Source organism: Ceratotherium simum, chromosome 13, assembly GCF_057802395.1.
Source record: "Ceratotherium simum simum isolate JZ-2026a chromosome 13, ASM5780239v1, whole genome shotgun sequence".
In the NCBI taxonomy this organism is placed as follows: domain Eukaryota; kingdom Metazoa; phylum Chordata; class Mammalia; order Perissodactyla; family Rhinocerotidae; genus Ceratotherium; species Ceratotherium simum.
The window spans coordinates 11,705,405-11,993,762 of NC_141912.1; the positions used below are offsets into that span (position 1 = coordinate 11,705,405).

Sequence of the window (288,358 nt, forward strand, 5' to 3'; positions counted from 1 at the left end):
TTACCTCCACAAGAGTAGATTCTTGTCCTTCTACCAAAGGTTAAACAAAAACCAGTTTGCACAAGAAAAAGGTCTTTAAATTGCAGATCTTCCAACCCTAGAGTTTGTCCACTGAGTGCCCTCTTCCGTGGAGAAAGGAAAGGTTAGGGATCTGGCCTCTCTTTACACAATGACCAAAAAATCTTCTTCATGACTACTGTGACTTCATCACTGCCCAACTCCACTCTGTTTTATTTTATTTTTTTTAATTTAATTAACTGTTCTTTTTTCTAACTTCTTAAGGTGGATGGTTAGCCCACTGATTTCAGCCTTTTTTATTTCTAATTAATGTATTTAAAGCTATAAAGATCTTCCTAAATATAGCACTAACTGCATCCCACAAGTTTGATACATAGTATTTTATTTTCATTTTCTAATTTTCATTGTGACGTCTTCTTTGATCCATGTATTATATAGATTTGTGCTTCTTAATTTCTTAGTTTCCAAACACATGAGTTTTTTCCAATTCATCTTTTTGGGTTGTATTACCATTTAATTGCACCTGAGTCAGAGAAAATTCACTGTATGCTTTCAATCCAAATATCTCAAGTCTTATTTTTAGTCCACTATATTGTCAAGTTCTGCAAATGTTCCACATATATTTTAAATGAATGTGTGTTCTACAGTCATTTGATCTATTGTTTCATATGTGTTCATCAGATCAAGTTTTTCAGTTATATTGTTCAAATTTTCTATATTCTTGCTGACTCTTTGTCTGCTTGTTCTATCAGATATTGAGAAACATGTTAAAATCTCCGAGTAGGATGGAAGATGTGCCTGCTCTTCCTTACAGTTGTGCCAGTTTTGCTTTACATACTTGGGGGCAATAGTGTATATATATATGTTTAAATTTTTTATATCCTCCCTGTTAGTTGAACTTTTATCATTAAAGTGTACCACTTTAGTAAAGAGATTAGATTTTGCCTTAGAGTCTCATTTGACTGATATCTAGGGACACTAGCTTTTTGGGTTGACAGTTTATATGGTATATCTTTTTCTGTCATCTTATCTTCAACCATTATATACCCTTATGTTTTAGATGTGTTTCATCTAAGCAGCTGAGTGGTACATTTTTGTTCAATCTAATATCTTTATCTTTTAATTCGATCATATAGTCCATCTCCATTTAATGTACTTACTAATACATTCTTTTAAATCTACCATCTTATTAAGTGCTTTATTAGTTGTCCCATCTACTTTATGTTCCTTTCTACCCTCAATTTTATACTTCTCTTGGACTGATTATTTTTATTCTTTGATTTCTCCTCTATTAATTTGGAAGCAATACACTCATTGATTATTCTTTTAGTGATTAGCCTAGAAATTAGAGCAGGCATTCCTGATTTATCAAAGTCTGGCACTAATTTATAACTTCTATTCTCTTTCAGGAAAGTGCAAGAACACTAGAGCACTTTCATTTTATTTGCCTTATTCTCAGAATTTTCCCGTCTTATTACTATGTGCTCTTATTTTAATAGATGTAATGAACTCTCAGATCATATTGAGAATACAGATCAGAGATATTTAAAGTAGCCTTTTGTTTCTTCCAATGAAAAAAGAAGTTGCTGAGGAAGAGGGATTTATTTTGTCTCAAATTTGTCCCCTTTTCTGAACCACCAAGTCTTTTCATATGTCTGGTGATTTGTTATGTTTCTTGCTAGCTCTTCCCTATGGAAGAATATCTTTATTTGTCCAACATTGGTAGTCTACATGGGTTTTGTTAGAAGCTCTGTGGATTGCTTTGGTAGATTGTATAAAAACTGGAAGCAATTATTTCTCTCATTGAATGCATAGCTCTTTGCTGCATGACTTTGCAACTTCTCCTATCAAGATTTGAAGTCTATTTCCCTACTCCTCAATCTGGGCTGGCCTTGTGACTTGCTTTAATAAGCAAAATATAGCAGAGTCATGTTCCATTTCCAACCCAAGGCCTCAAGAGGTCTTGTGCATTTTGGTTCTTTCTCTTGAATTCAGCAGAGCCACCAAATAAAGATCAGCCTAGCCCACTAGAGAATGAGAGACCATGTGAAGAGATGTGGCATCCCAGCTGAGGCCATCCTAGATCAACCAGCCCCTGGCCAAGAAGCTGCCCGTACACACAAGGGAACCCAGCCAAGACCAGAAGAACCACCCAGATAGGTCACCCAAACTGCCAACCTGCAGAATTGTGGACTAAATAAATTCTGTTATTTTAAGCTACTATGTTTTGGGGTGGTTTGTTATGCAACAAAAGCTAACTGACACAAGTTCCTATTTAAAACTTTTAGACTCAGAAGAAAGGAGAAAGAAAAAGTTCAGATTTTCTCATGTTTTAGTTTGGTGGCTTAGAGGTCTAGCAATCTATGGGGTAGGGAGCAATCATGTGAATAGGGAGTTTCACCAATCTACTAGGGCTGCACAGTGCTAGCTGATCAATAACCTTGATGGGCCTTATTCTCAACTAGTAATAATAAAGTGTTAATTGGAAGAAAGTCAGTGAGCCAGAGGATAGTATTTATAGCATGTGGCCTCTGCTCCAAGATCAGAGAAAGCTCATGCCCTTCCACGTAAACACATCCATGGCATGAAATCACTGGCAGGTAGGGAGATAAAACTGAACCCAGGAACTAGTAGCCCATTCCACAGAGGCTACACCTCCGCAGTGACCCATAAGATCAAATGAGAGGAGAGAGTGTTCAAGAGTTAGTTCAAGCCAGCAATAAGAGAGATGTCTAGTACTGAATCTTGTTTGGACAGTAGGTGGCCAAGAGAAGAAGGGAAAAACTTACTATTGATAAAGACGTTACACACAGTTCTGTATAATCATTATCATTTCAAATTTTCTAATCGAAAATAATGCATTTGTTTGATTTGATCTATTGTGCTAGGAAGATTAAGCACATGTAAGAACACAAGACCTCCAAAAAAGAACAAAAAAGTAGAAGAAACTTTCAGATGGAGACTCTACTGCAAGCACCTTAACCCTGAGATATCCCTACCATGCAATCCAGTAGAAAAGTCTGACAACGGTTTGGAGCCACTCATTTAACAAGCTTTATTGAATGCCTAATATTTGTGAGTAGTTTTAAGAGATATAAAAATAATCATAATAAATCAGACTGAGGGGCTTTCCTCGAGTGAGGCAAGTATTTTAATGATGGTAATACAGCCTCAAAAGTGATAGGTACCATTGGAAAGTGTGAATTCCATAGGAATTCAGTGGAAAGTAGGGTCAGTCAATGCTTCATCAAAGGGGTATCATCTAATCTTGAAGGAATAAGAAATGATTCCAATGAGAGCCAGCCTTGATGGCCTAGTGGTTAAAGTTCAGTGCTCTCATCACTTTGGTGGCCCAGGTTCGTTTCCTGGTTGCAGAACCACACCACCCATCTGTCAGCTGCCATGCTGTGGCAGCAGCTCACATAGAAGAACTAGAGGGACTTACAACTAGGTTATACAACCATGCACTGGGGCTTTGGGGAGGAAAAAAAAGAGGAAGATTGGCAATAGATGTTAGCTCAGGGCAACTCTTCAGGAAAAAAAAAAAAAAGATTATCTTTACCTACTTAAAAAAAAAAAAAAGAGATGATTCCAATGAGAGGTGGGAGGACATGAAGCCTGTTTCAGTGTTGAGACATCGGCCCAGACACTGAAAAAGGGAAACTTAAGTCAGAGTCAAAAGCTCTTGTATTTAGGTGGCAACTTGAAGGTTGACAGAACACCAAGTAGGACGTGGAGAACCAGCTGTGTCACCCAAGAAAGTCGCTAGATTTTGGTCTCCGTTTCCTCACTTGTGAAATCCAGGTGTTCGAGTCGAAGATCTCGAAGCTTCCTGCCAGTTCAAAAGTTCTGGAGAACTTGGAACAAAATGCTGTAGTATTTAAATCATTAAAGAGAGTTGTAGTCACAGTTTCATTTTTACAGCCTATTGTTGGTCATATCCTTGATTTATGTAACGTCAAGTCCTTGTCTGGGAATGCAATATCTAATTACAACACTAAAACTACAGGAAAATATGATTTGCCTCGCAACAATGTATTTTGATAGGAACTCTAGGAAGGCCTTGTGGTAAACAAAACAGAAACATTGTGCATTTCTAATGTGTACAGTAGAAGTTTGCAAAATATGCTAGGGGGAAATGAATTGTTAGATATAGCTATAAAATACAGGTTAAAGGCTCTAGGAAGCTGTGCTTATACACAACAGAAAAAAATATGGATTTAAAAAATAAAATGATGCTTAAGTGTAAAAATGAGAGAGATTACAGAAAGAGGAATGAGAGAAAGAAATGAAATTTTTGTTGAAATTTGATTATGCTAAAAAAGGAAGCTTCAGAGCTTGTTAATCACTTTTAGTTTTGCCCGAATAAGAATAAAATCAGAAAGAAGTGAAACTTTGAAGTGACACTGAATAAGAACCAAGGCCCACTTGCATGCAAAATGATTTAATAGTCTACCCTGACTGCAGTAGTCTATAAAATTGTAAACATATATTCAATCATTATTTTCAGTACACATAATTTTAAATCTTTAAAAAGTATTTTAATGGTATTTCTACTACCTCTAAAGATGTAATTTGTCTACATTTAAATTCAAGTGCAAGACTTCTATGGTTTAGCTAAAGCAGTGATCATCATCAAGACGGTATTTAGAGACCATCTCTAGGTATAAAAAATATTACTAAGTCCACATGAACATTAAAATAAAGTGTGATATAATTTTACACATTCTCTATCTCCTTCCTGAACCCTAACCTTCTTTCAATAGACTGGGAAGTCTATTACTAAAGAATCTCAAGTTAAAATGTTGTCCTTTTACATTAAAATGTAGGTTACTGATTTTTCTTCTGTCTTCACTCATTGTACTGACCCATATCCTGTAAGAGAGAAGAGCTCTGACCTTAGATGGAGGGTAATAGGAAATCTCTAATGTTTGGAAATTCTGTGCTGAAGAAACGGGTTGATCAACATGTACTAGGTTAGAGGATAAATTTCTACATAGAATAACCTAGCATTTTATTTAGACACAAGTAAAACATTACACAAAGGAGCTAGACTTATTTTTTTAAAAATTAGACATAGTTTTTCTATCCTAAAGCGTATTTGTGTCTGCTGGCAGACAAGTACAGGTAATTGCCTCCAGGTGTTTGCCTGCAGGAAGTTATTGAAATTCAGTGCTAGTAATAGCAGTTTCCTCAGCAGCAAACTCACCTGCAGGAACCTTGTAGGCACAGGTACATTTTATTTATTTTTTTTTTTTTAAAGATTTTATTTATTTATTTTTTTCCCCCCAAAGCCCCAGTAGATAGTTGTGTGTCATAGTTGCACATCCCTCTAGTTGCCGTATGTGGGACGCGGCCTCAGCATGGCCAGAGAAGCAGCGCGTCGGTGCGAGCCCGGTATCCGAACCCGGGTCGCCAGCAGTGGAGCGCGCTCACTTAACCACCAAGCCACGGGGCCGGCCCACAGGTACATTTTAGAATAGCAATGCCAGTCAGCTGAAAGGCCATAGACCCAGAATGCTCAGTTTAACAGGGAACAGATTAACTAAAACAAGAATCAGGACATATTTTTACACTATTAACAAAAATTTAAGATTTAAAACATTTGTCCTTGGTTTTTAAAAAAGTTTTAAAAATTGTTTGTTTTTCTTGAATTTTTACTTGTTTACGGTAACTGCCTAGCAGATTTTTTTTCCCAGAGGAAATATGAATTTCAAGAATAACTACACATTTCTTTAAATTCTGTTTTTATGGGAGCTCATGTTCAAAAATAATTCATTACTTAAAAATAATTTGGATCCTTTTCCACTAGTGAATAGATACCCTAGGGCATTTTATTAAAGATGGCAGATTAACCACTAGCATTTACTTCATTTCTTCACTCAAATGACAATAATATTTTTTTGAAAGGCACAAACCTACAAACACAAAATAAACAAGGATGGAGACAACAGCAACAAAAATTTGGAAGTTTGGGGCAGATCTGAAGAAGCTAAATTCTCAGCCAGCTGTGGGGAAAGCTAAGTAGTGTGATATTTTGGGAAAATTTTAAAATAAAGATTCTGGAACAGGCATCATCAGGTACATCTAGAAGTTCTGTTGCAAACGGGATTGTTTAAGAAGGAGCTGGACCTCCAGATCCCACCTATTCCATGCAACAGGTCAACTACACACTCCAGCAGATATCTGGAGAAAGTTATTTCCTAGAGAAAGGCACACAGAGGATACAATACTAAACACAGGGGGATTGAGTTTACACATTGAGTGCTTAGGATTTCTAGTATTTCATGCTCTTTTCTGATCAGGAACACTGGTAGACACACACACACACACACACACACACATCCAGCCAGGTGATTGGAAGTCTTCTCTAGGGAATTTGACCAGCCTAAGAGAAAAGATCTGAAAATACTGACACCGAGGACTTCACGAGGAAGAGCAAAGCCAGGTCATCATACAGTGAAGTCCCTGGTTAATAAAAACTAGCCAAACACTCATCTTGTCATCTGTTAGCATGCATTCCTAGTGGGAGTAGCCAGACAAGGATGACCAGGATCTGATTCTAATATGAGAGAGACTGAAATAAATAATCAGGAGAAAAGCAATGGGAGAAAACAAAGACTGTCGGGGAGAATAAAACTTAAAACTATTTTTAATACTCTCAGAGATAAGCTATTGCATGTATAAGAAAAGGATGCTGTTTTAGAAAAAGAATGTTTTTTGGGGAAAGAGCCCTTTAATTTCTAACTAAAAATAGAATTATGGAAATGAAAAATTCAATAGAAAAATTGGAAGATAAATTAGAGGAAATCTTCCAAAAGTGGAGCAAAAATGGAAAATAGAGGATAAAAGAAAAAGAAAATAGAGGACGTGTCCAGGAGGTCCAACACCTGTATGATAGGAGTTCCACAAAAAGAGAACTGAGGAAATAGAGAAGAGAAAATCACCAATGAAATAACTCAATACTTCCCCAGACACAAGGACATGAGTTTTTAGATCAAAATAAACCCAGCAACAGGGATAATAATAAACCTACACTAAGATACATCACTGCGAAATTTCAGAATTCTGGAGATAAAAGGAATATACTATGAGCATCTAGAAAGAAGAGATTTCATAAGAAGAATCAAGATTCAGAATGGCACGAAATTTCTCAATAGTAATGCCGGAAGCTAGAAGACAATGAATTAATGCCTCCAAAATTCTAAGGAAAAGTTATTTCCATCCTAGAAGTCTCATCCAGACAAACTATAAATTAAATGTGAAAGTAGAATAAATGCATTCTCAGATGTTCCCAGTCTCAAAAATTTTTGTTAGCCATGAATCCTTTCTCAGTAAGCACCTGGAGGATAACTAAGAATAAGCTAAGAGGAAGGCAAGGGATCCAGGAAATGGTGTCCCACTTGAGAAACAGGAGAAGGCAATCCCCAGGATGATGGTAATGGGGATCCCTATGAAAACAGTGATATGTCAGGCCTAGGGAGTGACTCTTCAGAACACAAGTCAAATAGCTCTAGGAGACAACTTTTCAATAAGACCAAATTAACACTATAATGAGTGAGTTTGAATGTATTAAGATGGCATTTACCCATCGTAGATTGAATTAATAAATACATAGAAAGGCAAGTAAATATACAAATGAGGCAACTATTTTCACCAGGAAAATGAAGAAAAAGAAAAAGCATTATAGTATATTATATGGTTTGGTTGTGAATAGTGTTCATAATAACACACGTGGTCATGGTGACAATGTACCTGTAAACACTGTTGGTCCAAGTAAAAGTATAATCTAAATGGGGCGCATAGGGGGATAGGCATTGTAACTGTGCTGCAGGATAGAGGGAGTGGTGATGAAAGAGAGATAAAGCCTCATGTGAAGTCAGTGGATAATGTCTAATCTGAAAATTCAAAAATTAGCAACATGCTTATGTTATTTATAGTTACAAATGTAAATAATAAAGAATTGGCTTAAAGAATTGAAAATATTTGTGTCTAAGGCACAAAATATTGTGTCTAAGAGAAAAGATGAGAATGGAGATGGTAGGTTCAGCTTTTTTTGACAATATGCATTATAAGAATCTGACTCTTTAAACTTTAAACTTCAATGAAAATTGTACATTAATTACATAAAAAAGAAAAAAGGTCAAGTTAAAAAATATACATCTAAAATCTTTGAGCAAACCATTTCAGGAGACTAAAGTGGCTAAGGTGGATCACTTATCTGACAAAGATCACACCTCTCTACTTCTTATTTCATTCATATAGTCATGCTGTGAGGTAACATTTGTTAAATGTCTACTTTGTACAAGGTACCATGCAAGATACCATGGAAAACATAGATAGAAAGGAATACAACGTGATTTCCTTCCTTATATTGCTTGCAAACAAATAGGAAAGATATATGAAACATGTTTTTACATGTTTATATGAGTAAATGAAAAAAGGACTAGCATGGAGGTAAAAGAACTACATATGACAGTAGAAAAGAAACAGGATGGGGACGTTTTCCTGTTGGATGTGGCAATTTGAATTGAGCACTGAAAGAAGAGGTAGACCAGATAGTTCTAACATGAACAAAATCATAAAGAAAGGAAATGTTTCAGCAAGTTTGGATGTTGCAAATTATTCAATATAACAGAGGACAAGGAATGACAACGTCAACTCCAGGAGAGCAGGGATCTTGTGTGTCTTATTCATCATTGTGTTCCCAATGTCTAGAACATTGCCTGGCACATAATAGATACTCAGTAAACATTTGCCCAATGCATGGCTTGATAAGATTGGAAACTGGTAACAGAAAGCCTTGATGCCATGTTAAGAAATTTAGAATTTAGACTGTAAGTAACAAGAAAATATTTGAGGAGAGGATTGTCATGGTTCCAATTTTGATGGCTGAATTCAGGATAAATTGGAAACATGAGAAATGTCAGGTTAGTTAGGAGGAAATGAAAAATAAAGGACTGAATTATATTCATTAGCCACTAAAGTAGAAAGGAAGAAACACAGAGCAGTTATTGTAGAAGCTGGCCATGATTTTATGGAAATGTACTAAGTTTAGGGTCAGAAAATTTGAGTTTAAATCCTGTCTCTGTCATTTAATGTGTGTGAAAATCCTGACATGTCATCAAAACTTTTTTATAAATATCAGTTTCTTATAAGCAAAATCAGGATTTTTTTTTTTTTTTTAAATCCTTCACCTGTTGTCTAAAGGGTATCAGGTAACTTTCAAGGGTATGTAAATACATTAAGGCACTATAAATTGAGATGGGGACATAAGAGTGGGGACATAAAACATAGCTAGGAATGAAGCTAAAAATCCACCATGATACACAAAATTATATGAAAGCATGTTGTAAACTATGAACAGCTATACAAATAATAGGTGTAGTTAACCTACACCATTTCTGGTTTAGCAGAAGCTTAAAAGATGTTGCCACTGGCTAAGTGGAAAGGACATTATGTGTATGCAGAGGCAATGAGTGTAGATTAAGCTTTTAAGTTCAGAGGTCAAGAGAAAACTAGAAACAGGATATTCAATGGGTTGAGAAACTGAGTCTAAGAAAAGCTCTTTTGAATCTAAGAGGTATTTGAGCAGATCTGTAGCAGGAGAAAGAGTCTATGGAGTAGGAGAGATATACAATAAAGAGAAGGGGAAACTGATAGGCTAAGACTGGGAAGAGATCAAAGGAAGCACAGTAAGTGAGGAAGCGAATTGGCCTTAAGTGGAGTATAGATTCCACCTCCTCAAGAGGAGGAGAGCAGAAGAACAGAAGAAGGGGGAGTAACAAAGACATTGTGGCGTATCAGGGGTTAAGGGAACTCTCATTCTAATTGTCTTAACTTTCTCCACAAACTGGTCTAGGGTTTCTGCTAAAAGCAAGATAAGTGGGTAGGTCAGGGTTGGAGTTAGGAGTGTGAGCGTCATCAGAGGGCAGGGATATAGAGCCTACTATGAGAAGGACGTCAAGTTTAAATTTAACCAAGCTTGTTGGGACCAAAGAAACACATTGATATACTGAAGTTATAGTTTATAGAACATATTGAGCTTTTTGAACACTTTTTTTTTTAAAACAAATTATCTCACTAGTCTTCATATGCTATCACTATATTACAAAATAAGGCAATGGAAGCTGAGAGAGAAATAACTTGCTCAAAAAGACAAGGCAACTAGGTTCTCGTCTCACAATATAAGAATTTTTAAGAATCATATTTGGTCATTAGCGGGAGGAAATCATTCTATTTAAGTTATGAAATAGGTATTCTTTCTTGGATAGTTCCTTGGACAGCAAGAAAGTTGAAAGCTTCACAGGGCCGAGATCAAGTCAAGGTTGCCCAATATATTGTTTGGGTTAGTATTATACAAGGTAGGTGTTTGCAATGAACGAACACAGACTTCTAACAATTGGATAAAGAAAACCTTTTTGAAAGAGACCATACTAACACCAACTGGGTATTAAATATATTTAGAATTTCATGTTTGCACAGAATTCGTATTGTCATCTTTTCTACTTTCCAGGGCTTCCTTGGTTAATCATACCTTGAAGAAAAGAGATGTTGAAAGTGTTTAATGTTAACTTACCCGTAATTGAGACATCATAGTTAAATTGGAGTACAGGGAGGTGCGTTTACAGTAAAATGCTTAAGTTTAGAAAGATTTGAAAAAAATAAAGGATTTTCCTTGGAGAACTTTTCTGGATCTCAGTTGAGAGTAAAAAGTGAAAAACTGGATAAATTAACAAGACAGAGAAAAGTAATGTGCTTTATCTTTAAAGACATTAGGGGATAAACTGCATTGAGAAGGCAACAGTTTTATACACGGTATATACAACATTAATTAGACAGATTTTTAAAAAAATTAATAGAGTGTATTTTTAGAGCAGTTTTAGGCTTACCAAACAGAGTGCTCCTTCTCCTCCCACTCTCATTTCCACTATTATTAACATTTTGCATTGGTGTGGTACATTTGTTACAATTGAAGGGCCAATATTGATACATTCTTATTAATTCAAGTCCATAGTTGACATGAGAGTTCACTTCTGTGTTGTACATTCTATGGAATCCATAGCTTTTTAATCTACTGTTTTTAATTATATCACTTAGAAAATAGTTTTGATTTATTATTATTTGAGTTGAGGAAAACTTTCAAAGGATTAAGTGAACATTTAGATTTTGGATTTGTACACTGTTTCTAGGCAGGTGATTTCTAGCCAGGATTTCAAAGTAATCATAGAAAGGAACAATTTTGTATTTCTGTACTACTGTATGAAAAGTTTCGAATCGGTTGTCACTAATCATATCTCAATATTCCCTGAGAAAAGTAACATAAAAAGATATTTTTAAATTTAAATTTTAACTGAAATGCAGTAAAGTTTGGGGAAATTATCATATAATTTTTGTAGGAGTAATAAAATTATATGGTACAGACGAACAGGTCAAAATGCACAGATTAATTTTGTTTTCAAATCAATATTTTATAGTGAACGCAATTACATCTAACATGTTATCTCACATTGAGAAGAGCCTAGAATATACAATCTAAATATTGTAACTGAAAATTGTCAAAGATTGTCAACTATATATTGAAATAATATGTGGTTTTGACAATGCCATCTCAAGTAGGTCATGATGAAAAAGAATGAAGGAGTCCATAGTAAGAGAATGGATTAAAGAAAGTCTAAAAAGGTGAGGTCCATGATTAAAGTTTATATTATCATGAAGAACCTGATTAGAATTAGAAAATTCACCAATCTTTGATGTAGAACAAACAAAACCAGAATCCTTACCCTAGGATGGACTTTAGTGAGCTAGTCCAGCACAGTCACTTTACAGATAAAAACTAAAACTCAGTGAGGTGTCAATGTTAGCGATAAAAGGTATCGCTTACCTATGTTTCTCACACACACAAAAAGTACTGGCTACAACAAGTAATAGTCTATGGATCTCATTTCCCTAAAAGGATAGTTCATAGATAACATCCAGAGTTGATTATTAATTAATTAATAAAGAAGATTAATGTGAGGGCTATATGGAATAATAAGATGGAGTTATCGGTTCTAAACAATTTAGACTAGAAGATAGAAACCTAGAAAAAGTAAAACAACAATAGCACTTAAAGTTACTGGTGTGATTAACTAAAGAATTGAGAGTATGCCAATTTTACACAAGCCGGTTGGACCACATCATGGAGTGATCACAGAAAAGGGACAATCTAGCTGGATCTTAGAGAATAGGTAGGGTTCGGATGAGCAAAGAGGAGGAAGGCAGGCATTCTGTACAATGACAATGAGTGGAAATATGGAGGAAGAGAGGCAACAAACTTATTGGAGGATACGGACTTCATCTTATAGTTAGAAGAAAGCTACTTGGTTTCTTCAGTAAGGCAGTTACATGTCAAAGCATTATTTTTAGGAGATAATGAGGATGGTGTGCCTGATTGAGAGAGGCGAGGAATGTTTGGACGCTGGCCCTATCTTTTCCAAGTTGATGTCATGGTGGAAACCTGTGCTCTCTCCCCAGACACCCTCCAATATTAATGTTGGCAACACTGGAGTACCACTGAATTAATCAACCATTGAGCAGCTTTTTATTAAATGTAATAGAGAGTGTATTTGCTTCTCATCTTTAGCAATCTTTTGAAGAAGAGTGAGGAAGAAAATTTAAAAATGTATCATGTTGGACCTCTATATCTTAGGGTAATAATGAAATCCCAGATCTTCTAAATGTGGGAGAAAAAAGCAGAGAATTAGTATTGAGAAAACAGGCAGGAGGATGTTGGTTAAGAGAAAATTGAGGGAATTAGAAAAATGTGGTTGGAAATAATGTCAAAATTGTGGGGTAGGGATGTTTGTAAAGAGATAATTTTGATTTTAATGAGTCAGAGAATCTATACTCAAGAAGCCAGATGTCAGGGCAATACACACTAGAAGAAAAAGAGAGATTCTGTAGTATTTTTCAATCCAAAGAATTCAATGACTTGTAAATATTAATAGAAGAAGTAATTGTAATTGAATTTAAGAGGGCAGATGTCCAACTCACAGACTTCACAGAATCTAAAAATAATATTGTCCTGAGTTTAAGAGTAAGTTATTCACTTCAAATTCAGAAGCTTTTTTGCTCTCTTTTTTGAGAAACAAAATAAAGCAGTAGAATGGCAAGTAGTAACAAGTATGGAAATAAATGCTGACTTAAGAAGAAATCTAATTGCTATGTAAGTTAAGAAAGAAAGGAGGATGTAATGAAGAAACTTGGCAGAGTAACATAAAGGAGACATTACACATCATGGAAGGATAAAAGGAAGGAGCTATTTAGTTAGATACTTTTATAGAAGTAGATACACCTAGGTTACTTAATAAGCACTCATTGCTCTTTTGTAAAGCCTCCCTAGAAAGTAGGTTATGATTATCATCTCGTTTTACAGATGAGGATACAGTAAAATGTCCCTTAGTACATTAATCTTAGATTGCTAATTAGCAATGTATCTGAGTTGTAATTTGGCCATAATAAGAAACATTAATATTACTTTCTTTTTTCCTAGACCTTGAGTTTAACCTAAGGAATGATTCCTTTGACCTATCTGCTACACAACTGGTCAGTATTCCATAGTGACATCTCAATACTCCCACATATTTTAGATTACCAGAAAAGTCAAGCAAGCTTCAGGGAAATCTTAGTAGAAAGAAATGCATACTATTAAATCATCTGTTACTATTTCTGCAGCATCCCAGAATTTCTCATTGCCCAGCTTTAGTCTGGCTCTCCTTGAATTTGTGAGAATAGACACTAATAATTTTTTATTATTAGTGATTTATGGAAGAATGTCAGCTTGGCCTTTTGCGACTATGAATCACAGACAACTATCATAAAATAACTTATGTTTGGAAACTTTTTTGAGACGACTTTTTTTTTCTAAATAAGAAAATAAAAGATTTCTTAATAAGAAATCTCATTAGAGGTTTGAGTGAAAAAAATTGTGCGCGTTTGTTTTAACGGTAACAAAATGGATAAAAGATCATCAGTTGCTCAGAACAGATACTTAAAAGAATAGTTATTGAGACCGTAGAAAAATATCTTTGAAGAAAATTCAGAAGCTAACCACCATCCTTCCCCAATCAAACTTTAGGTACTGGAAAACTACGCTTTTAGAATAAGACAAGTAGGAGAAAATCGACGTTAGAGAAATGTCTGATTTACCTTTCTGGAAATCATTTAATTTGGTTCCAGAGGGGTGGACTATGGAACTTTCTGAGAGAACATGGTTACAAAACTGTTGTGTGCTCAGAGCTCAGGAGGGAGGGACTGTTTTGACTCTCTTGTTACTATGTGAGGGATGGAATTTTGCAACCAGAAGGTTCCACAACAGTTGGGAGCGACAGTTGTATGAGTCGCAAGCAGAAGACAAATGTGTGTGTCCTGTTACTCCTGCTCTGAGCACCACATACCACGACTGTGCCAAGATTTCCTGCTTGCATCAATATTTTTTATAATTACCAAACCTCATGTGCATAATCCATTAATAGCAAAAAATCTTACACATAATATCTACACTGTCTTTAGGTTAGACAGCCATCTGGCTAGTTGATATTCACTATACATACACACACACATATATAGCCTTATTTAGAAGCCTTATTATAACCCTTGTTCCATGTCCAATCATCTGCTATAAATCAAGCTCCACCTCCTCTCGCAGAAATTAAAATAGCTGAAATTTAGAAAGCACAAAAAACATGTTAAATTTTACCACGTGCTATTAATGTCCTGTTGTTAGTGGCTTACTCCTGTCTTTCATTCTCTTGCTTATCTCTCTTACTTGTGTATTAACGTTACTTTCATTTTCCTTTGCCTCTATAAAATCCATTCTGTCTACTACTCTTTCTCCAATTTTTCCCAATTTGGACTTTGACTGTAGATTTTTGGGTTCCTTTATGTCGATACCATAGACATTTTGGCATAATGGGAACTACCATGAAAAGAAGACCAACAAACTCAAAATCATAAATTAAACCATAGGCTTTTACAAACAAAATTAAACAAAATAATAGAGAACAGTACAGCATTGAGTTTAGGGAAGGAAAAAAATGATGGGTTTAAGAGTTGTTTCCAGAAACAACTCAGTTGCAAAATTTCATTCAATGATCAGGCATCTAGAGGACACTTCTTAGAGCCCAACAACATATTTAAAAAGCTGTAAGTTGGTGAGTCTGGGACCTGGTAAGGTCTGGGGTAACAGAGACGTTAGTGTAGGAGGTAGACACTGGGAGTTGAGACGTGTTTGCAAAAAGAGAGCACTTGTGCAGCCGCTGGAGGTGGAGCTGTGGGGTTGGCAGTTATTTACAGGAAGGAAAGGTTCCTTACAACCAATGATTTAGAAGGGAAACTTGAAATGCTTTAATGTTGTATTGAATCCTGTCCTGTAGCCTGGTCCACACACCTTGTGTACCCCTGTGCTGATGCTGAAATTTCAAAATTATAGCTATAACCCCCATTAAAATGAAAATATTCCGGGGGGGTGGAATATGTATATATACACACACGTGTGTGTGTATGTGGATAGATAGATAATTTTAAACCTGAAATATAAAAAATACATATACATATATATATTTAAACCTGAAATCAGGTTCTACTAGATAGGCCATCGAGGTAGGAATTAAATCTTAAAGAGTAGAAAGGGAACTTGAAGAAAAACACTCTCTGCTTCATAACAGTGTTTAGGCCCCACCTGCTCGCCCAGGTCCCAGACTGCAGGTGAGAGTGGGAAGGAAAGCTCAGACTCACCAGGAGGCAGGGTGGTCTAGGGGTTCAGGATGTGGTCTCCCCTGCAGACGGTGAGGCCATGTGTGGTTGTACCTTGGACATGTTACTTAACCTCTCTAAGCTGTGTTCCTTTATCAGGAACACGTGGATAACAACAGCACCTGTAGCAGTAGGTTATTTTTTTTAAATAAGCTTTATTTTGAAATATTTTAGATTTATAGAAAATTTGTAAAGTTTGTCCGGAGAGCTCCTGTATACACTCACCCAGTTTCCTTTATTGTTAGTGTCTTACGTTACCGTGATCCATTTGTGAAAAATAAGATACTGCCCTTGGCACATTACTACTAACCATACTCCAGACTTGATTTGGATGTTACCAAGTTTTTCCATTTATGTGCTCTCTCTATTCCAGGATCCCATCCACGGCACCATGTTACATTTAGTTATCAGGTCTCCCCAGTCTCCAGAGACTTATTTCAGTATTTAAAAGGTAATAAATGTGACATCACAATTAGAAGAGTGCTGGATACGCAATGAGGAATTAGTAAGCACTTATAACTATGTGACAGGCACTGCTCCAAGCACTTTAGAAATACCAGCTCATCTAATCCTCATAATAACTCTATGAAGACTCCAATTACATCACTTTACAGATGAGGAAACTGAAGCACAGGAAGTCAAATAAATTGCCGAACATTATGCATCTGGCAGAGCTGGGACTCAATTCAGGCTTGCCGGCTTCCAAGCCCATGCTTGTAATCACTAGGTCGACTTTCTCCATAAATGCTTAATGTGTGCTGCTTATTAGTAGTAGATTCTGGAAATGGTGAATTTTCTCCAGGGTACTAGAGGTGTTACTAAGTAGTAGTTCCCCCCCACCCCCCCGATTCCTCACTAAGAATATGCCTGATTTTTAACCCTCTTTAATTCAATAATTATAGCAACCTAGAAAGAAAGGTATGGAATGTGGACTGAATTAGCCAGGAGCACTCAATAAATAACTTTTCCTATAAATCACTTTCTTAACCCTTGCTCTGCCATATTTTTATTTTATACACATACACATCTACCTTTCTCTCTCTTCTTCCTTCCCTCCCTCCCTTCCTTTTTCTCTTCCTTCCTTCCATCCTTCCTTCCTTCCAACATAAAATGCTTAAGCCGTGAAACCCTCAATCAAAACTGTGGCTTTTCGAGAAACATTTTCTTTCTTTTTCAATCCGGGAATGAAAATTAAGAGCAAGCAAAAGGCAATGGGGGTGCTGGTGGGTGAGAACCAGGGGAGGGTATAAAAGGAAAAGGATTGGGAGCGGGAAGAAGGGGAGGAGGATTGACTGGGAGTTCTGAAGCTCTGCCAGCAGGCAGTAAGTGACAACACACACGACCACTTCACATTTCAGCTTCCGGGCCTATAAAACGAGCAGATCTGCTTTAACCATGTTATATAACATTGAGCCCAGAAATTAAAACATTCCAGGTTATTTAAAGGAAAATGCGAAATTACGAAATCAGTAAAGTTGGCATGAAAGCCTTAGTAACTAAACTGAAAGATGAGCAGGACTCAGACTACGACAAAGCTGTTAGTTTGGGGCCATCTTGACAGCAGGTCCCTGCCATCAAAAAAGCAGGATCTGAAAGTAACTAGCAGGATCGCACTCAGTTGGAAAGGAGTTATGGCTTTCTCATTCATTTGTTCAATAAACATTTACTGTGACACTGTTCCAGGTGTTGGGGATTCAGTGGGGAACAAATCAAGCCCCCTTTACTCATGGCCCTCATATGCTACTTGAGGACTGAGAGATAATAAAGTAAGTCAATACGATAACTCCAGAATGTTAGATGTTATGAAGGAAATGAATGGAGAGATGAGACAGAGGTATGGGGTAGAGGAAAGGATATCCAGATTTTAGATAGGATAGATAGACAATGCCTAATTTACATATGTTTAGATTGTCAATACAATGGGGAGAAAGAGACCCTTAAATTCTCTGGCAATCCATAAAATGGTTTTATTTATAATCAGTAAATGTGTATACCAAAACAGCTTTCCACAGGAAGTTTGAGAGTTGTTTTACTAGAATGTTAAAAAGTAGAGTACACAACGTTTTAAGAGTTATTTAGGAGTAATTCCTCCTGGAAATAGAAGAGATTAGCATGAAGTCCTTTTGGACTCTGAGGCTATGATAAAACCAAGCTAAGCATGCCCCAGCAGTGTTTCTCCTTGGATGGGGGGTTGCAGTCTAATGTAGAGCTTTCCCATCTCCAACTTTCTTATGTAGCCACATTAGTAAAATAGTAATGATAGTTATGAGTACCTAGGATTCATTGAGTACTCAATCGGTTCCAGGCATTTACATCTAGTATTTCAGTCAATTCTCTTTCGCTTCACTCCTAGGAGAAAGGTACTGAGACTTAAAGAGATGGAGGGGACCTTTCCTACTGTCAACCAGTGTACTCTCTGACTGGAACCCCAAAGCTTTGACCCCAAAGCTCATGTTACTTATTACATCTTCAAGCACCTGATATGCCCCTTTCCTAGGTGGTTATTAATTCACTCTGCAATTCTATGTAAAAATACTCTTGGTGTCGTCTATGGACTGAATTGCATCTCTGCCCCCCATCCCCAAATTCATATGTTGAAGCCCTACCCTCGATGTGACTGTAGTTAGAAAGAGAGTCTTTGGAGGGAATTAAGTTAAAAGAAGTCATAAGGGTGGGGCCCTGAGCCCATTATAAGATTAGTGTCCTTATAAGAAGAGATGCCAGAGAGCTCACTTGCTCTATCTGCATGCACAGATAGAAAATACCACATGGGGACATAGTGAGGAGGTGGCTGGCCAGCTGCAAGCCAGGAAGAGAGCTCTCACCAGAAACTGAATCAGCCAAACTTTGATCTTGGACTTCCAGCCTCCAGATCTGTGAGGAAACAAATTTCTATTGTTTGAGTTACCCATTCATGGTACTTTGTTATGGCAGCCCAAGCCAACTAATAATGTCTTAGATTTTTGCACTTGTTTGTTTCCACAGCATAGATCATGGATAGAGGTTGGATTATCTAGATCATGGATAAGGCTGGATTGTTTTAATTGAACACTGTTGCCTCTTTCTAGTGTTCCCCAGTACGCTACTTGTGGACATTGCTTATGAAGAATTCTTTTAGGAACTGCAAGTATTGCTTCTAACAATCCCTTGTGGCCTTCTTTCACCCCTTTAACAGAAAATATACCAAATAATACTCATTAAGCTCTCTTATTACTTGGCATCGAACTAGGTGCTTTTAAGTGAAGTTAGAGACAAAGTACCTTCCATTAGCATGTCCTGAAGGTTAACAGTATCAACACTGGCATAAATGTGAGTTACATCATCCTTCTTAAAACTAGACATGGTTAAAATTAAAGAGATTTTCTCTTCTCCTCCTCAAGCATCACACTATTCCTACTTCCCCATTTTCATCACACAATCTACCAAGTTCTCAAAACTTGAAACTGGACTTTTTTCATTCCTTTTTTTCTTTGCTCCACAGATGTTGAACATTATAGTTATTGTAATGTTTTTCACAAAATATAATCTTTAAACAGTAAGCATCTGAATATTCTCTGGATTCCAATCACGGATTTACCATTTACTAGCTCCGTAGCTGCAGGCAGACTATTTAGCATTTCTAAGCCTCTCTTTCTTTATCTGTAGTATGGGTTTATGGTTCGGACTAAATGAGTTCATATAGGAAAGCCTGGCAAGTCGTCAAGTCTCAATAACTGTCAATTACTACCACCACCACTACTGCTACTATTAACCACTTCTGCCTATACAAGTACTACGATGATGGATCCTAAATCCATTAGTGACAATAATTTTCCTTAAAAAGATCATTCTCAGTCCAGATGTCTCCCAATGACTACTAACTGTTTGCAGTATCACTTCTTAATTCTCCTTCCTATTGATGCTTTTCTCTGGCCATCTGTTGCCTGCCCATTCTGTCTTCATAGCTCATTACTAGAGTACCCAGCTTTCTCTTTTGCCCAGGACAGTCCAGGTGTATGTCTTTCATCTGGACATAGGTATTAATAACGTCTCTTTCCCTCTCAAAGGGTCCTGGTTTGGATGCTAGATGTATATGGCCATCCTACTTGTTTCACATTTGCTTCAACTCTCTGCTCTAGCCAGAAAAACCATCACACGCAGCTCACTTGCTCTCAACTTCAACCTATTTCCCTTGCCTAGAATGCTGTTCCCATACCATTGCAAAATCGTGAACTTTCTCTCCTTCAAAATCCTACTCAGAACTCACCCTCAGGATGGAACTTTCTCTGATAATCCTCCTCTCCACGCAATCCAGAAAGCTCTCAGCAATCATGTAAATAACTCTGTATAACTTTAATTGGCTCTGTTTATAACCTTCTTCTTGTATCTTTTTTCCCTCTAGGTATTTTTCCATGTGTTTATCCTGTCTCCATTAATTTGTAAACTCCCAGAGGGCAAGGCCCAAATACAGGCTGGTGTTGGCATAAAGTGGATGAACAGTTAGGGCTGCAAGGCAGACAGTACACTCCTTCTTGATTACTAATCTATAAAAAAGCATTCTTTGTTAGTGCTTGGTTTGTGATGGTCCTGAGACTGCTAATCCAATGTAAAAATATATCCAGTTTCTGCTAGTGTCCAGTTAACTAAGATAAAATCAGCATTTACAAGCTTCCCTAATGTGAGGGAGAGGGTGCGCGGAAATTCTGACCTATAAGGATAGTATACGAAAGCCATGTTACTGTGGAGTTTATTTTCTTCAGACCAGACTATTCTGGTCTCTTCGAGGCTACAGTTCTATCTTAGAAGGGAAATAATATCTGCTTTCAAAATTAGGATCTAAAAGGCAAACAAAGCCTCAGAAAACATACAGTACCACCTCGTTGTAAGTTTGTGCAAGGAGTGGAGGGAAAATGAATCTAATTTAGAAGGCCTCCTTTTTTGTGTTTAACAGAAAATACCCCACGGTCCAGCTCTCCAGGATTACTAGATAGGTGGGTTGTTCATTTCAGCCCAGGTAACAAAGGGAAGGAAGCCAGTGCAAATGCTCCCTTTTCACTGCGGGGGTAAGAAGTGGGAATCCTTCACCGTGACCACCTGCTCCCCTCTCTTCACACCAGCATATAAAGTGCCAACTATCTGTACTTCGTTCTCGGCGCAGAGCCCACGGTATAAACCAGCGTAGGCGGTGCAGGAGATAACATCAAAGCCCCAGGCAGGGGCCAGAAAAGGGGGGGCAAGAGCGGCCGAGGGAATGAAGCGCCTCCCCCCTAGCATTTCCTCTCACGCCCACTTCCAACCTAGGAGGCTTTTGGTTTCTGCTTTTGTTGTTTTTAAAATTAAAAGTTAAACCCAGGAAGCTTCGGATCCGACTTTGCGTGGCAGTTCGGGTAAGTTTTCTCCGGGTTCTTTTGTCTGGCGCCTGGCTTGGGAAGAGCCTGGGCGTGGGGCAGAGTTGGCAGAGCGTGCGGGGAAGGTTTTGTCGCCGGGTCGCCCCGAGGAGGAGGGGATTCGGCCGGTGGACGGGAAAGCCCGGCGCGCGGAGGGCGGAGGGCGGAGGGCGGAGGGGAGGGCCGGGCGGCGGCGTGACCCGGCAGCCGGCGGGGAGGAACCTCTGGGATCTCCGCGTGGCGGTGGCGCTGCCGGGCCGCGCGCAGGGCGGAGGGCCCGGGCCGCGGGGCCGCGCCAGGGGGGAGCCCGAGCCGGGCCGGGCCGGGCGGCCGCGTGGGAACCGGGGCTGGGGACGCGCGGGCAGCGGTGGTGGCGCGGAGCTCGGGGGACGTGGCGGGACGGCGAGGTCCCGCGACGAAGCCCCGGCTGGACTTGTGTTCTCCCAGAACTGCTCAGCGAGGAAAATGTGTGTCGAGCCTCGCGGTGACACTGCCCTCGCTTGCACCCCACTCCCCGAGGGGGCTCCGAAAGCGTTCATGCGGCCAGTGGGGAGGCAGCCAGAGAGAAACGGGCCCCTAGGAGCCCCTCTCTCTTTTTTTTCCTTCAGAGCACAGTCACCTCTCCCATTGTTCCAGGATATTTGACAGTTCAAACTGCTGTTTACCATTCACATCTATCTTCTGGTTCAAAAGAGATTTTTTTCCCCACGTTCCGTTTATAAGATACAATTTGAAAAACTGTATTTATTTTGCCACAAAATAAACCGAAACTAGCTACACTATAGTTTAGCTGGATTTCCCTGCATTCTGATAACGAGGAAGTTGGAATAGTAAACAGAAATAGGAATAGAAAATTCGAAAATGGAAAATAGGAAACTCTTTGGTATTGTATATATTTCAAAGAAAAGTTTAACATTGAGTTGCTGCTCAAGAAAGTTAAACTGTGAGTAGTCTATTTAAGGAGTTCTTCAACGAATTGAAATGACAAAATTAATCTATGATAACTCCAAATTGAATGTTTAATTTGTTACAAAGTTCACAGCAATGCCAAATCACATATAAACACTGTTTTCACAATATGTATTTATGTTCAACAACTATTGGGTTAAAAATATATTCATTCAGTTAGCTTTTTTAACTTAGCATGTGACACAAAGTGGAATTAATAATTGTCAAACTACCTTAATCTTTATTCTCTGACAGATTAGGTATAGTTTCACATTTAAATGAATGTTTACTTTTTTTATTCAAAAACCCAGTTGGGAATCTACATTACATACTTTGTGTGCAATCCATTAGATATTATTTCATCTCATAAAAGATGATTTTATCACATCGAAAATTTAAAAAATTGCGTTATTTCATTGCAAAGTTGAAAGCATAGTATGCTAAACATCATTCAAATTTAGGCAGTTGTTGGATGATCTTTGCTCTTATGACCAAATTTAGTTTTTAATAGGCATATTCCCCCCTTTACATGACATTGTTTTTGGTTACAAGCTCGCCCTTATTGGGTATTCCATTTTTAATCATTCCCATTCTGGTGCGTTAAGCTTTTCTTAGCTCAACTGAGCTAGAGGTAGGATTTCCTCAGGGGAATTTTCCGGGTCAACCCTAGCAGGAAAAACCTAGATGTCTTTATGGAAGCCCCAGGGAACAAAGCAATTCAAGTTTGCACAGATGGCCAGCGTAGTGGGTGTACGGTCGTTTAGCATTTTTATTCCTTAAAAGGGGAAAGTAGTTTGGTTTAATCTGAGAAATTTTTCTTCCTCAAAATTTTTGTTTTACCTTATTCCTCCCAAGTTCAGCGTGGCTCCGTAAACCAGTCACTTTTGCCTGCTTCTTTAGGTGTACATGTGGAATTTCTGAGCCCCAAACTTCTAACATTCTTTAGGTCTAACTCCGAAAACCTTCGTTACCCTGGTCCAACCCCTCCTGATTTCTTTTCCATAGATTTCCACTCCTTGCTTCCTCTATTGCTTTCTAGCAGCCAGGGTCAAACTCTGGTTTACGGTAACCACTCCCTCTTCTCCCTTTCTCGCCTCCCTTGCATCCCTGGTGCCGGGTCAGCTGCCCGGCCCCGCAGCCCCCTTTCTTGACCCCAGAGACCCCTCCCCTCTGTGCCCCAAGCTGTCAGGCAGACAGGAAAGGGTTAACTGCGCTCGAAGCTCCGGCTCTGGGAACCACCACCGGGCTTTGGAGCGGCCTCTGGAATAACCTTGGCTTTCCTCAATCTTTTAATAGAACATCCGCCACCAAAAAGTGGTTTCAGTTCAGGGTTAATAATATGTCCCCTTCCACCCTCCAAACCGACACCCCGCCCCCCTCCCGGTTTTTTTTAAGTTGTTTTTCAAAGTTAATGAGTTTCAAGTTTCACAATGACTTTCCCCTTCCCTCAACGCGTTGCTGAGGAAACCCCCTTGGGGTCCCCCTCCCTTCTCCCTTCCCCTCCTCCGTGCGGCCGGGGCGAGGGGCGGGGCTGGGAGACCCCATGACGTCACCAGGCCGGCCCACATCCTGCTTTAGAAAGTAGAGACGGTAAAAAGAAACTACCGCCCCGCCCGTCCCCGCCCCTCTTCCCGGACCAACCGCCCCCAACTGCGCGACCCGGCCAGACCTACCCGGGGCCGCGTGACCAGCCGGGCCCGCCCCTCCGCCTCCGCCGGGCGCCAGTCCCCGAGCCGGCGCGACCCCGGGCTCCCGCCCCTCGCGTCCCTAACTCCGCCCCTCCCCCTCGGGCCTCGCCGCCGCCTCCTTCCGCCCCCCGCTCTGGTCCCTGTGGTGGCCGGGCGGGCGGAGCCGCGGGCGGGCGGCGGGGGGAGGCGCGGTCCGGGGCCCGCCCCTCCGGGGAGACCCGGGGCTCCGGGCTGCATGCGAGCCCTGAGCCGGGGCACCCACCCCGCCCCACCCCTACCCCAGGGCAGGCAGGGAGGCGGCGGCGCCCGTCCCGCTGGGCTTCCGCGCCCGGGATGACCCCTGCCCCTCCCCCGCAAAGCCCTCGCCTTAGTCCCCGCCGGGGGACGCCCCTCCCCCGCCCGCGCGTCGCAGCCGGCGGCCTCCCCGCCTCCCGCCCCCGGGGATCCCCTGCCGCCCCGCCCACCCGCGGGAAAGCCTCCGACCTTCGCTCTCCCTCCCCCGCGCCGCCCGGCCCGCGCTCCTCCCGGCGCCCCTAAAGACGCTAAACGTGCCCTACTCTGCCCCGGGGAGAGGTAAAGCCCGCGCCCGCCCTCCTCGGCCCCTGCCCCACGGCCCCCCGGGCCGCCTGCCCAGCCTCGCCGCGGTGCGCGCCCCCGGCCTCGCCGCCCGGCCCCCAGAGCGCCCCCTCCCCGGCGGCGGCGACCATGCCGCGGCCCGGGGCGCCGGCGAGCGCTGCCGCCTTCCCCGCCTGGCGCCTGCGGCCCCCGCCCGCGCGCCCCGCTCTCCCCGCCCGCCCCCCGGCCGGCTCCCCTGTTTAATATTTCAGCGCCGGGTGGTGTGAGTGCCAGTCGCCGGCCTTTAGTGTGGCTGCTGCTGGGGCGGCGGCGGCGGGGAGGAGGGACGGAGCCGGGGGAGCGGGAGCAGCAGCAGGAGGTTATGTTTGTGTTTGGGGTTGTCAAGTGAAGGAGGGATCCCAGGCGCCGCCGCCGCCGCCGCCGCCGCCGCCGCCGCGCGGGGGTCGCGGAGATTCCGAGCTGCGGCCGCCGCCATCAGCAGCGCAGCTCCAGGGCCGGCTGCAGCGGCAGCGGCTCCGCCGGGCGTCCTGGCAGCAGGTTCGGCGCGGGCTCCGCGGTGGGGGCGCTGCAGCTGGGAGGGCGGCGGGGGAGCGGTGGGGGCGGGGGCAGGACCACATCCCCCTCCGCGGGCGGGGGGCGTGCGGGCGCGCGTGTGTGTGTCTGCGTGTGTGTGTGCAACCGCCGACCTTGCAGAGGGGATGGCTGCGTGCGGGAGACACTTGCCACTTCTGGGCGCCCTCGCCGCGCGCGAGCGGCCCGAGCTGCGGTCCTGCGAGCCGAGCAGGTACGGAGGGACCCAGCCTCCCCACCCACGTTCCAGCCGCAGACGCATTTTGCAAGAGGGTGGGGGGTGAGGGAGACCAGGCCTCGGCTTCCCAACCTCCCGGCTTTGTGGCTTTCTTTTCCTTTCGTTCTTTGCTCTAAGTGCCTGTTTACTCCCAGCCACCTGGGTAGTTTCTTTCCGGGTTGGGAGTACGCGCCTGCAGCAGTTAGGAAGAGGGCGGTGGGTTTGGGCGCGGGTGGGCTCAGGCTCGCCTTGGAGTCGGGCTGGGGAAGGAGTTGCTGCTGGAGAGGGGAGGGGGCGGTGGCGGAGCTGGCGGCGAGGAGGAGTCTCAGGGCTGCCGCGCTCGCCTCATCTCGTCCTCCTCCTCCTGCACTCCGCATCCACTCCGGGCTCCTTCCTGAGCTGGCACTTCCATTCCCCCCTCCTCCTGGCATGCGAAGCGCTTTGTTCAGTGCAGCGTTGCAGAGGGGTTTTCCCAGGCTCCGCCCTCCACATTCATTCATGTTTTTTCTCCTTGCAACTGTCTTTACGCTTTTTGATCGTGTCAGGTTTTTGCTCCAATGTAGTGTTGATTTCTTTCCTGTAAAGGAACGGATTATCACTCGTCCTAGTCGCTGCAGTGCTGCTGTCTTTGAAAATACTCACTTCCCTCCCACGAGGGTTTAAACATGGGGTGGACAGCTAGGGACAGTGGGTAGGCAGTGAACGGGGTAGCAGAAAGCTGTTACTGATTGGGAATTTGCATATACATTTATGCTCCTGATTTTATGGGATCACGTGATTGATTACATTCGGAGTTCACGCTTTAAAAACTTCCAAATGTCGCGACCATTTAAAAGCTTTAAGTTTAACCAAGAATGTAGTTAAGCATTCATACAATTTATTTGGCTCTAAACGTCTAAATTCTCTATTGAATCAGAAGCTTCGTGAATCGGATGGTGGATGTCTTTAATGCAGGGATTTGAGGAACCATCTCTTTTATAGATCTTTTTAGCACAGTGCTAGATGAAGTGCATAGTGTTGGGCCATCATATTTTATTTTCTTACCCGTGCAGTTAAAAAATTGCAAATATTTTTGTGCAATGTCCACATATAGCCGTACCAGGGATAAAATACTGAAGGCAATTTGTAGCCTTTTTTCCTTCTGTTTCTTCTTTGTTATAATGAAACCATACATTTCTAAAATCTTATATTAGATATAATCTTTGTCATATAGGCTTTCTTAAGAATTAGCATTTAAGTATTTTTGTGCTCCAGGCAGTGGGCAAAGAGAGCATCTACTTTGTTTGGTTTAGTTCTTACGACAACTCTATGAGGTGGACCCTAGTTTTACAGTTGGGAAATCTGATCTTCAGAGAGGTTAAGTACCTTGAACAATACCACACAGTAAGGGGAAAGCCTGGCTTGGAACCCAGTCTGGTTTGACACCAAAATATATAGTCATGACTTGTGCTATACAGCTTCTTAAATAAAACTCCTCCAGTAGGTATTATCTCCACTGAGGACACAAGCACTGAGAGTGACTGAATCACATGGTGGCCACGTTCCTTAGTTGTTGACCTCGGCAAGTTAGTTAACCTCTCCCTGTCTTAATTCTCTTATGTATAAAATAGATAAATGTTAACTACCTTACCGGTTATTATTAGAATTAAATTAGGTAACATGTAGAAAGTACATAGGCACGCAGTAGGTTCTCAGTATTGTTTTCTTTCTGCTTCAATACTGGATATAACAAAAGTTTTAAGCAAAGCATTCCTATTCCATTCTTGTGTCTGCTTAGTGGTTAAACATAATTTCATGTTTAACACCATCATAATGGGCTTTGCTTATCAGCTTTATTGCTGGAAGTTAAAACTAAAATTTTACCTCTAGGATCCTTGATCTTGTGGAACAGGAGACTAAGGTACCTGATTTGGGGAGAGAGATGATTAGGTTTTGGATTATTACTGTCTTGGCATATTATATTTCAGTTTACTGTTTTTAAAATGTGTAAGTCAGGACAGACCAGGTTATGCTGCAGTAACAAATAGCTCCCAGACCTCAGTGATTTAAAACAACAAACGTCTCTTTCTTGTTTATGCTCCATGATCATGTTCGGTTGGCAGGAGCTCAACTCTGTGTTGTCAGACTCACTTTCTAGAATAGTGCCTGTCCCATGGCAGAGGGAAAAGAGAGCTCTGGAGGCTCTTGCTTTGTAACTAAACACTCCAGCCTGGAAGCGATGCATGTCTCCTCCACTTGCAGGTCATTAGCCAGCACTGGTCACACATTCTGGCTAAACACAGGCAGGCAGAAAGTGCCATCCTCCCATGAGCCAGGAGGGAGAACTGGAATAATTGAGGGAGCAGCCACAATAGCCACCACATATATTAACTGCATTCACTCAGTAAGAAAGATGAATGAGACACAGTCCCTGTCCCCAAAGAGCTTATGAATGGGCAGACATGTACTCTATACAGCGTGACCCTTTTACAGCCTGATGTTATACTTTAATTGTACCTGATAATGAAACTTTAAAACAGTTCAATGAATTTTTTTCACTCTTGTCTGATAAAGGTACAGTGATTTTTTTTTTTTCCCGTTTTCTTAATGAGAAAGCCCAGATATTGGCAAAATAACCTGTTTAATTAAAAGTTAGTAAGTAATCTTTGGCAGCGGTCTCCAGCTTGGTTCCCTTTGTTGAGTTTAGGTTGGTGCTGTACAAAACCATAACTTTGGAAGTGTCTTTTTCCTTTGAAGGTAGTAAAATGGGATATTTTTTTTTTCTTTTTCAGCACATGGATTAATTGATGGATCTTGAGTTTATGGAGTTACCTTTTTGTGACCTACTCTTCCTACAGTTTCTAAGAAGAAAAAGGGGCCCCTGAATCAAAGAAGATGCCTCGAACTAAACAGATTCATCCCAGAAATCTAAGAGGTAAGGCTCTGCAAATTAATCTTATGATAAAGTGTCTCTTTGGTGACAGGCATGGCAACTTGTTGGTTGTTGACCCTGCCCCATGGTGAGCTGGTTCCATTTCTCTTGTTCACTTCCATTTGCCCTGCCCAATTCCTGTCTCTCAGGAAATGCTTAATAAATATTTGTTGAATGAATTAATTGAATTTGAGAAAATTCCACTGCCTTCCCAACCATTAGATGTGAGTATCAAAGTCTGAGATTTACTATCTCTTAACAGGAGCCGTATTTGGATAGAGGAATCTGAAATGAATGGTTGGATATTCTTTGCCAACTGGATCACCATGAATTATTTTTTTCATCCCTCCTCCATACTTCTTTTGAGATTTATTTTTGTACTAAACTATACATTAGATTAACAAGAAGTGAAGAGAGATGTAGTTGACATTGACTGAGACCATTATTTATAGACCTTAGAGGCAAACTGACCTACTTTCCAAGAGGCAGCGATTGGTCAAAAATATGAATATAATATTATTTTCATACAATGAAGAAAATGAGTGTTTTCCCTTAACTGTGAAGAGATTTTTTAATATTAGAAAAGTAAGCTTGTTTTACTTATTGTTTTAAAAGATTTATATTGTTTGAAGGTCTTTTATCAACTGGGAATAGCAATTATCTTTCATATTTAACTTTAGTAGATAAGAGTGTAGCAGTGTTAAGCAATGAACTGTTAAAGCAGATAATTCCAAACTGGATAAAGTATCTTATGAAATATTTACAGTTACAGGAAAAAAATTCTCAGGCACATGCGAGGTAAGAAATGACTTGAAAAATCAAACAGATTAATTGAAAATGTTCCTTGGTGAAATAAATTTGGCCAGTCACCGTAAAGTGATATTTGAAAATGTGATTAATTTTGTGGCCTACTTGAATCTGAAAACAGTGTCTGTTTCCTGCTTAAAAGAGGTCTAGAACTCTCTGCTGGCGTAGGTGGATGCCTCGGCCCAAGTTCAAATTGATGATTCTCGTAGCAGTGTTTAATGAGGTGAGGATTTAGATGGGGAGCATTAAGTGTTGTGTATCAGAGTCTGATTTTTCAGAGTCACATAGGAAATGTTGACAATTGACCGTATATTTGCCTGTCTCCCTCACCGGAATCTGAGCTCCCGAAAGTAGGGAGCTCTTTCTCACTTACTGCTGTTTATATGCTTTCCTCCACACCCAGGGGTGACAGCTGAGGTGGGCATGTGGCATCCTGGGCCCAGCTTTTCTAATTCATCTGTCCAGAGAGGGCACCCTGCTTCGGTATGCACAAAGGCAGCCTAGGAGTGAGCAGGTGCCCTAGCCCAGCTCAGTTCCTGGCAGCTAATAGGAGCCCAGCTATTTGTTGAAGGAATGAATACATGATTGATCTGAAAGTATGATGCATTAGGTCATAAATATTAAACATTTTTCACATTTAATATATTTACTTTATAATATTTTAGATAACATGGCTGTGCAGAGAAATGCCGACTTTTAGGCCATAGACTCTTTTCCTTTCTGTATCAGATATACAACTCAACAGATATTTGTTGAATGCCTCCATGTGCCACTGTTCTGGGTGGCAGGGGTAAAATGATAATCAAACTTGGTCCCTGAGATGAGCATGGAGTTGAAGAGGGGAGACAGTCAGGTAGGCATGGAACTGTGCTGCTGCAGGAGGGTCAAGCAGAGGTCTGGAGACTGCACAGAGGTAGAGGATCATGTTCTGTTCCGATTGTGGGGGGTGGTTTGGAGTGGGGCAGGGTGGGAAGGAAAGGGAAGAAAAGGTAACATCTGAGTTGGATTCTTAGGGCTGAGAAATTATCAAGAAGCTCACGAGGGAGGGTGAGTGCATTTTATCCTGGGATAGAAGCCTGTGAAGTAACTTGGAAAATCCAAGCTTCTCTGTTATTCTGTTACTAGAGCTTCAGAAGTTCTCTTTAGTGGGGAAGGGAGGGAGGGAGAGAGGGAGGGAGAGAGGTAGGAGATTGGAGTGGGAGAATGAAGAGGAATCAGATCATGAAGGTCCATCAAGTCTGAGTCTAAATTTAGTATGTAGAGTTAAAAGTTTTAATAGGAAAACTTGCTTATTTTCTGAAATTAAGATTTATTATTATTATTTTTTTTGGTGAGGAAGATTAGCCCTGTGCTAACATTGGTTGCCAATGCTCCTCTTTTTGCTGAGGAAGATTGGCCCTGGGCTAACATCTGTGCCCATCTTCCTCTACTTTATATGTGGAACACAGCATGGCTTGATAAGCAGTATGTAGGTCCGCGCCCTTCCGGGATCCGAACCTGTGAATCCCAGGCCGCCGAAGCTGAGTGGGCAAACTTAACTATTATGCCACCGGGCTGGCCCAAGTTGCTTTTAAAGTTTTCTAAGAGAACTTGAAATACAGTGAGTTCTGGCTTATCAGTGGGAATCTTGAGAGTTGCTTAACTAAGGCAGTTATGCACTTTCAGCCACTGAAGGAAAGATCAAAGTGGATTAGCACAAGACAGCCTACTAAAGCCGTGTCCATGGGCCCTGCAGACTTGCCAGGCCCAGGGGAGGGGACTCTTTGGGGGGTGGAGGGGAGATTCATGGAAGGGGTGCTATCTGAGCCAATTAGCTCACTCAGCGGGAAGGATGAGGGCGAAGCTGTCTGGTTGGGAAAACCCGAGTCAGCAAAGGCAGGAAGGCACAAAGACAAGAAAGTGCTGAGGTGGAACACTTTTAACATTTCTGCTTTCCTTCTAAACATGTGTTTGAGGACTCTATCCCGAGGCACGATTTGGGGGTTAAAGTAAGCGGGTAAAGATTAGCTATGAAAATAAATTTTTTTGGCATTTATTTTGTATCTCACTGTGACAGTGGAATATCATGTTTGTTTCGCTTACCTGTTACCCCTGCTTTGGTTACAGAAGACCTGTCTCATAAAGTTAACTGTGAAGTGGGAGAGAGGAAGACAGGAGACCAGAAAGGGAGTCACAGCCTGTGCTGTGATGAGCACGTCGTTCATACTACTTATGCTGTCACGTTACAGGTTTTCATTAAGCACATCACCTCTTTTTAGGTTTCCCTGGAAAATAGTCTGCGAAGTATTTGTCTAGTGTTTGGTAATGAAGTCAATAATAAAAGATTTATACTGTATTTAAAAAAAATCTCAAACTACATGTTTATTATGCTTCCATGGCAGTTTTAACTCTTAAAATATAATTTTTCTGTGGTTTATCCTTGGCTCTTCAGCTGGGGTTGGTATAGTCCTATGGATATGCAAAGCCTCAGGATAAACATAGTGTAACTTTCTGGAATATGTATTTTACTTGGGGGAAAATATGTATGCACACGTGTGTGTAGTCACATATTAAAGTAGTATACAAGTATAAAAAGTACAATACAGGGCTCTATCATGGAGGAGAATACAAAATTTACATGAGTTTAAACTAGCATGCACAGGCTATGCTCCCGTGAGGAGAAGGAGTTTACGCTTCTCTGATGTTAGAGGTTCTTTAGTGGAAAAGTGTGAGAAGACCTGATATGTTTAGGACGGGACATGAATTTGGGGCATAACTGAGACAGAGTTAGAGCTGATGGGTGATCTGTACAGCTTGTAGCAGTGGGTTTATTGAATCTAGTCTTACCCTTGGCCATGTGAACCAGACAGAACTTTGACTTTGGTGCCTATTTGCACGATTCAGGTGGGTAGAGTTTCACGCTGACATAGCCTTTGTGAGGTTGAATAAGAATTTCTGAAGAGCGTGAGAGAAGCACTTGGTGTTCAGAAGAAAGGCTGTGTATGTTGTCCTAGGTTCCCTGGAGAAGGGCTCTTAGCCACTGTGTGGCAGTCCCCAGGGCCAGAGCTTCCGTGTGTGGTCTTGATGAACGTGACAGCAGAGCCTCGCCGCCTTCCCCAGCAATCTTTCCTTATCAATCCCTGTCTCCACCCCCTTCCAGATCTTTGCTTGGACTTAGGTAACACAGAATGGAGGAACTGGGGACTTGCAGGGGTTCCATGTCAGTCCTCTTAAAATAAAGGGCTATTTTTGTGCTATGCCAGTCATCATTGTGAATATGTGTTTCAGTGCTTTGGAAAAAGAGAAAATAGATGTTACCTATTTTAACTGAATTTGGGCCCAGGGTTTCAAAGACTCATCTACTTTAAGACTGCAAGTCAGTGTGGAAAATACTAAATATTAACCTTTTGCAAAAAGGTTGATTTTCTAACCTTTTCCAAAACATATTTTGAGAATTTGGTGGAGCTGGTTTTCATTTTTATTGTTTGAGTGCATTTGCCTCTGAACACACTGTAAAAAACAAGAGCTTTTACCCCTCTGAGAGCCAGCTTTATCATAATGTGAGAAGTGGCACTTCGGAGGGCGATCAGGTCATAGCCTAGATCCACACAAGGGGTCTATGGATGCCCATCACCTTATAGGATGAGGTCCAAGTCCTGAGTTTGGCCAGGACAAACTTTCCACAGTGAGGCCTTCTTGTTCTGCTGTGTATCTGGGGAATAGTTGTTTGCCATTTCAGAAGCTCAGCATGCAAATCCAGCATTTCTGTGCTTGCTCTTCTCTCTGGAAAGTATCTCTTCCCCTTCCCCATTTCCACTCTGTTTTCTTATTCTGCGTGGGAGGTGTCTCTACCAAGAAGATTTCACTTCTTTTGAGTTTTTTGCCCTTTGATCCTCTCTTCTCCCCCAGTCACCTCCCAGCCCCCTCCATTGCTTGTGCAACAAGGTGCCTTCCTGTACTTTTGATATTGCAGCGTAATTATTCTTCTGCAGATCTGTCATCTTAGCTGGATATAAATTATATGTCGAAAGACTGCTTTAGTCATCTGTCTCTGCTCAACGAAAGAATATTTGCGTTAGTTTTTTAGCAAACTAGAAGGTGAAAGATGATTTGTACTCGTGAAATTTGTTTGCTTTGTTGAGCCTTGATTAGCAAATGCTTCTTGTGATATTTGGTAGCCTCTGATTAAGAAACCTGTTATAATATGAAATTTTAATTGGCTGAACAGATAAACCCAGTAGTTATTATTAACTTTTGTTTGACCTCAGTTTTTGCCATAGGACTCCTAGAGTTTATCCCTTCAATACATTTAGTTAATGTAATGATAAAGAGTTCGGCCTCATGCTATCATGGACTAGCTATGTGGCCTTGGGCTAGCTGCGAGTGTTGGTTTCCTCATCTGTAAAACAGAGATAATGTGTGAAGATTAGATGATATGGTGAGTGTAAGCATTTGGCACAATGCCTGACACCGGGTAAACACTCAGTACGGAGAGTTGTTCCTTTCTATGGAACTGGTTTATGTCAGACTCTTGGGTTGCATGTGCTTTGCCAACAGAGGAAACTGAGGAATACCTAAATGAAACTTTTAAGTGCATTTTGATGCTGCTTAAAGGAGGCTGCATCTCTGCTCAGCGTTGATTACTGGTATGTCTTCTCCTTGTCCTGACTACTCAGGGCTTGGGATTTGGAAGAGAGAGGTCAGTGCAGAAAAGAATTTGGGAAATTCTTACCCACCATGCTGCCTCCTCAGTTTGTACACCTGAACTCATTCAAACCGTGCTGCTGCTGTTGCTTCTTCTTCTTCTTCTTTTTTTTTTTTTGGTGTGGAAGATTGGCCCTGAGCTAGCATCTGTTGCCAATCCTCCTCTTTTTGCTTGAGGAAGTTTGTCCCTGAGCTAACATCTGTGCCAGTCTTCCTCTATTTTGTGTGTGGGACGCTGCCACAGCATGGCTTGATGAGTGGTGTGTAGGCCCACGCCTGGGATCCAAACCCGTGAACCCTGGGCCGCTGAAGCAGAGCGCATGAACTTAACCACTGCGCCACTGGGCCGGCCCCCCTTGCCTCATTTTTTGACAAAATTGAATGAAGTTAAACATAATATTTGTTCTGTCTGCATCTAGCTCTCAGGAAATCGATTGTGAGGTCTTCTATTTTATAACTGAGCTGTTTTTGAAAGTGTTGAGGGCACGATCATGTGGGATTGAAGTGAAGTGCTCTAGTCGTCACTTGGATTTGGGTTCTGAGATGTTCTGAGATGGTACCATCTCTCCATCCCCTGCTCCCTGGTGTGAGACCACAGAAGCCTGACTGGGTTTTCAGGAGTAATCTGATTAATATGAATATTTTCATTTGCTATCAATGTGTGGGCCCACTCCGGTGATTGTTTTATAAAATTATCTACCCTGAATAAAATCTTATGTTTTCTTGTTATGTGGGATTATCTTGTTGATCTTATAAATAGAATAGTTTTAATTTTGATGATTTTCAGGTGGAATTCCAGCTGTTTATGCATTGTTTTTCACATTTGAATGTTAGGTCAACAGTTCTATGCTGACAGTCTTACAATTTGAGAAGTCAGAAATCTTGTAGGGAAACGACCGCATGGCTTATTAAAAAAAATTCTGTATGTGACTGTAGTAGAAAGGAAATAAGTAATAACTTAAAATTTAGTTTTTGATGTTAAAGGTGAAAAAGCAATTTAAGTTATTTAGGAGCTATCATGTAAGTAGCTGATATTATTTAGTTTGGCTAGGATAGAAATAGGAGAATAGATTTAATATAGCAAGCCTCCCACTTTTTTTCAGATAATTATTTTTCAGCTCATGTTGAGAGCTTATTTGATGCTTTTTGAATGCTTAACATTAACCAAATGCTTTTTCCCTTTAAAAACAAATACAAAATGTGATAATATGATTAATCAGAGTAATGATTTTATTTTAGAACATCTTTGCACAAAATATGTTCTGATGAGGTATAATTTTTTCTTACCATAGAATAGAAAAATACATAATGTGCATAAAATCTCCTATCGTATACATACATTTTTAAGATCTACATTTAGAATGCAATGTAATTTGAACAATTCTGGGCTAAAGTTGATTCTTGTGTTATCGGAAAAAACATTTTATGAATAAATTAAATGCCTTATTTTTTCATTCACATATTTAACTCTTTTAAAACATTTTATCATTACTCTTGCATATTAATAACGTGCCAATTACAAATGATGCTCAGATATCCTTATAAAGCACTTGATGTTTGTAATAGTAGCTGTTATTCACTGTAGCATAAAAATTTATAGCCAGATAGGGGTCTTTTTTCTCAATACTCAAGTCATTTTTAGAAGGAAATTCTTTTTGACTATTAGGCTTAAGTCTTATATTTGGTGCAGCCATTGTATTAATTTGGACTTTTTTAAAAAATAAATTTAAAATGAAAAGTTTTCAGAAAGTTCTTAGAAATTTTCTATGATGAATTTTGTTCTAAAAAATATTCTAAGCCTATACTGCCATGCAAAAGTATTAAAAAAATATATAGTGATTACAAAATAGTTGACTAGTGGAATTAGCTAGAATAGCAGTCTCTAAGTATGAAATGGAACCATAGGAGTCTGAGTCGTACCTCCTTAGTTGATACAGAGCTTGCTTTTTATGGTATTTATGTGCATGTAGTATTTCTGTGTGCCTGAATGATTAGCGTAGGAATTTACTCAAACATCCTTATTGGTTTGCATTTTGAAGTGTGCTGATATGTGCTTATCTTCCAGCTCTTTCAGATTCAACAGTGGAGAAAAAGATCAGCATATAACTGCTTAACATTACAGTATCCATATGGAAGTAGATTAAACATGCAATTTGAAGCAATGTTTGATAGTTTAAAACTAAGTAAAAATGAGCTGAGCTGATACACAGGGACCTGGAATGTGGTTAAACGGTGCTGGGAATGTGTCAGGCACTTCTCTCTTATGTTGCTGGTTTCTCATATGCCTCTCCAAGAGAATCATACAAGTTTTACAGCTGGAAGGGACAGACCTTGGAGGTCATTTAGTTCATCTGCCTCATTTTACAGTTGAGAAAGTTGGCCAGGGAAGTTTAAGTGAACTGACTTTGAGCCATTTATGTGTGTCTTGTTTGAGATGGTATTTGTGGAGTGGTCTTTAGAATTTTTTTTTAATCATATTGCTTCTCATAGTTATGGTTTGTCATGGGCTGGTGACAAGAGGGAGATTGTGTTATATAGTTTTCATGATGATAAAAAGAGCTAACCTGTCCACAGCTCTGTGTATTAGGCTCTATTTTACGTGCTTTTTACATTTTTGCATTTAATCCTTAATCCTTACAACCCTGTGAGATAGGTGCTGTTATTGCCCTCATTTTATAGCGGTGGGAATTAGGTGCAGAGAGGTTGCTAGTTGCCCAGGGTCCCACAGCTAGGAGTCTGTAGTACCTTTGCTCTTAACTGTCATGCTTATACTTGTTACTGTTGATAGTAGAAAGAGCTTTCCTGATTAGTAAGAGCTTGGAAATGCTCTCCATCCCAGTTACGAAATAAAGCTCATCAAGCATAGCGCTTAAAGCCGAGGTTACTCAAGAGGTCAGAATTCGGAGGACTTTCTTTTTATTTTTCCAAGTCTTTAATTGTTGGCAATCTGTTTCAGAGATGTGTACATATACTTTACTCCAAGTTGGATTTGCTATCAAACACTATTTGCAAACAATTGGAAATTTCCAAGCTCTTCAAGAGAGAAAGAAGAGTTGTCACATCAAAGATGTTCGCGTACCTGATTTGCTTAGTCATGTATAGTTGACAGCAGAGACGTCTTGCCTGAAGTGGAGAATGGCAGTATTTAAATGGGGGTCTCAGCATCACAGTTGAAATGTCAGACAGAAAGGCTTAGTAACTATGTCTGGGAAAACTAAGGTGAAGACATTAAAATTCTAAGTAAAAAATAGAAGAAAGCATTTTATAGTTTTTCCTCACGCAGTAAGTACAGAATATAGACAAAGTGTATTATTTTAGATATATGTGGACTCTTCAAGCTTGCAGATGTAGGTAAAGGATAATGAGGAACCATTTTTTAGGGATCAGGGTTGGGAAATTTTATTATTCTTCCATTTTAATTCTATGAACAGTGAACCTACTAGTATACTATGCTTAGAAATAAAGCCCCATACTTGCCTAAAATTTTTCTAGTATTTTTAATATACTATGTCCCCAAACACATGAAAAAGATCTAAGGGCATTAGAAAGCCACAAACACATAATTTCAGATTAATGTGGTACATGCAGATTGGAATTCTCAAAGGAAAATGGAGCAAAAAAAATCTGGATGCCATAAAAGCAGTGGGAAAATGTTGCTTGGAGGAGTTAAACTTTTTTCTCAGTGAAAACTTGAATGAAGTGGAGTTTTGAGATGGGTTTTTAAAGAAAGGAAGGGTAGATTGGCAGAGAAATTTAGTTGTTCTGAGACTTTGGCGCAAGAGGGAATGGGGGGAAACTCATGTAGAAGTGGTTGTTGTCTGGTTTGCTTGTTGGGAGTGGATTTCTCAATGAGCTTGAAACTTTAAGTAAGAAGAGGAAAGGAAGCTGTTAGATGTGATATGTGTAGTTCCTATTTATGAAAATTATAAAATTACTCAGTTGAGTTCTTTTATACTAAGTTGAGTATTGACAGAAGATATGTCATAGGCTGCGGGACTATCTTATATTACTTTGAAATTAAAAAAAAAAACCTCGCCGCAGAGGATTTTTAGAGCAGTGAAACTACACTGTAGGATACTACAGTGGTGGATTTGTGTCGTTATACGTTTGTCCAAACAAAATGTGCAACACAAAGAGTGAACCTTAATAGACATTAACTAACTATGGACTGTGGGTGATAATGATGTGTCATTGTAGGTTTGTCAGTTGTAACAAATGTGTCACTCTGGTGGGAGACGTTGATAGTCGGGGGGCTAATATATGTGTGGGGGGAGGAGGTATATGAGAAATCTCTGTACATCCGCTCAATTTTGCTGTGAACCTAAAACTGCTCTAAAAGGTAAAGTGTACTTTTTAAAAAAACCAAAAACACCTCCACCTAGGGTCAGTATGATTCATTGACATCCAGGAAATAGGATGGTAGGTTAAAAAGAACAAGGCAGTCTCTCTCTCTCTTTTTTTATTTCAGAAAATCATCTTCATGCATATGAACAAACCGGCAAAAGAGTAATATATGACCTTGAGCAAATAACTTGAATTTAGTTTCTTTATTGAGAATAAGGCATAGGAGTGGGCAGGGGTTAAAGGTGGGGTGAAGTTGATCTATAATTTCCTTTTTATCATTAAATAGCTGTTATTCTAGGGAAGGGGTCAGCAAACTACAGTCTAGTGGTCAAATCCAGTCTTCCACCTGTTTTTATAAAAGCAGTTTTATTGGAACACAGCCGTGCCTGTTCATTTGCATATTGTCCATGACTGCTTTCCTCTACAGCAGCGGAGTCCGGTAGTTGCACATGGCCCGCAAAGCCTAGAGTATTTGCTGTCTACCCCTTTACATAAAAAATTTGCTGACCCTTAGGAAGTGGAGGAGAATTGGATTATTTATGTATAAATCCCTTTATGTTGGGAAATAAGTAAGAATGCTCCATTTTTCTATAGGGGAATGGATTATAGGGGAACCTAGAGCACTGCTTTAGCGTGTGAGGGTCTGCTGCCTGCCAAGCATGATAAGGGAATTCACATTTGTTTGGAAAGAAGTCTGTTTGCTTTTGGTTCTAAGATGAAGGGAGAGCCTTAGAGGTTGAGTTGATCTTTCCAGAAAAATTCAGTTGTTCTTGATGTTCTGATGCCAAGATCTTGGGTCTCCACCCAAAAGGCCTAGGTTGAAGGGAGCCAGCTGTTGTGTCAGATAGAGTACTGTCCTTTTTCTAATGGTGGTGTCTCCATAGTCACCTTTATATTTAATAAACTCACAGTGATAGAAAAATATGGCAAGCAATAATTTCCAATGCTGTACCCCAAACATCTTGTGAAAGATTGTTCTTCAGAAAAATAGAGCTGCTTTGAGAGGAGTGCTTTCTGAGAAATGGACTCTAAGAGGCAGTCCTGCCACTTGTAAGTGGTGTGCTGAGAAGGGGACCTGGGGAATGGGACAGGTCACCTGAATGATAACTGCTATTAACACGTTAGGCATTACAGTTTGCACTCAGGTTTTTGAGAACATCATTAAATTTCTATATCTGAATTCTCAATATTCCCTGCAACACTTTCTTTAATCTCCGGGTAATTCTTTATTTCTGGTGGTTTTAGGGTAGTGGGATGAGAATGAGTAGAAAACATGGTATTTTTTTTGTTCTGGTTTTGTTTTACTTTATTTTGCTTAAGTTTAAATACTCTATGTTAAGCACAGGCTCGATTGAGTTCCTAATAACTATTTGAGTAGTTTGAGAAATACTTTTGAAAGCAATGCTGATTCTCCACAGACACAGTGGAACATTAGCCTCTTTATTTTGGTACATGCCAATCAGAGTTAGCAGTGGCTCAGAAATGGTATGAGAATCAGTTATTTAGTGGTCATGAAGTGAGGTGAAAACAAAGGGCCACTTTAGCCACATCACTCAGAAGCCTCTGTCTGGACTTTAAGCCCTGCTGTGCTGTGTTGGACACATTGTGGCATTCAACAGCTCTGCCCCGTCTTCTAGGAAATTTACAGTTGAAGACATAAGGACCATAATGGCTTACACATGAAAGTCCAGACAGCTGTGCAAACATTTGATGAGTGAACATATAAGTAATGTTCAATTAACATATATAAGCAGATGTGTGACTGCATGGCAAAGGGCATTATTTGGCCTTCTATAAGTTGGTGGTTTAAGTTGATCTGTTACCTTTTGATGGAATTAATGCCATATGAGTGATGAGTTACATGCTTAGCATTCACCCTAACATCTTGGATGAGCTAGAGTTTGCATTAAGTTTGTATTAGGTGATGTGCTCTTTCATGGAAAGAGTGTCTTTTTCAGTCTCCAGACAATAGTTTATTGCCTCAGTCAGACCACTGCACAATATATTTTTTTACAGCTTTGTTAAGATATAATTTATATACAGTAAAATTCACCCATTGTAAGTGTACGGTTCAATGATATCCAGTAAATTTACAGAGTTGTACAGCCTTTACCACAATCTAGTTTTAGAACATGTCCGTCACCCCTCCAGATCCCCCTGAGCCTCTTAGCAGTCAATCCTCACTCCCATCTCTGGCCCCAGGCAACTGCTGGTCTGCTTTCTGGCTCTTTACATTTGGACACTTAACATAATGGGATCATACAATTTATAGTCTTTTATGTCTAGCTTCTTTCAATTAGCTTAATGTGTTTGCGATTCATCTACATCATAGCATGTATCAGAATTTTTATTACTTTTTATTGCTAAGTAATATTCTGTCATGTGAATATATCATATTTGATTTATCCGTTCACCAGTTGATGGACATTGGGATTGTTTTCAGTTTTTGCCTATTATGAATAATGTTGTTGTAAGCGATCATGTCCAAGTCTGCAGTTAGCTGGAGTGTTCTATAAATGTCACTTTGGTCAAGTTGGCTGTTAACATCTGTTTTACCTGATATAGTTGTAGAGATCCCAGCTCTCTTAGGGTTGCTGTTTGCATGGTGTATCTCTCCCTTTCCTTCTGCTTTGAACCTTTGGTGTCTTTGAACCTAAGGAATGTCTCTTGTGGACAGCACATTGTTGGAATTGCTTTTTATCCAGTCTGACAATTTGTCTTTTGTGTGGGGTGTTTATTCCTTTCACATTATGTAATTCTTGTTATTGTTGGATTTATGTCTGCTATTTTGTTATTTCTTTTCTGTTTGCCTCATACTTTTGTTCTTCTACATGTCACTATCTTCTCTTGTCTTAAATATTTTTCGATGTATAATTTTGATTTCTCTATTGCTTTTGTTGTTGTTTTTACTATACTTTTGAGTAATTTTCTTAGTGGTTGTTCTGGAGATTATAATATGCACCTTAATGTATCACTGTGTACTTGGGAATAATATGAACTGAACTCTGGTAAAATATAGAAGCTTTGTTCCAGTTTGTCTCATTTTCTTTCCCTTTCCTTTATGCTGTTATTGTCATATGTGTTTGATCCCTATATGTTATAAACCTAGCTATACGGTGTTAAATTATGGCTTTATACACTTACGTTTTTTCAAGAATTTAAGAGAAAAAATGAGAAAAAAATATTAATAGAGTCTTAGATCTACCCACATATTTACCATTTCTGGCACTCTTCATTTCTTCTTGTGGATTTGACTTATTGTCTGTTTCACTTCCATTCAACCTGAAGGACTTGATATATAGCATTTCTTGTAAGGCAGGTCTTCTAGCAACAAGTTCTCTTTTTTAAAAAATCATGGAACTTTTTTTTTTTCTCCTTCTGTTTTGAAGAGTAGTTTCCTGGTTATAGAATTGTTAGATAACAGTTTTTCCCCCCCTTTCAGCCTTCTGGCTTCCATTGTTTCTGATGAGAAGTCAACTGTTTATCATGTTGTTTTTCTCTGTGTATGATGAATTGGTTTTTGCTTGATGCTTTCAGGGTTTTCTCTTTGTCTTTTGGCAGTTTGAATACTGTATGTTCAGGTGTGGATCTCTTTGTGTTTATCCTATTTTGAGTTTTGTTGAACTTCTTGGATATGGAGATTAGTGGTTTGGTTTTTTATCAAACTTGGGAAGTTTTAGGCCATTATTTCTTGAAATATTTTTTCTGTCCCTTTCTCTTCTCCTATTACACATATGTTGGTAAGCTTGATGTCATTTCACAAGTATCTGAGGTTCTGTTCATTTTTCTTCAATCTTTTTTTCTCTCTGTTCCTCATATTCATTAATTTCTGTTGAGTTATCATCAGCTGTACTGATTTTTTTTCTTGTGCTAGCTCAGATTTGCTGTTGAAGCCCTCTAGTAAATATTTTATTTCACTTATTTTACTTTTCAACTCAAGAATTGCTATTTGGTTCTCTTTTTTTATAATTTATGTTTCTTTATTGAGATTCTCTGTTGAGTTATTATTATCATACTTTAATTCTTCAAACATGATTTCCTTCAGTTCTTTAAATGTATATATTCATATAACAGCTACTTTGAAGTCTTAACCTATTAAATCCAACATCTGGGGACACTGGAGACAGTTTCTATTGACTGCGCTTTTCCTGAGAATGGGTCACACATTCTTGTTTCTCTTCATGTCTCCAAGTATTTTGTTGAATATTTTGCATTTCAAATAGATCGTAGCAACTCTGGATTCTGATTCTTGTTGCTTGTGAGTTTTTTTTGTTGCTGTTGTTTTATTTGTTTGTTTGTTTAGTTGCCTGGAATAAATCTGTGAAGGCTTCTCTCCCATATTGTGTGGCTGCAGCTGTCTCTGTTCAGGTTTGTTTTTTGTTTGTTTCTTGTTGTTACTTTTAATCTAGCTTCCTAGGGGTCACCCTTGTGGCAGCATAGTTTTGTGTTCAGTCAAAGATTGATCAGAAGTTGACCTTGAGTTAGTAAAGCTTTCACTCTCTGCTGATGGATCCGTGTGTGGACTGGGGAGCACATTCCAATTTCAGGCAATTCTTATGTCTGCCTTGGCTTTTACTTTCTGCCAGACCCCTTTGCATGTTCTTTGTGTCTGTAGGTGCAGGCTGTCGGCAAGGGGTGTGTGGATGGCACGAGCCCACTCCGGCGTCTGTGATGCCCATGTGGAATCTCTGGTCAACCTAGGATATCTATAGAGAGTTCAACAAGTGTGCTATGGTTGTTTCACCTCCCAGAACTCCCAACTAAATCCTGGCTAGTCTGCTGGTCCCTTGCTTGCCCCGAACAGGACCTCAGCCTCAGGCTAGCAGAGCCTCCGGCCTTTGTGTTCTCTTGCTGATGGGATTGCCACTTAACTAACAGTGCTCCATACCTAGTGAGCCTGGCCTGGCAGTGACAGTGAAGCTGTTGGTGTTCTCAGCCCACCCCTTTAGGTTAAACTATTGCAGTGATAAAGCTGGGGGCAAGGGGATGGGAATAGCCCCGAGCAGAAATGCCATAGGCTTGTGCTGTGCTGGTCTAACCTGAAGTTCAGTACTTTTCACAAAGAAACACTTCTCAATTTTTGTATGGTTTTGATTGATTTCCAGTGTGTGGATGTGGTTGTTTTCAGTTTTTGTCTGGCTTTATAAGTTGTGTTTTGGGGAGAGGATTTGTCGACCTCCTCATTTTGTCATTGCCACATTTCCTCTGAAGGTGTTCTGAGCATCCCCCTGTGGTAGGCACCATCCTGGGCCTTGAGAACATCAAGTTGCACAAGGTATTTTAACAAGCTTCTTACTTAGGACTACTCATAGAGACCCATCGAGTTGGCCGAAAATCTAGTTGCTTTTTAAAAGATACAGAAAAATGAGATGATTATGCTTTTAGGATACTATTGCAGCCATTATTGATATTTTAAATCCATAGTACTCATATAAATATTAGCCCACTGATAGCTTTTATATCTAAGCTGCTATTACTGAACGTGAAAAGCAAGAAAAAGAAAGCAAGGGCTTTGGCATTTGGAGTTGTGGAATTGGGATTGAATCCTGATTCTATGACTTACTAGGTCTGTGATTTATAGAATGTTTTTTGATCCCTCTGAATCTATGTTTCCTCACCTTAAATTGTGAATAATAAAACCTACCTGCTGAGTTTGTGAAGATTAAATATAACCTAGCTAAAACATCTGGCACGTAGTAATAGGTATTCAGTAAATGTTGGTGTACCCACCCGACAAGTTTGTGGTTGGAAATGTAGTTTTGGTAACTACTTCTTTATGAGATTATCTGCCTCTTGCTTTATCTAGCTTTGCTTCTTAAGTTGTCTTTTCCTTTTATAGAGTAATTTTGGTACTTTACACAGTAATTGAAGCATACAATATATTTTTCTCAGAGTACATTTTGGTTGAATGCTATTTCCAGATATCCAAATGTTCCCAATATATCATAGTGATTTGCTTTCTAAAATCTAAATTTTATGTGCTTATAAGTGACAATGAAACTTTTTATGGCCAATTTATGGTGAGTGAGCTCATATATATATATAAGATTGTCTTGTGGGTAGGTCTATAAAATGAAAGAAAGTAGATCATTATCTAGACATTTTCAGGACATGATTGGAAGGGGCAAAATAAGGTCTCTAGTAGAGATTATCAAAGACTTCTACAGTTGAGCCAGCCCTGATGGCCTAGTGGTTAAGGTTCAGCGCTCACTGCTTTGGCGGCCTGGGTTTGGTTTCCAGGCATGGAACCACACCACCCGTCTGTCAGTTGCCATGCTGTGGCGGCAGCTCACATACAAAAACTAGAAGGACTTACAATTAGGATATACAATTATGTACTGGGACTTGGGGGGGGGAGGAAAAAAAGAGGAAAGTTGGCAACAGATGTTAGCTGGGGGCAAATCTTTCCCTGGGAAACAAAAAGACTTTTACAGAGAGATTTTCTCAGATCTTGCTGGACCAGAGCTCACTCTGTTCAACCTCAGAGGTTCTCTCCTATGATATTTAAGTTAATACGGAGGAAGTGGTAACTTTGGTTGCCTCAGGTTTCAGTGTCATCTTTGGTTTTAGAGAGGATGAGATTAGACTGTGGCACATCCAGATCCTCTTAATAATAACCATACTTTCATATAATTCTTAGAACCGAGAGGTTAACAATTCCTCTTTCTTAACATTTTATTAACTCTGGTGGAGTACTTTATGCCAGAATATTTTGTAATGCTTTTTATTGAATTTTTTAAAATTAAATTTCTAGACACTGCCTCTTCTTGGAAGCCTTTAATTTTCTCCTGAAGAATGTGTTTGTTGTGGATAATGTGTTTATCAAGAGTAATTCTTGAAAATAAAGTGCTTGGATAGCTATAAATTTCACAATATTGACTCTGCAGAATTTAGACATACAGGAAATCAGGACTCAGAGCTCCTTTACTGTGAAGTGAAATCAGGAAGTCGCTGGTTACAGGGTGGACGGATTATGCAGACATTTTATAGGCAGTCACCTCACACTTGGAATTGCAGCTGTATGCTGTCTGGAATGTAGTCTGATTTAACAGCTCATACATGCCCGTGACATACATGATACAGCCAAAGTTCTACAGTTAAATAATGGACTTTTTAAATGTTAAGTGGTCTTTTAGCACCTGCATTTGTTGCAGGAATAAAGTGTGGAGTTATACATGCATGTCCCTTCTATTAGACACTAACACAAATGTGTCTCTTGAGACAGGTCTATAACAGGTTTATAAAAATGATTACTTTTTCCCCCTTAGGCTCTAAAAATCATATTTTTGGCAATAGTATCTATGATAAAAATTTTAAAAGAGTTTTATTAAATGAAGTAAAGGTTTAGACTTTTTATTCTGTGTAGATTGGATATTTTTTCTTGTGCACTCAGCAAACATTTGAAAAATAACTGTGCAAGGTGCCATGCCCACTGAGTGCTGTGGAGGACACCAGAGTGCCAGCCCGCTGCCATGGCCCTGCAGTTCAACAGAAGTGGTAAGACAAGCCCCTGGCCATAACAGGTACAAATTGATAAGTGCCCTAGGGCACCCAGAGCTGCCAGGAGAGACTGGGAAAGGAGGTAGTGCTTTCTGGTTCAGTGGGAAAGCTACACCCTGAACCCCAAGAATTCTCTTTCTCTGTCCTTATTGAGCTAATTCTCCGAGTATCTTAGTACATAAAACCTATATACATATATATCTATTTTCTCTTCATCATGGGAGCCGGAAGGAGAGGAAAGAGGAGTTCATTGGTGAGAGTCTTGGTTAAGGAGAGTAGCTTGGACAGTTGGTGTGGTTTCCCTACTTGAGGGTTGGACCAGGCTGCATGTAGCATCTGACCTGAGATGTCCCTGGAAAAGCCCTGTAAGTGCACATCTCAACGAAAATATCCTGGAAAAACAACTCCTCGGGGCTGGACACATGTTAGATGTGGGAAAAATACCATTTGTGTGAATCAAGCCTTTGGTACCTAATGTATGAAGAACTACTGACACCTCATGGATGTGGATATTATTATTTTTAGTTACATAAAGTATGTATGCATATGTGGTAGAAGCTCTCTCTGTGTGTGAGTACATTAGCGTATGTGTTCTTGGCTCAAATTGATCTGTGAGTTTAATCTGTGACAATGAAGGCTGTTTGGTATATTCTCAAATTATATGAAAAATAAAATAAAGTTGGAGAATATCTGTTCAGTCGAGTCACAGCTTAATCTTTCTAAAAGTATCCAGATTCATTCTGCAGAATTCTGTCATAGGACTTACTGAAAGTGAAAACAAGGTAACATTTAAATAATGCATTATCTTTTTCAAATTTAGGTGCATTATTGTTTTAGGTAAGAATTACAATCATGCTTTTCTTTTCTTTTTTTTAATGAAATAATAAGAACAGTTCAGAGAGGTGTAGTGTCAGGACCCGCTGACAGGCAAATCTAGATAAATCTAATTTCAGTGAAAAATTGCTTATAGTTCATTTTACTTTTCATGTATCTCTTGTTCTGTGGACTTGTGTGTGTATCAGCAAAGTTGATTGTTTCTAAAATCTATTTCTAAAGTAAATCTTACTTTCTAACATTTACAATTTTGGAATTATTCTTATACAGACATAAATACACAAAAACAGGGAAGGATCATTTAAAAACATTGAGATTACCTGAGTAGGCGTTTGTGGGGAAAAGTACTGAAACTTCACCTCCCAAATCAACATAAATTTTAAAGAGTAGACATATAGAAAATTAAAATATAGAAAAAGTAGGAAATAAAAAAGAAGAAGATCTCAGACCTCTGGAGAGATTATAATCTCAGGTTTGGAGAGTTAGAACTCAGAAATAAAAAGCATGACAGATATAAAATATTTATCTCAGATCTGATAGACAAAGTTAATATTAAAAAGGTAGCTTATTCTAATATATAAGAAAAGGTAATAGGTAAGTGGACAAAGGAAATTACAAATGATAAAGTAATATATGGAAAAATTACTCTCAGTAATAAAAAATGAAAATGGGAACAGTGTGGCGATCCCAATTTTTATTTACCAATGCATTTGACATTTTAAAGACATAACACCCAGGGCTACTGAGGTTGTGTAGAACAGGTATAATCATTTGTTAATGACATGGTGGCTTATACTCTGATATAAACCCCTTTACCTAGGTGTTCTATTTCTTGAAATTTATCCCAAAGAAATAATTTGTCAGAGGCAAGAAAATATTTGCCCAGAGATATTCACTTTAGTGTTATCTTTAATAGCAAAATAGCGGAAGTGACTTGAGTGCCCTTTAATATAGAACAGTAAATTGATCCTCTGTATTAGCAGATGTTAAAAATGATAATTTTTGAGATCCTGTAGAAACATGAAAAATGCTTGCTATATGTAAAAATATATGTGTAGTAAAGATATACAATTATATGGTCTTTGTGGAAATGCTTTTGTTTGGGTGACAGCAGTATGAGAGTTTTAAATTACTTCAGATGTCGATTGAGCCTTTACTACTTGACTCTTCAGTTTAATTTGTCAGGCTATGTTCTGGGCACTGCTCTATACCCTGGGGGTACAAAGCTCCTTGGGTAATTTTAGGTAGTCTTATAGATGGACACTTAAACAGCTAACGATGCAGTTTAAAAGAGTGGCTTTCACAAAATGATGACGTGTGAGCTGGGTCTTGGAGAATGAATGAGAGTTGGCTAAGTTATCTGAGAGGAGGTGATCTGAGCAGAGACAACAGTGCAAATAAAGGTGTGATGTGTGAGTCATGGGAGATGTGTGTATTTACAAGGACCCTCTTATTTCCGGGGTGAACTGAACAGGAGGAAGAGTGGTGTAGAGGGCACGCAGTGAGTGGTGAGGACCGGATCATGGAGGGTGTGTATGTCATATGAAGGATGGGAAAGGATAGCTTCCTTTTCACCTTACAAAGCTTTTTCTTTCAGAGTACGGTCGCCATTATTTGTCTTGTTAGTTGTGCCCCATTCTCATAATTGTTGAACACTTTTTGTGGTTTGGCTCCATTAAACACAGGTGAAGTGGACAGAATCAAAACATACTCCTTTGTGTATTTGCTGTCGTGGTAAAATTCATATATTAATCAGTGATGATTTTCCTGAAACTGTACATGAATCAGGGGCAAAAACTAGATTTTCTGACTCCTGAATCATGAAACTATATTCCCTTCTGCAGTTTATTTCTGAATTGTAGGTTATAGTTGAATATAAACATATTTGTGGATGACGTAGTTTTCTGTGGTTGGGAAACACGTTTTATTGGATATTGTAGGAAAGAGTTTTGTGTCGGCCATTGATAATAGCAGTGAGTGTTTGCTGTTTTTTTAAAAAAATTCTTCAACATTATAAAATCTAAGTGATAAATTCTACCACTTGTTTTCTTTGTCTTTTTTTTAAAGCATCTTGTATAGGAAAAATTAAGGAACATGGTGTATCTCTTAGGACATTAATATCATGCAAATTCATTATGTTTTAATGTTTTGATCTACTGATGTCCTTTCTACTGAAGGCAAATAGTAGTTATTGAGTGTTATATCAGATCTTATTTAATGATTTCAGAAAGCACAGAGATTACAATTTATCAAATGTATTTTTTAATATTTGACAACCGTATTTTCATGTAATTGGTTTCCTTTTTTTATCCTGTGTGTTTTATGCATTTAAAAGCATTCTGACAATGAGGTTCACAGGTTTTATTAGCCTGCAAAGACATATGTAGCACACAAAAAAAGTTAAGGAAGCCATCCTTGCCCTATCCCCCAGACCCCAAAGCCAGGAAAGGAAGGGACCAGGTTGATCTTTAGAGATTAACAGAATTTTGAATCTCTATTCTGCATCTTATGGGCTCTGTGGATGAGGCATTTAACTTCTGTGCTTCATTCTTTGTGTTGTAAAATGGGTATGAGACATCCATCATAGGTTTGTGATGAGGATTAAAATAGATGCTCTGTTTCAGATAGCTGGCACCGCAACTGGCACGTAGAATAAATGTTATTACCCCTCGGTCCTAACTCTTGCCAGAAACTAGCTGTGTGTCCTTGGGCAAATTATTTATCATTTCTTGGTCTTTGTTATGTATTTATCTAACCTAAAAGGATTTAGACTTGTCTATTTCTACTTCAACTAAAAAAATTCTGAGATTATTTCGCAAATCAGGGTTTCCTTTTTCAAATTGGAATGCGTGGTCAGCTGTGGTCAGCTGCGCTGAAGGAGCATTGGTGTGCTTGTCTCTGTGTGGCATCCCTAAAGGCCAGAAAGCACAGACCTTTATTTTGTTGGTTAAAGACATGCATATATCAACTTGCATTGTCTTTTGTTTCTATGCCACTTAGCTTTTTTTTTTTTTTTTTTTTACTAGTTTTCTTTCATTAAATCTTTGCCAGTCACCTTTGGTTGAAACCATGCCTATTGTCTCAAGCACCAACTACAGCAATATGGAAGCTATCCTCGTAAACAAGCCTCTCTCTGGGATTGAGTCATAGGAATCCTGCTTCAGTTCTAATAATGATATTCTTGCGTTTTGTGACTGGTCACCCTCTCTCCCTTATCTTCACTTCCAATAGCCCTTTAAACCTCATTGGCTCCAAGTTGGTAAGAAGGCCATAGGATCGGTTGATTGTAGGTGAGTAAGTGGCTGTTGGCAGAGGCTAATAATAAAGTAGGAGTATGCAGTTATGCAGTCAAGGTTTGTGATTATAAAGAGTAGAAACAGACTCTAACTCAGAGAAGGAATTCATTGGAAGGATATCAGATGGCTCACATAATTGCCAACACAGGTGGATATTTGTGTTTCAAAAATGGATAGGAAGCTGTGTGTACAGCCAGAACATGCAAGATCATGGCAAGGAACAGCCTGATGAGGTTGCTGCACTGGACATTCCTGGATCCTGGACAGTGAGCAGTGGGGACCACCAACCCTCTGAGCGCCCCACTCCGGTGCGGCGTGCAGGAGCACACAGTGGTTGCCTGACCATGCCCTACAGCCAGAGTTCAGGGAGGGCAGGCGTTGGCCTTGTGGCCCTGGGGAAGGAAGTCCACCAGGACTCACCCAGTGGTGGGTTCCCCAACTATGGGGCAAGGATTCTGATGCTGGGCAGCCAGGATGAAATAGAAACAAAAAGAAAGATGAATGTTTTCTGCTGGTGGATCCAGGAGTTGTTGGGAGTGCTTATTACTTGTGTGTTTGAGTGGGCACCTGCTGCGAGTGTGCATGCGCGCGCCTGCTTTTGGAGGGACGGGCACCCACGGCTTTCATCCGAGTCCTAAAAGGGCCTTTGATCCAAGAGGAGCTAAGAAATGCTCTGTAATAAAGAGATTTTATGTGTTTGAAGCTTTGCTTTTCCACCAGGTGGTGCAAATCTTTTATGATGTTCACGGAAGTTAAATCCTCTTAAAAGAAAAATTTTAAATTAAATCATTTTCTCTCTTAAGAGTTTAGTTCTGCCATACAACAACGAAGGATCATTGATCTGATTCTTGCCTTCTTTCTGTCTTTCATAAAGAAATACGTGGATTTATATAACTTTTAAAATCTTGACTATTGATTTAAATTATCCATAGGTTTTTGAGACTGAACCACACTCTTTTATTTTGTTCTTTCTAAAAAGAAACCATGACAACTGGGAAAAAGTAGTAGTATTTTATTTATTATACTGATTGTTTCATGCTCTTTTTGAAGCTGGAAACTCAATTTTTATAACTTTTTGCTTGATACAGAAAACTTGCATTATTTAAATTTTTGAACATGAAAGTGCATCATAGCAGATGTATCAGATATTTTAATAGTCTCATAATGTGGCCCAAGTGACAAGTAGGATTGTAATCAGAGAATAGGGAGGAAGGCTGCTGAAAGGAACAGGGCCCTTAACTAGATTTTTCATCTGTGTGAGGTAGTAACAATGTTAGGAGGGTCCTGAAAGCAGAGTGTAAATATTTCATTGCCAGGATAGAGACAAATAAGAGTGAATTTACAGTATGAATATGTTTGGAATTGTCTTAGAAACTTGGAAGTTTTCAGTTTGGACATGTTTTGAATATTTTGGGGGAAAGTATTTGAATACATTTAGTAAATTTAAATATTATATGCATACACCATTAACAAAGGTGCTTAAAATATACATTGCTAAGATTAACTTTTAATAGTTCAGAGGTAGTTTAACATTCAGATTTGGTTATTTAATAGTTTAGATGTTTATACCAATGGTTAGCTGGTAACAGTTTTAGTTTATACCTAAGAACAGTTAAAATACTTCCAAGCCAAAAAGATAGCCTGAAGGTCCATGCTGTGTGTCCAGAGTTTAGGTGAGAGCTTATTAATAAGTAAGATCTTGGGGCCGGTGGCGCAAGCCGTTAAGTGCGCGTGCTACGCTGCAGCGGCCCGGGGTCTGCCGGTTCGGATCCTGGGCGCGCACCGACGCACCGCTTGGCAAGCCATGCTGTGGCGGCGTCCCATATAAAGTGGAGGAAGATGGGCACGGCTGTTAGCCCAGGGCCAGTCTTCCTCAGCAAAAAAAAGAGGAGGATTGGCAGATGTTAGCACAGGGCTGATCTCCTCACCAAAAAAAACAAAAAGTAAGATTTTTTTGGTATTACTTGTAACTCTGCTCTGTAGATGTGATCTTGATGAGTATTTCTCAGACTTTTTTCATTATCACCGTATTAAGGAGAAAAATTAAATTAACCATTAAGTAATTTAAAATTAAATTAAATTTCTGCCTAATGAGAAAAATGAAATACTAAGGAAGATTTTGTTGAGTAGGGCTGAGATCTGAAAGGCCACAAACCATGGTAACAGCTAAGGTGTTTTTTGTCCCCCAAGAACCAGTTTCCTCCTCCTTTGAGGCAATATTGCCCTATAAAAAAAGCATGATCTAGGCTACATTGTACTTAAAACCATTTCTTTATTTGTGGCTTATCTGTAATTAAAGTGAATGGCTGTGCTTTGCTTCCAGAGATGCATTTGTTTTAGGGAGTGGAAATTAAATGTGCTTTTCCATTGTCCCTTACTGATTGTCCTTGAACCCAGTGAGTGAGATTGAGGGTTCTACCTCCAAACTAATGCTGCCTCAAACGATATAGTTTTTGGAGAAGTTTTCTCAGGTTCAATAGAGATGATGAATTCCTTTATTTTCATCTTTGTTTCCATTGTACTTCTTTGGAGTTGTGTTTAGAAAGAGAAATGAAGCAGAATTGTGATTTTGTCTATTTTGTCATAAAGTTTGTGTTTTACTGAATAATAAATCATGTAAACAATTAAAGGTTATAATACTTTTCTTGCAATTTTACAAAAAAGGTAGAGTAGAATATTGAAAACAGATCATCTCATCCAGTTTTCTCATTTTGTACATGAGAAACACAACTTTAGCCAAAGACTTAGGAAACGTGTAATTACTAGAAGCAGAGTAGTCTCTCAGACCTATGTGTTCTGACTTGGAAAAAGTTCGCAAAGTATAACCTTCTTTAGAGGCAGAAAAGGAATTCTAATTTTATTTATTGAGAGAAAGGATCTAATTGATGGAGGTGGATCTGTAGATTGGTCTTGCTGGTTGTCTGTTTTTCCCCCGTTCCGAGCTGTTAACAGCTTGCTGTATCTCCTCCTACATCTTTCTGTTTTTAGAAATAAATAACACAAAGAGAGGTCAGAATAGGTAGGTTAGAGAGGTTAGTATAGGATATATATACTATATATACTATATACAGGTATATATTACACTCTAGCTTGCTTTTTTTCACTTAATAGTTTGATGTGGACATCCTTCAGCTCATCACATATAGATCCTAATTCATAGTTTAATTAGTTATATAATCTAAGATATGAATTTATCTAGTTTATTCAGTTATTTCTCTGATATAACAAATTCTTTTTAATTTTGCTTTTTGTTTTTGTTGTTATTTTTGCCGTTGCAGACTACTGCAGCAAACATCCTTGGTGTGTGTGTTCTATTTATTGATGTTTTTTATGCTTTTATTTTTATAGGATAGATTCCCCAAATTGCAATTACCAAGCCAAAGCACATCCACAGTTTTAGATTTTAACAGATACTGCTAGATTTCTGGATGAAAGGTTTGTAGCAGCAACTCTTTCTTCTTTTTCTCTTTATCCTCGCCATCACTGGATTTTATTTTTAGTTAACTGTAATGAGTAATAAGTGATGTCTTGTTTGAATTTGTACTTAGTGTGTTTATTAGTTATTCCCCTTTGGTCCCCTATATTGTCTCTTCATATCCTTTACTCACTTTCTTAGATGTTAGTCCTTTTCTCATCAATTTGAAGAAGTGCTTTTTCTGTTTGGAAGTCTTAACACTTTGCTGGTCATATTATTTACAAATGTTTCTCCCAGTCTACTTTAGTTCTGTTTATGGTACCTTTTTATTATACAGTATTTAAAAACTTTTATATGGTTAAATCCATCAACATTTTTCCTATTCTAACCCGCAGTAACATAAATCTTCTTTTAAAGTTTCTTCTAATTTTTTTTTTTGGTAAGGAAGGTTCGCCTTGAGCTAACATCTGTTGCCAATCCTCCTCGTTTTTTTGCTTGAGGAGGATCAGCCCTGAGCTAACATCTGTGCCAGTCTTCCTCTATTGTTTTTGTATGTGGGACATCACCACAGCATGGCTGGTGAGTGGAGTAGATCCATGCCTGGGATCCGAACCCAGGAACCCCGGGCCACCGAAGTGGAACGCACGGAACTTGAACCACTCGGCCATGGGGCAGGGCCCTCTTCTAATATTTTTAATAGAAATACCATATTTTATTGATTCTAAGATGTAGTTTTTTAAACATTTTCACATCTCTAAAGTTATTTTTTATAATAGTGTGTCATAGTTTAACTGGTAGTGCATTTTATTTTCAGTGGCATGTAAAATAATGGTTTGTGTTATAAATGATGCCTTGAATTCAGTGTAATGTGATATTTCTTGCATTTAGGTTTTTAATCCATTTGTAGTTATTTTTGTATATATTGTAAATTAGGGAGTCTATTTTTTTTCCCCCCCAGAAATAAAGCCAATCTGCCAGGATTGTTTACTAAATGAAGAATCCTTTTCTCACAGAATTGCCATGTAGTAACTTCCCGTATATACTTGGACTCCTGGCCTGATCTACGAATTTATTCCTGTGCTAATACCATACTGTTTTGGTGATAGTAGCTTTTTAGTGAGTTTTAAATTCCAAAAGGTTAAGTTAGGCTTCACTATCCTTCTTTTAAAGAAATAATATTTCTTAGTGTTTGCTTTAAATATCCTAAATTTTGATTCTGAAGTCAATATTTTTACCTATTCTCTTTCCTTAAAAAATTGGTTAATTAGGCAGGCATTTCGTATGATATTTGGTGCTCATATAACAGTGTTTCCCATTTTACTGGGTTGATTATAGCTTGGTAGGTGTTAGTTGCTTCAGTATCAAATGCAGAAGAGGTTCCCATTGAATCGGACACTCACCAGTGTTCCCTGGCTGGATTATTAGTGGCACTTCTAGAATTTTTATTTAGAGACTGTCCTAGGCTTTGTGGGATTTCTAACAACTCTAATGACTCTGATGTCTGTCCTCTAAATGCCAGTGGCACTCCAATCACTGTGACAGACAAAATTCCCACAGAGTTTTGCACCAGAATAATCTGAGGGGTGGTGCTCAGGAGTGGTGGGGGATAATTGCTGAAGATGGGTGAGAATGAGAATACGGAGTTATACCATTTTATCAATTTTTTATATATTTGGAATTTCCCATGATAAAAAGTTTTTTTTGGTTAATGTCCCACACATATAAATTATGCATGCCAGGGGGTGGGCCTGGCTCTGTTGTGACTACTATTTTAAAGCCATGAGTGGTAGCCAGGGAAAATGCGTTTCTGGTTTCCTGAATAAGAATTCTAAATGAATTTGCCCTCTGCAAAAAACATTGTTATAGTGAATAATTGGCACCTGTATTAATATTTTGTTATTTTGGAGGACAAATTTATGGACTTTTTTAATGAGCTGGTCAACACACCAGCCAACATGTCTAATTTTTTTATAAGGGAAATATATTCTAATTTCTAAACAAAAAGATTTTCAGTTGAACTTTAAAACTGCAGCTTTTTAATTAGGGACTCAATGGGGGCACCAAAGTGTACCTCAGGAAGCTTTAGAGTCCCCCCCTCACCCCCACCCTGTCACATCACCCTGTTAGTTCCCCCTTGAACCACACTTCTCTGACTGCAGCTGTGTGCTTGCTGTGGGAATCCAGTGTGCAGTTATGTGTCTCGGCAGCCTCCTCTTTCCTTCCCAAGCACATTGGCCCTACATCCCTCCTATACAGTCATTCTGGAGCCTCCACTGTGATGCTTACCTGTAATCGTCATGGAGCTAAGTTGAGTTTGCTTGGTGAGAAGGTTCCAGATTATTTTCTGGATATAGGGCTTCTGTGGCTATTTAGCTGAGCTGTTGGGAACCTAGACTAATGAGATCACCAGGGAGATGAAACCTTGTGTGGATCTTGGCTTTCTTTTAGCATATTCCTCTCTGTTCCTAACCCTGGTTGTCTACTGGGCATATTTATACATATCATTGGTCAGAAGTTAGATTGAAAGAACATGTATGTGGATCCAAATAAATCTATCATCCGGTTCAGACAAGCAGCTCGTCCCCTCGACCTTGGAGGGTCCCATGAATTGCTCGGTAGAGAGAGGAGCAGGACAGCTTTGCTCGGCATTAGCACTGGCTGCTGACATGTTAGATTAACGTAAAAGGAAAGTGGAGCATGTTCGAATCTACTTGACATGCTAAAGGAGATTTATTGGGTTTGTATACTTCCTTTCAGGTGTCATTAGTTGGGCACGTTTTTCAAGGTGCTGTCAGAGTTGGAGAGGTGGCCCAGGGCCATTGTGCTGCCGACTCCAGAAGACAGTGTGAGCAGCATCACCTGGGATTGTGCTGTGGGCACGGCCTTGAGCTAGCCCGTCAATTTCTTAGTAAATTCATGTTGAGTTAATGCTTGCTGATGAAGTGTACACTTCTGTGTTGAGAGAGTGATGTTAGTGGTGATTGACCCACCTGAGCCTCGGAGGGTGTGTTAGCATTGGTATTCGGGGGGTGTAAACCACTTTTTATAACAGATTTCAAACCTCATTTATTAACAATTAAAAATGCACCATAGGGGCCGGCCCCGTGGCGGAGCGGTTAAATGCGCGCGCTCCGCTGCTGGCGGCCCGGGTTTGGATCCAGCTTGCGCACCGATGCACTGCTTGTCAGGCCATGCTGTGGCGGCGTCTGATATAAAGTGGAGGAAGATGGGCATGGATGTTAGTCCAGGGCTGATCTTCCTCACCAAAAAAAAAAAAAAAAAAGCATTATAATTTTAACAGTGCATGCCTGTTAAATGCTTTCTACATCAGCTGTACTGGCACAAACATGCCTAATAAGAAATTTGATTATAACATTTACAAATATCAGGAAGCCATACTTTATAATCACCTTTTAAATTCTACCAATTTGAAATCCAGCAGTTAATTTGTATTTTTAATACTGAAAAAGTTTCTTTTTATAAATGAACGTGATTTTCAAAAGAATGTTAAGTATCTTTTGTGAAACGTTGAGCCAAGAGATGAGATACATGTAATTTAAATTACCCAGAATTCACTGGGAGAAGATTTTTAATAATTTTAGCACTGTAGAAACTAGAAAAATTTTACCTTGGTTGTCCTGAGTATCTGAACTACCTTTGTAGATTTTATAGACTTTAAGGTTGTGTTCAAAAAATTTTTTTCTGTATTTGCAAACACTTTGATATTCTAAACTTGAGCAGCAGTTTAAAAATTAACTATATGGTAATATTTTGTGTGTATTATTAAGGATAATGGCCAACATTTATTGAGTTCTTACTGTATTCCTGGACCTGTCCTAATCTCATTACCTCATTTAATCCTCCAAAAAAATCCTGTAGCATGTTGCTACTTGCGTTGTCCCCATTTCAGCAAGGGGAAAATCGAGATGTATGGGAGCAAGAAGCCACAGGCCCTGCAGGCAGTGAATGGCAGAGGCGACTGGAAATGGAATTCTGGTCTGTCTTACCCAAAGCCTTATACCTCCTCTTACTTCTGCCACACTTTTAATTGCGTAAAATGCTCTTCAAATACTTTTTGCAATTATTTATAAATGACATAATGGTAACATAATTCTGAATCCCCGTGAGATATGTGTAAGTTTTATAAAATTTGAGGACATGTTATGTAAAGCATAACCCTTGTACAGTGATGTACCAGGACCTAAGAGGTGGCATAGCTTTCAATGATTAGAGGTACCTTGTCAAGATCATTGTCAAAGGAAGCAGGAAGTTGTGCAGTTTGTCAGCAGGTGACATAGTGTTTTTAGAAGGAATCCTGGGGAAAGTAGAGGAGACATTGTTCTGAGTGCTCACTTGATGCCAGGCACTGTGCTAGACACTGTCCCACGTGTTGCCAGCTCTTAGTGCTCACAGTCCTGGGGAGGCAGGTTCATCACAGCCGCAGGCGGCTCACGTGACTCGTCCCTGGTCGCTCAGCCCCTGGGGTAGATTGTTACATTCGCAGGTCGTCTGCCGACAGACACATCTTTTTCCCACGCTCTCACATTTCTGATGGCCTGTTGCACAGTTTGGCCTTTCCCTCCCTTTGCTTTTGGGATGGCGTTGTCTGAGGGTGCTGTTTCCTTTTGTTTTCATCCTTGAGTTTACAAATTCCGCGCAGGCCACCTCATTCCTATTGATGCACTGAATAGGCAGCATTTTGATTGACTGCTCTCTCCCTTGTAAGAAGTGTTACCTGCCGTCATGGGAAACTGAGGTTTCTCAGTAAGCCAGCCGGGAAAGAGTTTCAGACCTCGTTTTGAGTTCATTGCACTCCTCTATTCAGAATAGTTCTCTCCTTGCTTTTTAAAATCCGAGTACTTGAGCGGTTTGCATAGTTTTGGCATGTGGCTGGAGACCTTCTGAGTTTGTAAGTAAACTCTATGCTTAACTCTTGGAGTTCCCGTTTAGCAGTTATGATACACCTGGAACCTCCTTCTCTTACTAGCTTTTGTGCCTGTGGGTGTTTTAAGTGTTTTTCAGGCTCTCTGTTAAGGAGGCACCCCCGTTTTGGACAGTTATTTGTTCCCCCTAAAAAGTCATGAATTCTAGGGACCTTGGAGTCCACAAGTGAAAGCAGCTGGGCTCTTGTGACCGGCCCCGGGAAGGTGCCTTAACACTGTTCCTGGAAACGGCGTATCACAGAGGCCCAGGAGTCTAAGTTTTTCCACTCCTTTGGAGAAGGGAATGAAAATTTCCTTGAATAAGGGATTATGATCATATTTTTCTGAACTTTGTCACCCTGACATTAAATGATCACTTAGCATTTCGAAGAGTTGGTTTGTATTTTCAATACTCCATCTGTCTACAGACATCTCTTAGCCTTCCAACCGAAAATGTCCACCATCCCTCCCAAAATTCTTAACTCTTTTTTTTTTGGTAATCGGGATGTTATTTGTGATTCACAAGATATTTCAAAACATGCACAGTGAATCTGTTATTAATGATACCTGGATACTACTCTCTATTTGAAAAGTCAATATAAAGGTTCAAAATCGAATGCTTATTTTTCAAAATATCTTTCCAGTTGAGTTGAAAAACTCTAGAAGTTAAAAACAAATTTTTCTCTTTTTTAATATTATTTATATAAAAGTATCCTCAGTCTTTGTGAAACTGGCTTACAGGCTTGTTTTGTGATGCTTTGTTCCCAGGTACTGGCTTGCTTTTGAGCAAAACGGTTAAGCTGTTCTTTCTGCTCGGGAACATTTTTGTATTATTTTCTCACCACTAGTCTGCTCAAGTCAAACCAAAATGAAGCCTCAGAGTGTTTATGTGTTATCTACTGAGCACACTGGCTGCTTACTGCACTTTCATAAGAATGTCAGTAAAAGAAAATGTTAAAATAACTGATCACTGTGTGTTATAAGATTTTGGATTCCAGTGTATAGCCAGCTCCTGGTTATCCAAAGGAGAATAGCACAGGTGAGAATACAAAAAAAAAAAAAAGTGTGTATGGGGAGAGTGGTTGTCCCAAACCATTTATAACCATAACATTTATTATGGGGTTTAGATTATCAAATAATAGGAGCACCCTTGAAACAGGTGCAAAAATGTAGGAATCTTTTTGGTATATGGAAATTTGGAATTAATGGTATTTATTATGGCAGAATTCATCTGTATTTAAGGTGAAAGGTGATTCTGGCACATGCCCCTCATCGTGAGCAGACTCCCGTCTGAAGGGTTCTCTTTGTGCCTGCCCACCTCTCTCTCACTCAGTTTCCCGCTGTCTCTCTAAGATTCGCCTGATGGTGGGTCCTCATCGGGGGAGAGGCAGCGGTGTAGTATCTGACCTCCTCGGGCAGCGTGGGGGTGACTCTGCTTGGTGGAGGGTGTCAGGCTTTGCACAGACCGTTGTGCCGGTTGCTCTGCCTGGATCGATTGCTTCTCTTTAAATGACTATAGAATATTAAAAATCGAATGAGTGCTTTTCACTATATAAACTTTATCCAGTTCTCTGTTCACAAATCAACACAAGCAGCCAAAGAAGATATTTTTCTGTCTGCTCCCTCAGGTAATAAACATCATTTATGTGTAGAAAAAAAGATGGAAGTATGAATAACAGATGATTCAAGGTTATTTAAAAACACATTAAATTTGTGGATATCTAACTAATAAGTGTATACTTTCCTGGCAAGTTTGAGTAGTTTTATTGAATAAGCTTCCTTTTTCTAGCATGCCCTATATGGGATTTCAACAATTTTTATTATGTAATGAGGGAACATTTCTTTTGTGAAATTTTGCTTCCTTTTTAGATGTAACTGTTATAATGAGAAAGAAAGTTGGAGTTTAATGAACTAGTTTGTAACATTAAAATGAGGATGACTGGGCCGGCCCAGTGGCGCAAGTGGTTAAGTGTGCGTGCTCTGCTGTGGTGGCCCAGGGTTCGCCGGTTCGGATCCTGGGCGCGCACCAACGCACCGCTTGTTAAGCCATGCTGTGGCGGTGTCCCATATAAAGTAGAGGAAAATGGGCATGGATGTTAGCCCAGGGCCAGTCTTCCTCAGCAAAAAGAGGAGGATTGGCATCGGATGTTAGCTGAGGGCTGGTCTTCCTCACAAAAAACAATAAAATAAAATAAAATGAGGATGAGAAATCAGGTGTTCACTGGGAGAATACTTATGAAGGGAGTGTAGGTGAGTATCATGGGCTCTCTGGTGTAGGATCTAGGTCGGTACATGCTCAGTGTCTCCGTCCATGCTGCTCCTGAGAAGATTGAAGCCTCCTATCTGATCAGCTCGGCCTCTTGCCTCTAACCTGTCCTTACCCTGGCACCATTATCTGCCCTGACTGCAGGGGCACCTAGTCCACCAGCCCAGGGGGAGCATCTCTGTGTTTGGGAAACCGCTATCGGGCTTAGAATCTTGTTTTTCCCACTTACTCTCTGCGTGATAGATAAGCCTTCACATCCTCATCTGTGGAGGAGAAAGGTCGTGCCTGCACACGTGGATAGTGAAAGATTGAATACCATAATTCATAAAAGGAGTGGAAGGACTGTGTAGGTATTCATTGAATCTGAATTGCTTCCCCCTCCCTCCCCTCAAAAATCAGAAAATGCTTCCTTCTCCTTTCATGGTAAGCTGCTTATCCTGGTGGTCAGGCTGTCCCATGTTCCTCCCCCTCCAGCCAGCCTCATGCCAGGTGCCTTCACCGCATACCCCCTGGCGAGCAGGGCCATGTACTTCATCTAAACAAACTGTTCCTTTCTTTTTTCGAGTCTTAGCTCAGCCTTTTCCTCAGTCAGCTCTGCTCTTGCTCTGGGTCTCCACCAGTTGAAATGCTCTATTGATGGTGCCCAGACACGGTGGGGGATGGAGTACCTGGGAACCAGTCTAGATGCTACTGTGTTCTTTGCTGCTGGGTTGGCCATTGTTTCTAGGCCTATTCAGTAGTCCTTCTGTGTGCGTATGTACATACACAAATACACATATATATTTTAAGACAAAAGTCAGGACTATAGGGTTTTTACTTAACCTCTTTGGTCTTACATCTATATCTCCTTTCTCTCACAATGAGAAACCTTATTCTCAATGACTCCTGGAGTGATAGAATTACTTATTTGCTTTATCTCACGATATACACACAACAGTTTCAGAATAATAACGCCAGCACCACTATCAGCATTTTTTTGCATTTTCTTTTGTCCTTAGGGTATGTACCATTAGGGATATATAGCTGAAGTATTGTGTTTTAATGTCACTTCTTCATCTCTGGTTATGCCACGACTCAATACATGTTGAATTTATTTGTCACATTTAAGTTTTGATTTTTAGGAATGGTTTTATTTAAAATTTTTATTTTGTAATTACATAAAATATTTACATGGGTCCAAAGTGTAATCTTGAAAACAAGGTATTGTCAAAGAAGTCCAGCTTCTATCTCTGTCCTCCCCTCTTCAATAAATAATTGTTTAAAAATATTATGGTTTATTCTTCCATTTTTGTCTTTACTGTGTATATACAGTGAGGCGCTGCATAATGATGATTTGGTCATTGACGGGCCACATATGCGGCGGTGGTCCCATAAGATTAGTCCCATATAGCCTAAGTGTGTAGTAGGCTGTACCATCTAGGTTTGTGTAAGTACACTCTGATGTTCGCACAACGACGAAATCGCCTAACGGCACGTTTCTCAGAACATGTCCTCGTCGTTAAGTGGTGCGTGACCATATATGTGTATATATGTATAAATATATGTTATATAATTTATAGGTAAAATATAAAAATGGAGGTATATGTATGTGTACATTGACCTATGCTTTATATTTCTGAAGGAAAGGAAGCTAGCCTAGTTACTTTACTACTAGGAACTAGTACTACTTACTTTGCACATTAACATACAGACTATAACTCTTTTTCTCTCTCTTCCCTTTGTGCAGGGAAGTTGTGGGGAAGGATAGTGCATGAGTGAGTATTTCTAAAATTGCCTTATTAGAGGGATTGAAGTTTTTATTTGTTGTTGTTATTCCTTGTCCTTTGTAACTGTTACTCAGTGTGTTCTTGCTTCACTTTAGGTTGCTTGTCCTCCATGATTACCCTTGCCCATAATTGTGCTTCAGCAGTCTTGGGAGAGAACCTCTGTGGCTTTCTGAAAAATACTTCTTTTATATAAACTTGCCCAGATGAGTTATAGGAGGAACTGTCCTCTCTGGTTTCAAAATGCGTTCAAAGGTTGTGCCGGGGGACTTTCCAATTGAGTGAAGCATGCCGTGGTGTGCGGTTAGTCCATACAGAGCTAAGAGACGGCAGCAGCTGTTGCGAACTTGTGAAACAGGCCTTTGGGCTAAAAGCAGCATTTGGAAATTCTAACTTTCAATTGCACACAGCTTTGGGTGAATAAAGAAATGTCTTCTGATGGTATAAAACCATGGTCTATCTGTTCAGATTAGAACGTATTTATTCTTTTCCTTTAGATTATGTTTCACCCAACAAGGATGCGTGTATAAATAATGCAGTGTATCTTACCAGAAGCACCCAAAGTAGAGAAATACATATTTAAAGGGCTACCCAGGGATAGCTTTGTGTAGAGTGATGTAGTATTTGAGGATTTTTATTAATACATTTTTAACTTTCTTAAACATCATTTTTTAAAAAAATTAACATTCTAAGTATGCTGCCTATAGTACATGAAACAGTTATAATTTTGTCTGACTCTTATGTGTTTAAAGTTATTTGGTCAGTTTAAAAAATTTATGCTTGTGAAGAGTAAGAGCTAAGATATACTGAATATCTCCTTTGTGTCTGGTATGTTACATCAGTTATCTCTTTCAGGAATCAAAACCATCTTGTGAGGCAGATGGTACTGTGTAATTTTTTTTGTTTTTTGTGTTTTTTTGATGAAAAAGCTGAGGTGTGGAGAGTTAGAGTCGACTGCCTGGTGTTACGCAGCTAGTAAGTGGCAGAACCGGGAATCGAGCCTCAGTTTGTCTGAAAACAAAACCCTGCTATTCCCAGTGCACAGTGTGGCCTCAGTTTACTTTGTTTTCTTGTCCTGGGATGAAACCCAAGGATCTCATTTCACCAGATTAAGACTAAGTAACTACTAGTTAGCTAGAAATTTTAGTTGATATAACAATTGGTCCTATGATTTAAAAATGCATGCCAGGGCTGGCCCTGTGGCTTGGTGGTTAAGTGCGTGCACTGCGATGCTGGCGGCCCGGGTTTGGATCCCGGGTGCGCATCGAGGCACCACTTCTCCGTTCATCCTGAGGCCGAGTCCCACATGCAGCAACTAGAAGGATGTGCAGCTACGACACACAACTATCCACTGGGGCTTTGGGGGGAAAAAAATAAAATAAATAAAATCTTTAAAAAAAAAAAAAAAAAAAAAAAAATGCATGCCAAACTGGTTAGAAAATGTTACATTTTGAGGACTTGTAACAAATCCTCAGACAATAATTTCTTGGAGTGAGTGGTGGGGATTCTCATCACCACAGTTTTTAAAATAATTTGATTTTCATTATTGGAAGAGCTGTACAGTTCCTGTAGATGGACTGTGTGCCTATTATACTTCACAGCTTCCATTTCCCCAGCTCAGAAGACTGTCTGTGCTTTAATTCACAGACTCATTTTGGAGAAAATCTAAGAGGATATGTGTCCAGAGTATATGGTGTTTCAGAACACAGGTTTGCAGAAGACAAGATATAAAATTATTATAAATATTTCCTAATGTGCTAGTTCTTTGTTGGGGTGTTCTGTGGCATATCTGGCCACATTTTACTTGCTGCTCTTTAAACGTTGAGATGTCCTGATGTCAGTTTATGGTTTGTTTAAAAGAAGAGTGGGGTTTTCTTCTGGTCAAGTTAGAAGATAAAGTTTACTAAGGGTAAAAATAAGAGAAACAGCATAGAAATGTGTTCTAAGCTCTGGAATAAAAGATTATCAAAGGAGAACATTCTTAATTATAAATTAACCCAAATGCTTAGATATAACAGAAAACGTAAATAGTTTTAGGAGCAGAAGACCAATGAAAATATTCTAAAGCCCTCGAGAGATGGAGCAGGGAGTTCTCAGACTCTACAGCCCTAGGTAAGGGCAGAATTGACTCCATGTCTTGACTGAAACCAAAGTGGCGTGGGGGGGGGGGTGATGTTGTGTGTGGGGGTCATGTATTACTTCAGCCAAGATGTGTTTGGAGAGAAAAGAAAACACCAATTTGCCTTTCCCAACCTTATAAAACCCAAAACAAAACAAGAGATGATGATATAAGAACACAAGAGATAAATACACAAAGCTCTGGGGGCCGGCCTGGTGGCGCAAGCGGTTAAGTACGTGTGCACCCGCTGCGGCAGCCCAGGGTTAGCCGGTTCGGATCGTGGGCGCGCACCGACGCACTGCTTGGCAAGCCATGCTGTGGCGGCGTCCCATGTAAAGTGGAGGAAGATGAGCATGGATGTTCAACGAGGGCCAGTCTTCCTCAGCAAAAAGAGGAGGATTGGCAGACATTAGCTCAGGGCCGATCTTCCTCACCAAAAAAACCCCACGAAGCTCTGTTGTGTGGTAGCTTCCAGTTCTTTTTCAGAATAAATACTATTATGATGAATGTCTTGGTGCATAATGCTTATTCCTTATGTAAGGTATATTTTTTTCAATAAAGAATCTCACAAGTAGGGTAACAGAAAGGGAATGCACATTTTCATCATTCTTCATGTGGAAATAGGAGCTACAACTTGTTAGTATCAGAAAAAATGTGTCACCTCTCCTTTCTGCATTTCAAGTAGAGTCTACTCTACTTGAAACCTAATAGCTTTCAAGCTCTCATAGCTAATAGCTCTCAGCAACATATGAAAAGTATCTGCTCTGTATTCAATTACTTTAATCTGCCAGTTGTGATGCCAATCTGAAGTATTTTCGAGTATTATATTTGGTTCACTCATTTGACTGATGACTGTGTGAATAATTGGATTGATACCAGTGTTTATGCCGTGGAAAATGAGATATGAAGAATAGAATATAGTCCATCTTTCTCTCCCCCTCCATAGGTAAATTAAAAAAATTTTTTTATTTGTTAATGTATGTTTATTGCAGAAAATTTGAAAGATCCATGTACTCTTTTAAAAAATTATAGTCACTTATAATTGTACCATCCAGAAATAACTACTAACAATTTGATATATTTCATATATGTATATATATACATGTATATAGACTACATACATGCACATTTACTCACATATATATATGAATGTATAATTATATATGTGTAAATTTTGATACACAATTGGGATCATATTGTATATATTTTGTGGTTCTTCCCTTTAATACTGTTACTAGTATTTCTCAATGTCGTTAAAATTCCTTGTAGACATCAGTTTCAAATGACTATGTGATATTGCATCATGTTACTTTGCCGTAATTAACATTCTGTTGCTGTTGTATGGTTAGTTTGTTTCTATTTTACCTAATGATTATCATGGCACCTCTGTCTTCACTTTTCTAATTAACATGCATGATTTGATGGCATAGCATATTATTTGATCAAAAATGCCTTGCTACTTGCTCATTAAAAAGTCTGAGCATTTGAGAACCTAATTCTGGATTTTAATATTCCATTTTTGTAATCATCTTGTAATAATTTTAAGAAAGTTATGTTTGTTAGTCTCTGTTTGATCCACTTTCATTCACTCTGTCTTCACGCTAGTAGTCAGACTACAATGCTAAACAAGATGGACGAGGTTCCTGTTCGTGTAGTTTACTGTCTGGTGGGAAAGTATAATATTAAATACATAAATTATTATAGAATTACACTTGTAATAAATGTTGTGAACCAAAAGTTACAGTGCGCTATTAGAACATATACTTGAGGAATCTAAACTGGAAAGAGAATTCTTCAATTAAAATCATTGTCATTAATTTTACTGTCTTTTGTGACTTCTGTTGAAAATAGAAAACCTGTGTGCTTGATCTGAGGAGCTGCCAAAACCAGAGGATACAATACGGACACTTTATTTATGTGTTTTCCTCTCACCAAATAGCCAGTCTGGAGGAGAAGAAATCATTAATCCTTTTAGTTGAGCATTTGACTTCTGAGCTGGAATTTTTTCTGAGCTAGCAAATTTCAGGGTGTTAGTTGAATTCTTTCAGCCAACGTGGTTTTGAAGCATGAGGTTTCATCACCAGGATTACAAAGCATTGACCGGCTCACAAAGCAAGTTAAGCCCAAAATAAGCAAAAGGATGTCGATAAACATGTGCCCAAGACAAGGGTCCTGTTAAGCCAATGCTGTTTACATACAGTGAGACATGGAAGGATATTGTACATCTTTTAGGGAACTGTACTTGTGGAATTCTCATGGAAAGGATGAGTTAATATTTGGTTCTTTTATTATACATTTGATTGCTCGGCAATTTAGTTAGCAGAAGTTATGGATTGGGTTAGAAAGGCTGTAGGCAGTTGTTCTGGAGGTCCGGATTAGATTTAACCATGATCTGGTGCAAAAGTTGGAAGAAAAGCTGAGATTAAAGGGATTAGTTAATGAAGAACCAGAAGTGAATACAGAGCAGAAAATAAGTTTAAATGCCCTCACATTTATTTGGAGGTAAAACAGGATAAATAAACTGCTAGTGGGGTAACTGAGCAACGTGTAAGGATTTGAAGAGGAAGGAAGGGTCTGGAATTTACTCATCAGGTTGTGTGGTGCCTTAGACTGAAGGAGTGTGATATTCTTAAAAGTCATAAGATTAATATGATTAATACTGATGTTTCCTTCACTTAAACTCATAGCTGTTAACATCTTGCCTCATTTACCTTATCTCTCTATATATGTACTATTTTTGGTTTTGTTTGTGGTATGTTTGGAAGTACATTAAAACTATCAATTTTTGCAGTTGATTTTGTATATGGCCACTTAATTCTTATTCATTCTTTATCAGTTCAGTTGATTTTCTTGGAATTTTCTAATTAGATAATCATATCAGCTGCAAATAAATGATTTTGCTTTTTCCTTAGCGATTTTCATACCTCTTTAAAATTTTTTTTCTTATTTCATTGAATTGTCCAGGTCCTCTAGTAAAGTGTTAGATAGTATCACGATAAAATTCTGACTTTAATGGGAATGCTTCCGAAAGTCCACAGTTAAATACAGTGATTGTAATTAGCTCCTCATGGATAGTCTTTACGTAGTTTCAGAAATTATCTCCTAATCATAACGTTCTGAGTTTTTTGCTAGGAATAAGTATGAAATTTTTATCACTGTTTTGACTTCTCTAGTGATATTTTTCCTTAATATATCTATGTAGTGCATTATAGGAATGGATTTTTCTGATGGTCAAGCTGTCCTTCTATCCCTGAGATAAACCCAATGTAGTGATGATCTTGTAATCACTTAATATATTTTGATGCTACTGTATTTTAAATAGAGCAATGAATGTAGATGCTATTGTGACTAATGAAATACAGATCTATGTAAAAGTATTGCTTTTATATAGTTTTTTATCATTGATATGCTTCGTAAATCAACAAATAGTACAACTACTGTCACTGGGAGGACTACAGCATTTTTTGTTAAAAAGAGGTCCTTACACTTGAAATGGTTGGGAATCAGATACTTAAAAGCAAACCTCATGCTCCTCCTTGCCCTCATTCTAGTTGTTTTGCATATGTTATCTCGAAGAAAATCTTGATGTTAGTCTGCATCCTACTGTCTCAGGCTAAAAAGAACTTTAAGAGGTGATCTCAGTTAGCCTGTCTAAATAGATTAGAATGATGAATATAAGATTTAATTATTCTTTGGAGGATGGGAGGGAAGTTGGTATTTCTTCAGAATTCCCCTTAAAAATCAATAATCATTATACAGTAATTGTAAAATGTGGAGAATATTAGATTTAGAGTTAATAAATTCTGAAGCCAGCATGTTGAATTGTCATGTCTCTTTAGTGTGGGAAGGAAGGAATCCAGATAATCAGATTTATTCTGATAGCTATTGTATCTGTTTTTAAAAATGCCTCAGTGTCTTTGAGAGGTCTGGATGTTTTCCTTTCCCCCTTTTTACAGAATCCGTAAGCTGTATGTGTGGATTCTAGAAAGAAGAGCATTGTAAAACCAAAATGCTGCTGTAATCTGAGGGGCTTTGATCTGGGAGCATTTGCCAGTTGTCAGTATTGCCAGTGATTTGGAAAGTGTTGTGGAAAATTTATATTTAATGCATTTTAAAGGGCTTAATAGTAATTCTGAAAATTTTAGTTTTTTTGAAAATACCATTCACTCGGTCATGTGTTTAGAGAAATAGAAATTGTCAAAAGAAAGTTAAAGAAAGCAATTGATGATGTACATTACATTTTAGGCTTACTACCAAGTTGGCTGGCTCTTTTGAAGTTGATTCTTAAATAAAATCCTAGAATCATCACTCTTAATAGCTGAGAGGAACCTGGAGAGTGTTTGTTCAAAATATTTTTGGGCATTTCTGATGGAGCAAATATTGTGTTAGATGTTAGGGATATAAAAGTGAATAAAATATGCCTCTTCCAGTCTAGCCTGGAAGATAGATAACCTGAACAAAGAACTTACTTTGGGATAGTAAGTTCTGGAATGGAACCTTTAGGCAGGAGGTGGGTTTTCCCCGTTTTGTAGGTGTGGCTCCCGCAATTGGGCAGGCAGCCTGGGTGCATACAGCTCTGTAATAGTGGTGTTGTTGCTGAGACTACATTCCTGGTCTTTTGGCACAAGCTTCTTGATCTGGTTCATACTGGGTTGACCTGTTAAGCTTAGGAAAAGAAAATTTCACCTAGCACCTTTTTCAAAAGTAGTTTGCTTGCTTTGTGTAGTTAAGAGCTGTTTAATTTGAGATACATAAACATTCCTACTTTCTTATCCCACACTTGTTTTTTGCAGGGGAGGGAATTTCCGTTAAACATTTAGAACCAAAAGCAATAAATAATTTGAGTAGTTTTTAATCTGATCGTGTGTCATTGTGCTATCTAAAATCCTCTACTTTAACCCCAGACCTCAAGATCAAGGCTTAGATCCTTTTGTGGTGCTAAGACCTTCATGATCTTGCCTAATTCTCCAGCCACATCCCTCTCTGTGCTCCCTGTTTTACACTGGCACTTCGGAAAGGCTGACTACCTGCCCGTGGTTCACCTCACTTGCTGTGCTGTTTCCAGCCTTCGTGCTTTGCCTGGAATCTCTTGACTCCACTTCTCCTGTGGACCTATACCTCTTTCTGAGCTTCGCGTCTGGGAATCTTCCCTGGACCCTGGGCAGGGCTGATTGAGGGAATCTTCCCGGGACCCTGGGCAGGGCTGATTGAGGGACTACTCCCGCCACCCCTGAGTGGCCATGCATGGAAGTGCCTCATGTCTGTCCCTAAGCGCCTAGCACATTGGTAGGTATTTGGTAAATGTTTGCTGAATAATTAAATGAAAGTTTTTAAACTGCCTTCTTCGTGGGACAATTAAAAAAAAGTGTGCCCACACACCAGGATGTATTTAAAAAATTTTGCTGACTATTCTGCTGTATTATTTTCCATGTAAACATAACTATTTTATTTTATTTTTTGCTGAGGAAGATTGGCCCTGAGCGAACATCTGTACCCACCTTCCTCTACTTTATATGGGATGCCGCCACAGCATGGCTTGACAAGCGATGTGTTGGTGCGCACCCGGGATTCGAACCTGCGGACCCTGGGCTGCCGCAGCGGAGTGCGCGCACCTAACTGCTTGTGCTGCTGGGCCGGCCCCTAAACATAACTATTTTAGATTCTAATTTATTTTTCCTTGGAGAATACATCTTTTGAAGGATATTAAAGCAACCACATTTGTATTGTTCATCAAGCATTGATGGGAGCTTGCTCCATGCTATTTCAGTTGGAATTCTTATTATTAGAAAATCACATGTTGGATAAAAATATACACAATTTGATCATTTGGTGTATCCCATGGGTTAAAACGTGTATTTTTAAATATGGCGTTGTAAAATTTATCAGTTGTTGTTAGTCATGGTGTATAGATGGCGATTACTTCTGCTCTCCAGTCTGTGTAGCCATATGAAGTATAAACTAGCCATTATGTTTGTTTCTTTAAAATGTATTTAGGAAAGGAAACTGTTCAAACAATTACAATACAAACTAAACCTGATAAACAGTTGAAGGATAATCTGTCAGCTTTTTCCTCCTGTGGGATTATTGATAGATAATTGACTATTTGGTTCAAAAAGTAAAAAAATAACCTTGACTTTTCTAAATAAATATGAACTCGTAAAAGAAACAATGCGTATTGAGTGCTGAGTGTTTCTTGGTAATCATAATGGATAGCTTCTCTCTCTCTCTCTGTTTCTCTCTCTCTCTCTAAGAAAGCCAAATTACAGGATAGTTAACATTTTAAAGGATTCTCATCTCAAATACTAGGATGCACAGGTACAAAGGGGGACTCGCTGAGATGCTGGCTCGGTAAAGAAACTCAGCAAATCATAATCATCTTTGGATTCTCAATCACATTATGTAAGTGGTCATACAGATGGATTTTTAACTCTGATTTTCCTGAGTTGCTTTCCCATCCATTAAACAGTACAAGGTGTTCTAAAATGCAAAATAAGAAGAATGCACTACTGTTACTTTAAGAAGGAAATTAAGGAGGGAGGGAAAAGGAGGATGTTGTGACTGCTGACATTTGTGGCCTCTTTTCATTTGCGTAAGAGGTGGACTGGCTTTTCTGTAGCTGCGGTTGCCATGGAGAGGTAGTGGGGGAGGACTCCTAGGATCGCGGCCTGTGAGAGCGATTCTGTCTTAGAGCTGCTCCAGAATGTGACGTGCAGGGCAGGCAGCTCAGGTGTGCCACGGCGGCACAGATAATGGGGGCTGGCTGACCTGTCATGGCTGGTAACGTGACTGTGCAGATACCCCTGGGTGTGACAGACATATTTGTGGAAGTGCTTGTGGATTCTCTATGTGAAGTGAAAGGATTGTAATGTTGTATGTATTGCCACCCTTCATGTGATTTCTTACACTCGAGCTTTGAGTAAAAGAGTTTAAACATATTAAACCAAATGTACACCCTTGTTATAATAAGAAACTAACTTCAGTCGGCATGTTTGCATATAGATAAATGACATAAACAGCAAGTCCAATAAATTATGATGGGAATAATACCCTCAGAAAATCTAATATGGTAGGTTAAACTGTAATCAGAAATGAATGTTATTAACCTGGAATCATTAATATACGGATGTTATAGAGCAGTGTAGCTAGATAATACAAGAAAAATGAAACTAGGAAAGTTGTAAGAATTTTTCTATATAACAGGTAGAAGAAAATCAGTCATGTCTTTTGAGATAAATCTGCTTGTGTCTTAAGAGATGAATTTTAGGAATTTTGTCATTTCTGTTAATATATGTTTTTGGGAATGGTTTCATATCAAATAGAAAATTGTTGATAATGAGTTTGTAGTATGATCATTTTATGGCTTTTTTGTTTTCTTGACATAAGTGGTAAATTGAATATGATGATTATATTAGTCTTTTGTTTTCTCGTGGATATCATTGTGGACAACGCCTTTGTTTAAAAACAAATGTGATTGGTAATTTTAACTGAAACTGGGAGCTGCTGGTTTAAAATATTTCTAAGTAAAAATATGTTTCTCTTGAGGAAATCATACAATGTGTTAAATTTACCAAATATGAAGAAGCTTGTTCAACTTCTCCGTTTTCTGATGAAATCTGAATGAGAGCTGAATGTTAATATTGTTTTATAGTGGTTGAGTCAGAAATGGTTTAGGTGAAGGATACATTGTAAGGTTGTTTTACAGTCATTGGCCGTTTAATGCATATTACAATTTATTTTAAGAATGATAACTAGTTGCCCTCTGTGACCCATGAAAGAAATGCCAAACCAAGTCTTTTTTTTTTGTTAATAAAGATAGTGTTACGTAAAATCTAGATATAGTGTCATACATAGTGGTACATAGTACTACTGAAAAGATTTGTAAAATGTACAAATTTATTATAGAATTTACTTGGAAAGTATTACTTTAAGTTAAGGTATTTCAGAAATTGTTCAATAGATGTTTATTGGAGAATATATATATATGAAACTACTCCTTAAATGGTAACCTTATTTGGCTTACTAAAACTTCTGTTTCTTTTGTGTTTGGTATATTGTGTATTAAGAATAAATTTCTTTACTTTTTTAATATAATACTTAAAGGCATAAAAGTTTATGAATTATTAGGTACAGATATTGATGAAGTTGACGTTTTCATTATTTTTCTGAATTTTTGAATTAATTCTAAGACACACCTATTCAACAAGGAAACCAAAATTAGTTTTCTCGATTACTCGTGCAAGTCAAAGGGTTCTGGGTTGTAAAATATTTCCGTATTTGGTAGATAATAAGAGGTAAATTTCAATGAGCATCAACTATCAGCTAAGAACCATTCTAAACATTTACACTTGTTGCATTGTCTGAATCTCACACAACTTTGTGAGGTGGGTGCTGTTTTCTTACTCATTTTACAAATGAGGAAACTGAGGTTTAGAGGGTAAAGTAACTTGTCCATTGTTGTAGAGATAAGAAGGGGTGGGCCAGGCTTTGAGCCCATGTAAGTTTTTGACCGCTATACTTTACTGTCTCTTGCATGTAAAAACTATGGTCGGGCGTAGTGGGAAAAGCTTTCTAATCATGTATAGCCCTGGGATGGAATCCCAGCTTTCCACATCTTGCCCGAGTGACACAGCAGAAATTACACCTCTTCAGGCCTCAGTTTTGTCTTAGGTACTTAATGATGGAATACATGTGAGTGCTTTAATTTTCATGCTAATGTGAAGGCTGCTCCCCCCACCCCCATGGTAGTAGTTATTGCTAGCATGTGTTATTAATTATACTGTTAAAATATAAGATAGTAATCCAAATGATGTTTTATTGCTTTGTTTATAAACAGTTAATAGAATAAAAGAGGAGTAAAGGATATGATTAAAGTAATATTGACCCTTTTTCAAATATCCATTCAAATGTGTATTGGTTTACAGCAGGGTTTCTCAGCTTCAACGCTAATGACATTTTGGGCTGGATAATTCTTTGTTGTGGGAGTTGTCTTGTGTGTCGTAGGATGTTTAGCAGCCTTCCTGGCCTCTACCCACTAGATGCCAGCTGCAAGCCCTCCCCCTCACTTGTGACAACCAAAAATGTCTCCAAACATTGCTAGGTGCCCTTTAGGGGGCAGAATCACCCCTGGCTATAAACCACTACCAGAGATATATAGCCAATTATCAAGTAAGTAAACATAGTGTAATTGCAGAGTGTGTTGAAGATGTTGATGGAAAAGACCAAGATGCTCTGAGGGAGAATAATACGAGGGATCAGGCTGGCTTTTGTGGCGGGTGTGGCTGCACGTGGAGTGTGGGTTGGATAGAGGGAAGGCATGAAAAGATGTGGAGGCCAGTGCAGAGGCTGTGGCAGAGGTCTCAGTCTGGGAGGTGGGGACTTGGACCAGGTGGTGGAGGTGGATAGTTTGGAGAGGTTTTCGAGGGAGAATCAGAGGACTTAGGGGTTGCTGGAGTATTACACTCTTGACAACAAGGAATAAAGAACAAGGAAATTTTGAGAAGTAGACACAGGGGGGTCTGCAAGACTGACTCACCAACTGAGTGAATGCTCTGTGTGCCAGCTTGGCAGTGCGTAGGATTCACGTGTGTTTTTCTCAATGAAATTTACTGAATGTCCTAGACCCTCATGAATATTGGAAACCATGTGTCTTAAGTCTGTGACTGCCAAGTGACTGAGTATTTAAAACTTGAGTGATCTGCCTTGCTTTCCAGATTACATGTGATCTTGAGAGATGAGGGGTCCCACATTTTGCAAGTGGCACGCCTCAGTTCATACTACTACTGTTTCCTGGGTTCCTGCCCCTGCAGGAAATTTGTTTAGAGATTTCTTAAAGCAGTTCATTCCTATAGTTGGTGCAGTGTGCACCATAATTTTAACAAATGGCAATGACAGAACGTTCCAGACCCTTTCTGTGGCACAGCATTCAGGGAAACTCGATGGAATTTCTGTCGTTCTGCAGCAAACAACCTCAACAGGCCGTTTTCTGGGGCTATTTTAGTAAGATCATAATAAGCATAACTTCATAATCTTTTGTTAATAATATTGGGTAAAATTACCAAAAGTTGTAATTGCAACTTAGATGCTAGTATAACAAGATTGTACTGCCAGTTACCTCAGCAGTGATGGTAAAGACCTTTTTTGCCAGAAAATTACGTTGTTGAGATTGTGTGTATCTAACCGTGTTAGTGGTTTCTACCATCGTAAAATGGAAATTCATTTCTAAGCCAGAACCGAGGCCTGTCGGTCCTTAGGTCTATCTAGCCTAAGGGAAGACAGTAAGAAAAGAGGCGAGAGGCCACCTTTCCTGACAGCTTCATTTCTTACTCCTCCCTCCCCTCCTCCACATCCCCACTCCAGTGCTATTGATCAGTTAGATCCAGTATTGGCTGCTTTATTTTCCTCTGGGAAAGGACTTTTTCAACTCGATATTCCATCCTGAGTCGTCTTGCCTGTGGGCCATAGTGAAGCAGTCAAGACATTTTTCGTCTGTTTATTCACTCTGACAGATATGAATTCAACCACATTGGAACACACGCTATGTTTCCAGCATTGCGCGTGTGCTGTGATTGGTTTTCCTATCTTCAGGTGGCTTAAAAATCTCAGAGATGGAAAAGAGATTTACACATAATAGAGAATTTAAGGAATCAATGAGATCACAAATAATAATGGGCAAATGGGATACAATCATATACCATTAAATAGATACTTATTACATAAAATAGTGTGGAATAAAGTTCTGTGGGGTGTCTAGGAAGGTAAGAAACCATTGCTTTTCTGGATTTATTAGTAGAAGTTTCTGAGAGTTGGAATTTAAGCTTGGTCATGAAAAATTGGTGCAGTATCTATAAATACTGGGGGCCAGGGTGATAGAGTGACTATGATAGATCTTAATCGTGGAGTTTATGATTTTACAGGTGATACAAGCTTGAAAGAAGCAGCCTCACACACACACATGTACATGGACACGCACTTAACCCAAGAGGAGCTAGGGTACTATTGGTGAACACTGTAGTGGCCCCAGTCGGGAATCAGGAGAGGGCTGTAGAGCATGTGATCTTCCAGCTCAGACATGAAAGATGAGGAATTGCCAGCTCAGGCAGGACACCCTTTTGATGTACGTAAATGATACAGAGGAATAGTATCACGTAGTAAGAAGTTCACGTTCTGGAGGCAGTCTGCCTGGGTTCAGACCTGGCACTTCTCCTTCTGAGCTCGGTGAAGTTCGATTCTGTGTTACCACAGTTTGCTCCTCTGTAAAATGGAGATGAAGGGCGGTTCCTTCCTCCTAGGTGGGTTCTTGGTGAGGATGCTCACCAAGGATTAAATGAGTTAGTACATGGGAAGTCCTTAGAACTGTGCTAGCTCATAGTAAACACTTATATTTTAGATGTTATTGATAGATTTTTCCCCAGTAAGGCTCCAAAGGAGGATGAGGCGGGTGTAAGGGGAGCACTGGGAGGCAGTTCTCAGAAGGAGGAATGTGAGTGTGAAGCAGTGGTCGGGGAAGGGCAAGCTGTGTGTTGTGAGCATCCCTAGAGGGCAATGTTGCTCATTCAAGGGGAGGGATGCTAATGATGGGTTAGAACCCATACCTTGTGATGTCGCCATCAGTTTTAAGAAATGTGTATGTGTGTTAATTCTGTTTCGCTGGTTTATTTTACATATATTTTAGGGAGTTTAAGAAATAGTTAACCTTATTAGCTACCCAAAATAATTGCATCATGGTTATCTCTCATGTGGTACAATACTATGACTGAAAAGAGCTTTAAGTTTTCTTAAGTTCAGTTATATTTTAGTGTTTTCACCATGATTTGCCTGATTTGGTCTTATGATGCAGTTAGCCTCTAAAGCGAATGACAACAGCTGATAAATGACCAGAAAGCTATTTTTAGCTTGACTAGATCAGATCCATACATATGAAGTTAGCAAGCCTAATTACTGTTATTTTTGGCCTGAGTCCATGCAAGTGTGGGAGTTAGCCAAGTACTTCCTTTGTAAAAACAATGGCATTTGCTCATTGTTTCAGTTCCGATACTTGCCTAAAGCATGTGAGTTTTTTTAGTGATTGGATTCTAAAGATTTAGATTGGGAATTTTATGCATTGTAAAATGTATCATAAATAAATATTTGTTCAGAACTACTTAAATGTACTAAGGGCCCAATACTATCATTATCCTCTATAAGCTATTATTACTAGAAAAGAGTGAAGACCAATAAATGGAAGATATATGCGTGTATACATATAATGGCATGGTGGGTATATTTCAAACAAGGTTTTATACATGTACACACACACACACTATATTGTACAAACACACACACGTTCATTATACATGTGCACACATATACAAAATTGTATGAACTGTTATTTATTTAGGCTGATAGCCTCAAACAATAATGTGAATGGTCCCCAAATAATTTATTTTCCTGAAATATTATTTAATGTAATTTAATCAGCAGATTTAATGTCGTGTTCTGTAAGTGTTAGTCATTAGAAAATCAATTTATGGAATGTCTCTCTGCGTGTATTGGCTGGTAATAAAAAGCTAACTTTTAAGTTCATGGATTGACCATTCATGTTGTGGATCACACGGCTGACCGCCTACAAATTTCTGCACTTCTTTACCGTTTTATATTTGTAATGAACTCAGTAGTTAATCACTCAGTAGTTAGTATCTTTTACATTTAAAATTGTATCATTGGAAATACTTATGTGGTACATATTTTCATCTGTTTCTGTTTTCTCTTTGAAACCGTGGGAACTTTTCTCGTACAAGTTCTTGTTTTGGGGGAACTTTTCTTCATATAAGTTTTGAATGGAAAGTTACTTCAGGCCATTTATTCACTTGAAGCACAGAAAAGCTAATAAGGATTGTTTAAAAGGTGTAGTTAATTTAAACTTTGAGTTTGGATTTTTCTTAAGGTGTATTTTTCTTATGGTTATTAAATTTTAATTCTTCCCTGCTTTTGGGAAGCCTTATATGGTATAGAATGGTTAGGATTTATGGAGTTTATCTGATGCCAATGTCAAGATTATTGGACAGCTTCCCTGCTGTGTGTCCAGCACTGTGCTTGGGACTCAGTGGTGATTAGCATCTGCCTGGTGTCCGCCCTCATGGGCCTGCTGGGTTAGTGAGGAATCAGACCTTGAAGCAGCCGTTACTCACAGTACAATATGACTGCTGTGGGGGGACAGTCTGTAAGGTATTAGGTTCGCAGGAGTACATGTCAATGGCCCCTAACTTAGTCTAGATGAACTACAGAATGTTAGGGTGTTTTGGTTTTTTTTGACTGTAATTCCCCCATAAAGATCATATCTGTCGTTGATGACTAAAACTGTTAGACTTTGTTTTCACTGTGTTTCTCTCCCCTCCACCATGTACTTATAATTTTTCATATCCTTTTACCTTCTGATTCTTGCCGGTGAGGGAATTACCCTTTGGAAGAGATGCAAATTGGCGATTTTGAGGCAAACTTAGACTTCTTAACTGACCTCTGAATATTTTAACTAACATGTTGAATTGGATAAATTAAAGGAAAGTGTAAAGAATAGTGTGTTGCAATATTTATGATGGTATTATTGCCAATTAGTAAATGTTAAAGTGGCCTCAATTTGGAAGGAGGAAGCAGGGATCAGATAATTTGAAAGCATGGAATAATATAGAGTTTGAGAATTCTGAAAAAAGAATCTGAGCATATGCATATATATTCATATGTGTACGTATATATGTACAGATATATGTGTTTATATATACATACACATATGTGTAATGTATGTATTTTTTAAGCATATAAATAAATAAGTACTTATGTACTTTTAGGGGATTGAGGCATTCAAGTTTTATTTTTGATTTGGCTACCCATGTTTATACATACATGTATATTTAAATGAGTAAATAATACATTTTCTTCAATAAGAGTAATACATAAACTTAATTTTTAAAAAAATCAACCAGTACAGAAGCATATACAGTTTAAAAAAATAGTGTTTTCCCCCTTTCTTGCCTCTGCTCTTTATCCTCATACTCAGAGGTAACCACCCGTATTAATTTCTTGTCACTTTTTTCAGAAATGTTTATGCAGACATGGCATCATCTTTTAAAATGTGCATACATGTCCAGAAAATTGAATTATGTAATATATACTGATCTGAACCTCTAATTTTTTTTTTTTAATTTAGGATTCTCATACTTCAAAAAGTCATTGCCCAAGTCCCTGCAGTTATAAGCTTAAATTGAAAGCAAAAGCCATACCAGTAGGAAAACATCTGCTGGTGAGCTGACCACTGGTAAAATTTGGCTGCACTCAAACCTCCCGCATGATTTTAGGTTACCATTTATTCCTACCCATCGGGTCAGTATCTTTGTCACTTTATTGCTGATTTTTTATTTTTTCACTCATAATGGTATTTACAGAATATGCATTTGAAATAGTATGAGGGCAAAGTACTTTGTTTTCTCTAGTGACCAAACGTGATAAAACGCAAACCAGAATCTATTAAAATAAATAAGAAATCTAGACTCTTAATTCCAAATCTGTGTGTCCAGCCTTGACTAGTCAGTAGTGTTCAGCTTCCCTTGAAGCATCTCACTTGGAATAAACCCCCATCCCCTTGGTCTCATGTTTCAAATTCATTATCATGTCTGCAAATGGACTTCCCATCCCTCATAGACCATTTTTGGTTCTTCATTCGTTTGTTCCTTTAGTAAGTGATCAATTGATGCCCAAGTGTTAGTGGAATGCTTGCTCTGTCATATGTGTAAATTGTGCTAGGTGTGGATAGAAGGCGGTGAAAGCAGATCGTCTGGCTGTGTGACACGTAGACTGGTACCATCAGTGGTCCAGCTGTCAAAACCTGAACCTTCGTGTCATTTTAGACTCTGATTACTTTCTTGGCACGCTAACTTTCACCACATTCTCCTCTCACCTGGCACATTTACTTTCTGCCCTGCAACACCTACTCATTGTGTCCCATACACTGTATGCTTTTTCCTGCTTTATGTCTTTCTTCATGTTCTTTCCTCACAGAAGCTTTTTCACTTCCCCTGGAATTTACATGAACTCTCACACTTTACTAATATTTAATAGGATGAAAGGGAACTAATTAGTAATTTATTTAAAACGTCTTTTAAAAAGAGGGTGCTTTCAGTTTTTCAAAAGATTTTCATAGGTGACTATGCTTGCTGTTTGTAATGTGTACTGGAAAATAGATTGGGAACAAGCCATCTATACAATTTTGTATTTTTTAAAAAAATAATCATTTCAGTCTAGTATTTTAACACGTGAAATAATATGAAGTGGTTTAAAGATACTAAGATTTAGAGTTGTATGAGTTCATTATTTAGGGATAACCTTGGGCTTGGGGGCATTATTAGATGAGTAAATGTTTTTGTTGCATATTTTATAGATACATTATAAACCCTATAATACAGTTATATTTGCTTTCAGCAGTGAGTTGTCTTAAAGAATTGAGGAAAATAAAAGTCTAATCTTTTTTATTTGCCATCTCTCCCCCCCTCCCTTCATCTGTCCCCTTCTTCCTTCTTATAAATCATGGGTTTGCAAATTTTTTTGGAAAAGGGCCAGGTAGTAAATATTTTAGGCTTTTCAGCCTCATACAATCTCCATCACATATTCTTCTTGTTCTTTTTTTAACATTAAATTTAATACACAGGCCTTACAAAAACTGGTTGTGGGCTAGATTTTGCCTATGGGCCATAGTTTGCTGGGTTCTAATATAGATACGTATTTTTATTTGTTGTCATTTTCCTTCAGTGTTTATCTCTACTTTAAGCATTGCTCATAGTATTGGTAACAGATTTTCTCAACTTTTGTTATCTGAAAATATCTTTATTTGATTTCATTTTTGAAAGATAATTTTGCTAGATATAAAATTCTGGCTTGACATTTTCTTTTCTGCAGCACTTTAAAAATCTGTTGCCACCTCCACCCCCCAATATTCTACCATTGCACTATGACATGCCTATGTGTAGTTTCCTTGTATTCCTCCTCCTTGGAGTTCACTGAGCTTCTTAGATCTGTAGGTTGATGTTTTTAGTCAAATTTGGGAAAAATTCAGCCATTGTTTCTTCAGCTATTCTTTCTTCCCAGTTTTCTCTTTCCTCTCCTTCTGGGACTTTAGTTACATATATGTTAGATTACCTTACTCTTCCACAGGTCGTTGAAACTATGTTCCTTTTCAGTCTTTTCTCTCTCTGCTTCAGTTTGGATACTTTCTATTGGCTTGTCTTCAAGTTCACTAATCTTTTCTTCTGCAGTGTTTCATGTGCCTTTAGTACCATCCAGTGAATTTTTATTTCAGCTATTGTATTTTTCTGTTAGATTATTTCCATTCTTTTTAAATTTTCTGTATCTCTTATGATATTCTACTCATCCTTTATATATCCATCTCTTTTTTTTTGTAAATTATTTACCCTATATTATAGTTAGTTTAAATTCCTTGCCTGCTAATTACTACATCTTTGGCATTTGTTGGCTTGATTTTTTTTTACTGCTTTCTCTGTGTGTGTGTCACAATTTCATGAGTCACATGTCTAGTAATTTTTTATTGTATAGAGAACAATGTAGTTGACATGTTTTACAAGCTCTGGCTTCTGTCATCTTCATATGAAGATTATTGAGTTTTGTTCCAGCAGATAGTTAAATTAATATCAGATCTTTTGAAATTTGTGGAGGCTTGGTTATAGGCTTTTCAGAGTAGGTCTGTTTGATTTGCCCTGAGTCAAGGCTATGATGTTAATCCTAAGGCATGGCCTTCTGAGATTTCAGTGTAAATATAATGTGTTTACCTGGCCCCTCTATTGTGGCAGGACTTGAATTCCAAATTCTCTGTCAGCTGTACCAGTACCGATAGCTGCAGATTCTTTGCTCAGTTCCTTCAGTCTGCCTTTGGGTTGCTTTCCCTCGAGTTCCTTGAAGTCTTATGCCACACACAAGCAATTCAGGAGCCAGCCAAGGATTTGATGGGCTTGTTCACAGATTCTGGACTCCCTTCTCTGGGTCTCCTCTTTTCTTGGATTTTCTCGCCTTGATATCCAGCTGTTGTAGCAGCCCCAGACTCTAATTCTGTGTCCTCAGCCTAGTATGACTACTGCTTTCTGCTTGAGCAGTGCTCTTCATGGACTGGTGATTGCCCTCTGGGGAAAGGCCATTGAAATGTTAATCATACCTCGTTTCCTTCTCATCCTTCAAGGATCAGATTCCATCCAGTTTCTGCCTGCTTTTGGTTACTCTCCAGTACTTTCTTTTTTGTTGTTGTTGATGTTTTTTAAATATTTTGTCCATAGTTTATTGTTATTGACAGGATAATTAGTCCCATATAAGCCACTCTGCCATTACTAGAAGCCAGAAGTCCTAAATGAGTAGATAGTAAATTCTTGCTATCAGTGAAAGATTTTCATCTTAGGCAGATAGTTATCTAAAGAGTTAAGAGACCCTGGGAAGCCTCCCAAGCTGGCAAGGTGGAAGAATAAGAGAGTGCTCTGATCCTTTTGGTTCATGAGTTTGGTATCCCAGGTTGACTGGCAGCTGGTTGTAGGTGAGCTGCTGGAAGATCTCACCACTACAATACTGTCCACTACATGCTGTTGTGAGCAGAAGTAGATTGATAATAAGTGGGGCATGTAATATGAGAACTTGCTTCATTGTCCCTTCTTCCTTTTGCTATGGTGAGTTTATCACTGTTTACTGTATATTATAGGTACTTATACATTAATATATTTTATTTGGTTAATGTGTTTTTATCTCCATTAGAGCCTGGGTTCCGAAGGGAAGACACTGTATCTAGGTCAAATCTTTGCACGTGGTGGGTTCTAAGGATGAAATGAGATGTACTGTGCCAAGCACAATGCCTGATGTACTGGTATCAGTATTTTTTCCTTTCCTATCTATTCTTCTCCTCTGTAAATAGTTTTTAAATATAACTGGACTGGTAAATTAGGAAAAGGAACAGATCATTCCAATTAACTACTTTTTTCTCTCTTTTTTTCATATGGCTAGATAAGAATAGTTTGTATTAGTAAGAACTACATTGTTATGTTATTTGGGGAGAAATTTAATAACTGAAAAAATGAAAACATGCAAAAAAACTTAATATTCAATATCACTGTGAAAATGTGCCTTTGAATCCTTATCAGAATGCAAAAGAATAGTGATGGTGTAAATTAGGTCTATATCAGAGGTTCTTAACCAGGATTTAGGGTCTCCATAGATTGCTGCAGTCTCTGAGATTGTATGCATCTGTGTGTGTGTGTGTGTGTGTCGCTTCCTAGGAGAGGCTACACAGTGGTCATAAGGATTTTTTTTTAATAGAGACATTTTAAAGTTTCATTTTCTTCTTTTTTTTAATTAACTAGCTTTTTTTTTTTAAATTGAAAAAGTGATGGATCAGTATTGGAGTAGAATGGCGATGTTCTAATTTTAAAACCAAAAAAGACAGTGTGCTCATATAGTTCTTGTGTCATTTTATTTTAGAAAGTGTGAAAAATAACCTGGAACCTAATGTGCCAATATGCTGACAGTGGTTAATTTGGGTAGTTGAAATATTATTTTCTTCTTCTACCGTATATTGTTGTTTAAACTTCTAAACTGAAGTAAATCTCACAATGTTAACTGATTCAAACAGAAAAGACAGTAAAAAAGTACAGTGAAATACATGTCTTTGTTACCTGGTCCCCTTTACCCAGGGATGGCTGTAAGCACAAGCAGCAGTGACTCATGTACCCTTTCACACACACGCGCACACACGCACGCGCACATGCATTTTTATATTTCAACAAAAATGGAAGTATATTATATACATTGATCTGCTGCGTTTTGTTTTTTGACTTGTTTGTCTTTCTAACTTTGTACCTGGGAAAGCTTTCCAGCCTTCAGATTCCTGCCTCCCCCACGCCCCAGCAGAAGGAGTTAAGAACGCTGGATGTGGTATTTCTAGAAACCATTTTCTGTTATTTTTGTTATCTTTTTCCGCTTTGATGTGTACAAACCTGACTCCTAGTGGTAGTTCAGAAATTATTTACTTTCCTCTTGGCTCTGATTATTTCTGGGGGCAGCAACCTTTGTTGAGTACCCGCTGTGTGCTGAGCCTTTAGAGACTTGCTTCGTTTACTTAACACTGTTCTATATCCTTTCTTGCTTATGATTATTATTTGAACACTATAAAAGTACAGTAATTATACTTTGGTAATATTTTAGGTTTTTTTTTTTTAAATTGCAGATGGGTTCCTTTTTTTGTTTCTTTTTTAAACTTTTGATTATGGAAGTTTCAAAATTATTATAAAATAGAATGGTGTAATAAACCTCTACTTACCTGTCATCCAGCTTTAGTAATTAACAGCTGGGAGCAGTCTGGTTTCATTTACTCCCCTAGGCACTTCCCCCTCCCATAATGTTTTAAAGCAGAGCTCAGATATATCATTTCATTAATATGTTTTCATTATATAAGCTCAGAAAGACAAGGAATATTTTTCACATAATGACAGTACCTTTATGAAACCAAAAAAAAGGTAATTCCTTAATATGATCAAATATCCTATCAGTGTTTAAATTTCCAGTTCTCTACAGAGTCATAATTTTTTAAATATTTTGTTAAAATCAGGACAAACAAGGTCCACGTATTTTATAGGTTTATGTGTCTTCTGATGTATAGGTACCCTTTCCAATTCTCTTTTTTTCTTGGTAAATTATTTATCAAAAAAACTAGATAGTTTGTCCTGTAGAGTTTTCTACCACTGGTCCATTTTTAAATGGTCAAATGTATAATAGATTTCTTTAAAAATTGTTTTAACTGGTGGCTTTCACGATTCCAGATATTCTTTAGATAGCATCAGATTATATTTGAACATGCATTTGTTGTCCCACATAGCTCTATTTATGGCTTTGTTTATATGAATTACTGGTTAAATGCATGTTTGTAGATTTGAAATATGGAATGCTCTTTGAAATAAAAATTCACAAGAAAAAATAAGACAAAATCAGATAAAATTAGCTTAAAGAGAACTGTGAGAGGTGCCCATATGTATACATTAGATAATGAGTGTATTGTGTCTGCTGAATTTGTGAAAAATTCTTGTTTTCTTTTAAATTAGAATGTAGTCATCTGCTTGATGTCATACAGAGAGAAGCCTTTTCAGCGTCTCTGTGATGTGGCGTAGGTGTTTTGGAGTTCAAGTCTTTGCGTAGAGGTGAATCTTGCTGAAGGGAGGCTGTGCATCAACCAGGAGGCGCCAGGGCTTGAACCACTGTCACCACAACAGCCAGACTTACGGGGAGGAGGGTGGAGCTGGGACATTCACTGGCAGGTGGGGCCAGCACTGTGCAGATAAATCCCGTGGTGGGAAGTTGGGAAAGTCGTAAGTGACAGCTCTTGGCTGAGTCTGTAGTAGAAAACGGAAATGTCAGAATATCATTTACCCCAAGCTGACATTTCCTCCAGTTAGAGTTCTGGAAGAAATGTAGTTGTAGTCTTCCCTGTCCAGTCTCCGGTGCCTCTAAATACTCTTCCTCTTACCCAGAAGGCGTTTGGACAGTTATTTCCACTATTTCTTTCCTTCTTCCCTCACATTTCTGATCTTCATCCTCTCTCTTTTTTTCACTTCTTAGAGAATATGGCTTTATTTGTGTCTGTGGTAATTTGAGATCATAAAATGGAACCATTGGAACCAGAAATCTGAAATATCAAAATATTATTTACCCCATCCCATAGTACAGTTGTCATAGTCCCCAGAATGCTGTGAGCACAACTGTTTCCTGATGAGGAATGAATGGCGAGTAGGCTTCTGGGGTCGGGGGGAGGTGAGGAGGCTGTTCCAGGAAGAGCCCCCAGGCGTGTAGAAGGTGGGCAGCTCCAGGTTGGTCATATAGCCCGAGGTCACTCAGCTTAGTTTCTATATTTTTGCTTTAGGTAATAGCAGCACTTTGTGTTTAATTCTTCATTTTTTTTTCTTTTCTTTTCTTTTCTTTTTTAGTAAGAGGGTCTTTAAGAAAATTTGATGTGTTATTTGCTGACCGGGCGTGGGGCACATAGCCAACCTGAAAAGCCAGAAGAGTTTTTTTTCAGACTTTGAGATTCCCATCTCCTGGGCCTCTCTCAACCATCTCTACATCTATATCCTTAGCCCTGACTTCAGGGTGTGTGTATGTGGTGTATGTCTGTGTGTGTGTGTGCGCGCGCGCGCGCGCATACATGCACGCATGGGGATGCACATGTGCACGTGCATACATGTGTGAATCCGCTACTCGGTTAGTAACCCAAGTTCAGTGGACTCTGGCGTTGAGCCTCAGGGTAAGTACCCTCTGTCTTCGTATTCTTTCTCTCCCACCATGGTTACCATGACTACCTCCTTCCATTCACTGCATCAGAAACATCAAATGGGAAGAGGAAACCAGTCTTGTCATACTCTAATAATAATATCTAAACCACAACGGGCAGAGTATTTTAATGTAATTATTAGAAAACTATATTAATCTGTGTCAATTTTCAGCATCTTTACACAATAGTTTATGATGTTTACATAGTTCTTATATTTTCAAACATTGCATTTTCAGCTGGAAATTTATTTTCTAGTTTAGGGCTCATATTAGTAATGAACAATAAATCTATTTTTGGTATAATACTCATTAGGAATATATGCTTTGGCTTTGTATTTTAGAAGCATAATTTGATTGGACCTCCTTAGCCTGAAGTGCACACTGAGCGTTCCCTTCCTTATCCTCCACGGTATCCACTGACACAGCAGCTCCTTTGGTAAGGCAGGCAGACGGTGTTGCTGCACTGCCCCTGTTACTGGATAAAAAGTTGCTTTGAAGAGCTACCTGATAAGACTTTTTCTCCTAACCACTTGGATTTTATACAATTTTGAATCTTGATCTGATAATATCTGTAATTTAGAGAATGTTGATTCTCAAGTTTGGCTGCATGTTGGAATCACCTGGAAAACTTTTCAAAATGCTGATTTAATTGGTATGAGGTGCAGCCTTGATACACAGATTTTTAAACGACTCTATTAAAGTGACTCTAATATGCAGCAAAGTTTGAGTTCTGCTGTTTAGATAATGTATGAAGAGTCATCGAACCAGGAGCTGGAAGGGTGGACTCGACCTTGGGCCAAGTTGCTTTGGCAGCTGTCTAAAGAAGGGCTTTTCATCAAGCTTAACCCCTCGGCTGGACTCAGGTGGGCTCTGAAGCCATGTGAGGTTTTGGGAAGATTTTGGGAGTATGCTTTGCTTTTTACTTAGGAATTGCGTGCTCAACCCTGAAAGCCAGCCGTCTTCCTCACACCCTCTAGGGATAAACAGATATAATTACCCCACTATTAAAAGCACAATTGGAGCACAGTGGCCTGATGCAGTTCTCAGTCTACTGATGAGGGCTAAGTAACTGTCTGTGAAGGGAAACCACGTGATGTGTTATTAAGAGACAAAACATAATTTAAAAGCCTTAGGTGGTTCAGTGTAATATATTCTTTATGTGTCTACGTACATTTGGTTACTTTTGTGATCAGTTTTGATATCAAGATGATTTTCTTATAGAAGAAACATTGCATTTAGTGGATCCGTAATTTTAAACACATAATGGAGCTTATATCTACTTTTCTCTTTGAACTATTTTAAGTTTTTCTTCGTGTCACAGTAGAAACATGCTTTCTGAAAATGTTAAATGAACAGTTTTGCAAAGTATGTAAACATATACTTTGATGTATACATAAAAGTATAGCAAGATTAGGCACTTCACATTTAAAATTTTATTGTGGCGTATTTTGTTCTTAATCTTTGCTATTCCATGACTTATTACCATACTAGATTAAGGGATTGTTCATGTCCAGTTAACCTTTATCTCTACCCTGCTTTACCCAAAGCCACTCTGGATCTTTTTAAAACCCTTGAATGAACCCTTTATCAGAAATTGATCATAACCTCTAGCCAGATTTTTTGGCCTCAGACTCGCAGCTCCTCTCCCCTGCTCTTGGTACCTACATCTTCTTCCCCTTTCTCACTTCCTTCCTAGTCACTATCCATCTTATATATTTGGTTGATCATATGAACTACTCTCTAACACCTTCATCTCACTGAATTCTTTGTCCTTCCTCCTGGAAAAATCCAAATTTGGCCTTCCTTCGTCATTTCTTTACCCAGGTTACCAAACCTTGTTGAGGTAAATTTCACTGCTGTGCACATTGGAAGCATCAAAAATGCATGGGTTTCCACATTCACAGATCCCTAGATGCTGGTCATCAGTGCTTTTATTTGTCCTTAAAATTGGTCAGCTCTTCCATTCTCATCAGTAACTTTAACCGTCACCAGTCTCGAAGACCCCTTACACCAACACTAAACTCCTTTTTCTTTGTGGACAACCATGCCTCTCATCTCAATAAAATTGAGGCAGTTGGATATGAACTCCCTCAAACGCATCCATCGGCAGACTTTGCACCTGACATACCTTGCTCTTTTCCTTCCCTCTGACCTCAGAGAATAGCCTTGGGTATTTTCCTATTCAAAACCAGCCCTCCGCCTGGACTCTTGATGCTGTTGTCTACTTTCTCCAGAGCCTTGCCCTTGCATATCCCCCACTCTTTCCTGTATCTTTGCTCTCTTTTTATTGGTTCCTCCCCTTGGGTCTATAAACATATTTGAGAAACACACCAAACAACCTTCCCTTGATGCTGTGTTTCTCTCAGGCCCTCCAGTTCACTCTCTTCTCTGCTGAGTGTTTTGAAAGACAGTTCTGCTCTGTTCTCTCCTCTACCTCGTGTCCCTTCACTCTCTCAGCCCTCTGTCCTCCAGCCTCCCCATTCCACTGCATGCTTTGTGAAGTATCACCGGGACCTCTCAATTGTTCAGTCCAGTGGAAGCTTTTTCAGTCTTTATCAATTGCATCATCTACTGATCTGACAATGAAACACTGTTCTCTTGACTTCTGTGACCAAAGTCATTTCTGATTCTCCTAATTTTTTTCAGCCGTTCCTTTTTTTGGGCCCATTTCTTGGGTTCTTTTACTCTACCTGGTCCTTAAGAGTTGGGGCTGCCTCCCACCCATGATTCTTCACTGAAAGCGGGTGGCCCATTAAAACCACTTGTCAAAGTTTTTAAAACCTGTACAATGTAGGGCACCATTTCTGTAGTTTTTGATTCAATATGTCCTTCTAGAAACCTAAAATATGATGGTTCTGTAATATTTTATCATATGCAAGTATCATGATTTATTTAACCATTTCTCTGTTATTCACTCAACAGATATTTATTGAGTACCTACTATATTCCAGGTGCTATTATTTACTTTTTTTCTGTTATGAAAAGCACTGTGATAAATAGCTTTTATTCCACTCCTTTCTTAGTCTATCTAGATTTCCAATAGTTGAATCACTATATTTAAGGATAGAGATGATTTTCAAAGATCTTGATACCTATGGCCAAATTACTTCATGGAATAGTTATATTTTTGCTTCCACCAACTCTGTGGTATGGTTTTAACTACCGGTTATGTAAGACGGTAGCTCCCAAATCTTGTATCTTTAGACCTGCCCTCTCCAGATTTATGTTTCCAAACTGCTTTGAGTTCCTGACACACAGTCCTGTTCTCTGCTGCTTTGCCTTTCCCACCTCCTCATGCTCCCTACCTGAACGCCCTCGTCTTCTCTCCATGGTGGCATGGCTCGTCTGCTGTTCGTAGTCAGCCCATGGATTATTTCTTCCATGAAGGCATTTCAGGACTCTTGCTCCTATTTCCAAGACAGCCACATCTCCCCTTCTGTGTTCCCTCAGCACCCTGGGGATGTAGTCACACCGTTACCACATGTATGGGAATTGCTTGTTGACTTCTGTATGTTCCTACAGGTAGGATCGTTCATCTTTGTGTATCCTTAGTGCTAGCACACAGGGACTAATAAATATATTGCGAACTGAATGAACTGTGTTTGTTAATGTTTTTGTATTTTAGAAGTTATCCCAGAATATCATGTGATAAATGCTTCTCTGAGGTTGAGACAGTGCTGGGGGGCCACAGACCAGGGGCTGAGGGAGTGGGTCAGGGAAGACTTCCTAAAGGAAGTGATAACAGGTTAGTGGCTAATTTCTTTGTCTAGGGTGTTTATTAGAATAACACTTGATTAATATGGTGAAATGTATCCTTTTCTATTCATTGTCGAGGGCTTTTTGTTTGTTTGTTTTTTTACTCTAAAGATAGATGTGGTTTATCTTTCAAATGCATTTCAGGCATTATTTAAATTGCCTTTTCCCTCCTCCCTTGTCCTGTTGCTGTTACAAATTATAATAACATGCCTCCTAATATTGAAATATCTTTGCATACTTATTTTACACCCTACTCGGGTGTGGCTTTCTAGTCTGTGAATACACTTCTTGATCTACGTTGTTAAATCGGTATTCCTGCATGAGACTTGTCTGTAGTGTTGTTGATTTGTATGCCCCTTTGGTCACATTTTGATATCAGGGTCATACCAGCTATATAAAATGATTTAGAACTCCTTTTGTGTTATCTTGTGCTCTAGAACAGTTTAGAAATGCTTTATTCTTCAAAATTGGAAAGAATTTGGGCCTGGAACCTTTAAAAAAGGTAATTCTATGTTATTCTCTGGTAACTTTCTCAATTTCATCCATGTTTGTTATTCTGGTTGAGTTTTCCTCTAATTTCATCCGTGTTTGTTATTCTGGTTGAGTTTTCCTCTTCCTGGATCCAGTTGAATAATTTTATGTTTTTCTGGAAGTTTTACTAATTACAACTTTCAAATACATTCGCAGAGTCTCTGATTTTTTTTCACTTACTTCAGGCAATATTTTCCCATTTGAAATATCACTAGTCTAGATTATCATTTTCAACATTATTGTAGTGTCATCTTTCTGAACAACATAGGTCCAGACATATGAAAGAGGTGTTACTTATAGGTTGAAATGTATTACTTATAAATGTAGGTTTACTTTGCTGATTTAATAGTGAGCACAGGGATAATCTTCATTTAGAAGAGCATGTATAAATGGCTATGGGTATTGGATGCATTTTGAACATTATGTCATTGTCATATATTTTGTCTTATTGAAATAGCTCTAGCAGTTGACAGTAAGAGTAAGGAGCTTGTACTGACGTGGAATGAGGGGACGTAGGAGTTATGCTTATTCAGTAGTAAAAATAGTGTAGTCACATATGGTGATCTTTTTTCAGTCAGATAGTATCTCTTTCAGTAAATAGAGGTGCCTTTTGCAGTTCATTAGGTTCTACTTCATAAAATTTTACTATTAGCATTTCAACTATGTTTTTAGGCTGAGCGAAGAGGGAGAGGCTATGGTGTTAGAGCAGAGGTTATCGGTGCCTATCAGAACAGCAAGAGAGAAGGATGAGCTAATAGAATTAAGGTAGAAATCATTTAAATTAGATAGATCAAATGGAGTAATAAATGGTTGATTTAAGTGCTTTCTGTGTACTGATACAGTTTCCCAAATGTTGAAATCATTTATAATGTTAAAGAGGATAAAACTGCTAGGTTCTTCAGTGAAATCACCCAATGCCAATTTTAAATTTACATGCAGGTATTCCTGTTTCTCTTTTTCAAAATACATCAGTGCTTCTCAGTGTCACTTGGCAGGTTATTGTCAGCATTTATATGATCAGTAAATCACTCAGGTCTAGCTATTGTCATTATTGCTAACAATGATGAGATATGTAGCTATAGAGAAACAGGGTTCTATGTGCCAGGTTTGTTGGTGGCACAGAGAAGGGAGTGATGGGCTCTGAATCAGGATGTTAGAGAAGGTTTCCTGGAGGAGATGACATCTTGAAAGGATGCCACATGGAGAAGGAATGGGTGGGAGGGGATCTGATGGAGCCTGCACTTAGGGGTGGCTGAAGCTGAAAAGAGAAACAGGAGTGGGCATCGGGGGGAGGGCAGAGGAGTTAGTGGGATCACAAAGAATCTCGTGAGCCACACAGAGGAATTCGGCCTTTATACTTACCATCAAATTGATATTAAAATGGTTGTTTAAAGGATCTCGTAATCTTGAGCCGCTCCAGGAGAGCCGTTCTGGTTTCTTTCTATCTCTAGTTCTTCCTATTGTACCCGACACAGGGTAGACATTAAACACAATAAAAACACACAGCTTTTGTTGAACCAAATTCTGACAGTTTAGTGGGTTGGTTCCCCAAGCTGCAGTGTCCTGGATCCCAAGGCTCTTGAGAAGCAATGTTGCGGGAGGCGCCTCCACTTCTCTGTGGGGTGACAGTGGCCAGAGAGCAGGAGCTGACTGTGAAGTCTGATCTGAAGATTGCTGTATCTTTGGAAGTGATTTGTTTTTAAGTATCGAGCCTTCTTCCCAGAACCCTAAAAGGAAGGTTGTTTCTTAAGGGCGCCAGGACTTTTTTTTGCTCAGCTGTTTCAGATTATGTTACACAAATAAACATTTTTTTCTTCCTTATGGATGATGAAAATACAATATTTTTGCATTGCTTTCTTGTATAAACAAAAGTTTTAAAATATGTAAGGCATTATACAAGATTGTTCATAGCCTTTACCATTAACAAATAGTTTCTGTGCTCTATCGGAGAGGGAAAACTGTAAAAAGGTATAAATTTTCAATAGTTGCAGAACCAGAACATAACCTATACTGTTAGTGCCCCTCTCCTAGCCTGTTATTCTTCCGGCCGTGGGCCTTCTGGATCTCGGGAAAGATTATGGATCCGTTCATGTGTTGCTGGAATCTTTTCCAGGTGACAGCTCCTCTGAGTATATTTAGTAAAAATTGAATTAAGTAGAATTACATCTTAATTTAAATAGAGTAAAAACTCATTACAGTAAGAATGCATCACTTACTTTAGATTTACCAACATGGTATGAATGTCCATTTTGCGTGTATATCTCTTTTTGTTTCTAAGCAACAGCAACAGAGAAACTACTATTTATTTCTGAATGTGTGGTTCTTTGTGAAATTGTTACCTCAGATAACACTGACATTGAGGAGGGCATACATGATGAAAGATGTCTCAGAATCTGAGATCCCATTCTAAACAACACGTCCCGCCCCCCCCATCAAGGCTTATAATGACATATATTGTTATTGCTGGGAAGTGTTACCCTTGGTAATGGAAAAAGAGTAAAAAAAAAAAAAAAAGAAGAAGAAGAAAAAGGTAAAAAAGATGTGCTGAGAGCTGCTCCTTATATCAGTGAGTTTCAAGCTGCAGGTTTACAATCCAGCAGTGGGCTGTAAAATCAATGTAGTTGGGCAAGGCAGGATGTTTGATTTTTAATAGGAAAGGGTACAAAGTAGAATGTGGGTAAGCCTGTTTCTGAATTATGTATACACATAATCTGTATACACATGTGTAATTGATTGGAATGTAAAAACATATTTCTTGCTCTGGGTCATAGTGAAAAAAAATGGTAAATATTGCTTTAAATATCAGTAAATTGCCTTGTATGAACCAGTTAAGAGCATATAATAAATGACTACTTTCCCTGTAATTTTGGAGAGTGTCTTTATTTATTTTTTTTTCAGTTTTTTTCTCAGCCACTTTTTTTTTTTTTTTTATAATTTTATTTATTTATTTTCCCCCCAAAGCCCCGGTAGATAGTTGTATGTCATAGCTGCACATCCTTGTAGTTGCTGTATGTGGGACGCGGCCTCAGCATGGCTGGAGAAGCAGTGCGTCGGTGCGCGCCCGGGATGCGAACCCAGGCCGCCAGCAGCGGAGTGCGCGCACTTAACCACTAAGCCACGGGGCTGGCCCTGGAGAGTGTCTTTAAAACATCCTATTTTACCAGGAAAATCATGAAACATAGGTTAAATATAAATAGAACTTCTTATAAAGACTGAAGCAGAAGCTTTTCAGTGGCTGTTACAGGCTCTCTAATTGCAGGTTGTACTTACCTATTGAACTGGAACTTTAGGTGAAAGCATTCAAGTAGATGCTGATCCCTAACATAGTAGATGTCCTGAATCTACTGATGTATATATACACTGTTACTGTGAGGAGAAAAAGGCAACTTAATTGAAAAATTTAAAAGCAAAGACTAGTATTTTGTGATCAAATGTAAATTGAGGTCACTTTTGTAAGGATTTGTTATGTTAAAGTGCAAACAGAAGGCGGCCAAACCTGAATGTACTAAATAGCAGCTATTCTTTAAAAATATGTGTTAAATCATGAGTTTTTGTTGCTTTGAACCACAATTGATTCTATTAATAAGAAGTTGTTTTATTATATAATGTGAAATTATGTGTGCATAAACTCTTAAACACAGTCATTACTACTATGACTATATAATATGTATGTATATATTATTTATGGTTCTTACGATTGGGCGAACTGCTGGCATAGAAATAATAGCCTTTTTATGTTTCTCGAGGACTATTTAAGTTATGTGATTTGTTTATTTACATATTGAATGTCTGAAATGTACTTAGTGTATTTTATTTTTTGAAAAAGTGGACCTTGTCCTTTTGTTACTTATATTAATATAGATTTCATCCAGGCATTTGGTATTTTTCTCTTCAAAGTAAAATTACTGCTGAATGTAGGATCCACATTCTGCATTTAATAGGAGTTTGTTATTGTTGTTGTTTTGAGGACTGTTTCCAATTTCACTCATCATTTCATGAGAAATAACTAAAGTTTGCAAATAAGAAAAATTGTATTATTTCTAAAGGTTGTCTCTATCTTCCTAAATCTTGTCTAGATCTGATAATTATCAGGAAGCAAATAGGACATTGCTGTGGAGAATACATTTGTCTGGATGAAACTCAGGTTATTTTTTACTGTAGCTGATGTCTAATGTCGATATTTCCCTCTATCTTGTTTCCTGAGTCCTGCTGTCCCGCTCTGCCTTGATTTGGCAGGCTGATGGGTGAATATGCAATTGAAAGAAGTTTGATCAGGAAATCGAAGGTTATCTGAATTTCTAGCATTTCTGGCAAGACAGATAGGGGAAGAGGCAGGTAGACCAGAGTGTTCAGGGCTATGATGGGATCTGAACCTTTTCTTTATTTGGGGAAGGATGCAGTTTCAGAGGTTGCATCTTCCATGGCTGGTTGTGGTAGGTTTAGCATTGGAGATCATTGTGAGGCTGATGGGTATATGCCCAAAGGCATAAATAGCTGAAGTACCAATATTTTGAAAGCGGTTAAGCTATACTTCCGTGGACTATCTAAAATATTATATAATTATTGGCATATTTATTTCAGTACAAAATAGTATCCATGGGAATTTTGTAACTTTTACCGTTATAATAAGCACTTAGGACACTGTGTTAAACTTGGATTTGGTTACTGTAATAGTCATCAAATATATATTTCCTTATAAAATTTAAATTAATTGTTATCAAAGTAGGACATGTGCTTGTTTACAAAATCCACTTGTGCTCAAAGCCTCAGCTGGAGGAACTGCAGGCTCTGGGCCCATACTTGCCTCCCTCTCCCGTCGGGAGCCCTCCCAACTGGGTTAGCTGTTGCTTCTGGGTTACACCTAATCTTTCTAAACTGTGTGCATATTTAACAGTTCTGTAGTCATTCGTTTTATATAGTCTCTGTAATGCAGTGTTCTACCCTCACACTTCATAGATCCCTCTGTCCTCTTACCAGGGCTTGGCAGAGTGATGGGTACCATGCTGCTCTTCGCTCTTCATTCCCTTTGCGTCCCATCCTTTCTTTTCTTCCTTCCATGTTTGGCTTAGGTCGTAGGCCATCCATGAACTTTGCTTAGACTTGTTTCTAAGCTAGTAGGCATTTGTTATATCTCTCTAATAAAATCCCTGTGGAACACTTACATGTCTTCATAAGGAAAGTATTATTTTTATAGGCAGCTAAACATTTTTTAACTATAGTTCAGTATTTAAAATGCACTAATTATTTGCATTATGGAAACAATTGGAAGTGGTCCTTGTGTCTAAGACACGATTAAAATTATAAATATAATTTTAAAAGGGAATATACTGTTACTTTAACTGTTTACACACATTTATTTCATAAATAATTCATTCAGCAAACATTTATTACTATATGCCAGGCACTGTTTATAGTACTGTGTGTGTTTTACTGTGTTCTTATTTGTATATGATGAATTGATTTATAAAATTTTCTTTGTTTTTTGTAGACAAAATTGAAGAAGCACAAAAAGAACTTAATGGGGCAGAAGTGTCAAAAAAAGGTAAATTAAAATGAACCCCAGTATAGACTTTATTCTTGCAGAATTCTTGTACAGATACCTTATAATTGCAGCCACACTAAATCAATGTAAGCATATCACAAAATTAAAAATCACCTTAAATTAATTGATACCTAAAAGTATCTGGACTTTGCTTTGTGAAATGTTTTAGCTGCATAGCGTGTTCTATAGCTGTTTCCCAATATTAGTATATTGCTGGTCGGAGTGTGAAAGATTGTTGCAGCTCTTTTGAAAGTTCTGTTTGTGAGACTGTCCCATAACAATAGGAGTACCAGTATAGTGGATACTGATGGCCGTGTTTACGCGTGTGTGCATGTGTGCGTTCATGGGATGCAGTATTATTTTGAAATGACAAAAACCTAAGACAACTAAAATAACCTGAATGCTAGTCAGTGGAAGAATAATTGAATAAATTGTAGTACCTTCATATTTTGGCATGTTATGCAGCTTTTTAAAAATGTTAATTATTTCAATTGACTGTGATGATTTTGAGGTCACTTTTGTAAGGATTTATGTTAAAGTGCAAACAGAAGGCGGCCAAACCTGAATGTACTAAATAGCAGCTATTCTTTAAAAATAAGTGTTAAATCGTGAGTTTTTGTTGCTTTGAGCCACAATTGAGTCTATTAATAAAAAGTTGTTTTATTATATAATGCCAAATTAGAAAAGAGAACAAGCTATGAAAAATAAGAAAAATGAGATTGCAATGTAGCGTGTAAAATATAATACCGTTTTTTTTTTTTGTTTGATCAAAGCATACACACACACACACACACATATGCTTATATAGGATTGGACAAAGTTTGAAAAGATTTGTATACAAATACGTTACAATGGTGGGAGAAAGGGCAGAAGATGATTTACTTATATTTATACATCTTTGTGTTCTTTCACTAGTTACAATGGGTATAATTTTGTGTAAAAAATAAAAGTTTAAAGGCAAAAATCGGTTTTCGTCATAGAAAGCGTAGTGATTATTTTTCCAGGTAATATGAAAAGATACATTCAATATAGAATAGTCTGTGGAGAGGGGAAGACAGTGAGGTGGGTAGTTCCAACATTGTCTGTTAATGAGTAAAATCGATTAAAAGAATGTGAAGTTCTCCTTATGGCATTTATATTTCAAGATTTATTATTTCTTCATCCTTGTTATATCTTCTAAATACAGTGGAATATTTTGACAGAGTAATTTAGCCACATAGGATTCCAATGGAAAGCTTTTTTTTTAAATATCTTTTAAATCTAGTTAGATTCCTAACTAGGTGTCTTTAGTGGAAATAATTTCTGGCTCTCTGGATTCTCCATCCCATGGACCAGCCTGTGAAGTCTCCAGGATTGTTTGGGGTTGCTCTGAATAGTTATGCTGTGATGTGCAGCAACCTTAAAAGTGTCTTCCTTCTTCTTTTTCCTCTCCTCTGACCCCCTTCTTTTATGAAATCTCTGGAAGGTCCATATCAAATATGAACCTTTAATGACCTTCTCGCAGAAAAGCGAGTCTATAGAGAGCAGAGAAGTCACATAGCCATGCTGTTCCTCTGAAAGGCTGACTAAAGATCCCTTCCCCACATTGCTGTACACGTAAAGCGTTGAAGACATTCAGGCTATAAGAGGCCTTATGATTTATACTTTCTTTGTCACAGTCAGCCTTTTTCTCACCTAGTAATGGTTTAGAGCTGCTTCAAGTAGCAGAGTAAATGTGTGTTTGTCTTCTTTTTCCTTCTTTCTTCCCCCTGTGGCAAAGTGTTTTAAAAACAGTGAACTAAATGCCTCCTAGGAAGGAGGAAACGGGACAAAGGTTCTAGAAAAAGAAATTGGATAAGAGGTTCAGAATAATCTAGTGGGCTACATTTGGCAGGCTACACTTAAGACCTAGGATGAATACCAAGTGAGCATTATTCCGAGCAATTCACTGCCTAGAATTACTACTTGGCTTTCATTTTTATGTACACGTTCTGGGAAAATTCAAAGTAAAATAGTTTTCCTCTCAAGTATAATTAAGGAATAATATCAGTTTGTCTTTAACAACATAAGATAAAATCTTTGAGTAAAGAAGGTATTGAGATTTCTCAAATCTTTGCTTATTGAGCTATATTATTAAAGGAAATTCATTTCTTTCTTCAAAGAATATACTTCTTTTAGAGTTATTTATTGTTTTTATTAAGATGAATCATGTAGGATAGATCACTTTTTCACTATTTTTTCAACATGGTTTTGGTAAAGTTCGACTTTTTTCCATATCTGGCTTTTTTCCTACAATGCTTGCAGTTCTAAGGTTTTGTCTCCATTGAAGAGATTGTGTCCTTAACTTATTCAAGATTCTTTCTCCCCCTCTCCTTTTTGTAACTATTAGGGCAAGTAACTAATTTATCTTCAAAAGCATCTAGCATAATGGTAGATTTAAAAAAAAAAAAAACTTTGCTATTGATAGATTTAAAAAGATATCTTTCCTGTTTTCTAACATTTTAAGGAAAGATTAATCTGTTTAGTGTAATATCGTTGCAAAGAAACTGACTTTGCCCATTACACACCAGTTGAATAAAGTGCACTACATTATGTTAATGTATTTCTTTTATTCTTTCTGCTTATGAATGAAAATCAGATGGCTTTAATTTGATTTTAATCAATTTGGGGGTAAATATAGCATGTAACATTCACACAATTCTCCATAATGTCATTATGTTCTTCCTTACAGTGCTGTTTACTTGTTCTTAACATCCACTGTGGTTGACGATATTTCTAAAATTATTGTGTGGAATTTAAATAAAATAAATAGTGAATGTCACAGATATGGTAATAGAATATGTATAAAATAAACTGGGAAGAAATAAGTCGATCAATTAGGAGAACTTTCATGTACTATCTCTTGAATAAGCATTATTTTTAATACTTTGTTTTAAATTTTTATCATAATATTTGACGCATAAATTAATATATGTAAGGTATTAAATTGTAAAGCATAAGAACAACATGATAATCTTTGATTCCAATACCCTATTTAAGAACTGTCACATTGCTAACACGTTGCATCAACCTACATGCTAGTCTCCATTTCATCCCACTGTCTGCTCTGTAGAGGTATTTACTGTCCTCAACTTCGTGTTCATCGTTTTAGTGCTTCTTAAAAAACAATATGGGGGCTGGCCTGGTGGCGCAGCAGTTAAGTGTGCGCACTCCGCTGCGGTGGCCTGGGGTGCATAGGTTCGGATCCTGGGCGCACACCGATGCACCACTTCTCAAGCCATGCTGTGGCAGCGTCCCATATAAAGTAGAGGAAGATGGGCATGGATGTTAGCCCAGGGCCAATCTTCCTCAGCAAAAAGAGAAGGATTGGCAACAGATGTTAGCTCAGGGCTAATCATCCTCACACACACAAAAAAATAATAATAATATGTATTCTTAAACACTATACTTTTTAGTTTTGCCTGAGTTTTGAGCTTCAAAAATAAAATTTTTATATAATTTTAACAGCTTTTTCACTCAGCATTGTTTCTAAGATTCATGCGTGTTGTTGCATGTAGCTATTTCTTTTCATTGCTCTAATTATATTTCATTGTGTGAAATGACTTGTTCCTTTATTCTCTTGTTGATGGATTTGAGTTATTTCTACCCTTTTGCTGTCACAGACAATGCAGCTGTGAATATTCTCACATCCTGGTGTACATGCGTCAGTTTTCTAGGGCATGTATGGGGAATGCAGATGTTCAGCTTCATAATTGTTTTCCAAAGTTTTTTTTTGGAAACTTTACATTCCTACCATCAGTGTCTAAGAATTCATTTTGTGCTATCTAGTACTTGGTATTGTTGGTCTTTTAAATTTTTTCTAGTTGAATGGGTTGTAAAATAGTATTTTGTTCTGCTCTTGATTTCTTTTTCCCTGATTACTAATAATGCCAAAAGTGTCCTTGTTTGTATTCTGCCTTCTTGAAATGCTTGCTGATATCTTTCATGTATTAAAAAAAATCTTTGTCTTTTTCTTAATATATTTTAAATAACAACTCTTTATTCTGTTTGTGGGTTTTAGTTTTTGGCTTAATTTTTCACTTTCTTTAAAGTGCCTTTAAGTAAACAGAAGTTCTTGATTTTAATGTCACCAATCTATTAATCTTTTTCTTTTATGATTATTTTGTTTTGGGGGGAACTTTTGTTTGTCTTAAGAAATTTTTCCCTACCACAAGGTCTTACATACTTTTTTTTATATTTTCTTCTAAATAACTTTCACATTCAGATTAAAAAATCCATCTGGAGTTGATTTTTTTTTTTTAATACATTGTGAGTTGGGGTTCCAGTATTTTTTCGCCCCCGTGGGTAGCCATTTGTTTCTGGAACATTTATTGAGTGGATTCTCCCTTTGCTGTTTCATATTAATTTTCCCTACATATATGAGTTTCTTAGCTCTATATTCTGTTCTGTTTGTGTATCCATGTGTTAATGTCACAATGTGTTACTTACTGTCTCTTTATTGTCTTGATATACAGTAGGGCAAATTCTCGGTTATTCTTTTTCAGGAATGTTTTGATTATTTTCAGTTTTTTGCTCATCCATTTAAATTTTAGAATCAGTTTTTTAAAACACTTGGAACTTTGTTTTTGGTATTGTATTGAATTTGGAGCAAACTCACTATCATCACAATTTTCAACCTTCCTATTCATAAAGATAGTATATTTTTGATACTTGTGTTTTCCTAAATGTTTATAATTTTTTCCATATAGCTTTTGTATTCATTTTATTGGATTTATTTCTTGGAATTGTATTTATTTATTTATTTTTGTGCTGATTTCTTTGATTTTGTGTGTGTGTTTGTGAAATTGTTTTCTAGCTCTTGTTGGCAAATAGAAATGCGATATATTTTTGTATATTCATCTTATATCTAGCCACCCAGCTGAACTCATTCATTCTGAAAATTTGTCTGCAGATGATTTCGATTTTGTTGTAAACATCATATCAGTTGGAAGTAATGAATGTTTTGTTTCTTCCTTTTTAAATCGTTGTTCCTTTTATTTATTTTTCTTGTTTTACACAGATGGCTCCAGTAAAATGCCAACAGAATGGTAGTGTTGGCATCCTTGAGTTGTTTTTGATTTTAAAGGGAATGCTTCTAATATTTCACCATTAAAATGTTTTTATGTCTTTTTATGGGAGGTTGGGGTCAGTTTGTTTTTTAATAGCTTAATGAGGTTATCTTCTAGTTTTGATTTGTTGAGATTTTTAAAAAAATAGTAAGTGGCACTTTTTTTAAATAAATGCTTTTTCTTCATAATGTAGAGATGATCTTGTGGTCTTTATTTTCTTATTTAAACCTCACTTGCATTGCCTGAATAAAACCAATTTGGTCTTGATGTTTAGTCTTTTTAAACACACTGCTAGATTTGATTTATTAATATTGGTTGAAGAATTCTGTATTTGTGTTCAAGAGATAGTGGTCTGTAATTTTGTTTTCTTATACGTTTTCTTCCTGGTTTGTTTTAAGGTTGTACTAGCTCAGTAGAGTGATCTGAGAACTGTTTATTGAAATAATAGTTTTATAGACAAGTCTCAGAATATATTTTGACTTTTGGGAGGAGTTGAGGATAGATTTTTAAGTACCAAGTCAATGTATTTAATAATATGGGACTACTCAAGCTTTCTTTTTTCTCTTTAATAGGTAGTAAGTTATATTTTTCTTATAATTTAACCATTTTATTAAGTATTCACATTTATTGGCAAAAAAGTCATTTGTGGAATCCTCTTACTCTTTCCTTGCTGCTGGACCTCTAGTTGTGTCTCCATTTTTTCATTGTTAATATTGTTCATTTGTGCCTTTTCTGTCTGTCTTGGTTAGTCTTGCCAGAGGTTTGTCTGTTTCATTCCCTTTGTATCATACCAACCTCTGATTTTCTTGATACTCTCATATAGTATCCTTTTCATTTTAATTATTTTTTGCTGGTTATTATCTTTTCCCTTCTTTTTCTTTGGGTTTATTCTATTATCAAATTTCTTAAGTTGGAAACTGGGCGTATTCATTTTTAAGCCTTTATTCTTTTCTATTGGAATCATTTAAAGCTATGAATTGCCTTCTAAGTATTGCTTTAGCTATATTTTACATGATTTCATATTGACTACTTTCATTAATTTCTAAGCTGATTTCTTCTTTGACCCTCTTGATAGATTTTTTCCCCCACATGGTTGGGGATTTTATTTATGTTTTTGTTAGTGATTTCTGACTTAATTGCATTGTTATATTAATTGTTTTTTAAAACTAGTTTGTATTCCCAAAATAATTTTCTCTCTGTTTCTGAATACTGTGTAATCAAAATTTTCAGGGTATGTTCTATACAAATGCTCCTCGATTTTTAGGTTAGAAATTTAGAATTCAGCATTTTACAGATGAATTCAGCATTTTACAAAGATGAAAAAGCTGAACTTGAAGGATGTTAAATGACCTTACCCCAGGGAGTGCAACCAGAAAGTGGCATAAGGAGATTTCAGTCCACGTCTTGTTGTGCTATTCTAATATTATTCTGCATCATCACTGAATGAGAGCTGTATTCCTAGCGACAGTTGAATCTGTGGTATAGTTAGTCTTGTTCTAACTTACTTGAGTGATGAGATTATGCTAGCAATCACCTCCTTTAAAAATGTTGTGATGATTCTGGAAAAAAAAGAATTCAGACAATGCGTATAGAAAAAGGAGATTTTAGGTCAACTTGCATTCAGGTTTTTCACATTATTCTGTGCCAAACAGCAAAATCTTGAAATCGCTACCGTAAAACCAGTAGTTTCCTTTCAGCTGCAGTGGTATCACTGTGACATTATATGCCCCAGCCACCAGAAAGTTTTTATTTAAAAAATAATTTCTATTAATCATCTGTTTTACCATGTATGTAAGAGTAATAGGTCCAAAGCATATAAGTAGTTTATATGGCTTAAGAAATACAGTCAGGAATCTGTGCTGCTGAAATAACTCGGTGCTGTTCAGACCTGCTCAAGGAGTCAGTTGACAAGTGGGATTTTAGTTAACAGAGGCGTAATTTATGCTGTGGAATTACCCTGTTATCTGGGGAAGCTTCAGGGAAGTTAGGTTCCTTTGTAAAACTAGACTGAGGAACTCAGAAGTGAGAGTGACAGATTAATGAGGAGCAGAAAACTAGGTCGTGAACTCGAATTAGTGTGTAAATAAGAAAGCTAGAGTTTGCTCACCTACTTTCCTAAATGTTTTTTTTAAAGCCTCTTATAAGTAAGCTTGCAAGGAGTCAAAAATACTGCCATTTTTTTTCTTTTTTAAATACCACATATAATAAAAAAAATAAATGAAAGCTGATTTGGAATAATATTTTATATTAATAAGGTTATGCTTTAATGCCAGTGCCATTCTCTTCCTTAAGAATACTGCTGAGTATAGGTAAGAAAATGCAAGAGCATGTTCTTAGAATTAGGTATGATAAAAGTCCTTCCTAAGTGAGATTAAAATTTAGGTGGCATAATGAAAATAGTTGGACTGATTTTTATTAAATTAAAATGAATCATGCTCATACAATATAAGGTAAGATAAAAGTGTTTTGAAACAGTCTGGGAGAAAGTATGTGCAATAAAACAAAACTTGGTTGGCTTAGTTAATGTATTATAAACTTGGAAGGGCATTAACAATTTTCAAAATGAAAGCTCACATTGATATAGCCAGCAGAAAAGCTAGTGTGATATTTTAGTGAGATGTCTGAACTATAGAGTATTTTTAAAGGGATGCAATTTTATTATTTTAGTATTATAGTAATGCTAACTAGTTAAGTATATATATTTGACAAGTTATGGTCCTTGAGTTTATAAATTAATTACTGGGAAATAATGTATTTAAATGAGCATGTTTAATGGGTATTTATGTTAAATAAAAATGTTTATAAATTCTTTCTTAATATTAAATGCCCTAAAAAATTCATCATGTTTTCTTGTAAAGTTGTTAGCTCATTCTTTTATTCAATAAATTTTTATTTTGCATCAGCCATTCTTTTTAGCCCTGGGAAACAGAGAGGAAAGAAAAAGTCTAAACCCTAAAGGAACCCATAAGCTTTAACTCAGCTCTTGCCCAAATTATCATAAAATCTGAATTGGTAGAATCAAAATTCATGAGGTTTTATGTAGACTGGCAGCAGTGCCTAACAAATTTCCCTTGGGAAAACAGCAACAGATTTTCTGTTTTTTAGAAAAGAAAGTCATCTACTCCTTCTTTTAATATTATATTATTTTGAATTTCAAATTGAAATATTCAGGTCTTGTGAAGTATTCCCTTAGTGGAATCGATAATGCTAGTAGCTTGAATTACAGGAAAATTTAGTATAGTTTTAATTATTTATGCTGTGTATATGAATTAAAGGCAACATATGTCAATCCTGTCAATATTTTGAGATTTAAAAATGCCAAATCCCAAGAGATCATTGCCTTTCAGATAGACTGTGCCTGCTTTATAGAAGATGATTTGCATAATGATAAATAAACAAAGAATTTTTTAGTATATTAATGTAAAATAAATGTCTTTAAATATTCTGTCCTCGTGATGTTTAAGTGAAAAAACTAAAACTTTGCTTCCAACAAAGTATGAGAGGCAAAAATCCTCAATATTTCCTAACAGTGTTACTGATTGCTACCTATTGAGTAATCATTTATTAAATTAGAGACTTAAAATAGCTAACAAGATTTTTATATTATAGGATTTATAGAAAGGCTTGCATTCTTTGCACTTTTATAGCATGTTCCATTGACTTCAAAATGCTATTGATTGTAAAATGCACAATGATTTCATGCACCATTTAGAAGACGTCACTGCCAGTTAAGTCATGACACACACTCATAATTGATTAGAAGATGCATCCTGATTTCAGGGAGATTAAAATATTCAAAACATGTTGTTTGAGATTCTATAAAGTATGTATTTATGTCTGCTTCAGTTTTTGACAAGAGAGATGAAGTAGTTCAGATAATGATGTCTGGATTTGAGGACAGCGTCCCTGAGGACTGTGAAAAGCAAAGGAATGGATCTTACTGTGTTGGTTCACTTGGAGGTTCATGGAGGAATGATACGGAAAAAAACCCCAGGTTATGTTCAATTTACTCTCTTTGCTTCTTGGATAATTGACCTCATGTATATGCCTCAGTATTTTGTATATAAATAATGTCATAGGGTGACTTAAAAGGATAATGTGTGTTGCCATTGACTTATTTAGGCTTTTCTCCAGCTTTACTGCTGTAATCTGTGCATGGGGCAAAAGAAAAAAGAAAAAAAAGGCAAGCCCAGAAATTTATTGCCTACATAGAAACATTTTTCATGTCTCCTCAGTTCAGAGAAGGCAGTAAACATGTTGCATGAAACTGAGGAATATAATTTTAAGGAAGAAAGAATAGAAAATAAAAGCGAAGGGAGGCAGAATAAATTAAAGATAGATAAACAACTAGGAGAAATTCTAGAAAATAAGTTTTAAAAAAATTAAAAAGCAGTTAAGGACATGAAGTACCATTTCACCAAAATATGGTATTCTTTTGTTACTGTTTCACTACTCAGAGTGTATTTTGTTGGGCTATGTTGTATATAAGAAGAATATCAAATTTTGAAGGATGATAACTTAGAATTTTGCCCTGACCAGCAAACATGAGATGTAATATTAACTATTTCATTCCAGAAAAGATTGAGAAGTAGCAGATGAGATTCTGTGGATGAGTGAGGCAAGGCAGGAAGAGGACTGAAGAACGTTTACATGAGAACAAGTGTATATAGTCACATTTATACGCAGTCTGATGTTTAGCTAGTGGGGAAATAGATGTGACCAGACTGTGTAACAGATTGTATCGGGAGTGCAGCTCACTGCACAGGAGCGGGCGGCAGGGATGCTGCTACGGGTGTGTTTATTTCTGGAGACCCACCATCTAGAATGCAGTTAGCCACTTAGTAACTGTTCATCAAAACCCTTTAATGGCTTTCTGTGGTTCTTAGCATGAAGACAGAGCTCCATAACATGGCCTATGAGACCTCATCTCACTAGGCTCCTCCCCTCACCCTCGTGATCACCTCTGCCACCCAGGTCTCCTCAGGATTCTTCCTGTTCAGTTTTGCCCACTATCATATCCTGGCACCTCCTACAGTTCCTAATGCATACAGTAGGCATTGGCAAATATTTATTGAATGAATGAAGATGGATGGGTGGGTGGTTGCGGGAGGAGAAGGGTGGATTCCTTTACATAGCAGGCAGGACTTTTAAACAATATATACTATTACTTTCTTCTGCTTCTGAAGTGTGTTTAAATACATATTTTTTATTTCTCCTGTAACCTAGAGCATATCTGAAGTAAATTCATTATATTAAATTATCTGGATAATTTAATTGTACATATCTGCAGTGATATATGTAAATCATTTATGTATGTCCTTGTAACAGAGATAAAGCTTCATTCTTTAATCTTTAGTAGAGACTATGGACAGCTACTACAAAGGAATCTTTTCTTTTGATTTTATCTAAACGCCAAGGTTAAGATTACTCTTGGTGTAGTTGGTAATCTTAGCTGACCTGGTGGAAAGTTGTGATGTTCTGAAGATTTGAGGAACTTTCTTAGGAAAATCACCAAGGTTCCTGGGATCCTTCTCATGAAAGTGAAGCAAAAGGATATAAATCTGAATGACCCTCAGGGCAGGGAAATACAACTGTTATTCTGTGGACTTGTTGTTTGAATTGAAGTCTGAGTCAACCTTCTACCAGGTGATCTCAGACCTTCAAAAATGCGTCAGAATATTTGGTTTTATTATCAGTGTCAGCTATCTTATTAGCAATATTCAGATTTTTATCTTTTGCTTCTCCAACTCACTATTTCTGTACAAACCGTATGATAAGACATTAGAACAAGTTATAAAAATAGAAAATGTACTTTTTTCATAACACCTCATCTCAATTGTTGTCACTTTTCAATTACCTTCTTTGCTAAGCTGGCTAGAGCATAGCCAAAGAGGACCCGTCTTGAAATATAGGTTGTTCTTACCACTTTCTATGAGGTGCTTCTTAGAAGTTAGGGAAAAATGTTTATCGAAATGGTAAATAAGAAGGTTAATATAACAAACACTATAAGTGTGTACTTGTTCTCTTAGTGGCATCTTTAACAGACATAAGTTATATAAAGTAATAATTATAACACTGTATTGTTGGAGTGTAATATTTATAGATGTGATAAGTATAATGATAATACCACAAAAAAGGAGAAAAGAGAATAGAGCTATATAGGTGTAATGTTTCCATGTCTCACTGGAATTAAGTTAGTATAAATCTGAAGTAGATTCTGATAAGTTAAAATGTAAGATAAGCTCTAGAGTACTACAAAGGAAATAACTCAAAAAAAATGTTATATTAGAAAATATTCACTTAATGTAAAATAAAGCAATCAAGGATAAGTGTAGAAACAAAAAAACACAGGATATATTGAAAACAAAAAGTAAAATGGCAGAGATAAATCCAGCTATGTCAATAATAACATTACATGTGAATGGATTAAACAATCCAATCAAAAGGCAGAGATTGTCAGACTGGATAAAAAAACAAGATCCAGCTATATGCTGTCTACACTAAGATACACTTTAGATTTGAAAACGCAACCAGATTGAAAGTGAAAGGATGGAAAAAGATATGTAAACAACAAGCATAAGAAAGCTGAGGCTATACTAATATCAGGCAAAGAGACTTGAAAATAAAAAATGTTACTAGAGATAAACAGGGGCATTTTTTAATGATAAAAGAGTCAGGAATCCATCAGGAAGATATATCAGTTATAAACCTATATCCACCTAATAAATAGAGCCCCCAAATACATGAAGCATAACTGACAGAAATGAAGGGAAAAACAGACAGCAGTACAGTTGGAGACTTCAATACCCCACCTTCAATAACGGATGGGACAACCAGGCAGAAGGTCAACGAGGAAATAAAAGACTTGAACAACACAATAAACCAACTAGACCTAACAGATATCTATACAACATTCCATCCAAAACCAGCAGAATACCTGTTCATCTCCTGTGCACGTGGAACGTTCTCCGGGATAGGCCATAACCTAGGCCATTAAAAATTTATCAGTAAATTTAAGAAGATTGACATAATATAAAGTTTGTTCTCTGACCACAATGGAATGAAATTAGAAATCTATAACAAAAATTGTACGTATCTGAAAAAGTTCTTCTGGTCTTATGTAATCCCGCAGAGTAGGAGAAATGGCAGTCAGCAAAACAAAACTTCTAGTACAAATGGTTCAGAGACTTTCAAAACAAGTAGACTATGAACATTGTTATGAAATTGATAAAAGGAATTCTATATTAGATTCTCTACCTATACATGAAGAAACTAACAAAGATTAAGGCCACTGGAAATGCTTTCTTTGAAACAAAAATATAGCCTGCTATAAAAATTTTTTAAAGACTACATTTCCTCCAAAAGAACAAAAAGTTTTTCAAAAGCATCTCCTTAAGTATTGAAGATAAAGGCAGAGAAATATATTTGGAACAACTGTCTCATCTCCTTTCTTTTGAATAAGATAGAGTCATACCATTTTAGCAGCTGAAACTTAGCAGCAAAATACACTTGTGACCCAGTGTTATTACCTTGTCATTTTTAAGGATGTACTTCTAAAAGAAATTATTATTTTGGTTTTTTATGTTTATTTAATATTCTTTGTTTTAATAGTGTTCAATCTATTTTAAATAATTCTTATTTTATATTCTAATACATAGAACATATTTGAATAGTGTTAGCTGTTTTATAAACTTATTACAAAACATCAACTAAAGTACATGTTTATGGGCCTGGCCCCAGGGCGTAGGGGTTAAAGTTCAGTGCACTCCGCTTCGGTGGCCTGGGCGTGAACCCACACCACTAGTCAGCCATGCTGGGACGGCAACCCACATACAAAATAGAAGAAGACTGGCACAGATGTTAGCTCAGGGCTAATCTTTCTCAAGCCAAAAAAAAAAGAGGAAAATTGGCAACGGATGTTAGCTTAGCATGAATCTTCCTCACCAAAAAAAAAAATACGGGTTTATGATTTTTTTATTAGTACTAAAAATTTAATTTCACTGAAGCTAAAATACAGGTGTTAATCCTGGCTATTCAGTATTATTTAGTATTCAGTATTATAGAAAGTAAATGCTCCAATACTTTTGTTCTAGTATTGCAATTGCAACGTGATGATGATATAATAATAATAATGTCATCAACAGTAGCAGTGATAATGGGCTAAAATTGGGGTTCCAAGCACCACACCATGCTTTCTATTTCTACATGGATTTACTCAAATAATCCTCACAACCTCATGAGGTGCCATTATCTGCATTTTACGGATAAGGAGGGACAGTAACAGAACTTGCCTAAGGTCACATAGCTAGTAAGTGGTAGAGCCAGGACTTAACCCAGGCTTCACTGTATCCAGAGTCCACTAGAGGACATATTTGAGCAACGATGATTTGGAGGAAGAATGAGCAGAAGTCGTAAGTGGGTATGAGAGTAGGAGGGATCTAGGGTAATTTCTGGTTTTGACAGCTGCTTGAATGACATGCTATGCACTGAGATTGGCCTGTAATGTTAATTCTGTTTTGATCTGTCAGGACTTAATTGATCATGTTGGGTGGCTTTCCTTATATTTGATATGAAAGGTTACTGTAAGTTACTTGAAAGAGTGTTTGGGAGGAAGGAAAAGAGCATGTGTAGGTCTTGAATAATGTATTCTTATTTTCTTCCTCAATTAGAGGCCTGTTCAAGTTTTCACCTTCTTAGGTCAATTGTATTTATAATTTGTTACATTCTGTATGTTATTCAAGTATCCAGATGTATTAAGATAGAGTATAATATTCTCTTCTTATGATTTTAAATAGTTTTCTGTTTCTATATCATATCCTTTTTTATTTCTAATAATATTTATTATTGATTAGATTGAGTTTTTTATTTAATTAAAATTTTCAAAGATAAGTATTACTTATTCTACTTTAAAATTTTTCAGTTTGATTTATTTTGGACTTTATTTTTGTTTTTATTTTGTTTTTCCTATATTCCTACAGTCTGTTTCTCTGAAATCATATATTGACTGCTTAGCAAATTTTCTTTTATATATAAAAAAGTTCTACAGTATTCATTTGCCTTTGAATGATTAATTACACAAATATTTGAGTACCTATTTTGTTTGTATCTGCTAGATTTTGATCTATGTTATTTTCAATTATTGTTAAATAAGCAACTATTTGTTGGGTTCTTAATTTGCTAATTGACCTGCTTTTGGGTTGAGTATTTTACTACATATTTATTTGTATGAGAATAATGCCTGTGCATGATGACTTTAAAAATATGGAACTTTGACAGATAGTAGGGGTCTCCTGTGCCATCTCTAATCCCAATCCCACAGTGTTTTAAAATTTGTGGGGTGTTTTTTGTTTTGGTGAGGAAGATTTGCCCTGAGCTAACATCTGTTGCCAATCCTCCTCTTTTTGCTTGAGGAAGATGGCCCCTGAGCTAACATCTGTGCCAGTCCTCCTCTATTTTGTATGTGGGACACTGCCACAGCATGGCTTAGTAAGCGACGTGTAGGTCTGTGCTCAGGATCCAAACCCGCAAACCCCAGGCCGCCGAAGCTGAGCGTGTGAACTCAACCACTACGCCACTGGGCCGGCCCCTAAAATCTTTTTGAAACTTTATGTATGAAGGTTTTATTTTAACAAAGATTTGTAAAGTATAAAATTTAGTATGTCTTTGATCTACATTTTCCGTTAAAACCTGTATTCTTTTTCTATTTCCTCACTTTTTGCTACATCGTAGCCTGTTAATGGTGAATTCAGATCCCACCCCCATAATTATTTTTTTGTTTCTTTTTTTAATGTATTTTGTTACCTGTTTGTTATATTCTAAAAGTTTAACGTTGTATCTTGCATTGTTTAAACCTTTACCTAAACAATTCTTGGTCTTACTTTGGGTGGGAGTTAACTTCAAATTCAATTTATATTCCATTCTTGCATTTTTTTTCAGGGCTGAGGTTCTTGTTCAGGATTGCTTCTGTGTTCTGATAGTTTTTCAGTGTATTTCTCCATTAGAAATGTTAACAAGGCCTTTGAACCTATTTTGGTTGGTAAAACTTAACTTATATTTCACCAAATGCCCAGTAACACTCTGATCTGCTCGATACACCTGTCGTGAGGCATGGTGATGCTCTCAGAGGTTGCTGAGGGACAGGGACTGGCTCCCGGCTTTCAGGAATCCTCTTCATAGCATTTGTTCTCTCCTCTTTTATGGGCTTGTCCATTTGCCTTGCTTTTGACCTACATGCTGTTATCATCATGTATTTGAGTTCTACATCCTTTATTATTTTTCATACAGTTGCTACTAGTTTTGATTTATCCACATCTTAATCACTTTTTGCTCTTCATTTCATCTTACCTCACTAGTTTCCCATCTGGGAAACTAGATTTCCATTAGTGCAGGTCTATTGTGACAAATTATTTTAAGTATCATTTATTAGAAATTGTCTATTTCTTTTTTGTCTTGAAAAGTACTTTTGCTGAATATAGAAGCATAGAATTCTAGCTTGGCAGTTTATTTCCTTGAGCGCATTGTTGCTGTTGAGATGTCACTTGTAAGTCTAATTATTGCTTGTTTGAAGGTAATCCGTCTTTTTATTATTGATATATTTTTCTGATACTTTTACCGTTTTTGGCCTTGTCTCTGACTTTGGCAGTTTCACAATGATGTGTATAGGTGTGCTCTCTCTGTATTTATCTTACTTGTGGTTTATAGCACTCTTGAATCTGTAGATTCATGTGTTTCCTTAGTTTTTGAAAATGTTTAGACCTTATCTCCTCAAATATTGCTACTGCCCAATTATTTATCTCCTCACTTTCTGAGATTCCAATTCCAGCCTTTGCAGTTTATCCTCTTTGTTTCAGAACATTGCTCCTGGAGTTTGCATCCTTTTGTCTCCCAGTACTTTATTCTGTGTTGTTTCTTTTGACTTATCTCCCAATTCACTATCGTTTTCAACTGTCCTAATGGGAACTTAAATTTATCTGGTGACTTCTAAATTTTATTGTATTTTTACAATTCTCTAATTTATATTTGGCTTTTCAAATGTGCTATCTCTCTTTTATACTTTCCAGTTCTCCTCTGGAATTTTCAGTATACTTGTCCTTGAACATAATAAGCACATTTATTTTAAAATCTCTGTATATTAATTCCAGTACATTGAACCCCCATCAATCTGTTTGTAATGTTGATTCTTTCATGTTGAATTCTTTTCTCAGGTACCTGGTTATCTTTGAATAGAGTTAGACATTCTGTCTGAAAAACTATTGAAATGGTTTGAAGCCTAAATTGTTGATATCTTCCTCTAGAGGACTAGCAATCTGATATCAGTTTAATCCAGTTTGGGCGTTTGTGATTTTCTGGGCCACCAAAAGCGAGTTGCAGTTCATGCGAAGCTTGGTCTGCATCTAGTTCTCTCTCATTCCTAGAATGAAGCCCTTCAGGCTCTCAGCTGAAAATATGTAGATTTTCCTGGGGACTCCATGCATGGCATGCCCTGGATTTTGTCATTTATACCCTTAGCTCCTTCAGATTGTTATTTATCCTGCTCAGCCTTTAACTGCTCCTTCTGGATAGGCAGACCCTTCCTGAGCAAAAGGAACTCCAAATGCCAGTCTCACCTTTTTTGGACTTTTATCCTCTATTGTATCTTGGCCCAGTAACTTTTCACTACCTTCCTAATGTTTCAATGCTTTCAAGCTGATAATATTTATATTTTGTTTAACTATTCATTTGTCCTGAGAGGAGGATCATTTGAATTACTTAGTTACTTAATTCTCCACGAATAGAAATTGAAATCTCTTAATGAAATTCTTTTTATGTTAGGAATATTAACCCTTTGTCTGCCTTATATGTTGAAATACTTTTCTTAATTTGTCATTTGCTTTTTTGTATTGAAGAGTTTTTTTATAAATACCCAGAGAGTTTAATTTTTATACATTCAAATGGTTTTTGCTTTGCTTGCTTGTTTTTTGCTTAGAAAACATGTTTTCACTCTGAAGATTAGCTGAGTATTCCTCTATATTTTTCTAGTTCTTTCTGTGGTTTTTATTACTTACATTGAATCATTGAACTTATTTTGGAATGTGATGTTTGCTTAAGATCTACTTTACTTTTTCGTCCCTTATGTGAAAGCTGCATTGCATATTTTAAAACTATGTCATCCTTTTCCTCAAGATTTTGAAATATGCCCATTTTTCTTATATTTTAAGTACATGTATATGACGGAGTCTTTCTGTAGGTTTTCAGTTTAATCATCAGTCTGATCTTGAGAAAAAACAGTTTGATCATTTACTATCTCTCCGTGTAGTTGTCTTTACATAATTCTTTTTAAGAATTTTATTGTCTAATTTAGAATGTTTATTCTACCAAATGAAGATTAGAGTCATCTCACATTTAAAAAAAAAAACAAAACATTTTTTGTTGTTTGAAATTGTATAAAATTTAGAAATTTGAAAATTGTTGAACTGATATCTTCAGAATACTGATTCTCTCCCAGGAGCAAGTGTGTTTCTTCATTTTGTAAGCCTTTTTTAAATCATGTCTGAAATTGTTTTAATTTTCTGTGTGTTTTGAATATTTTGTGTTAAATTTATCTCTAGGCATTTTTATATTTTTGTTACTGTTATAAATAGAGTATTTTTACATTATATTTTCTAACTAACTCTTTTTGGTATCAGTGAAAAGATTGATATTTGTATGTTTTTGGTAGGCAGCCACGTTACTCAACTCTTATTAGATAAAGTAGATTTTCAATTATTTCTCTTGGGGTCTCTGGGAGACCATTATATTATCAGCAAATAATGCTATTTTTTTCCTTACCATCATTTGTTTTTCATTTCTTTTTGTTCTTTTACTGTATTAGCTAGCTCATCTAGAGAAGTGACTAAAAATCATGGTGACTATTGCAACAATCCTTTTGTCGTCCCAGACTTCAGAGGAGATTTCTCTAGTGTTGGATTTTGTGTTGCATATAACGGGCCTGGTGGATATTCTTTATCATATTTGCCTGGTTCACTAAGGTTTTGTTTTGATTTTTCTAATTTCCCTGTGACTTCCTCTTTGACCCTAGGCTATTTAGAAATATGTTGTTTAATTTCCAAATATTTGGGGATTTTCCAGATATCTTTCTGCTGTTTATTTCTTGTTTAATTTCATTGTCGTGAGAGAACATACTTTGTATGTTCTTGTAACTTTTTTGAGCCACAGACTTTGTTTCAAAATTTAAATGGTCACATGTGCCCAGTGGCTGCCTGTATTTGTTTTCTATTGCTGTGTAACAAATTACTATAAATTTAGCAGTTTAAAAAACGTTTATTATCTTATAAGTTGGTAGGTCAGAAGCCTGACATGGTCTCACTGGGCTATAATCAAGGTGTCAGTAGGGCCGTGTTTCTTTTTGGAAGCTCTAGGGGAGAATCTCTTTCCTTGCTCATTCAGGTTATTGGCAGAATTAAATTTCTGTAGCTGTAGGCCTGAGTTCCTCCTGTTCTCGCTGGCTGTCAGTTGAAGGCCGTTCCTAGCTTTTAGCATCCACCTGCATTCCTTGGATGGTGGCTTCCCTCCTCCATCTTCAAAGCCAGCAACGGCAGGTCAAGTCTCTTACACCTCGAATCTCTCTTGCCTTTTCTGTCGATTAATTAAATTTGAAGCTGTCCTGTGATAATCCAGGATAGTCTCCCCATTTTAATGTCCATAACCTCATCACATCTACAGAGTCCCCTTCCCCACCTAAGGTAATGTATTCGCAGGTTCTGGGGATTAGGGTGTGGACATTTGTCAGGGCCATTATACCCACTATCATATGGGACAGTACAGCTTTATGCTGCATTGTATTTTAAAGTGATGAAATTTTTAAAATTCTTTTTAAAATTTCCTTTTATTATTTCCATTTTCAGAGCTCTTCATTTATGTTTGTAGATCCAAATTAAAGTTCTGACATTTCAGTACAGGTCTGCTGGCAATGAATTCTCTTGGCTTTGTTTTTCTGGTAAAGTCTTTGCTTGGTAAAGTCTTTGCTTTGCCTTCAGTTTTGCAAGCTATTATTTTTCCATGTAGAATTCTGGATTAGCAGTTTGTTTTTTCTTTCAGGAGAGTAAAAATGTCACTCCCTAGTTTCTGTTAAGAAGTCAACTTGAGTTTTTATTCTTGATTCTTTGTATATAATGTATTTTCTATCCTTCGAGTGCCTTCAGGATTTTCTCTTTGGTTTTCAGCAGTTTGAATATGGTGTGTCTATGTGGTGTTTTTTCTCTTTTTCTTTCTCTTTTTACTTTCATTTCTTATTTTTTCTTCCCTTCTTTATTCTTATTCTTTCTTATTTTTATTCATCCATTTGAGGGTTCTCAAAGCATTTTGGATTTATGCTTTGTTTATTTTTGGAAAACTCTCGGCCATTATTTCTTCACCTATTTCTACTACTCTGTTCTTTCTTCTTCTGTGATTTCAGTAATACATTAGACCTGTGTCGTGTGGCTGTTTGGCTCTTGGATGCACTGTTATTTCTTTATGCTATTTTTCTTCTTGTGTTTGTGCTTGGTTAATATTTATTGGCCTGTTAGTTCACTGATTCCTTAGTTTTGTCAAGTCTTAATGAGCCTATTAAAGGCTTTCTTTATCTCTGTTGCTTTGTCTTTTATTTCTATCATTTTCATTTGACCCTCTCTCTCTCTGCTTAAATTCCCTTTTGTGAATGCGTGTTGTCAACCTTTTCCTCTGGGACTTTTAACATATTAATAATAGTTATTTTAAATGCCCTGTCCGAGAATTCTAACATCTGGATCGTCTTGGAGTCTTGTTCTTTTGATCGCTTTGTGTCTTGACAATGGGTTGCTTTTTAATGTGTGTGCACATCTGTCTTATATTTTTATTGAATTTTGGATATTGTCTGTGTAACAGTAGATACTGACGTCCGTAGTTTTTAATGGCTGGAAATGGGCGCTGTTCTTCTGTCAGGTCATCGGGCAGGGAGTCCGTCTGTTGAGCATTTGGGCTGGGTCTGGATTTCGTTGTTGCTGTGTTTGTCTTCAGTGTACCACACTGGCCTCTAATTCTTCTAGTGATGGCCTGCCATTTCCTTGTGCTTACAGTGGGGCTGAGGATCTGGAGGAGTTTTCTCACTGTTAGGGCTCCATGCTCAGCCTTCAACTGCCTGTCCATCGGTGGGGACGGGAGTCTTTCCACCTCCTTGCCCCTTTCCCAGCGGTGACTGCTGTTGCTTCTTTCTCAGGGCGGGGCTGGTAGTGGGGGTAGGTGAGGATTGCTCCGTTAACTGATCCAGCCTCAGTCTTAGGCAGTTCCAGTGTTTCCTGCCCCTCTCCCGTGGTAGCAGACCTCTCATTTTATCGGTATGAAAGTTTGGTCCCAGGACAGTTTCCTACCTGCCGGGATAGAAGGTTTCCTTTTCTACCTTTCCCCAAGCCACAGTGGGTTTTACCTGTGTCATGTGGGTACCCTGTGGGTGACATGTCTGCCGCTCTTTTCCCAGCAGCCTAAAGCATAAGGCTTTGCGCCATATGGGAGAAGTGTTCAGGCAGGACCTGTGGCCTTGTGCCTGTGCTGCAGTGGCAGCCGGCCCCCTCCTGCATGCCTGCCCGTGGAGGGCTGCCTTCTCTGGTCTCCCGCCTGCCCCCTGTGAGGACCCCTCGTGGAGGCCCACAGAAAAGAGCCCGGGAGTGAGTGTGAACTCCCCCGTGTCTGAGGCCCTGCTAATCCAGTGCACACTCGGCCTCCAACAGTTTGTTACAGTGTCAGGTGATATTTTCTCGCTCATTTGCATGGCTGCCATGTCTTCCTCCACATCTTCCTCCCCGCTCCGCCTCACGTGAGCCAGTCCAGGGTACCTCTCTGGAGTTCAGGCTGTTTGGTTGCCGTGTGACCTTGGCTTTTGATAGACTCAAGAGAAGTTCTGATTTTTGTGATATTTCTGGCTTTTTCTTATTGTTAATGTGGGAGCAACACTGTATTCAAGTTTCTACATCCTGACACAGACTCACGTATTTTTATTTTTTAAAATAGGGAATGGATGTTGAATTCTATTAAATATCATTCACCCCTATTCAAAATGGTTATGTGAATTTCTAATTTATTCTTCCTGGTGTGATGAATTATATCAAGGTTGCCTGATATTAAATTCATAGCTTATTTTCTCTTACTTGGAGAATTCTTTCATTAGCAAATATTTCTTCAGTGCCTATTAAAGGCTGGCTATATAGAGGTGAATAATAAAGACAAGGTCTTATAGATCCTATATCCTAATCATAAGGTAGACAAAAACATGTAAGTGGATAAATAGGGCATTTTAGATTGTGGTCATAATTATGAAGGAAATGAGCAGGGAGGGTGGGCACTAGGAGGCATCTGCTTTAGTTGGGTGGACAGGAGAGGCCAGAGATAACACTGTTGTTAGGATTTAAAGGTTGAAAAGGATCCAGTCACTTAAAGAGTTGAGAGTAGGGAGGGCTTTTCAAGAGATGGCAAGTACAAAGTCCTAGGGCAGGAAGGAGATGGGCCTGGTGGAGGATCGGAAGTTCACCAGTGTGGCTGGAGCACAGTGAGTAAGGGGAGGGTCGTATGGAGGGAGGTTGGAAAGGTAGGCAGAGCCAGGTGACCATGCGTCTTTTGGCTAAGTTAGATGTTTGAATTGCGTTCCATGAGGAATGGGAAGAACTTAGAGATGAATCAAATGTGGCTTTCTATTGCTTGCTAAGTGACATGAGTTGTTCCCACATCTACGTGGTAGCTTCCTTGATTATACCTCTAGTATAGTTCTTTATTGTGTGTTTATTTATCTGCCTTGCATTTTCAATCTCTTTCTCTCTGCTGACCTTTACTTCCTGTTTATAAGCACACTCAACCCCCCTTATCTTAAACCTTCCCCTAGCCTCCTCTGCCCCTGATACTGACATCCTGCCTTTCTGTTTTCCTTCACAGCCAGATTCTCGGAAAGTGGTCTGTATTTGCTGGCCTTTGTACTTCACCATGCCCTCCCTCCCTCCTTACCCTTTTGTGATACGACTTTCACCCCCAGGACCCGACTGACAACTGCTCTCTGAGATAATGATGTCCTCCTGGTCCCAGTGACCGCCAAACCCAGCACTCTCATGTTTAGTCCTATTTATCTGAATGTCATATTTAACACTGTTGGCCCCATCTCCCTTCTTAAGAGTCTCTAAACCCTGACTTCCTGGACACTTGTCTTGTCTTGCTTATTATCCCTTGTTCTTTTCATTTCTAGCTCACCCTTAAATATAGGAATCACCCAAGCTTCTGATGGCAGACTTCTCTCTCCATTGTATATTCTCTCTGGGTTATCTTTTATGTACTTTTACAAAAACAGCTCTCACTGTGTACTCCCAGGTCTGTGTCTCTAGGCCAGACTTCTCTCTAGGGAAAGAAAAGAATATGCATGTGTATTTAATATATCATAATTTTCATATTGCTACATAATCTTCATAATTATTTTAAGTGGATGTATAATGTTGTGTTAAGTGGCTATGCCATAATTAGCCTAACCATTTCCCTATTGAAAATTTCTAGTCCTGGATTTGCAGCTACAATTTATAATTCTGCACATGTATATTGAGTTTGGGATCTGGTGGAGTAGAAAGTAAGCTGACTTTTTTCCCTTCCCAAACTAGCTCAGTCCTTCCAGATAAAGTCAGGAACCCTCAGCAGGGTCTTTGGCAAACCTTTCTCAGACTTTCTTGCTTTGAACCACCCAAGAGGCCCACTGTCACTACCTGATTTCAAGGTTGCATTTTAACTCTTGCATGAACTACTGAGAGGCCTTCTCAGTGGTCTCCCTGCCTCTGATCTCTTGACTCTGACCCAACATGCTCTCAATTGTTAGAAAACAAGTTGTCCTTGTGTCCCCAAGACCCAAGAGAGATCTAAAGTTTTTTACACTGATATGTCTGAGTAAATCTGAAAGAGATTCACCTTCAATCAAGGCAGGATTTTAAACATACTCTTAGGTTGTAGTTTACCATACCCACTACCAACCTTGAGAATATTCTTTGTTACACTTAACTGGCAACTCAGATACTCTCTTGAGCCAGGAAAGTTGCTCATTTTTAATCTGTTATTCTCCAGAAGTAGAAGTAATCCTGGAAACCAGCTGGCGGTGCTCTTCTGAACTCCTTGGTGCTCTTCCCTAGAAAATAGAAGAGCCTAATAAGGATTAGGCTTGTGCCTTAGAGAATGCAATGCTAGTGCCTGAGGTGCAGAGAACTAGGAACTTCAGCTCATTTCTCTAACTCTTCACCTTTCTCCACTCAAGCGGCCTCTGTGATCTTTCCAAGCTGTCGTCAACTGCCTACTTGATGGAGAACTCTGGGTTTTTTATGAAACCCAACAAGTCAGAGATTCTGACAGTGGCAACATGGTCAATTTTGGTCCCTCTCCTCAGTGTGATTTGTATCAGTCAAATGAATTTCTATTTGGATTTCTGACCTGTCAGTGCCTCAGAGTTTCTGCCTGATTGTCAGCCATTTCCAGTAGAATGCTGACCAGAATATAATTTTTAGCAGTTTCTTGACTTCTTTTTTGAAGCTTTCTCACCCCCTTTCCAATCTGACCACATGTTCTCGCTGCATAAGGAAAGAGGGTTGTGTTTCATCTTTCACACAGAGAGGGTTATGTGCACCAAGCGTGTCCAACCCTAGCATTGGTAAAAAACCAGCAGCTCTGGGATCATAAGGTGGTAAGTATAAAGCAGTGTCCGTATACGAAGCAGAGGGTAGGTTTGTGCACTGGTGGCTGGGGGAATGAGCATGTTAAATAGGCACCCTCCTTAAGCTGTCTTATACCACGTGTTGCATGATCTGTCTTTCTCTCTGCTTCTTCTAATTTATTTTCATTTTAGTCTACCGTAACAAGAAATTGCGTTTAAAATTATTGAAAAGCATGAGAGCTGATGGTAAACAGCTGCTCCCCTCCTACCCTCCACCCCAGTTGTATTTCTGCTTTGAGGCATTCTGGTCTGTACATCCTCTTAACTCCATGGCCTGTGGTCACTCTTCTAGATGTTGTAGATAGAGTCACAATGTGTGGTGATTGTGCTCTTTCCTGAGATGAGGGGGCAGGAGAAAGTAACTCCAGTTACTCTCTAATAGACAGATTTTAAATTAATCAAGATTAAGATGAGTTATAAAACTACCCCAGGTGTATCATTCTCTGAAGACCCAGGGGTCTGCCACTTCATACTCCAGGGGATTGGTTCCCAAGAGGAGGCTTCTCTCTGTAATTCCTAGATGGCTTAGCCACCCACTTGGTGCACTCCAGCCCCACGTCTTGAGAAACAAGGGATGGAGAGTGACAGTCCGTAGTGAGCCATGTACCTTGCTTTGGTTCCACCTCTGGAATGATAGTGCAGTGTTCATCTCATATGTGCCTGGTACCCTCCCTGTTTTTACATCTCTGTTTCATACCCTCAACCATCCTCCCACCTCCTAACAACAACAACAAAGTCCTTGAATTTAGAGACGGATCCAACATCCAGGGTCATCCCCATCCAACCACCTGTGATGGAATGGGCTGTATCTATTGAATAAGGAGAGTGAACTGTGTTAAAGGAGATCCAACAAAATCTTAGAGGAATGAACACAACTCAGAAAAAGACTGTTAGGAACAGATTCTCAGTTAAATGCCACCCCTTTGCCATTTCCCATGACCGTAGGCAATAGAACAGCAGAGAGAATATGAAAAGACAGACCAAAAACTCAGCCTTAAAAAAAATATTACCCCAGAAACAGAGATGTTTTTTAAATTTATTAAAGCAAGAGCTCAAACATAGTATGAGACAATAAAATGAGATGAAACGGGAAATATGGAACTAAGGGAACAAAATGAGAACAAAGCAACTTCAGTCCAAAACTAATAAATAAATTTGAAACAGTAAGGAACTTAATGGCCTGAAAATTGAATTATTGACATAAGAGAAAAGCTTTAGATAATTCTAGAGAAAGCAAAAGAAAAAAACAAAAAGATGAAAGCAATATAAATTATCGTAAGGGTGGTGTAACATAAAGATAATTGATGTCCATAAAGAAGCCCACCCCAAAGAAAAAATTGACCAGAAAATATATTTTAAGATATAAGTTTTCTGAAATAAACTAAATTAATCTCCTTAAAAAGAAGGTCATTGTGTTCTAGGAAAAAATTAAAAGTTGTACATTGATCAGCTCTGAGCTGACGCCTAGTTATATCATTGCACTTAAAAAATAAAGAATTTTGCAGACATACAGGCAGAAGAGGCCAGTCACCCAAGGAGGGGAAACTGTCAATCAGGCTGCCTCCAGGCTTCCTCATATGAGTATCACTGCCAGAAGGTAGAGTGTACAAAGTTTTGGAGGAAAGAATTGGTGTAGTAGCACCAGGTAAGTGTTAAAATTCAAGTAGAGAACTAAGAGTAAACAGTTATGCAAATAGAATCTAAATGTTGTAAACTTGGACAAAAGAGAGATGAATCAGTCTTCATCTAAAATTGAAACATGTAGTTCAAAAAATTCAAAAAAATCTATTTATAATATGTTTCTTCAAGTTCTTAACTCCAGAGAAGTTTTTAGGAAATAGTATCTCTATAAAGAAATATGGATCTTAAATTTAGTAATTCCTTTATTTTCACTTCAGCTTCATTTTCATTTAAGTACAAAGTTACGTTTTATTCTTTTTGTTTAAAAGAACAAATAGAATGTACATAGAATGATCCTTTTAAAACTTACTGTGATATTTCTGGGTGTTCTGCCAGTGAGTTGAATTTTTGCATTTTTCTTTGGAGTGTAAGACATTGTTTAGTTTTTTTACAAATAAGTTTATCTAAAAATAAAAGCTATTCTAAAAAGTATGTAAAACATAACAAATAAACATTTACTCCAACTAGGGCTCTGGTTGCAGAGGTCCTGTTGGGGCCTGGCATGGACAGATTCTTTTTAAATCTCTGGTGTTTCCACTCTGATAGTCACCGCCGTTGGGAACTCCTGCTCCTCCAAGTGGTTTCTCTTCTGTTTTTATATTTATTTTAACAGACTAGTGCCTTTTACTTTTATTACAACCCCCTCCAAGCTTTCTGGAAGTGAGTGGGAAACTGCTTACCCTAGCTGAGGATTATCATGTTTCATTTTGCCCGTTTGCTAGATAGAATTAATTAGAGGCATAATAGAATTAGTTAGAGGCATAAAATACATAATGACTTTGTTACATTCATCTTGAGGAGGGAAAACAGCATTTTATAAATGAGTGGATTGAAGAATAAAAGATTTGCTCAACCTTATTTTGTAAAGGTATCAACAATACTGATACTTTTTTTCCTGATATTCTTTAGCTCAAATATTTTAGTTATGAGATCCCTTCCTTTTTGTTTTTCTTTTTTGCCTTTCTGATTATGGGGGGTAAATGTGTCTTTAGTTGGATTAGTGTGTGTTTTTTTCATCAAACTAATATATGACAGCACATAAGCTGATGTCACAAGATGACTTAGAATATTTTTTGTTTTATGTAAATTTTATCTTCAATAAATGCAAAATGGTTATTATGGTGTAGACATTTTGGTCTAATATGAATTTCAAATATGTACGTTGCAACAGCTCTTTGAAAATAATGAGGAATCAGAGTAGTGTTTTGCTTTTCTGTAAATAAGTAATATAAGCTTGAATAATTTTTGTGTGCCCAAGGATCCAACAAATGGAAACAAACTAAATTATGGCAAGTAATTATTGCTCAAAAATATAATAGTTGACAGAGATTGTGAGTTGTTGATGCCATTTAAATGCTAATTTATTTCCAGGGGCCAGCCCCATGGTGTAGTGGTTAAGTTCAGCGCCCTTCACTTCAGCAGCCCGAGTTTTCGGGTTTGGATCCTGGGCTCAAACTTACACCACTTGTCAGCCATGCACTGAAAATGACCCACATACAAAATAGAGGAAGATCAGCACAGATGTTAGCTCAGGGCGAATCTTCCTCAGCAAATGTAAATAAATAAATAAATGCTAATTTATTTCCAACCGCCAGAAATGGAGGTGGTTCCATCTCTTCTCTCCTGCAATAATCTCTATCTACCTACCTATCATTTATGACAAAGAAACATCACCATTGAATATTTTGTTCAGTTAAATTGGTGACTTTTTTTTTTAACTGAGGGCCATCACAACATTATGACTTTTTGAATTTTGTTGGTGAAGAACCACAAATCAGGGATTATTTTACTTTCATATTTTTCTGTTGATATAATTGCTAATATAGCAATACTTCAAGGTTCTACCAATGAATATCTCATGATCATCTTGAGATAGGATGAGATATGTTTGCTCTAAAAATTATTATATAGTAGCCCTTTTTTCCCATAAGAATATTAGTATTGCATATTTTAGAGCAATACTATTATTTAGAAACTTGCTGAGAAGTTTGCTTTAAAAGATACTAAATGTGATAAGACAGTCAAATACATACTCCCCCCTCCCCCCACCCCTGCATTAAAAGGTTGGTTTTTCTTCTTTGTGGGCCAGCTCTCTCAGACTATTATGCAGACGGAGTTCTCAGCTCTGAGGGTGAAGGGGGAGGAAAATTTAGTTTTGACAGATCTGGTTCCAGGATCTTGGTGAGAGAGGAGTCAAGAGAGGACACAGCATTCTCGAAATGTGAACTAAGGTCTTTGCATGATTGTTTCAATAGATTTTGATTGGCAGCATTCTTAAGATTGCCAGAATGTTAGAAGGCAGTTTTATCCAAAGTAGGAGTTCTTTAACCTACCTTCTTCAGTTGTCATAACACCTTCATAATAGTGTCTGTAGCATTTTGGTGTGTGTACCATTTTACCAATTTTTTTATTTTTATTTTTTTAACAGAAATCTTAGAGGCTGGTATTAAAGGAACTTCAGAAGCACTTAAAGGTGTGAAACGAAAAAAGATTGTAGCTGAGAATCACCTGAAAAAAATACCAAAATCCCCACTGAGAAATCCTCTTCAGGCAAAACATAAACAAAACACAGAAGAGTCGTCTTTCGCTGTTCTTCAGAGTGCTTCGGAGTCTCACAAGAAACAGAATCATAGTCCTGTAAAAAATGGGAAGCAGTTTACCAAACAAAATGGAGAGACACCTGGGATAATTCCCGAGGCCTCTAAATCCGAAGAATCTGTCTCCCCAAAGAAGCCCTTGTTTCCGCAGCACCCATCTGAACTGCGCAGGTGGAGATCGGAAGGCTCTGACCCCGCCAAGTTCAATTCGCTAGATGGAAAATGTGACTCTAGTTCTTTGTCAAGTCAAACCAGGACGGACCATAGTGAATGTATCTCCTCTAACTGTAGTCCTGCTTCCTCCTTGTACACAAGCACTGCATTTGATGTCTTACTGAAAGCAATGGAGCCAGAACTGAGCACCTTGTCACAAAAGGGCTCGTCTTGTGCAGTGAAGATAGAAAAACTGAGACCAAATAAAACTGTACGACCCCCTTCTCAGTTAAAAAACAGCTCAATGGATGCCCCAAATCAGACTTCACCAGAGTTTGTTGCCGAATCAAAGTCTTTTCCTTGTACCTCACACACAGTGCATGTGTCTGATGCTGAGAAGAATGAGCAAGCAGTCGTTCAGTCAATTTCTCATTCATATACTCAACACGAACACTTTGTTTCTAAATCTAACCAACATAACCAGCAGCTTCCAGCGTGTTCAGGTTTCACAAGATCACTGACGAACCTGCACAATCAAGAGAACGCCAGACTTGAACAAGTTTATAATATAGCAGTGACGTCATCAGCAGGTCTGACTTCACCTTCCAGTAGAACTCAGGTTACTCCTCAAAACCAGCAAATGGATTCTGCTTCACCCATGTCAATAAGTCCAGCCCAATCTACACAGTCACCCCCCAGGCCAGTTTATAATTCAACTCCCGTCGTCTCTGTTGTTAATCATAGCGTAGAACAAATGTGCAATCTTCTTCTGAAAGATCAGAAGCCAAAAAAACAAGGAAAATATATTTGTGAGTATTGCAATAGAGCTTGTGCAAAGCCTAGCGTGCTTCTAAAGCATATCCGCTCCCACACCGGAGAGCGACCCTATCCCTGTGTGACCTGCGGATTCTCATTTAAGACTAAAAGTAATCTGTACAAGCACAAAAAATCCCATGCACACACTATCAAACTGGGTCTCGTCTTGCAACCAGATGCTGGTGGTTTGTTTTTGTCACACGAGTCCCCCAAAGCACTTAGTATCCATTCAGATGTAGAAGACAGTGGGGAGAGTGATGAGGAGGGTGGTGCTGACGAAAGACAGAATGACCCGGGCTCCGTGGACCTGCAGCCTGTGCAAATAATGAAAATGATATCCAATTCTGAAGTTTTACCAAAATCTAGTTCCATTCCAAGTAATCCAGATCATGTTGTCGGTGACTTGTCACTGCAGGACAAATCTTCAGAATCACAAGCTGTGACAGAGTTGCCAAAAGTTGTGGTCCATCCCATAAGCATGTCCCCTTTGAGGGTTGACAGCCCAAAGGTTACAGATTCCAAGCCTGAACCTTCTAGTGCACAGAAACAGAAGGAGATTCAGGCAACCAATGTACTGTCACTTTCAGCCTGGACGTCCTTCCTAGAGACTGATGAGAAGTCCCATCAGAAAGGGGACATGAGTCAGCCAGAAGGAAAACAAGAATCTCATGCAGGAACAGTGCATGCCCAACTACAAAGGCAGCAGGCCACCGATCACTCCCAAGAGCAACAAGGAAAACTTCTGAGTCCTCGAAGTTTAGGAAGTACAGACTCTGGATACTTTTCACGTTCTGAAAGTGCTGATCAAACAGTGAGTCCACCAACTCCCTTTGCTAGAACGTTACTCACTACGGAACAAGACTCAAGTAAGAATAATGGGCCCTCTGCACCTCGTATCAGTACACCAGCGCCTGCTACTTTGCCAACAGGTGAAAAAGCATTGCTCCTACCAGGTCAGATGCGCCCGCCTTTGGCAACCAAAACACTTGAAGAACGGATATCAAAGCTTATCTCAGACAATGAAGCCTTGGTAGATGATAAGCAACTGGATAGTGTAAAGCCACGGAGAACCTCTCTCTCACGACGAGGAAGTATTGATTCCCCCAAATCATACATATTTAAAGATTCTTTCCAGTTTGATTTAAAACCAATGGGACGGAGAACAAGTTCCAGCTCTGATATACCAAAGTCCCCTTTCACCCCTACTGAGAAATCAAAGCAAGTGTTTCTTCTGTCTGTACCTTCCCTTGACTGTTTGCCTATTACAAGAAGTAATTCTATGCCCACCACAGGTTATTCAGCAGTACCTGCGAACATAATACCTCCCCCACACCCACTGAGAGGAAGTCAGTCATTCGATGACAAAATGGGTGCTTTCTATGACGATGTCTTTGTGTCAGGACCTAACACTTCGGTGCCCCAAAGTGGACATCCGCGTACCCTTGTCAGACAAGCAGCAGTAGAAGACTCTTCAGCAAATGAGAATCATGTTCTCGGTACTGGACAGTCCTTGGATGAGAGCTATCAGGGATGCAATGCCAGTAGTGAAACTGTGTCAGCAAGGAACAAGCCATTGGCACCAGGCTCACATTTAGAAAAAAAGAAGTCTCATCAAGGGCGAGGGACAATGTTTGAGTGTGAAACCTGTAGAAACAGGTATAGAAAACTGGAAAATTTCGAAAACCATAAGAAATTTTACTGTTCCGAGTTACACGGACCAAAAACAAAGGTGACTATGAGAGAACCTGAACACAGCCCCCTGCCTAGCAGTACTCAACCTCAGATTCTGCACTACAGAGTTGCTGGTTCCGTGGGGGTCTGGGAACAGACACCCCAGATAAGAAAAAGGAGGAAAATGAAGAGTGTTGGAGATGACGATGAACTTCAGCAGAATGATAGTGGAGCATCTCCAAAAAGCTCCGAAGGCCTTCACTTTCAGAAAACTCTGGGCTCTGCTTCCAGTTTATCTAAACATCATGTTGCCATAACAAGTGACCAGCAGCGTAGAAATATCCAGTTGCAAAACTCCCAAATTCAGCTTGTTGCCAGAGGCTCCGACCAGAGCGTGGATCCAAAGCTGTCTACTATTGTGGAACAACAGATAAGCTCAGCTGGCCAGGACAAGATAGAGTTGAAGAGACATGGAACTGGCATCTCAGTCATCCAGCACACAAACTCCCTGAGCAGACCCAGTTCATTTGACAAGCTTGAGTCTTTTGAAGGAGGTTCCCCAGTTTCTCTCCAGGAGCTGAGTAGAACAGTGAAGTCTGGGTCTCTGAAAGTAATAGGAATTTCCCAAGAGGAAGGTCCCCCTTCTCGGAGCACTTCTCATCCTCACCAGCCCGCACTGTCAGATGCTCTTAGAGGAGAACTTCAGGATGGGTCAAGCAAGATTTCAAGTGAACGACACGTGTTAGGACAGCCCTCAAGACTTGTTCGGCAGCACAACATCCAAGTCCCAGAAATTCTGGTCACAGAAGAGCCAGATCGGGACCTCGAAGCACAAGGCCACGATCAGGAAAAATCAGAGAAGTTCAGTTGGCCTCAGCGTAGTGAAACCTTGTCAAAATTGCCGACAGAGAAACTGCCACCCAAAAAGAAGAGGCTCCGTCTTGCTGAGATAGAGCATTCCTCAACTGAATCGAGTTTTGATTCCACTCTCTCCAGGAGTCTAAGTCGGGAGAGTAGTTTATCTCAGACATCAAGTTTCTCAGCTTCGTTAGACGTAGAGGACATTTCTAAAACTGAGGCTTCCCCCAAAATCGATTTTCTAAATAAAGCAGAGTTTCTCATGATTCCAGCTGGCTCTAATACACTTAATGTTCCTGGAACTCACCGGGAAATGAGGCGTGCTGCATCAGAACAGATTAACTGCATGCAGACCTCGATGGAGGTCTCTGATTTCAGAAGTAAATCGTTTGACTGTGGAAGCATAACTTCACCTCAGACAACACCGCTTGTTGAATTGCAGCCTCCAACATCCCCTTCTGGTATGGGGGTCCCCGGGCACGTGCCTCTCTTAGAAAGAAGGAGAGGCCCGCTGATACGTCAGATATCTTTAAACTTAGCTCCAGAGAGTTATCTGTCTGCTGTGAACCCATCATCTTTCCAAACTGTTGCTCTCCCCAGTGTGAACACAGTGCCATTCCAGGGGCCTCAGCTCACTAATACAGTTTTAGCTGAGTTTTCTACAAATACGTTGCACTCCCAGACTCAAGTTAAACATCTGCGGACAGAAACTTCAAATTCCAACTCTAGTAACATCTTTCCTGTTCAACAGCTTTTTGGTATCAATTTGTTAAATCAAATCCATGCACCCCTTAGCCACCAAAACACACAGATGTCTCTGCAAGTGTCTACACAGAGTGTCAAACCAGATACAAGTCCCAGTTCATGTGTATCTTCTAAAAGTGAGGATTGCTTTGCTCCCAAGTACCAACTTCAGTGTCAGGTTTTCACTTCAACCCAGTCTGGCTCTTCCAATCCTGTACATTCTTTGCCAAAGCAAGTTCTTTCAGATCCCATTGGGGCTGACTGTCATGCGACTTCATTAGCATTACCAACCAAATTGGTAGATGCCATGTCTAATTCATGTCCTCCGCCACCACTGAAGCTCGGTCCAGTCGGTGGTCAGGTGCCGAAGGTGCCAACATCGTTTACACTGCCTGTGCACCTGCAGAGTAATGTTCCAGCATACTGTTTTGCCACAGTTGCACCTCTGCCACAAATCCTAGTGACCCAAGATCTATCCAGTCAGCCAATTTGCCAGGCTAATCGTAGTATGGTGCCAGTCAGAGAAGAAGAAAACTCTGTGCCAAAATCACAAAAAGGTCACCAGAATGCTTTGCCAAACCCAGAGGAAGAACTTGTTTGCGAAAATGTGTTTTCAGAGGTGGGCCAAAATTCTTCTCTATCAGAGTCCTTGCCCATAACTCAGAAAATGTCTGTTGGTAGACTCTCCCCCCAACAAGAATCTTCAGCTTCAAGTAAAAGGATGCTTTCCCCAGCAAATAGTTTAGACATTGCCATGGAAAAGCACCAGAAGCGGGCTAAAGATGAAAATGGAGCCGTTTGTGCAACAGATATCAGACCAGTGGAAGCATTGAGTCCAAGAGCTGATGAAGTTCATAAACAGAAGAAACCTGTTTTAGTGAGGCAGGTTTGTACCACAGAGCCCCTCGAAGGTGTGATACTGGAACAGGATATTTTTTCTCACCCTGAAATTAGTAGCAAGGCTATTAATTTGACAGATGTTTTACCAGCTAATAGCTTGTCTTCTGGACCCTCTAAGTCTGTGGTTATAGAACCTATAAAAGAATTGCAAGAATTTGAAAACATCAAGTCATCAGCGTCCCTAACTCTTACAGTTAAAAGTTCACCTGCCCCTTCAGAAAATACTCACTTTTCTCCTTTGGAACATGTAGACAACAACCAAGAAAAGAAGTCTCCAGGGGTTAAAAATCAAGGTGACAAAGTGAACGTCCGAGAACAAAGTCAGCCTACAGCCACCACGCTTGCAGTGTTTGATGCCGGAGACACACGGCAGCCATCCTTCCCCAGCCTGAAGACCACAACCAGCTTTACGTGGTGTTATCTGTTGAGACAGAAGGCATTGCATTTGCTACAGAATGACCAGAAAACTTCAGCCTACACTGATTGGACAGTAAGCGCCAATAATCCAAATCCACTTGGTTTGCCTACAAAAGTTGCTCTTTCTCTCCTTAATTCAAAACAGAAGACTGGAAAATCACTATATTGTCAAGCCATAACTACTCATTCCAGATCAGATTTATTGGTCTATTCAAGCAAATGGAAAAGCAGCTTAAGCAAGGTACTTGAGATATCATTTGTCTTCAAAAATAGTTTGTGCAAACTAGTTTTAACATGTCTTGATAGCTTTAGATTTTTTAATTGTGAGTTGTATTTTAATTTTGAATGACAAGTGTTGCTTTCTAAGGGTGTAGTTATTTGAAAGAAAGGATGGTAAATTTTCCTGGGAGTTATGCTGATAAGGGTTACCTGGGGTCCTTTCAGTGATTCTGTCTGGAAACATTTTCGAAATGATAACTTTCCAGGAGCAGATTTTTTTCCCTCAGCTGAATATTTAAATCTTTACTTAATGGTACAGATAATCATGGTTTTATCTTCATCTTTCTCTTGTATTGAGGTTTTGTTGTTGTTAGGGAGAGGAGATTATGTTTATGCTTTGTCCCTGCTAATGCAGGGAAACAGAGGTGTGAATAATTGATGCTTATTACATTTCATTTTGAAATATAAGCAGAGAGCCATTCATACTTGTCTTATGCATCAGACCTGACCGCTCTCCCCTCTCTGTGCTGATCCCAGCTCTCTTCCAGGGTAGCTAGGAGAAATCATCTTAGTACTAGAGAGAGGATGCACAAAATAACTCATACACTTGATAATTAAGTTGATTTGGTCAAGATTTATAGGGTAAGGTGATAAAACTATACTTGGGGTCATTTGTGGAATCAGTCTCAGAGTTGTTGGCTTTATAAAATGGGAAAAATCATTTAGGTAACTAAGAATAAATAAATAGGTAGGGGGTCATGTTGGACTTGGGACATTCAGAATTGTGGAGTCAGTCCTTGACCTTTCCAGGTTCACAAGCACATAATACAGGTTCATAAACATATACATACTTATCAATAAGAAAATATCACAGTATTAGTATTGTAAGAGAAGTATCTACAACTTCTAAAAGAAGGAGGTCTCTAACACTGCCTATAGGTTGAGGAGGTATAGATACAGGGAAGATATTCCAAAAGTGGTGATGTTTTATCTGAGTCCTTAAAAAAAAGAGAGAGGTTTTTCAGGCAAACAAGAATGAGAAATTTCAATAATCTGCCGGATGACATGGAAGGGAGAAAGAACTTAGTTCATGTAAAGAACTCCAAGGAGTCCATCATGGCTAGAAGGTGTTTGTAGGTTTGAAATACTGACATACTTTGAAGTTGGAAATGTAGGTAAAAACCAAACAGTGCTCATGGTGGTGGAGGGCCATGATACTTTCTCATTGAAGGAGGTGCATCCAAACGATTTGTAGAATTTAGTTTTTAAATGCATAGACTTTATTCTAGATCTACTAAATCAGAATCTTGGAAGATGAGACTTGATCATGCGAATTTAAACAGAGCTTCATGAATATTCCTAAAGTGCCCATGAAAAGTGCCTATTCTCCTTCAGTACCAGGGCCTTGGTAAAATTCCTCTGGAAATGCATCTAGATTTGGACCTAGGAGAGAGCTCCAGGTGGAAGGTATAGAGATTCTTCAGTGCATAGGTGTAATTAATCGGATTGCTCAGGGAAAGTGTAAAGGATGGATGAGAGTCTAGAGTGAATCCTGGGGATCACTACTCTTTAAAGGGTGAATGGATGAAGACAGTCCACATAGGAAACTGAAAGAGATTGTTCATAGAGGAAGAAGGAGAACTAGGAGAAAGTGGTATCACACGGATCAAGGAAGAAGATATTTCTAGAATTGTTCAAGCCGAGAGGTCAAATAAAGATGGAGGGTAACGTGGTATCTGGACTGAGCAGTTCTAATGTCACTGGAGACTTCAGTCATGTGGGCAAGTGGCTACGGAGGATTGGGTTCTACTGGGTTGACTGTTAACTCACAACCCAGATGTTAATGTATTTATAATTCAGAATGAAAAAGAACAGATACATGCCCAAGTAAAAGGATTTCTAAGAGGAATGAGGTGTCAGCAACATATAATGCCATAGAGCGGTCAAGCATATAAAGACTAAGGAAATGATAAGGATTTTGGCATTTAGCTCACTGGTAACTTTGGTGAATAGAAGCCAGATTTGATAGTAAGAGAGTGAGTGAGAGATAAGTGGAATTTGGTACTGAAAAGAAGGTAAGAAATAGGATTACTGTTACAGGGATCAAGTCAAGGAAAGGTGTGTGTATATATTCCAACTTGTGGAGAACCCTGATGTGTTTGCCAAGAAAAGAGAAGGAGACGGTTGCACTCTTACCTCTCAGGGTCAGTGTCATTCCCTCTTCACACTACCTTTTTGAGAAACTTGGGCCAGCAGCTTCTCTTTGCTCCTGGCTTTGTAAGGACAGAGGCTTCCCAGGGTATTCTCTCTGAGGCCACATAGGCCCTCCATCCATGATGCGCACACCCTCTCACCACTTACTAATATTAAGTCATCTCAGTACAATAGCTGTCTACTTGGTGATGTAATTTTTAAGGGAGGTTTGTAACAAAGAGGCCCTTCATCAGAAAAGTTGTGCCTTGTGTTGGATTTGGCCAGAGGACTGGAGTTTGCTATTAACCCTTGACCTTGGACAAGTGACTTAACCCTGAGAGTCCTTCCTCTCTGGGAGGTACATAATCCCCCTGTGCTGCCTGCCTCACAAGGATATGTGCAAGTGGAATGGGTGAGGAGTGCGGAAACTCATTGAGCAGGGTGTGGTTGTCTAAAATCTTGTATAAAGTCACAAGGTGGTGTTACTATGATGTTTCTGTAGGAAAAGCACACATTGTTTATCATTTCTATGTTCATTACCTTTTTCTAGAGATTCAGTTGTTATCAGGCCAAAACCCAGCTTCTGAGCTGACCTATCTCATAGTTATCAGTATTCAGGAACTTTTGAGAAGATATAGAGAGAAACCATAATTATGGTTTAAAATAATGAGAGGAAGGGGAATAAAGTATTGAGAAATGAGGCTGCTGCTTTAACTACAGGGCATTAAAGTTGAAGGGGGTTTAGTCATGTTTCTCTGGAGTATGAGGCATTGTTACATCAAAAGGGGTGACTAGCTCTTTTTCATCTCCAAAGAATAAACTCTTTAAGAAATAAACTGTAGTTTGAGTGGTTGGTCAAATATAATAGAATATTTAGTCTATTATAAAAAGTTCCTGTTAAATTCATGGAATACCAGGGTGGGAGGTTGTAAAGCCTTTATTTGGGGTATCAGTGGACTGTGGTGGTATTTTAAAATGGCAAAAGATTTATCAGTTTGCTATGGTGTAGGCAGATATATTAAAGATAAGGGAGGAGATAAAGCAAATGACCTTTAAACCTGTTACTTCTTTGAAATGCATTTCATTTAGTTAACTATATGCACTGTACTCTGCCGTGTTTTAATTTCCAAGTGAAACATTAGCATGTTTGTGTTTTCAGTTTTATTAAATTAGTTTCTCTTTTTTTTTTCCTTTCAGAGAGCATTAGGTAATCAAAAGTCCACAGTAGTTGAATTCAGCAATAAAGATGCCTCTGAAATTAACAATGAGCAAGATAAAGAAAATTCCTTAATCAAAAGTGAACCAAGAAGAATTAAAATATTTGATGGAGGGCAAGTACAAATTTTACTTCTTAAATGTACATTTAAACTTACTTTTTAAATGTACATTTGCTTTCATGTGAATGAAGACTTATCAGTGCCAATTTTATATAAATGTTGCAAGGTTTCTCAGCTTATTAACAGAATCTTCATGGCAAAATATATGTTAGTATTATGTTAAATAATTCCATTTTGATCAAGAAGATAACTATTTAGGAAACACTGTAGGTCCTACAAGGCAGCTAAGAACCAAGTTTTCAGAGTAATCCCTGGGTTTCACGTTGATTTACAATAAGGAATGACTTGGAAAATCTGCTCTAAGAGAGATGAATTCATTGCCTATTTGATGTCTTTGTGTATTTGGTTATGAGAAAAACAAATTGTAAAAGCCAATTGTAGTGACAGTGAAGCTCAGAAATATTTCAGTACTTAGAGTTGTTGTGATTGAATTTAACAATAAGGAAAACTTGTAAACCAGTGACTTAGAAAGAGGAGATATTTTTAAATTAAACCTGGTATTGAATAAGGTTGTTTGATTAGAATTAGCTATTAGAATATTAAGTGTTCATGTGAAAAGCTAGAATATTCTGTTACTCATATGTGCATAAAATTTATATTGATGGACTATAAAAATTGTGCCTGGTTTTATTTTTTTAGGTTGAATTTTAATCGTCAATATTTTCTCAAAGACATAGTATCCAATCTCCCTATTCATTTTTTTTCTTTAAATTAGATATAAATCAAATGAAGAGTATGTATATGTCCGAGGCAGGGGAAGAGGAAAGTACATTTGTGAAGAATGTGGAATACGTTGTAAGAAACCTAGTATGTTAAAGAAACACATACGAACCCATACAGATGTCCGCCCCTACCACTGCACTTACTGTAACTTCTCCTTTAAGACTAAAGGTATGAGATGACATTGCTTGGTGGTCCTTTTTATCTGCATTGAGTTAGTAGAGCTAAGACCCAACTTTGCGTATTCTTTGACCAAGGATGCAGTAGCTTAAGTAGACTAATATAAATTACATCTTGTCAACGTTGTGGTCTTATTTCTTTATATGTTTCTAGACCTCTTGGGAAAAAGTTTTTAATTATACACTTTTAGAATGTGTATAATAAATATAACATTTTGAAAGGAGCAACTGCCCTTTTTTATTTTACTCCCCAAATTACAGTTGTATAACATGATGACTAACACGTTTTCAAAAATGTATTTTTGAAATACATTGAGGCTGAAGAACAAAAAGAAATTTTCATGATCACAAGTAAATTAACTTCAGTGCTAAAATTCTGAAGAAAAATTTAAAATAATAACTACAGTAAATTTATAATGATTACATTCATGTTTTATTATCTACTTTTAGGCATGCATAGCCATTTCTTTTTCTTTTCCATGATGCTTTTTTTGTTACCCAAATACTGTTGAATTTCAGCTTCAAAAATTTTCTAACTTTTGTATTATTTAATGTTTATAAAGAGAACTCAGAACTAGTCATTAAAATTATATTTAGTACTCTCTTTATTCTTTATATGTTTTTATTTAAACTGTAAGCCTTTATTATAGTTAAGGTAACCTTACCCTCCACAAATTCTCTGTTACATATAATGGATACACTACTAAAAAATGTTTGCTTTTTCCATTAGGCTCCTTGTTCATGAATCATTATATAAAATTTGTTAATTGAGATTTAATTTCATATACCACCCTTTAAAAAGTAAGAATCTCTCTAAAACAAAGCAGTGTAACCATAAAATTATCTGTTTGAAAGAACAATGTCTAAACAGTAATCGATAATTTTTTTACAGAAGCTACTTTATTTTTATCCCTTTGACTTAACATTTGCTTTTTTTGATTATATTGCTTGTCTTAACAGTTTTTGTTTTAAAGATTAATTCTTGAGCAAAATTTATTACATTTTTTGGCTATTTATTGGTATTTAAAGAGAGTTATAATATGTAGCAACTAAATAGCTTCAAATTAGCTCTCCTTAAATGCCAGTAGCACCTGGAACAAGAATGGTAGGAAAAAAGCAAAAAGCAAGAAACTGTTCTTCAGATAGCCTTGAATATTTCTAAAAAGTTTGAAGAAATCCCAAGGGGTTAGAAGGAACACTAACTCTGAAGTTCTGTGATTGAGATGTAGAACCTCCTCCTGGAAATGGAGGGTGGATTCCAGGATGATTTTCCTGCCCTTGTGTGAAGGCTTTGATGGCCAATATTACTAATATAAGATTACCAAGTACGGAAGATGTTACCAAATAAAAGATCAAGTTATAATGTGAAATGGGAATTTCTCAACAGAAGGAAGAAAAAGAATCAGGATATTTTAAAAGTTATATTGATAAAATAAAGGCAAGAAAGGAGGGAAAACCAAATGAAACTACAGAGATTTCTTGGCAAAGAAAAATATTATAAATCCCTAAATATTAATCTTAGTGAAATAACTCAGAACAACATCATGTAAAATTTTAGGTAAATCTTTATTAAGTGGTGGACAGAGCATAGCAACGCCGGAAGGTGAGCACTCTGTGTTAGCAGTTTTCATTTCTTTCATTTCTCCAGTATGTTGCATATCTGAGTTTACATTAATTTTTTTATTTTGTCAGATAATTCATTGGAATTATGTGATAAATATTTATTTGAAGGAAGCTACCCTATCTAAGGAGACTGGTGAAAATATTAGAAATTCAGTACTTCCCTATTGTCAGCATGACAGTTCTATTTTTTTATGGTCAGCTTCCTTGTAGAAGTCTACCTTTTGTGAATATATGTAAACCAGATTCCATAATACCTTTTAAAGGTAGCTAAATAACATTAGACCTGTTTTTAGATTAGGCTGTAGATTTTTGCCCCGCCCTGATTTACTTTGCTGTCCTAGCTAGTTCAACTCTATTTCTTATTGAATGTGTCTGGTTATTAACAGAAAGAAAGAGTGATATCATGGCATGCTGTATAAATATGGGTATGCACAATACTACCAAAGGAGTGATCTGTAGTGCTAGAAATTGATGCTTCTGATGGTAATGCTTATGAATCTATACTTCATCATTTGTCCTGGTAGTTTATTTTATGGTATCTTTTCAAAATAATTTTAGTTGATTTATTTTCACTATTCTGCTTTAAAGGTCAGTCAGCAGAAAATATGCATTGAGCTCGCATTTCTGCAGGACTTAGTCCCATTTATATCACAGAAAGCTAGACTATATGTAGCTATGGAAACCCAGAACCAAAATCTCTCATGCTTTCCAGAGGATTTAGACTAATGTTTATTAAATCTGTTGAAAAATTTATTTATTAAATTAATACACAAAGTTTATAGCATTGCTAGGGGATATTTGCATTTTAAATATGCAAAATATGCATATGCAAAATGAAAATATGCATGTTTTGCATATTTAAAATGCAAATTGTTTATTTTAAATTATTTAAGAAGTTGGTTAATAAGTAATAGCTCAAGTTATGAGAAAATATGCTTTTTAAAAACTTATGTTCCCAAATTTGCCTAGTTACAATTATACATTGACTTCATAGAAAGCAAATAACCTGCTGTGACTGTCTATTTAGGAAACAAAAGCGTTTTGAAAGATAACTATTGGTGGGCCTTGTAATTTGGTTTGTAATATTGTTCTTGTACTGAAAGTGTTTTGACTTATAAGTGAAAATTTCAGCCATGTTAAGGTGGAGAAACCATTTTTTATAACTTTTTAATGGGAAAATTTTGAAGCATATAGAAAAACAGAGATGTATGATGAACACCATTGTGCCCATCATCTTTTAATAATTGTTAGCATTTGCTGTGTTTGCTTCAGACTTTATTTTTTAAGTGTACTTAAAGTAAATGTCAGACATGACCAAGCCATTAAGCCAGGTGTTATCTCCAGAATCACAGAGATCTGGGGTTGATGGATATTAGACTTTATCTGGTCTGGCACCCTCTTAGACTTGAACTCCTTAAATGCTAAGCTCTGGGATGCTGTGCATACTATCTACTACAAGAATCGGCTTGAACAAGTGCGACAAGTTCCGTGGGCTTAGTGCATTTTTAGTGGAATTGAGGCTCTGTAAATATAGCAATTTTGCAGGTCCTTCAGCTAGTGCAAGCCCAAAATCTGGACAAATGGTTCAGACACTTTTAGCTCTTCTAAAGACTTATTCTCAAATACTAGTTTGCCCCTACCCACTAAACTCAGTTTGTTTTCTCTAAAGAGATCATTTTTCCTTGTCGGCAATTTTTTGTGTGTGTGGCATTATCCACTTAAGCTGCTTGGTATCCTCAGATGAATCTGAGCTCTCCCTCTGCATTCGTGGTCACTTGGGGCGAGCATGCCCAGTGGTTCCCAGTAAACCCAGTAATACTTACAGAGGTTGGCACACCAGCTACCAGAGGGAAACACGCCTTTAGAGATACTGTTAGGAGACTTCTAGTCAATATGGTGAAGTGAAATTAATGCAGGAAATTCTTCCTCATGTTCCAAACATGCAGAAATACTATTTATAATATAACAACTAAATGAAGTTTTTAATAGAAGTCAGGCTCAAAATTTTAAAAGGCAGATTCCTAGGTACCAGAGATATAAAAGAAACTCTAAGCTAGCGTGGTGAATGGTTATTTAAAAAAAAAAAAGTCCATAAAGACATCAAAGCCAGATTTATGCCCACAGGCCTGGGGTTTTAATGCCAATTCTAGGATAGAGTCCAAGGCCTCTGAAATAAGCCTGGCTCTCCTGTCCAGTGACTTGGGACCATGTGAGGAAAAAGCTACCTGCTAATATACCTATGCCATGTGAAAAAAAAAACAAAACTGAAAAACTGGTCCAGAATCAGTGGTCTGAAACCAATAAAACCATTAAGGTCTCAGGCAGAAGCAATTAGAAAACTGACCCATAGAGATGTTTCTACAACCCAGGGTATTTAAGACTCCATGGAAGAAATCTTGCTGAAGATAAACTTGCGATAAAAACTAAAAAGCGCGCAAGGAAACAAGGTACTATGAGGGAGAACCAGCGGACACAACTGGTGGAGAATTCTGACCCCAGGAATGACAGATCATAGTGTAATTGGAAAGGGACTTGGAGTATGATCAAATGTTCTAAGAAATAGATAAGAACTGGGGAATAGAAAACATAAGGCAACAGTAGACATTAATTAAGGTAGAGGAGGCAGATTTGAAAAAGAGAAATTATTACTAGTAAATAACAAGATTATTACAACATATAGATAACCGATATTTACTTTTGTCCAAATTTTAGTCATTGGAATTGTGTAACCACAATCTGTACTTTCACTTGAAATCGGAATGAAATTTGCCAGTGTTGACAAATGCAACAGCAAAATAATACTATGTAAGCTTAGTAAACATTCTTTTCCCTTAAGGAAATCTGACAAAACACATGAAGTCCAAGACACATAGCAAGAAATGTGTGGATTTAGGCGTCTCAGTAGGTTTAATAGATGAGCAAGATACAGAAGAATCAGGTAAGGCTTTGTTCCATATTTTCATAAATGCTGTTTACAATGTACTGTTGTTTTGCGTCCATACTCTTCTTTCTGTTACCGTTGATGCTGCCTAGCTCCTGTTTTCATTACCTCTCATTTTCACTATGCAATAGACTCCTAAGAAGTTTCCCCATCTCTAATTTGTCTTCCTTCCTGCCCTTCTGTCCCCACTGATCTTGTTAGTCTTCCTGAAGCATGTCTGATCACACTACTCCTCTGCTCCGAGTCTTTCATTGGTTTCCATTTGCCTGTCAGATAAAATATGAGCCGCTTGATCTTACATCCTCAGAATCCTTTGTAATCTGGTGCCTACCTAGTCTTCACCCTTCTCATTTCTTTCTTTCACCTACCCTAATGCTTGAATTTCCTGCTTACATGACACTGATTCGGCTCTCTACCTATACAGCCCTCCCTTAAAACCCCTGCCCTCAATCCCCACACAAATGTGACTCCCTGGTCGAAATCTTACTTTCCTTCGAGATCTAGCTCAAATCCACTGCTGTCGTGAAGCCTTCTCTGATTGTCTCTTCCCACACCACTTGCAGGAAGCAATTTTTCCCTTCTCTGAACTTCTCTAGTATTTTATAGTTTTTCTCTCTGGAAATATTGAATCACTTTGCCTTATTTTGTGATTATTTACATGCTTACCTTGCGTTGCCACTGACATTCTTAAGCATATTATGAGCAGAATCCATGGCTGAGTAATATTCGCTTTACCCACAGCCCTCAGCACAGTGCCTTGCACATAGCAGCTGCTCTGGAAATATTTGTGGAATAAAACATTTGTCTGCTTTTCCAAAATGTTTGTTATTTTGAAAATGTTAACCGGTTGTTTTCTTAACAATGTTAATTCAACAAATAAAAGCGTTTATTTCTAACCAATTTTGAGGGAAAGTCTCTTTATCTGTTCTGACTAATCAGAGAATAGAATTATCTTTTTGTAAGATGGTTTTTTAAACCCAAGAATTTATCAACAAAAGAGATAAGTTAAAAAAAAAAAAGTTGTTCTGCTTTTTTGAAAAATGCCCTAAGTTAGACATTTACCTACTTGCTGTATTTTACTTAATATGCATTAGTTTGATGTAGAGAAAATTTCAAAGGAGAAAATGGTGAGGACGTCATTGAAAATATAGGTAAAAAATCAAATTCATTTAATTCCACCTGACAACCAGTAACACACTAAATGAATCAGCCTGAATTTATTTCTAAATGTGCTAGACCAGTGACTCACATCTTAAGCGGTACAGTTGATATGATTCAGTATTTTAAGCACAAGGAAAGGACTGCCTTTAACTTTTTTGGGGGAATAAACTGATGAATTCTTAATAGAAGGAAAAGCTAATCAAAAGAAATTTAGGACAATAAGGAGCTTTTTAATGTTTTATAGGCAATTTGATGTTTTGATACATATTGAAGATGACATTATCAGGATTTAACAATACATATCACATTAACGTATGTGTAACTTTTTTGTTGTAGGAATGTATGTATTTAAAACTGATTTTTTGGGGGGCCGGCCCTGTGGTGTAGTGGTTAAGTGCACACGCTCCGCTGCTGGCAGCCGGGGTTTGGATCCGATGCACCGCTTGTCAGGCCATGCTGTGGCAGTGTCCCATGTAGAGTAGAGGAAGATGGGCATGGATGTTAGTCCAGGGCCAGTCTCCTTCAGCAAAAAGAGGAGGATTGGCGTGGATGTTAGCCCAGAGCTGATCTTCCTCTCACACACAAAAAAAGCTGATTTTCTTTTCCAGTTTTATTGAGATATAATTGACATACATCACTGTATAGGTTTAAGGTGTACAGCATAATGGTTTGACTTAACATATATTGTGAAAAGATTGCTGCAATAAGTTTAGTTATATCTATCATCTCATATAGATACAATAAAAAGAAACAGCAAAAAAAATTTTTTTCCTTGTGATGAAAACTCTTAGGATTTTCTCTCATAACAACTTTCCTTTATCTCACACAGCAGTGTTACCTATAGTCATCACGCTGTGCGTTACAGCCCTAGGACTTATTTATCTTGTAATTGGGAGTTTGTACCTTTGGACCACTTTTGTCCAATTCCCTGCACCCCTCACTGTCCACTTGTGGTAACCACAAATCTGATCTCTTTTTCTATGAGTTTGTTTCTGTTTGGTTTTTGTTTTTAGATTCCACGTATAAAAGCTGATTTTTTAATTGCTAGGAATTGAATTCTGCGTTGGTGTCTTTGTTTAAAGACACGCATTTAATAAAATTAGTTTATCTATAATTCACTTCTAATATAAACAGTTTGTTTGATTTATCTTCTACTCTTAGTAATCATGCAGTAAATTAACTACCATAACTATTTAAGTGCAGGAAAAATCCCTCTTTATTATTTATTTACCTTGTGCTCTTATGTTGAGCAATTCAGAAGTAAAAAGCTAGGAAAAATGAGTAACAGTTTCAGCAAGTATATTTATTACCCACAGACTAGAAAAGGCGCAAAGTAGAGGTTACAATATAAAATACCGATGTCTGCAAAATGTGTAAATGTAAAAGGTATTATTATTATAATATACATTCTTGTATGTTTTACTTCTTCAAGAGATGAGTCTTATAAAAATTAACTAAAATGTCTGTAGAGTCCCCTAAATTGTTATGGGAAAGTAGTATTTGTATATCCTCAATTTGCATAGGAGAATTAATTGCGGATTCCATTAATTATCATGTAGTGTTTAGATTGGCTGGTTGACTGATGGACTTTCCTATCTATCCATTCTGTTATGTATTTCTTATCTCATTCCAGAAGCACTTGAAGCATGTCTTTGATTATAACTCATGCTTGATAGCTTAATTCCCTGTTCACATTAGATCTTCTGATAAAACTAGGTAGTTTTTCCTGTAGTTCTTTCAGTTTAATTTTTTAAAATTACTGTATTAATGGGTAGTGTACTCAAAGTTTTTTTCACCGTTTTGATTGAATAGTAAATTATAGCATATAGGTGGATCTTGCCAAGTGCTGTGTCATACTAGAGACCTGATCATTCTTTATTAATATGTCAACAAAATATATTCCTCTACTTTTTCTTTATTATAGGCTTGGAATACAGGTAAAAATGTAGTCAAAATTTGTTGTTTTAAGTAAACAGTCTTGTTTTCCTTTTATTATTCTCTTTTGTGCTTTAAAAAATACTTTTTTTTTAAATAAAAAAGATACAAAGAATCTTATTACATGCACTCATGCATCACACCAGAGTTCATGATTGTAAAAATTTTCTCACATTTGGTTCAAGTCTTTTTCATAAGTTCAATGTGTTTTTGAAAACACAAGCTAAGTAAGGCATTCCTCATTGGGTGCAATTTCTCTTACCCACCACTGCCAGCCACTGCCTCCCGGAGGCAAACACTAAGTGCATTCAGGGGTTTTCCTTTCCATTTGTTTAACATATGTGCTTATATCCATGAATAGAATGTGGTTTTGTTATGTTTATATTTTAAATTTGCATGAACAACCCCACCTTGTATAGATACCTAGAAAATTAATTTTGCTTTATAATTTTAAATTGTTCTCTAGAAGAGACTTTCCATGTCTGCACATCATTAACCATAACGAAGATTTTAAGAATCTAATTTTTGGCCAGTTTGATGGGTAATAGTCTACTGTCTTTATTTGTGTTTTATTGATCACTATCTTAAGTTTGGGTCTTCTTATTCTTTAAAAAGAAGTTTTACTCCATTAAATTGATCACAGTTAAGAGATGGGATCTTGCTTAGCAGTTCTTCAAATGTCCATGTGTGTAGGGGGGAAGCCTAGAAACCTGCATATGATGCTGTGTGTCTGGAGGGTGTACTCTTTTCTAGTCTAACACTAGCCTGGAATATACTGGCTGTTCCTTTTCAGCCTCCTTTGCTGGCTCCTCCTTATCTCCCCAGCCTCTAAATGTAGTCCCCCAGGCCTGTGGTGTCTAATCTCTTCTATCTGTACTCCCGGTAATCTCGTCCAGTCTTTTGACTTTAATTACCATCCATGTGGGCATCATTCCCATATTCACTCCAAACTTGCATATCCATCTGCCTCCTCACCCTCTCCACTTGGGTGTCTAGTAAGCATCTCAAGTTTGATGTGCCCCAAACCGATTTACCCTTACTTCTAAGAAACCTATAATCTTCTCACATCCTTCCAGCTTCTAGACCAAAAATCTTCAAGTCATCCTTGAGGCCCTCATTTTGCCTGCAATCCACCGGTAAAATCTTTTGGCTCTTCCTTCAAAATGTGTTCCGAGTTCACCTACTTTTAACCGCCTCTGCCACCCATCCTGGGCAAAGCTGCTAACTTGCTTGTAGGAGCAGCCCCTGACTGCTCTCTGCAGCTCAACCTCTTGCCCTTTACAGACTGTTTTCAACACTGCAGCCAAAGCGGTTTTTTAAAAAGTATATCATTACTTCGCTTAAAACCCTCTAGCCGTCTCCTGTCTCATTTAGAGCGCTGGTCTGCATACCCCGTGAGCACTCCGCCCGCTCACCTTCCTCACCACCACCTCTCTGGAACGCGTCTCCACCCCTTCCTCCTTTGCTCCCTCAGCTACAGCCACGCCCTCCTCCTTGCTCTTTACTGGACACACCCAGCAGGCCCCTGTCTCAGGGCCTCTACACCTCTTTCCTCTCTTTGGAAAGCCCTTCACCAGAGACTGCACCACATCTCCCATCATCTCGTTCAGCACTCCACTCAAACGTCACCATCTCAGTGAGGCCTTCTGGAAACTTCCTATTAAAAAAAGCACCTCACTCTCTTACTGCCAGCATTACTTACACCCCTTTATCCTGCTTTATTTTTCCTGATAGCGCTTATCGCCACTGGACGTGTGTGTGTGTGTGTGTGTGTGTGTGTGTGTGTGTATTTGTTAATTTTCTGTTTCTTCCAACTAGAAAATAAAACATAAGGACAGAATTTTATTGTGTTTACTGCTCTATCTCCAGGTCCTTAGGATTGTCCCTAGCAAGTAGTAGGTAGTAAATAGTTGTTGATTGAATGAATGACTAGAAAAAAATGACCTATAATCTGTCAGGAAGTAATTCAATATTATTATTTTTGGAATTTGGTATATTAGTTCTCTAATTTCTTCACTAAAATCAAATGGTAGCTATAATACAATATTTAATGCCTTTACCTATAGATAGTGTTTACAGGATATGACCAAGGCCAATATCGGTACTGTTAAAGTGAGGATGGCATTTGTTTTTTGATTTGTTATTTATTGGTCATTGGATCAGAAGACTAGAAGTTAAATTACCTGACTGTTCCATTTTTTCCTCCTCATTGCTGATCTCTTCAGATTGGTAAAGATCTGTTCTATTTTTCAGTAGTTCCAGGGAAGAAGAGGTTATTCTCTTTTTGATCCATTCTTTATTTATTTTGCACTTCGACAACTATTCAACATCTGCGTGCCCACTGCCCTCAGGAGCTCCCTGCCCGTGGCTGTGGGGTTGGAGGGAGCTCAGACTGGCAGGGGTCACTTCCCGGGGCTGGGATCAGGGAAGGAGCGGTCATGGCCAGGTTGGTTGTAGAAGGATGGCTGTGGGTATCCCAGAAGAAAGAGAAGGGATTTATTTATCCATACATTGATTTATTTGAAAAAGTATTGTGGGAGGGGCAAAGCATTCTGGACCGAAGGAGTTGTTTGGACAAAAGCCCAGAGGTTGGGAGAGAGAAATAGGGTAATTGGGACAGGATAAGAGAGTTGGACAGGGCGCACACCTGGGAGGGGGCGGGGGGACAGGTCATACTGTGCAAGGGAGTGTTAACATGGGAAGCAGTCATTCTAGGTTTAAACTATACTCACGCTTGGATGTAATCAGAGTCTCTGCTGTGGCAGTTCATGCTAATTTCTTGATGTTTTGACACTTGAAAACCATTAGTTCTTAGATATGATTTTTCTAATATTTTTATTCTAAGCATTCCATGATATATATAGTGTTCCTTTGATTAAGAAAGTCTAATTTTTTTTTTTAATTGTCTAAAGTTATTTAAAGCCGTTACCTCTTTAGGCCCATATACATCTGTCTTTTAATCTGGATTATTTTCTCAAATATTCTTGAAACAAGGAAACAAAATACAATAGGGCTTTTAATCTGTGAGCCTGGAATTTTCATTGCTGAGATGTTTTTTTGTTCGTTTGTTTCCTGCTGCTGCTGTTTTATTTTGTAATAGGAATTTAGAGAATAATAACCAAAAAAAACCATGATTTCATTAAGTGGATGGTCCTGTTCAGCAACAATAGTAATAAATAATATCATAGCAAAAATCTTTTTTCTGCAAGGATGTTTTTATGAATGGAGTACTTCAGTATTCCTCATTCTCCACCAGGTGGAGTTTGCAAATTTGGGTGGAAAAACTGGTACAATTTTTCCCTTGCGACATTCAATTTTGTATGTATATGTATGAATGTATAATGACTAATTTAGAAATCTTGCTCTTCATTTATTAAATTAGGGAGCATTATTTCCCCTGGCATTAATTTCTACTCTGAGCCAGCATCACTACGGTATAGAATTTTCCCCATAGAATAGACTATCATAAAAGAGATAAGGACTTGATTTGTTTACTTTAACGTTTCTGTCTGTATTTAAAACCCTGCCCGTGTCAACTCCTTAAGGATGTTATAAGGAGGAGCAGTGTATGTTATGAAGTGTTTCATTTTACTATCGATTTCATTTTCCAAGGAAAAATACAAATTATTAGGCATTTATTAGTATTAGATGAAGTGGCTGACTTTTAGAAAATTAGGAAGGAGAATAAATATTTTCAGGTATCACAGTTTTAAGTTTTGAAGTGTCCATCTGCTAGTAGGATGAAGCTCAGGAGTCCAGAGGCTGGTTGGTGTTGAATGATCTTGTGTGCTCGGTTCTCTTCCCTGCTTCCTCCTTGTGCTGTGGAGTCTCCCAACCTCCCTGCTCACACAGGGCAGTCTCCCCCTCTTAGGGATCAGGCTCGTCGCAGTGGTTCCTGCTGAGATTTTGGCTGCCACAGAAGATCCTCTACCCATCTCGCGATTACTGCCTAACAGTGTATTCTTCATTTTCCTGGCCAAGTAAATGAAAAATAAGTGATAAAATTGTATTGTGTAATGTTAGGGTCTTTTTACACATAACTTGCTGTATTTTCCCTTTAATGGTGAACAGTTTTATCAAATGCTTTTGTGGCATCCGGGGGTCTTGATATCATTTCTCATATTCTTATCTAACATAAATCTGATGTTAAATCTGCTGCACGGTACACTGCTAGAAAGCACACTGGGATTCCATTTGCTGCACGTCTATAATAAAAATCCACGAAAATGCTAAGGTTTGGCCAGCAGTAAGGTGCCACAGCAGTTAGCTTTCTTATCTTTATTCCAAAGGTAGTGATTACAGTGGCTTTCCAGATGCCTTTCATTATGCCTTCACAACTGTCGTTATTGAGGGACATCTGGTCTAGCTCTGTGAAAAGTGAAAGTCTGAAATAACCAAGGAAACTATTAGCTGAATATCCTTTGTCACCTAGGTTTTCCTAAACACAGTTGAAATTTGTCATTTGAGAATGTTAATAGATTACAGATGCCTAAATTATACAGTGACTAAAGAAAAATAAGTAGCCAAATTCAGGAGCCACATGTCTTTTAGGAAACCGGTACTTTAAAAAATCAGGTCTTGATCAACATGAAAATGTGTGACATTGCCTTCTCTAGATACCGAATAAAATTCCTAAGTGGTTTTGATAGTCACACTTCATATTTCATATCCACAGTGTGGTAGTTATGTCAGTAGAGGAGTCCTTAAGAAGGACTATTAGATTCAGCACACTTCTATGAAAGTCACATACATGTAAACAATCAGTGCTAATAGGATATGCAAGAATGTGCTACATGTATTTAAGTGTTGATTATCTCAGGCATCTGGAAAATGGAGTAAATCTTTTTAAAGAAAAGGAGAAACCACAAGGGTGTTACATGGAAGACCTGATTCTAAATCCAACTCCAGCCAGACTGTGCAGAATAGCACCCAGAAAGCTAAGGATAGTGTTTTTAGGTTTATAGGACAAATTTGGAGACTTGGTCATTTAATTGAGCTTTTCTGTAGCACACACATACTCATTACCAAGAAATATCATCTCTGAGCTTTCATTCATTCAACAAAATTTATTAAATGCTCACTAAAGGCCAGACAGTGTTACTACAGAGTATCCCATCATAATATTTATTTTTTAATCATCATCACCATTTGGTAATGTTTTGGTCAGTTACAGCTTCCTGGGAAAAGTCCAAGTCGTTTTATGCTATGTTTATATTTAGTTATTCCCTTATGTCTGCTTGTTTTGTGTGTTTTCCCCAAAAGTTTACTCCAGATTTATTCCTACGTAACTTGAGTGTTTCTTTTCCTGGCATTATCTTCCATCTTTTCTTTTTTTCAGGATCGTAAACCTGTTCTCTCCTATACCAACCACACAATACCCAGAATGTCATTCCCTAGCGTAATGTGCATGTTCCTTTGGTTGAGAAAGAGGCTGATTAAAGGTCAATGTGAAGATGGGGTGACGCAGGACCAAAGGCCAGGAGACCCTAAGATCTTTTTAATTCTTCACTACCCTTAGCAACAGCAGGCTGTATGGCTACCCATTTTATCTTTAGCAGATGAATTCTTGTTCTGATTTTCAAATGGAGTAAACTTAGCGATGTTGGGAAACGTTTATTTTGAATTAGGCAGAAGGAATTATCAATTTTTCCAAGCCAGCCATTACTGTTTGGACATTTGGCATTTAAAATAAGTTTCCATTTAGTTTAAAACTAGCAACTCAAGCTGTAATTATAGTATGTGCTCATGAAAAGTCTAATCCCTCCAGCCCAGCTGCACATGCCCTTGCATTCTTGCCATGCAACATTACATAGTCTCAGGAATTTGTCCCTGTGTTCTTGGGGTGTTAGTGAGTACTTTCTCATTTTCACCTTTTGTGTCAAAAATCATGCTGCCAGCTATTTGCTATTCATGCCTTGATCCAAAGAATGTTTTTGTCAACAGAATGCTGGACTTCAACGCTAGGAATGTTAATATGTGCCCTCAACTGCCAAACTGGGGGAACCATTTACTATGGCAAAGTGTGACTAGAAACATTATTCTTGTTGGAGTTTAAGTATTTAGGATAATGTGTGTAAGAAGATGATGTTAGATCACAGAATTTAAAACCTGTATCACATTTACCCTTAAAAATAAGTGAATTTTTGTAAATGAAATTCTTTCTAAATGAAACCTGTAGTATATGTTTTTGTCCCTGCGATTTTTATAGAAAACAGTATTACTCCTTTTAAGAAAAATTTCCGTGCATAATATGAAGCCATAATAGGTCTTAGCATTCGTATTTAAAACAGTGTTAATCGCGTTAATGAACGACTGGATATGACAGTCTTTTGGTTTACTTCCTAAAGGTAACAAACGTTAAACTCTGGCCCATTATATTCTTAATGATCTTTTCATCTTTTAAAAAAATCAGAGACAAAAAACTATTACTGCAGTAGTAGCACGCTTTAAAAAAAATTTTCCCATGTTCTTGTTGTTTGTCTGGATTTCAGAGTAAAATTTCTAAACGTAAGAAAAACAAAAACAGACGAACTACAACAACAACAGAATGTTGTAATCCTGTGACCTGGGGTGGCCGGGGTTGCCCTCCCAGCAGAGCCGTCTTGAGGAGTTCCCGGGCACCGTCTTCGTGAACCCGCCTCTTCCAGCAGGGGGCGCAGTTCACCCAACTGATCTGAGAGACTTTTGAAATACATTGTTAGGGAAGTTGTTTGACATAAGTTTATTGAAACATTTACCTTTGAAAGACAGTATTGCTGCATTACATACCTCTTTTTTCCCTCTTGAATTTAAGTTCACAGAAAATAAGGGAATTAGTTTTGTGCTTATGTAAAATTTTACTGGGCATTGGAAAAATGTATTTATAATGAGTGGGGAATGTGTCTAGGAGGACATAAATTTAATAGAACTTTTAAGGGTCGTTTATTTATGAATTCATTAAGCAAGTATGGATTCCTTATCTGTTCTAGAGTCCCTGGGAGATGCATGGGGAAAGTCACAGCTTTACCTTCCTGGAGTATTACAGTCTATCTTGTACACACCAAGGAAAGAACAATTGTAACATAATAGTAAAAAGTCAGTATATCTTATTGGAATAATGACAGGATTCCTAAATGCATAAAAACCTCTTTCCAAATTCTGGCTTTGATGCTTGCTAGCCATGTGTAAGTTTTTTAACTTCCTCATGTAAGATGGGATCGATAGCAAATCTGTCACAGAGTGGTTGTTAGGGTTAAACATGACAATAGAGCATAGAAGTTGGCACACTTTCTGTAAAGGGCCTGATGGTAAATATTTCAGGCTTTGTGGGCCGTACAGTCTTTGTCCTGACAACCTAACTCTGGTTATAGCACAGCGGCCATAGACAGTATGTAAAGGAGTGAGCTGGCTGTGTTCAAGAAAACTTTATTTACAAAAGCAGGCCGTAAGCTACATGTGGCCAGCAGCTGTAGTTTGCCAACCCCCGATATAATACGTGCACAGAATAGTACTGTAGTAGTTATTATGTTAAGTAACATGCTTTAGTGAAGTGAGCACTATCACAAAGTCATAGATGGTAAGTTTTTGGAGTAGTTAATGAGTCTGTGTTCTCGTCCTTGCTGGCTGGTGATCAGAGACAAGTCACTTTTCCTTTCTGGATCTTCTATCAACACAACTTCTGATTCAGTAATAGTCTTCTTTCTGGGTTAGGGGTTAAGGGGACAGCAAAGTAATATGAAAGGACTGTTGTTAGCATGAATCCAAACAGAGCAGAGTTGTTTGGGCTTTGTTTTGGTGCTGTGGATGTGTAAAAGGATGCCCTTGCCAGCTATCCATTTTATCTTTTTTTCTGTCACCCTAGAATATCAACCAATTTAACAAATATATAATGATTCAAAATTCATTTTCTGGTTTTCAGACTTTGATAGTGGTCTTCCCCTTCAGGAGTTTCCAGACACAATGCATACAGAGAGATAAACATTATTCTTTCCTTATCTTGGGGAAGGAACACAACAGAAAGGAATCCCAGCCCTTCTTAAGGCTTCTCCAAGCTGTGGGCAGGTGGCTCTGTCCAGGGAGAAAGGAAGGTCCAGGGAAGCCACACTGTGTGTCTTCCCACGCATACTACCAACCTTGATCTGAAATTTGGTATGATCAAAGCAAAATCAGATTTAAAAGGAGCTAAATAGTTTTATCCCCTTCCCCATTAAAAAATATATAATGTTCTTTTTAAATCCTTCATATAAATTGCATACACTGAAAATTTATATATATGGTAAAAAATTTAGAAGATATATAGTATAACTAATTATATATAACTAATTATTCTTAAACTTCTGTAGTTACTATAAAATGCAGTGTATTTGTTGTGAAATTAAAAAGGTTCAGTTACTAGTTTATGTTCTTGAGCATTGCATTTTATATTTTCTATTCATAATCATTATATGAAGCTTCTAATGTTTGTACTTATAAACATTTCAACTCATGCATATTTATAAGTTAGTTCGTTGACTATAATTCATTGTTGACCTTCTTTCAGATCATTCTACGGTTAGATTTTTTTAAATATGACATTTGGCATAATGTGGAATGTTTAGCACAAACTCGGGAGGCAGACAAAGCTGGGTTTCAGTCTCCGCTCTGACACTTGAGAGCTGTGGGCTCGACACTTTAAAATAATTACCTGTATTTTTCATTTTTTTGAATCATTGAGAAAAAGTCAAGTCCTTAATTAATCCTTGTTTTGGTTATGATCAAATAGTATTGGTCTGTGTGTGGTGCTAAGGCGGATTCTCTTAGAGTCTAGATGGCCAGGACCAGAGTAAAGCCATTTAGTCATCATATGCATAATTGAATAAGAAATGCAGAAATAAGTATGAGATACAAGATAAAAACAATTTTAGGTGGTAAAAATTTAAAACATATATATAGGTTAGGGTATATTTAGGAGAAATTTCTTGGGCTTTTAAATTAACCAAGAGAAGTGTTGGAATTGGTTTCAAGAATTAATAATTTTCTATTAAGCGATATTTTTCCTTTCCTATTGTTTATCGGACGGAGAAGTCTTGATGAGTATAAGAACAGTGGGAAGGTGGATATTGGTGTCAATAGAATAAAATAGCATTGGCAAATAGGTTTTTTTTAATGCTATTTTTAAAAGATTATTTTAGTCTTACGAGAAAGTTGCAAAACTAGTAGAGCGAGTTCCCGTGTACTCTTCCCCCAGCTTCCCGGATGTTAGAATCTTACATAACCATAGAACACGTGTCAGCACTAAGAAATGAACTTCAGCTCAATATTACTGACTAAAGTACAGAACTCACTCAGGTTTCGCCAATTTTTCCATGCACGTCCTTTTTCTGTCCCAGGATCTCCTTCGTGATCCCACATTGCACTTAGTCGCCATGGCTCTTTAGCTCTTCTAATGAGTTCTTCGGTCTTTCTTTCATGACCTTGACACTTCTAGAGAGTACTGATAGTTATTTTGTAGAATGTTGCTCAACTTGGGGTTTTCTGATAGATGCTCATGATTGGATTGAGGTTGTGCGTTATTGGGAAGGTGCCATAGGATGATGTGCTTTTCTTAGTGTGTCATATCAGGGGTACATTAGATCAGTATGTATATTGGTCCTCTTAGCCTGCATTACTTGGCTAAGGTGGTATCTGCCAGGACTATTCTACTGTACTTACTGTTGTTGCCTTTATAAATGTTTGTGGGAGATACTTTGAAATTATGCGGATATCTTGTTTATACATTGACGGGTCTTGCCTGTGGTAAGTATTAATGTGGTGTTCTAATTTGTTAATTCAAATTTTTCTGCAAGGAGAAGTTACCATTTCTCCATTCATTCATTCATCCATTCACTCATTTACATTAGTATGGACTCAAGGATATGTATTTTATTCTTTGGGTTATAATCCAATACAATCATCATTTATTGTGTAGCTCAAGTTCTCATAAGCAGTTCCTTGCTTTCCGGCACCCCAAGATGTTCCAGCCCTGGAATCAACCATGTCTCTAATGACCCTGGTTCCCTTTACTGGAGAATGGTTATTTAGAAACCAAGATCTAGCTGCTAGGTAGTGGATTCATTGATACTGCTTCTAGCCCCTCATTGGATAGAGCTAGAAAATCTAATGTGTGTGTGCTAACTCATACATGCACACACATCTGTATTTATTTCTGTATCTGTTTGTGTATGTGTATGTATATACATGTATACACACACACTGATGTCATATATATAAATGAGAACATGAGTCCATACTGATAATTCCACTTCCAGTCCAGCACCACGAAGTTTATTCTAGCCTTCTCCATTTCCTTTTTTCTTTCACCTACAGTGAGAAACTTGAGTCTTATCTACATTATGTTTACATATTTGTTCAACTCTAGTGTACCAATCAACTAGTTTCAGAAATCCTAACCCACCTGTGAACAACAGATTTCCAATTACAGTACAAGGTTTATGTACAGTTCTTTTGTCTTTAGCCTTCACAGTGTCTGGTAAGAACCCCTTTGCTAAGGTTATGTAGGTGGGGACCTTTCCTCTGTCCCCTTCAGTGTGGTTATGTGGTTCATTTGTACTTCAGGTAGAGTCTTCTGTCTCAGCTTGCACTCCATCTCAGATCCCCCTACATCCTGCTGGATTATGTTTTTATTTACATACAATAAAATTCACTTTAGGGTGTACAGTTGTGTGGTTTTTGACAAATACATAGAATTGTATGTTCACCTCATAGTTCTATACAGAACAGTTCCTTCACCCCCAAAATTCCCCTGTGCCACTCCTTTGCAGACAACAGCTCCTCCCACCCAACAGCCCCCAGCAACCACTGATCTCTTTTCCTCCCTATAATTTTGCCTTTTCCAGAGTATCATGAAAGGAATCATAGAATAAGTAGCTTTTGGGGTCTGGCTTCTCTCGCTTAGCAAAATTCATGTAAGAGTCATCCTTGTCCTTGTGTGAGTCAATAGTTCATTCCTTTCTATTGCTGCATAGTATTCCATTATATTGATGCGTCAGAGTTTGTTCTCCACTGACCTGTTGAAGGATGTCTGGGTTGCTTTCAGTTTTTGGCAATTATGAATAAAGTTGGTATAAACATTCATGTACAGGTTTTTATGTGCATGTAAGTTTCCATTTCTCCAGGGTTTGATACTAGGAGTAGAATCTCTGGGTCATATGGCTGGTGTACATTTAGCTTTGTAAGAAACTGTCAAACTGTTTTTCACAGTGTCTATACCATTTTACATTCCCACCAGCAGTGTATCAGAGCCCAGTTGTTCTGTAACCTTGCCAGCAGAGTTTTTTTTAAATATTCTAATAGATATGTAGTGGTATTTCATTGTGGTTTTAATTTGCATTCCCCTAGTGATTGATGACATTGAACATCTTTTCCTGTGCTATTTGCTTTCCAGATGTCTTCTTTGGTGAAGTGTCCAGAACTTTTGCCCATTTTTTAAGATGGATTGTTTGTTTTCTTATTGTTGAATTTTGATAGTTTTTTATATCTTCCGGATATAATTTGTCAGAAGTGTGATTTGTAGATGTTTTCTCCCAGCCTATGGCATGTCTTATTGTTCTCTTTTGCAGTGTGTTTGTTAGAGAAAAAGTTTAATATTTTGAACTCCAGTTTATCAATTTTTTCTTTTATTGATTTTTCTTTTAGTGTCATATGTAAGAAATCTGTCTAATCCGAAGTCACACAGGTTTTCTACAGTTTTCTTCAAGAAGTTTTATAGTTTTGGATTTTACCTTTAGGTCTATAATCTGTTTTGAGTTATTATTTATATAAGGTATAAAGTATGTGTCAGTATACTTTTTTTGGTGTCTGGATGTCCATTTGTTTGAAAAGATTATCCTTTTCATGGAATTGCCTTTGTCAAAATTTAGCTAACTATATCTGTGGGGTTTTTATCTCTGCGCCCTCTCTTCTGATCTGTTCATCCTATATGTCCATTCACAGTCTTTAGTGTGAGTTCTTCAACTTTTCTCCTTTTTCAAAACTGTTTTGGCTATTCTAGTTTCTGTTCTTTTCCATAGAAATTTTAGAATCAAGTTGTCAATATATGCAAAATGCTTGTGACATTTTTAATGGAATTGTATTATATCTATAGGTGAACTGAGGAGAAATGCTATCTTAATATCAAGACTTCCAATCTATGAATATGGTATATCTCTGCATTTATTTCCCATCTTTGATTTCTTTAGCCACTGCTTTGTAGTTTTGAACATACAGATCCTGCACATTTTAAAATTTGTACCTAAGTATTTCATTCTTTTGGTGCTATTTTTAATAGTATTGTATTTTTAACTTTGAATTCCGGTTGTTTATTGGTAGGGCATAGAATTTTTCATAGATTTTCTTATCGTCCTTTTATTTTCTATGGGGTCTGTGGTGATAGCCCCTCTTTCTTTCCTAATATTGGCAATTTATATCTTCTCTCCTTTTTTTCTTGGCCAGTATTACTAGAAACTTATCAATTTTATTGATTTTTTTTTTTTTTTTAAACAGATTTGGTTTCATTGACTTTCTCTGTTTTTCCTTTGTCAGTGTCATTATTTCTGTTCTCATCTTTATTACTTCCTTCCTACTCCTTGCTTTGGGTTTAGTTTTATTTTCTTTTTCTAATTTCTAAAGATGAGAACTTAAATTATTTACTTGAGACCTTTATTCTTTTCTAATAAAAGTGTTTGGTCCAGTAAATTTCCCACTAACCACTGCTTTAGCTACATCCCACAAATTTTGAATGTTATATTTTAATTTTTGTCCAGTTCAAAATATTTCTAGCTTTTCTTTGACACTTTCTCCTTGATCCATGTGTTATTTAGAAATATGTTACTTAATTCTGAAATATTTGGGGATTTTTCAGATATCTTCTAGTTATTGATTTCTAGTTTAATTCTGTTTTCATCCAAAAACGTACTCTATATGATTTCTACTCATTTAAGTTTGTTGAGATTGGTTTTGTAGCTCAGAAGATGGTGTATATTGGTGAATATTCCATGTACACTTATAAGGAAAGTATATTCTGGTGTCGGGTGGAATATTCTATAACTGTCAGGTCTAGGTGGCTGATGGTGTTTTCATGTGTTCTGTGTTCTTACTGATGCTCCATATACTTGTTCCATCGATTACTGAGAGTGGAGTGTTGAAGTTATCAATTATAATTGTGAATTTGTTTATTACTGTTTTCAGTATTAGCCTCGTTTATTTTGAAACTCTGGTTTAGTTGCTGCACGTTTAGGATTGTTATATGTTCATAGAGAGTTAACCCATTTATCATTATGTAATGTTCCTGTTTATCTTTTTTTTTTTTTGGTGAGCAAGATCAGCTCTGAGCTAACATCCATGCCGATCCTCCTCTTTTTGCTGAGGAAGATTGGCCGTGGGCTAATATCCGTGCCTATCTTCCTCCACTTTATGTGGGACGCCGCCACAGCATGGCCTGACAAGTGGTGCATCAGTGTGTGCCCGGGATCCGAACCCCGGGCCACCAGCAGCAGAGCGCGCACTCTTAACTGCTATGCCACAGGGCCAGCCCCCCTGTTTATCCTTGATAATATTTTTTGTTCTAAAATCTACTTTGTCTGATATTAGTATAGTTTTTCTAGCTATATTTTAGTTAATGATTTAAGGTATATCTTTATCCAGACTTTACTTTCAATCTATTTGTATATTTATTTAAAATTGATTTCTTGTAAACAGTATTTGGGACTTGCTTTTTTAATCCAGTGTAGCAATCTCTCTCTTCTAATTCATATGTTAGACCATTTCTTTTAATGTTGTTATTCATGTAGTTGGAATAAAATCTGCCATCTTGCCGGCTGTTTTCTATTTGTTTCATTTTATGTTTTCTTCTTTTTATGCCTTAGTTGAGCATTTTTTATGATTCTATTTTTTCTCCTCTATTGACTTGTTATTTATACCTTTTTAAAAATTTTAGTTGTCTCCTTTCAATAATATTACATTGCTTTACATGTAACATAAAGACTTTATAACAGTATATTCACAATTCCTCCTTTCCATCCTTTGTGCTACTGTTGTTGTACCATTTATGTTTACATATGCTATAAAAACACGGTAGGTTGTTACTGTTTTTCTGTAGACATTCAGTTATCTTTTAGAGCAAGTGATTAAAAATTTTTAAAACTAATTCTACCTTTATTTATTACCTTCTGTTTCTGATGCTCTTCATTATTTGATGTAGATCCAAGTTCTCCTCTGATACCATATTCTCTCTGCCTAAAGAGCTTCCTTTATTATCAAGTAGGTCTGCTGGCAATGAATTCCCTCAGTTTTTGTTTTGCTAAGACAGTCTGTATTTCTCCTTCTTTGAAAATGACTTAATGGGCATAGAATTCTGGGTTTGACAGTTTTCTTGTCGTCGTTACTGTGTTTTTTATTTGTAGCATTTTATTTCGTTCTTTTCATAGTTTCCATCTCTCAACTGAAATTTCCACTTGATATTGTATGTTGTCCACCTTTCCCATTAGAGCCTTTAACATATTAATCATAATTATTTTAAATTCTCTGACAGTTCTAACATCTGTGTCATGTCTGACTGGTTCTGATTGCTTTTTCTCTTCTGAGTATGTTTTTTTTCCTTGCTTTTTTTAATACCTTGTAATTTTTGTGGAAAGCTGGACATCTCATGTAAGACAGTAGAGATAATGTAAATCGTTTTTGTGCCTGGTAATGGGCTCACCTCTTCTTCCTCTAGGCCTTTAGTGTGGGAGTTAGAGTTTTTCTAGTTAGAAATTGGACTGGGTTTGAGAGATATGTTGCCATGGCTACCTCAGTGCACCAGAGGCTTCAGTTTCCAGTAGAGATACCTTGTGTTTGGAGTAGAGGATGGATTACAAGAGCAATGCCTGATCAGTTCTAGTTTTCAGTCTTCCCTTTGTACTGTTCCTCAGTGAGTGTTGCTCTACACATTCTTGTTCTTCTGTTCCTCTCCCAGAAGTATTTTACTGTTACCTGTCATGTAAAGCTCTTTAGCTTGGCCGTAGGCGGTGAGGCGGTGGGTGGGATGCCACCTCTGTTCTGAGTCAGCCTCAGTCTTCTCTGTGTACCGTGTCCTTAGGTTGCTGGGCTACGGCCCTCTCGTTCTCCTGCTCCTCCCTCAGCTGTTTTGCTGGACTCAGCTGGTAATCTTGTCTCTTCTCAAGGAGTAGATTGTGTTTAATCTCCTGTTTGTTCCCTTTCCCCACTGCAATGAGTTTTCACCAGGGTCCTGAGGGCAGTCGTGCTTGTTGCCCTCCCCTTCACAGGTTAAGGTTTTTGTTCTTGGTAGAGAGAGGGCACGTGGATCCAGGTGGAATTCCTTGCCTCTCCTATGTAGCTTCTGCTCCTGTCCCCTAGATCTGGACCACAGTGGACACTTAGTACTCTTTTTTGTGAGTGCTTGCGTGGGGCTCATGTCATAGAGCCTGCAAGAGAGTGTAGCCCAGAGGATTCACACAATCCTGCCAGCCCACATTTGGCTCTAGTCAATCCGTCAACTATTTAGCTGAACTCTTCTGACCAGTGTTCTGTTGCATCTACTCCAGATGACGCAAGCTTGTGTCTCCTCTCTTCCTGCAGACGCTGTCTCTGCTCAGAGTTATTTGAGTGTCTGGGATCTCAGCTTTATGATGGGTTTGGAAAAAGTTGTAAATTTAAAGTTAGGCACACTTTTCTTTTTAAAAAAGTAATAGTTTTTAAGGTAAAGCACATTTCATCCTAGTTAGACTTTGTAGCAGGTCTCCTCTCTGATGAAATCATCCTCCCTCTCCAGTAACCTGTTCCTCCTAGTCATCCAGTTTCTTCTATTTTTGTTTTTTTTTTTACTTTCCCCTTTTTTCCTATATTTCCTAATTCAATAAATTGATAGTATTTTATTTATTATTTTACAACAAAATAGTAGAACCCTTAAGGAGAAAAACTTATGAAATTACATATTAAAGGAACCTAAATGCATATGTTTTATCTTTGAATGTTTAGAAGTAACATATGCTCAAGATAAACATAAAAGTTCTAGTTCATTCCATCTCCTAGAAGTAATCACTCTGAAATGTTTTAGTGTTGATTCCGTGAGACTTTTCTCTAAGGACTTACCTTTGTAAAATAGAAAGAGTAGTAAAATAAATTAATATACAGACCATTTGGGAGAGCCAGGAAATATACCTATTGCTTATTTCTCTATTTACGTTTTTTCTCTTCAAAAAATACGTGTAAATGCAGAATGTATCACAGCTAAGCTGAACGTGGTCTGATGTCTTCTTCGTTATAGCTCCATGAGAAGGAATTGAGGTAGATGTTTCCTCCCCCATTTAATTTTATAAAATTTATTAGTTTTCAAGGGAAAGAGCCTCTAATTTTGCAAGATTTTGAATAGATATGGTTTTAAACCCAGTTCCACACGAGCTTATGAGAATTTTGAAACTATTCCCTGGATAGTCTTGAATATTCCTTGTTAAACATACTCGCACGTGACATTATGAGGCTGATATGAATGACTTGTGGGTAGTGTTCCCCTTCCTGTAAGGAGTGGGTTGAATCATCATAGAAAAAGGTGATGGGAAAATTTAGCACCTCTCTTAGTAAAAAAAATAACGGAAGGAGACTTAAATATTAGAGAATATTACTACTCAGAGGACAGTGGAAACATGTCTAAAATATTATTCAAGTATTAAAGTTATTTTGCTTATAAATGCAAAATGCTATCAGTTTTTTGTTTTTGTTTTAATTTCTTCAGTAGGGAGATACAAAGAAGTAAGTTCAGGAAAAGAGTTGTATTGAACACTTTGTTAAATTTTTTTTTATATAGTTTAGTCTTCTTTTGGGGACTTTATGAGTATAATATTTGAGGGCTTTATTTCTGATTTTCTTTACGTATTACCTTCTGCCTGTCTACTCTTCTGAGGCTCATTTCATGTTCCCCATCGTTACAAAGCCTGCCCTGGCCATACCACTCTCTGTCAGCACCTCACTTCTCTGAATTCCTGGTAGACTAACTGGTATTCTTCCCCATGTCCTTCTACTGAACTAAATTGTAGGTTTTTATGGGTCGAGTCTTTGTCTTTTATATTTCTCACAGTATTGCCAAGCTTATAAAAAATATAAGATTGCATTTGTCCACTTGCAAAACATTCTGTAACATACCCTCTTGGTTGTTTCTGTTAGATGAAAAACAAAGATTCAGTTACGATCGGTCTGGATATGATCTTGACGAATCTGATGGTGCAGATGAGGACGATAATGAAAACGAAGATGACGATGAAGACAGCCAGGCTGAGTCAGTCCTGTCAGCAGCTCCCTCCATCACAGCCAGCCCGCAGCATCTTCCGTCTAGAAGCAGTCTGCAGGACTCCGTGAGTGCTGACGAGGACGTCAGGATTCCCGACTGCTTCTCTGGGGTGCACGCGGACCCGATGGACATTCTGCCCAGGGCGCTGCCCACCAAGATGACTGTACTGAGCACAGTGCAGTCAGACTACGGCAAGAGGGCAGAGTCTCCGGTGAAGACCAGGCAGGCTGCCTCGAAAGACGAAGATCAGACGGCTGCTCCCATGGGCTCTTCTAGGTCCCCTGAAGCTGCCCCCAGGTCCCCGTGTCATCAGATGTCTGTAGATTGCCCTGAATCAGAAGAAATTTTGAGAAGTTCTATGGCAGGAAAGGCTGTGGCTTTAACACAGGTACATGGTTTGTTGTTGTTTAACCTATTAAATATGGGGAACCTAGTGGCTTAAGAAAATAAGATGCTTAGGGCCAGCCCCGTGGCTTAGCGGTTAAGTGTGTGCGCTCCACTACTGGCGGCCCGGGTTTGGATCCCGGGCCAATCCTCCTCTTTTTGCTGAGGAAGACTGGCCCTGAGCTAACATCCGTGCCCATCTTCCTCCACTTTATATGGGATGCCGCCACAGCGTGGCCTGACAAGTGGTGCGTCGGTGTGCACCCGGGATCCGAACCGGCGAACCCTGGGCCGCCTCAGTGGAGCGCGCGCACTTAACCACTTGTGCCACCGGGCCGGCCCCTGCTTTTTATTTTTAATCTTGAAATAAAAAAAAATATATGTGCCAATTGAGAACCTGGATTTTGGGGCTTCTTTATCCCACAGCTTACTCTGAGTTGTTTTCCCCGGCGTTGCTAGGATGGGTCTGCACTAGATTATCCCAACATTTTGCATTTTGTCCCTGTCGGCAAGACAACTACCAGTTTCTATGGCAAAGTTAATGTGACCCAAAAAATGTATCAAGAAGCTCCCTTTGCTTGAATGATCAAATTGCTCTGGCAGCTTGGGAAAGCTTCCTGCCCAGGAACTAGCACAGGGCCAGACACGGACCTCCCTCCTGAAAGTCACCCTAAATGCACCGTGCGTGCTCGCCGGCTTTCACCCTGGTGGGCTCGTGAGGAATGAACGTTCACTTCTGTGAGGAACATGTCCTTCTCTCATTGACAGTCCTCTCACCTCTAGTGTGTATTGATGATCGCAGTAGGATTTATTTCTAAAGGTGGCGTGTTTTGGTTTGCTAGGTAACACTGGAGAAAAATAAAAAGACTATGAAAGCTTGGATTTCTAGAGACTATCCTAAATGAATATAATTTAGTTAAATTACATTAATACTTAAATTATATTAATATTTAAGTTAAATTAGTATATAAATTAATGTAGCTCTATAATACAGGTATTATCAAGAAAAAGTTAATATTTAGCTGATAATCTTAGGTGGAGGAGAGGATTAGCAAGATTTAGCCCTACTCATAACATTTCATTACTTTCGTGTTGATCACCTGTGCTTGAAGCTTCTCTTTCTCAAAATACCTGCCATGCCTGGGAATCTGGTTTTCAGTAGATATTTTATAAACTTATGAATGAACAAATGAACTACTGCAGATCTTTTTATTAATGACAAGTCTTTATTTCATACATGACTAATCCTCCAGTCAACTTTTCCACTTGAGTTGATACTCATAGCCAACTAATATCTCACTTTCTCAGTAACTTCTAATCTCTAAAATAGGATGGAGCTGGTGGTGCCAGCAATAAGAACAACAGAAGAAGAATATAATTATGGCCACCTCTCAGGGTTAATTTTAGTATAAATAAGACGATATCCAGGAAATTTGTTTGAAAAATGCAAAGTACTATACAAAATGTGTTGCTGTTGTTTGTACTAGAAACTAGATTAAAGAGGTAGTTGATTTTTAATTGGAAATGTATTTCTTAAAATCAAAATAACAGTTTTTGGCAAGCTTATGATTTTTATAAAATACAAACGTACATACTTTTACCTCATTAGGAAGAATAGATTTTAGGCGAGCGTTTTAGCTCCGTGACTAAGAAAGCTCTGCTATAAAAGGATTGTTCTCTCTTGTTCTTTAGAACGCCTCACCTGCAAGACTTCCTCCTCCTGCAGCCGAGCGCAGCCCTCAGACAGCGGTGGGGCTGCCTTCAGTGGGCTCGCCTCAGCCTGACACTCAAGAACAGAAGCAGCAAATAACTCTCCAGCCAGCTCCAGGCCTGCCTTCTCCCCAGACTCATTTGTTTAGCCACCTTCCTCTGCATTCCCAACAGCAGTCAAGGACACCTTATAATATGGTTCCAGTTGGGGGAATCCATGTGGTACCTGCCGGCCTCACATATTCCACATTTGTACCCATTCAGGCTGGGCCAATGCAGCTGACGATTCCTGCTGTCAATGTCATTCACCAAACCGTGGGCACTCCTGGGGATACGATCACAGAAGTTTCTGGCACTACAAATCCCCCTGGAGTGGCTGAATTAAGCAGTGTTGTGCCATGTATCCCCATTGGCCAAATCCGTGTGCCAGGCCTTCAGAACCTAAGTACCCCGGGCCTGCAGCCACTTCCATCACTGAGCATGGAAACCGTCAATATTTTAGGCCTGGCCAATACAAACATTGCCCCGCAGGTACACCCACCAGGGCTCGCTCTAAATGCTGTTGGACTGCAGGTTTTGACTGCAAACCCTTCCTCACAGAGCAGTCCCACCCCTCAGGCTCACATTCCAGGCCTCCAGATCTTGAACATAGCGTTGCCTACTTTAATTCCCTCGGTTAGTCAAGTAACCGTTGATGCACAGGGAGCTCCCGAAGTACCAGCTTCCCGAAGCAGAGCGCGTGAGGCGCCACCCAAGCAGACTTCCGTGGCCATCGCGAATCAGGGCAGCAGGACCGCGTCTCCTCAGGGGTCACCTCACGTCCAGAGGGAAAATGCAAAAAAAGTTCTAGATCCACCTGCCCCTGCAAGAGACCATGCAAGGCTTGATGGTTCGAGTCAAATGGACACAGGGAAGGCCACTTCAGTAAATCATGTGAAGCTCAAGCATGAACTCCCTTCTGTCCAGGGCAAACCAGCATCCATGTCAGAGCCTCTGCTGAAGGCACGGCCAGAAGCTTCCACAGAGCCCTCAGGCCCACAGACTCTCTCTCCAGACAGACAGGGACCCAGGCCCACAGCACTGCCCCGGAGGCAGGCCGCTACTCAGTTCAGTGACATGAGCAGTGACGACGACGAAGACAGGCTTGTGATAGCAACCTAGTGGCTTTTTATTTTTTAGAGTTGTTTCGGTTTTTGGTTTTTGGTTTTTTTTATATAACACTTAAAGGTTTCTTTGAAAACCCTCCTTTCCTTAAAGCACATTTTTCTGACATGAACTCATAACTAATCTTTGTGCAATCATGAACTTTTGACCAATAATTGTTGTTTTGTGTCAGCTCCAGCCATTTTTGTACATGTTGTATAGACAATTGTGCCTTTTAGGAGTTTTATGTTTAGAAACTGTACAGATTGTTGAATATCTATATACATAAAATATATATATTATATATGTATATGAAAACTAGGTAGTTATTTGTGTTTAGTGAGAAAAACCTGTCAAATAAATCAAATGATTAAATTATATGTTGCACTGTTAAATAAATTTTTATGGCTGTGGGGCAGAGTTTCTGTGTATAAATTAGTGTGTATACTCCATATTTATTGTATTCATATTAGTCTTTGAAAATGGGTCTGTCCTTCTTGTGTAAGACAGTAACTTTACACTTCAGACAGATTTTCTGTGTTATGAAATGTTTCAGTAAAATATTGTTTACTGACTTTACCATTGCTTCAGTTGTGCCTTCTTTCTATAATCTAGTGGTCAGTGACCTGCATTCAGAAACTAGCCCACCTTCCTCCACACTCACCCCCTCCTTTATTTTTGAGAAACGGAGGCTTTAGTGATGTTACTACCATGTGAATCTCCCTGAAATCCATACAACTGAGAGACCTATTTTTCTTATTTGTGAGGAGTAATTTTGTACCTATTAACATAGAAGATTCAGTGTTTAAGAATACTTTCTGTAAGTAGATGTAGCATCCAGCCTGAAATGGGGAAAGTTCCTAAATGTGGGGATGACGGTTTCCGGTCAATGTGAAATAGGTTACAAGACAATCACCCTGAGAGCTTGGCTCGGGTGAGGCCCATGAACCCGTTCCTCAGGCTCCTCGGCCAGGCCTGTTCGCGAGCCTCGGGCTCTCCTTTCCCTCAGTCCTACTTGTTACCCCCAGAGAGCTCTGTCCAGGCCCAAACTACAGAGGGTCCAAGATTTACAGAAGAAACAAATCCAGACTTCTAAATTACTTACATGGCTCTCTTCAGAAATGAGCACTTCCTGTTGTGGGAGGCTTAACTGTCCTTACTCATTCAGAAAAATGGGGGGGGGGGGGGTGGCGCAGAATTACCACTGCACTGATTTGCATTGTTACCTAAGCATTGTAGGTGCTAGATTGGTGAGCAAATGTTTTAATGTTGGGATTTGAACATTTAGCACATCATTAAGGCGATGTATTCCCATGTTTAAAGGCCTGCTTCGTGAAGATTTCAGGGATGTGAAGCTGGTGAGGCAACAGAGCATGGGGAAGTGTTCTAAGGAGTTTGGAGACCCACTACTAGCCAGCCCCTCCTTCATGTCTGTGACTTTGGGAAAGACCCCTGCTATCTTGGCCTGTGTGTCCGAGTCTAAATTATGATCTCTCGGAGGCTCTGATGGCTCTGCAATGCTGTGGATGCATGCTTCAATTTATATTTACACTTCCCCACAGATGAAAGTAACAAAATTCTCAAAGATAATAAAACTGCATTTTATATTCTAATATCTGAAAAACATTCTGGAAACTTCTTTGTAAGAATTACATTGCTCTATCAATATAATTGCTGAAACTGAGGTTCATTATCAAATTTCTCAAAATTAGTAAGTTTTTTTTTTTTTTGAGCAAGATTGGCAACAGATGTTAGCTCAGGGCCAATCTCAAAGCCCCATTACATAGTTGTATATCCTAGTTGTAGACCCTTCTAGTTCTATGTGGCACGCTGCCTCAGCATGGCTTGATGAACGGTGAGTAAGTCCAGGCCCAGGATCCAAACTGGCGAACCCCGGGCTGCCGAAGCGGAACACGTGAACTTAACTGCTAGCCACTGGGCCGTCCCCTGTGAGTTTTAACTTTGTGTCATACCTTTATATTATACTTTTATGGCCTAAAATGTTAAAGCAGTATAATAAACATATTCCACGATCATATTTTAGGTATATATGACTTCTCTAAATTCAGAAGTAATGCTCATAATTTCAACATTGAGATTTTTTAGTTTGTACAGATAGAATTTTCTCAATTTGAAGAATTCCTACATTTGACCAAATACTAAATATTATATGCTTGGATGCTCCCTTGAAAATTTCATAAACCTATAATATACCTTAAGCTAGTTTGTACTCTTGACTTTTCAAGATTCATTACATTATATACATTCCTTTAATATTACTGACCTTAATGTGGTACATGAACAAAATATAAAGGAATAATTTTGAACTGTTTCTCCAAAGTTGTTTTTTCCCAAGGAGCACTGTTATTCTCAAATACAAATGACTCACAAGTGGTGTAATTCAGAGAGCTGGTGAGATTCCCTTTGACTTGGATTCTGTTGTGCTGTCATGAAGACCCAGGTCGGTGGAGAACTAGAGTGCAATGACATAGCAAATCTCTTTGATGAGTTATTGGCAAAACAGGTGAAAAGCGTAATGTGAAACAATTTCAATATCTTCTGTGAATCCACTGCAATGTCACCATCAGAAGTGTTGGAAATAGCTAAAGAACCAAAGGTCATTTTTCTACTTTTCAAAGATTAGTATATCTGGGGGCCGACCCAGTGGTGTAGTGCTTAAGTTCGCACACTCCACTTCAGAAGCCTGGGTTCGGGGGTTCAGATCCTGTTCATGGATTTACACACCGCTTGTCAGGCCATGCTGTGGTGGCGTCCCGTAGGAAAATGGGCGCAGATGTTAGCCCAGGGCCAATCTTCCTCAGCAAACAGAGGAGGTTTGGCAACGGATGTTAGCTTAGGGCTGATCTTCCTCACAAAAAAAAAAAAAACAAAAAACAGTATATCTGTTTTATGAACATTTGTTATGAGTTAACATAAATCAATGCCACCCAAGTGAGTTACTTTCATTCCCCAAACTTTAGGATTCAATGATAATTCTTTCTTTCAGAATGATGATTAACTGATAACATTTAATCTAGAGACATTTTTTTTTCATAGTACAGCCATGACTTTCCTGTCAAGAAACAGTATAAGTAACACTTTTCTTATTAGTTTATCTCTGACCTGAATTTTAAATGATGGAGTTTATCATTATTTTTGTTGGAAGACTGTCAAGATAGTTAATATTTCTTGATGCATGCTCAGGTCAAAATATAACATCAATTCTCTTCTTGGCTTTTCTGTTTTTGACAGTACGTTTTGAGATCATGTTTAAGCAACAGCAAAAAGGTGACTTCCATTAGAGTAATTTTGCTTCAAAACCATCTGTAAATTCTAAACACGGGATATTAAATCTCCCTAAAACACAATCTTCTCCCAAACTAACTTCCCATGACTTTGGAGACTTAATATTCAGTGAAGGTCATTTTATATATATATATATATGTGCATATATATGTAATATTTGAATGATAGTAAATCACTTGTCATTAACAAAAAAAAATGGAGAGAACAAATTTAAAACAAGAAGAGTAAAATACTTTTCTCTACAAATGTTTAATCTGAAAATCATGAGGCTCTTACCTACATATATTGGGTTCATCTAGAACCTTGCATGTACAAGGTTTGATGCAAGGTACTGTAGGCATAAGAGTTAAAGCAGAGACATAACCTGCCTTAGATGTTCCCTGTCCTCTGAATCGAGTGGGCCTGAAGAAGACTCTCAGGCATCCAAATTCCAGTAATGCCTTAAGTACCAACCAACTACTGTACTATGCAAGATACGAAAGAAATTAGAAGGCACGCTTTCTATCCTGAAGGAGCATGCCTGCTTAAGACTCAGGCCATATAAACTAGAGAACAATACTAGACCACATACCAGACTACAAATGTTTCAAGAGTTAAGAAAGTTATTGTCTTAAGTAATTAAAGAACAATTTGTGTATGTCGGGGATTGCTGTATTTTGAAGGAGGTATGGGATTTGGGACTTTAGAATAGAGATGATGCTAAGCAGTAGAACAAAAAGAGCAATGAAAACTGAGTAATGAAAACTGAGATAAACATGTTGTTTAAAATTATGCCAGGGAACCAGTCTAAGTGGAAGAGAGAAGATTCACTCAGACTTTTAACAAGTATTTATTTAGCACCAACAATATAGAAAGCACTTTGGATATACAAATTAAATGGTGTTTACCCTCTTGGAGCTTAAATTCTGGTAGAAGAGTAAGTGCAACAAGACGCAAAGTATCTTAAGAGGCATAAAAGTGGTACAACCAAGTGCAGTAGTAGTGCAAACGAGGAAGAGCTCCTGGTTGAGTTGATCAGGGAACGTCTTATGGAGCATGTGGCATTTAAGCTTGGCTTGAAGGGACTTTGATGTGGGAAGGACATTACAGAGAGAAGGGACATGGAGCAGAACTAATATTTATCCCTACTATGTGTCATTTATAATCTCATTTAGTCCTTCAAGGCAGGTATTATTCTCCCATTTTATAGAAAAGGAGGCTGCATCTCACAATGTTTTGAATCTTCGCCATGCAGGTGCAGGAGCTGGTATTTGAATCCAGGATTGTATGACACAACAGCGTTACACATAAGTAACGGCGCAGGAAGCATGAGGCAAAGGAAATAAACAACATCTGGGGGATATAGCTAGCATCTGAAAAAGCCATGATAATGTTATGGAGAACAAGGGATGGAGTTAAAGATGATTAGAACTGTGTGGGCTCTTCATGTGAGAAGGTACTCAGTGGGTCAGAGTCATGCAGGAAAAGGAGTGTCATTTCTTTACTGTGCTAATAATTTGGGGGCAGGGGTGGCAATAACAGGGCAGCAAAAATGAGGAGGAAAAGGAAGTAATGCAGGGAGCATGGAAGGCAAACACAAATTATCCATTACCAAGCTGGCCACAGTATCTTTTCTCTTTAATTGGTGGACTCAATAAAATTATAGGAGACATTTGTTGATGATCCAAATAGATGAGGATCAGCGTCCAAGAAGATCTGACCAACTGGAGACATGGGCTGAATATAAGACAAAATTTAACAGGAAAACAGATGCTCTGGCACTTGTGTTGGAAAATTAAACTGTATTAAAAATTGTAGTAGCTTCATTTATACAAAGCTCAATATGTTCCATCTTCAACTCCTCCCCCGCCCCCACCGCCGCCAAAGCGTCAGCTTGAGGGTATTAGAAATACATTATTTAGAGCTAGGTAAAAGATAGCCACGCTCTATTCCCTCCCGAACAGAGCATCATGGGAGTATCCTTCGTAACCGGGACTTCTGGTCTCCAAGCTTGAAGAAGACAGAGACGAATGAGCACATTTCAAAGCCATCAGGCCATGGAGGCCAAGCCTGGAGAACGACCTCTATGAGAGGGCTGGGAGGCGGGACAACCTGGATGGCTCCTTATGAGAGCCAAGAAAGTGCTTCAGGAGAGTCACAGCAGCAGAAATAATAAAAAATAATCATAATGAATAATAACAAAGAATAATAATAATGTTGTTTTTCCAGTAGGGGAGAGAGAGTTCAAGGATTATGAAAAAAAAAAGGGTGGGCTATTGTGAGGGAAATTCCATGTCTCCATTAATTTTTGTGTAAAACCAGGATTATCCTCACAGCAAGCAGCTAGTGGGGATTCATGGCTCACAAACTAAAATTCATATTTGCATAATAATCAGACATAAATATGGAGGAACATTTATCTTCAAGGGAGACTGAGGTTAATTATTCTAGTATTATTCACATTAATCCTTTAAGCTATATCAGGATCAGTCAGAGGGGGAAATACTTAACTTCTCTTCCCTCCACTTAATTCTGAAGCGAGTTCTGAAAGAACACCACTTCCAAGAGCTTGGGTGCTGGGGACCAGATCTGCTCTGGAAAAGCCTAGAGGGGCTGAGAAGAGCCCAAGACTCGGGTCAGTGATCCACCCACATTCTAATATCAGGGAGAAGGACCAAGCGGACGTTTCTCTCAAAGTTTGCTCATTTTGTAGTTTGGCCTTTTTTAAATTAAAATAAAAAGTCCTCTTGACAAATAACCAAAGTTTTCCTATTACTTTGCTTTTTTTCTCTGAGAAGATAGAGCTATCTCATTCTGTAATGCCTTAGAGTTAGTTAGAAATTAAGGGCTTATTTCCACACTCTGAAGAATAATTCTTGCAAGGCACTAGATTCTGGTAATGGTGGGGACTGCACGTTGGGATAATGATGAAAGAATGGAAGTTAAGGATCTAAGTAAGTTTTAAATTTTATTTCCCCACCACCCAGACCATATACCTAATTCTGAAAGGATGTAACTGATTTAGATAATTATGATGAAACCTCAGATTAAATGTGAAAATTTCCTGGCTTAAAAGAATATGATAAATTAGTTTTGAAAATTAAGTAAATTTTCTCACTTAAAGTAACGAGGCATTCATACAGAGTTAAGTTTTGAGATTATAGGCAGGTCATGTTCCATATCCATTGATAGGATAATAGTAGAGTATTTTATGAACAAGTCACATTATATATAATGCAGTATTTCTAAGTTAACAATGACAATAGATAGTATACGATGTTATCTCCATTTTATGGTTCAGGAATTTTCTCAGGCTTACAAAGCTAGTAAGTAGTGAGGCTGAGATTTAAAACTAGGTCTGTTTTCAACCCACCAGCTGGGAGAGAATATTTTCAAAACATACATCTGACAAGGGGTTGATCTCCATAATATATATAGAACTCATACAACTGAACAACAAAAAAACAAACAACCCGATCAAAAAATGGGCAGAGGAAATGAACAGACACTTCTCCAAAGAAGATATACAGATGGCCAATAGGCACATGAAAAGATGTTCAACATCACTAATCATCAGGGAAATGCAAATCAAAACAACACTAAGATATCACCTCACGCCCGTTGGAATGGCTATAATCTTCAAGACAAGAAACAACAAATGTTGGAGAGGATGTGGAGAAACAGGAACCCTCATACACAGCTGGTGGGAATGCAAACTGGTGCAGCCTCTATGGAAAATGGGATGGAGATTCCTCAAGGAATTAAAAATAGAGATGCCCTATGAACCAGCTATCCCACTACGGGAATCTATCCAACGCACCTGAAATCAACAATCCAAAGAGGATTATGCACCCCTATGTTCATTGCAGCGTTATTCACTATAGCCAAGAAGTGGAAGCAACCTAAGCGTCCCTCGACTGACAATTGGATCAAGAAGATGTGGTGTATATATACAATGGAATACTAGTCAGCCATAAAAAAAGACAAAATCGTCCCATTTGCAACAACATGGATGGGCCTGGAGGGTATTATGTTAAGTGAAATAAGCCAGAAAGAGAAAGACAAACACCGTATGATCTCACTCATATGTGGAATATAAACCAACACATGGACAGAAAAAACTGTATTGTGGTTACCAGGGGCAATGGGGGTGGGGAGTGGGCACAAGGGGTGAAGGGAGACATATATATGGTGATGGACAAACAAAAATGTACAACCCAAAATTTCACAATGTTAAAATCTATTAAAACATCAATAAAAAAATTTTAAAAACTAGGTCTGTTTTATTCTGCTGTACCATGCTGTTATTCAGTAATGATTCACGGTAATTGGGTTGAATTGCATTCATTACTAGGTGAAAGTCTACTTAATATTCATAAAACATCCCATGTAAATTTCCTATTGAAATGAGTATTTCCAGTGCCATGCATATTTGTATAGATAATAGATTTTATAACCTTTTTCTACATGCTTCCTCATAACTGATATAATGAGAGCCAGAAAAATATTTAGTGAGGAAATATTTAATTTAAATATCAGGAGATAAAATGGCAATCTAAAGTGACAATTCTAATCAAGCATAAAACAGGTAAATTTCCAAAGTATGTTAGGTTTCAATTATTAATCATTATTCAGAAAAATGTCTTTGTTACACATCTTATGATGATAAAAGTTAGGTTGAAAGGAGGAAGGTTGAGCATGGATTCACACTGTTTTGGATATAGACATGGTTTGAGCACAGCATACCATAATATTATAAAGTCTCTGAATTTGGTCCTTTCAGAAATATTTCTAAAAAAATAAAGCAATTTTCCATTACTTTTGATAGAGGAGAAAATTATTTAAATATACTTCTCCTATGAGAGGGATCATCAAATTGTACTATTTTTTTTATGTGCAGATTTAAATGTAATGTAAAGAAAGCAAAGACAGGAATTTAGAAAACTAAAGACATTTATAAATTCTTTTTACAAAGTAGTAAGAGAAGAAAAGAAATAATTGATCTATTTAGAAAATGATTCCATATCTCAGAAGGAATCAATAGAGGTAACTATATAGAATTGAACTCTTTTTTTTCCTTCTAATTTTTACTTTTGGTGTCTGGAATATAGAAATGAATAATTAGATACCTTTTATAATGTCCATATATTTGCAGATTTTAAAAAGATAAAAAGATCAATAGACATTTGTTATGTAGTTGGTTTTGCTCGAGACAAGACATCTTTCATTCATCTCTTTTCAGTTACTTGAGAGATGGTGTGTTTAGTTATTTACTATGAATGTTGCCAAATAGGATCTAAGGAAACCATGTTAGGCGCAAGACAACAGGACTTTACATTCCTGGAGGTCAGTCATGGAATGAAAAGCCAGCTTAGAGATCAGTCAATTAGCCAGGCATGCTTAGTTTTCTTTGCTAATAGCAAGGCTTATTTTTGCCCAAAAGGGTCAAATGTTAAGACTAGTTTTGATTCAGCAGTTTTATCCTTTGATACATTTGAAATTAGTTATTTTGGAATATCTTTACATATTATACAGTGAGACATTTTGTGTTACTTTGAAACTCATGTTTGCTAAAAGTAGTTCCCTAGAAGTAGTTTATGATTTCATGCAGAGTCTGCTTATTTAAAACAACCATGTTATAATACTCATAACATTATTGATTGAAAGATCCAGTCTTCACTAAACGTATACTAACTATTCTGATAAAATAACTTGCATCATTTCATAGTCTACAAGGGGCTCCAACCTTTTGAATTCATAATGTTGATTACAAGAAACTGAATTTCAAAAACTAATCTGGGGCCGGCCCGGTGGCTTAGCAGTTAAGTGCGCGCGCTCCGCTGCTGGCGGCCTGGTTTGGATCCTGGGTGCGCACCGATGCACCGCTTCTCCAGCTGTGCTGAGGCCACGTCCCACACACAGCAACTAGAAGGATGTGCAACTATGACAAACAATTCTCTACTGGGGCTTTGGGGGAACAAAGAAAGGAGGAGGATTGGCAATAGATGTTAGCTCAGAGCCGTTCTTCCTCAGCAAAAAAGAGGAGGATTAGCACGGATGTTAGCTCAGGGCTGATCTCCCTCACAAAAAAATAAAAAATAAAAAAAAACAAAAAACTAATCTGTGAGGAGAAAAATAAGGCAATTTTTATAACTTATTTGGTTTTTTGTTAATTTCAGAACCAAATCATTAATGACTTCTTTTTGTTAACGGCCATGATGTTAAATGTCTCATAAAAGATATTTTTCTTTTTCTCAGACTCCATTGGAAATAGTTGTAAGGTATTTAGTACATGGTACATCAGTCCTCTTTGATGCTTAAGCAACCTCGAATGCCTTGAGGTCAATGCTCTGAAGGTCCTTTAAATGGAGATAAAGATCAGAACTGACACAGGGACCCCCAGGGCCTTTCCTGGAAAATGTTGTGTTTGTTTTGTTTTGTAACTAAACAAATTCCTGTGAACTCTTTGTTGTCGTTTTTCTAAATCCTTCAAAAAAAGAAGGATTTGGAAGACAAAACAGATTCAGTCGTCAAAACATTTAAAATTTCTGCTCTAGGTAGAGTCACATATTCTTTAGAATTTCAGCTGAAATAGATAAAATATTTCCTGACAGACTTTCATTATCATCTCTTAGAGGCACTTAGAGCTTTTATTGCTGTTGTTTTTGTTGTTACTGTTTAAATAACTGTCTCTTCAGCATGTAGAATGCCTACTAACTATATTTGTAAATGATTTGTAATGTAATGTAAATGATTTCTAAATTAATGATTTGTAAAATCTGTACATTTCCTTAATTCAGTCCAGACTTAGGGGCCACTTAGATCTGTTGGCTGGAGTGTGATTGAACTTTTAGTTCAATCTCTGCCTAAGGCTTACTTCAGTGGCCATAGATTGTTTTCCTGCTGTTATCAGTCATCTCACAAATTTATTACCAAATGGAGTACGGACAAGAGAGAATGGATTTGCAAAACATATCTGAAGGTTCATCATCTACACATTGAAAAATATTATTAGTCTAGATAGTGCTGATGTTCTATAGTTTATCTGTTTGTCAAATCAAAACATAAGCTTAATTTTTGATTCTTATGTTTAAGTATTACATATGGAAACAACATATTGCATATGGAAACAAGTGATCTTAAGAGCAGATTGCCCAAATTCAAATCCCAGCAACAATTTACCAGCTAATTGTCAGACTTTTTGTTTTCTATGCCCCAATTTTTTCATCTATCATTTAGGGCAAAAGTACTTACCCACCTCAGAGGGCTTTGGGAAGATTAAAGCAGATAGCATGTAAAAAGTAGAACAATTCTTGGTGTATAGTAATAGCTGAATAAATGTTAGGCCGGATTATTGGAGTTTTTCAATGATTTTGAATGCTTTGCATAGGACAGATACTAACAGTCATTCAACAAATACTTAGGAAGCACCCACCACATGCAAGACCATGGTGAGATCTTTATCTGTGACTATGTTGAAAACCACTCCCGCCTTGTTTAAAATGCTGCGCTATATTTAAAATGTCTTCTAACATTTTGCTTTGCAGGAGAACAAGACAAAGCAGAAGTAAAATGAATGAACCAAACAGATGGCGCCTAACGGCTTGCATTTAACTCTTCCGTGTACGAGTTGGCAAAAGTGAAGACATTCCTGTCCATTCTCAAGGAGAAGGTGGGCTGTCAGCTGACAAAAAAACTGTGTGTAACATTTGCAGATGATGACCTGCAATCCCAAAGGGAAGGTATGCATGTCCTGGGCTGTCCTGTGCTTGCCTTTATTCTTGGTCTAATCTAGCAGGAAGTGGGCACAGAGAGGAGTTTTCTTTGCAGATGGTCACAGCTGGGCCGTCCAAAGAGCCCAGGCCTGCCCAGAGACAGCTGTAGAATAGTGATTAAATCTCTCGGACTGTGAGGAGCACAGGTCAGCAGAATTAGGTTCTCAGCATCTCTAGTTAAGCTGGAATTAGGGCTGCTTTTCATTGCCTGGCAACTTCCAAGTTACTCCCGACTGGGACAGGAGGATATCTGAATTAGATTGTCACACAGGGAACGAACACAGCTGATTAGTCAGAGAGCTATGTGGTTCCATGCTAGGTAAACTGATTTTTCTAAGTCTTGGGTGTGTTTTTAAGAATCATAGAATTTTAGATGTAAAAAGCAAACTCAAGCTAACTCCTCCAATCTCCTCATTTAATAAATGAGGAAAATGATGTCCCAAGAGGGGAAGGGGAACTACATCCTTTAAGAAAATTACAAAGTGGCCACATTTGCGCTGGCTACCAGCACAGGCTCCGGAGACAGTGTCTGAAATTATTATATCTTCCTCCTCTGCCTACGAGCTTTCTAAACTTGGGAAGGTCACTGAACCTTCCTGTACCTCAATTTCCCGATCTATAGAATGGGTATAATAGTAATAACCAAACTCAGAAGTCGGTGTGAGGATTAAATGAGATCTCATGCAGGATATTTGGTAAAGAGCCTGCCTAGCCTGTAATAAGCATTCAATGAAAGTTACCTCTTATTATTATTATTACTATCATAATTATTGGTATTATTTTGGGGAAACCAAATTTAGAAAGAAACCAGAAGACAATGGCTGACAATCAAACATCCCTTCATGCTCTGAAATTTTCACTCTAAACCTCTAATGAGCTAGCCTAACAATAAGGAGAATTTTTATGCCTAGGATTATTTGTTTTTGTTTTTAATTTGTATGTCTCCCAGGTCAGTGTTTGAAGTACTTGAGAGAATTAGATATATAAAAGTTATGCTTGTAATGTTAAATATTTACAAGAATTTGATTGTTTATAAACAATGTTTGAAAGAATTGAATTTGCTGGGTTTATTTTTTTTTTACTTTAATTTGAAATGCTTAAGATAACATTTCAAACTGTAACTGAAAAAAGAAAGTAATAAATTTACTAGGAAAAATATAGGATACTATCTATATGACATTGAGGTAGGAAAGGATTTTTAGATAAGAAACAAAAAAATAAAAATCATGAAATTTCATAAATTTAAGTTCATCAAAATGCTAAACTTTGGTTCTACACAAAAAAAATTTTATTTTTTTAAATTTTTTTATTTATTTATTTTTTGTAAGGAAGATCGGCCCTGAGCTAACATCCGCCAATCCTCCTCTTTTTGCTGAGGAAGATTGGCCCAGGGCCAACATCCGTGCCCATCTTCCTCCACTCTACATGGGACGCTGCCACAGCATGGCCTGACAAGTGGCACGTCAGTGCACCGGCAAACCCAGGCTGCCGCAGCGGCACACGCACATTTCACCGCTTGCGCCACCGGGCCGGCCCCCACAAAAAACTTTTAAATGTTAAAAAAACAACTTAGACTGTGAAAAGGGATTTGCCTTATAGAACTAACAAAAGATTCTTATCCAATAATATATTTAAAATATTTTACAAGTTGGTAAAAAAATGTCAAACGATCTAATAGAAAAATGTTCAAGATAAGAATAAGAAATTCATAGTAGAAAAAATACAAATGGGGGCTGGCCCCATGGCATTGTGGTTAGGTTCGGCGTGCTCCGATTCAGTGGCCTGGGTTCACGGGTTTGGATCCTGGGTGAGGACTTACACCACTCATCAGTCATCCTGTGGTGGTGTCCCACATAAAAAATAGAGGAGGATTGGCACAGATGTTAGCTCAGGGCTAATCTTCCTCATGCAAAAAAAAGAGGAAGATTGGCAATAGATGTTATCTCAGGGCAAATCTGACTCAGGAAAAAAATACAAATGGCCAACGAATATATTAAAAATGTACACCTTCAATAGAAATGAAGAAAATACAAATTAAAATCAGATATGACTTTTTGCTAATCAGATAGGTGAACATTAAAAATCTAATCATAGCTGGTGTGGGTAGGGCTGTGGAGGAAGCAGAATTTTCAGACACAGCTGACAGAGGTCTGAGTTGTTGGAGCCATTGGGAAGGACAACTTAGCAATATTCATTGAAACTAAAAATGTAGTCTATGTCCCAGCAATCCCCACTTCTCCATATCAACCGTAGAGGAACACTTGCCAAGGGGACATGAGCAAAAAAATTAATTGTGTTTTATTTATTATTTTTTTTTGCTATATTGAAAAATTGTAAACAACCTAAATGTCCTTCAGTAGGATAGTGGCTGAATAAACCATAGCATGTCCCTTCTCTGGAATACTAAGTGTGAATAAAAAGGAAAGCATTAGATAGGTGGATAGATCTCCAAGACGTATCTTGAGATAAAAATAACCAGTTGCAGAAAATTCATACAACATACAATTTATATTAAAAATATAGAAAGATGTAAACACATAGAGTGTAGATTTTTGCAGTCATATATCCTTATGTAAAAGTATAGGAAAAGTCATGGAAGGATACATACAACTCAGCGTTGGACATCACTGGAGAGGAGCTGAGGATAGTGGGAAGGCTGTTCAGGGGGTGGTTCAGTTTTGTGGGGCCAATAAATAATACACTTGTTTTCTACCCAAGTTGAGAACAGATTAATATATAGACGGAGACAAAAATGTCAGCTTTATGACTGATAAAGGCCGTAATGGAACAAAGCGCTTAGATTCCCAACCCCCAGGCTTGCTGAAGTCTTGGTCTCCCACCTCCCATCATGTTCACCTCCCCTGCCTGTCCCTTCTCCACACCAGTCTAAGCCTTGGGACGGTCCACGAGAAGGGGAGTTTAGTTCTGCATCACCTCATCTTGGTCAAAGCCAGAGAGGAAAGTGAAGAGACTGGTTCCTCAATCTCATAGCCTTTTAATAGACTGGCTCCACCTTACTTAAAAACATGGACCACTGGCTGTCTCCCACCAGTTAGGTAATGCATTTCTCCTCATCCTGGGGAGAAGTGAGGATGGAAGGAACACAGCAGGAGGAGCAGACGGCCAAGATTGCTCCTGTTGTTGTTACTTGTATTGTTACTATTAGTATTGTTCCTCAAGGATGATGAGTGTTTCCTCTCACAATATCACTAACACGCAGTCTTTTAATGCTTTAAAAAAAGAAAATGTAGGGCCGGCGCAGTGGCTTAGCGGTTAAGTGGGTGCCCTCTGCTACTGGCGGCCCAGGTTCGGATCTGGGTGCGCACCATCGCACCGCTTCTCTGGCCATGCTGAGGCCGAGTCCCACATACAGCAACTAGAAGGATGTGCAGCTATGACATACAACTATCTACTGGGGCTTTGGGGAAAAAAAAGGAGGAGGATTGGCAATGGACGTTAGCTCAGAGCCAGTCTTCCTCAGCAAAAAGAGGAGGATTAGCACGGATGTTAGCTCAGGGCTGATCTTCCTCACAAAAAAAAAAAAAAGGAAATGTATTCTTGGAATACAAGTGAACAGAACCAAAATTTAACTAGAATCTACAATGGGTGTTAGGCTTTTCTCCCAACAGTTGTCACTTATAAGTCATGTTTTAATGCTTCCAAAATGGAAAATGTATTCACGTTACATTCATATAATAAAATAAAAATTAAGGTAGAAAACATAATGGGAAGCTATGACATGAATTTTCTTTAAAAAGACTAGAAATTATTTCTGTGAAATTTAACATGTAGAATTTCAATAAGCTTTACATCAACATCAATATACATTCAATATATTGAATGGTATTTATGAAATAATAAAAAATAATAATTATTAAAATGTATGAACACTTAACTGCATGTCAGTTACTCTGTTATGCACTTGACATGGTTTTTAAAAATTTTTTTCATTTAATCCTTGTATCAGCACTAGGGGTCAGCACTCCTTTTCAGTTAAGGAAACTGAGGCTTAGAATGAATAAATATTTGCCCAAGGCCCCAGAAAATTTGAGCCGGTTTCAACTGTGTACTTATCTCCCTTGTTCTTCACCCAAATTCTCTTTCAGCTTCTAGGTCATCACTGGATAAGCTGAATATATGCATTTTACATTAAAATAAATTCAATTGTTTTCTTGGCATATACATTTGAAGTGAGTCAAAAACTTGCATCTTCATCTACTGAGAAGAAAGAGTCCATTCTTATAAACTGTAATTATAAGCATTCAATATTTTTAAAGGGAAAAATGTATATGTTTATACTAGGTATTTAATAATCATCTACAGATTTACTCTAATTGTCAGCTTCTCCAAAATTACTATTGTTTTCTAAATTTCTTAACAAGTAATTATAAATAGATGTTTTGGTATGAAAAATGAGAAGGATATTCAGTGTTTCCTGTATTTCATAAACACCATACAATTTCCATTCATCACAATTTCCATTTCTCGATATGAAATAGTGTTAGGCCACACCCTGGGCATAAGTGTATACTGGAAGCATCCATACATTCTTTTCCTTCTGGATTACCTCTGATCTTACTTTGCAATGTTAGAAATTTGCACAAGAGATTAATATTCAAATACCCGAACATATCTTTGTTTTCATTTGCAGCAAAGGATTTTTTTTTATTGTAAATGCTTTTCACATTGAAGGCTTGAGAACATATATCAAGTACAGGCAGAAACAACATGTGATTTCATTAGGATGTACATCACTATATAGCAATGATGGCAGATTGGTTAGATTCATAAGCCAACAAAGATATGTCCAAGGTAAGAGCTGATTCTCCAAATGTACAGACTACTTTATAATTCTGATTGTACATATTTAGCTTGGCCTGTGAACTTTGCCCAGTTTGTTATTGCAGAGAAGAACTGAGGTAATCCAAAAGAAAAGTATTTGGGGATTTCCAGTAGATTCTCTAGCCAACAGAAATACACCCAGACACGGAAGCATTGACTCCCTCACTAAAGTCAATATATGAAAATGAACACTATCCTGGATGCCATTGTGCTAATGCAAGTGTGTAAAGGTGAGTGCTAATATTGGTCAAAGTGCAGATTTGGTTCTTCTCATGTCATAAAACGTGGAAGCTAACATCTTGATGACTCCCCTTAAAATCCTTTTTTTCTCTTTTTATAAAATTGTAACGTATTTTGCAGTACAGACAAGAGAAGCTACTTTTTCATCTGCCAAAATAGACTGAGATTATGATCGGAGCCAAGATATAGAAACTATTAAATATCTCATGTCTCTTCCCCCAAAACTTGATTCCCCAGATAGCAAAATCTAATTATTCTGTAGTTTATTCACAGCTCCTAAAATTTAGGGATTAGACAGCCCATTCACAGGCTGCAAGCTCGAGCCCTTCCTGTATTAACTATAGGAAACAGGCAGTCACATCATGATATATAAATGTATCAAAGTAACATGTTATCCACCTTAAATTGACACAGTGTTGTATGTCAAATTTATTCAATTTTTAAAAACCACAAATAAACCACAAGGAACAAAGTTATCATGCAAAAGGAAAAAACAATTTAAGATGCTGATTAAAGCAGATATTTAGAAATCTGTTTCAGGAATTTGTCAAGTAGAGAAGTCAGAAAGAAAACAATCCACATATAATATCAGTACAATTTTTTTCCATCTTGTTCTTTAAAATTTCTCTTTTATTAAAAAAAAATAAGAGCCAAAAAAAAAGGTATATGAAATCAAACACAGAAATTGCTTCCTCATGCCATGCCTCAGGGATGTGAAGCAAAAAGATAAGAGCAATCAGTGCACCGGTCATAAAACTAGCAGATTATTGGCGACTCTAAGAGGTTTATTGTTCTCCTTCCAACTAGTAGCAAAAGTTTGATCATGTGTGAATTAATGTGAAACTAGGTATTTTCACAGAGATGTCAAAGTCTTCCCTTTAGTTCAGGGCTGAAGGAACTGCCTGTTTCTGCAGAGGAGAGAGGGCGTAGTGGATTGAGTCCCCGGCCAGGGGGCCAGAGTACACTGGTTCTCCCCACAACTCCACCACTTATGTGCTGTGACTCACTATCTTTGATCTTCCATTTCTTCCGTCTTAAGGAGTAATGCCTGCTATCCCTGCCTCAAAAGAGCCTTGTGAAAAAAGATCTAATGAAGAAATGTAGTAGAATCACCTAATAAAATAAATAGTCCTGAACAAGTAGAAAGTGTCATTATTAATATCAGAATTTCCTTGTGGCTACTACTGAGTGTGACAATGTGTGAGTGCTTACTGCAGGGCTGTGACGTCAGCTCAGAGTGTGGCCCTCCCCAGTGGCTCAGGAAACCATGGACTTCTTAGCAGAAGGTGACCTAATTTTTCAAAGTGAAGACAAGAACAATGCCAGAGACCAAACTGCAGTATAATATCATCTTTGGGGAAGACTGTGTCACAAGACATTTAAAAAGAGGAAACTTAACATATTAAAAAGAAAATATACTTTCAACTAGAACAGCTAAGAGAAACGGTTTTCAAAAAGTTCCAGAAAAATTTCAAGCCAAAGGAAAACAAAAGAAATGTTGGGAACATGCCGACTCTAGTTTTAATCATTTTGAAAAGCAAGAAAACTTGAGAACTAGATGAATTCGTAAACATGGTAAAAAAAGCCGTTGTTTTTCCTGGTCTTAATGTCCTCTGCAGCATTAACCAGGTATTGAACACTCAGGTGAGTTGAGACAAAGAGAAAGAGAGAGAGAGAGAATGAGAGAGAAAGAGAGAGAGAGAAGGAAAGGCAAGTTTAAAGAGTATGACTCTTCCGTGGAGCAACTCTGGCTGCGGCACGATCTTGTGTTTATTAAATATTCTGCACAAACGTCTGGGGCGCGAGCTGCGTCCTGGAGTTCGTGGAGACGCGCTCCACAGTGATCTTCAGATAAAATCTCTTACTTTTTAGATGAGAAGGATAACTGAGGTAACTGAGTTTTAATCACTAAATTTAATCTTCTCTTGCTTGGGCTAGAATTCAGATTTCCTGATTTCTAATCTTTTTGCCACCTTTCATCATTTTTCACATATACAAGATATGATCCTTTAATTATTGGACAGTGATTTCGACTCATTTTTGGATCCGATCTGGCCACCACCACTCCAAATTATATTATAGCACATACTTCCTATATATGGATAGGAATCAAAATTAATTATATCTTAATAACTTTGTAATATCCCTTGAGATTAGAGATACAAACACCAGGGGTAGAATTTATGCTTATATTTTCCCATGTGAAGTGAAAAAAGTCTGAAATATAAATCGCTAACAAATTATAAAGAATTTCATATCATTAAACTCAATATTACTTTAAGAAACTACAGTGGCAGAGATTCGAGACTAAATCGCATTGTTAATATGAATACATTCATAGATAGATGATAGATACATCGATAGATAGACAGATAGATAGATGATAGACAGATACATAGTCTTTTGGGGAACTGTGAGCTATTTGTCAGAATTTAAAAGGAGACTATTAGAATTCTTCTGACAGGTCACTTTCTCTTGGGAAATATTTACAGATGATATGGGATTGCCTTTCTTTTTGGGCTTCAAGAGACTATAGGCAGAGTGTTTTCAGCAAAGATCCTAATTTCGGATCTTTCTATTGAACATGCACCTGATATACTTGTCTGTACTTCGTGGGCTGGTCTGGAATTTTCTAGAATGTTAGCTACAAAAGGTTTAGATATTAATCCCTGTAATAACATTTAGCACAATTCTAAAAAAAATTTCCTTATCACCTACCTATAATTATAGTATCATCACACTGAATACACATAAACTTCTCTTCGTCCCACTCTTCCAGAACTGCACACTAAGTGTATTTTGGTCTGTATTCAATACCATTTCTTAATGTGGCATTCACAAACGATCCCATTTTGGTAGACCATATTTACATTTTAATTTCATTATGATCAGAATAATGAAGCTATTGATGATTTCTTCCATTTTCTCTTTTAATAGCCTCTTAAATTTGAACTGCGGTCCTTTTGTGCATCAGTATGTTGTCACAGATGGAATTTTTCTTGCATGCATTTTCTGTTTCTACTATTCTAGCAGTTAGAATAGAAAAAAATCACCTCATACTCATAAGTTTAAATTCCACCATGCAGTCTATACAGAAGTCAAAATATGAAGATGTATACCTGAAATTTATATAATGTTATAAACCAATGTGACCCCAATAAAATAAAAAATATATGAATAAACAAGTTCCACCAATAAAATCAAAACTTGTATAAGTGATTATTTATTTGTCCCATACAGTAAAGGATTCAGCTGGAAAGTGATATATATTATTATTTTATTGCAACATTAAAAATCTTTCTAGGAGAAAGCATTATTTATTTAAGAATGAAAAGCAGTGGAAGTCTTCAAAATGTTTTTATAAAATTTCAGGCCAAAGTTTAATATATATATATATATATATATATTCTCTATGAATATATACATTTAGAAGTAAAATTTCTGAGATAAACATTTTGGTATTAAAAAGAAGGGACTTCTGATTATGGACGTGGTCAAGGAACAGATATTGGATTTAACTACCCAAAGTAATCAACTATCAAACTGGAGAAAATACATGAAGTAACTCTTTTCAGACATTGGACAATATTCCACACAGGTCTGCCATCCTTAAGAGAAGGAAAACACAGGAATGTAGATACATCTTACTTGAACCTCAGCCTTCTGCCTGGGGCACTTTCCTGACTGTAGTACAAGGCAGTTAACCTAGATTGAGAGCAGTGGTTTTGCCCGGAGGAGGAAACAGAGTTGAGAGCTGCTGAGGCAGCTCTAATTTATGGAAAAGCATATCCAGGGAGGAAAGAGCTGCCCAGAGAAGTAGTTCTAGAAATCTGCATGTAGGTTCCTGTGAGTCTTTCACCAATACTAACCTGGGCATGCTCAGAGTGAACGCCATGATTACCGGCTGGGAGCTACTGAGAAGCTGGGAGTTGAACTGGGATACTGGAGCTTACACAGTGTAGGGCAGCCCTGGGGTTCTGACCAGTCAGAGTGCAGTCAGTTCACTGAATACCCCAGGCATTCTGTTGAAATCATAGGAAAGCCACACTTTAAAAGTAGGGCTGGAGCGGGCCCAGCGAGCGGCATAGTGGTTAAGTTCCGCGTGCTAGGTGGTTCGGGGTTCGCAGGTTGGGATCCCTGGCACAGACATACGCACTGCTTTTCAAGCCAGGCTGTGGCAGGCGTCCCATATAAAGCAGAGGAAGATGGGCACAGATGTTAGCCCAGGGCCCATCTTCCTCAGCAAAAAGAGGAGGATTGGCAACAGATGTTAGCTCAGGGCTGATCTTGTCACCAAAAAAAAAAAAAGTAGGGCTAACAACTGAGTTAAAAAGAATACACATTTCATTTGAATACACATTTCATTTTAAAAAGATATATGAATGGCTAATAACCACATGAAAATTTGCTCAACATCCTTAGTCATTAGAGAAATGTGTGTTAAAGAGATGATGAATACCACTACGCGCCCGCTGGAATGGCTGTAATGAAAAGTGAGACAATACCAAGTATTGACAAGGCTGTGCAGAAACCAGAACTCCCTGTGTTCTGGTGGGAATGAAAGCAACTACTTTGGATAGCATTTTGGCAGTTTCTTAAAGTGTTAAACATAAATTTACCATTCAACCTAGCAGATCCACTTCTAGAAATCTACCCAAGAGAAATGAAAACATGTCTACACTAAGGCATGTACGTGAATGTTCACAGCAGCATTATTTATAATGGCCAAAAAACAAGAGACAATCTAAATATCCATCAACTGGCGATTGGATAAATAAAAATGGGTATATCTATACAATGAAACTGTGTACTCAGCAATTAAGAGGAATGAACTGCTGACCCATGCTACAAAATGTATTAGGCCAAAAATACGCTAAATGAAAGAAGCCAGACAAAAGAGACTGTTTAATTTATATGCAATGTCTAGAAAAGGCAAATTTATAGTTGGAAAGCAGGTCAGTGCCTGCCTGGGAATGAAGACAGAAGCTGGAATTAACTGTAAATGTCACAAAGGAGCTTTTCGGGACGATGGAAATGTTCTTAAACTGGGTTGTGGTGATGGTGATACAATTCTATAAATTTACTAAAATCATTGAATTGTTAAAAAAAAAAAAAAGGCCTATACAAACCATAGAGTAAGTGCCACTCTAGAACCATCCTAATAAAGCCTAAAGACAATTTGACCCACCAGTAAATTAACTGCCTGCCAGGATAAAACCCATCATTATTTAAAGGGAGGTAACAAAATCCAGACTCTAAGCAACATAGCAGCTGCAATAACCAACATTCAGTAAACAGTTACTAGACATGTAAGAAGCAGGAAAATGTGACTCATAATCGGGGGGGAAAAAGTCAATAAAAACAGACCTGAGATGGCCCAGATGGTGGAATTATGAATTGAAAACTTTCAATGAGCATCATAAATCTGTTTGAGGATTACAAGGAAAGCACAGATGTTTGGGTGAAGAGATGGTGAATTTCAGCAGAGAAATCAAAATTATAAAAATTAAATACATGGCAAATTTGGAACTAAAAAAATCAGAACTGAAAAATTCCCTGCGTGGGCTGAACAGCAGATTGGAAAATATGGAAGGAAGTAACAGTAAATTTAACGCAGGGCAGCAGAAAATCTAAATTTACACACAAAGAAAGATTTCTTAAAAATGAAGTGACCTCTCAGACATATCAAGACGTGCATAAGTAGAGCCACAGAATGAGGTTAGAGAGTTTGGGACAGAGAAAAAATTTGGAAAAACAATGGCTAAAAAATTTCCAAAGGTAAGAATGATTACGAACTTCTTATTAAAAACAGTATGAGACAGCCTACCTGGTATCTTTAAAGAGCCGAAAGAAGAAAATTTTCAACCTAAAATTCCATATCCAGGGAAATGATCCTTCAAAAATAAAGTTTAAGACATTTTCAGTTAAACAAAATTGAGAGCATATATCACTAGCAGATCAGCACTACAAGAAATATTGAAGAAAGTTCTCCAAGCTTAAATGATACCAATAAATCTATTAAGCACACAATAAATCTATTATGCTCAAGAAATTAGAGAAATATTGCAAACCAACAGAAATCAGTAGAAAGGAATTATAAAGAAGAAAGCAGAAATTAATGAATTGGAAAACAGAAATATAGTGGAAAATATAAATCAAAAACTAGTGTTTTGGGAAAAAAACCTTTAACTAGTCTATAGAAGAGAGAATATAAATGCAAAAATAATAAATAATAATGGGAAATGACCACAAATATTAAAGAAATTGAAACATAGATTAATTTGTATCACTCTATGAAAAGAAATTTGAAATTCTGGATAAACTGATTATTTTCTATGATAACATAATCACCAAAACGGATCCTAGAAATCTTAGAAAATCAACACAGGCCAATTACCCCAGATTAAAAAACTTTTAAAGTTGTCAAGGAGCTAGTGTTCCAAAAAAAAGTTTCAAGCCCAGTTAGTTTCATGGTTGAATTTAACGTTTAAAGGACATGTCATTTTCATACTATTTAAACTGTTCCATAGCATTGAGGAAAAAAGTTTGTTTCCAAATATTTTAAAACTAGTTTACCATTGATACCAGACATACCTTATGAAAAGCAATGTAAAAGTCATGAATAAAATATTAGCTAATAAAATCAAAGTCCATCTTTAAAGACTTACAAACCACAACCAATTAGGGTTCATACCAGGGATGCAAGGATAAGTCCAAATTAGAAAATCTGTTGTTTTACCATATTAATATCACAAAGATGAAAACTCATCTGATCGTCTACATAGATGCTACAAACATATTGGATATGTTCCCTGATCTTCAAAAAAAGTATTAGTAAACCATGAATAGATGGATACTTTGTTAGCAAACATATGAGAGTGTCCAGAATCACTACCACTGTTTAACACTATTCTAAAGAGTATGTACATTTAGGCAGGAAAAAGAAAGAAATAAAAATGAGGAAAGAAACAAGCATATTGATATTTGTAGATTCTATGATTGTATACCTGGAAACCATAAAAACAATAAGTGAATTTAAATAAACTATAAGTTAGTATTAAATCAATTACTTATATAAAAAATCAATTAGAACACATAATGGAAAAATTACTTATAATAGCTACAAAATTACAAGAAATAAATATGATAAGAAATGTAATAGATCTATATAAAGAAATCTTTCAAATACTACTGAGTAATTAAAAATAATATTTGTTCAAACAGAGGGATATATCCTATTCTTGGGTAGAATGACTCAATATTGTAAAGTTCAATTTTTTCAAAATGCAAGCGTGAATTTAATGTGATTTCAAAAAAATACCAGAGAAAACTACTTTTGGAACTATACAAATTAATTTTAACTTCAGTGGAAAAATAACAAGAATAACCAAGTAAATTCTGAAGAAAGATTTAATTATACCTACCAAATATTATAAAGAGTAATTAAAACAATTTATTATTGGCAAATATATATCCCTATAGAAAGGAAAGAATGCAGAGTATAAAAATAGACTGAAATATGTATTGAATCTACTTTTAGTAAGTAATAATATTTGAATTTTATATCATTAGAGATTTGATGGCTTATTTAGTCTATAATACTGGGGCGATTTGAAAGCCCATCTGGACAAGAAATTAATTTGAATCCTTGCCTTACTTTTTTCACCAAAATAAATTCCAGATTGATTAAATATTTAAAAAAATTTTAACAAACCACAAAAATACTGGTAAAAAACATTAGATAATTATGTTTAACAATATGGGAGTGAAAAAGCCTTTTCTAAACGTAATACAAAATCCAGCAACTATAAAAGACAAGACTAATGAATTTGATGAAATAAAAATAAAAAGAAAATTTTGCATGGATAAACAAGTACAACATGCAAAGTAGGTTATAAACAATAAATAGAGAAAATACTTACATGTTAATTAGAAAAAGCCAACAACTCAATGGAAAAATTCGCAAAAAACTGAAGAAATGGTTCATTGGAAGAGAAAATCAAATGAATTTTACCACCTATGAAAAATGTTGTACCTCATTGATAAGTGAAATGCGAATTAATGCCAATTACTGTATACCATCCCTCACAAATGATTAATAATATAAACAAAAATGTTTGATAATGTAATATGAAATCAGATCTCAAAGAGATATTAGCACTTCCATGTTGATTGCAGCACTATGCACCATAGTCAAGATGTGGAAACAACCTACATGTCCATAGACAGATTAATGGATAAAGAAAATGTGGTATATACATACACTGGAATACTATTCAGCCTTAGAAAAGAAGGAAATCCTGTAATATGCGACAACATGGATGAACTTGAGGACAGTATGGTAAGTGAAATAAGCCTGTAACAGAAAGGCAAATACTGCATAATTCCACTTATATGAAGTGTCTAAAATAGTCAGATTCATAGAATAAGAGTGGAATGGTGGTTTTCAGGAGTTGGAGAGGGGGGAAAAGGGAAATTATTAATCAATAGGCATAAAGTTTCAAGTAAGTAAGATGAATATGTTCTAGAGATCTGTACAACATTTTACCTATAGTCAACAATAATGTACTGTATACTTAAAATTTTGTTAAGGGAGTAAATCTCATGTTAAATATTCTTACTACAATAAAATAAAAAGAATGCTAGTTGAGGGAATATATCAAGAAGCCGTTAGATTCATACATCGTTGATTGAAGTAAAATAATGGTTCCAACTAATTTGAAGGGCAATTTGGCACTATCAACATTAAAAATGAATATTTCTAGGAATTTATCCCATGTCTAGGAGTTTATTCTTACTGATATCTTCACATGTGAAAAAAATTTGAACAGTGATATTTGGTTGTAATTATGTGTAACAGCAAAAGTTGGAAACAACCTAAATGTCTAAGTAAAAAACAGATTAAGTAAATTATGAGATATTCTTTCAATGGGTATGTTGGCAGCATTTGTACTTCTTGGGTAGGGTACTTGGGATTGGGTAAGGGGAGAAATAGGAGAGGCTGACTCTTTATAACATTTTGTTCCCATTGAATTATTTACCATTTGTGTGTATTATTGTACGTATTATTTTAAAAAAATAGAAGATAAAAATTGTCAAAGTTGAATAAGCGGGGGGAAGGGTAGAGGTAAAAACATTTCAGTGGCTTCCATTGCGCCCAGAACAAAAGTCAAACTTCTGTCCAGCGGTACAGGTCCTCCTTGAACTGGTTTTTCCCATGTCTTCAGTCACATCTGTTTTCTTTGTCCTCCTCAGACTGTGCTTTGCAGCTGTATTGACCTTCTTTCAGTACCTTGAACAAAGCCAGTCATCCCCCTTCAGAGTGTCTGCGCTTGCTTGCTTGCTGCTCGCAACTCCTTCCTCCCAACTCAATATGGCTGGCTCCCTCTCTCCCTCAGATTCTCTCAGCTCTGGGGTGGCTTATTCAGAGTGCTCCCCGAGCTTAACCATCCACTCTAAACTAGAGTCCTTTTTCAGCAGTCTTTTTTTGTGGCACCTAATTCCTTCTGTTCACACTTATCACAGATAGTAGTTTTTCATTTCTGTATCTGTTTGTTGGCTTGTTTAGTGTCTCTCTACAGCCATCCTCAAGACAGTAAACTCCTTGAGGTACCATTTCTATTTTATTCTCTAGTCCATACCTAGATAGGGCCTGACACACTCCAACTTGGCTGGAATGCAAACATCTCTTGAATAAGTTAATTCATTTATGAAAAAACAAAAGTTTTATAACAAACGTCTTACTGATTGGTATATAAGTGAAAAAATGTAGTCCCTACGATTCATTTTTAAAACTCTCAGGATGCTCAATATTTTCTACTGCTTTATACACTAAACTTGCATGCACAGCTGTTTGCCCATTTCTCTTGACAATCTCAGTGCTTTGATAACCAAATAAAAAAAAGTACAGAAAAATGTAATTTTAGCAACTACTAAATGGACTAATAACTTCAGTACTAGGTTTTAAAAATTCTCAAGAGGTATAATTCTCAAAAGAACATTTCCTATAGCAATGAACTAAGTAAGAGGCAAGCTGATGTATGCAGGATATGGAGCAACCATACTTGTTTAGGACGGCTCTTATTTCATCTACATCAATTTATTGGAACATCTTCCGTTGTCCACCAATCCAAAAAGGAAACAATAAAACATGTACATAAATTGATACTCAATATCATTTGATTATTTTTGCCAAAGTCCAACACACAGTGTAGTTACAGAGTTGAATTTTAATAGTAGTACCAATGTAAAATGATATAATGCTTTTCATACTTTACATTGCTTTCATAAACATTATCTCCTTTGATCCTCGTTATAAAAACACAACAGAGATCATTTTGGCCCTTGCTTTTGTAAAATCATAGAATTTTAGACCTGGAAAATTTACAATGTTGTTTAGTTCTGTCGTTCATTTTATAGATAAGAAAACTGAGGTCAAGAAGCAATACAAAGATGTGCTCAGGTCTCACAGCTCCTTAGGATCAGGATCCAGGTCCTTTCTTGGGCAACTGAAAAATCACTGAGTATGCTTCTGCAACACCTTTTTTAAGGTGACTTTTAAAATATACATTTTTGTTTATTTAAGAAAATTGCAACAGTTTTTCTTAAAACATGGAGCATGGTGCAATAAGAAAGATCATCTACATCCCACTACTCAAAGACAACCATTGTTTCATTTGTGGATATTATTATCTAGTATCCTTCTTTGATTTGCATGTTTCATAGAATTATATATATATATCATTCTATGCTTTTTACTTAACACGTCATTCTTATATTTTTATTGCTGCAAGTTTTTCATAATCTTAATTTTAATACATATTTAATATGTTGCTTAATGAACCTAGTGTAATTTACTTATCCCATTTCCCATTTTGGACATTGAGGTTGCTTTCACTTTACGCTTTATAAATCATTCTGAAGTAAACATTCTATGTGACTATTATGGTCAATATCTCTGAATTTCTACAGGAAAGATTCCCTGCAGGATGATTACAGGATCAAATGGAATGAATATTTTTAACACCATTGACTCACATTGTCAAAGGGTTTTCCACAAAGGATGTGACAATATCACCAATAGTTTGTGAGAAACAGTTTACAAGGTTTTATTCTCACTGGGTGTTGTCATTTAAAAATAAATCACTAATTTAACAGGCAAAATAGCTCCCAATTGTTCTTTTATTTTGAATTTATTTGCTTATTAATGAGATCAAACATTTTCCAGTTTGTTAGTTTACCTGATGTCTTTTAAGCCTAGATTAATCTACTATTTTTTTTTAAATGACAGGCTAAGATGAAGATGAAAAGCAATGGGGAGCAGAGATGAGGAAAACAGAGGTAGAAAGGATTAGTGACCCCCTACTGAGGTGATAGTTATTTCAAATGATATTGTCAAGTATATTAATACTCAAGTTATGAGAAAGAGAGGAAGCCAAAGTCACAAGACTTGAGCTCATAATACAGTAAAAACTACTTCAGACTAGCTCAGTTTTAGATCTTTTTTTTTTTTTTGTGAGGAAGATCAGCCCTGAGGTAACATCCACTGCCAATCCTCCTCCTTTTGCTGAGGTAGATTGGCCCTGGGCTGACATCTGTGCCCATCTTCCTCTACTTTGTATGGGATGTCGTCACAGCATGGCTTGACAAGCGGTGTGTCAGTGAGCGCCCAGGATCCGAACCTGTGAACCCTGAGCCGCCGAAGTGGAACGCACCCTCTTAACCGCTTGCACCACCGGGCCGGCCCCTCAGTTTTAGATCTTAAGGGACTTTTATCCTTTGTCAAAGTTTTTACAAACTAAATGCATTCGTGCAAAGGCATTCTTTTAATATTAAAAGGAAATAATGAATAGCATGAATAGCATCTGCATGATGGGTTTACAGCTTTGCTGGGAAATATGGTAGCCAGTCGGGGCAAGTGGCTATTGAGCACTTGAACTGGGGCTAGGCTGAATTGAGATGTGCTGTAGGTACAAAATACACGCCTGATTTTGAGGACTTAGCACACACACACAAAAAAGAAATGTGAAATATCTAATTAATAATTTTTTATTGATTACATGTTAAATGCTAATATTTCGGATATATTAGGTTAAATAAAACTTAGTATTAAAATTAATTTTACCAGTTTCATTTTATTTTTTTAAATGTGACCTCTAGAAAATTTATAATTGCATATGTGGCTAATATTGGCCAGCACCGGTCTAAAGAATCATTATGATCTCAGATTTTAGGAAGGATGTTACAAAATTTCAGTGCTTTGGCCAGAGATCTAAAAGGGTGTATGACTCAAGAGAGGATGCACCATGTAAATAAATGAAGTAAAGAGAGTGGCAGTGCAGCCGCCAGCGTGGCCAGCCTGGAGGGCTCTGATAAGCTCAGATATTTATTTACAAATTCAGATTTTAAAGGACTTACTATAAAAGACAAACTGAAAGGAGCATAAACAACTGTTGTCAGGACCCTTATATAGAATGAGCTAGAAGAAGCCAAAGGGGCTTCGAAAACTATGTTCAGAGAATAAAGAAGAGCAAAGAAGGACAGATACTGCCCAGGAAAGCTGGGAAAATATAGCGATATGAGAGAGAGGATAGAATTATGCAACTCCTATTTTGCTTCTGTCCTTTCTATAAAGAAGAATGATCTTCAAGCTAGAAAACAGAGACAAAATCTCAAGAGAAAAATGAACTCAGGATAGAAGAGGAGATATTCGAGAATATCCAGGTGTTATAAATAAGTGTGCATTCCTAACAGTGGATAAATTTTATTTCCGGGCAATGAAATCATTGGTAGTCTCTGGCACTTGACTGTTCCATGAGAGACCTGTCCAAATAGCCATCCATTCACCTTTGCAGAATGTTAAGTCCACCGCCATAAACAAAGTCTAATCAGATTTCAGCTTGGTAATTGATAAGGTCTCTTGTAATAGTGTTGCAACTAATGCTGTATTATGACAATCAGACCAATTAGTAGTATGTGGAACCACTGGTCCCAAGTAGTGTGAATTAATGAATTGATGTAAAACTGAAAGGTAGTCTTGTGATGTAGAGCTCTGTTCTTGAACTTTTTATGTTAAAAAATGTGGTCAATGGCTTGGAGAAAGTAATAATATTCCCACTTTATCTTGTCACACAATTTTACACCAATTCCTACACTTGGACAATGAGCCTACGCACTCCCATTTACACATGTCCTCTTTTCTTCTTCCTCTGGTAGAATAAGAAGTGATCTCAGTGGAATTCCTGTGAGAGGTGCCTCCTAGTTAAACATTTAATCCATGCACCTTTATGTACACATTAAATAGAAGTTTGGCTCCTTAGCCCTCAAGAAAGAATCAACAGAATCTTAGTCTGCTCATTCCTATCCTTACTCCAAAAAGTATTCTTGGGCATGGACCATGCATTGGGAGTTAGTTGCTGTCACACTGACACAACTCCCTGCTCCAAATCATTCGTTCCTCTCCCATACCCCATCACCACTTTCCACCCCAATCGCCCTTTCCATTTCTGACACATTGCACAAGTGGAGATACGGGAGGAGCCTTCACTCCATCAGTGGTGGCATCCTTTTCCTGGGCTCCTGGTGAAAGTAGCCTCACTCTTTTAGTTAATCTCAAGCTGCCCTGAGTGTCACAATCCATTTGTTTTGTTTAATTAGATTTATTTAACTTTCTGCTATACTAGGAAATGACAAGAAAGTCAGTTATTCCACTTAAATAAGATTTATTGAGCATTTATATTCTATGCCAGAAACTGAGCTAAGAATGAGAGACAAAAAAAATGGATTAAGACATATTCCTTGTCCTCAAAATATGTTAAGTTTGGAAGATGGAGATAGTAAGTAACTCAACTTCAACTCAGTGTAATAGATGCTAGTGCTAGTGGAAGAATAGACGCGGTGCTGTGAGCGCTCAAAGAAAGCGTATCTAATCATCCTGATGAGGGAGTTATACGCGGTGAGTTTTTAAGAATAAGTACAAGTTAGCTGTGTAAATAAAAGGGAGATGAGTGTTCCAGGCAGAAGTGTCAGTGTGAATAAAGGCCAGAAAGCCTGATAAGGCGAAGCTGTGGGAACTGCCTTCTCTTGGGCCTGGGGAAAGTATGGAGCAGGAGGGATGCAGTGGTAAACCGGGTGAGAAGGGTAGGATGGCTTTGGACCATAAAAGATTTTAGACTCTACTTCTCAATGCCGTGGGGACCCAAGGAAGGGTTTTAAGCTGTGGTGTGACAGGATCTGATTTGCATTTTAGAAGGACTGCTTCTGGCAGCCATGGAGGATTAAGACAGTAGGGAAAAGACAAGAGGAAGGAAGGACCATTAAGGGGTTACGTAGTGACGTAAATAAAAAGTGGTGAGCCAGCCCTGACAGCCTAGTGGTTAAAGTTCAGTGCTCTCACTGCTTCAGCAGTGGCCCGGGTTCGGTTCCTGGGAACCACACCAGCTGTCTGTCACTAGGCATGCTGTGGCAGCCGCTCACATAGAAGAACTAGAACGACTCACAACTGGGATATACAACTACGTACTGGGGCTGTGGAGAGGGGGAAAAAAAAAAGTAAGGGTCTGAACTGGGCCCCTGAAGAGAAGATGGATTTGAGAGCAATTTAGGAGGTAAAATTAAAAGAACTTCATAAAAATTTGTATATGGGAGTGAGGAAGAGGGAGGAGGCACAGGGAACCTGGATTTCTGGCTTGGGCAAGTTGGGTGGACAATGACGTCATACACAGAGAATGCACGAGACAGGTAGGTTTAGGGGAATGACAATAGCTTCAGTGTTGGAAATGTTGAGTTGTCTGTGAAGCGTACGGCGGGGGCAGGGGATGTGTATTAGGTATATATCTTAAAGGATCTGCAGCTTCTCAAGAGAGGGCTGGGCTAGAGGTCATGATCCAAATGGATGTCATTAGTGTATACATCATGGCGGAAGCCCTGGGTTTTGATGAAGTCACCCAGGGAGGAGATATAGAGAGATAAGGGCAGAGGACTGAGACTGGAACCATAAGAAAAGATTTGCGGTTGATCTTTGTTGTCTTGTTTTGTTTTGTTAAAATAGACTCTAGAAATTTTTTTTTTTTTTTTTTAATACTGAGAGGAAAGAGCCAAAGGAGAAAGTCTGAAGATACAAAAGAGAGCAGGTAAGTGGTAGAGTGATTTTCCTGAGGGGGCGGAAGGTATTCATTCATTTGTTCATTTAACAAATATTTACTGAGGGCTTCTAGGAAGCTGAGAATAAAAGATCCCTGCCCTCATGCAGATTACATTCTAGTGGTGATGAGAGAGCCAGCAAGAAAGGAGTAAATGATAGAGTGTGTTAGCAGGTGACAAGTGCTACAGAGGAAAGCAAGGCTGCATATGGACGACAGGGCGTGCTGGTAGAGGCTGTATGTGTGTGATTTAAACAGTGACTAAAGAAGAATTTCCTGAGAAGGTGACAAAAACTTGAAGGAGATGAAGGAGAGAGCCATACAGACTTCTGGGGAAAGAATGTTCTAGGCAGAGGAGTAGCAAGCACAAATAACCTGAGCCTCGGGAGCCGCAAGGAGTGTGGCTGAGCAGAGTGAGCGAGGGGAAGGGTGGCAGATTAGACCAGAGAGGTGCGATGTGGACAGGTCATGTGGGGGTTTGTAGGCCTTAGTAAGGAGCATGGCTTTCTCTCTGAGTGAGGTGGGAATCCACTGGAGTGTTGTGAGCAGAGGAGGAGCGAGGTCTGATAGCTTTTAAAGGATCGTTTGAGGCTGAGTTGAGGATAGATTGTTGGAGGCTGTGTTAGTCAAGGTTCTCCAGAGAAACTGAACCAGTAGGGTGTGAGTGTGTGTGTGTGTATGGAGAGAGAGAGAGATTTTAATGAATTCGTGCATGCAATTGAGGAGGCTGGGTTGACCAGCAGGCTGGAGACCCAAGGAAGCATTGAAGTTCCAGTATGAAGGTAGTCTGCCGGCAGAATTCCTTCTTCTTTGGAGGTCAGTCTTTTTTTTTTGCTCAGGAAGATTTGACCTGAGCTAACGTCTGTGCCAATCTTCCTCTATTTTTCAATATGCAGACCACCAGCACAACATGGCCACTAACAGAGCAGTGTAGGTCCTCGCCTGGGAACCAAACCCAGGCTGCTGAAGCAGAGCATGCCGAACTTAACCACTAGGCCACTGAGGCTGGCCCCCAGGGAGATCAGTCTTTTTTATAAGGCCTTCAACTGATTGGATGAGGCCCACCCATATTATGGTAATTTGAAGAAAGCTTAGTTTGCAGAGGTAAAAAAATAACTCACGTATCTCCAATGTGAGAAGTTATTTATTTATTTATTTATTTATTTATTTATTTATTTTTACTGAGGAAGATTGACCTTGAGCTAACATCTGTGCCCATCTTCCTTTATTTGGTATGTGGGATGCTGCCACAGCATGGCTTGATGAGTGGTACGTAGGTCTGCACCTAGGATCCAAACCCACGAACCCCGGGCCGCCGAAGCGGAATGCGTGAACTTAATCACTACACCACTGAGCCAGTCCAGAGAAGTTCCTTTTTAAAAAAGTTTTTTCCTAACTGCTCCTTCCTAAGATGTTTTCGGCAAACTTTTTATAGGTTGGTTTTATGGCTACGTATGTCTCATGAGAACGATACTAATGTCTACTTTTGCTGACTTGGAGGTTAAAAGGAAATGGGAAGAAATCCAAGTGTGTTCCACCAAAAATGGTTTCCTCTACACTTAAGAAGTTATTTTTGTATAATTCAGTGATTTGGAAAAACACTTTGATCTAAATCCATATTTTCTAATGTTGCCTAGGAGTGAAAAAGCATTTTAAAATAACTTTAAATACTACAGGGAACAATTCTTATTTTCTAGTCTCTTCTATCATAGAGTCTTTTCTTCCATTTTTTTTTACTTTGAGAGATTCATCCTATTTCATAATTTAGAGTGCATTTCTTATTTTCTTACTATGTTTCTAGTAATGCAAAATTATTGACTGTTTTAGGGATCAATTATCCCTCATAATTTATTTAGGACATTTCTGGATCATTTCTTCCCTTCCTACATCTTCTCTCTTCCTTTCCAAACCTTTCGTGTCAGCAGAGTATGTTGCAGACAAATGTTGCTTGAATAAATAAAAGAGTTGGTGCATATCCAGAATATGCAAATTTATTCTAATGGTAAGTGTGAAAATATATCCCAAGGAAAGTAAATGCATTCCGCCCTACAACCTGCATCAAATACAGTGGATGCTGGATCTCTCTGTGTCTTCTCTTGATCCATCCTCTGTAGCATGAACCTTGAGTTGCATGTCAGAAAAGTTACAGTTATTACAAAATTACCTGGAAATCAGAACTCCGTCCACCTTTAATTTTCTGAAAATGAAGTAACTTAGGGACACCCTTTCAAATCTGTATAAGGAATGTCAATTCAGAATGTGCATTTGTGAACTGTGACCCTAATGAGTTGGCTTTCTGGATTCCAAAAAAGGGCATGCATTTTCGGATGTCTAATGCACAATGATGTCAGACATCATTAATGGCAGCACATTTCTGCATTTTGTGATCTGACTCCCAGACAATCTCATCCAAGAAATCTCTCCCTCTTGCCCTTAATTTGGGGCGAGAAAGATCTGGCACATGAAGCTTTGTCACTGATAGCAGCACTTGGGCAGCTAGAAATAACCTTATTTAGTAGCATCACTTCACACTCCCTATGCTAGAAAGATGGGTTTGGAATGTGGTGACTTGTAATGCTGATGAGGACATTCCACAGGAGAAGGCTGAGGTTGGGTGGAGGAAGGATCGCTGTAGCACTATTACCCATTAAACACCAGCTCTTGTTTCAGACTAGTGACGAGCAGCATCGGACAGAGTTTTCATTAGTCATAGACACTATGACCTGGGCTTGGCCTGCTTTCCAACATTTAGAACTGCAAGCCCAAATGCACTTCCTCTGGAGTGAGTTTGCCTCTGCTCGCCTGAAGGGTGGTAGTTTATTATTATAGAGGTGACACAGGCTCCTGGAGTCACTAGCAAGCTATTGTTTCCTTTGCTGAGAACAGCGAGAGGAGATAAAACAGCCCTTCATAAAATAGTTTATCTACACTTTTGCAAGCCAACGAGAAAGTGAATCAACATGAGGCTGAGGGACCTGCCCTGTGTCCTGAGGACGGAGAATGCCTCTGGAGGTGACCACACGTCTAAGAAGTTTCACTGCTGATCTTGATGTGACTGTGCTTAGAAAAGTGGAGTTCAGGGGTTCAGAGAAAATCCTTTCTCCTCATAAATGAGAAAGGAAGAATGGAGGCACTCAGGGCCCCGTTCCATGCAGACAACCAGCCTAACAAAAAGTAGCGTGGCTTTGCCATATTGCAGCATCTATCACGGGACATGTCCCAGGCAACCAGCCGGAGGCTTCTCGTGGGCCCACCCTGCTTTCTCATCTTTGTGTCGCCAGCCCCTGAGCACGCTGTCCAGTACACAGTAGGTGTTCAAACTTCCTTCCCTTTCTTTCTTTCTTTCTCGCTGGCTGTCCTCCCTTCCCTTCTCCCTCTGTTCTTTCCTTTCTGTCTCCCTCTCCTCATGCTTTCTTCAACCCTCAGCGATCGAGGGCTTCTTACATCCCAGGCGCTGTGCCCACGGAGAGTTTGGAAAGCCTGATGCCTGGTGAATTTCAGTGACATGCCTCCTCCTGATTAAGAAAAGAAAATCTCCCAACCAAAATCATTTGGTTCTCAACCCAATTCTGTACCACTTTTCAATAAATTTTGGTTTCTGCATTTAAAAAATTGTAATTATTATTTATTAAGCATGATCAGGCTTACTAGCAGTTGCCTAATTCATTGATTCATTTATCCATTCACGAATATTTATTGAGCACCTGTTATGCACTAAGCACTGGGATTACAGCAGTGAATAAACAAGAGAAGACTCTGTCTTCATGAAGCTCTGGGAGTGGGGGAGAAAAGCACTATACAGACAAACAGTCAACATCTATTGCCTCAGGTGGTAAGGAGGGACATGAACCAAGACAAAACAGCATCAGGTCTATAGAGAGTGGCTGAGTGGAGAGGTGGGTGCCTTTTGAGCAAAGACTGCCACAAGTCCTGTCGAAGCCAGGGGGAAAAGCATTACAGCCAGAGGGAACAGCAATTGCACAGGCCCTGCGTCAGAGCGTCTGAGTGTTCAAGAACAGCAGTTTACCTCGAACAGAAGAGCTGAGGGAGATGACAGGCCATGAGGTCACAGGCTGGCAGTCTTGTAGGCCATGGTAAGGACCTTGGCTTTCCCTCCGAGTCAGATGGGAAGCCAGCAAAAAATTTTGAGCAAAAGGTCAGCAGGATATGATGTACTGCATGGTACAGTGGTTAGGTACTTAGGCCTTGGGCCAGGCTGCTAGTTTAGAATCATGCCTCTGTTTCTTGCTAGTTGTATGACTGAGGGTAAGTACAACTGTACCTGCCACCTAGGGTTGTTATAAAGATTATATAAATTAATATGTATAAGCTACGTATTTGTTAAATGTATAAAATAAATGTATTTTTAAAGGGTCACTTAAAAAAATTTGCAAGATAGTTTTGACCTACTTTTCAGCAATTAATACACATGATTTCTCTAAGGCTGCAACTCATAGATGACCAGGTCAGGATTTATTTACAGGTCTTCATGACTCTGAAGCCCACATTTTATGACATGGTACCCGCCTCTTTCCCTCAGCAACCCCAGCAGCTAGAACTGTCATTAATGTGATAGCAACACTGTGTGTTACGGGTTCAATTGTGTTCCTCCAAAATTCCTTTGTTGAGGTCCTAACCCCAGTACCTCAGAGTGTGACGTTATTGGGAGATAGGGTCTTTATAGAGGTGATCAAGTTAAAATGACATCATTGGGGTGGGCCCTAATCCAATACAACTGGTGTCCTTATAGAAATGGGAAATTTGGACACGGAAACACACACACAGGGAGAATGCCATGTAGAGACTGGAGTTGTGCTGCCACAAGCCAAGTAACCACCAGAAGCTGGGAGAGAGGCCTGGAACAGAGCCTTCCCTAGCACCTTTAGAAGGAGTGTGCCCCTTCCAACACCTTGATCTTGGACTTCCAACTTCCAGAACTGTGAGAGAATCAATTTCTGTGGTTTAAGCTGCTTGTGGTGTTTTGTTATGGCAGCCCTAGGAAACTAATACGCTGTGTTTAGGTCATCTTTGATATTTTATACACTCAAATTTGTCATTGCCAAGTTTCCAGCGAAGGCACGGTTCTAGAATCCCTGGGTGTCTAGACTCCTAGACTGCCTGGGTGAGAGCCCTGACTTCCAGGCAACTTCATTGTTGTCTAGACACTTTCCCCAAGAGGTGAATGAGAAGCTGTAGCAAATCATTTACAATTAAAGGTGTTTGCAAGTCGAAGCACTCACCTAGGCCTGTGTGTGCTTTACTTTCCTCCTGTAATTAACCTGTCAACACCACCATTAATAAACAGAGGGAGCTGCCAACACTGATCAAGGAAAACGTGAGGAAATTGGATCCCATGGAAAAATGTCACATCAAAGTATCAGAAGCATTTAAAAAACTCTGTTCTGATTCAGCTGACTTTTTAAGGAAGACAAATCATCCTGATGAGTAGAGATTGCTGGCACCTGGATGGCCTGGTAAGGCACCTCACTTTGATTGCCCGTTGTGTGGTTTCATTTCAGCCTGAGATCTTAATTCCTGCAAATGATTTCCGTGGCTTGCACATTGAAAGGTAAGGTGTCTGCTGAAGATGGATTGAACCACACTAAGCTATCTATTAAAAAGTCCTTGTCAGGGACCGAGTCTTTATTTATTTTTTAAATGTTTGTGCAGTGCAGTGGCATATGAATGCTCAATAAATATAATTTTCATTGTTACACTTAATATTTTCCCCCAACTTTGATCTCTTCCCATAGATTATTTAAATTTTCTGTGATAATAATGAACCAAGGATTTCCACTGAATTCCTGCAGTTTGCACACTCTTCTAGAAATACTTGGTACATTGCCCCATAACTGCTGTGAAACAGCCTCTGACACTGACTGGGTCTGCCAGCTTAAGGTATGATCATTGGTAATTTCCCAACTACTTTGCAATCAAGATCTAGATTTAAGGACCGTGGGTGTGGAAGACTACAGACATTGATTTGAAGCTCTGTCACCTACCAGCTGTTGGTCAGGTATTGAATCTCTCTGGGCTTCAGTTTCTTCAACTGTAAAATAACGAAGATAGTAATATCTCTGTTGGGATATTTATTCTGAAAATTAAATAAGATAGTATACATAAAGTGCGTGACACTGAGTGAGCACTCTTCAGCTGGTAGTAGTTAGTGCAGTTATTATTCACTACAGGGTGTTACTAAGTGATTAACATTTTTAGAAATACCTTCTGAGGCCATGCCCCCACCCCAGATAATAATAAAAAAAGAGTATAAATGTTTTGCCTTTTAAGAAGCAATTGTTGATTACTTGAAAGTCCATAATGACTATTTAAGTCAATGTTTCATTAATATTGATATTTCAATAGGAGAAACAGGATAGTAGTTATTAATTTTTGTTGGTTCTTGATTTGCACGTTCCATTAACTTAGATGGGTGCTTTTCAGCAACTAATGGGTCCCGATCTTTTGAGCAATTTCCCAGAAAAAGGTAATAATGATAATGACAACGAACATTTATATAGTGCTTGCCAGGGACCAGTCACTAGTCTAAGGACCTGTATATAGGCACATTTTCTTCTTTATCTTCCTTAATCACCCTAAGAAGTAGGCCCTTCTATCACCGTTTTTCAGATGAGGTAACTGAGGTACAGAGAGCTTAAGTACCTCCCTCAAGGTCACACCCAGCTCGTAAGTGGCAGAATGTAGAACTCAGAAGAGCTTGTGTGGGCCACAAAAACACATGCACCTTTTACCACATGGTTAAAGGATAATGAAATTTGGGCAAATATCCCAAAGAAATGGTTCACAAACTAGCCTTTTTTTCTTCTTTTAATTTGACTTGCCCTGAGACTCTGAGAGTGTGGAGTGGAGGTGGACATGAGGATTTTTCTAATTAAGGAGATGGTAGAGAGAAATAAAAAAGGCAAAAGAAAGGAGAGGTTCACGGTTAAACCCAGGTGTGGCAGAAAAGAGTTGAACTTCAAGGTAGACGGAAAGGTCTGCCTACGGCTTTGGATTGGGCTGAAGGCTTCACCCTGGGCTGAAGGGAAGGTCTCCAAGGAACGGTATGACTTAGATTAAGCCTGTTCTGGAGCATGAGCTCTGGGGCTCCATTAACAGCCTGAAAACTAGTCCTTCAGCCACGTGCTCTTGATTAGTGAGCACTTCCCCGACTCCGCAAAGCACGAGAGACTGTGGAAGGCGTGGAATTGGAGACGACTGACTTTTGTTATCCATTCAGAAGAAAAATGCTTACCAGGCACTTTGCCCATGTGTTGAATTTATGGATATAAAATTAGAACATCTTTTTTTTGAGTACCAGCCCTAAAAATAGAGAAATTAGGCAACTATCAAGCAGCTGTTTCCCCTACGATTACATTCTTTCTCCTCTTTCAACAATTGTCCCTGTTCTTTCCTACCTTCCTATCAAGGTTATAAGATGACTTCATTTCGTATAGCCAACTCATAATCCCCCAATTTTCTCATTATGAACACTTCTAAGTGTTCTGGGAATATTTCTAAGGTTGGCGAGAGCAGTCAGAAAATACGTGCTAACTTGTGATTCCGTAAATGCAAAGTGAGGCAATGGGGTCATCTGACACCAGGTTCTCAAAACCGGACTCTGGAGGAAGCCTCATCGTAAGGGATTTCACCACAGTGTGTGTGGCCACAAAGGAAATTACTGTGACTGTTGTGGGTTGTTATGTAAATTGTACGCACCCGCCCCCCCCATTCATATCCTCAAGTCCTAACTCCCAGGACCTCAGACTGTGACTGTATTTGGAGACAGGGTCTTTAAAGGGGTGATTAAGGTTAAAAGAGGTCATATGGGTGGGCCCTAACCCAACAGGACTGGTGTCCTTATAAGAAGAGGAGATTAGCACACTGACACGCATAGAGGGAGGATCACGTGAGGACAGAGGGAGAAGACAGCCATCCGCAAGCCAAGGAGAGAGGCCTCAGAAGAAACAACTCTGCCTATATCTTGATCTCAAACTTCTAGCCTTCAGGATTGTGAGACGATACTTTTCTGCTGTGTATGCCACTCAATCTGTGGCACTTTGTTATAGCAGCCCTAACAAACTAATACAGTGGGTGTCGGGTTTATAGAACACTTTCATTCACGGAATGCAGCGTGGTTGACCTCCTACAACTTTCTCCCATGTTCCCTCTGCCCTAGCCACCTTGCTTCCTCACTATTCCTTGCACATGCTGTTCCCTCTGTGTGGAACATACTTCTCCCAGATATCTTTTTTGCTCCTTCCCTTACTTTCTTCAAGTCTTTGTTCCAATCTCACCTTTTCAGATAGGTCTTCCTGGCCATCTTATTCAAAATTACAAACCGACCACCTCCTCTCCTCCCTCAGCACTCCTTATTCTTCTTTGTTGTTTTATTTTTCTCTATAGTGCTTATCACCTCCTAACATCCTATATAATGCACTTATTTAATCCGTTGACTTCCCAATTAGAATGTTAGCTCCATAAAGGAAGAGATTTTTGTCTTTTATTCACTGACGCATGCTCAGCACTGTGCTCTCTATATATGCTTATTATATATACATGTATGTGTATATATACATATATATACATGTATGTGTATATATATTTAAGTAATGCCTAATGTTTTTAATAAAAATGATGCATTTTCATCATAAAGAAAATTCAGTAGAGTACAAGGAAGAAAGTAACAACTCACATAAAATCACATCTCTCAAGAAAAAAAAATCAGCATTGGCACTTGGTGAACATCATTCTAGATCTCTCTGTGAGCCTATATGGCAGACTGAGATGCCTTCCAGAGTCAAAGGGAACCTCAATGAGTGAGATGGGATGGATGCGAGAAAATTCACTCGATCCTCTCAGTCTACCTTGAGGTTTTCCATGTGGAGATTGAGAAATCTCTCTCTACTTTAAGAAAAACCACAGTGCAAGTGAGATGATAGACAGCAGCTAATGCCGTCCTCATTGCTGGGGGCAAATGGAAAGTGGCAGGAGCTGCAACAATCCAGAGAGTGATGCCCCACCCAGAGGGGGCAGCTGTCACTGAGGTAGAGCCCATTGTTGCCAAGTGGGAATGTGGTCCCAGTGTTGTCAGACCTTCAGATTTATTAGAAGGTGTGGGACATTTGCATTCGTACTTGAAACCTAATTTTAAATATTCTCTCAAAATTGTTTGAAAACACTGTGCAGACTAAATGAAATATGGAATGTAGCCTGTTGACTGTTTATGGATAATTAGGTAGATGAACAGATAGATCTGTAGAAAAGTGACCAGCATATCAAATAATTGTTTCAAAATAAAATAATTCTTTAGATGCTACTTACTTTTTAAAGTCACAATGAATTTTGCTTAAACTTGACAGAAGAAAAGTAAGCTGACATTAAACTGAAAGAATTGCTGAGCTTCATTAAGCATTTCTTCACCAGCAAAAATTCCCCTAAACCCAAGAAAAGATTATGACAACCATTAAGAAATCAGAGACTTTATTATTACAATTATTACTGTATTGTTAACCACATGTTTCAGTTTTAGACTATATGAATTGACTTCCTACTTTTAGGAGATTTCAACTCCTTAGATATTTTTTTATTAGTTTGTCTTAAGACTATCTTATCATCCTCAGTCCACTTTTCTCAAAATCGTAGAGTATTATGAGAATCTCATAATATCGATTGACCTTCTTTCTCTAGCATTTTTTCCAGAAATGTAGGGGTACTTAAGAGCCATGGCACTCCAGAATCTTCAGTTTCTTTTTCTGACCACTACTTTTTAATGTTTATGGCATAATGCTATGCCCTTTCTTTATTTGGTTGCTGTTGGAGAATTTTTTGCCTTTTTAAAAACTATTTTTATTTAGTAGGTATCAGAGAAAGTAGTTTCTGTAATCCTATGTCATTTCACCATATTTATCTAGAAACCTGTCTCAACTATCTTTAAAGCTAGTATAAATTTTACAAGAAACTGTTACATACAATCAAGATTTATATCAAATAGCATGACTCATAAAATCTATTCTCAGATACTTACAGGTGTATCATTAATTTGGCAGTCATATGCTACCCTATATCGGAGGCTATATTTACATGTTTTTGTATCCACATGTACCACGTATCAATTTCCTGGGTTATTTAATAATGGGGTCTCCAGTCAGATTTTGGAATTTAATGTTTTTTAAAACTAGAAGAGATCTTATAGATCGGTTGATTCTTTCATCTTACAGATGATGCAACTGAAGTCCACAGAGATCAACTGGGCAAGCTTTTAAGTTTTTCGAGGGATTGGAAACCTCACAGGCTTTGTGTATAGCTTCCTTCGCCCATGCCCACCTCTGGTGTTTAGAACAGCGCCTTGTATGATCACAGAGAGATCAAAATAAAAAATTAGTGTGCTGCCCGAAGCAATAGTATCAAGAAGCTGCTGGTGGTGAGCAAAGAGGCTTTTCACATTTTCAAAGCAACCCCTTCCTATGACTTCACAAGCACACTGACCCAGTGCTTACTAAATGTTAGGTGAAAATGAGTATGTCTTCAGATTTGACAGCGATACATGGATTAGGGGAATAGAGCTTCAGAAAAGGAACACTCCTTCTACAGACTTAGAACTACCTGATTAAGAGAACTTTCAGATTTAAAAAAAACTCAATCACCATTTGGAGATCAGGGCTCTGAAAGAAAATGACAACTCTATTCATCTCCCTCTGAATGTTTTCTTTTGGTATAATGTACCTTTTCAAGTGTATTTTTACAAAAGTTCTCCCCTCCCCTGCCCCACAATGCTCTTGTGGGTTGTTTTTTCCCTACCTTTCCGTAAGGATGGATGCTGTCATCAGTACAAGTAATTCAGCAGAGTTGTCCCCTCAGCAGACTACTCCTCTCTCTTGGTCCAAGGTGCTTTCATTTGACATTTAACATTGTAGGCATGAACATGCAGGCGACAGTCAGCCATAAAATTATGTACGTATGTAAATATTTCCTTTGTGCGAAGTAAAGTTACTTATGAGTTTTTTCCAAAGGACACCATGTTCTGTACAAGATAGGTGTGTGTGCGTGTGTGTGTGTGTGTGTTCAACAGAACAATGTCCAATATATCATTGATATTTTACACTGAAAAAAAAATAAAACTAGGCCTGAAATGAAGTGGATTATCAATAACATTTATTCAGGGAAGTTCAGTTCATTTCAATAAACATTCATTATAAACTTACGATATGTGAGAAATAATACTCTACCTCTAGCCCTGTTATTCACATCCTTCAACATGCACGTCAATTCTCTGTAAAAAACTCTGGCTTCTCAGTTCCTAGACCCCTTCATCTCTATTAATGTGTTACTCCACCATGCCTTTGCTATCTATTCTCAACATCATACCAGGGACCTTTCAATATCAGTAATTGCACTACCTCAAATATCCCCATCTCTGCTTACCACCTCCAAACTTTCTAACCCGCTTTGCCTAATATGTCCACTCCAACAATTTTTTGAATCCCTAAATATTGCCAATCCATTGGCCTTCCTTTTTTATTTTTCAATCTTATTTCATTATTTTAAAATACATCATGAAACATTTCAGATATACAAAAAAGTATAAAGAATAATAAAACACTCATATTTCTACCACCCGGCTGAAGATATAAAACATTACCAAGAACACTGAATGGCCCTGTGTAGCCTTCCCAGCTGCAGCCCCGAGAGAAGCACCATCTGTACTTTGTGCCTGTTATTCCCATGCATGTCTTTATTCTCTTATTTGTGTACCCCTCTACACAATATTGTTTAGTTTTGCATACTTCTAACGTTACTGGTATCATAATGATTGTATTTTTTTTTTTGATGTTTTAATAGTTTTTAACACTGTGAAATTTTGGGTTGTACATTTTTGTTTGTCCATCACCATATATATGACTCCCTTCACCCCTTGTGCCCACCCCCCACCCCCATTTCCCCTGGTAACCACAATACAGTTTTCTCTGTCCATGTGTTGGTTTATATTCCACATATGAGTGAGATCATACAGTGTTTGTCTTTCTCTTTCTGGCTTATTTCACTTAACATAATACGCTCCAGGCCCATCCATGTTGTTGCAAATGGGACGATTTTGTCTTTTTTTATGGCTGACTAGTATTCCATTGTATATATATGCCACATTTTCTTAATCCAATCATCGGTTGAGGGACACTTAGGTTGCTTCCACTTCTTGGCTATGGTGAATAATGCTGCAATGAACATAGGGGTGCATAAGCCTCTTTGGATTGTTGATTTCAGGTGCGTTGGATAGATTCCCAGTAGTGGGATGGCTGGTTCATAGGGCATCTCTATTTTTAATTCTTTGAGGAATCTCCATCCCGTTTTCCATAGAGGCTGCACCAGTTTGCATTCCCACCAGCTGTGTATGAGGGTTCCTGTTTCTCCACATTCTCTCCAACACTTGTTGTTTTTTGTCTTGGTGATTATAGCCATTCTAACAGGTGTGAGGTGATATCTTAGTGTTGTTTTGATTTGCATTTCCCTGATGATTAATGATGTTGAACATCTTTCATGTGCCTATTGGCCATCTGTATATCTTCTTTTGAGGAGTGTCTGTTCATTTCCTCTGCCCGTTTTTTGATCTTTTTTTTTGTTTTTTTGTTGTTCAGTTGTGTGAGTTCTTTATATATTATGGAGATCAACCCTTTGTCAGATGTATGTTTTGCAAATATTGTCTCCCAGCTAGTGGGTTGTCTGTTCATCTTGATTCTGGTTTCGCTTTTCTTATGGAAGCTCTTTAATCTGATAAAGTCCCACCTGTTTATTTTTTCTTTAGTTTCCCTAGTCTGGGTAGGCATGTCATCCGAAAAGATTCCTTTATGAGCAACGTCAAATAGTGTGTTGCCTATATTTTCTTCTATGAGTTTTATAGTTTCGGGTCTCACCTTCAGGTCTTTGATCCATTTTGAGTTAATTTTTGTGAATGGCGATAGCAGATGTTCCACTTTCATTCTTTTGCTTGTGGCTGACCAGTTTTCCCAACACCACTTATTGAAGAGACTTTCCTTTCTCCGTTGTATGTTCTTAGCACCTTTGTCGAAAATTAGCTGTCCGTATATGTGTGGTTTTATTTCTGGGCTTTCAATTCTGTATAATGATTGTATTTTTTGATAAATTCTTTATTTTCCCTTGATATTATGTGTGAGTCATCCTTGTTGGCCCATAGCTCTGGTTCATCTATTTTCACCGCCATATGTTACTTGGTGGTGTGAATATGTCATAATTATTTAAAATATAAATATAAATGTTCTTGCTGAGGGACATTGAGTTTTCCAGTTTGTTTGTTTTTCTGTTTCACATGATGCTACTCTGAACATTTGTGTACATGTCTCCTCATGCACAGGCACATGAGTTTCCTCTGGGAGAGACGGTCGTGTCCTAGGTTATACCCGTCTTCATCCTTACTGGTGGTGTCAAATTCTTTCCAAAGCACATTTTCACTTCCCACTAAATAGCTCATGTCCTTCCTTCTTTTCTTACCCCATTCTGATTCCATGATCCATCTGTAAAATGAGTCCCTTCCATATACTGTGGCCACCTGCCTTTTCTCCTCCCCTCTAATCTCCCTAGCAAAACCCTATCCTTCGCTTAGTCCAATTCTTATTATTCTGCTCCTCCCTCTGAGCTGAACCTAGAGGATAACACAACTCTGTTGAAGGACCCACTTCCTCTATGTGACTACACAGCTCTTGGGCACTCTCAATTCTACCAGGCCATCCAACTTCACTTCCCTCTCCCAGACAACACACGTTCCTTCTTTCACCTCAGACTCCCCTCTCCACTGTCAAATGATGAACTTTCTTTTCCTTTTTTTTTTTTGTGAGGAAGACCAGCCCTGAGCTAACATCCGATGCCAATCCTCCTCTTTTTTGCTGAGGAAGACTGGCCCTGGGCTAACATCCGTGCCCATCTTCCTCCACTTTATATGGGACGCCGCCACAGCATGGCTTGCCAAGTGGTGCGTCGGTGCGCGCCCGGGATCCGAACCAGAGAACCCTGGGCCGCCACAGCGGAGCGCGCACACTTAACCACTTGCGCCACCGGGCCGGCCCCTCTTTTCTATCTTTAATGCTATAAAACAATCAGGGGAAAAATTTCACATCTTCCCACCTCCCCGTCAGTCAGCTTACCGGCCCCTGTATCCACACACTCTGCCTGCCCAGCTGCCAGAACAGGTGACCTGTCCTTGTTGCTATTTAAAGTCAGTCTATCTTCTGGGACACCATATCCCCTCTGTCTGACCTATCTAAACGTTTTTTTATTCTAATTTTCTCCACTTCCTCCCACACCATTATTTTCCCCCTCTCTGCTGGATCTTTCTCATTAGCATACAGTCATGTTGTAATATTTCCCATCTTAAAATAAAAAAAAAAAATTCTCACCTTCCTGCCTCTCATCTCCTCATTTATCTCTTTTGCTTTATAGTAAACTCCTCAAGAGCAATCTAAGCTGATTGTCTCCACTTCTTCACTTCTATCTATCTCACTCTAACGGTGAGAACACCATTGCCAAGCCGTCAATAATCTCCATGTTACCAAATCCAATGGTCAGCTCTCATTTCCAATCAACCCTCTGGAAACAATTGGACCAGCCTCTTAATGTTGGCAGAGACAGCAGGTCTGTTGCTGATCCAGGTCTACACTGTGGATTTCAGAGTCAGTCCTGGGAATTCAGCCTAGAATCTGTAGCTCTACTTGATTTTCTTCACTTGGCTTCCAAGACACTTTCACTGTTGTTCAACCTCCTCACTGTGGTTCCTTCTCAGTCTCCTTTCTGGATCCTCTTTTCCTTCCTGCCCTCTAAATGTTTAAGCACCACATGTTTAGACCTGGCTTCTTCTCTATCTACAGTCAGCCCCCTAGGAGATCTCACCTATCGTGTGGCTTTGAATACCATGGTAACTCCCAAGAGCATATCCACAGTCCCCTTTAAATGACACTGATATGTGCCACTGTTTACTCAACATCTCTACTTTGATGTCCAACAGGCGTCTCTAACCTTACACACGGACAAAACAGAATTCTGTCTTATGCCCTCCTGCTTGTCTCAAGCCCACTTCCCTAGTCTTACCCATGTCCACAAATAGCACTACCCTTCATTCAGTTTCCCAGGCCACAAATCTAGAAGTCATACTTGATTCTGCTTTTTCTCTCATATCCCATAATAAATCTGTTAGCATGTCTTGTCGTCCCAAATTAGAAAATATCTCCCGAATCTGACCCATTTTCAGAACTTACCCCACCACCATTTAAGTCTGAACCATTTTTTCTCTCCCAAGGTACTACAGTGGCCTCCTAAATGTCTCCCCACTTTAACTCTTGACTCCACACAGTATGTTTATAGAACTTCAGACTAGTATTTTATTTTTCCCTTTCCCCTTTTAAAAATATTTATTGAGGTATAACATACATTCATTAAGATGTTCAAATCTTAGGCATTCAACTCATTTTTTATGTATATATATTTGGCCATGTAAGGGCCATCTGTATGAAGATATAGGGCACTTCCAGCACCCGGGAAGCCTTGCTCATGACCTCTCCCAGTCAATAACCCCCGAAAGTAACAACTCTTGTGACCTCTATCACTATAGATTAGTTTTGCTCTTTTGAACTTCATATGAATGGAGAAATATTGAATGTACTCTTTCATACTTGGCCTCTTTCACCTCCACATTAGGTCAACAAGAATCATTCATTCTGTCATATGTAACTGCACTTTGTTATTTTTCATGGCTGTGTTATATTCCACCATATGAGTATACCATAATTTATTTATCAGTTCTATAGTTTATGGATATTTGTGTTGTTTCCAGTTTGGGGCTATTATTAATAACTATGCTATGAATGTCCTTGTGCGTGTTTTTTGGTAGACATAGCTGTGCTCTTTTTTTTGGATGTATACACAGGAACTGCTTTGTCAAAGGTATATGTGTGTCCAGCTTCAGTAGATACTGTCAACTGGTTTTCCAAAATGGCTTTAACGACTCACAGTCCCATGTAAGATATGAAGATTCTAGTTCCTCCACATCTTTACCAATACTTTAATTTTAGCCATTCTTTAGGGTCACTACCATGACTTAAAAAGATTACATGGTAATCTTTTAAAAATAAAACTCAAAGCACACCTTTCTCCCGCTGAAATTCCCAGTGACCCTTTACCACAGTTAGAGCAGGGCCCATCTTTTCTGGGCCTACTTCCTTTTCCACCCCTCTCCCCTGGCTACCTGATCCACTGCTCCATTTACTCAGCACATTTCTACCTCTGTGAATTTCCTCATTCTTCTTCCAAGCCTGGCGTGCTCTTTTCCCAGATATTTGAGCCCCCTGCTCTCTCATTTCCTTTTTTCTTTTCAAATATCACCTTGTCAGAGAGATCTCTGCCTCCTGCCACCCTCCCATCACTCTCTACCTCTTTACCCCACTTTATTTTTCTTCACAATACTTATCAGTTCCTGACATTATATCATATTCTTATTTATTTGTTTATTCTTGGTCTCCTTTGCTAGAATGCATGCTCCACGCAAGCATGTTGGTCATCGCTGTATACTCAGTGTTTGATGCCTGACGGAGTGTCTGGCGCTTAGCAGGCGCTTACCTTGGTGCAAGGGGACTTCTCTATCTGCACTAATCCTTTCTCTGCAGCAATTTCATCCCATCACTTACACTTACAACTATGAACCTATCATGTTCCTCCTCTTTTATCTCATCCATTTCCATTTTCCTTTTCTATCCACCACTCTTTTAGTTTCTCTTTCCTTCCTCCTACTTTTGTTTCATTATTCATACCAGGACATTGGGTTGGGTTTTTAACATGAAAGCTCTCAATTGCAGTGCAGCGAGCAGGAGAGCTAACACTTTCTTTGCAACATGAAAAACATAGCACGATACTCTACAATTTATCTTTAATTTAGCTGAAGGGTTTTATAGAAATTCTCCTCTCTGTTCCTCTATCCTCTGCCTCTTCCCTTTTTGTCTATCCCTTCCACTAGATATTTCACAAACCAATTTCTGGGGTGGAGTCTATTCGACTTAATAATAAGCCCCTCTTGCAGTGACACTGTTAGACGCAGAGACAGCTGTAAACCCTGTTCTCCCAGGTGGAGAGCAGCCGAGTGGGGATTTGGTAGAGGCAGTTGACAATACATTAGGCAAAGTCTGTGATGAGAACAACGGAGGCGGATGAGTCTTCACCACTCCATCCTAGCGGGCAAGAGTGTAGCATTCCAGATTTGTCATCGCCTTGGGGTCTGGCAGGGTCATTAGCATATTTCCAATAAGCATAAGAAAGAAACAGAGAATAACACGCATCTGGGGGTGTGCCTGCCTGCCTTTCTCTTGTGCAAACAACAACTGGAAAATATGACTTAGCCCCCAACGAGGGAGGGAGAAGTTTGGAACTGTTGTGAGACAATGAAAGAATGGAGCTAGAGGAGGAGGTTAAAATGCTGTTCTTAGTCTGAAAAAGAGAAAAGATTCATCTTTAATAACACCAACTGCAAAGAGTACAATCGTCCAGGCAGCATTCCTCACACTGGCACCCTGTAGGACAGGGAAAGGAAAGATGTCTGGCGCACACGTTTCTGTGCAAATGGTCAAACCGCAATCCAGGAAGACTAAGAGAAGTCATATATGAGGCCCCAGGTAGAGCCAGGTAAGCCTACCCAGGCCTCTGTCTATTGCCCAGGCATAGTGTGTTACAAGCACCACATCATTGGCTTGCATCAGCCTACGAATATGCTTATGGATAAATTTATAAGCAAAGTTTCTAAGTAGCACAATTACACAGGAAAAAATGATTTATTTATATAAGTGTGGATTTACTTTAACCATCCCATTCTATGCCTTAGGGAGTTTCTAGTGTTCTCTGTCCAGGCAAGTCAAGGCTAACATCAGTCTTGCTCTTGTGTGGAGTACACTGTCATAATAAAGTACAGCTCTGGCATTCACCAGAGCTCCTATCAAAAGCCACTCCTTCCTCCCCCTTTCTTGGCAGAGGTTACCTCCCACTGCAGAATCTGAAAATGTCGGATAATCATTTTCCTGGTGTATTTGGCAGCTCAGCAGAGTAATGGCACTCAATTCTGGCCAAAGGAACTTGAGAGTTTCAGGGAAATATCTTTCATTTCCTAATTTCCGGGGAGAAGTTTCTTCCTGTTCCTTCCTTCCATGGAGGAAGCATGTGATGCTTGGAGCACAGCCACTGTCTTGTGACCTTCTGGGAACCTCCCCAAGGATCATGAAGAGGCTGACCCAGATGCTGGACATCGCTGAGCAACAGAACCAATCTTGAAATTGCTTCTCTCTAGGCTTCTTGTTAGGTGAAAAAAATCAACTTACCCAAGCCCCTTTCCATCAGATATTTTGTTTCTTGCAGCAGAAAACATTAATAATAAATTACAACATATTTATTGTGACATGTATTAATGAAATGCATATTCACAACTCCCCATTTATAGGCCCCTCAGGGTTTTTCCTTGCAAGTAGAATAAAGTACAAGGTCCTTACCTTGGTCCACCAAGCCCTGCACAGTCAACACCTCCACCTCTCCAAGTGCTCTCAGGCCTTGTGCTATGTTCCCCACTGACGTTCTCCTTTACTTTCTTGCTTGCTATCACAGCCAAATTCTAACCTCAGGGCCTTTGCACACCCTAAGTAAATCCTATTCCTTCCTCTACACTTACCCTAAAGGCAACTTTCTGAAACAGCTTTTCTCTATTACCCAATCTAAAGCAGATCTTTTGTGCTATTCCCTCTGATAGTTCTCTGCTTTTTCCCTCAGTGACGATGGCTGACTGGGTGGGGTCCCTCAACATGCATTTCAATCTCCTTCTACAAGGCAGGGACTAAGATTAAAACAAGCTTTCCCAGGCTCCCTTGAAGCTGGGTTCTAGAAGTGGTTCAGATTTGCCTATCAGACATACATCCTGGAGGTGGTTTTGAGACTCTGTTGCCTGAACAGTGAGAGGTGGATAGAAGAATTCTATCCATTTGGCTGGCTGTGGTCCTGGCAGAAGAGATGTGATTCTCACCTTGACAAAGGCAGTGGTTTCTTTAGTGGCCTAGTTCTGCAATATGGTTTGGGATGTTGAGCCTGGAATGTTTGCCTAGAGTCTGTTCCTTTAGGCCTCTTCAAAGTGTGAAGCTAGCTGTATCTCTTAATACATCCGTCTCTGCTTAAATTGTCTAGAGTGGATCCTGTTGTCTGTAACTAAGAACACTGACCCACAGAGAAATACTCACTGCAATTTGTAATTATAGATTCATTCATACATTTTCTTGTTACTTGATATCTCCAACTAGCCTCTGTGCTCTGAACACTTAACCCAGGGTATAGTATATGTCCAGAGCTCAAATATTTATTGAGTGGATAAATAAGTCATTGATTTAAAAAAACCAGACATCACATATAGAGTTATAAGAAAAAATAAAGTACTGAAGTCACATCTTTGATATTTAAAACTCCAGTGATATCTAAGAAGCCAGAAGCCAATATTTACAATGAATTTTCAACTTGCTTGTTTCCCCTGGCAGCCCCATGGCTCTGATAGCCAAATTTGAAGCACTGGGGACCAGAGAACATTAACTCTGTTATGACATGGGATGATAATCCTGACCACAACAATTTTGTTCCTCAAGAAATGTAATTTTCCTCAGGGAGATGTCCCTGACATTTTCTGTCTCTCCCAAGAGGGTAAATCACGCTCTGAGGCGTTTGCATAGTACCATGGAACTCTCCACCAAAGATGCAGCCTCACGCTCGCTCCTGGGCGATTCCCTGATTAGACACCGACGTGCCCGCTGGACTTTCAGATCCACGAGGGCGTGAACCCGTGTCTGGCTTGACTAATCACTGTTCCTCAATGCCTAGCACATAATCAGCGTTCAGTAAATAAATGGATAGTGTTGCATGTTATTTAAGCATAAATTTTGAAAAGTTTCGTAAAGGACTAACGTTAGTGTTACATTTGCACTGAAGAATCAGATATCTCTTTTTATGAGTTATTTGTGTATGTACATTCTTATAAATTCATGATCCCTGTCTCATACATGTAAAAATATATTTCCTACCGGCTGCAGCCTTCTTTCGTTGTAGTAGCCTCTCTCTCCCACTGTGTTTTTCCCTCAACTACTAAAAAGAACCAGTAAGTGTGTCTCTTGCTCTTTGCCCTCCCTTCCTGTAGCTCAGCTTGTTCTACAAGCCCTCCCTCTACCTGGTCTTCCCACTAAAGGCTCACATTCTCTAGAGCGACCCATTGTTTGGAGTTATTCCTGGCTGACTGACTCTCACCATCATAAACATTAGAGAGGAGGGTGTGCAGACTGAGGGGACACAGGGAAAAGGGGGGAAACCATTGATCCCAAAAAAAACCCTCCAGAAAGATCATCTTCCCAGGAAACAAGACAAAATGGAAGTCGGTGTTTCTACCCTGGGGCCAAGTGGTCCTACTCAAAGGCCGGTGTTGAAGCAAACATGCTTCTGCCATGTTTGCTCACGTTTAAATCTGTTCTGTTTATTGACCTATAAGTTACATCAATAGGTATAGATTCTACTATACAATTTACAGTACTTGTTATCTGATGCATAGTAAGCATATATGACAAGGAGATCATGTATGCAAATAAATAAAGTATTTTATCTCCCCTTTTTGTCACTTTTTTGATGTCTATAATTGGCATCAATGTCCAAAATCTTTATTGACTCTAGGTGTGCCCATTAGTACACAAATGATCACATTCTCATTTGACACCACCAGTGATTGAGAGTCCCAAGTCTTGAAATGCTCTTCCTTGTGACCCAGAGCTGAGGACCCTGCATTTGCTCATGTCCTCCCATTGCTCCCATCTTCTTACACATGACTCCCCAACACAAACACACACACACAAACACTTACTCCACCTGTCTCTAAGAATTCATGCTCCCCAGGGATCTAGGAATCTAGAGGGTGCTGTCAGCAGCCTGTATGAGAGCATAACACACACATGCCAAGCTGCAGGAGTGAAGGTGAAATTCAGATGCAAAGATGGGGGCACAGACCAGGACAGGTGGCACAGAGACCCTGAACCCTGGAGCCGGGGTGTTTGAGAACTAGGGGAGAGGGAAGGGAGGGAGCAGTGAAGGATGGCGGTGAGGAACTAACCCAGTTATTCTGTGGTACCTTCACCTCAAGGCTCCCAAATGTCCAAATCAGTTTTACCTTAAAATCACTAAAGCACGTTTGCCGTCAGGACTCTAGAAATCTTTCCGTTTAAGTTTTATTATTTGTAGTATTCGAGTCATACAGAAGAATATAGTTAACATGTCTAAGTTCTGTCACATAACGATAACATAAATACTTGCGGGCATAAAGTTCACCCGTCAATGGTGGGCCTTGTATCTGAGTTCCTGCTAATTCTCACAATTACCTGAAATTCCTTATAGAACACACAAGCTTTCATGCTAGACATTGAAAGGAAGGCTAAAAATGCAGCTAGCAGGGAGAGTTGACACATTGGTATGAGCCAGCTTCAGGCAAAGCATAAATGGTGACAGCCTGGGGTTTCCTATTCAGAGGGTGAGAAAGAGAAAGACGTGTGGGGCCTGGAGGGGAAATGTTCACTCCCAATGGGGAGGAGGGAGAAAGGGGGCTCAGATATTCTCAAAGCAAGTGCCCCAAGCTATACAAGATTTTTTCCACACCTGTGCCACTTATGTCTATCTATTCAGGGACAAATGAAAATGGTGGACAGGGCTACTCCAAATTCCGTATCATCATAAGTGACCACATGCAGATCCTTATAGAAACTGTTAAGATGGTGATATTTATATTGGCAATATTTATAACTTGCTGAGTGCATATTAAGTGTTCTGTGCTCAACTCTGGGGCTACAGCTCTGAGAAAAACTGGATTCACAGCTCAAGCACCCTGTAGGCTGGTAGGGAGACTCACAAGAAGTCACGCAATTACCTCACAGTCCGAAAAATGTGAGTCTCTCGTGCCAGTTTGAGACACTCCTTCACAGAGTCCTATAGTCTCTTGAAAATTAAAATCACACACTTTTTTGTGCAGTGATTTGTTTAACGCCTACCTTTCCTGCTATATTGTTAGCTCCAAGAGACAGGACTTGTGTCCATCTTGTCTTCCGCTATATGCTGCGGCTCATCCGGGCAGGTGCTTAGTAAATCATCGCTCAATACGTGAGCGAGTAAGGGAATGGATACTAGAAGAGAGGCAAGCAGGCAGTGCTGAGGGACTATTAGCTCTATCCTGGGGATCAGGGAGGCGTGGGGAGAAGTGATATTTATGCTGGTACCTCCCGGGGAAATGGTGTCTAGCCAGGTGAAGAAAGCACCAAGTCCTGGAGGCCTGGAGGCAAGACCTCTGGGTGCATCGGAGGGAGCTGGGAACTGCAGGCTGGAGCTCAGAAGTGCTGCTCTGTCCGTGGGCCTTGGTGCAAATTAGAAAAGAGGGTGGTCTCAAGGTGCAGAAATTGCAAACGGGTGCCCCCTCTCTAGGCGAACCAGTGAGAAGAAAGAGATTTTTCTTCCAGGATGATTGAGTCTCTCCACCGTGCGCTGACTCCCTCTTGGCAGGGAGCCACCGGCACAACCAGGCCCAGCGGCCCTCCGAGTGGGGAGGAGGGCGCCGAGGGCTGAGCTAGGTCTAACAAGCAGGGCAGACTCACATACAGCTTTTCTGGACCTCTAAGGAGTTTGAACTTCATTCCGTGGGCAGCGATGACCTTTTGAGGAATTTTAAGCTGGGAATGGCTCTCTGACAGAAGTTTATTGAACAGACATTTCTTGAGCTCCTGCTCCTGCGAGAGGCACATGGGGATCGCCTTGGGGGAACCTACAGTGCACTGGTGAGAGAGTGGGCGGGGGCAAGCAACCCACGTGCTGGCACTACAGAGAAAAGAGCAAAATGCTGAATATGTCCTCACATACAATTGAAACGTGAATATAAAAAAGACAAATCACTGATTTCACTCACACACACACACACACACACACACACACACACACACACACACAATCTTTCTCCCCACTCCCTCCCACCCCCAATGGTGAAATAAAACCTCACTTTCCAGGAAATGAAGTCTGGAAAATATTGGTTGGAACATGGCCACTGGCCTAGCTTTTGTCCCTGCATGGGCTTATTCAGACTAGTTCAGCCCGTCCTGGGGAGAAACATCGAGTAATGACACACCTTGCCTCTCAGCTTAGTGCGGCTCCTTGCAGATGGGTGCTCTTCATAGGATCGCACAGCAGTAAAAAGCCAGTCTGAGAGCCTGGTTTGGAACTCTCAAATTCAGCTTAGCAATCCTGTGAATTCACATCAGTTCTCTCTTCTTTTCTTGAAGTTCTCTAGGGGTGGAACTCCATGTTCCAAAGTTTCATCACCCTGGTCAGTAGAATGTTCCACTGAGTTCAGACACAATCTTATCTGCTTTAGTGCGAACTCTGTCCCTTCTTTGGTCCTCTACTGGCATGGAGGTCAGAAAGCTCTTAAACCCGTCTCTTCTGCACACTCCACAAACCCACTTTTGCTCTTCATCCTAGGGTTCATTTTCTCTCTTTATAAAATATTCATTTCTCTTCTCTAAACTGTCTCCTTTCCAGTTTTCTTTTTTTAAAAAAAAAAAAAAAGCAGGGCTATGCATTTTGGGAAACAGAAAAGCTGCTAATGACGGTTATAGTTGATTCTCGTTATTAGTGGGAGTTATATTCTAGAAAGTCTCTGTGAATATTGAATTAGTGAACACTGAACCATTGCTCCTAGTGGAAATATAGGTTAGGCTCCTGTGAGTCTCTGGTCATATTTTCATTAATTGATCAATATGTACCCTGTTTTATTTGTGTTTCTGTTGAAAGACACTTTATGTAATATATAATGTTGATTCATTAGCATTGAACTCATGATGAATGAAGTTTAGGGAACACACGTATTTTCTCCATAAGGCACCTCACGGATTGCTTGTACTTGGGAACACTAGACAGTGCTTCAGCACTATGCGTGGGGGCCATTTTAAACCATGAAATCACCCCCAAAAAAGCACAGAAATGTGAAGAATGTGGCACTAAATAAACAGCAAAAAGGACACTTTATTTCAGTCTAAGAACTGAAGCAAGAAGGCAGAGCATCGTCTTGTTCAGCTGGGAACATGAGCTTCGGTAATACATATTTTCTCCTGCTCTGCACACGTTCATAAATCACCGTGAAAGCTCTCGAGTATTGATTTTGGGGTTACAAATAAATCTTAGCATGCAGGCTCATTTGCCCGTATTTGCTCTTTTCTATTAAGTGATGGGGGCCTGTTGCAGATGGTAGAAAAAAGGATGAGAGGAGGGAACTGGGCATTTTTGGAGACCCAGGAGATTTTTGAAAATGATTTGTGAGAGGTACAGTCCCAGAACAGTAGCTAACTAGCCTGAGGTGCAGAAACATAATTCCTTGCACCTCCAGCAATCTGTCTGCAGCTCTTCTGGTGTGAAAAATGGCTTGCCATAATATGCGAGCTTTGTCACCATGTACGTGTAATTATATTTTAATAAAAAATAGATTTATAGCCAGACAACCAGTCATAAGATTAAGCGGCTCAGAAGCTGCTGTGAGCTCTCAGCCATCAAACCCTGGTCCTCCTGTCTCCCCAGCGGCGCTGACTTCCTGCCGGGGGGTGGCTGACTGAACATCACTGACCCCCAAAGTGGTGCAAGGCTCATGGGACCCACGTTCTTTGCTTGGCATTTTAATTTTAAAGACCAATGATCCATCAAAACTCCAATTCGATGACTCAAAAGTCAAATCCACACTTAACAGGAAAAGATAAAATCATTGATCTAAAGGAATGAAACAAATCTGAAAACTGATGGGAAAGTTGTGTTGTGAAATCCACTCAACACATGTACTTCTTGTCATTCCCATACGCATTTGCTGCTTCAGTTTGACTATTAAAAATTATTTTTTTCTTTTACTAGAACTAAAGTATAATTTTACTTCTGGATTCTTTCAGAGCCATGCTCCAAACAGAAGCAAAATGAAAATCTTTCAGTGGTTTATTAGACAACCACTGTGAAAGAAAACACATGATTATCTGCGGAGTTGTAGGTTAAAGCTATAAATTTATTTTATTGAACAGTAGGCAACGGGTGAAATTTAAAGACACTGTAACCCTGACCTTGTTTTCTCGGAATAATATTCTTGGCTGATTTATTTCTTTAGTTTTTACACAGAGAAACCACTCAAGATACACACCAATGGTAACTCTTTTTTGGCAAGCTTTTATTTCTTGTAAAATTCTGATGTATTCAGTGATGAATTTATATTAAAACAAGTTTTTCAAAAAATCCATAGACTTAAAAACATAAAGCACTCATTAGCATTTGGATTAAATAAAAGAAGGGGTAAAACATTGTCATTTTTTCCCAAGAGACAGCAGTTCTCCACATTTTTATATAATCTCTTAAAATGTATTTAATTTATGTATAACTTCTGCTAATATGATCAGTCTCCGCAAATACATATGTCTGACTAGATCACCATATGGGAAGGCTGTTCAGATTTTTAGTAACTCAGTTTATTTTTTTCACCAGGCAATAAAACGTCCGGTATAAAATAAATAAGGGTCATATGATTCCCAAATAGCATGACCAGAATGTTCATAAAATTCGAGGAAGCTTAGTCGGATCATTTCAAAAGGACAAAGGCAGAGCTCTTCCGAATTCAGTAACTGGTGGAATGTAGCAATCTGGTCTCGTATTTTCTCTGAGCCAAGCAGCCTGGTGCTGTCAGGCTCTGCTTTCCCCCCCGACGCCTTCCGCCAAGTGTTAGTGTTTTCATTATTAGAAGAAAAATTTGTGCATTTCTTAATTAAAACGAAACTGAATCTGTTAAAGTGAAGTTGATCCTAATTGATTCTTTCACTCAAAATGCTAACATAATAAAGGAAAATGCTGTACGGCATGAAGTAGTGGTGTAGTTTATTGACCATAGCCGCGGTAACTCACGTATAGGCCTTTGAGTTATTTTATAACGAAAGGCTGTTGGGTGCAGCCTTAAAAGCAATGAGAAAATCAACAGAATGTTTTTGGAATGACTACTGGCAAACTTTATTTTTGTCTGTTCTCATTAGTGGAAGGAGAGGGCAGGTCACTTTCAGAAGGATTAAAAGGTCAAAGAACTTGGTGAAGGGAAGTCGACAGCAGCCTTCAGAGAGCTGTTATCAGAGGATCGGCTAGAAAACAGTCTTAAAGCTAATCCTTTGGCTGCATCCAAAGAAAACCCTTTACCTGATTTTTCCTTTTTTTTCCCCGTTGCAGAGGCCATTCCCCACAAAACACCTCTCACTTTGCATTCGTGTCTTAACCCAAGTTTACAGGATCCCAGTTCTGCTCTTTCCAGCTCCTTCTCTTTTTCTCAGTACCCTCTCAGTCTCCAACCTAACCCTTCCCAGCTCTGTCCTCTTCCTGCCTTCTTCCGACCTCTTACTGTCTTTGCTTGGTTTTATCTGGTATTCCCCCTAAAGCCCTCCTAGCCTCTACAATAACCCAAACCTTAGCTGATGCAGAACTTCTTCTATAAAAATGAGACCGACTTATAGAATGCTGGTATTAAAGAGGATTTTGGAAAATCTGGTCTACCTGCCTTCTTTCCTCACCATTTCATAGGTGAATAAAATTCACAGAATTGCCCATAGTCACATACCCAGGTAGTGACTGAGCCAGGACTAGGACTCAGGACTGCTAATTCTACATTGCCTCTCAATAATTACTGCAAATTGGTTGCAAAGTCTTTAGACAGCCCAAGCTGCTCTACTCATCTAAGGTAGTTAACCCAGTGGACATCTGTGTTGCAACCTGAAAATGAAGAGGGCTGGGCGTTTGCTTTATACTCAGAGCCCCGTGATCTGTACTCACGGCCAGAGGCTTCAGTCACTGCACTACAAGGGGGAAATGGACTTTTCACCATCTCAGGGCAGTCGTCACCAGGATACCCTCCTTCTCTTCCTCATCACTGCACTCTGGGAACCATTGCTCACTAGGAGCCTGAGTAACACAGAAACTGGGGGAAACCGCACAGTGTGCGTGTAGGTTTGACAGGGGTTTACATAATGCTATAGAAAAAGAAACCAAATAAAGGCCTCAGCTTTGCTGGGGCTCTTCCCACTCCCCTGCCAGCTGAAGAACAGAGATCAAGGAGGACCAGATGCTCCATATGTGGCCTGCGCTCCTTGGTCAATAGTCACAGAGGGCTGGAACCCACCTGGATCCTAGTATTAGTTGGGAAGCTGGCACTTGATAAGGTGTTGAATGCACCTTGCTGTTCACTTTCTGTGGTTGGAAAAGCCTCCCAATATCAAACTTTAGAATAAAGCACCACCTTGTGGTCTGATGCACATATTAAAATGGCAAAATACGAGAGCTACAACTGGAAATGCTCCCTCAGCTGGTGGCAGAGAAACCATGATCTGAAAACCGACTCCAGATGGCTGATTGGAAGCAAGAACGCCCAAGGTGTCTCTCCGCCACTTCTTGGGGTTCTCGGGTCAGTTACCAACAGTATCACCTTTCATGGAGTGAGTCTCATGTTTCTGACACTAGTATACTATGCTAGTCACATATGGTAACCAATTTAATCCTTTCAAAACCACAGGGAAATGGGTCTTATTATTTCAGCTTTGTAAATGGGGAAACTGAGGCTGAGGTCACCCAGTGGTCTGACTACATGTAAGGGGAGAGCTTGGATTGGAAGCCAAGCCCTTCTGACACAAGGTCTTTGCTCTTAACCACTGCTCTGCTGATCCCCAAGACCAAGACCAGGGTCCACTTTAGGCTCTCCTAGGGGACTATGGCTCTGGGCTCTAAACCAAACCAGAAGCAGCTAGAATCCCACCTGAAATTCACTCAGGATGCTGGAAGTAACAGATTCTCCAAGGTTGCCCTGGTCAGGAAGGTCTGTGCTCAGAAGTGGGCACTTCACTAGTGCCCATCCACCTTCTAAGAGAGCCAGAGATGAGGGAGTCATTTTGGCTTTTAAGGATGGGCCAGAGAGCAAGTGAGCAAGTGACCAGACCCTAAATCGTTTCAAAAAGAAACAAACAAGGAAGAGATATTTGGCAAATATTCACATGTACAATTATAGTGCTTTCCTGAACCATGATATTTTATCTTCTTTAAAAAGTAATTATTTTATCATATAGGTTGTTTTAAAGGGAGTTTTGGAGTATCTGTTTGACTAGTATATAAGGTAAACGCATAGTAGTAATATGAGTAAAATAATATTAGAAGGGAGACCTTGCCATAGTCTTGTTCCAGTGACATTGTAAATGTCCTTGGGTCTCAATTTTCTCATTTGTGGAATAGGGGGTTGGACTTCACTAAAAGGTAGATGGTTCTAAAATAGTGTACAATGCAACTGTATGGAAAATATGAGTCGTGAACCTCAGCTTTCTCCATTTCCTTAGAAAGTCTGTCCTGCCCATGCTTCCTTCCTATTCTCAACTGAATCTGCTGCTAATTTTAGTAACACAATGACTCGCACACAGTAATGTTCAGTAACATTTTTTTAATGACAATGATTTCGGGGGATATATGCTTCTCTGTTTTCCAAAGGAGATAAATGCACATAGTTCCTGACTTCCTAGCCACAAAAAGAAATACAAAAAGTGTTTTAAAGTACCGTGAAAAGAGGAGCACTGCTATGGATTTTCTTCCTTTGGATGGCTAGTATGTGACACCAAGACACATGTGTTGTTTGTCTCAAAGCCTCTCCCATTCTATTTCCTCCTTGTGCTCTCACTCTCAATGTCTTACTCTGGATCTCTTTGTTGAGCCATTCTTTTAACAGATAATCTATAATAGAGTAGACTGTAGAACAGAGCTGTCCAATAGAACTTTCTGCAGTGTTGAAAATGTAATTTGTGCTCTGCAGTGTGGTAGTCAGTAGCCGTAAGAGATTACTAGGAATCTGAAATGTGGCAAGACTGATGGACAAAATGTACAATCTTACTTAATTTAAATTTTAAGTCACCACATGTGGCTAGTGGCTACCACACCGGACAAGACAGCTCTGTAACATTGTTATAATGTAGATTTTCACTGCAGACATTACGGTTTTTGTGGGCACCAAGCACATATCATAACAGAGCTATCCTTAATATTGGTTTTCTGAGCACACTTTTAAAAGATGGTTTCTCTATATTGTTTTTCTTACAAACAGGATTTTACAAAAATAATGGTATACCAGTCTTTGTGAAATGTATTCTATCTTTGAGACCACTGAATTTTTTCTTAATTTCACACTAAATGAGAAATAAAGAATCCTTGTTTGATTCCACGGGAATAGAACTTATTCCATGGTGGTAAGCAGAGAGAAGTATTTTCTCACTCTGTAGATTTTTTCCAGTCAATAATAGAATAAATTTGAATGTAATCTTAGAATATCTTCCAAGTAATGAGTAGTTTTGATGTCAAACATTTAATAATAAAAATAGATTCTGTACTTAAGAGTAGGGCTTCATATGTAAGTGTATTTTTCCTAAAATATTTGATATGGAGGATGAAATTAGAAAAGAAACAACTTGGAGAATTCTAAAGTCTTTATTATATAACTGCTATCTTGAATGAGCTCAAGTTACATTCCAAGTCTGTTCCTAATTAATTAGCCCAGTATTTCTTAACTGGAACGAAGATTGAATAATATTATCTCCATTTATCTCCAAATAAAGCCTTTTGTCCTCAAAGAATAGAAAGAGGTTTTCAGGTAGGTGACAGTCCTGAGAAAGTGACATTAGGCTAGAAGAGAATACTAAAAAGTCATGTAAACAATATTGATAAATGCATGGATGCTTGCGTGACAAAGCATATTGACGTGTTTCAGAATTTGTGAGTAACACCCAGTAAACAAGAGATTCTGACTTTCATCTGGAATGAAGGAGTGGCATCCCTTGTGTCTTTCCTCATCTGCTACATGACTGAGGTTCTCAAACTGGGACCATATGATGGCCTGCTGCTCTGGGCCTGTCCTTGCTTTATGACGATGATATACAGACATCTTTATTCCAGCTGACCAGAGCTCTAATTAAAGAATTTACCCTTGGTGCAGAAAATCATCTCTACTCCAGAAAGTGACTTAAAACCTCAAAACTACACTTCCTGAGAACAAGCATTTCTCATGTGCTCAAAGGCAAATAAATGGAAATCAGCCTCAGGTCCTTAAAATAAACCAAAGTGCTGCAGAAAAAGAAATTGAGTCCGTGATTCTATTTCTTTGTAATTTGATTTTCAGGGGAATTTGTACTTGAAAGGATGTAGAAGTTCCATTGGGGTATGAAGGCACATTTCTGGCTTGATAAAACCAGTCCATATCTCAGTGGGGTCACTTCTCAAGTCCTGCGTCATATGGCCCACGTAGAGGAAATGGAGGCCCCTCCCTACCCACTCCACTCCTACTCAAGTGGCTGCAGCAGAAGGAATATTCAGAACCATAGGACAAGAAGTGCGGTAGACTTGGTGACCCTCGGAGCCATGAGGAAGTTAGTCGAAAGCATTTGTCAGAGAGCTACCAGAGAACATGCACAGAGAGAAGACCTCTTCCAGGGTTAACCAACATAACTATCAGACTGTCAAGTGTCCTTGCTGGAGGACAGCAAACTTCTGAGAACTGTGGTTGATGCAAACTGTGGTTAAGGCACGAACATATAGCTCTTGCAGGAAGAGAGCTTGAGAATCTCCCATTGAAATTCTTTTGCAAGCCTTGATACAAGGACGTCACTGTTATAACCATGGACATGAAGTCACAGAGGGAAATGAAAGATCAGGATCCAAGCAAGAGCTGTAATGAGGCATTTCCTTTAGTTCCACCTGACTGAAGGTTTCCCAATTCCCCAGTGAAGATGAGTTAGAAATTACATGAGAACCACACTCTATATCATTTCTAGATTAATATATAGAGTGCCAGTTTCAATTGTTTATAAAACTGCATCTATCAAATGGGTGGGGTTAGCCATTGTCAATTGATCTTTTAGTAGTTTGCATAAAATTCCAACTTTTAGAAACTTCTTCAGTATAAATTAGACAGATGTATGGCAAGACACATGTCTTGCTTACTATACCAACACCTAGTCCCTAGCACATGGCAGGCCTCGTTGTGTCATGGCTGAAGTAACACAATCGACTATTACCGTTACAATTCTGGGTCCAGAGTAGGCAAATGAGGTAAGCAGCGTCTCTTTCAGAATGTTGTTCTGCCTTTGTTCTGATATATGTTACAATCTCTATAGTAATTGTTCATTTCCCTAAACTCACTAAAAAACGTACCTATAAGTATAGTAGGATTGCTAGTTATTCCTGAATGTTCATGTTCCCCTTCTTCCTTGATAATAAAGCCCCTGAATGCTAGTAAAGTCATGGCCATCTAGAAGAAATACTATATTTCCTGTGCTCCCCCTGGCAGCTAGATGTGGCCAGGTAACTAAGCTTTGGTCAACGGATGTAAACAGAAGGCATGTGTACTGCTTCTAGGGTGTGTTTTAAGGGGTGGGGGCCAGCTCTCCTCCTGCCTCTTTCCTTCTTCCTGCTGGCTAGAACCCAAAAAAGATGGCTTAAGCTGGAGGATTCATATTGGACCTGATTGTGAAGTAACTTAATAAAAGAAGCCTAAATTGAGAGAGAGTATTTGTGGAGTATAGAGGTTATGAAGTAAAATAAAATGAAGATATCAGGCATAAAACTATGTTCAGACAAGATCTTCATGGTTGCTTACAAGCAGAATGGATGGAATTCAAATAGGCGAGCGCCCACTAAATTTTGTACTGACAAAGAGGCCACAACCTGGCCTGCAAAAGCTTTTGACCCTTCAACACCTGAGTGATTCCACCTCCCCCAGCCAGCACCGACAGGAAGGCTGTGAAAACTGTTAGAGCTTCAAAAAGGGCAAATGATTTTGAGTACCACAGACAAGAAAACGTTTCCCAAGGAGGAGAGCCAGGGCCCACACATGACAGTGAACAAGGGAGTCCTTTCCAGTAAGCAAAGGAGGGTCTACCAGAAGCCTGGACATTTTTTTTTTCTTTTTCTGCCCAGTGGAAACTGAAATTTTTAGAGATAAGTGACAATTGTGTGAATTTTATCTTTTTCGTTTTTCTGAAGGGGAGAAATATTTGTTTATTGTTTATCCTGCAATTCAGTGTGTTATATGAGATAATTTAGGTTTTTTTAGGCCCCCAGAAGAAGAGTAGCCACATCCATTCTGATGAGGAGCAGTAAGTATTATCTGAAAATCCTGGGCTTAGAATCAGACGCATGAATCTGATGGAACTTTGGGATTCTTCCTCCGGGGGAGGGGAGTTGAGTGTGTTTTAAACAGGGAAATATAAGGGTACACAGAGATACTTGGGTGGCCAAAGGGGAGACTAACTGTCTTCCAACATCTATTCTATCTTCCTCAGTGAAAGAACTGAAGACTGTAAATAGCAGTGGTGTGTGCGGTATCTAGGAAGTGTCACTAAAGGAGGTTATGTGGCCTTATCCTGCCTCCTTTTTTCGTATCCTGCTGCCTGGAATGCAGATGTGATGGCTGGTGATGGATCCTGTTGCGTGCTGAGAATAATGGAACATCAAGGGAGAAAGCACTGGATGCCCTGATCACGACACAGTCATCACTCCAGTCCTGGATCAGCTACATTCACATGAGACGTTATACAAATTTTCATCCAGGTTAAGCCACTTTTATTTTGACTTTTCAACCACTCTCAGTTGAACCTGATCTGAACTGCTCTAGACAAACATTTTCACTATGGAAAATTGAGGCCACACATTTGCAAGCAGCTGCCTTTAGAAATCACGATGGGAGAGATAGCTCAGGAGAGGAAGAAAGGGAGGCATTGCCACAACTGAGTTTCTGTAGGCGCAGCACTTACATTATAAAAACTGTTTACATAATAGCATGGCTCTACATTTTTCCCTGATGAGATTGCCCATTGCTCTATGGTCAGTGGAACATCGATGTAATTGCTCACCTACTTCCTTTCTTCAGAAATTAAATGTAGTTTACAATTGAAACCAGTTTTTTCTTCTCTTACTCATTTTAATAGGAGATAATCACGAGTAACACCTTTTTGAAGACTCAATCATTGTTTCCAGTCTCTTACATTCCCTAGCAAATGCTTTACCTTGAGCAGCTTTCGCAAATTGCATCAACATACACGCCTGCTACAAATTTAAACTCAATAAACGAAAGAAAGCAAGGGTGTGGTGGTGGGAACTACTCCTGAAACAATCAAGTGTACACTGTGCGAGTTGCCCCCATCTTTACTGCTTTTCCATAAAAGGCTTGAGAGAAGGAAGTTAAACCACAACCGCATTAGGTAATAGGCTGTAAATTAATATAATTTATCTGGAATGAGGAAGGGAAAGGTTCAGATTTGATTTTCCTCAACAGCATAGTCCTCTTTGTTTCAAAGGTGTCCCTGAAATGTGAGGAGAGACACAGGAAGAAGCCTGGAATCCCTCATCCATCCTCTCCCATGGGCTTTCTGGAGATGTGCGGTCTTTAGACGTATTGAAGGTGTTGCTCAATAGGTAGTGCGATTTTACAACCAGTCCTCACCAGGCTGATTTCCAATCCAGGCAATGGGAATGATTCATGTAGAAGAGTGGTGAGGAGCTTTGACTTAACCGGACCCAATGGCGGGTACTGGGTCTGCCGCCAGCTAATCGTGTGGACTAGGAAAGGATGTAGTAAGTGGTGAAGAGTGTGAACGCGGAAGACGTACGGCCTTGGTTTCAACTCTGCCTCTGCTACTTCTCTACTGTGTAACTTTGGGCATGTTATTTTACCTCTCTGTGCCTCATTGCTTTCATCTGTAAAATGGGGACTTCTGTGTACCTACCTCATGGTGTGGTTGTGAGAGAGACATGCACATGAGCCGTAAAGCGTATCCCACGGCACATGGCACATTGTAAGTGCTAAACCACAATTTATCTTTTTAAGTGGAATTAGTGAGATGCTAGTTAAACACTGTAATGAGGCAGATCTAGACTGGAATCTCAGCCTTGCTACTCACTAGCTGGTTGACCTTGAATCTCTGCTCACCTTGCCCGCCTGTTCTGTGTCTATCTTCCTCTGGCAGTCCATGCTTTGACCACACTGACTTTTTTTCAGTTTCTCTAGCTCTCTTCCTAGCCTATATATAATATTTCTTCTGGTTGGAATGCTCTTTATTAACTATTACAGTTGTCCCCACCTTATCCACGCGGGATACATTCCAAGATACCCAGTGGATGCCTAAAACCACGGATAGCACCAAGTCCTATATAAACTATGATTTTTCCTATGCATACATACCTATGATAAAGTTTAATTTATAAATTAGGCCCAGTAAGAGATGAACAACAATAACTTCTCTTTGGCATATTGGAATTGTCAGCGTCACTATTCATGTGCTTAGAGGCCATTATTAAGCAAAGTGAGAGTTACTTGTACAGAAGCCTCCAATACCACCACAGTCGATCTGATAACTGAGATGCTACTAAATGACTAACGGGTCCGGGGAGCATACACAGTGTGGATCCACTAGACAAAGGAATGATTCACGTCCAGTGTGAGATAGAGGGGGACAGCAAGATTTCATCACACTACTCAGAATGGCCCACAATTTAAAATTTATGAATTGTTTATTTCTGGAATTTTCCATTTAATATTTTTGGACCGTGGTTGACCATAGGTAACTGAAACCGTGGAAGGCGAAGCTGCGGATAAGGGGGGACTACCGTATTATCAAAAGTCCCCTCCTTGGGAAGCCTATTTCTGTCCTTTCAGACCAGGTTCTGTTCCTGTTATATCTCTCAGAGCACTCTGTGCCTCTCCTTCAGAGCACCTGACATAATTGCAGTGAAGGATTCACTTGTGTAGTTATTCCTAGCTTTGTTGAGAGACTATGAGCTGTGAGAAGTGTAATAGAGACTGTATCAGTCAGTCCCATGTCTATACTGGTGTCTGGCTCAGAGTAGATACTTCATCAATATCTGCTGAATGAATACATAAATAAATTAAATGGGTGTGAGAAGAATTTTGTTTTTTGCTTGTTTTATAAACTCTGAGCTCCTTGAAGGCAAACCATATTTCATTTATTTTTGTATCCCAAGAGCCTAACACAGTGCTGGCCATTAGTAGGAACTCAATATATTTGTAACGTGAATGAGTAAATTTATGATAATGATTCAAATCCAGTTCACTAAAATGCAAACATTCTGATTTGAAAATATATATCATGATCTCTTTAGAGAGGTTTTCATTGAATATAATCTTATCTATATGACTATTATCTTTGTTTCTATGTTGATTAAGAAAGTCTTTACTTACTTGTGATGGAAAATTCCTCTCTTCTTATCTTAGGAACATCTCACTACAAAGTATAAGACTAAGACTTGTAGTACAGCGATTCTGAAAGCTTTTGATCTCAGAGTCCCTTGATACTCTTAAAAATTATTGAGGATCCCAAGAAGCTTTTGTTTATTTGGGTTATATCTAACATATTAGAAAATAAAACTGAAAAATATTTAAAATATTCATTTATTTTTGTTTAAAACGACAATGAGAAACTCAATACATATTAATGTAGGATAATTAATTTCTGTGAAATTAAAACTGAAAAAATTAAGATATTTTGTTTAAAATAACAATGATAAACTCAGAGCATATTAGCAAAAAATAACTAATTTTAATGAAATTATGTTTTCCTAATGGATCTTTTGCTGAAGTGTGATTTTGCCATATAATGTGTTTATCATTTGGAAAATATTGATTCATTGAGTGAATATTTCACCTTCCAAATATTGGCTATACAATATATTCAAAATCACACTTGTTAATATCATCGATCTCTTTGGAAAAGTCCTTAAGCCTCGGGAGGCTGTCAGGTTTACATTAGCAGACACAAGTTTTCCAAAATTCTAAGTTTTGCTTGAAAGTTTTGGCAGCAAATAACGTCTGTTGTTTTCCTTGAAGTGATAAGCCATCTTTCTTCAATCTCAAGAAAAAGTCTGTCAAGTAGCCAAGTCTGAATAACAATAGTTTGCTGTCAGTTGTCTTTGAAGAAAAAATGGTGGTTCATGAAAAAATAGGCTATTGCAGCATGCGGTGACAAAGGACAACAGTGCCTGCTGGTGCAGCTGGAGCCCTCGCCTCGACTGGTACTAACGCTGCAGCCGTTCCACCCACTTTTGCTTTTGCACAATTAGTGTAAATGTCAACGCAGCGAAAATGGCAACTAACATCTTAGTATAATTATTAAGATAGTTTTGATCTCATGGACCCACAAAAGGGAATCCCAGTGGGCAACAGGCCACACTTTGACAATGGCTGTGGTAGGGTATTCTGCTATTAAATGAAAAGACTCATTGACATCACATGGATGAGATTTACAACAGTGTGGTCTTTTAATGAAGCATCTTTTCTGCACCCACTACCCGATCGGGAACAAATAAGCCATCAGCAAAATGTTACAAAAGTTTATCATGACTGGGTTTTAGATAACACACAAGAAATAGCTTACCAATAATTGTTAATGGAAAGAAGAAGTCTCAAAATGTTTTTTTAAAAATTTCTACCCCTGAACACATTTCAGAATTTAAGAGGTAGCAAGAGTAATAATGAATAACTACAAAATCCCCTTTGAATGTACTTTCAGCAGCTTTTTTTCCTAAAGATTTATCTTGTTTATTTTATTTTAACTTTAAAACATCTTCATGATATTGTTGCACAGGATTTGATACCATCTTCGTTTCATAGGCGAGGAATCTGAAAATTTGAGACTCATCCGTAGTCACAAAGGAACTTGGGGGTGGAACCCAGAGCACTCCTGATTGACATTCAGTCCCTTTCTATTTCACCACGCTGAATCACTTGGTCCATCTAGTGTCAGCAAACATGTTTCACTTTAATAAAAACAGAAGATTCCAATGAACTCAGAGACTTTGGCAATTCCTAAGGCGGAGATTGCAAAGTAACAGAAAACCTGCAAGGAGAGTGTGACTCCCATGAAATTTTCCAACTTTCATTTCTGCTAATAGATAGAAGTTCCTAGGAAGGAAGAAATTCTCTCAGCCTGGGCCACATCACTCGCTAAATTTGGAATTCCAGATTAGAGAAACACCCTCAGATGACAGGGCCTTCCATCCTTGATATTCTGGAGGTGCTCATTCTGAAAGTACACGTACATTTTTCCTTCCCTTTTGAAGCCAGAGGGGAAACTTGGCTAAGGAGTCTGCTGCCATTGGCCTGTTGTGAGTGATTGGGGATATTATTTGGAGATTTAGGCAGAATGTGTTGAAGGGGAAGAGGATGTGGGTGGGGACCAGTGATGAGTGAAAGAGAAGAGAAATGTGAGCCTCTGGTCTTGTAAGCAGAAACAGTTTTAAAACATCATGTTCGTGTTTACCAGCCTGTTACAGGTAACAGAATCTTCTCTACATGTCGCCAGTGACTAATTGCCATAACAATGCTGTATTTATGTGACCCATATTTTACCTCCCAAAGTCGGAGGAAGATCCTTAAAGAGACACATAGACCTCCAGTTGTGTGTAGAAAGGATCAGCTATTTTCCCTCCTCTGCCATGTCGTACGGCCCTTTCCTCTTAAAAATACTCATCTTTTTCTTGTTATTTCCACTGTGCCCTCCACTCATTAAATTCTAGCACAGGATTTAAACGGAAGGTACAGGTAAAGTGTGTCTGAATGGAGCCTGCTTCACCCAACCCACCTGGTGGGCAAGGCAGCATCTGAGGGACCTCCTCTCAAAGAGACATCACAAGAAATCACATTGCTCAGATGCAAACACTTCTTAACCTTTGGAAAAAAAGCTTGCCTGGGTGGACCATTTCCTCAGACAGCGATTTGCCCACGAGTTGTACTGACATTGTTCTTCCGTGCCAAAAACATCAATCAGTTCAAAAGTCCCTCTCCCATGAGCCATTAGTGAGATCCTGGGCATGCACGCACAAGCAGAATTTGTAAGCCTGCTGTTGGGGGCTAGTGTAAAGGTCAAGGCTGAATATTGGAATTAATTGTTTATTCTGCCACTACCTGGCTCTCCTATCTCTCTCCCACCACCACCCCTTTTATATAATCTCTTGACTTCTTCCCCCCTCTCTTGATCCTGATGTTTCTAGCTTTACGGTTCTCAGTTTAGGAGTGTGAGTCCTTTGGGACGAAAGGTGATATAAAATCTGGGCAGAATGGAGAAGCGTCTGTGAGGGATCAGAATTGGCCACCTCAAAATATGTCTCTTTACCTTGATTATTTTCTGAAAGACACTTTGACCCCCCTCCCCCCAACAGCCTAAAAGAATTTAAGATAAGCATCCTGTCCCCAGGACAGGCCATCACCAGAGGTAACTCTGGGTATGGATAGACTGGGAGGGTCCTTGCTAAGCCTTTTCTTATCAAAGTTCTGTTTACCAAACATTTACATTTGTAAGGGAAATCTCCATTTGTAAATGTATCTCCCTCTCTGTACCGGGAAGAAGGGGGGATGACCTCACCTCTAAAAACTTGTCAATGCAGAAGGCAAGGCCTTAAACCTGCATAACAACCTTACTCTTGTTTACTGGGCTTTTCTGATAATCTCCCATAGCTGACTCCCCCCACCCCCAACATCCGCCTTTGTCTTTACCTGAATCTATTTAAGAAGAGAACCTCTGCCCTTTTGTTGAGTTACCCAGTGGGTCTCTCCCATGTATACATGTTATAAAGCTTTGTTTGATTTTCTCCTGTTATTCTGTCTCATGTGAATTTAATTAGTACCCCAGCCAGAAAGGACCCAAGTGGGTAGAGGATAGTCTTTCCTCTCCTTCACATCTTACAGTCTGAAGGAGAGTGCACTGGACCACAGGCCACAAGACCTAGACTCCAGTTACACTGTCATTTATTAGCTTATACCAAGCCACTAACTTCTCTTTGCCTCAGTTTTCCATCATAAACTGGGGGTAACATGACTCTGTCTGCATTACCAGATTCTTGTAAGAATCAATTGCTATTATATAGCACTATTTGACATTGTGTTTACTTACTTCATTCCAGTTCCTAGAACAGTGACTGGTGCATAGCAGGTGCTCAGTAAACATTTGTTAAATGAATGACTGTATTGGGAAATGTTTTGTAAACTGTAAAGGTGTTACCACCCAAGGGGGTTTGTTGCTGCAAGACATGCCAACAGTTGAGAGGCAAGGTGGTAGGAGGGAAAGAGTTTTATTACAGCTTGCTAGCGAGGGGAAATGTGGCTGACTAATGTCCAAAAGAATTATCTTACAGAACAAAGACTACAGGCCAGTTATATAGGGGGCTGGTCTCTGGGTGGTGGAGGCTTCTGGTCTCCAGGTGGGGCAGACATCTGGTCTTAGTTCCTGATCATTTTTTGTTTTAGTGGATATTCATCAGAGACCGGAGCAACACCCTATACCCTGATTTAGTTTAAAGATAATAAGAATAAAATCTTTAATATGTATAGTAAAGATTACTGTTTATGTGTGTGGCACCAACAAAAGCAATGTACGAAGGGTTTTATTACACTTCCCATAGATGACACTGGTAGTGGGCAGCGCTCTAGGCCCTTGCTTCTGTTCTATGTGGTGTATGAACAGGCCGGGTCCTGCCACAGCTGGGGTTCAGGGATTTCTTTCCAGGTCATGGCATCCGCTTGGTTTCTGTGATCCCATCTCTTTGTGTGGATCTGACTTGCTGCCCAGCAGATTGAACTAAAGGGACTTTGGGGTGTAAATGCTATTGCTGGAGGGCGAATGTTGGTCCCCAGAGGGCTGGTCTTATAAATTCATAACGTGTTCCTATAATACGGAATGACACAGATACTGGCAATGAGAATTTTATTGGTCTGGGAAATTTCAAGGGCATTCCAGATCAAACAAGGGACAACAGTAAAAGAAAGAACTTTAGAAGCATCCTTATGAAGAATTCCTATTTACATCCCTGTTATGGATTGAATTCTATCCCCCCCGTAAATTCAAATGTTGAAGCCCTAAACCCCAGTGGGACTATATTTGAAGATAGGGCCTATAAGGATGTAACTAAGGTTAAATGAGGTCATGAGGGTGGGGCCCTAATCCTCCATCAGGACTGGTGTCCTTATAAGAAGAGGAAGAGACACCAGAGCCTTTTCTTTCCCCTCCCCCACCCTGGGGGCCACAGAAGAAAGGCCATGTGAGGACAGAACAAGAAGGCAGCCATCTGCAAGCAGGAAGAGAACTCGCACCAGGAACCAAATCGTTTGCACCTGGATCTGGGAATTCTAGGCTCTGGAACTATGAGAAAATAAATTTCTGTTGTTTAAGCCACCCAGTTTATGGTATTTTCTTATGGCAGCCTGAGCAGCTTAATACAGATTTTGGTACAGAGAAGTGGTGTGCTACTATAAGAAACAGCTAAAAATATGATATTTTTACCAAATATCAAAAAAGAGTTTTGAGATCCATGCTAGTAAAAGCTTAGATTGCCTTGAAAGGATTGTTGGTAGAAATGTGGATATTAAAGGCAATTCTGATGATGTCTCAGAAAGAAAAGAGGATGGCTGTAGAGAAAGCCTCTATCATCTTGGAGAATACATATTTCATCATGAACAGAATGTTGGTAGAATATGGACATTACAGGCCATTCTTATGAAGTTTCAGAGAGAAATGAGGAACATATTATCAGAGACTAGAGGAAAGGCTATCCCTGTTATAAAGGGGCAAAGAACTTGGCTGAATTCTGTTCTAGTGTTTTGTGGAAGGTAGAATTTGTGAGCGATGAAACTGATATTTAGCCAAAGAGATTTCTAAGCAATGTTGAAGGAGTAGCTTGGTTTCTCCTCGCTGCTTATAGTAAAAAGCAAGGAGAGAGAGATAAATGGGAGGAACTGTTAAGTAAAAAGGAATCAAAACTTGAAGATTTGGAAAATTCTCAGCCTATGCATATTGCAAAAAACAAGGAAGGTGTTCTGAGGAGAACACTGAAGGTGTTCTTATCAGTTTGATAAGGAGATTAATATGGATGTGGACCACAGATTTAATGGCCCTTTTAGCAGAAACCGACAATAGAGATGGGATTACACTATCAGAAACACTGCCAGCTGGGACTAAATGGAATGGAGAAAACAGAACAGAATGTAGGAAGGCTGTCAGACTGCTGGGATTCTATAGGATGGGACAATAGAGCTATCCAGCTGTAAACATGCATTATCTTTCAAGAAAAGGGAAAATGACCCCAAAGCTGATTCAGAGATCTTCAGGATTATCACTCCCACCATAGGCCCAGGGGGCAGGGCTGGTTTCTCCTCGGTTTTAAAGAGTGGGGCCATCTCTTGGTATTAGCCTGCCATGTTGCCCCTGCCTAGAGCCTTCGGTCAGGGCCACCGCCCAGGACCATGGGGATGACACTGCTGCCCTAGTAGGCCCAGAAGGAGGAGTGCTGAGCCAAAGAGGATTATTCTGAAGCTTTAAGATCTAATAGAATTTACCTTGCTAGGTTCTGGACTTGCACAGGACCTAATGCTCCTTTCTTCTTTCCGATTTCTCCCTTTTGGAATAAGAATGTCTGTCTTATACCTGTCCCACCATTGTAATTTGGAAGCAAATAACTTGTCCAGTTTCACAGGTTCACAACTGAAGAGGAATTTTGTCTCAGGATGACTCAAACCTTGAGTTTCACATATATCTGATTTAGATGATATTTAGATGAGACTTTGGATTTTAGACTCTAAAGTTGATACTGGAAGGAATTAAGAATTTTGGGGATATTGGAATGGGATAAATGTATTTTGAATGTGAGAAGGCTGTGAACTTTGGGAGGCTAGAAGGTGGAATGTTATGGACTGTATTGTGTCCCCCAGCAAATTCATATGTTGAAGCCCTAACTCCCAGTGTGACTGCATTTGGAGACAGAGCCTGTAAGGAGGTAATAAAGGTTAAGAGAGGTTATAAGGGTGGGGCCTTAATCTGATGGGACTGGTGTCCTTATAAGAAGAGGAAGAGACACCAGTTATCTCTCTCTCTCTCCAACCCCTGCCCCCCACCACCATGTGTCACAGCGAAAGGCATGTGAGAATGGATCAAGAAGGTGTCTGTCTGCAAGCCAGGAAGAGAGCTGTCACCTGAACCCTAACTGGCTGGCACCTTGATCTGGGACTTCCAGCCTCTAGAACTGTGAGAAAATACATTTCTGTTGTTTAAGCCACTCAGTCTATGGAATTTTGTTATGGCAGCTCAAGCTGACTAATACAAGCCTCCTCTCCTCTTGGTTTCTCTGGCTCACTTCTGAGTAGTTATCCTGACATTCATAGCTCTGTCTCCACCCTATGTGCAAAGGCACATTTCACCCTAGGAGTGGACTGGGTGCATATGTTTGAAAATCCTTGTGACCCAAGCATAATGGAAAAGAGGGGACAAGACCAGCTACACTTCACTGAATGACAACTGTTTGTAGAAAGTAGCTCTTTTACCTGCCTGGCCTGAGATCATTTTGGTATATTGCATTAAACTTCAGGAGCATGAAAGGTTATAGGTTATTTCAGTGAGCCTGTGGAATTTCCTGAAAACACATGTATAAGGTCTAGGGCTTTCTGTTGCATTAGGTTTTATTAAAACAATGTTTCCACTGTGACAAATCAACTTTGCTCACACCATTGTTATCACTACTTGAAGCTGCACCTTAGTGGTATTGCAAACATACATGCACAGGGAAATGATTATTTGGGAGAGTGGAAAAACTGTATTTTATACAGCATGATAATAGAATAAATGTGAATACTGAATTTTTAATCCTCAACCTCTAATTTTGTGAAAGATTAGTGCTACATTCTTCTCATTATATAGCACAAATATTAAAATGACTTGACATAAATGAGTTAGTCTATCAGTCTTTCTCAAACTTTAATATTCCTACAAATCACCTGAAGAGCTTCTTAAGATACAGATTCTGATCCAGTGGGTTTTGGATGGAGCCCTAGATTCTGCATTGTTAAGTTTCAGTTTATGCTGCTGTTGCTGATTTAGCAAGGGTTGAGCATACTGTGTATTAGACCGAACGTTGGAGTGTATAGTTTTTCTCCATAAATAAAACATTACATGAGAGTCAGTTGTTGTTTTATTTTCCAGTGCCTGAGAATTTCTCCCTAAAAATGGTTCAAAATCTTGCACTTTGAAGAACTACATTATAGGGATTGTCAAATGATTTGAGCAGCAAGTGCTTGACATGAATATATGCTTAATACTGATTAATTGGCTGATTTCTGGAAAGGAGATCTTCAGGGAGGTATGACAAATGTCTTCCAGGGAGGTATGACAAATGCCTTCCAGTGATATAAAATGATACATCCCTATTTAGAGGCTCTAGAATTCTACGCATTTAGAGACAAGACAAAGTTAATAGTGTCAGAGTCACTGAGAAAGCATGGCTAATCTGAGACTAACAAAAGAGCTCCTTTGCAAATAGCCACTCATCTAGGGTGAGCAATTGGTTTAGGAAATGGTAAGGAAGGTGTGTTTCATAATTTTATGACTGGGTACCTCCTGGAGTGAAGGAAAGGCATTAAAACGTTTTGCAAGAGCTGGTAAAGCTAGAGTCCTTATTTGCAAGGCTTGGTAAGTCTGTGGGTGTACTATTGTTTATTTCATTGTGATTTATGATAAGCAAGTTCCTATTGCTGATTATACGTCTCTGGCCTTCTCAAGACCTCTCTCCCTTCAGACACCAGGGACTGCCAGAACCAGGCTTGCCAGTGGAGGAAATTCCAAGGGGTCAAGCAAAGGATAAGACTCCTATTTGAAGCAATCATTTGTACACTTTCAGAATATGTATAAATGTACTTTCACAATACGTATCTATGTATATTAGGTAAGAGATTATAGTTAATAAATAATTCAAAGAGCATTTTTGACTTAAAAAATGTGCTTTATCCACCCAATCTTACTGAACCAGGTCCCTTGGAAGTATACAAGAGAAATCAGTTTCGCAGAGTTACAAGAGTGTTTGTTGGATGCTGGAAATAATATCATGCCACATTTGTTGCCAATGGCCTAATTTGGATAAATATGGTGCACTTTTTTTTATATTTTGTTTGTTTGTTTCTTTCTTTTTTAAGTTAGACTTGACCCTGGAATTGACATTCTATCAAAAGGTCTTTACGACCATTGCTAATGGTAAAAACAGCTAAAAGTTTTGCAGGATGATTGACTTGGAGCAAGTATCTTCAGGATCAATTCGCTTCAACTCTTTGCCTTAACAATTCCAAATTTCTGGTTTTCTTGCCATTATCAATGAGTAGACATTTTCAGCCTTGCTAAAAGTATGTTATGTTCCATGGGAGAAATTTGGGTAAGATTGAATTTTGGAAAAGTTCCATGTTACCTAACCTAGAAAATGCCTGTTCCTGCCTATGTCTAAGCAAACGCTGTACTTGTTTATAAAGAGAAAAATGTCCCAGTTTCCAACTTTGACAGTTAGGAACCCATATAATCCTCCCTACATCCAAATTTCATTTTATCATAAAAATACTCCTTTTGTCTTACCATAAAAGTATTCTTTCAAAAAAAAGTACTCATTTGAAAGGTTACCTTCACAAGATACCTGTTTAGGAGATGGAATTAGAGAATGAGTTCAATTGCTCTCATTGGTGGGTAAGTCAAGGGCTCCTTAAGCAGAAATTTCCAGTGCCTCTTGGCATATTTGCATGTACCAACTAGAGGTTATCCATATAGTCATTACCTATAATACCATTCAAATGTATAATGAAATCCAGCAAGTCGTTTCTGCTTAACTGATATATCAGAGATTAAGCCATGATTCCTGAGACTGAAAGGTTAGCATGGATCTGGCTAGGGCAAATGTCTCTAAAATTACTGCAAATATAAGATAAATGGATACTGGATTGATGAAAGGCACAGACCAGCAAAATAGCATAAGTAGGCGAGATACCACCTTAGCTGCTGTGCCTCTATAGTTAAACATTGGATGGGTGTTGATAAGGGACACATCACAATACTCATACGTAACCCAAAGGATATTAAAATAAAAACAAAACAAAAGACCACTAAAAGATATATTAAGCCATATCCAACAAAACCTAGTCAACTAATTAGTGATTTTACCATTTGACAAAATGCATTGATAGATGATAGATTTCTCCTTGGTAGGAACATTGCAGATTCACACAATGAAAGCAATAAATTACATAGAGCTTGCTGAAAAGTCAATAGTGCAAGTGAAACCAACGATCACATTAATTAATGTGGAGCATATGCCTTTGATGGGTGTCTTACGAAACTCGAGATGTCACTCAAGAAGACACACTTGCTGTCTCTGTCTTCTGAATTTCCAAGAAGAGATTACTATATGTGTTGAAAATGAGTGCTCTCTTGGGTGACTCTGATAGAAATGCATTTTAAGTCTACATGTGTATAAATGTGTATGTGTAAATGTACAATTAACAGTACCCTTTTAGTTTTCTGCATTTATTTTAGGCCAAATTGATACACACACTTAGGTACTGTTTGGCAAGTTCTGTTTGCTTTGCTGTCCATTTCATTTGCTCCTAAAATCTGGTTGTAATTCAGAAATTCTTTGTATGCTGTGTAAACATAAATGATTGCTGCTGAAATTCTGATAGGATTCTGCTCCTACTGACAGAAAACAACTCCCAGGTAACCAGGAGAAGAATATAAAAAGAAGAACAAAAAAGACATTTTAATTTCACACATGATTTGTTTGGTGTCTTTGACAATGCTTTTGTTTCATCCAAACCATAAAAGAAATAAAAAATTAGGTTCCATTTCTGTCCCTTATCATATCAACTCTACAAAGTAAAAAATCGAGTATTTTGAGTAGGGCTCTGAAGTTTGCTAGAAAATAAAGGTATTGAAAGAGGGGCAAATCTGGGTTGGGTTCTAAGAGTGGTGAAGCTTTCTACATGGTCCTAATGGCTTTCCAGAACTTTCCTGTCTTATAATTCTGTAGGAATATAAAGTGGCGTGCCTGACTTCTCTTCAGTTGCATCAATGTCTGTTAAACTTGGGATTGATAGCAGGGTAGAGAAACAGTGGTGCAGTTTTAAGTTTACCTAAACTTAATTTTTGTCTATTCATGTATCTATTCCTCTAGTATTCACTCCATACCTAGTATAAGCCATATGCTCTACGAGATACTAGATTTACAAAGATGAATAAACTTTTCGTCAAGGAACAAGTAATTTTAAAGCTAAAAGATAAGAAAAATATCCAATTTTCATCCAAGAAGAAAAAAAATAGTCACCTATAAAGAAATGAAATATAACCTCAGGATATTTCTTCAAAACTCTAAATGCCAAAACCAATGGAGCAACTTACAGGATTGTACGAGAAAAGTTTGTGAGCAAACCACGCTCTATCTGTAGCTTCTGCGTGGAGATCAGAAAATATACCCCCACATCTTTTTTCAGGTGAATAAATGCTTGATCAGATACTATTACCAACCAAGAACTGAATAAAATGAGGAGCTTAAATTGTGTTAGAAGCAGACCATCAATGAACAATGAAATGAATGATTTAAAAACTGAATGCATCTGTCAAAAAAGGGAAAGAGAAGATACATAATGGAAAAATAATCATTTTTTCAACAAATATTTATTATTTCCTCGAATAAGCTAGACACTGTTCTAGACCGTGAGATTATAACAATAAATTAATTAGACAAAAATTAAATAAAATATAAGCTCTGTTCTCATGAAGCCTATATTCTAGCAGGGGAATAAGAAAATGAACAAGATAGAAGAAATGAAATGCATAATATGAAATAACATAATAGCAATAACGTGGGCACAATACCTCAAATTTTATTAACACAAATTTGAATATGGATAGAAAAGGATAGAAAAAGTGAGTAAAGGAGGGATACATTTCTTATCTTATGTAGAAAGAGGAAAAAAGAGTTTGATAATTTTCAGGCATCTGCAAACGTGCACACAAAACAAAGAGTAGAAAAATTATTTCTTAGAGAAAATATAAGTAAAAGTAAACAACATTAAACAGGACAAAAAGAACCACTCATATTAATAATAATTTTAAAAAGTCAGCATACCCAAAGTCAGTGTTCTTACTCTTCATCTGACTCTTTCCTCCCTAACTCAAGATATGGCTCTACAGCCCCCAAGTCAAGCCGAAAACGTGGGCGCCATTCTTTACTCCCCTTCTCTCCTATCACACACGCCCAATCCATCACTCTCTAAATTCTGTTTTCCCACCTCTTAAATACATCTCAATCTGTCCTTCCTCCCATGCTTGCCGCCGCTTTGCTTGTTTAGGGCACCATCGTCTCTTATCTGGCTTTCTACCACAACCTCAAAACTGGTTTCCTTGCCTCTTGTCTTTTTCCATCAAATCTATTCTTCACAGGGAGATCAAAGTAACCTTTCAAAAATTTTTGAAATGGAAAATCATTTCAAAAAATGATTATGTCATTTTTCTGCATAAAACACCATTGGCATTCCATTGTCCAAACTTCTTAATATCACTCTTTATAGTTGGATTCCTGATGATCTCTTCAGGCTGATGTCCCTCTTATTGCTTTTTATATCCAGCCTCATGAACATTTGCAATTGCCAAATACTAGGTCATGCTCTTTCTCAACCTGGGGCCCTGGCACAGGCTGTTTCCCTTGGCCTGGTACCCTCTCCCTCTATCTTCCTTTGCCTGGCCACTTCCTACTTTGAGCTTAGGCATCACTTCTACTTATAAACCTTTCTTGACTCCCATCTCTGCCAAATCTGGTTGAGTTTCCATTGTAAGTGTTCTCTTAGAACTTCGAACTTCCCCTATCATACACCTTTCCCATTTTATTATCATAACCTGTTGATATATCTGCAAACCAAGCTAGTTTGTAAACCCCATAAAGCTGTGGGCCACAGATCTACCCAGAAAGGCTTTTATTACTAAATAAGAAATATTTTTTTAAAAGAAGTAAGAATTTAATCTATGAATCTAGAAAAGAGAAAAATAAAATAAGCCAAAGTAAATCAACAGAGAAAGACACAACCAAGATAAAAAAACGAATAAATCAGAAAGCAGAAAAACTGTATTTCTTTGAAAAGAAACATGCACAAAATAAAGTACATAAATCTGTGGCAAACATAATCAACAGGAAAAGCACACACACAACTGAAGAATTTGGTATGAGAAAGGACAATAGATGCGAAGGATATCTAAAATTATGCTTATGATTTAGAACATCTTTTAAAATGGCAAATTTTCTGGATAAACATGAGTGACCAAAATTGTCTTAATAATTAAGAAGTCTGAAAATTCTGATAACTATGGAAGAAACTGAAAAAGTTCTCAAATAATTAGGTCAAAAAAAGGCTGCTAAGCTGTATAGCTTTACAGCTTTCACATTTTCAAGGAGCAGATCTTTTATGTTAGATAAATTGTTCCGGGAGTAGAATAAGATTTAAAAAAACTATCACATTCATTTCATGAAGGTGAAATGACTCTGCCTAAAAAGTTGAATAAATAACTCAAAATTCCTGAATTGAATAGCAATCTCATCTTTGAATATAGCTGCAGAAATCCTTAAAATAATTACAATCCAAACACAACAGCACCTTAATAAATCATCCACTGCGTCCAAGTGGAATTTATTCCTGGAATTCAAGAATGATTTAATGAGAGAAATAGGTTAACATATTACATAAATGGGTTTAATGAGAAAAAAATAGTAAAGCTCATAACACCATTTCGACACCATTCTGGATAAAAATTCTTAGACAACTAAAAACAAAGGACATTTACCCAAATTGCTAATGCATATCCAATAGCTAAACAGCAGAGGTACTCTCTTTAAAACCAGGAACAAAATGAGGAGGCCTAATATTACCATTACTATCTATGGTAATGCTCCAAACATCAGTTTTGGCTTATAATTGAACAAAATTTGCAATTTTTGCTTTGATTTTGGCTTTCAGAGACTGAATAAATACCTTCTTCAACTGGATTTCTAGCATCCCTGAGATCTTGCCTGATCAAAAATCATATTATTATGTAGACGACCGTCACATCTAGTCAATGATGATCGACAGTTTATCTTGGTCTAAGACCTACAAGGTTTTCATTTTTGTAAGTCAAAATAAGCAAATATCAGCCATTTCATATGGTTTAGTCTAGTACAAGTACTGAGACAGAGTATGTTTGCTAAATAACTTTAGGGAGGACATTGTATCTGTGGAGATCAGTAGGAATGGCTCATGAATGAACCAGAAATTGTTACGAGGTGCATGGTAAGGAGAGATCTGAACCTAAACTCAACTTCTCTTACCCTGTTGCTTAGGAACCACTGTTTCCCAGCACTCTCCTAAAAAGATGGCTTTAATGAGGCTGCTTGGCACCTGAGCTCAAAATCTTCTTCCCCATTGCTCACCTCCATTCCCCAACAAGCCATCCACCTAATAACAAGAGAGAGCAACAAGGCATGGGGTAGCCTCTGCTGCGACATAGTCCCGGGGTGCATGCAACTGTGACCGGGGAAAGCACGTCCCTCCTAAAGATGCCAAGAAAATGGATGTAAACCTGCTGACTTTCTCCCGTGAGCTCCATCCTGCACCAGGTGATGCAGGCTGTGGTTTGTCTGAGTCTGTAACATGACAATACCTATTTTGAATCAACTGAGGTTTATAAAAAAATTAAATAACAATATCAGGAGAATAATAAAATTAAATTATATAGTACTAGTAATCTTCATGGTATTGTTTGCATACTAGTACTATGAGCATCAACTGAAATATTCTTAGAGTTAGTGAGAGTTCATTAGCAATCCAAATTTAGCAGCTTAGACTTTTGAAATAAGATTTAAATAATTAGAAAGACATAACTTTTACTAGTGAGATAAATTAACAGTGTAAAGATGCAAATGTTGGGCTGGCCCCATGGCTTAGGGGTTAAGTGCGCGCACTCCGCTGCTGGCGGCCCGGGTTCAGATCCCGGGCGCGCACCGATGCACCGCTTCTCCAGCCATGCTGAGGCCGCGTCCCATGTACAGCAACTAGAAGGATGTGCAACTATGACATACAACTATCTACTGGGGCTTTGGGGAAAAAAAAAAGGAGGAGGATTGGCAATAGATGTTAGCTCAGGGCTGATCTTCCTCACAAAAAAAAATAAATAAATAAAAGATGCAAATGTTTCTTAATTAATTTGTTGGTTTAACCAAGTCCTGATCACAATTCCAGTGGAATTTATTTTGGAGCTTATCAAAAAATGTCAAAAGATCATCTAGAGGAATAAGTGGGTAAAAGTAGCTAAGAATTTTTTAAAAATTAAAGTGATGGGGAGAGAATTGCATAAACTGTTATAAAGTAACATTAAGTAAAATAGTGTGATTTTACTGAAAAATTGGAAAGGTCTGAAACAAAATTGATCATAAGAAACAGATTCCAGAAAGCAGAAAAGGAGAAGGAATGGTGTGTGTGTAAATACCATAAGGAAAATTAGCTCTCGGAGGAGAAATGATCAAGTGTCTCCTCTCTCTCATATACTGTTAATTGAATTAATTTTTAAGAAGAGCTTATAAAAGTTCCTGGCACATCATAAGCTCTATATAAATAAAACATAAGATATCAAGATAAGTTAAGAACTTACAATAAAACGTTAAACCTTTAGAAATAAAGAAAATACAGGTGAATTTGGGAATTTCTATACAAAAAGATAAAGATCGATGTACTTGGCTACATTTGGTCCAACACCAGAAACAAAATACAAAGCAAACACAAACTGGCTAAAATATTTCCTAGCAAACATGGTAGACAATATATAAAAAGTTATTACGAATCAGTAAGAAAACCAGTAACATCTCTTGATAAATGGGGTACATGAATAGACAAGTTACAAAAGAAATATGAAATTCTAATAGACATAAAAATACTAATTCAAAACAATAAAAATTTTAAAAATTGATAAAGACTCCAAGTAATCTCAACATTTTAGAATATTGTTAAAATATTTTTTATCAAAGTTAAGTGCTCATTGTTAAAAGGGTTTTACAACTAAAATCAAAGTCTTCTTCCCTTCTCCTCCCTACTCCGAGTCCCACTTTCTGAAAGCAAGAAACTAACTCTTTGCTTCTTCTCATATTTATGTTCATATCTCTAATAACCTTAAATTGCTTTCTCTATTTTTATCACTTTTATACCTTAGTTATTGATCTCTGCAGTGACAAACGAAATTTCAGCCCTCTTACAACATGCCTTATTCTCTCCCATCCTACCCATGCCATTACATCACTATTTAAAGTTAAATCATTACATTACTGTGACCATGTAAATATCATTCCCTGTACAATCAGGTAACGTTTTATGATTATATGTCTTTTATAGTCTTTTGTCCCCTGGTCCCCTGGAGTTTCTGACTACCTTTATTTTTTTATAGCACTAATTGCCTTTATCATATTGTCAAGTTTTTCTCAAACTCCTTATCATATCTGGCTTGGTATCAAATCTTCTCTGAGACTTAGGCTACCCTCCCCGAATCCTAGATCATTCTGTTCCAAATATGGGCTGGTTGCTTTGCAAAGATTTGTTTAAAAGATTACATAGAAAAAAAAGGTGTGGCGGGACACTCAAACAGTGCTGGTGGAGTGTAAATTGTTATAAGCACTCTAGAAAGCAGTTGTCAATATGTGTCAAAAGCTATAAACATTCAGACTTTGACCCCATGTTTTACTTCTAGAAATTTCTCCTCTGAAAATAACCAGAGATGTTATACAGAGTTATGTTCAAGGATGATCACTGCAACAATGTTCATGTGAAAAATTGGAAGTGACCTAAGTGTCCACTTATTTGTGAATTGTTACTAAATTATGGAGTACATATTCACTAAAATTCATTGGTGGAACACTTTTTGGAATCTACTTTGGGGAAACACCTCAAGGAGAGAAGTATCTTCAAGCAGCTAAGACTGAAGTATAATAAGAAAACCATGTGATTGTCAACCAGCTGGGCCATCAAAAGACCTAGACAGAACAAAGTCTGCTCTCAAAGTGGTCTGCAAATCAAAAGATACAAGTACGTACACTGCAAAGTCTCAAGGGTTGAATTACTGTAGAGCGGCTGCTCACATGGGCAACCCTATGTAGCATGTATGTCCCAGTCACATAGCAGGGGTTTTATTTTTAAATTTAATGATGGTAGTGATGCTCTCAAGCAATGAGGAGGACAGCTATGAATGAACAGGTATCAGTAGCTAGGTAGGTATGTGAAGCTGCCAAGGGGGGGAAGAGGTATTATTGGGGGAAGGCTGAAAGTTCACACTGGAGCCTCAAACAATTGCCCGAGCTCTAAGTTACTAGGTAAAGGATGTGTGGGGAATGAGACTCACCTTTAGAATTACGAGGAAAGTTATGTCATCAGGGGAAATCCAGGTTTCAGCTGGGATGAGGCAGAGGAGAGTATATTTGAGGAAAATTTTCCAAATTTCTGAAAGCCTCTTGGCAGCAGAGCCGGACTACCAGACAACATAATTTAGGCTAGGGTTAAGGGAAGGTCAGAGGGAAGGACATGGGAGAGAACGGTCAGTCTGCTCTGAATGGAATGGAGAGTATAGACAAGTGTGGCCACCAGAATTCATCCCTTAGCAATCTTAAGAATAAGAAATTCTAGAAATTGAGAGGTCAAGATGCAAGTCATCAACAGAACCAATAGGATGGAATGGACTGCCCCAGGATTACAACTGAAACTTTGGAAGGAACTTGTGACAATGCCTCCGCCAAGTGTTGTTTCAACCAGCGCAGGTCCACCTAATTGCCTCAGGCCTATCAGGAGTTTTAACTTGACTTCCTGCACAAATATTTTGGGGAAAACCCTATGGCTAAGTAATTTGAATGAGTGCTTTGTAAGAGAATGAAGCGGTATAGAGGATGGATTTAGGATTATTTGTTCATTAAAGCAAAAAAGCACAGATGAGAAAGGGTTCAAGGTATACCAGTAAAAGACTGAAAATCCAGTATTGGCTCAAGATAGCTGGGATAGACTCAGTACCCCAAGAGAACAAGTGTCTTGCTGGGAGTGTTCTGGGACTGTGTGAAATCCTGGCTGAGTTTGAGTCAGGGTGGACCAAGGCATGTATCTAGCTTCCTAGCAGAAGGGGACTCACTCCCTGCTTGAGGCAAAAATCTGCCAGAAATGGCTCTGACTTTGAACTAAAGGAAGGAGTAGGAGTAAATTAGTGAAGGAAGACCGAAAGAAGGAAGGAAAACGATTCATGCTTTAACAGTAGACGCTTAAAAAGTTTCAATTAACCACCTGATGATGTTTTGCTCTCCCTCTTCCCCAAATGTTTATTTTTAATCTAGGGCATAATTCAAAGTGGGTGGGTTGTGGGAGGTGAGTATGTTTACATGTGCTTTCTTATTTCTGGGTAATTATAAGGAGTCAATGTGCACAATCCTCTTTAGAGTAGACATATAACTGTGAAGAAGACAATCTTATCATCTTAGAATCATTAGCATTTTTAATGTTTTGTTGGCCCAAATTCTGAGAAATGTTTCATGTAGATAATAGAGAATGTACTGCATCTTCTGACAGATGAAGAAGATTCAGAGTGACTTAAACACTCTTGTGACCTCATTCTAGATTCCTAAGCAGCTGAATTTTACCTGCTAAATATACAATTTTTGGTAAAACTAGGGAACATAGTTTGTTCAGTGGTCAAAAGAATCTTACTCTGTATCATATACCTACAACTACATCTACCAAAACCAGTGGAAAAAATTTCCTTGAGGGATTAGCACAGAAAGAATCTGTTGCAAAGGATGTACAGATGCAAATTATTGATATAGAACAAAAACACACCCAAGTTCTGTTTGTTACTTCCGCCCTCATGCAGGGCCTGGGCATTCACAGAGCAGCCTCATTTTTCAACTCATTGACATTGCTCAGTCCACCACTCTGGGTTTGCAGAGAGGCCTCTATCTTCCTAATACTTGACTTCCATCATCAGAGTTCTCACGGAAAAATCTTTCACCACCATAAATCAACATGGCTGTTATTGATGCTTGGCCCGAAGTTACACAAACACTACGAGATATTGGAAGAGAGGGTTAAATGGATTGTTTTGGACATCTTTCACGAGAGTTACATTCTTCTCACATTTCTCTGCAGTGTTTTCTTTTTCTGAGTGGCTTCTTAATTTCCATATAATCATTTTCTCTACCCTTTCCAGTTCCTTGTTAAAAAAAGAAAAGAACATGCTTCTAAGAAATCATCTTGTGAACTGACCTTTGCATTTTAAATTATACCTCTGTTGTCTTATTTCTAAAGAGAGTGGAAGTGGAAGTGATCGTGTAGGTCTAACTATTCCTAAACTTAGGTTTGAGCCCACTAAACTATTTTTCTTTTGAACCTCATTGAAACGTTTAATGTTACTTTCATTAAGAAACAAAATGTCATTTATCAACGGATCCTATATAACTATTTTGACCTGTAACACTCAAGAGTTTCTAATGAGTAAATAATGAGTAATTCCTAACGCATGTAATTAGGATGCGTGTAAGCTCTGATAATAGCACTACTATTCTCATCTTTCTTATGCCTACCTCTGTGCTCATCAAGATTCCAATGACTCTAGTGAAAGAAGAGACTCAGGCGCCTAAAGTAGTATTGTAGGAGCAGGGACCCATGATTAGGAGCGTGGGGTTTAGAAGGAGAGCAACCTGGACTTGAATCTATCTCTCCAATAACTGTATAAACTTGAAAAGTTTCTCAACTGCTCTGAGCTTCAGTATGTGTAGGTGATAGATGGAGCTGTGGACAAGTAGATTTCAAGTAGTCGTCCCAAAGGACAGGATAACCACTTTTCCAAAAATGAAGGAAGAACATATAAAAGGGGATATTATTTGAGTTTCTTGTTTAAATTCAGTGAGCAGGTTGGAAGGGGGATCACTAAAGAGAGGACATTCTAGATATAAGGCATGGCATGGCAGTGTCCTCAGACGTGGAAGATGGGAGAAGTAGAGGGAAGATGAGCTGGGGTGTAGGAAGAGATGAAAAAAGTTAAAGATTGACTAAGGCAGTCTTCTCTGCCCATGTGTTTTGTAATATTAATAATGACATCTTTTTTAGTAGAATTCAATATCATAGAGCACCTGATTTCTTAACTGGGGATTCCTTTTATGAACCATATTCTCAACTTTGCTCCACTTCTACTTCATTTATCTGAAGAGGGAAGTCCAACACATAGGGAACAAGGAGTGATAAAGGGCTGTACCATTCAGCCTCATTATTAGTGCAATAGGAATGCAGAGTCAGAGATGAGCATGGCATGGAGTATTGCAGCAAGCTCCAAGGAGGAAGGAGCTTTGGAGGAAGCTTCCTAGAGGCCAACAGCAATGGGAGGTCTTGATGTTAGGTCTGACCAGATAGTAGGAAGCTTTGTACCAGACTGTGTCCAATAAATAAGGTGCCTGAACTGACATATAATTATTTTTGAATTTGTTGAGTGAATGAAAATAAGAATCTATCTGTCATAAGAATCTATCTGTGATAGGCTGAACTGTGTCCTCTCCAAATGTTGAAGCCCCGACCCCTAGTACCTCAGAGTGTGACTGTATTTGGAGACAGGGCTTTTAAAGAGGTAATTAAGGTCAAATGGGGTTGTTAGGGTAGGTCTTAACCCAATGACTGGTGTCCTTATAAGAAGAGGAGATTAGGACCCACAGAGAGACACCAGACATGTGCATGCCCAGAGAGACGACCATGTGAGGACACAGCAAGAAGACAGCCATCTACAAGCTAAGGAGAGAGGCCTCAGAAAAAATAACCCTGCTGACACTTTGATCTTGGACTTCTAGACTCTAGAACTGTGAGACAATAAATTTATTTTGTTTAAGCAACCGTATCTGTGGTACTTGGTTGTGGAAGCCCTAGCAAACTAATACACTATGCTTCTCATTTTAACATCCTTTTAGATGACAGTTACGTCTTAGTTATGCTTGTTATCTATCCCTGAGGTAGCAACTCATTTTTTTTTTTTTTTTAGCTTCCTAAATGACTAAGCTAAAGGGAGAGGAGAAGATTAAGTTGGAGAAATATGGTCATACATGGATGGAGAACAGAAACTAAAGTCTACATGAAAAATGCAGTTGAGATGGTGCAAGGTCAACATGATATAAGGTTGAGGGAACCCTCCCCACCCTTTTCCAATGACTCAGAGACTGGTCACTGCTTGACAGAATTTTTCCCTAGAGAATCACTAGTATTCGAAGAGGAGGCAGAAATCAGGGCCATTATTTTAGCTCATTCTTTCAGATATGGAACAAGGAGGAATGTGAGGAGGAGGTGAAGCTGGAATTTGGACCTTGGTTAGGGATATAGGGAGACCACAGGAAGAGCTGGGGTCAGGGAAAATTAATCATGTGCCTGCCTTTCCCACATTTTTATACATGCAAAATAATTCAAAACAAACATCAAGGAAGAAAAAAGAGCTAATAAATATTGAGTCATAGTCTTTGTGGAATGCGTGTCAAAGATAGCATTGAAAGGAAAAAGAAGTGGAGAAGATACCCCAAACACTCTAAATTGAGCTTCAAGGGTGGTCAAAGAGAGTTTTAGGAGATGGGGAAAGAGCATAGAAGGGAGCAGTAGGGGACCATGCAATGGGGGTGGTGATAGTCCAGTTATTACTATGCCCTTGAACTGCTCTCATTTATTTAATGGGGATCCAGGCATGAAAAACACTGCTCAACCTCCCAAGGATCTTCCAGTCCATTGATGAACACTGATAAATAAATTGTGAATAGACTACAGTGTTGTAAGCGCTAAGATGGGAACACAAGTTGTGCATTGGGAGCATAGAGGAGAGACACCTTGCTTACCGCTGGAGGGAATGGAGCGGGTCGGAGGCGGTCTCCCCAGAAAAGGTGATGTCCAAGACAAGTCGGAAGAGAAAGTGGGAGTTAGGCAAACAAAGAGAGAGGTGGAAGTGCATTTCAGGCGTTTGAAAAGTTTGTGAGACGGGAGAGCACGACTCATTCATACCACTATACGTAGGTTACTATGGCTGGAATATGAAACAATATTTCTGAATCTTGGTCTTTTTTCAGTGGTGAAGAGGGAGGGCAAGGGAAGAGATCCACAGTGTCTCTCTCAGAACTTAAAAATGTCTTCATTTTAATAATTTAAATTAATATATGCATATATATCATCTGGACGATTTGCATATTTTTGAGGACTATTACAATAAAGATAACTTAGGACAACACCAAATTTAGTAATCTATTCTTTTTTTTAGAGGGATGTCTTTAAACACTGATGAGAGACGCAACTAGAATTGTAGGCAGGACTATATATTTTAAAGTTTATGTTTCTGCTTCAAACAATAGCTCAGGGATCTGGAAATTTCAGGGGCCTGGGTTAGCACCCCAATTCAACAGACTATAGGAAAGATTTCAGTTGTACTTGTTGTTCAAGTGAGGTTCTTGTGCTATCCTTGAATTTCAGTTGTGCCCTTTCTGTCAAGGATACTGGAGAATTGGACCTATGAAGAAAGTCTTCTAATGTGGAAAATGGAACAAAAAAGAGCCGTCAACTTTAATGGGAAGTGTGACTGGTCATACAATAAAAGAGCAGTCTCTGTTAAGAAATGCCACTGCGGGTGGGGGGTGGGGCACTAAGTACTAAAGAGCAGAGTGTTTTCTTAAGTGTGTGTTGTACTTGGCTCGCACTTCTTCTGGATGAAATTTTATCTGTTACCTTCACTTGGTTTTCACTGTTATAAAAAAAAACCCCTCTGCTCTTTGAAGCAGGTATTTGGTGCATTTTCATTGTGATCAAATGATTGTCTTTTGACAATTGTAAATATGTACACTACAACCCATAAGATGCTTTAAGCCACCTAAATTGGAGTTTTGAGATCCAACTAATTCTAATGGATTTCATTTGGATATAGATAAGTACTAAAATTTGAAGGATTGTGAGGCAATGAGCAACTTAAGAACTTTTTAATAAAAGGCTCTGACTTCTTGGCAGAGAGTGCAATGGAGAGTGACTGAGTACAAGAGTAAACTGGTTGCATATTAGTACAGAGCTCTGTGATGTAATCAAAATACATCAGGCACGTTTAATAAATCATAGACTGTTCCCAGTAAAAGAAGATGGCTTTCTGATGGAAAAAGTGGCAATTTATTTTCAAAATGTTCATTGAATTTGACCCAAATTCTTATATCTTGTGTTTCTCCCCCAGTTAGAATTTAAGAACACTAGATTGGGGACTGTGTTGTTCACGACTCTATTGCCAGCATCTAGAACACTGCTTGGTTCCATAGTAGACTCTACATAAATATTTCCAGGATGCACTAAAGTCATTTACACACCTAATTCTGGCCGGACACTGTGTTGGATACTTTAAAATCTTTGTCTCATTTGTCTTTCATCATAGCTAGTCAGGTACGCCACTGGCCCATGTGGAAACTGAGGCTCAGAGAGGCTAACTGTCCAAGACAAATAGCTAGGAAGTGTCGGATCTGGGGGTCCACCCAGGCCTTCTGACTTCACTCTCAATAATGCTTCTTTTTACCTTGGGTTTAGGGAATAATTCTGGTTCTCTGGTGGGAGGACTGGCTCCTGACTGCTACAAAATTTGTGGAAGTTTTTCTTCTTTCTGCTGGTATATATCCCCAAAGACCCATGATGTGAACTAAATAAGTTACTAGTCAATTTCCTTCCAGATCTAAATGTTTAGTGATATACCAGGACACCATGTAACCTCAAAAACTTCTATCCCAAGAGCACCTCCAGTGGTACCCACGGGGTCCCCTAAAGGGATCTTGCTCATACATCGGCCATTAGGCTGCAGGACCCCTCACTTGGCTGCTTGCTGCTGGCATCCCTGATCCTTCCCTGGCACCCATGCTTCCTTACAAGTCACATGGACAAACAGAAAGTACTGTCCCGATGAGTCATTTTTGGCCCCACAGCCGCTTCTCACTCAGGAGGCAGGAGAGGGATGGGAAGGAGTCTTGGCATGAATTCTTGCAGAGAGAGACTTGGCTTGGTTACGTATATTTCTTTTGTTATAAAATCCTGATTAAAATAGACATTCTTCACTTGACACAGCAGATCCGCAGTGGGTATTTTTCCTCTCTACTGTAACCAAAATTAACTTTCCCCCCAACCTCTGGGCTTGACCATGAAGATGACAACTCATCATATAAATATAAAATTTCCCAACTTCTTCATAACAGGATCCAGGACAAACACTTTCAGGTAGGCTAAACAAGTGCTATTTTTGGAAAAGTTATAGGAAACATTTAAAAGGCAGAGGCCTTGAATCCAAATCTCCCTTCTTAATTAGCTGGTTAGAGAGCAAAGTGAAGACTTGGAGTGAGAGGTGTTTGTCTTGCGTGTTTTTGGTGGGTGTGTGCGTATGTGTGCACACACGCATGCCTGTGTGTATATGTACACAGGTGAAAAAGAGGAATCCTAGCACACAAAGAGTTTTGTTATTTACACAAAGATGTTGATAGTTTCAGAGCAATTTCTAGGAATGCGAATTTTTATCTAGATGACATTTTCTACTAAGGGAAAGAAAACGGAATTAAGTGACTGTTAGTGCAGGCATTGTGCTGGGAACTTTATGTATATTATGAATTCAATTTGTATTTAAAAATATGTTTTATTGAGTACCTCTTAAAAGTAAGTTACTGTGCAAAAGTTGGGAAATAAAGATGAACAAAGTACATTCCTTTATGCCAAGGAATTTATAGTCTAGAAGGTGAGGCAGGATAACAACTGGTGATTATAATTGGGAGTAATGAGTGTTATGCAAGAAGTCTACACCGAGTTATTATGCAGGAGCACTTGGGAGGGGCATCTACACTTAATCTTAGCCAAAGGGTGACGACCTGAGTGCAGGCAGCCAGACCAGGCTTGGTAAATGTGTATGTGGGGGGGTGGGGAGGTGGGGGTTAGGAAGACTTCCACTTTGGGTCTTGAAATACTGGTGCAGGAGTGTAGAGACAGCTTCAATGCAGGCAGAAGGAAAAACACAAGGAAGCTGCTAGAGGCAAGAGAGGGCTTGACAGTTTCAAGGACACTGCTCAAATAGGTGTGGCTGGGAGGCAAGGCTATTTTAAAGAGTTTAGATTTGTTGTGATGACTGGGAAATCAGTGAAGGATTTCAAGTGGGGAAAAATAGAATTAGATTTTCATTTTGTGAAAATAAATCTCAGTGTTTTGAATAAAGGTATATGATTATTTTGGGGTTTTTTTGGACTTTTGATTTTCTGGAATGATAAGAAATGAGGGACAGGGACCTTGCTATAAATAGAAATTCATATGATCTGATTATTGTGCTGGTTGTTAGTCTAATTTTCTCCCCATGAAACTTTTTATTGGAACTCCTAGGAAGTTATAAAATAAACTTATTTAAGTTGTCTTGCAATGTGGGGAAAGGATTATGGAGAAAGTGAGATTGGAGGCAGGAGACCAGTCACGCACTTGTTGAACAATCCAATGGGTGGAAATGCTACGAGGAGAGAATTGATACAATTGGGAAGGAGAAGTGGAACAGAAACAGGTGTCAAGGGCGACTTATAAATTTCTGGCTTGGGCAACTAGGAGGATGGTGATAAAACCATAGCTAACATTTATTGAGCACTAACTATATGCCAGGTACTACACATGCTTTACATATATGAACTCATTTGGTACTTACAACAACACAATGACGTAAGTATTACTCTTTTTGAATTTTACACATTAGGAAATGGAAACAGGAAAATGATAAGTAGCTTGCCCAAGGTTACATAATTAGTAAGAAACAAATTTGGGAGAGGTCTTGAAGACAATAAAATAGATAGAAATACCCGGAAAGCATCTGTTGGACGAGAAAAGGAAAGGGCCAAGGGCAGAATCTTGGGAAATTCCAATATTTCTGGAGTTGGCAGAGGAAGAGACGCCTGTGAGAGAGATGAAGTTGGATCAGCCCAAAAGGTTGAAGACCTCAGAAGACAATGGCGTGATAGACGAGAAGGGCCTTCAGGTTGGGATTGTGACATGCTTTTTCCAGATGAGAGAGTGGAATCTGGGAAGTGGCAGAGCTGAGATTTGTTGCAGTTCTAGATGTTGTCTCTTCCCACTGCTCCATGGCCCCTTTGTGATTAAGGCAGCATTTGGCAGACACATCACTTTTATTTTTATGTTTGGACTCTGGATTATCTGGAATGATGAGGAATGAGGGACTGGGACTTGGTTATGAATTAAAATTTAAATTATCCCCTCATTATAATTATAGTTGTTAGTTAATTTCCTCTGTATGAAATCTTTTACTGGAACACTTAATGAGTTAGAAAATTAAGTGATTTAAATTATATCTCCTCTTTTTGATACCAGCTGAATGTTGTTTGAATGAAGGGTGACATAAGGGAAGCCATATTATAGAAAAGAAACTATATTGTAACTTTGAATGATCTCTGATTAACTAGCGCAGACATGCTCTGTGGATTTTACGGCCCCTCCCAGCTTTAGTAAGTCGATAACTTTGTTCTTTCGAGTTCCTTAGGAATGTGATAACCCCTGGGCAGAAAGTCTATGCTGATAGCCATCATCAATGACAACTGAAAGATCAGGGTATAGGGCGTTGCTCCGGTCTCTGATGCATATCAAGTAAAACAAAAGACTATCAGAAACTAAGACCAGATGTCTGCCTCCACCCAGAGATCAGATGGATGCCCCCACCCAGACACAAGATGCCTCTGCCATCCAGAGACCAGCCCCCTGTATAACTGGCCTGTAATCATAGTTCTGTAAGATGGTTCTTTTGGACATGAGGCAGCCATCTTCTCTCTTGCTAGCAAGCTGTAATAAAAAGTCCTTTCTCTCTTACCACCTTGCCTCTTCACTATTGACATGTCTTGTGGTGGGCAGATGAACCCCTTTTGGGCAGTAACATTTTTTCTCCACTAAGAACTAGCTAGAAAGTATCTAGGAGGAGAAGCAGAAGACCCCAATAATCCAGTGATCCTCCAAATATTCATTGGGGGTATAGTTAACTTTGATGGCTCACAGCTCACAAAGTTTGTTGGCAACCCTTATTATTTACCATAATTGCTAAGGTAACCTCATTGAATATTTTTTCTGGATTAAAATTCAGCAAACATCAATTCTCAGAGATCTCTGCTTTTCTTAGTTCACTGGCTAGCTGGCTATTTCCTTTCCTTTTCTTGATTGTGTCATCTCTAGAAGGTGCTGTAATCCCATTAGTCTTCTTGTTTACAACAGCATTGCTGAGCAGCTCCTGGGGGTCCTCGAAGGTCTTTAATCCCTGACACCTGGCCACTCCCCCTTCTTAAACTAGTCACAGTCACATATATCTTTTTACATACATCACATGTACCATGTATTTGCTTTTCCTTTAAATTCTACATTTAAAAATCTCTTGCAAAAGCCAGCTTGAATCCCTGAGTCCTTTATGAAGTTTAGTGCTTGGCTCATTTTTTGAAAGAATACTGTCTTTCCACCTGAATTTTTATGTTTTAATTTTTTCCCACTTTCTCTGGCAGTGCTTGCTGCTAAACTCCCAATTCGGTAGTCATAAAACCATCATAGTCCCCGCTTGTATAGTCCTTAGCAGAACATGCCAATTTTTGTTCATTTTTCTGTTTACTTGTTTGGCTGTCTCGCCCATGACCTCCAAGATCTAAAGAGACAGGAATTGTGTCTTCTTTTACTCAGCGGTGCAAATTCTATTTGCAATTCAAGCTCAGTGCTGTTTTCACTACAACACACTAGCAGAGGTACCAGAGGCAAGGAGGGGAGGTACATCCTTCAAACTTGGCCCCTAGAAGAGGAGATGGGATGGGCATGAGATTTGTCTGCTCCTGAAAGTACCCAGAGAAGGGTAATGTTAGGGAACCAGTCTGAAGGTGGGGAGCTGGGCCTGCAAGGCAGCGAAGAGCTAGAAGATGAAGGGTTGAGATGGAGGATAAAGGAGCCTATAAACCAAGATGGGAGGTAAAGTGAACACTGATGCAAATGAGGAACTGGAAGGATGGGGTCAGGAGCCAGAGAGAGATGAGGGTGAGTCTGGTTTAGGATGAATTTCGCTAAGTCAGGGTATCTGAGACCAGAGTTCCTCTCTCTTATCTACCACTTTACATGCTCATGCTCTGCAATGTGTTTTCTTGCACAGTCATTTCTCAGAAAAATGCCATTAGGAAAATTTGAACTAAAGAGAAAAACCTGACTGGTGAAAGGAAAAATGATAAGAACCTTAAATGAAACTATGACCTATTATTCCTCTCAACACTGAAAGAAGGAAAATCTAGAATGAAGTCAGAGAGATACCAGAGATTCCTGGAAAGTAGATTACAAAACTTACAGTAAAAATTAGGCTTCCAGAGATTGCTAAAAGGGAAACTGTTCAAGAAGAATGGGAAGCTAAAAATATGACTCAAATAAGTATAACTATAAGTAATCCAATCAAAAATAATTTTGATGAAGGCAAAAGATAGACAGAAATCTGTATACTGAAACAACAAGAAGTCTTTATTAGAATTGCTTGTAAAAAATCCACATAAAAATGTAAGGAGAGGAATGTAACCAAGTACAGATGTAAAGATGGCTTTAATCTATCTGTGAAAAAACAATTCTGCAACAAAATAAGAGGAAAGAAAAGCTAGTTTTTAGAGTGAGCTGAAGCTTGCAAAAGTACTTAACCAGAACAATAAAAGGATCTTTAAAACCTACGTTCTCAATGAAGATGAGCAGCAAGCCTGCTTTTCTAGTGTTGATGGGACTTTTTCCTCAGGTAGTTTTTTTTTTCTTTTTTAGATATTTACAAACTACATTTTCTCCCCTATGCCCACTTCATAGCTCAACTCCTACATTTTCAACTAAAATTAGGAAGATCTCATGTGCTCAGTCTCGAAACCATGTTTTCTTTCTGATTGCCTAATCCTTCCTCTTTCGGATTGCTGTGCACACAGTCCCTCGCGTTTCAGTTTTTGCCTTTCTATTTGAGAATCTCTGTCATTACTTACGATCTGAATATTAAGTGTTTTCCCGCAGTCAACATCCCGTAACAGAGCTTATATAAAACTGTTCTCCCTGAGTCCTTCTTTCCATTTCTTTTACATTCTGCACTTGGTGATGTCTTGCTCTTTCCTTTGTTTCTGGATCTTTGACTTAAAAAGAGGCACACGTGGATCTCTGTATACTTCACTAATTACACTCTCCCAGTGACTATGATTGTCTCCATCCTTTGGGATACAGCCTCAACTCAACACTCTCATTTGGGCATTTTGAGATAAATAGTAGACGATATGCTCTTACTTTGTAACGGGAAAAGGCAGACAGGGAGAGAGCAAGCACCTTGTCTGTCTGCATGAGGGGCTGTTTGATCAGTTGACACGAGTTCCTGCTGAGTTGTATAACTTATATTTGGCCCTTGTCATTATTAGAAGTTTCACTTTCCTAAGAATTGGGTGTTCTCAGAATTTGGCATTCTGGCTGTTATAGATTGGGTCACTCTCCTGAGTTAAGCTCTATTTTCCAATATGTTCCTTTGGCTCCTGCTCCTCAGTTATCGGGTGGTGGCTGTTCCACAGGTGGTCGCTCTTTTCAGACGCCCTGTTCCCTGGAAGGGAACAAAGCCCTTGAAAAATTACTGGGTATTTAGTACTTATTTATCATTTCTTATGTTATATATCCAGGGTTTTGAACCAATATCATATCATCTTTAAGTGAAAGGAATAAAGTAAGTATAGATTTGATTAAAAGAAACTAAAAAGCGTGATTAGAATTAAAATGTCCTGGTTTTCCAGTCTTCCTTTGAGAACAGGAAAAAAACAATCCACATCTCCATTTACATATGTAGAAGATGTTAACCAATCAAAGAGGGGAGGTGGGTGCTGGTTGGAAATCTCTGCATGTTGGGAATGTATGCTCTTTGTCCTATTTTGTCAGTTCCAAGTCACCATAAAGTGGCAAAACGCTCCTTGGAAGGGGGAGGGGTATAGGAGAGAATTGGTAAAAAGGAGGCTGCTGGTGCAGAGACCTGGTCAATAGTCCAAAAAGATAGTTTCTTCCAGATAATGTACAAAAATAGAATGGATGTTGGGGGAGAAAGAACAGCCAGAAAGAAACAATGCTGTAAAATGCTTTATCTAGAAAATGTTAGCCCTCCCTGACTAGTCTTGAAACAACTTTGGAAAAAAAGGCTTTAAACAAGCTACTTTGCAGTTCACAAGATCTTTTCCACCTTGTAGCAAGATAATGCACTTTACATGAACATTATCAATTTCAAGATTCTCAAACTCACGCTCCCTGCTTTCCTCACATCCCAGGAAGGAGGAGGGCTGAGAACTGGGCCATAGCTCCATGCCCCATGCTCTCTCCTCTCCCTCCTCCCCCGCCTCCTCCTCCTCCTCCTTTTGAAGTGAGTCTTCAATACTGCTTTCCCTGCAATGGAATTATGCCTGAAATTCAGCCATAAGCAGATACCTCTCATATTCCCTCATTTTCTTCTATTTTTCTTTTCCCCATTTTTCTCTTAAAATAAATCAACGTAATAAAGTGTTAACAAACACAATGTCATCACTCTGCATTTTTTGCTCTTGTGAGTCATATGTGAAAAAGAAACGTACTTCAACGCCTTTTGATGTACCTCACTGTCCTTAATAAAAAATGCACTTACAAAAGCCAGTAATCAATAAATGTTAAATAATATTAATAAAAAATTATGCAGGAGTTTTTAAGCTTCACAGAAAAAAAAATTTTAGACATCAATTTCCAAGAAAATTATTCTTGTAACCACTCCAAAAGTTTTTTTTTCCCATCAAAAGAACAAATGGAAAAAAGTGTAAATGCCAAATCAAACAAAACCCTTAGCGTTAAATATATTCTGGACTTTGTGAAATTAAATTTGCATTTTTAAATAGATCCACATGCCCCTTTAAAAAAGTAACCCACTTTTCTTCATTTTTTTTTCCTATGGTGACAGCCAGTAATAAATATTTTTTCCTTTTTCACTGCATACCCATATTTGAGAAAAAATTACTATTTGAAGAGAAATTTACTTTTATCAAAATTATAGTTTAGAGAGGGAGGTTTGAATTCCTTGTAGGTGGGTAGCAGGTAGGAATAATAAAAATAATCCTTGTATTAAATCTTTTCTCATGGAAGGAAGAGAGACAAGAAGAAATGTAGGAAGTCAGAGAACTTTTCTAGAATTCTATAGTAAACATTTTTTTCCCCTGCAATGGCTGAGTCCAAAAAGGAGACTTGCAAAATGTGGGAATAATGTTAACTCATTTAATATTTTCTAATACAAATAAGATCCAGACCTTCTAATGGAGACATAGTCCGGACAATGAACTGTCAGTCATTTATGCTTATGTCCCAGGAAGGAGTTCTTCATGGTTCCTGTGGCTTTACCTTTTAGTGGCCCACGTTCGGTTCATCCTTAGGACTTCAGAAATCACAGTGTGAAAACTATAGGCACATTACAGTGATATTGGAAATATTAACCACATATATCACCTATACAACCTTTCTCTCATCATCATCGGCCATCTGGTCTCACTGAAACTGCAAATCCAATAACCAACCATCTCATTAAAATTCCCTGCCCGTCTTAGCTGTTTCCTGTCCTTTGTCACACCTTCTAATTCCTCTCACCTTTAAAGATCTTTCTTGCTATCCTTTAAAACCTCCATTCAGCCTCTTTCATTCTGTGGTTATTTCTTGAATCACTGAGTAACTAGTGTCATCATAGCCCTTGCTTCCTTGTAGGTACCTCAGCTTTCCCCACCTCAATGATTGTCCTTACGCCACCCCCTGGGACTTTTATTAATCTCATGTCAATCCATTGACTTGTGACGATGAAGTCCATCTTACCTTTACAGTGGAACAGATAAAGTACCTAGAATTACTTTTGACACCCTAGGGGGGCTCGATAAACATATATGCACATGAAATTAGAGAAATCAAATAAGAGAAGCTTTCTGATTTCAGATTTCTAATATGAAAATGAATTTCAAATGAATCATTTTCTTGCTACTTTCCTAGGGTAGGTTTCTAAATTTCAGCAGGACACCAAAGGCCTTTTACACAAAAGTTAAGAAAGAGCTAAGACTTCTGGCTTATTTTTTGCTGTTACATATGAGGTGCAAAAGAAACTTTTTTCCCCCCTACTTTAATGAGATATAACTGACATACAACATTGTGTAAGTTTAAGGTATACGATGTATTGATTTTATACACTTATATATTGCAAAATGATTACCAATGTGGCGTTAGCTAACACCTCCATTACATCACATAATTACCATTTCTTTTTTGTGGTGAGAATATTTAAGATCTCTTCTCTTAGCAACTTTCAAGTGTATAATGAAGTATTGTTTACTGTATTCACAATGCTGTGTGTTAGATCCCCAGAACTTACTCATCTTCTAACTGGGAGTTCGTTCCCTTTGACCAGCATTACCCCATTTCCCTCACCACCACACCCAACTCCCGGTAACCACCATTCTACAAGAAACTCTTACAAAACAAAAAAGAAATGCACAATCAGAGATGAAATAGAGTCGTGAAAAAGGTTCTGAGAGCAGTGGATTTAACCAGAGTCAGCCTATTGAATGTCACACGTGCACTTTGCTTGAGAAAACACGAGGGCAGCCATCATATTTACATGGCACCTGCCCTCCAGAATTAATTCCTTTTACCATCCCATTCAAACACGTGGAAAGAAAGCTTGTCTGGAATGATTACATAAATTAGGTTTAATGAAATGACTTGACTCTACTTCACTCACCCTCAAGTGGTCTTCTTTTTTAACCCCTGCATCAGAATCCCTTTAGTTCCACATGTCATGCATAACATAGAATTAAAATTAAAGAAAAAAGATGAGGAGGCTGCCACTGGCTGTCACATTTTTCCAGTCTCTGATGTGTGAAATATTACAATTACCCTCCCATTCCAATCTATAGGTTCATATGTATGTGTTGTGTGTATGTGTGTGTGTGTGTGAGTGAAAACACTCAGAATATTTAAATTTGGGATAGAGGGTCAAAATAAGATAAAGGACAACTACCAAAATATTGAAGCGATAAGCCAAGGGGAAGTACCAACTAGGAAGTTTTTTTGGATATAAACTCTTTGCTTTTCTAGATTCTGGATGCTTGAACTTCTGTTTCTTTGAGATGCATCCATATGAGAATTTTGATATGGAATACTTGGAGATTATCTTGGAAAGCAGAGGTCGGAGAGCAGAATTAAACCAGGGCTTAATTCTTAACATGAGGTATAAGAGATCACAGTAGAAGGAACGGTGTTTCCCAAGAGGGGTAAGCATGCTGGGCTTGGTGTAGAAGGTGCTGGTACATGGCTGAACATTTTTTATTTCTAATTACTTAATGAACACACAATTATTATGTTTATTTTAACATGTATTAAACTATGACTTCATGCACAATATTTAACCATGTAAATTATGTATATTATTTAACCACACAAACCGTGATTTTATGTATATTATTGCTTGGGATAATAGTGATCTTAAGTTTCCTTAAAATTATTCAAGCAAAAGAAGTGTCAGTTGAATGGTAAATATTCAGTAAAAATGTACAGGTGACACACAAAGATGGCAAAATTCGTGAAAGAGGTGTATGAATGACTGAGGTTTGGGATATGCTAGGTTAAAGAATTGGACATATTCTTTTAAACTAAACACTTGCTACCTGTTATTGCCTTACGGTGGAAAGTGCCAAGGAAGCAGAGTTGCATACGTTATATGTTTTTAAAATGCATGGGATGAATCTATCCTGAGCATCACCCTATTTCCTGTGCTAAATCAACCATTGCAGTCTAGACGGTAGGGAGAAGCTGTGTTTGTTCATGACTCCTGGAGGAAGGTAACGTGGCATGGAGCAATATCTGTAGTGCACGATCTTTCACAACAGCGCTGTGCAAAGTGGAAACACGAAACAGTCAACACTGTACGACTGAACCAGGTCTAGGGACCTGGAGAGCCCCACTGCACCCACAATAAAGTAGTTCCCCATTCTACTGTCCTCAAGCAACCTAACGGCCGTTCTTTCTGCTGAGCTAAATGCAGCATCTCCCGGCAGGTTTATTGGCTTGGCCAAGTTGAAAATTTTATTACGCAGAAGTTGAGAAAGAGCAACACTGAAGAGAGCTAAAAACAGTGCACTTTGCTACTGTGTAGTATCTGTATTTGGGGCTCAGGCTGTTTTATTTATAGATATCTATTAATACACAGCAAGAGATACAGAAAGAAATACATAAAGAATAGCTTTATCAAATAGTTTCCAGTGTCCAAGTGTAACCTCAAAAGCAAGAACAGCAACAACAAACTGTTCTGTTGGGGAAAAAAGCCCTCTTCTTATGTCTTCTCCTTCCCTTCCCTTTCCTCTCTGAGGAGGACTGTGGCTGCAAGAGTCTTCCCCTTGCTAGATCTTGGAGGGGTGGGGTGGGAGGCTGTGGAGGGAGGTGGAATCTCCACCTTGATTTCTTTTTCCAGCTCTTTTAATCTCATCTGTCCTACCTCCCTCTCTAGCTATGCTGCAAATGGAGGAGAGGTGGGAGCATCCAGCCTGTAAAACTGGTTTGTTGGGGTTCTCTCTCCCTCCTCCTCTTGCTTCTTGGGAAAATTTCTTGCTGGGCAGCTGCCTGGCAGTGCCACGGCTGCCTTCTCTGGGCTTGAAAGGGGCTTCCCTTTCCTCCCTCAGGAGGCAAAGGGGCTGCTGCCAGAGGTGGAAATGGAGAGATGGAGGGAGAAGGCAGATACCACCACTTCCCCAAGACATACAAAGAAAGAGAAATAAAAACACACACATGTACACACGCACACACATGCGAGTGGGCATGTGGGAAACTCAAGATTCAGAGAGATAAGGGCAACATGGTACTTGGAACAACGGGACCCTCCCAGGTCTGAAATCCTGTGCATTTATTTTAACAGAAGGTCTGGGGTGAAGGGTGGGGGCGATGGGGGGTGGATCACGGCTGCCCACCTTTTGTATTTATAATTCAAATGCATTCACAGGATGACACAGACAGGAGAGAAGAGGGAGAAGTGTGGGAAGGTGTGTGAGCAGTTTCATTTTGCTTTACTTCCCCACCTGACGGTTGGGTGCTGTGGGCACCTGCAGGGAAAGCCTCACCACGGTGGGGGTGGTGGTGGAAAGACGGGCTTCCCTGCTGGACCTGGAGAGACTAGGGAAGGTGGGGGTGGCGGTCATTTCCGGGAGGAGCTCAAGACACGTTGGTCTTGACTGTGGCCAGTGTCTGGTCAAAGTTGCCAGGAGGTTAAAAAAAAAGGGTAGGGGGAATCTCTGCCGAGATGCATTTCCTAGGACACTTTTCCCTCGCTGGGGGAAGATGGATCCTGTGACTGTGACATCAGCTCTCCTCTGCTGTCCCTGTGGTCTGCTGGGGGGAGGAGGTGGGACACACTGGCCAGAGCTGAGGTGGGCAAAGCTGGCTTCCTGCTTGGTGCCCATTCTTACGGGGAGCTGTGCCCTCCTCAGTGCCCAGGGCTGGGCTGAGGTCTGCATACAGAGGAGGCAGAGGGCCCAGACAAAGGCCCCTGGGGATGCGTGGAGGCCTCTCTGGGTATGGGTGTCAGGGAGAGGGCTCCTGCCTCACCCCCAACTCCACCTCTTGCTACAGTGGCTCTTTTAGGGGACAGATCTCATTATGGTTCTGACACTGCTACTGTCACTAACCAACAGTACTGACAGTACCATCTCCCCAACTGTGACTTCCAGGGAGGTCCAGGAGGCCCAAGAGTGCCCACGTCCACAGTGGCGGTGTTGGGATAAAATCTGTCCTTTAGATTCTAGAGGTGAAGGGTAAGCAGGAAGAAGGAGGAGAAAACGTTTCCGTGGGATCCTCTTGAGTATTGGAAATAGGTCCACATTTGAACACCCCCTCCCACTCCTGGGGGGTTGGGGGGGGTGATTGGAGTAAAATAAGATGAGGAAATAGAGGAAGCATCTATTTGATGGCGTCTCTAGGTGCTAGCTACAGACTCATCTCTTTCCTGTGCAGGGAAGATGCTCTGAATTTATGCCACAGGCCTTACTCAGTGCACCGTGAAAACTTGAGTGGAGCACGGAAATTCTGGCTGCCTCAGTGTTCTCACCTCAAAAGTGACGCTAATTGAAAAAGCCAACGTGTTCCATTTATGTTTTGTTTCATACATTACAGCATGTTGTCATCTCTGCTGTAACTGCCCTGTGGGTACCTCAGGGGATATTTCAAGGTTAAATAGACAGGTAATTGCTTTGAAAATGTAAACACGTTATTAAACGTGAGGTATTATCTGATCCCTTTATTCAACACGGGCATTTCCCCCTTCCCAATGCCACCCTCAGTGCATATTTACCTAACCCTCCCCAAGAACACCCCTTCGCCCTGAATGAAGACGCCAAAGGAAAAACAGACCCCGAAAAGGTGTCCCTGTGTAGGGAGTAAATGGAATATTCTGAAGGGCATCCGCCTTTCTTATGTGAGGCGCCATTCCGTGCCCTTCCTCAGCTCCCACCTCAGGTTGCGTTTCATTCTGTTATTCGGAAGCCAAGACTTACTTTTTGTCTCTATAAAACATCCGCCCCTGTAGCTCTTCACCACCCCCTGGCGTTCCTCTCTCGCTATTTCTTAAGACTGGTGCTATTGAACAGGGGCGAGGGGAAAAAGGGTGGGCACAGAAAAAAGCTTAGGGGGGTTCTAATCGTCCTATTGAAAGGATTGGGTGTGTGCCTGAAAGGGCTCTATTTTTTTTTTTGGTTTAAACTTCCCTTCCTTGCCATTCCCTCACTGATCTTTTCCACTGTGAACGCAAAGAACTTGAGCCAAAAAGACTTGGGGGAGGGGGCTCGAAGTAAGAGAAAGGGCAGTAAGGGTGCTCGTTGATCTGCCAAAATACTTTGACCCCAAGTCGGGGGAAGTGAAGAGGGAGAGCGCTCCCCTGTTTGATCAACACTAAAGAAATCGGAGAGACATAAAAGGAAAATGAAGTGAACAACAATTAAAAAAATTCCCCGCTCACAACAATACAATCTATTTAAACTGCAGCTCATACTTTTCATACCAATGGTATGACTTTTCTGGAGTCCCTCTTCTGATTCTTGAACTCTGGGGCTGGCAGCTTGCAAAGGGGAAGCCGACTCAAGCGCCGCACGGGCAGGTTTACCAAAGGTCTCCAGTGGGTATTTTCTTTTTCTTAGCCCTGCCCCTGAATTGTCAGACGGCGGGCGTCTGCCTCTGAAGTTCGCAGTGATTTCCTTTAGAGCCTGGCCTTATCTCCGGCTGCACGTTGCCTGTTGGTGACTAATAACACAATAACATTGTCTGGGGCTGGAATAAAGTTGGAGCTGTTTACCCCCACTCTATGGGGGTTCAATATAAAAAGGCGGCGGAGAGCTGTCCGAGCCAGACGCGCTTCTGCATCTGCGCTGGCGCGAGCGCCGAGAGGGTCCTCGCGTCTCCGCCGCTGTCTCCGCGCGCCACCGCCGCGTGCGTCTCCAGACCGCTCCCGCTGCCTTCTCTCCCGGCAGAAACTTATTTTTCTCCCCGTTAGAGAGCACTTAGGCTGAAGGAGCGCTTTGAGAGCTGAATAACCAGAAGCGCTTGGAAGGAGCTGAAGCTGTTTTTCTTCGTTTTCCTTGGGTTTAGCTCGCAGGGGAGAATTTTGATCCCTTTTTCAGAATGGATTATTTCCCCATGATTTTCTCTCTGCTGTTTGTGGCTTTCCAAGGAGCTCCAGAAACAGGTAGGCACGTCGACTTGTAAATCGCTGAATGTTAACGTCTTCTTATGCACCTTCATGCTTTTCTTGCTTCTGTTTTTCCCTCTTTTTATTACAGCAGCTCAGATTTCAAGTGTCTGGGAATTATTGCTCAAAGCTACTTAAGTTTTCTAGTGGAAAAAAAAATTCCTCTATTGAATACAGTTGCTCCTCTTGCATTAAGATAACATTGCTATTGTTGCGTAGTGTATTTCTTTGGCTTTTAGAAATATAACTCAAGAAAAGACAAGACAGAGTTTAGCCAAATGTATATGTGCAATATATGTGTTCATACGGGTAATAGGACACAGAGAAACTCATATCTTATTCAAATACTGCTTTAATGTTGTGTTAATGTGTAAAATATTTAAACATTTCAGCTTGAAGCCAAGGAATTTTATTCAAGTCATTCAAGCAATATATGAGCAGTAAAATCACCTGCAGAACAGTCTGCTGAGTAACCCCCCAGGCGGTTTCAGGGTGAAGCAAATGTTTTCTTTAAAATTTGTCATTATTGACTTTAGGTTTCTTTTGGCAGGTTTTTGGCACCCAAAACAGTGTGAGCTCTATTTTCAGTTTTACTCACCTGTCCTGGGAGGGGAGCTGGGATAAATCTTGACTGCTTGAGGATTTAGATAGTATGTGTGCATCTGCCCCTTTCCCTCTTTTAGGGTCAATGCACTTTTTTTGTCTTTTCTTGACCCTTACTAAAGAGAAAGGATGTCAAGGGAATGAAAATCCTGGAATGTGTCTGATCATTTGAAATGTACAAAATTGGGCAGATAAGCTGCATGGCTAACTTGTCAGGGAGAAGAGGCGATGGTGCAGTGGGGACGGGGGAGGCAGTGAATCCCACACGTGCTGTGCTGCTCCCGGGACTCTGAATTCAAAATCCACAGAACCCTGACTAGGTCCCCCGAGCTGCTGCTCAGCCTCACCCTAGGTCAGTGGTTTCCGTGGGTTGATCTCCTGAAATGACTTGTGGAGCTGATTTCTCTTCTTTTTCTCCAATCATCTCCCCAAAGCTCTTGACCTCCACCTGTTTCAAGGAGTATATATCATCCGGGCGACTCCCCTGCCCCACACTAGGTCTGAAGTGGTGGGTGCTCCCCTAAATGGAAGGTCATCCTGCATGGAAAAGTGGCTCTGAATCTAGGAAGAGGTAGTGATTTATTTAGTGTTAGCCAATTTTAGGCCACTGTAGGTTGTGCTGTCCTACTAAGTTCCATGCAGAAGCCAACCCAAATTTCTAGCAGGCTGCATTTCCAAGCATTTCCTTGAAGGCTGCTTCCAGGCGGCTGCTAAGTCCCTTTTCAAGTGTTTGTTTCCATTGCACTTGTATAATCTCTCTGATGGTGGATAAGCCAATGGAGGTAAAGGAGAAGTCATGCGAAGGAGGAAAAACTAAAGTCTGTTTTTCCCTGTGTTTCTTGCTGAAGGCAGGCTGTATGCTTCATGTGCTTTTATCTGCTCTGCTAGGTCTGGCATCAGTACTGTGATCCAGCGCGCCTCGGGGCCTCTGAGGAGACATCTCCCTCTGACCTGCTCTTTCTCTCCCCAGCGGTCTTGGGCGCAGAGCTCAGCACAGAAGCGGATAGCGGAGGCGAGAAGGCCTCTCCCAGTGCACCCTGGAGGCCCCGCCGGTCCAAGCGCTGCTCCTGTTCCTCCTTGATGGATAAAGAGTGTGTCTACTTCTGCCATCTCGACATCATCTGGGTCAACACTCCCGAGTGAGTCTCTAGAGGGCATCGTAACTCTAGCCATTCCCTAGCTCTGGCTTCGCCAGAGACTGGAGCCCAGTTTCTCTAGTCACTTTTTGGAGGAGCTCCTGGTTTGGATTCTGAAGGTAGCATTTCTGACGGCATGAAAGTGCCTCAATGGGGCCAATGCCCCTCTGTTCCTGAAAAGAACAGCACAGCTTGGATCTTAGCAACAGAGGAGAGAGTCTTCTGAGGCCTGTGGCTCAGACTACTCATGACAGGGTAGATGGAAAGAGCTGACCGCAGGCAGGAGCTCCCTACATTTCTGAGGAGAAACTTTAAGTGTGGGGCTTTGTGGGGAATGTTCTTTCAGTGGGATCTGCCTGAAGTTGCTGAGTTCATATGTGGGTTAGCCCAACCTGTGCTCCTGATGGGAGGGCAGAGACTGAAGAGGCAGAAGGGCTTATAAAGAGTTATAATCCAATCCCTTCATTTTACCTATTAAACAAACCTAAGACCCAAAATGTTGAAGTCACTTGTGCAGGAATGAGTTTATGGCAGAGCTGGATCTAGAACCTGGATGTCCTGACTCCTCTGTCCTTCCCTTTAGGAAAGCCCATTTCAAGACAGCAATAGAAACATGGTCTGTACATTTCTCTTCTGCCTCCAGAGTGAAGAAAGCTGTTTTCCCCCTTTCACTCTGAAAACTAGTTCACCCATCAGAAGCAGTGGTAAACAAAAACATCCCTCCCATTATGGCGAGGGATGACCAAAATGCAAACAAAATCAAATCAAACTAAACAAAACCCACAAGGAGCCTAATACTTAGTAAGGTGATACCTCCAAGGGCAGGACTTGATTCCTTAGGTGAGAATCAAAATGGACACACTAGAGATTACTGGAGAGCCTTCTAGCAGTGAGTCCTTCCACAGTCATATGATATCATCAAATTGCAAGAGATGTGCAAACCTGGGCGTGAACTGTACACGCAGTAGTGTGTCTCCCCCGCCCCCTCAGGGGCACATTTAACATTATCATATATGACTCGAATTGAAAATAAGTTTCAAAATCTTGTGAGTCATGGTTTTGCTTTGAGGTTCCTCCCCCACAAATAGCTGTTAACGAAATAGAACTCTAGAAAAGGGAGAAAATATGAAACAGATACCAAAGGAGAGACGTTATAACTTTAGACAAAAAACAATGCTGCTTGTGTTGAGAAGAAATTGAACTTGGTAAGAGTTGAAATGGAATTTCATTGAGTTAGAAAAACCGGTTTTCTCCCAGTTGGGTACATTCACTCAGGGCCATTGGTGGGCATGTGATCCCAGCTGTTGAATCTCCTAAGTTTCACTACCAAGCGCCGTGTGGTGAGCTCCTTGTGTCCCAATGGAATGAGTTTGCCCCATGGAATGCATCATTTGGAAGACTAATAATTATGCTAATATCTTTGTTTCTCTCTTTTGATAATAGGCACATTGTTCCATATGGACTTGGAAGCCCTTCTAGATCCAAGCGATCCTTAAAGGATTTATTTTCTACAAAGGCCACAGACCACAGGACTAGATGCCAGTGTGCTAGCCAAAAAGACAAGAAGTGCTGGAATTTTTGCCAAGCAGGAAAAAAACTCAGGTGAATAGAAACACTTTGCTTTCGATCAGTTTTACAGCCTCCTGACCTCCTTCCTGTTATGGGGCTGCCTTCTTGTTTAAGAGAGATTAACAGAGACATTGAGAACACCTGAAGGTACTGTTGCTGAAATGTTTTTCCCTGTGTGTATTTTAACAGGAACCAAGACACTATGGAGAAAGGCTGGAATAACCAGAAGAAAGGAAAAGACTGTTCCACGCTTGGAGAGAAGTGTAGTCATCAGCAGCTGGCGGAAGGAAGAAAAATAAGAAGGTAAGAGGCTTCCACAAACAGCCAGCCCCCATCACCAACGCTAATGGTCTAATCCCCTGGTTATTCTAACCTTGATGGGAAAAGGGCTTAGAAGGAAATAACAAAGGGGATCTTCATGTTCTATAGCTTAAAAAGAGCAAAAGGAATCCCTCTCAAATATTTTCTTGAAGGCCTTGAATGCAGACTGTTGCCCACTGTACACTTTAGTGATCTTTAGCATATAGCCCTCAGTCTAAAGGTAGATTTTCCCAACAAGTTATATCTAGAGATACCTTTGTCGTTTAGTCATATCCAGTCTGTGCCTCTCCGAGTCAATATATTTATTGCTTTCCCTGAGAAATTAAAAATCATTTCAGGGAGAGTTTTTTTTTTTTTTTTATCAAATCAAAATGTCATGTATAATCAAGTTCTTCAAAAAGTAGCAGTTATTCGAATGGCCACAGGGAAAATAAAGTCATTAGGTAGGGTTGGTGAGAGTTAGAACATGCTGTTTTTTGGGTTTATTTATATATTTTTTTAATAGGGAAATGCATTTGGTGGAGAGCCAATGTCATTCCAAAATCTCTCTCTTTTTCTAGTCAGTCGTGAGCTGGGGCAGAGAAGGATCTGGATTAGGCAATACCGTAGGGTTGCTAGGAGCAGCTCAACAGTGATGTTTTGGAATTCACAAGCTGGAGGGAGGAAAGCTCCTTTTAGATCTGTCACATGTTCTACCTTTCCCTATCATGGTCAGTGGAAACTTTTCCTAGAAATCCAGGGGCAAGAAGTTCCATGATCAAAGTGTTCTGAGCACAGGCCTGGCAGTCATGAACCACCTCTGAGCCGTTTACTGCTGATGCATGAGCCATCCTCAGCTGTCTGTGACTTCACACTTGCCAGTGCCCTTTTCATATTTATGATCTCAGGCCACAAATGCTCCCCCAGATTACAAGATTATGTAAACCACAGTTTCTGAACTGACTCGGAAATTATTATTTTTTTCTATTAGTTCCTATTATATCAATTATGAAATCAACATTACAGTTCTTCCCTCTTTCTTTCTCCTGCAAAGAGAAAACATTAAACCTGCAAAAAAATTTTTTTTTAATTATCATAGAATATTTGCTTTGGGCCTTCCTGTACACCTCCTCTGTTTTTATTTCTTTTCCACTAAGTCACCTTTAATTCCTTTTGTGATTAAGAAGACATAGATGACTATTTGAAACCTATGCTGTATTAGTTTCTCCATAGAGTCGCATGGTGGTGGTGGTTGGGCTGGAGCTACAGAAGAAAAGAGAGTATCTCTAGTTTACCTTAAAATTGTATTTGATGCCCAACTCCCTTTAGATATGACCATAGCACCCTTCCTCTTTGCCCATCCCCCTCCATTCTAGGCATACGAGGCAGGCTTTGTTTTCACTTGAGGTTAGCGAAGAGTAGCATGCTGTTGCAGCTGGTGGTGAAAGTTCAGGAACTAGACTTAGATTTGTCTGTGCTGGATTCTAACCTTAGGTGTTTCTTTTGCCCAGAAAGGATTTTTTTTTTTAAGCTAACGTTTGTTTTCTCTTGTCTTGTTCTAATAGGTTGGAGGCCATGAGCAACAGCATCAAAGCATCTTTTCGTATTGCGAAGCTGAGAGCTGAGCTCTACGGAGAGAAGAAGGTGACCCACAACCGAACACATTGATTCCAGATCCTCGGGGCCTGTCTGAAGCCGCCTCCTCCACTGAGAGCCATGTGCCTGACTCTCACTCTCTCCACACCGGCTGGGATCAGAGCAAAAGCATCCTCCCTGCTTAGACCATTTCATGTTCCAGACTGGCAAAGGATCAGCGTCCTAGTTCTAAACATTCCAAGAAAGGTTAAGGAGTCCCCCAACCCGTCTTCATTTGCTTCCATCAGTGGTAACTGCTTTCGTCTCTCCTTGTTGGGGGCGACAATGGACCACTCAAAGAAAGCAGAGAGACACAGTGACCCGCCAATTAGGGTGGCATCCTCCAGAGGGAGGCAAGGAGATTCCACCTGCTGGTGGGGTTCCTGAAGAGGATCCCAAGGGAGTGTTTGTGTCTCACTCAGGCGCCTGGCACATTTCAGGGAGAAGCTCCAAAGTCCACGCAAAGATTTTCTGAGGAATGCACAAATTGAAGACACTCGAAGGACAAACACTCGAGTAAAAAAAAAAAAAGACTTTGTTCTTTTAATTCATAAAATGCAAAACTTAAAGAAACTGTTACTACTGTAAATCAGGATGTGTTTCATGAATGAGTCTACCTCACCCACCTATATTGCACTCTGGCAGAAGTATTTCCTTTAATTATTGCCTCCTCAAACTCTTCCCCCACCTTCTGCTCCCTCTCCCAACACCCCCATACTAAATCCTAGCCTCATAGAAGTCTAGTCTAATGTGTCAGTAGTAGATATAACATTTTCATGGTAGTCTACTAGCTCTGATCCATAAGAAAAAAAGATAATTAAATCAGGAGATTGCCTTACCTTGATTTTTGGAAACACAATGGTATAGGGTTGGTTATGAAAGACATTGAAGAGTAAACATTGGTTATGCTTTAAAGCAGTAAAATTATTTTCCTTTACATAACTGGCTAATGGAAGAGGTTGGATTAAATTTGGATGTACTTATATTTTTATAGATATTTATATTCAAACAATTTATTCCTTATATTTACCATGTTAAATATATGTTTGGGCAGGCCATATTGGTCTATGTATTTTTTTAAAATGTATTTCTGAATGAAATTGAGAAAATGCTTTGTTTTGCCTATCAAGGTAACGACGTTAGAAAATAAATATTTTTTTCCCTACTGTACTGGTTTTGAATCACTTCTGAAATTCCCAAGAAGTGGGCCAAAGTGGTAAGAATTATGTAGGGGAATGGTTAAAGATGGTTTCTTAGAAAGGTGACAGTTGAAAAGAAAATAGTCTTGGCTAATTAAAAAAAGAATTTGGTCTATATCTTAAAAGTTGCCTTTAGACTGCATTAATGTAAAAACAAAACGAAAAACCAGCTTTAACGCCTCTGTCATTCCCTGCCTCGCAGCCTTCTGCTTCCCCTTCACCTGAAAACTCTCCAAGGACTTCATCCATTAACTCTGCATAGGCTGTTAGACAGGATCCAGCAGTTTAAGCTGATGGTGTGGTGAGAGGTGCTTTCTCCATATTAATGGACTGAAGGAAGCAATGGCAAGGTGACCTCTCAAAATGTACCTAGTTATACACAGTTCCACAGAGTTGCTTTGAGGAAATGGCCTGCTCAGAGGAAGGAGGGGCGCCCAAGCTCTTTTTATTTGCTCAGATCAAGAATTTTGTTTATTAAGGAACAATGAGTACCTTTGCTTCTTCATGGTAGCCCAAGCCAGACACAAGCCCGTGGAGGTAGAGATGCCCAATGCTGATTCTAGGTCTCTTGCGTCACAGCACCATCCTCCTCTCCACGTTGCCTTGGCTGGCCTTGCCAAACCACTGGGGAGAATAGTATTGTGAGTGGTTGTTACCAACAGAAGCCCGTAAGAGCTTGATCAGCTTTCGAGAATCTTGACTGCCCTTCTAGCAGTGTTGAAAAGAATGTCTGGCATTCAACAAATGTTAGCTCATGGTGATCACTATTGTCCAAACAGTGGCACATCTGATGGATGTTAAATAACAGTCTTCAGGTGTGCGTAGCGAATGTCCTGGGCAGAGTTTCTATCCTTATTAGCATTGTTTTTCATCTTCCACATTTTTTTTAAGGGACAGTTCAATGTCTTTGGGGCATTGCTTATAAAGCTCACTTTATCTAGCAAGCTCTTTATCAGTACGTAGTTCTCATATGGATTGTGGAGCTGCTTGGCCTGAACTTGGCCACTACTTAATCTTGAGCAACTTTTCAATCCCCCTGCATAATGAGTTTCCTCATCTGTTAAATGAGGAAGTGGGGGAACTTCTCTAGTAGCTCTAAGAGAGAGTCTGAGATCACCTGAAGAAGCTGTGGTGGTACGAAAGAGTGACGGTCTGAGCTTGGAGGACGTGGGTCGAATACATTTAAGGAGGAGTTGGGAGGGATGAGAAGAAGCCACTGAGGAAAAGAACAGCATAGCATGCAAAGGCAATAAGATTTTCTTTTTCTTTTCTTTCTTTCTTTTTTTAAAATTTTTCTTATTTAGCTCTTTAAATCCTCTTGCCCCATGCTTCCTGCTTCAGTAACTGGCAAGAAAAGAAAAAGCATGAATGCAGCTCTCCTAGGTCATGAGGGTCAGTAGTAAAATAACCTGGAAGGTTCATAGGAAATAAATATTTTCCAAGTTTGTAGAGGAAAGATTCAATATTATTCAAAGCTCATGCCAGCTTGAGGGGTGACCTGATGGGACGGTCTGTCACATTTCCTGCTGTTTTTCCAGTAAAAGCATGGTTTCTGGAAGCCCACTTAGGACAGATTTCTCTCTTCACACTAACAGCTAGGCAAAGCTTTGATCTCAGGACTCCAAGGACCAGAGGATCCTGGTCTGGCAGTAGTGATCTTTGGTGGAGGGAGAGGAGCCCACTTATGGGTACTTCGTTTTCTCCCCCAGTGATTGTCATCTTTTGTGATGGAAACCATTGGCTTTAATCCTGCCTGTGCTTCCCTGAAATACTCAAGGTATTATACTGAGCTAGAGTTCCCTCAGGAAAACTCTTCATAGCATTGAGCAAGAGGAATCTTTTGTCTTCCCAATGAAAAAACCAATGCCCAGAGAGGGAAGTGACTTACCTAAGAAAACACAGCAAGCTGTAGCATCTCTGGAGTCTGAACACTCGAGCACTGCTGAGAGCCACCTGGAGGTCAGTGGAGACAGATGCCCAAGCAAACCTTAATAGAGGGTTCTGAGTGATAGAGGCAGAATCACTCTTCTTGAAAGTTTTGCCTTCCAGCCTCACAGATGATGGTTGGCAGATCCCTTCTCACAGGATGAAAGGGAAGAAATGGAGGGGAAGAAAAAAGGGATGTAAGGAGGCGTACCAATCTCATGGCATCCTGGAGTGATTTTCTATAGGATTAAATAGACTATAACTAGGAACTTTTAATTATTATTATTTTTTTAGAGTTTAATTACCAAATAATCCTTACATAATATGAGTGATGGGGAATGCTTTTGGTCGGTTCTCTTACTATATGGTGCAAGGCAGTGTTTTTATTTTTGTGTCTAAAGACTTGAAAATGCTTATTTTCAAGCCCAAGATCTCAATGTATAAAACACTTTGTTTTCAAGCCCATGTGTTCAGTGGAGCTCTTCTCACCTCACCTTTCTCTCACCTTTGCCCCCACAGTTCCTGGGATCCTTGGTCAGGGCTCAGGATATATCTACTACAAGTGACGTATGAATCTTCTCATAACATTAAAATTTCACAGCGACCCCTCATCTTTGTAAAGAACTAGATTTCCCATAGCATTTCACATCCTTCTCGCATTTGACCCTCTCCTTCAATAATCTTTTCAAGATGTTGGGACAACGTTTTTATACCCATTTGACAGCCGAGGGAACAGACATATTGAATGAGTAAGTGACTTGTCCAGACTCCTCCATCAGGCAAATAGCAATACTGGAACTCAGGACCCCTGACCCCTTCCCCTTAAACTGCCTCAGAGCAGAGGCGAGACCACTAGGCCCAAAGCTTGGATAAATGTAGATTATTTCCATCTTGCCAGCAAGCTATGGGTGGAATTAACTTTTTATTACTCTCTCAGTAATATCAGTGTTACACATGTGCCCCTGAGCCCTAGTCTGATCGTCATCCTGTAGCCCTAGCTACATCATCCTTATTACGCCAAAGCATGATTGGCAGAAAAATCTTGACAATTTACCATGCCTGCCTCCAAATCTGGTGCCATGGAGTGCTTCCTTGACAACCACTGGCAATAGATCTAACACACGGCAAGAAACTGTAGTGACGAATGTGATGGCAGAAGCTAACATTTCCTCAAACTCTGGGCAATAATCAGAGAAAGATCTAGGGCTGGTGCCAGCGGATAATGAAGAGAGAAGGGCCTCGGCCTTGGGGATGCTGACTGATGGAAATGATGGGTCCTGAGCATGACAGGCTGCTCACAGCTCAGAGAGGCAGCTCATCGGGAATCTGACACACGGTTTTGTTGGTTCAGAGTCTTGTGTGTTTCTGCAGCTTATTCTTCTCTTTCATATTCTGAGTCATTCCAGGCCTCCACCCTACACTGCGGAAGGGTGTGGAAGTATCCAGGAATGAAATTCGCAATATTAAGCTACCACTGGCATGCCATGAGCACTGACCAGGACAGAGCCGTGGGGCCGGTTCCTGGTGGTCCCCAGCTGGGCCAGATGTTTAACCTCCAGGTGTTGGTTGTGGGGAGGTCCAGTGGTCTGGGGAAGGGGTGGGCAGCCAGGGTGGAATTTCCAGGCTTCTTGCTGCTATGGCTATTTACCAACCAGTATGAAAGCATTTCAATATTTTAAAAACTGAAATAGTCTCACTGGTACACGCCTCTGTGTATGTCAGACTTGGAAGTGTCAAGCTCTCCTCCACTGGGTAAGTTATCCTCTTATCAGCCTCACCGAGTGGGATCACATTGTCTCATGCTTGCTGAAGCTTATTGCCAAATCTTTCTGTCCCTGTACCTTTGTTGTCCTGCTGCATTGTCATCCCTCCGCATCGCCCTCTCACCTTCCACGTTCCCCAAACTCATGCTCCAATCTCCTTTGGTAGAAGTGGAAATACTCTAAGGTATTCTTTGTCTCCTTGGAGGTTTTCAGCAAGGGCTGAACTGAGCAACTTTATGGTTGCTCAAACTAAGGTTTACCTTAGACCAGGACTTGCTGGGGTCCTAAATCTGCTCTAGGATTGTCGTGAAGAAGGAGCTGCTTGTAAGGTTGGGTCTTGCCCTCTCAGATTAACTCTGGAACGTGAAAGGGTGGCTATATAATTTATTATTAAAATGGAGACATTTTTTATAGTGCTTGGTGACACTCTTAGTAATGACCAGAGGACCACAGACTATCATGGGCAAATTGGGACAGATGATCACCCTAGACCAGGACAAACCTTGAAGCAGGTCAGAATCTCGGAAGCACCTTGATCTCTTAGAGATGACCTGGACCTTGGCCGTTTAAGCAGACTCAATGTCTATGTCTCTTCATCTGCAGACCTGACTATGGCGGAGGATTTTTACCTTCTCTAGTGCCTCCAGCCTTGAGCAGGGAGCTTTGGGAATAATATGTGAATGAATTAATAAGTGTTCTAATGGGTTACAGGGTTTAGTAAGAGAGAGCTGAAGGTGATACTTCCCTGGCAAAATGAGACTAGACTACAGATTTATAAGACCCACTTATAGGAGTCTCTTTGGAGAGTTTGTGTAGCTGAAATGTTCCATTATCCAGGCTCCACCCTAGTGGTAATTATATGTCACAACAGGGTAGGTCTTTCTATTTCTCTCTTCTCCAATGTATCCTGTATATCACCGTCATCATAATAATCTTCCCCATATGTTTCAATCATAATATCAATGAATTCAGAGTTAGAAAGAACTTAAAAATAGTTTATGTTATCTCCCCATCTCAAGAAATCTTCCATTGCCATTCTCTGCTTATAGAATAAAAAATGTTATCTATTGAGACAGGGGCATTAGAGAAGGCCTAGATTGGGGAGAAAGGTTGGAAAGTATTATCATTTCAGTATTGGACATACTGAGTTTTTAATTTTTTATTACAGATGTCTTCTAACATATCCAATAATTGAGAGAACAGTATAATAACCCAATATACCCATCATACAGTTTTAACAGTTGTCAAGATATGATTGATGTTGTTTCATCTCTACCCACATTCTGCCCTCCCTTCCTGGATTACTTTGAAGCCAATCCCAAGTGTCATTGTCATCTCATCTGTAAATATTTCAGTATGGACATAATGAATTTGATATGCTTTGTTCAACCAAGTAAAATGTGAAATGGTCAAGTGGATGTGTGGGTCTGGAGCTTAGAGGGAATGAAAAATAAATTTTCCCAGACCTCATGGGACTCATAATAACAAAGGAGACAAACACATGGTCTCCTACGGTTTGTCACATGGTCACAAATGTCCTTTCACCATGTCAAGAATTTCCACTTGATATATGAGTATGAATTGCTCAACCACCTGTCAATTTAAATGTCTTCTTCAAGTTTGAAGAACTTACTAAGATGCCATCGACAACCACCCTGCTAGGAACATTGCTCATTGGTTTGTTTCCCCCATAACTGGTTCATTTTGCTCTGATCAATGGCCGTAGGTTGTGTGCTTCAGTTTGGTGAAAGACAAAATTCACGTGACAATTAAGGAGATGATTTTATTCTGGCTATTACAACAAGGAAAATGCTCATTAATGGAGAATGTTTCAAGAAAAGGAAGACAGCCTGGGGTTTTATAGAGGCAGGTAAACAAGGAAGTTGTCCATGAGTCTAATGGGAGTCATGAGGAAGGATGGAGATGGTTTTCCCTGAGTTGCTGAGAAAGGTTGGAGGGCAATATGTGAGAGCAGGGTGATCTTTTGAGGTTAGCCATTTCTCAGAACATGAAAAGGGAGGGGGACTTCTTGACCCTTGCTTTTGGGGAAAACAGGGCTCAGATAAAGTTTAACATTGTCAGTTCCCCCTTTTTGTTCAAGATGAGTATCATTTATCATTGAACAACTCAGCAATGATCATAAACTTTCTAAGAGGGGCAAAGCAAGTTCTCAGAAATAGTTTCTCAAGGAGTCCTTGCGTTGTTCCTGCAAAATCAGTTAAAATATCTGTAAAGAAGTGATGGTAACGGTCAGAGTTTTAGGGTCCTGGAGATCAGACCCCTTCAAGGAAGGATACCTATAATAAAAAAGAGAAATGTTAGTATAAAAGGTTGTATTAAAGTAAAGAGCTAGGAACTGAACTCTGAGGGTAACCAGCCCAGTGGATTCTAGGATGTCAGTGGAGGAACACCTCTCAGTTACACAGCACTGCCTGTTAAGTTCCTTGGAGCTCCTGAGCTAGGATGTTGATGCTTTTGGTGTCCACCGGGCATGCCTGACCCTAGCATTCTACCAGGCTTGCTTGGTGGTCAAGACAGTATCTTTTCCAGGGAGAAATGTGGCCCATGAATGGTCTGCTATGGTGGTGAGTCCTTCAAGGTACATACCAAGGCATTGGGCTTTACCTCACAGTGCTTCTTCAGATCTGAGGGAAAAGGGCCAGCTGCCAGGTAACCAAGTCCATGGGGACCTGCATAGTCAGGTTTTAGTACTCAGAGACACAGAGTCAGGCAGCAGGGAGAAAAATTAGAAACATTACTTTGAAGGATTATGGTCAGATCTTGACGGAAACTGAAAAGATTGAAAATTTGATAAGGATTGACAATTTGGGAAGGTAACAGGAGCCAGTCCAATTTACAGATAGATACCAAAACTGATTTTACTCCAGCTGAGGAGAAAGTCAATTAAATGTCTACCAAACAAGACTGAGATTGCATATGCATCAGTTACCCACAATTTAAAAAGAGATCCAAAATAGCTCAAAGACAATGAACAGGGCTAAAATCTGATAACCCAGAAGGGTGTGCTATACAACATATAGTTTTCCATTAAAACACAAAATTTCTCTCTACAGCCACCCCATTTTTTGTGAAAGATACTCTCAAAGAAAGATTATTCTATTTTTTTAAAGAACGCTTACTTTTATTTATTTATTTATTTATTTATTTTTAAGATTTTATTTATTTATTTTATTTCCTCCCAAAGCCCCAGTACATAGTTGTATGTCATAGCTGCACATCCTTCTAGTTGCTGTATGTGGGACGCGGCCTCAGCTTGGCCGGAGAAGCGGTGTGTCGGTGCGTGCCCGGGATCTGAACCTGGGCCACCAGCAGCGGAGCGTGCGCACTTAACCACTAAGCCACGGGGCCGGCCCAAGATTATTCTTGATCACAAAATAAGGCTAGTCTTATTAAATTTGGCATAGTTATTTAGATAGGTACAGCAAGAATGGTAATTCTATGTTGAAGATGAAGAACCCTGGCCTGTGGCTGATTGCAAGAGCTTTCAGGGAAGCATCACAGTAAAGCAAAAACTGTCTGTAGATCACAAAATACTGAAAATGGCTGTGGTTAACTTATTACTGATAATTTTCAATAATGAAAGATCTGATGATAGTTCATTACAAGAATAATGCAACTGACAAGGAAATTTGGTTGTTTATGTGGTGTGCAAAACAAAATAATAAAGTCAACCCCAAAAGTTTTAGACAAAGTAATTATAAACACACTGATTACCCCTATTTTCAAAGAAGAGTGGATATTACCTCTAATTTATAAAAATAGATGAAAATTATCTTTCTAGAGAAAAAATTCTTCAGATAGAACTATAATAATCCAGAAATAATACATCATGAATATAGTATACCAAGCATATAGTTAGAATAAACAAGAATATATCAAGCATATCAAATAAAGAGAGTCTGTAAGTCTGAATAATGTCCTAAACATCTATATATTGATAAAACTTCATAGGAAAGTGATGTGAATCCTAAATTGAAAATCAAGGCCTAGAAGATTCCAGACTCAAATAGAGAAACAAAATTGTGACTAAGTTAATATTTTAAAAAGTAACTGAAATTATGATCAATAGCACTATAATGTTGTTGTCTAATATCAGGCAAAGCAGCAGTAGCTCTCAATAAATAGAAACATATCATGGAAAGTGAGAGTATTGAAAATCCTTTAAGAACTTCTCATACAGCACACGTTTTCTGAAATATTTATAAGATTTTATCCATTTTACCTAGGGAAAGCTAAGCATCTTTTCTGATGTGTTAATTCATCAATAGTAACTTATCAAATATGCATAATTATTTCTAGCACTTATCATTTTACAAAGATGAAAGAACAAATCTTGGTGATTTTCCAGGGGCCCTCTGGAAAATCTCAAAGATAGTTTTAGGTTCAAAAGATCTCATTAGGATTTGATTTGGGCAAGGCAAAAATTAAAAATCTTTGGGAGATTTGAACACTTGATTAAGATAAGATAATGGATTTCTGAGAAATAATATTTGGCTAAGTATTTAACCAAAATGACAATAAAAGACTTAAAAGATAAACATAGGAAGTAACATGTTGTAAAGAATCTTAGCTCTTTCCTAAGTGAGAAACTTTTGTTTTCTTAAATAATCAAGGGCATAATGAAGTCAATATAAACCACAGAAGGTTATTCTGGTAAGACACAGAAGTTTTGTTATCTAGGCAGATTACACAGAAGATAAAGAATAACCTTTTACAACCTCCTCCTGTTAAGCGCAAGCCAATAATCCAAGGAATTTTTTTCACTTAGAGAAAATAAAATTCTAATTTTTAAAACTCTTTTTAAAAATGTTAAAAGTAAATCTGTCAAATATACTTAGCTTTCACCATGGCAAATAAAATTCCCTTTCCAAGAAGCTTCTACTACTTTCTATGTCCATATGCATCCTTTATGTTACAATTTCTCAAAGTGCCAGACATTCATTAACAGACATATGTATGTATATATAATCTCTGTATCACATAAAAATTAGAGGCAAGATTATAATGATATCATCATCTAATGAATATTCATTCATTAACTCAATTTAGTATCAGTTCAAGGTTTTAAGTTTCTTAAAGATCTTGCAAATTATCTTCAAGCTGACATACTGCAAAACATGATTACTGCTGAAATAAAATTTTTCAGAATTAAACACACATTTATATTTTTCATAGTCTTAAATATTTACTAGAAGTCATGCTAGCTTATTTAATCAGTAAATCTGTATAAATTTAGGAAGAACATACACAAGTAGAATAAAAATCTATGCTCATATTATGTTTAACGTTGATAAATCAGAGAAAACATAGCTGTTTTTTATTAAAAAAGTATTAAAGTAGTATTGTTTGCCAAAAGTTTACATAAATTATGTGAACTTGAATTCTTAAATTGTTTCTATAAGAATATCTCTTTTTTTCCCACATTGAAAGTATTATAGATTCAATTTTCTTAATTTCTGGGAATTTTAGGAATATTCAATTTATATAAGTGCTTCTTTATCTCTAAGTGATTCAGACTAGAGTTCCTTTAATTTAAGAGATTTTCTAATCTAGTTTATTAATAGGAGATAGGAAACAGGAAAACGTTATACACTCACGCATTGAGAGGCAAAGACCTTCCTAAATTACGTATAAACATACAGACACACACAGAGAGAAAGCTCATAGTTACAATTCTAAAATTTCAGACATAAGTTAAGCATAAACTCAGAAATACCAAACTCACCAGTTCAGATATTCACTTCCTGCTTGGCATGAAATTCTTAGTTGATATGAACTCAAAACAGATAAACAAAGAGAAAGGACTAACAAACCAAATTCTCTGGCACCTTCCACCCAACAGAGACAAGATCTTCATAAACCATCAACTCTTTACAGAGATCATCAAATGGTCAGACCATGAAACCAAAAGAAGATGGCACCAGAAATCAAGAAAGTGTCAAAAAGAATCAAAATCAAATCTTTACTGTGCTACCAGAGGACAAAGGTCTGCAGCACGGGAGTTGGACTTATCCTTGGGTCCTCGAATTGCTAGTCAGGAGCACAAGGAGGTCCACTGGCCTCATTCCCCTGGTGGAATATATTTCTAAAGGCGAGGTCCAATTCTAACCAAGCCATTGCATCTAACCAAGAGTGTCCTTGTTTACAAGGAGAATGTGGGGAGAAAGGGAAGCTAGGTCAGCACAAATGTATGAAGGAAAGTGGCCCAACGCAGTTAAATGGCTAAGAGCATGGTCATTGGGCTCAGACATACCAAGATTCAAATCATGGCTCCACCACCTATGTGACCTCTGGAAAGCTATTTTACCTTCCTGAGACTCCACCTATTCACATATAACATGGACCTAATAATACCTACCACATTGTGTGATTGTAAAGATTAACATTCCACATAAAAGAAAACTCCAGAGACCAGCCCTCAATACATCACATAAACCCTTCACTGTGAGCCTCCAACTCACTTTTCCTGTTTTATCTTCACCCTCCACCTCTACTTCCTATTTCAGATACTATTTTAGGGCAATATTTCTCAAATTTTGTGTGCAACAGAATTATCTGGAAAGTTTGCCAAAAAATCAAGATTCCCAGGTCACAAACCCCAGCAATTATGATCCAGTACATGGTGGGACACAGAAATCTTTGCTTTAGCAAGCATCCAGTTGCTTCCAATGTAGGTGTTCTTCAGATTATAATTGAAAAAAATACTAAGTTAGAGGTTCCTCACCCTGGCTGTGAACTTTCTCTCCACCCTGGGTTTTCACATGTTGCTTTCTCAAAGCAGAATGCCCTTTTTTCACTGTTCTGCTGGTGAAATTTTATTTATTCTCCAAGGTTCTTTTCAAGTGTTTTCTCTTGTATGAGGTCTTCCTGGACTCCTCACGGCAAAAGGGCTTTGTCTCTTTCCTCTAGCATTTGCTCACACATCGAATTCCCCACTTGACAGCGAGCTCTTGTAGGGGCGAGATTGGGTCTTATTTATCTCTGTGTCCTCGGCACCTAGACAAGGCTCACTTTGAATGTCTGGTAATTGAAATGACAATCCCAACCCTAAATTTTGAGGAGAATGATTGGAATCTCTCCCATCCTTAGCTTTAAACTCATGGACAAGCCTGAACTGAGAGTCTTACAAAGGTTCAGTCCAGAAGACAGTAAGGTCTGTCAAGCCACAGACTGAAAAAAGATATTTACAATACATGTATCTGGTAAAAGACTGGGCCTCTCTCCGGGATACCAGGCTCTGAGAAATGGTGCTAACACATCACTGTAATACATAAGAAAAACGGTGCCTGCAACTCTTTTCATTGCTGACAAAACAGACATTTGTTCTGCTTCTGCTAAAGTAGATAGTGCCCTTGAGTAGAAATAAAAACCTTCCTAGCATGAACCTATCTCTGCTATTTTGGTGCATGGATATGTTACGAGGGCAATGACAGGCTCCTACCGTCTCTGAGTCCAGTCCCCTGACAATCACCCAAAGCCAGCAGTAACAGGCAGCTGACGTTCTGAAACTAAATAAGGTGTAACGAGGTGCCCTTTCTAGGGAACAAAGCTTTGTAATTATATGCATGTCCCTGACCTCCACTTAAAGTGTGAGTAAAAATTGCTCTCTGGCTATGGGTAACAAAATAAGCCATGAAATGAAAGATAATTCCAAGTAAGTTAAAATGATAAGTTTAGTAATAAGTGAACGTAAAAAGCTTTACAGTTTCACAAATAAAAAAACAGTTTCAATGTGAAGAGTCTAGAGAGTCGTTCCCTTTGGGAGTGGTTGAGACCAGCAGAGAGCCTGAGGGACTTCTGATGTTCTATTTCTTGGTCTGGGTGCTGAAAACATAGGTGTGCTCACTTTGTGGGAATTCTTTGAGCTGTATATTATGATGTACACTCTTTTCCGTATGCATGTTATATTTCAAGAAAGCCTACCTCCCCCTCCCAAAAAGCAGTTTTTTCCTTTCTTCACTAAATAAACGCTGAACAAATATGTGCGGAATAATAGCTTGAAGGGGTGCGGGAATTGTAGCCTGCCTCAGGGAGCATATAGGTCTTGGTCCAGCCTGGGCATCAGATGTGCATCTTCATTCAATACAGTTCATTTCATTGTTGCATGACCTAGCTCCCCTCTTCGGAGGGAAGGTCCCCTTAGCATTTTTCTTGAATAAGGTCCCTGTCTTCTCTGCGTACAAGAGGCTACTCCAGCACCGTGGCTGTGCCACAGATTCATTTCCTTGTACACGTTGCCTGGCTTTGTCAGCTCTTGACGCCATCCTGAAGATGGTAAAACGAGCCAAGTGATTTCATCTCTCATGGCACATCTTGAGGACATTTCTTGGGCCTGAGCCAATTTACTGCTCACAGCCTGAGAGACATTTTTTCCCACGAGCTAGCTTACCTCCCCTTCTCTCACAAAGAACTTCCTCCATGGGGAAGGACACATCAGAGAATATGGGGCATTGTAACTAGTGGGAAATATGCTTGACATGGGAGATGCTGTCCCCACTCCCTCCTTCCCCACCCACTCCACACTGACGTGTCAACTCTAATTTCTCACTTACTAATGCTTGGGTTTCACTCTAAGCTCTCTTTGCTTGCTCATGCCCATCAACAAATATATCCAGGAAAAGAAAGAGCAGCAGGAAAGACTGGCCTGTGTGTAAGTAATTCGTTGTTGTTGCTGACTGCCTTGAGCAGCTTGGACACTTTGACTCCTGGAATTCATTGATAGAAGTAGGCTCCCCGTGAACATGTTTCTCTCCACCTGTGGCCTGAAACTGAAGATGACCATGAGCATCGATTCGCAGTGTGTGTTTGGTGCTTGACACTTGACTTCAAGACCATTGTGCTGTCTCTTGGTCAATTCCACTGGTCCTTCCACTTGGTCAATTCCATGACTCCCTGACCCAGGCCTAGAGGAATTTAGCATCTCTACTAAGCTAGACACAATTGCAACACCAAAAAGGCTTGCGCTGGAGGACACAGGGATTAGATGCAAAGAGTCAGACTTCTGTCAGGTTGCAATAGTGTTGCAGCCAATTTATTTCGGGACGTTTTTGTTTTGTTTTCCTCCAATAAATGTTTTCAGAGATTTTGCAGTTGGTTTTTGAAACAGTTTTATAAATTATGAGTCTTTTTTATTTAAAAAAATTTTATGAAGTACAATTTATATGAAATAAAATGCCTAGGCCTTAATTATGCAGTTTGATGAGATTTGACAATTGTATACACCCATCTAAACCAAAATGTAGAACATCTCCATCACCTAGAAAAATCGACCATGGCCTTTTTCAGCCAGTTCCTTCACACAGTCTCTCATCCCACCCTACCCCCGATGGAACTTAGAGGAAACCACTGTTCTGATTCCTCTCATCATAACTTAGCTTTGCCTATATAAAATGAAGTCATACAATATGTATTCTTTAGGTTCTGGCTAATTTTGCCAAACATAATGTTTTTGTAATTTGTCCATGTTCTTGTCTGCATCAGTAGTTTGTTCTGCATTATTCCTGATAGTATTCCATTGTATAAATACATCATAATATGTTTATCAATTCTCCTGTATGGGTACAACTGGATTGTTTCCAGTCTGGAGCTATTATTAAGACTGCTATGAACATAAAATCTCTCTGGGCCCAATTTTTTTTTTTCATTTCTCTTATATAAGTAGAATTGCAGGGCCATAAGTAGGTATATGGTTACCTGTACAAGAAACTTTCAAAATTTTGCAAAGTGGTTATACCATTTTACACTCCTACCAGCAATATACGGGAGTTCCAATTGCTTCATATAAGGTATTGTCACTATTTTAATTTTACTTATGCCAACATTTGGTATTTTCACTTTTTATTTATTTTAGCTATCTTAGTTTGTGTGAAATAGCATCTTATTTTGGCATCAGTTGGCACTTCCTTGATGATCTGTGATGTTGAGCCCCTTTTCACGAGCTTATTGGCCATTTGTTCTTTCTTTGTGACATATCTGTTTAAATCTTTTCCTATTTTTACAAGTTGGGTTGTTTGTCTTCTTATTGTTGGTGTTTAAGAGTTTTCTATATATTCCGGATATGAGTCCTTTATTGGATATATATATTGCATGTACATTTTTCAGTCTGTGGTTTCACAATTTTTAATGGTGACTTTTGATGGACAGAAATTATTTATTTTCATAAAGTCTGACTTAACAATTTCTTCTTTTATGATTAGTGCTTTTTATGTCCTATTTAAGAAACCATTGTCTTTCCAAAGGTTGTGATAGTCTCGTAAGTTTTCCACTGGAAGCTTTATATTTTCAGTCTTTCTGTTTAGAACTATGATTCATATCAAATTAATTTTTGTGTATGGTATGAAATAAGGGGTCCAGATTAATTTCTTCTCTCAAATATCCAGGTGTTCCAGCAGTATTTGTTCAAAGACTTTCATGTCACCATTAGAATGTATTGGTGCTTTTGTTGAAAATCAATCCGTATAGATGTGTGTGCCCGCCTACTTCTTGGCTCTCTATTCTGCTCCATTGATCTATTTCTGGTCTCTCTTCAGTTCCATAGATTATGATCTCAATCTCAGTACCTTTAAAGTAAGTCTTAAAACTGGTTAGTGTAAGTCCTCCAACTTTTTTCTTCTTCATCAAGATCGGTTATTCTAAATCCTCTGGGTTTCTATATTTATTTTAGAATCAGTTTGTCACTTTCTTTAAAAAAGTCAGCTGGATTTTTGATTGAAATTGGGTTGAATTTATCATCAGTTTAGAGAGAATGGACATCTTAACATGTTGAGTCTTCCAATTTATAAAAATGATATGTCTTTCCATTTCTTTTGTTGTTGTTGTTAAGGAAGATTCACCCTGAGCTAACACCCGTGCTAATCTTTCTCTATTTTATACGTGGGTTGCCACCACAGCATGGCTGACAAGTGGTGTGGGTCCGTGCCTGGAATCTGAACCTGCAAACCCAGGCCGCTGTAGCAGAGTGCACCAAACTTAACCACTACGTCACGCGGCAGGCGCTCTGTCTTTCCATTTCTATAGGTTTAGTTTCTCTTAATATTTTGTGGTTTTCAATGTAGAGATCTGGCACATCTTTCATTATAGTTATTCCTAGTTATTCAATTTTTTGGTGATGCTATTATAAGTGATATTTTAAAATTTTTCTTTGCCAATTTTTTATTGCTGGGTATAGTGTATGATGTATACTGACTTTGTATCCTGAAGCTTTGCTAAATTCACTTACCGGTCATAATAAAATTTGTACAGATTCTGTAGTGCTTTCTATGTATAAAATTGTTTTCTTCGAATAATAACAGTTTGATTTCTCCCTTTAGAATATTCCTGATTTTTATCGCATTTACTTGTCCTATAAAATTGTTGTGTCTTCTAGAATATTGCTGAATAGAAGTGTTAAGAATGGATATTCTTGCCTTACTGCTGGTCTTAGAGGAAACAAATTCATTGTTATTAGTTTGAAAAATAGCTTGTAATTAGATTGAGAAAGTTTTCTTCTATTTCTAGTTTGCTGATAGTTTTTATTAGGAGTGAATGTTGAATTTCAAGTGCATTTTCTGCATCTACTGAGATGATCTTTTTCTTCTTTATTCTCCTAATATAGCAAGTTACCTTGACTCAGTTTCACGTGTTAAACCAATCTTGCATTCCTGGATAAACCCCACTTGGTTATGATTCATTTGTTAATTAGAATGCCTTTTTGAAAATTCCCATATTTAGGCCATCTTGTGGTCTGGTTGTATTGACTATATTTTAGCAATGTGTTGTTGTTGTTTTGTTTTGCTTGTCTGCTTTCTTGCTTTTTCATGTGTTTCTTAATTTGAGATTCAATGTCAGACTGTGTTTTAAAAAGAACAGGAGAGACTGAGATAAATCTTATTTACACCCAGAAAAGGGTATCTCTCCTCTTCTGTCAAATGTTTAGTATGGAGGTTTGGTTAATAAAGTTTGTATTTGAAGTGGGCTGGGCTCTGTTGTTGCTGTAGTTATGTCAGTACACCACAAGTTTTAGGTTTGCTCAGCAATATGCTTCTGCAGCCTCCTAGTTAGTGTAAGTACTGAGTGCCGGAAGCTGTCCCTTGGGTCTCCTGTTCTGCCCTCAGACTTCAGGAGTCCCTGTGTCCTCGCACAGCAGGATGGTGTCTTGCTCAGCATTTCTATCCCTGCTCCAATGGTAGACTGCCACTTCCTGGCAGTTGGTGTAAAGCCAGGAGAGTGGAAGGGTTTCTCTGAGTTCTCCTGACCCACCTCTAGACTTATGCAGGCCTTATGCAGCTGTGGCTTTCTCATCTACCCTGTCCTTCCCCAGAAATAGACAACGGTGCCTCATTCTTAGCATATAGTCCAGAGGCCAGGTTGGATTCTCTTGGTTTTCCAGCTCTGCCCTCAGCCTTAGGTAAGCCCTGCGTACCAATGCCTCAGGGAGGTCTCTCTCAGAGCCCTGACCCTCCCCTCGTGGTAGACTGCTGCTGCCTAATACTCAGTG

General features: G+C 38.8%; 2 protein-coding genes across 5 annotated transcripts; both read left to right on the forward strand.

Annotated features, from left to right (window-relative positions):
• The first annotated feature begins 21,076 nt into the window (after positions 1 to 21,076).
• Positions 21,077 to 162,237, forward strand: HIVEP1 (HIVEP zinc finger 1). 4 transcript variants are annotated; one of them, XM_004432118.3, is made up of 9 exons: positions 21,077 to 21,179; positions 27,950 to 28,092; positions 95,144 to 95,197; positions 123,111 to 129,079; positions 132,448 to 132,581; positions 133,303 to 133,478; positions 137,946 to 138,047; positions 158,298 to 158,809; positions 160,498 to 162,237. In XM_004432118.3, exons 2-9 carry the CDS (start codon positions 28,053 to 28,055, stop codon positions 161,674 to 161,676), a joined length of 8,166 nt encoding a protein of 2,721 aa, XP_004432175.1. In that variant the 5' UTR covers positions 21,077 to 21,179; positions 27,950 to 28,052; the 3' UTR covers positions 161,677 to 162,237. The 4 variants fall into 4 exon arrangements, with proteins under 4 accessions (XP_004432175.1, XP_087294132.1, XP_087294133.1 ...); XM_087438006.1 differs by lacking the exon at positions 21,077 to 21,179 and adding an exon at positions 24,202 to 24,388; XM_087438007.1 differs by lacking the exon at positions 21,077 to 21,179 and adding an exon at positions 24,530 to 24,928.
• Positions 162,238 to 265,163: 102,926 nt separating this feature from the next.
• Positions 265,164 to 272,139, forward strand: EDN1 (endothelin 1). The gene is made up of 5 exons (XM_004432117.3): positions 265,164 to 265,728; positions 267,305 to 267,473; positions 268,914 to 269,072; positions 269,229 to 269,342; positions 270,905 to 272,139. The coding sequence occupies exons 1-5, from the start codon at positions 265,665 to 265,667 to the stop codon at positions 271,005 to 271,007; spliced, it is 609 nt and encodes a 202-aa protein (XP_004432174.1). The 5' UTR covers positions 265,164 to 265,664; the 3' UTR covers positions 271,008 to 272,139.
• Positions 272,140 to 288,358: the final 16,219 nt, after the last annotated feature.

Coding starts and splice junctions, on each gene's coding strand:
- HIVEP1 (XM_004432118.3), top strand. CDS start 28,053: ATGCCTCGAACTAAACAGATTCATCCCAGAAATCTAAGAG. Junction 129,080..132,447: donor GGAAAAGCAGCTTAAGCAAG/GTACTTGAGATA, acceptor TTTTCCTTTCAG/AGAGCATTAGGTAATCAAAA. Junction 138,048..158,297: donor GCAAGATACAGAAGAATCAG/GTAAGGCTTTGT, acceptor TGTTTCTGTTAG/ATGAAAAACAAAGATTCAGT.
- EDN1 (XM_004432117.3), top strand. CDS start 265,665: ATGGATTATTTCCCCATGATTTTCTCTCTGCTGTTTGTGGCTTTCCAA. Junction 269,073..269,228: donor CAAGCAGGAAAAAAACTCAG/GTGAATAGAAAC, acceptor GTATTTTAACAG/GAACCAAGACACTATGGAGA. Junction 269,343..270,904: donor GAAGGAAGAAAAATAAGAAG/GTAAGAGGCTTC, acceptor TTGTTCTAATAG/GTTGGAGGCCATGAGCAACA.